Source organism: Podarcis erhardii, assembly GCF_964252035.2.
Source record: "Podarcis erhardii genome assembly, chromosome: 11".
Classification (NCBI taxonomy): domain Eukaryota; kingdom Metazoa; phylum Chordata; class Lepidosauria; order Squamata; family Lacertidae; genus Podarcis; species Podarcis erhardii.
Genome location: NC_138501.1, coordinates 19,174,229 through 19,462,586, shown reverse-complemented (window position 1 = coordinate 19,462,586; position 288,358 = coordinate 19,174,229). Strand labels below are relative to the sequence as shown.

The 288,358-nt window shown below is 42.4% G+C and overlaps 1 protein-coding gene and 2 long non-coding RNA genes across 5 annotated transcripts; 2 read left to right on the top strand and 1 right to left on the bottom strand.

Annotated features, from left to right (window-relative positions):
• Positions 1 to 53,882: 53,882 nt before the first annotated feature.
• Positions 53,883 to 154,291, bottom strand: LOC309352252. Of its 2 annotated transcripts, XR_014161197.1 has the most exons (3): positions 154,061 to 154,291; positions 83,005 to 83,185; positions 53,883 to 54,053 (listed from the first exon to the last, which is right to left on the bottom strand). It is a non-coding gene; the product is annotated as an uncharacterized lncRNA (long non-coding RNA). The 2 variants fall into 2 exon arrangements; XR_014161198.1 differs by lacking the exon at positions 154,061 to 154,291 and having other exon boundaries at positions 83,005 to 83,238.
• Positions 152,770 to 244,158, top strand: KCNN2 (potassium calcium-activated channel subfamily N member 2). Of its 2 annotated transcripts, XM_081880419.1 has the most exons (9): positions 152,770 to 152,827; positions 154,452 to 155,701; positions 157,363 to 157,458; positions 177,779 to 178,197; positions 215,307 to 215,448; positions 232,988 to 233,098; positions 234,576 to 234,703; positions 242,486 to 242,555; positions 243,554 to 244,158. In XM_081880419.1, exons 1-9 carry the CDS (start codon positions 152,806 to 152,808, stop codon positions 243,839 to 243,841), a joined length of 2,526 nt encoding a protein of 841 aa, XP_081736545.1. In that variant the 5' UTR covers positions 152,770 to 152,805; the 3' UTR covers positions 243,842 to 244,158. The 2 variants fall into 2 exon arrangements, with proteins under 2 accessions (XP_081736545.1, XP_081736546.1); XM_081880420.1 differs by lacking the exon at positions 157,363 to 157,458.
• Positions 244,159 to 258,342: 14,184 nt separating this feature from the next.
• LOC309352241 lies at positions 258,343 to 262,522 on the top strand. Its single transcript, XR_014161182.1, has 2 exons — positions 258,343 to 258,455; positions 261,994 to 262,522. It is a non-coding gene; the product is annotated as an uncharacterized lncRNA (long non-coding RNA).
• The last annotated feature ends 25,836 nt before the right edge of the window (positions 262,523 to 288,358 follow it).

Genomic DNA, 288,358 nt, shown 5'->3' with positions numbered 1-288,358 from the left:
CCTAATGGTCAGGGGTCCCTTTTTATTACTGTTAGTATATAAATGGTCCAAATCCAGGTTACCCAGAGGAAAGCCTGGTCTCTAATACACCAGCAGATCACTTCTAGCATCTGGAGAAACCCTCCTGTCAGGAGTCAGGGAATCCGATCCTCCCCTCCCCCCCACGGCAGGCTGCTAGTAATAGACAAGAAGCTCTTACCAAGTATTTTATTCAATATTCAAAGAGAGAGGCTTAGAAATGCTGCCTCTACGAGTAATGGTGTTGCTCTGAGTAAACTCCACCCCCTTCCCTTCTCAATCATTAACAGCACCAGCCCCCTTATGGTGGCTGCTTAAGGTCATTTGCCTCTTCACTCTCTCTTCTCCTACTTTCACTGCTCACTGGGTTCTGGGAGAAAGGAGGTCTGGAATGCTTTCTAGTGATAATGTATCAGCCAGCTGCTCCAGCTCTGTTTCTCCCTACTCCTCTTCTCCCATTATTTCCCAGCTTTGCCCCTCTTCTGTCTCAGAGCCGTGACCTTCTGCAAACCACTGTTGTAAATCTATATTGTCTTCCTCTTCTCTGGAAGGGAGAAAAGGAGCTGGAGGCGGTCTCCACCATTCCTCCTCAGTCCAGTCCCTGACACCACCTGACAGTCCCACAGTTCTCTTATTTGTTTAGTTTCCATGCAAAGTAAGGCTTAGCATAGTGGGGCCTGTACAATGGAATACTGTTCCCATTGAAATCAGACCAGCACACACAATTCTGATACTTTGTTGCCTGCTGAATAGTTCCTGTTTTCTTTAGATAATTTTTCTTTTTTTTTTAATAATTAATTAGATTCAGTGTTGGTCATTTCTTCTGTGTTTTATGAAGTCCTAATGATTTTATCATATACCACCTTTATGTTTTCTTGTATAATAATAAGTAATAAATAATGTTGTTTATTGAATGAATAGTCAACACATTTGTCAAGTGTTTTTTAGGGTTGTTCTTGAGAGAACATGCTTTTCCTCGCTTGGTCCCTTCTTCCAAATATTGCATTCTCTCCTTTCATCTTTGGGAGGAGGAAGATTTGGAGATTGGAGAACGCAGGGTGACACAGGGGTTTCCCTATTTCTGTTTAAAACTAAATCACCTATAGATGTATTGCACTTTTCAGAGCCACTAATTGGGTTTTCCATAAATAGAAAACTGCACAAGCTTGGAACATCCTTAGAGAATACTTAATAAGTCATCACTTCTTGTAGTGCAGTGTTTTACATGGGGAAATGTATTTCTGCTTTTAATTAACTCAAGGAAGGGTTTCGGAGCGGAGATCATTTCTAAAATAAATTATCTATTTCAGATATAAGGCCATTCATCGCCATAGGCTACAAGTCTTTAGCCTTCTTAAAGAAGTATAGAGCTAGACATTGAACTCATTGTCTCTAGAACCTCTGTTAGTACTGGCAAGAGTCTGTGGGCTATTCCAAGAAGTTTGAGCAAACATGCACTGTGTGTAAAGACAGTTTTTCTCCCTGCTGCAAATTTGGGTGTTTAACATGATCATCTGGTTGATAAATGGATTTTGAGTAGCCAATGGTACATGAGTAGCCAATGGTACATTGCTCATCAGACGTTTGCCCCAGTGTGTAAGAGTTAAGTGTTCAAGGCACTGGAGCATGTGAACAAGCCTTACCTCCATGTCCCTGTGCATTGGTCTCCTCTTGGATCTTCACGTGTTGAGTGTGAAAGTTTGAAGGCGGCTACTACATCAGTTCAACTGAATGCATTTAGAAGTCTCCGCAATTGGGAATCCTGATAAGACAGAGTTCCTAATCCACATGAAGGTTTCTACATGTGTTCAGTCAAATGCATGCAGAAGCCTCCTCCAAACCTACAGTTTCAATATGTGATGGTCTTAGAGGGGATCACATACTGTATGGGATGACATTAGGGACGGGGCTTGTGCATGCACAACAGTTCTTACATTTCTCTGTTCAGACAAATGCCTGAAAAGGACTTTTGTAACTGTGGAGCTGTGAATTCAGTTCATCAGAAGGAAACCATACTCAAAGTCCTATGCTGGTGCCATTGTATAGCCTGAAAAAACCCAACACACCAATCTACCCACCTCCTTTGAAGCAGACAACAGTTGTTAGTCTTTGGTTTTTATCATTCTCTTTGCTTTGACATTCCTGAGGTTTAAAAAGGGAATAAAGTGACCATGTATGCCATAATCCAGCAAGGGAAATTTGCATGTGAAAGCAGATTGTTGGATTGGGAGCCTGCTGTACATAGGGAGGTATTGCACAGGTGGCGACCATTTTGCCTGTGTCCAATTGAAGCGTCACCACTGATATGTGGGTCCTTTTGAACTTGGAAGAGGGCTGAACAGGGCAGGGTAAGCTTATGCGTGCTCTGCCAAGGTGTGCAGGGAACGGAACCCCTGCACAAAATAGTCGCCGCCAGTCCCTGCTTTTATTCAGAGTAGACCCATTAAAGTTAATTTAGGTCTATTAATTTCAGTGAGTCTACTATGAGCAAAAGGCAGCTGAGTACAACCCAGATACAGATTCATGTGGCAGGCTTCCACTGCTAAGTCTGGGTGAGAATAAGCATTTCTTTTTCCTTTTCAAATTTTATTTATGCTTTTCAAGTTTATAAAGGTAAAGGTAAAGGACCCCTGACCATTAGGTCCAGTCGTGGCCAACTCTGGGGTTGCGGCGCTCATCTCGCTTTACTGGCTGAGGGAGCCGGCGTACAGCTTCAGGGTCATGTGGCCAGCATGACTAAGCCACTTCTGGTGAACCAGAGCAGTGCACGGAAACACCGTTTACCTTTCTGCCAGAGCGGTACCTATTTATCTACTTGCACTTTGACGTGCTTTCGAACTGCTAGGTTGGCAGGAGCAGGGACTGAGCAACGGGAGCTCACCTTTCACTAATTTTACTATCATTTTAACATTTCAAAACTTGAAAGCATTTCTATCCATATTGCAAGACATGGGAGTCGGCAGCTGCAACTATTGTCTGCACATGTATTGATGTAAGCAGATACAAATGACTCGTGGATGAGGTGTTTATGCATGAGTAATGTTGGGGAAATGCTAGGTTTCCATGTTGCTGTCTTTTGTTCTTTGCCCAATATCTGACAAACTTAGCATTTCTATACGAGTTCCTCTCCATTGGGGTATCCTTCACAATCTTTCAGGCTGAGGCTGGAGACCTGTGGAAACCATATTACTGTATTTTTCGCACCATAACACTCACTTTTTTCCTCCTAGAAAGTAAGGGGAAATGTCTGTGCGTGTTATGGAGGGAATGCCTACGGGTGGCGGGGGGATCTGCTGCAGTCGTGAGCAGAGGATCCATGGTTCCCCTTCCTTCCATCCTCCGTGGCTCGCTTTGAAGAAGAGCCGCTGAGTGAGGAGGAGAGATAGATAGAGAGCCTGCTTGCTTTAAAGGAGCAAAGCGGGAGAGGAGAGGAGAGGAGCCGCTTACACGAGTGTAAGCGGCTCCTGTCCGGTTGGCTCCTTTAAAGCAAGCCGGCTCTCTGTCCCTCTCTCCTCCCCACTCGCTAAATAGCAGCAACGTTTTTTCAAGCCGGCTCTCTGTCTCTCTCTCCTCCCCACTTGCTAAATAGCAGCAAAGTTTTTCGCAAGCAGGCTCTCTGTCTCTCTCTCCTCCCCACTCCTCTTATTAGAGCCTTCTCCTCTTATACCCCTCTTCTGCATTTTTAACAGCATCCTTCTCCACCCACCCCACACGTGTTCCTTGTCCCTTGAGTGCTTTTCCTTCCCTCCCCACTTAAAACATGGTTACAAAGCACGGATCCACACGGATCCTCAGGATTTTTGCACTGGGTCACCCCAAATTCACCATCAGATCACATAGCATGTCCATGGCTACAGCTTGCACCAAAAAAATAACGCACCCACTGTTGCCTGGGGCCGCAGTGGTGCAAAAATGTGGTTACAGAGCATGGATCCACATGTATCCTCAGGATTTTTGCACTGGGTCACCCCAAATTCACCATCAGATCACATAGCATGTCCATGGCTACAGCTTGCACCAAAAAAATAACGCACCCACTGTCGCCTGGGGCCACAGTGGTGCAAAAATGTGGTTACAAAGCACGGATCCACATGGATCCTCAGGATTTTTGCATTGGGCTACCCCAAACTCAAAGTCAGATCACATGTCTGTGGCCACAGCATGAACCACAAAAATCATACATCCACTGTTTCGTTTAGAATTTTTTTTTCTTGTTTTCCTCCTCTAAAAACTATGTGCATGTTATGGTTGGGAGCGTGTTATAGAGCAAAAAATACGGTATATGCCTGCTTAAAGCAACAATTAAATGACTTTATCTCAGTGGAGATGACTTATCCATACTATTGGAGACTTTCCTTTTGAAAGAGAAAGTTGAAGGTGGTTTGGAAGAAGCATTCCTGCCTTTATTGTGTTCCCTCATCCCATTTACACTTCCCTTAAGCCTGCAAATCTGTTTAGCTAGAGGCGACAGTGAGATAAAATAAATGTGTTCAAGAAATGGGATGGGATGTCGTTCTTAAACTGCCTTTGGATTCTAAATGTGTATTTGTAAAAGGTAGCCTGAAGTTTTTTGCTTTAAAAAACTTATAGTACAAATCTTGCTGGTGAGGAAATGCTTCCTGTTTATCTATCGTCTGTTCCATATGGCTTCTCCAAATGACATGAACAATTTAATTCTCCCACCCCCTACAGTTTACCAAGTAATATTATGACAATAAACTATACATCAAAGTAAAATGATGAAACATGCATATAGTAAAACAAATCAACAGTAAAAGAAAGAATAGTCTTAAAGGCTGGAGAAGACTTTCCCAGGTTTCAGCAAAAATCACAAAGAATATAATTAAATCTTAATACCTTAATACCTGTCAAATTTCAATGGCTTAAAACCACTATCGCATTCAATATGAGAGATTACTGTGAAACAATTCAGATTACTGCCTTATTATGAATAGAGATCAAGAAACCACTTTTGGTGCTCTCCCAAGTGGCAATCTTGGAGGAAGACCAAAGGACATAATCCATTAATGTTGGATTATGGAACCGAAGATCTGTTGTCTTTGCACTGGGTACCAGATCTGTTTAAAAACCTAAACTGCAGAATTATTTCATGAGGTCTGACCTTTGGAACGTCCCTTTGTTGGCCTGAAGATTGTATAATTTTTTAATAAATAGCTGCCGTGGTGATTAACTTCATCTCTGTGGTGCCAGATGTTTGTTAGATAGTCCTTGATGAAATCAATTTAACCTTTTATGTTTGCTTTACAAATTTGGCTGATGGAAAGTTATTGAACAAGGCCTTAAGACTGGAACAAAACAGCAAAAAAATATGGCAGGCGACTACCCAAAGATGTAAAACTAAATGATCAAAGGACAGTATATGCAGGGCTCCCATATATACATTTTCTACTACACGTTCTCCCCCTTCCTTTAGCAAAGTTAACATGGCAGACCAATCTATGGGCTGGATCCAGACTAAGTTGAGTGAACTTGGGTCCTAAGCACTTGGTGAGCAAGGAATAGTATATTAAAGGTGAGACACCAAAGCATGAATGCCTGAATCAAACCCATGAACCAGTCAGATTTTGAAGTGATGGATGGCTATCGTGTACTGCCACCTGGTTGACACACCAGAAATAGGGTTCGTGACACCCAGGCTGTCACTACTGTTGGAAAGAATTATAAAATGTACTAAATGTACTACATACAACATTCAAAAGATGTGCCTGGCTAGAGCAGCCCATGGAAGTGACCCATGTAAAGCTTCTTCTCAAATGAGAAATCCAGCGGCCAAAAAATGTGTATGTGTGTGTGTCTGAGAAGAGGCAGAATTATTACAGTTTGCTACACATAACCTCACCATACAAACGGCATCATTGAAAGAAGTACACCAAAGCAGACCAGATATTTTTCTGGCATGCCACTGTTGGCTACCCCTCTGTTGACAACGGAGCAAACAAAACTTGTGTGCCACCTTCTTAGGCACTTCCCTGAGATGGGAGACTGAAAGACAGCATGACAGGGTGGAAAATGACCACCTGACTTTCACTAAGTTTTTAAGCCAGCTTCTTGTGAACAACATCCATCCCATTAATGGAACAGAGGTTGGGTCACTGAGTGCTTCCATAGCCTTTGATAACAAATCCTGAAGCCATTTTAAAAAATCTACAGTATTTAGCACCTCAGGTGTGGTATATTTGGATGGGCTTACACAACTGTGGATACTAACTTGGGCTGGGGCACTTTCTTGGGGCCTACATTGTCAGGAGCTTAGGGCTTGCCGATCAGAAGGTCGGTGGTTCGAATCCCCATGATGGGGTGACCCGTTGTCCGGTCCCTGCTCCTGCCAAGCTAGAAGTTCGAAAGCACGTTCAAAGTGCAACTAGATAAATAGGTACTGCTCTGGCAGGAAGGTAAACGGCATTTCCGTGCACTGCTCTGGTTCGCCAGAAGCGGCTTAGTCATGCTGGCCACATGACCCGGAAGCTGTACGCCGGCTCCCTCAGCCAGTAAAGCGAGATGAGCGCCACAACCCCAGAGTTGTCCGCGACTGGACCTAACGGTCAGGGGTTCCTTTACCTTTACCTTTACCTTTACCGTTAGTTAGTGTGAGAATACCGAAAATGGCACAGTATTGGATAGAGCACCCTTTTAGGCCTGACATATGTATGTGTGTGCAGGCACCAGAAGTAGAGCAATGTGGGTGTGGTGGGTGCAGTCCGTTCTAGGTGTCACCTCCAAAGGGATTGACAAATTGTTGTGCGGCACTCAACGGCTGTGAGAGACACTGTGGCTTTGGCGTGCGCAGACTTTCTGCTGCCGAAATGGTCTGCCCGCCAGCTCCGCCTCAGGTGTAGGGCAGCAGGCAGACCGCTCGTCGCAAGGCAAAAGAAGCTCAACAGCAGCTCATCACCCCCCCCCATGCTCAACAACTTTGGCTCCGCCAAAAACTATGAAATAAAGTTTAACCATTTTTGCAGGCAACCCCCCCCCCCATGTTTGTGTGTGGTGGGGGTGACAAGAAATTTCTGCACCGGGTACCAGCTGACCTTGCTACGCCACTAGCAGGCACCAGTGTGTGTCAGTGAGTGGCCACTCCTGACATGGTCTCAAAGCTTCCACCAACTCATTCATACTCACGGGCAAGGATGGTGACCTTCTGTTCACAGTAGCACAGCAGCACTAAAGGGTATTTCTTTCTGATGAACTTTTCAATTAGAACGTGAAATAATTTTTATTCCACAGGAGCATTATATGTAGCTAGAAATAATGTGTTTTTTTGAGGAGGGGGGATAGGCTTGGCATATGTCCGGAAAATTCCTGACATGTTCTGGTTTGGGGGTGTAAGGGGGTCAGGGGGGAATTTTGTATGCCAACGTGATGGAAGAAGCAGTGGGGAAAGTTGCAAAAGCTTTTAAAAAAAAGGCAATCCTTGGGGGGGGGGGAGTCGTGATAACCATTATAACTATTAAAAAACTTCCTATATATTTACTGACTGTCCTTTTAGTACAAAATGTTATTTAATTTTTGCATGTTGCAGCAATATTCAAGGCGACTTTAATTAATGTGTTATGTTCAGCAGGGAATAAAATATGGCTGACAGATTTTCTTTCCTTTTCTTTTTAGGCTGTGGATAAGTTGTAAAGAACAGCCTTCCTCTGGGAGAGATCTCCTCTCTGCCCTTCATAAGGAATTAAGATTATTGTCAGATAATAAATACACCACATGGACAATATCTTATTTATACCCCTCTGCCTTAAAGGTATCTTGCAATTCCAAATTTCAAATCCCCATGATTATAAAAGCTAATTGCTAGATTTCAATTTTTGGATACCGGATTAAAGTCTCTTGTGGCAAAGATTTCTTACGGGGTTGAGAATACAGTGGCCTTATGTCCTGTTTTGCAGAGGGCAGGCCAGTGTGTGGAGGGCTATGAGAGGACAGACCTCTTTTTGAGCATATATTTTATTTTAAGTGCTGCCTGGTCCAATTCCAGTCTAAAGATAGAGCACCAAAAGAAAGGAGAGAAGCAAGGGCCTCAAAGTTGCCCATCAATAGATCACATCTGGATAACACACTGAGCCAGGAACAGGACCGGATTTAGGTTTGATGAGGCCCTAAGCTACTGAAGGTAATGGGGCCCTTTATATGTCCAGCTGTCCTTTGTCAACAACAAATTGCCACTGTTTTTGTGTCGAATATATGCTATATGGTAATTTATGGACCTAATAGGTATCTAAAGCCATTTGCACATGTTGCCATGAAACCAGTCCATGCAGAATGTAGGCACCCTATATATAGAAATGAGTGAACCAGTGATATTTTAGGGAGCAGGCTAGCAGGCGGGGCCCATTACTTACATCATAGGAGCCTACACAACACGACACACTGTTGCTGTATGTAGGTTTTGTTTTATTTGTTTTATATCTTATATTTTGGAAATGTACACCCAGTGTTTTTTCCCTTAAAATTTTTTGGGGAGTGGGGCCCTAAGCTATAGCTTGTTTAGCTTATACGTAAATCTGGCACTGGCATCACCTGTGCACAGCATTCCCTGCTACGGTGTGGCGAGTTGTAGTTTTTATTGCTCTCTTTAAAACTACAAGCATCAATGTGTTATATTTATTTAAGGATTTATATAGCACCATAGAATTGTAGAGTTGGAAGAGACCACCAGGGTCATCTAGTCCAGCCCCCTGCAGCAATGTGGGAATCTTTTTGCCCAATATCGAACTCGAACCCATAACCCTGAGGTTATGAGCCCCATGCTCTACCAACTGAGCTATTGCATATAATCAATATCATGGAACCATTAAAAAAAACCCCAATAATTGTTTATTGCTACAAAGTTTCCTTTGGCTAAAAAAAACAAAATGCACCACTGGTGTTAACACAATGCTGGCCATGCAAGTCATTGATGCGAACTTTAGAAATGAATATGAGTCTCTTATACTCATTGTTTCAGCTACCAAATTGGTTGATGAAATAATAGTTTTGTCCAGTGTAGGCAGTGGGGTACCCTGCAAAGGTTGTTGTACTTCAACTCCCATAAGCCCAGCTAACACGGCTAATAGTCAAGGAGGGTAGGAGTTGTAGTCCAGGAACATTGGCTACCATGGCTTTGAGAGTTGCCATCCAAGGTTGGTGCCCTAGATAGTTGCCTGGGTTGCCTGCTTCTAAATCAACTCTGTTGAAGAAAAAATATATGCAGTTTTTAATGTCTGTGTGACAAGCTAGGTAAAGGTAAAGGTACCTGTCAGAGCTGCCTCTAGGTCCCAGCTCACAGAGGACCAACGCTAGGCTGTGGTAATGTACAAAAGTCTTTATCAAAGTCCAATTTCCATTTCAAAGCCACAGCGTGCAGCACTACGTCTGAACTCTAGATCGGCGAAGTCCCATCTGAGTCTCCTCCCCCCTGACACCAGTTTAAGATCCTAGCCCTGCTCCACCTCTTGCGCTGCTCTCTCCTCCTCTGGGTCCTTCTGCCCGCTGGGGCATTGCCCTTTCTGGACTCTTCCGACGCTGAGTCGCTTAGCTCCTCCCCCTGCCTCCGGCGGGCTTTAGGACCCGGTTCCCAATCCTCATTCTCTGCTGTCCCGCGCTCCTGTACATTTGAACTTGCCTCTCGCGCCAACCCAGTGACCTTTCTCCTAACCGTCACACTACTTGTGTCACTGCTTCCCCCTTCCGGGACACTGGCCGGATCTGACCTCCCCCCCGTTGTCTGACTCTCCGATGGAGGAGTGGTCAGCCCTGTCTCGTCTTCTCTCCCTGGTGGGGAATGTACTGGCCCCGATGCTTGGGACTCTTCCCCCCCACTCCGCTCTGGTGGGGAAGCTGGTCCTGATTTCCAACTACTGCTCTGGGAGTCCCTGCTGCTGCCTTGCTCCTGGGGCGTTCCCCTTGGGAACCCCCTGCCCCTGGCCACTGGCACCCCCTTCTGTGAATCATCCGATTCGCTGGAGAGGCTCATGGAATCCCTCGGACCACTGTCATCTCCTACACTCCCCTCGGATTCCTCCCCCTCGCTCTCCATCTCCTCTCTTCCCTGTGCCTCTGCTCCTGAACCCCTGACAGTACCCCTGACCGTTAGGTCCAGTTGCGGACAAATCTGGGGTTGCGGCACTCATCTCGCTCTATAGGCCAAGAGAGCCAGCGTTTGTCCACAGCGTTTGATCATGTGGCCAGCATGACTAAGCCGCTTCTAGTGAAGCAGAGCAGTGCACGGAAACACCGTTTACCTTCCCGCCAGAGCGGTACCTATTTATCTACTTGCACTTTGATGTGTTTTTGAACTACTAGGTGGGCAGGAGCTGGGACAGAGGAATGGGAGCTCACTCTGTCGCGGGGATTTGAATTGCCAACCTTCTGATCGGCAAGCCCTAGGCTCTGTGGTTTAGACCACAGCGCCACCTGTGTCCCTCGTGTGACAAGCTACATAGGCCAAAATTCTTCACTATATGTTATATACAGGCACTATATGTTATATTCTGCACTATATGTTATATACAGCCACTCTGCCTTCCTTTGCATCCAGTCACACTATCAGGTTTGTCTTTCGGGTTTAGTTTGAATTGTGTAGAGATGAAAAGTTGTATGGGTTCATTTTAGGTGTCACTATTCCAGCCTTCACCTCATGTGCTCTAAGTTTTAAATAATGTTGGTTTATTTTATTTATTTATTTTTTTAAAAATTCTTTCAATAATTTTTAATGCTACTACAACCAATCCCCTCTGGATCGTTTTCCAGATCCAGTTTGTTTAAGGTTCAGACAACTCAGCCAGTTGTTTGCTTTGCCTTTTGCTTCTCAAGAATATTTTAGCAACACCCCATGGCAATGCTGAGTCAATAACATTTAAAGTTCAAGCTAAACCTTTCTCATTTTGCTTTTTCCTGGTAGTCTTTGTGTAGTAGAAGCCTCTGTAAATCTAATGTCATACGCTTCTTGCTGATGGAGTGCCTATTATGTTCCTGTAAGACTGCTGGAGTAACATTTAAGTTTCTCGTGATCTCACAGTGCCTTCCCAAAAGGTCATAATATCCCTGTTGATCACCGTTCTTCTTCAGATCTTCACACCATGTCCTAGAACACTAGTCTTCACTCTTTTTGGATCTGGGACTGTCCTTTAGCCCAAATATTCTTTTAGGGACGCACTTTAATCCTCACATTTGCTTCATGGTGTTGCTGCTGTTGCAACTCACTTAGCGCAAGCTCCAAGCCACCGCTTCAGGATCAAAGTTCTACATAACCTAAGCCAGGTTTTTCCATCCCAGTGCCTACAGGTTCCATAGCTGCCCTTAGAGACCTTCATTAGTGCCTCTAGACAGGTGCTTAGACCCTGAACTTTTAAAAAAAACACCTCTCTAGCCTTCCTAGAAATAAACTTATGAAGCAAAAAGTGAAGTCACCCTTCTAAGTTTTTGTGTGTGAAATGTGTACTTTTCAATGCAATTGGGACCCCTGTCTTGTTGTCTGATGCTTTCTTGCCTCTTTATAACAACCAGCATGCATGCTGCATTAATGATTCCTGCTCTATAGAATCATGAAGAAAACCCTAAGGCAGTAAGTGTTTGCACTCTCTCTTTCTCTGAGGTCCAAGTTGATTACTTTTTCAATCCATCTAATCCTTCAGGGCAATCATCTCTATAAAACAGGCCTAAACATGTAACTGAATAAAAATATATGGCAAAATGACAGGATATCTGCCTTCCTTGGTGTCTTTAGAGTAGTGTCCTTAATATGACCTGAAACTGTAGTATCACATCTATTCTGAAACACAAATAGAGAGTTATATTATGTTACAATGTATTTTATAGAAATAGAAAAAAAGACTCAATATATGCTGTTGAACTAAAGCTGCATTTTCTGCTCCTCCGGAATATCATTAGTATTCCATTCAAAAAGCAGCAGTCAGACTTTCATTAATGTTTTGGGATTGCTTAAATCCAGTGTAAAGCAAGAGAATTGCTGAATGTGCAGACTTCTGAAGCTGCCATTGTTAGTTACCAAATTATCTTCTGTGGTGTGAAGGTGGCTGTCAAAAGTGAACAGAGAATATTCTGGAGTCTGTATGAAAACAGCATTGTCCCACAAAGTAGAATACACTCCAAATGTCTATCAGGACCAATATGAACTTGATGAAAGAGCTCTATACAGCAGCCAACAGTAACCATTTCTATAATGCCGTTCCTACCATTTTTTTGGGGGGGGATGAATTTGCCACACACACCCTCCCCTGAAACGTGGTATCTCCCAAGGGAGAATGTTATAGCCTGATGGGTGATTTTACCTGATGGGGAGAGGTGGTGACAGGCTATTTAAGCTTGCTCCACACTATTCCCTCTTCAGAGAATGCAGTTTTCCCTGTTTCCTACACCAGTTTATTTCCTGGCTCAGGGCACATGAGTCAGCCTTCCTGTTCTATATTAAAACTGCATATATAATATTTTGAACAACAAACTCACAGAAGAATGATCAGAAAACACTTGTGATTAATTAGCATAATCTTGAGCAAGAAAAGTACAAATCCCATGTTGACCAAACCATGTTAACACAGTTCAAAGGCTGAGGGAAGCATCACTCCTGTCAGGATATACTTCTAAGTTTAGTGGTTTCCTAGGAAATGTTCTTAGTTCTCAGAAAATTCTTAGTTTCTCCACCCCTAACCAGGCCAGTCATGATTCTAGAAGCCATAGAATAAACTGTCTCTCAAATCTAAAGCAAACTTTGATATGGCTGGCAATAGATCCTTGGTGCTTGGCAGAAACTTTCTACCAGCCCCCCCCCCCCATTGTGCCCATGTTTGTCTGCCAAGTGAAGATAACAATTCATGCAGCTGATGAAGTGGACTCTGGTCCTGAAAAGCTGATGCCATAATAAGATGCTATAGCATTTTTTGTTTTTGCTGCAACCAACTAACTCTGGAAACATCTTAACAAACAAGATTAGGGATTTCTGGCTTTAGGCCAGATTCCATAAAGTAAGGAGGCCACAAATATAAAATGAATATATGACAAAAGCGAGATATATCTCGGTATAAGCTCCACTTTTCTCATATACATGCTTCTTTTTATGTTTCCATTTTTGAAAGGTCAGCATGCTCTTGGCTCCTGTGCAGCTATCACCGTTAAAGTGAGCAGGCTCACAGGACCCAAATCAATGGCTTGAAGTTACAAGAAAAGAGTTTCCAGCTAAACTTCAGGAAGAACTTTCTGACGGTAAGAGCTGTTCAGGAGTGGAACAGGCTCCCACGAGAGGTGGTGGACTCTCCTTCCTTGGAGGTTTTTCAGCAGAGGTTGGATGATCATCTATCATGGATGCTTTAGCTGAGATTCCTGCATTGGACTAGATTTCTATGATTCCATGACTCTGTGTTTCAAAGATCAACAGTGGGAGAAGACTACAGTAATGGAACAGATGTAAAGTTAATGAGGAGAAAAGAATTGGGAGAGAGAGCAGGGAGAAAAGTAAAGGATCATGGAAGATAAGGCTACCAATGGCTTCTTGCCTTGATAGATATATTCAATCTTCATTGATGGAGGTAGTATGCTTATGCATGCTAATTTCTGGGAATCACAAGTGGGGAGAGTACTATTCATTCTTGCCCTGCTTGTGGACTTCCCATAGGTGTCTAGTTGACCACTGCTCTGCCTCTGGTTTGATCCAGCAGGGACGACTTATGTTATTTGGGTCTGTACAGAAGAAGATAGATCGGATCATTAAGGCTGTTTTGTAAACAGCTTTGTGGGTATGGATCCAAGATCTGAATCACAATCCTTTCCTGACAGCGTCAGTTTTCAACCAAATCAACCTGAACAGCTCTTGAGGAAGAGGAATGGAGGTGCTGTAAAGTGGCTAATTAGTAGGGTGTGTGTGTGCATCAAATAACAGTTGAACTGGTGCCTGTTTCTGAAGCAAAATGTATGTCATTTTCAGAGGCAAAATGCAGAAAACAATTAGATGGTTGTAGGTGAGTTGAAGAAGTAGACTGTCTGTATGAGATAAACTTTTTCTTTAGGCAAAATACAGTAATCTAAGGGGAATAAAAGAACAACACACCATTAGAAAGAAACTCAAGCAAAGTTGCAGAAGGGAAATACCGCAGCTGAAAAAAAATCTTTTAAATCAGTCCTCTTTTTCTATAGCAGCTCCGACAAGGCTAAATCCCAGGCACAGCTTATAAATAAAAGCAAGGATTCTAAAAGCTTTGTTTTGTGCACCAAAGCTGCACCATGAGGATTTCCCTTGAAATGAAATGTGACTTATTCACATCGCTAGTAGACTGTTAGATATAATGAAGAAAAATGGTTTACTTTTGGTAATTTTTTAATTACATTTCCCCTGCCCCCACTCTTTCCTCTGGCTGACATGGAGAGTCAAAGTATTTTTTCTGCCCTCCTCAACAACCCTGAGGTAACATAGACTGAGCAATAATGACTGAGCAATAATGAGATTGCCCAATGAGCTTACTTGCTGAAAGGTGAGTTGAATCCTGGTTCTGTTCCCTGATACACCCTATTGGCTGTCAATGTAATGAGACAGGACATAGATACATTGATTCTCCTTACAGTCTACATTAGAGCAAATATATATTGACATTTTGCTCATGTTTTTCTTATATCTATGGGTCGTTCACTAGAAGGCTACTCTGTCAGTGGCATAGTGTGGGGAGGGCCATAGGGTCGGTTGCCCTGGGGCACATAAGTGTTAAGGGAGTAAAATTTCAACACCCGGTGCTGCCTCAATACAGCTGTGCGCTTCTGTCACTGGGCTCCGTTGAAAACATCTTCTCCATGGGAACCAGGAAGTGACCTCTCAAGACAATGGAACAACTCTTCTTTTCTTATCTCTGCTGCTGCAATCTCCTGGGTGATGCAGACGCCATTAGGCAGTTGAATGCACATGTGGACTCTTTCCATTTCCCTCCTTCCCATCCCTGCTCCTCTGCGCAGCCCCGGGTTCTGGCAACGCATGCTATGCCACTGCATTCTGTGATACAATATTTAGCAACACTCCACAAAAGAGAATAGATCAATTATTCAGTAGACTGGAGGAGAATGACAGAGCGACCCAAGTTGTCAAAGCTCAGTATATCATCCATCTATTAATTGATTGACGCAGATAATGGCATGTCAGAAGTTATTAATATTAAACAGTATATATTTTAGTGAGGTGTAAGGTTTGGCATAAAGCTTCCTGGAAGGCGGTAAAGCTCTATTTTCTTTTATTTGTTAAAGATGCAGATCACGGTACTTAAAACAATACAACATTGCTCAAAAATTCATAAGGTTTCTGACAGCATTTTATGTAGCAATTGTCAGCTTCGCTCCTAGCTGTAAAGCAGGAATGGGGAATCTGTGACGTGGCAGGTGTTGTTGGACTTCAAATCCCATTATCCGTGATCACAGTCCTTGCTGTTTGGGGTGGCAGGACTTCTCCAGCTCTGCTGTACAGAAATTACATTACAAGATGGTGGAACTTAGGCTGATTTTCATATTCCATATGTGGTGGAAGTGGGAGTCAACATGTCAAAACAGTTGTGTTCAGTGGGTTGCAATGTGGTATGTATGTATGTATGTATGTATGTATGTATGTATAAAGCAGGGCAGTGTTACTGAGTCAGATTAGCCATATAGACATTTCTTTTGTCAAAATTATCTTGAGTACTAATTTATTCCCTTGCTGAATAACAACAGCCTCAAAAGATGACAGAATCCACTGGCTGTGTATAACAGACCTTACACATTTGGAGTTTTGTTCCCCTCTGCCCTGCAGTGGATATACTGGAGAGCAAGACTCAATAAATGTGGACATATATTTGCTTAGAGAAATTGACAATCACACAGCTCATGGGCTGCTTATAATTGTTTGTTCTCTGAGAGCCAGTGTGGTGTAGTGGTTAAAAGCGGTGGACTCCTAATCTGGTGAACCGGGTTCGCATCCCTGCTCCTCCACATGCAGCTGCTGGGTGACCTTGGGCCAGTCACACTTCTCTGAAGTCTCTCAGCTTCACTCACCTCACAGAGTGTTTGTTGTGGGGGAGAAAGGGAAAGGAGGTTGTTAGCTGCTTTGAGACTCCTTAGGGTAGTGATAAAGCAGGATATCAAATCCAAACTCCTCCTCCTCCTCCTCCTCCTCCTCCTCCTCCTCCTCCTCCTCCTCTTCTTTACAGGCTGGACCTGGTTAAATGAATGCTTAATTGTTCTGCAGTTATTTATTTAATATAGTTAGTTACCGTATCATTAAATTTCAGTAGTGACAATGTCTTGCGGAATATATGATATTCATTAGGATGAATCAGCATCCATTTATTTATGAATACTAATTTTTGTTGGCATAATTAATTATAATTAATTAATATAATTGATTTATTTATATTGCACCTTTCCTGCAAGGGTTACAAGGTGGCATACATAGTTCTCCTTCCAATTTCATCCTCACAACAACCTTGTTAGGTAGGTTAAGCTAAGAGACAGTGACTGGCCCAAGGTCACCCAGTGAACCCTGGTCTCCCAGGTCTCAGACCAACACTCTAACCACAACAGCACACTAAGTAATTACTGAGTAATGATAATAGTGGAAAATTTGCATTGGAAAAGGGGCTGAGAAAACACTAAACACAGTGTGTGTGTGTGTGTGTGAGAGAGAGAGAGAGAGAGAGGGAGGGAGGGAGGGAGGGAGAGAGAGAGAGAGAGAGAGAGAGAGAGAGAGAGAGAGAGAGAGAACTAATATCTTACTGTCATCCACAAATTGAAATTTTTTAAGCCCTCCAAAGTCACCCTAAAAGCATGAGTAGACGGCTGGCTTTATTCCAGAAAGAAATTATTTCAACACCTGTGAAAGGAAAAGGAGCAAAGTTGCTTATTTTTCTCTAGAATTAATCAAGTGCTCCCAGGTCTGAAAGAAAAGGCTGTTTTGAACTGGCTAAGCAACCCAAGGATTAGCCACATTGAAGTCTCTAAGCCAGAGATGTGTATCATACAAAGTCCATTTTACCTTGACTTGTCTTTGGAAAGATTCTGTGGCATTGATGCTATTTTAGTTAAATCCATTCACATCAAATTAAAAGTACCTTATCAGAACACGATTATTCCTCATTTTCACAGCTCCCTCTGATGTTAATGAGATTTACCATATGGTCTGTGAATGCAGAATGTAAATAAGCTTCTTTTTCTCCGCTGAATTCCTTGAGCCTTGAGGGAGCACTCAAAGCTTTCCAAAGCATGTGGAGAACAAATCCCGAACTAGTTCTTCTACACTTTATACAGAGGCAGCAATACTAACACCACTATTAGAGGTCATTGGATGGAAAGTCTGCAGTATCCCATTTAACTTCTATTCTTGCTAGGTTTATTCTTTGTGGGATGTGTTATATCAGTACAGTCAATTACACCATGCTTTACTTCCTAGAGTGGACAGAGACAGGGGGATATGTAACTTTCTGTTCCTCTTGTAAATGACTCAGCCGGTGACTGTGACTCTATAAAAAGCAGAGGCACACAGCCATTTTGTCTTCTGTTCGATTTCAGCTCTGTTCAATTCAGTTAAGTCTCTGGCTCTCAGCCAGCAGCACTTAGGCCCATCCTCACAAAGGATGTGAGCTACGTTATATCTTTGTAACCTGAAGCTTAAAGCCTGCCTTCTAGGATGTGTACTGTGAACAACTTGTGAGTAAACGTATTGTCGTGAGTCTTTATTGCAGGGGTCAGCAAACTTCCAGTATGTTTCCGAGCACAATTCAAAGTGTTGCTGCTGACCTTTAAAGCCCTAAATGGCCTCGGTCCTGTAGACCTTAAGGAGCGTCTCCACCCCCATTGTTCAGCCCGGACACTGAGGTCCAGCGCCGAGGGCCTCCTGGCGGTTCCCTCATTGCGAGAAGTGAGGTTACAGGGAACCAGGCAGAGGGCCTTCTCGGTAGTGGCACCTGCCCTGTGGAACGCCCTCCCAGCAATAAACAACTACCGTATTTTTTGCTCTAGAAGACTCACTTTTTCTCTCCTAAAAAGTAAGGGGAAATGTGTGTGCATCTTATGGAGCGAATGCAGGCTGCACAGCTATCCCAGAAGCCAGAACAGCAAGAGGGATTGCTGCTTTCACTGCGCAGCGATCCCTCTTGCTGTTCTGGCTTCTGAGATTCAGATTTTTTTTTTCTTGTTTTCCTCCTCCAAAAACTAGGTGCGTCTTGTGGTCTGGTTTCGTCTTATAGAGCGAAAAATACGGTATTTTACTTTTAAAAGACAACTGTTTAGGGAAGTTTTTAGTGTTTGATGCTGTATCGGTTTTAATATTTGGTTGGAAGCCACCCAAAGTGGCTGGGGAAACCCAGCCAGATGGGTGGGGTATAAATAACAAATTATTATTATTATTATTATTATTATTATTATTATTATTATTAGGAATTAAGTATGGTAACTATAGATATTTAACAGATGGATAAAAGAAAAAGATGCAGAAAATGTTATCTTGAATATGGAACCCATGGAGGGAAGAAAGGAGGTCCGAAGCTTCAATAGAACCCTTTAATTTTAATGTTTGAAATGGTTAGAGTTAAAATGTATAAAATTTTGTAAAAGCAATAAAACATTTCATAAAGAGAGAGAAAGGACTCTGTATTTCCTTTTTTTGCCTCTCTGTTTTTGTTTTTATTTAGATTAGTTTCTTTCATCTTACTATACTATGAAAAGCTTTAATAAAATTTTATGAAAAAGAAGAAGAAAGGTCTAATGAATTTTGCAGTAGCAGGATTACATAGATCTAAACTATTCCAGCACAACCTAACAACTTCATTGGATGATTTGTTTCATTCTAATAGTGGTGGTAATAATGATAATGATAATGATAATGATAATGATAATGATAATGATAATGATAAGGCATCATAGCCTGCCTGAATCCCTCTGCCCTGCCTGAATCTCTTCGCCACAATTGTGAGGTGTTTGAATAATTTCAGTATATAGCAAGAGCACAAATACATCCCTAACATATATTATTAGTAAAATACTAAAAAGACACAAGGATAAAAGGATAGTACTCTTACTATTAATATGCAGCACAAGCAGAACAATCTTTGAACACTTTTGGGCACTCATTATTTTGACAAAGGCACTTGCTACATCCAGAAGTTCCATCTGCTTCCACATCTGGTGTGTGTGTATATCTTTCATGCAAATTCTTTTTCAGAAATTACACCAGCCATGTGAAAACAGGATGCACAATAACTAACTTGTGTTTCCTTTCCTTGCCACTGGCTGCATCCAGGTAACATGCAAAGATGCTCAGATAATTGAACTCCAAGCCAACTATCACTTGACCCTTTCCTTATTAATAACTATAAGGTTCATTATGTTGCTTGCACTGTAGCTTCACCAGTTAAGTATAACAAGATGCTCAGCAAGGGTGTGTGATGGATTAGAATGAATCCTGAATCTTGAAGTGGGATTTTTCAGAGGGGTCCTGGGCTTATTTGAGGAGGTGGTACAGTAAGGAGGGTCTGTATAGTTAAAGCTATAGTTTTCCCAATAGTGATGTATGGAAGTGAGAGCTGGACCATAAAGAAGGCTGATTGCCAAAGAATTGATGCTTTTGAATTATGGTGCTGGAGGAGACTCTTGAGAGTACTATGGACTGCAAGAAGATCAAACCTATCCATTCTGAAGGAAATCAGTTCTGAGTGCTCACTGGAAGGACAGATCGTGAAGCTGAGGCTCCAATACTTTGGCCACCTCATGAGAAGAGAAGACTCCCTGGAAAAGACCCTGATGTTGGGAAACATGGAGGGCACAAGGAGAAGGGGATGACAGAGGATGAGATGGTTGGATAGTGTTCTCGAAGCTACCAGCATGAGTTTGACCAAACTGCGGGTGGCAGTGGAAGACAGGAGTGCCTGGCGTGCTCTGGTCCATGGGGTCACGAAGAGTCGGACACAACTAAACAACAACAGTAAGGAGAATACTGAATCTCGGACTTCTGGAGGCGGCGCGAAGGGTAATGGCTGCCCTTTCCTAACGGGGAAGGGAAGCTCCGCTCGAGAAGGGTCGCCCGCTACGGCGCAGCGGAGACCCAAAACGGAAAACCGCAGGCAGCAGAAGCCTGCGGTCCTGGGACCCGGCGGGCGCCTGTAGCGGCCACCGAAACGTTGAAGGAACCCCGTAAGGGGCTCCGGATCGCGGAGGAGGCTGCGGCGCTGTGGGTCGTTCCGCAATCGGCGGAGTGAAGCCGCGTAGCTGTTGCCAGTGAGCGCTGACCTTTCTTCCTGAAATTTATGCCTTGAAAACAACAACCCGTGAGTAAACATCTGACTGTATGCAATTTGGGACTTTAAAATATTGAATTTGGCTGAAAGCGGAGTGACGAAAAACAGGAAGTCCGTCTTCCGCTCCCATTGAACTTGAACGCAAAGAGCTGGAGGAGTGGAGGCAAAGAGAGATCTTTTAAACTATTTGATCTGAGCACCCATTGAACTTTATTCTAAGTGGAACAATTACCCTATGTGTTGGACTCTTATGAACTTTAATTACACGGGGATATCTTTCTCCCTTTGGAGCTACATTCTAACTAAAAATCCCAGGCGCTGGAGCTGCCTGAGAAACTGAGCTGTCAGCTTGCAGTTTGCAGTTTGGATACTTTGAATCTGAACTTTGAAACAATCTGAGAGAGTTTGAACTTGTTACTTTAAGGCATTTGGATTACCAGCTTGCACCATCAGAAACATTGTTGCTGTACTAAACCCCAACTCTGCTGAAAAATCTTTTTATTGAAGGTTCCTGGACTTAGAAATCTGACTTTATTTTAATTGAAATTGACTTCTTTCCTGAAATATTTTAAACTCCCCCTAGAGGATTTGGGACTTATAACAGTGACTTTTATTTTACTTTCCTTTTCCCGGCCCTCTGTTGACTGTTACCATCTGGGCCGTGGCTTTCTCATGGGAACAACTCAGCTTGACCTTGACTTTTAGATAACTTTGGAATGAGTGGTACAAGAAGGAGAGGAAGAACTAAACAAACAACTTTGACAACTTTAACCGCAGCCTCACAGGCACGTAGATCATCTGTGCCTACTTTGCCTTCTGAGGTGGAAGCTGTTTCTCTGCCTCGGGCAGGGGAGGGAGAAACTGAGGAATTACAACTGGAAGATATGGCCTCAGGGGCAAGCACTGCTATCTTAGAGAAAATTTTTGAAAAATTAGAATCTTTGGATAAGAAAGTAGAATCTTTGGACAAGAAAGCCGATGAGCAAACATATAAAATTGAGCAGAACATAGAATGTTTAAATAAATTATCTGGACAAGTTGCACAGAATACTCAAGCAATCGGAGAATTGAAGGAGGCTGCAGGGGAAAATCGGAAATTGGCTGAAGATACCAGCCAAAAACTTGAAAACTTAGAACAAGAGGTAAGACCACTCTGTAAACAAGTAGGTGAACATCAGACCTATTTGACCATGCTTGAACTGCGGAACAGGGAGAGCAATTTAAGGATAAGAGCAATACCAGAAGTGGAAGAAGGCAACCTAGCTGAGTTTTTGACTAAAGAATTCTCCAAATTTTGGAGTTTAGAGGAAAAGGACTTTAAAATCGTTTCGGCTTTTAGGCTCGGAAGACTTCTAAAGAAAGAGAAGCCCAGAGACTGTTTGATAATACTGAGGTCAAAGGAGGAAAGGGATAAGATTTTGGGCCTACACTACGGAAAGTCACTGGATATTTTGGACAAAAGAATTGAGATCTACAAGGATATTCCTAAACAACTGCTAGATCTTAGATCTAACTATTTGGAGTTGACAAGACTACTAAGGAAGAATTCAATCATCTTTAGGTGGGAATTTCCTCAAGGACTATCTTTTACTTTTAGAGGGAAGAAGATCAAAATCAGAACATCAGAAGATAGAGATAAATTTCTGAACGTATACGGAGAGGACCTTCACAAAGGAATTGACCAACTTCCAGGGCCTGAAACACCAGAGGTACTTGCACCCTTGGACCCTGAAGATCCTCTGAATAAGATACCACCCCTTGAAAAATAACCAGATTTATTCAGGATGTCTCTGCAACTTATGAGTTGGAACATTAATGGCTGCAACATCCCGGAAAAAAGGAGGAAAATTTTTCATATATTAAAAAAAGAACAATTGGATATTATCTGCTTACAAGAAACACATGTGACTAGGCTCCATAGAAAGGTGTTAATAAACAAAAGACTTGGTCAAGAATTTATATCTTCGGACAGAGTAAAGAAGCGAGGAGTGGTGATATATGCAAAAGAGAGCCTGTCACCTAAATTTTTATTCAAAGACGAACATGGAAGAATATTAGGAATTGAGATACAACATCAAGGAGAAAAGATTCTGATATTAGGAATTTATGCACCAAATGACGGGAAATCGGAATTTTACAAGAAGCTGCATGAGATCATGCTGGACTATCTGGACTACAACAACATCATTATGATGGGAGATATGAATGGGGTCGTATCGACAAACATGGATAAGTCACAAAATCAAAATGTTACAAAAGACGGCAGACTGCCAAAGACCTTTTTTGAAATGGCTGACAATATGGACTGGATTGACATTTGGAGAACTAAGAACCCCCTGGGAAGAGAGGGAACATTCTTCTCTGAAGCCCAACTGACTTGGACAAGAATCGACCAAATATGGATATCTAGAGGTCTGGCACCCAAGGTCAGAAAAGTGGAAATCTGCCCAAAGACCTGCTCCGACCATAATGCGCTGAAGATGGATATGACACTCTTGCCAACCGGCTCCTTTAGATGGAAGATGAATGATAGCTTGTTTGGAGATCAGGAGATCGTTAAGAAGGCCCAAAAAACTCTGAAGGACTATTTTGAAATAAATATGAACACTACGGTGGAAAAAAGAACTATCTGGGACGCAAGCAAAGCTGTGATGAGGGGGTTCTTGATACAACAGAACACTGTAAAGAAAAGAACACAAAATGAAAGGAAAGATAAGATTTTGCAGAAAATCAAAGAATTGGAGAAGAAATTAAGATCAAATCCGAAGTCCCAGCCGATTCTGAGAGAAATTAAACTATATCAAGCTCAATATTCCAAATTGATAAACCAAGAAATAGAATGGAAGATTAAATTAATGAAACAAAAAACTTTTGAATCGGCAAATAAATGTGGGAAACTGCTAGCCTGGCAGTTGAAGAAGAGACAGAAACTAAATACAGTTACAAACCTAGAAATTGAAGGAAGAAATATCCAGAACCCCATAGAAATTAGAAAGTGCTTCCAGAGATACTTTAAAAAATTATACACTCAAGGGCCGCAAGATGAGGTTGAGATTAAGCAATTTTTGGAAAGAAATGGACTAACAAAGTTGTCACAAAAAAACAGATTAATCCTGAACAACAAAATAACACAACAAGAGATTGAACAAGCTATCCAGAACATGCAATTGGGCAAATCTCCAGGGCCAGACGGCCTGACCTCCAAGTATTATAAGACATTAAAAGACTATCTGATCCAACCATTGATGGAGGTCTGTAATGAAATTATGGAAGGGAAGAAGGCGCCGGAATCGTGGAAGGAAGCTTTTATCACATTGATACCAAAATCTGAAGCTGAAAAGACACAACTTAAAAACTATCGTCCCATCTCCCTTCTGAATGTGGATTACAAAATATTTGCAGACATTTTGGCAAGTAGATTTAAAAGAGTTCTTAATGAAGTAATTCATAAAGACCAGGCAGGCTTTCTCCCAGGCAGACATATGTTTGCAAATACTAGGAACATTATTGACGTTTTGGAACTTTTGCAAACAGATATAAATACAAAAGCAGTGTTAATTTTTATAGACGCGGAGAAGGCCTTTGACAATATTTCTTGGAAATTTATGAAGGGAAATTTGAATGAAATGGGAGTGGGACGGGGGTTTGAGAATGGGATTGACGCAATATATTCAGAACAAAAGGCTAAACTAATAGTTAACAATGTGGTTACAGAAGAGTTCAAAATTGAAAAAGGAACACGACAAGGCTGCCCGATTTCCCCTTTGTTATTTATTTCGGTTCTGGAGGTGCTCTTGAACTTGATCAGAGGGGACCGGTTGGTGGAAGGGATTCAGGTCGGAGCGAAACAATACAAATTGAAAGCTTTCGCAGATGACCTAGTTTTGACTCTGCAGGAGCCAGAATCTAGTACGAAAAGAGTATTACAACTGATACAGGATTTTGGTCGGGTGGCAGGATTTAAATTAAACAAACAGAAAACTAAAGTGTTGGGAAAAAATTTGACAGATATAGAGTCAGAACGGTTTCAGAGAGAAACAGAACTAACTATGGTTAAAAAAGTAAAATACCTAGGGGTAAACATAACAGCAAAAAACCTGAGTCTATTTAAGGATAATTATGAAAAATGTTGGTCTGAAATTAAGAGAGACTTGGATAGTTGGACAAAATTGAAGCTTTCTTTGTTAGGCCGAATTGCTGCTATCAAGATGAATGTATTGCCAAAAATGTTGTTTTTGTTTCAAACATTACAGATTGTGGACAAAACGGAGTGCTTCCGGAAGTGGCAGAAAGATATATCCAGATTTGTCTGGCAGGGCAAAAAGCCCAGAATTAAGTTTAAGATATTAACAGATGCGAAAGAAAGAGGGGGCTTTGCCCTGCCAGACTTAAAGTTGTACTATGAAGCCGCAGCTTTTTGCTGGCTAAAAGACTGGCTACTTCTCGAAGACACTGACGTGTTGGACTTGGAAGGTTTTAACAATGCTTTTGGTTGGCATGCATACTTATGGTATGATAAAGTTAAGATCAATAAGGCCTTTAAGAACCATATTGTCAGGAAAGCAGTGTTTAATGTCTGGACAAAATACAAAGACTTACTGGAAAATAAAACTCCAAGGTGGCTCTCACCTCTGGAGGCTAAGGCCCTAAAAAGACCCAATATGGAGGCCAAATGGCCAAAATATTGGGAAATATTAGAAAAAGATGGAGACAATTGGAAACTGCAGAGTTTAGAGAAAATGAAGGATAAGGTGCGAGACTGGTTACATTATGCTCAGATCAAAGAAGTTTTTAAAAATGATAAAAAGTTAGGGTTCCAGGTGGAGAAATCGAAGTTAGAAACTGAATTGTTAGAACCAAAGACTAAGGTACTATCTAGAATGTATAACTTGCTGTTAAAATGGAATACACAAGACGAAATGGTTAAATCGGCTATGATAAAATGGGCACAGGACATTGGGCATAACATTATGTTTGAGGACTGGGAAAGGTTGTGGACCACTGGGCTGAACTTCACCGCATGTAATGCTCTGAAGGAAAATGTAATGAAAATGATATATAGATGGTACATGACCCCAGTTAAACTTGCCAAAATATACCATTCGTCTGATAATAAATGTTGGAAATGTAAAGAAAATGAAGGAACATTCTTTCACCTCTGGTGGACATGCCCTAAGGTGAAGGTCTTCTGGGAAATGATATATAATGAGCTGAAAAAGGTATTTAAGTATACCTTCACTAAGAAACCAGAGGCCTTCCTTCTGGGTATTGTCGGCCAGAAGGTGTTAAAGAAGGACCGAACATTCTTTATGTATGCAACAACGGCAGCAAGGATACTCATCGCAAAAAACTGGAAAACTCAAGATCTACCCACACTGGAAGAGTGGCAGATGCAACTGATGGACTATATGCAACTGGCCGAGATGACTGGCAGAATCCGTGACCTGGGAGAAGAGAAGATGGAGGAAGACTGGGAGAAATTCAAGAAGTATCTACAAAAACATTGTAATTTGGTTGAATGTTAAAAAGGATGCTAGATTATAAAAAATTGGCCACCACTAAATTAGATTTGAAATTTGACGATAAGTGAGACTAAAGAAAATATAAAATTTTTTGGAAGAAGTGCTAGATCATATTTGAATGTGTGGACATGAGATTGTAAACAAGTTGATAATTTGTTTGGAAAAAACTTTTAACGATGTAAATGGGAGCGGGAGACGCGAGGGAGTCCAAAGAAGTGATGAAATTATGTCTGTGATAGAAGTAAGATTGTTTATTATTTGTGCATTTATATTTAAAAACTTTAATAAATATTTATATATATAAAAAAGAGAATACTGAATCTCTTTTAGTCCCCCCATCCCCAAAATCAAATGTACCTAGCACAACACCCCGGACCTATTTGCCTCCAGTTTGGCACCTAGGGAATCCTATCTCTTGCCTTCCATTTTCATAACAATTTCCCAGAAAACAACAGGGGAGTGAATAAGTCTAAAAGGTGCCCTTTCAGGAGAATCATTGCAGCTATCCTCCTGATACTCAGCAGGATTCATCCTCTCAGGAGGCTCTAGCAAGCTTCCGATTTTCATCAAGTTCTGGCAAAAATAAAATAAGTGATAGATGGTTTGTAAAAAAACAAAACCTCACATTTTAAAGTGCACAGTGTTACGGATAAGAGTAGGGGGTGACTTGAGCCAATAATCACACCAGGGTGGAAAAGAATATATTGATTCAGACTGCAGTAAGAAGGTACAGGACAATGGATTCCAGAGCCTGTACGCTTCATGGGCGCAGAGGATATATTTTTATACATTTTGCTTACTTCAGGTCACCAGGAGGGTATACTATGTTACATGCTGATTGGCTACGAAGTGTTGACGTATACTGTGCCATAGAATCAAAGCACACTATTCAACTTTTTCTACTTGTTCTTCAGTTCTGTGGTGTCTTACTTCCTTACCTTCACTCTTGTTACGGTGGGTGTTCTGCTTGCTGTTCCTCAACAGTACATTCCAAAGGGAGATGTAGTGATTATAAAAAGAAGTCCAAGCAATATATGATACTCTTTCCTCAGGGTAATGGCTGCTGCTGGCCTAAAATGGTGTTTGTCTGGTTCTGATACTCTACAACGGCACAAAAATCTTGGACCTATTTATCTGCAATTTGGCAGGCTATATGCAGGCTATTATGCTTGCAAATTTTATCCACTTCTGCCCAAAGGACAAAAAGTTATCACCATTTTTTTATTTCCCTGCAATAGTGAATGCAGAGGGCATGGAGCATTATTTTTGTATGAACTAGGTTAGTATTTGGAGCCCAGGTCCAATCAGAGTTCAGAGTACTTTGGACTAAAGCAGGTAATCTACGGAAGTGCCAGATTGGGATGCCAATATAATATTGTGGCTGGTGCACACCTGTAATACTTGGGGAAAGTTTTCTGCTACTGAAAACAGCATGTGGAGCATAAGCTGTGCTTGCTTGGGGTTCTGTATTTTTTGAACAGATTTTATGGAGTTAAGAGTTTAAAACCAATGACTATATAGGCCAAAAGGTGGAGCCAAGGCAATCTGTAAAAAGGATCAGAAGGGGGAAAGGGCCTTGAAGGCCCAGATACTTGTTGGATCAGTGCTGTTTTAATATATATAAATGGGATTAGTTACACTGGACAAGAGGCAGAAGATTAAAATTAATGGGTATCAAACTTGGAAGAAAAGGGGAAGGGAAGAGTTTGTCATGCATAAAATTATCAAAAAATTGTTGAGCAACTTCTGAAGCGAGATTGCTACTGAGATGATAACTAGAAGGCAAAAACACAAGGAGCACGATCCAGCAAATATATATTTCAATTTAAATGAAGAAGACTATCTTTCATTCTGGGGTTATGATCCAAATTGTGGTGTCTGCAACTGCTTTTCATGAAATTAAAAGTTGTTGGGAGATCCAGTCATGGATCTGCTACATAATATTAAGTTTGGCCATAACTTGCTTCCAAATACAGTGTAGAAGTGGAATATGAAATTTCCCTACAGGCCTCCCAGGAAGCTGGTGAGAAATCATCTCTGCTACATTTTGAGACTAGAAACATACATTTTAGGACCCAAAATTAGAACAGTGCTTTTATTTATAGAAAGGGACATTTGTGGCAAAAACACACTTGAATGAGCTACAGTATCAAAGACAAGAAAATAAGTAAATTTTGTGGAGGTTACTTCTTTTCTATTCTGGCTACAATTTTTGTCTTTGAATCTTTCAGCAATGTTTTCTTTTTGTGTGGTCCAGCTCCATTCAGTGCAAGGCCGGCCCAATACATTTTGGCCCCTGAGGCAGACACTAAAATGGCACCCTGCCTCCCCACCAAGAAAGGAGGAGTGAGGAAAAGATCTACACCAGGAGCAAGCAGGTAAGAAAGATTGACATGGTGATCTGCTTCCCTGGGGGATCCTGTTGCTGGATATGGTTGCCTCACTTGGCCTCAGTGGTGGGCTGGCACTGAATAAAGATCAACATGGGGATCTGCTTTCCTAGGGGATCCTGACTCACCTGACCTCATGGGTGTCCAGCTCTGATTCAGTGTGTGAATAGAAGGCTGCCTAGGAATCTTCTGCATGTTGCCTTGAGTTCAGTGAAAGAATACTAATAATTGGTAGTCAGTCTTACAGTATTCAGGCCATTGATTTCGTTGGGTCTGTGGCTTAGTTGGACATCACCTGATATAAACTATTTTATAACTTTGTTGACTCTCCCTTTTTCTTTTTACCTTTCTGCTTGAAACAGCCAATTTTCCTGTAATGCCTCTAATTTTGTTCTTTTTCCAGAGTTTATCACTTACCTGGTCATCTGCACCATTTCATATGGATGGCACTGTGACAGCACATTTTTATCGCAACTCTCACATAACACCCGTTGTATCTTACAGGTGATAGTGATGGTCCTGCTCTGCAACCTATTTTGTCTCTCTTACTCTTGCCATGGCAAATTAATGCTTCAAAACTTCAGAAGGATTAAACTCCCTTGAGGCACACCAAAGCAGGACTAACACTTTAACCTGAAGATCATGTCTGTTGCATTTTGTGTGCCTATCTGTCAATTACTTTTATATGCTATGACTAGCTGTGTGTTGGTATAGCTATGACATGAAACCAGTTTTCTGAATAACTGCCATTCACAGCATATTGGAGCAGAACGGACAAGAATTTTCAATTTACTCTGAGGATAGGATTGCTTGAGGTTTGTTGTTTTTTTGGGGGGTTTTTTTTTTTGGTAGTAAGCTATTTACCTCTGCAGAGCAGAACTATTCATGGGTATACTGAAATGCACTCTGCTCTGTGGAAGTAACGGAATGGGTGGGTGGCAGGCAATATTCATGAATTTGATCTATCATGGTTGGATAATAAAACCAAGAATTATGAGATAAACCTTGGTAGGTTAATAAAACCAAGTAATCTCCAAGATTGCTTTAATTTTAATGGCTTTAGTTGATGACTGATGCTCGATTACTTCCCAAAATGCCACCAAATTCATATTTCCAGGTTTGAGTTTATAAAGCTTACCTCACGGAAGAAGCTTATCATCTGAGTCAGAGAATCTTCCAACCAATTAGTCAGTTTTCTGTCCTATTCACTCTTTCCTACCCTTCCCACTTCCTGGACTAGACTGGTGACATTGTGACATCTTCAGTGATGGTGGCAAGTTAGCTGTCAGGAGACTGAACGGAAGTATATAATTGTAAATGATATAAAATATCACCCAATATTTCCCAATGCTTCTAGGAAATACCTAATCTGGCTAAGATGGAGGCTCTGAAGTTAATGTTTCCCACATCTGTGAGTTAAACAGAAATCCTGGTGGTGGTGTTGCGGAAAGCTCCTTTGTTTTTGTTCCTTCAATATCGCTGTTTACCTTGACATGCTTTATATATTTTGCAACTCCTTCAACAAGACAAATGTGATCTTGAAATAATTTTTCTTCATCACAAGGGATACAGAAAACTTTACACCTTTGGTAAACAGAAAATGCCAAACTTCCTCAGGCATCGTATTCTTCATGTAATAAATGTAATTTAATAAATGAATACAAATATTTACTCCATTTTACAATCCAAGGATTCTGACCACTCTTTTCATGGCTTACAAACACACAAGACATAAACACATATTTTAGAAAGCAATTTACTTTATCTCGAATAGGCTAATTTTCCAAAATCATATTTAGGTCTATAATTTTGGTTTCGGGCAGAAGTAAAATAGCTTCTTGGATGCCAGTATTAACAGACAAGGTATTTGCTGATATGAAACCATCATCTTCTCAGCACACAGCCTCTTAAGTTGTACATACCATTTCCTTAAAAATATATGTCATTATGCTTGTTCAGTGATTATCTAATGCATGGAATAAAATATGCTTTTTAGAAAAGAGCAAGAAAATGAATTGTCAGGATGAGTGTGGGGACCCCCTAGTTTTGTCAGCAGCCTGGCTCATCTCTGCCTCTTGGCCTCCCTCCTCTCCTGCTTCAGCTTCTGCCTCTGATTCTGGACTGCTCTCTGCCACAGCCTCTTCCTGCTCACTAAACCCTGTTGCCTCTTCAGCTTCTGACACCACCTCCTCTCACTCTGCTCCCTCTTCTCTCTTATTGTCATCCCAACACTTAGCCCCTAGCTGTGAGTCACTTCCCCTGGGGGTTCCCTTGGGGGTTCCCCAGCTGGTGCCCCCTACCACTCCTCTGCACCCAGGTAGTCCATGGCATGACTTAACTAATTGCAATTCATGCCATCTAAAGCTATGGAGATCTACTGAGAAGTAAAGGAAGATCCCTTGGCCCGTTAATGGTGCACATTTTATACACGCTTACCTGAGGGAATAAGTTCCATTTGACTTAATGGGGCTTCTGATTATACATATATAGGGTCATATTTCAGGAACCCCCTCCATTTGTGTGATAATGTTATACTGAACTACACACACACACACACACACACACACACACACACACATCCTTGCATGCTGGGCTGTGTGTGAGTAAGAATTGAGGCTAAAGGGTGCTAATAATTCCTTGTTCTCAGAAGCGGGTAATATTTATAATACTGTTTGTCATCTTGAGATCAGGATTAATAGGATGCTGTGTCTTCAAACCTTGCTGGTTGATAAAGATAAATTGCTTCAGATTAGTGCCACCTCATCTAAACCAAATAGTGGCCCTTTACCAAAATGTACACAAACAGAAACATAGCTTGAATGGAAAGCAGGCTCTCAAAAGTAATTTGGAAATGTACCAACCCATGAACCATATATGATTGATCCTCGGGAGCTTGACAAGTCAAGGGCAAATTGGAAGCATAGGGAGTGAGAGAGTGAAAAGAAAAGAAATTCTGTTGATCTACATTTCTACTACAGATTTAAGTATGTTGCTAAGTTAAACGGAGGTATAGAGGCTAAAATGTAGGCCAGCAATGCAACCTTTATCTGCTTGGTGGTCAATCTTTTAATTCCCACATTTCAGTATTTTTTTTTTTAATATATTTTTATTGGATTTTCACATTTTATACAGACAACTCAAACACACGAAAAAAGACAAAGACAAAACATGTATAATTTCATATCCTTACTTTCTTAACCCCACTCCCTGACTTCCCCCCGCCCCCCCTTCATACATCCCAATTCCAGTAATTAGCTCAGCAAGTTCTTGTCTCTCATCCTTAACCTATTATTGTTATTTTTAAACTTAGCTCTTATTACTTGGCCAGATTTTACTTATCCAGTTCTCTTATAGATATTAAATCCTTTTCTAAGGTCGACCTAAATTCCCTTCCATGAATTTCCCCCTTTTTATATTAGATATAGGTCATAATAACCAAACACAAAAATCATAAAAATTTTGAAATTCTGTTCTCCCCTCCCTCCCTACCCCGGTTTCCGTCCCTTCCCAAATAAATGTCCACAAAAACAGTTCTTAGCCTGGATTCCTCACATCCGAGGCCTTCAAATCTCTGTCAGTCTCTCTCTGCCGGCTTTGTTGGTAGTCCTTTTTGTTGGTCCTCAGGTCTCGAAGGAGTTCTGTCACAATCACATCCAATTTTCTTCCAGCCAAAGTACTTAATAACAGCTGCTGCAAAAGGTCAGCTGATCTCCCATATTCAAAGAGGAAGTCCCAATCATATTTCTTGTTTCTTTTAAATTCCAATATTCCAGATACTCCAGGGGCTTCCTCCTTCATCTTTCGCATCTTTCGCCGATTTGTAATCCAAAGATCTTCTTCTTCGTTCTCTAGCAATGTAGGCTTCTGGTTGGTAGTCTCCACCTGTACTTTCTCCGCTCCTTCTTCCCTCTTCTCCAGTTCTGAAGATATCTCTTCTGATTCAGCTGCAGATTTTTTTCCAGTCAGGTCCTTTGTGCATTCAGCAGAGTTGCTTGTTTTAGAAGTCAAGGTCATAAGTTCTTTGTTCATAGCCATGCTCTGCTCTTGCAGTATTCCCACGAGAAAAAACATCCTTTCTATCTCTGCCTGTAATTTTCCATCTGCAGCCATTGTAATGTCTCAGAGTTCCCCCTAGGGGGATTCTGGTTACTTAAAAGTCCTTTTCCAACAATCCGTTACCTTGTTGTTTATTACTACTTTGTTCCCAACAGCTTTAATTCAGATGAAGCACATTTAGTCCAGAAAGATATTAAGTAATGAAATTTTTAACTTTAACTGCCCGTTTGACAGCTCCTTTGACAGCTGTCAAACTTCTTGTTCCTCTTCGTCAGGCTTACACACAGGACACTCCCGGGTCCGGGGGGGGGGGTTACCCAGAAAACTTCTAAAATTCCGCTCTTACTCTCCAGCACAAAACTTCTTCTGTCAAATTCATGGAATTATTATCTTTTAACTCACACCGGGAAAAAAAAAATCTCTCCACCTTAGTTCTCCGATCCTTGCTTTAAATCTTTTGTAGGTAGGGGGGGTGCGGACTTCCCTTTAGCACATTCCCCGGTCGTACCGAATTCAAGGGTAAGAATTTTAAAGTCCAAATTCCGTTCTACTCACGGGTTGTTTCAAGTCCGAATTTCAGGGAAAAAAGTCAGCGCTCTCCGGCCATGGCTCGCGGCTTCGCTCCACTGCAGTAGCGGTCTACTCACAGCACCACGCCACTCACCGTACCCTCTCCGTAGCCTTTAAAAAGGCTCTTCGTGGGTTGGTGAGGGCGCTTAAGGTGCCCACCGAGTCACCAAGTCCGCAGGCTTCCGCGCCTGCAGTTTCTGAGGGTCTCCGCATCGCCGTTGCGGCAAGACCCGTCTCCAGTAGAGCCGATTCCCTCCGGAGCTCGGAGGGAATCCGCCATTAGCCGATCGCGCTAACCCGGAAGTCCAATTCCCACATTTCAGTATTGTCATATGTTCGGTTATTTCTCTGTGCAACGAAGGTGTGCGAAAGCCACAATGTGGGATCCCTAAAAGGAAATGTCAAAATCTACTTTTCAAAACAATAATTAATTGTACACATTGTTAAACAGCATGTTGAAAACTGATCTGGATGATTCATTAGAAAGAATTGACTCTGATTACCCTGATGTAACATTAAAACCTGGTAACTAGAAAGCCAAGGAAATGCTGAGTCATCCATTAGTTCCACATGGGTTGCTGCAACCATGTTTTATGATACAACTACATATTTTGCAATCTATGGATAGGATAGACTGGACAAATTTGTACTTGCTACTAGAATAACTGTGAATTTGGAGGTCTCTCTTAATGGAGAAAAATATCTCTCTCTCTCTCTCTCTCTCTCTCTCTCTCTCTCTCTCTGTGTGTGTGTGTGTGTGTGTTTGTGTCAGCCCTTTACCAAAATGTAATAAGCCATAGTTTTAATTGTTAGTAAAGGAAATGCTTTGGGATCTGTAGCCTTCTTCAGTTTTAATAGTGGAGGCAGAGAGGCTGTGAAAGATTTCAGATTAACAGCTTGAATGAATAATTTGCAATGAATAATTTACCAGACATATTTTAACTTTGCATTCTGTTTACGGAGAGTCTGTAAGCAGACTGCACCTTTCTTAAATGTATTCATCTAAAAATCACTACACAAATGTTAATTGTAAATGGCATAGGCTACTTTAATTTTTTTAAAGTTGACTTTACAAATGACTATTTTGTGAACACTTGTGTTTCAGTCTTCACTTAAATTTTGTTCTAATAGAACGAGAGCTTCTTGGATGAGTCCCAGGAGCCTTATGGCAACTACCTCTGGGAGCAATGAACCTCACAAGAATTCTGCATGATTTGTTTCTAAGAAGTGGCTTTAGACAATTGGTTCTGAGTAGCTTTTAAAGCATAAGAGTCTAATGCACTGCTGCTGATTCTGACTTTTTTTGCTGAGTGTTTGCTTTGATTATTTTAGACTGCAATCCTAGATCAATTTACCTGGGAGCAAGACCCTTTGAACTCATTTACTTTTGAGTAGCCACATGTAGGCTCTGTTAATGCCCTATCTTGTATTTTGGATTTTTTATTGGTAACTATTGGTTGTTTTTAATTTTGCTTTTATTTTGTGATATGACAATTTTTACCATGCCTTTTTAAGCTACTTTTGATACTTTTTGTAGAAAAGTAGGGTAAACTTAACTAAACAGTGGGAGTGACAACTTTGCGCTGAAGTCAATTTTGCATATAGGATGCAAAGTCAGTGCTAATTAACAATACTGTAAGGGCAGCAGACTCATATACAAGACCAATCTAAGACCAATCCACAGGAAGGATATAACTGGTCATAAACCAATGGGCATTATGGAAAAGGTTCATCTTTCTCTGATTCCTCCCTTCTTAATTATTTTGGCTGCCATACATTCAGATCTTCCCAGACTAGGATTTCAAAGGTGGAATTGATGTCAACAGCTTTTGGGGTGTCCTGGCTTTTACTTTTTTGAAATATGGCAACCCTACACAAGCTTATGTGATTTAAAAACAACTCTTGTTCTTGGGTGAAAATGCCCCCCAAAATTCCAGGTCAGTATTCATGCATTTTATTTCTGCTTTTAACCTTGTTATTGGGTTGCTATTCTATTATGTTTGATGGCTTGTGAGCCACTTTGAGAATATTTTACTGAAGAGTGGTATATATAATAAATTAGTAAAACAAAATTGGGCATGACTTGCCCTGCCAAAGGTTACTATCATAAATTGCTTCTCTGTTAAATATATTAGATATCCTGGGCCAATGAAATCCTACTTGCCACTGAAGCTATGAGACAACATGTTGTGGAAATCATCCATTAAGTCACACATCTCAAAGTCAGAGTGAGATATGCTGTAGAGACTACGCGACAAGGAAGGGAAAGTACTGGAATAAAAACCTCAGGTACTGAGATAACCTATGAATTCTAAATCACAGTTTCACTTGCTGATCCCTCATAAAAAGTCAGTTTGGCATATGACATAGTTAATAGCCATTATGTTCATAGAGACATCACCTTACCAACAAAGGTCCGTATAGTTAAAGCCATGGTTTTCCCAGTAGTGATGTATGGAAGTGAGAGCTGGACCATCAAGAAGGCTGATCGCCGAAGAATTGATGCTTTTGAATTATGGTGCTGGAGGAGACTCTTGAGAGTCCCATGGACTGCAAGAAGATCAAACGTATCCATTCTTAAGGAAATCAGCCCTGAGTGCTCACTGGAATGACAGATCGTGAAGCTGAGGCTCCAATACTTTGGCCACCTCATGAGAAGAGAAGACTCCCTGGAAAAGACCCTGATGCTGGGAAAGATGGAGGGCACAAGGAGAAGGGGACGACAGAGGATGAGATGGTTGGACAGTGTTCTCAAAGCTACAAACATGAGTCTGACCAAACTGCGGGAGGCAGTGGAAGACAGGAGTGCCTGGCGTGCTCTGGTCCATGGGGTCACGAAGAGTCGGACATGACTAAACGACTAAACAACAAGTTCATTTCCTCTCTCTGTTGTGTAAAATTGAGAGAGGAAAATATTAGCCATGGAGTCGCTAGTTAATTGTTAGGAGATGCAAAACTAAATTGTACCTTCAGAACTGTGAGCGTTAGAATAGTTCAGCCACAAAGAGCACTTGTTGAATGAGCCGATCCAAGTAATGGTAGGTTTAGTTTTAGAGGGAATGTACAATCTAACATATGATTATCAGGAAATGGAGTTAGCTCTTTAGCACAATTCAGCCCATTCTATCGTTTTCACTGGAATTAAGTTTTTGACACACACTTACTATATTACGCCCCACATTTTATAACCTATTTCTCACCAGAGGGGCAAACTGCACCACCTCAGACAACAGGCGGGGGCTTGTGTTACCGAATAGGTAAAGGTAAAGGGACCCCTGACCATTAGGTCCAGTCGTGGCCGACTCTGGGGTTGCGGAGCTCATCTCGCTTTATTGGCCAAGGGAGCCAGCGTACAGCTTCTGGGTCATATGGCCAGCATGAGTAAGCCGCTTCTGGAGAACCAGAGCAGCGCACAGAAACGCCGTTTACCTTCCCGCCGGAGCGGTACCTATTTATCTACTTGCACTTTGAGGTGCTTTCGAACTGCTAGGTTCGCAGGAGCAGGGACCGAGCAATGGGAGCTCACCCCGTCGCGGGGATTCAAACCGCCGACCTTCTGATCGGCAAGTCCTAGGCTCAGTGGTTTAACCCACAGTGCCATCTGCGTCCCCGTGTTACTGAATACTCCTCCATAATTTCCCCCTGTACATGGAAAGCTAGCATGGCAGGGAGAAAGGCTATGTTGTAGCCTTTCTGTATAATATAGTTCTTTATATGAAGGAATATTTAATCATGTGAGCCTATACCTGTATCTTGAAGTGGTACAACCTAAATTCTAATTTCCTACATCAGTGAGAATAAAGGCCTCTATTATTATTTGGGGTTATCACATGTACCCTCCAAGACCTTCCGCAGTGCCTACAGGGTCCCCCAATCTGAAATTAGGCTTGAAAGAAGCATTCTACTGTAGCCATTGTGTAAGTGGAAGGAATGGAGCAGAAATTTGATTATTTGCATTTAAAGCAAAATCTGATTCACACTTCCCAACGCAATATGACAACCAAAACACAACCATCCTGCAAAGTTTGTACTTATCAGAGTTTTTCAATGTAGTTTCCCAAACAAAAAATATTTGCAAACGTGCATATATTAAGGGAAAGTGTGCATAAAAATGAAAGCATTCATGAACATAAAATACAAAATGCGTTATAATAGGAGTAATTGCATACAAAAAATGTGTGTGTTAGTCCAAACTATACACAAGAATGAGTTCGTTAGGAAAAAAATTGATTGAAATGATGAAGAATTTTTATGAGGATTTATATCTCTCTCTCCACAAATTGCTGCAGAAATGTGGAGAACAGAATTTAAGATTAGAAAAATGAGAAGCCAAGAAAACTGAAATTGGCAGCTCCATCTCGAGTAAGCAATGCCCACGGCAGTTTTTCTTGTTTGTAAATGTGCCCACAGGCACAAAGAGATTGGTGACCCCTGCTGTATGGAGTGCATTTCCAAGCAGTCATCAGCTGATAATGCCATGCTAGCGCTGACCAAAGCTGGCTACGGCTTGCTGATCTAGTAGGAAAAGGCTTGCAATCAGATTTCTTAATCCCTTTAAGACTCTGTGGCCCTGAACTTTTGCTGTCGTATTTTGGTAATAGAACTGTAGCTCTATCAGCACATGAAGATTGATGAAGAGTGCACGTGAAAGCTGGATCCTAGAGAACATTAATGATATATCAATACATCTGATTTAATGAAAATTAAAAGCAGCATATTTGTTGCCTTTAGGCAAAAGCTGCACTTCATTGCAAATTCAATTTCGTTCCTGGTATTTCAATGCACCTGTGAATTTTGCAGAGCTAATGGCCTGGCGTTTGTTCAGGCGGCACTCACCCAGGTAATTATCACTTTGTCACTGCCAGGACTTCACCTAGCAGTCTGAAAAAGCACCTTGGAAATACTCCAATGGAGACCCGAGAAGCAGCATCATTACTTCTCCCCTCCTCGCCCCTAAAAGGTAGGAGCAGCTGCAAGATACAACTACAGTGCTACCTTGGTTCTCAAATACCTTGGTACTCAAACAACTTGGAACCCAAACACTGCAAACCCGGAAGTAAGTGTTCTGGTTTGCGAATTTTTTTTGGAGGCCGAACGTGCTCCATTTTGAGTGTTATGCTTCCGATTTGAGTGCCACACTTCTGTTTTGAGTGTTACACTGAGGTCTGTCTGTTTCTGCTATTTAATTTGTGGTTTTGTTTTTGTCGCTCTTTTTGTTTTGTTTTTGTGACTGTGTGGAACCCAGTTCAGCTCCTGATTGAGTGATTGTGTGACTGCAGTACACTGTTTATTGCTTTCATTTCGGTGGTCTCGTTAGATAGTAAAACTCAGGTTAAATTGCTGTTTTAAGGGTTGTTTTTAAAAGTCTGGAACGGGTTAATCCATTTTGCATTACTTTCTATGGGAAAACACACCTTGGTTTTGGAACGCTTTGGTTTTGGGACAGATTTCCGGAACGGATTAAGTTTGAGAACCAAGGTACCACTGTATAGAATAAGTAGGCCTATTCACAGTATGCATGTCATGGATGGAGAGCCTCAGGTCCAGGGATCAAATGTGGCCCTCTGGGCCTTCTGTCTGGCCCCTGGGACTCCCACCGAGGCCACACAGCCACCCCAGTTACACACCTCACTGGCTTTGCTTTACACACCCTCCTGGAGTGCTTTTGCCTGGCTAGTATGTGTCTTAGAACTCAGAAGGTGATTTATTTTTGCCTGGATGGAGAATAGAGAGGGGTGTTCAGGTGTGTGTGGAAACTATATGACTGTAGAAAGGTATAATATACACTCATTGATCTGCCAACTTTTGCCTCTTACCCCACCCGCTATTGACATGTGGCCTCTGGAAGGTTTCTTAGTAGGGAATGTGGCCCCCAGACTGAAAATGGTTCCCATCAATGCATATAAACATTCAAATTCGTGTGCAAGCAACCCTTTGCTTTTGTTGGCATCCATCTGTCTTGGGAGACAATGGAAGAGTGTGCCTTTGAGCATAAAGCCAAACTGTTGGAGAGCTGCTGTGGCTGTGTAGAAATGGATATGGGAGAGACATGTTTTATTGCAGCTGGGACAAGTGAAAGCACCCGGTTGTGCGGCTACAGGTGCACCCTGGTGTTCCTTCTCTCTGCAGTTGGCAAAGAACATAAATAAGAATAAATAAAAATGGCCACACTGGCATGTATTTTGGCCCTAATTCACAGGTGGAGAAACCATTATATGCAGCAGTTACCCAGTGTATACACTGGGACAAAATAGACACCCATGCGATTCTTTTTCATTCCAATATTTGTTTAACCATGGCTTCTTGTCATCCTTTCATTCAGCCGATTGATGCCTTGTGTTTCCTTTTTCCTGAATGCCTCACTTTGTTTTTTACCCTTCTCTTCTTCTTCACTATGCATCTCTGCTTTTCATTATATGCTTCCTTTATTTTTTATTTCCCATAAGATGAAAGGGTAATCCTATACTGCTTTTACTTGGAAAACAAACACCACTAAGCAGAATGGGATCTGCCTCTAGTTAAATATGTATAGGATCTAGCTGCACAACCAGTGCAATCTACATATTTTGAAGTTGTTGCTTTGAAATAATGAGAGCTATTTCAAGGTAACACACTTCAAGGACTTCATTCAGAGAGCTGAGAGTTCCCATTGCAGGGCAAGGACAAAAGTGAGTGAAAAGTAATAACTCCAAAGCAAGAGAGAGAATATTTGGTTGATGATCTAGCTGACTCTGTATTAGCCAGACAATGAAGACTACAGCCATGATTATCTGCACATTTCACAGTAGTCCAGTTGAAATCATCTGGAGTATTTAAAAGAAAGATGCCCAAGGAGAGCTGAAGTTCCCATTACAGGACAAATGTTGAGTGGAAATTGACTAAAGGAAGAAAAAACTCAGAGGATGACCTGAACCTGTATTTTCCATGCAGTGAATGACTAGAGCCCCTATTCTCTGTACAATTTGAAGTAGGCCCTTTGAAATTGGCAGGACTACTTCAAGAAAAGATTCAGGGAGCTGATATTCCCATTAGGGAGCTTGAGAAAGGGAGAGCAAAGCTCCCAAACAAGGCAGAGATAACTTTATAGATAGTTCGGCTTTTCAGTTTATATGCCATGATATAAAAGTGGTCATTATAGTGGAGGCCATCCACCAGGCATTATGGTCCCATCTGCTCCAACAAGGGCTGTTACTTAGGAGCAACTCAGTAGAGGGGTGGTTGTTGTTGTTGTTGCTGTTGTTGGATCAGGAAGTTTTTAATGTTTGGTGTTTTATAATGTTTTCAAAAAAGTTGGAAGCAGCCCAGAGTGACTGCAGATGCCCGGGCTGCATGCCATCACCAGGGCACGAGCCATGACACTATTAGAATTCCTGCTCCATGATTGCAGTCATGATTGTTGTCTTTCACATGACGGTGTAAGTTTTGACTCCACAGAGTGGGAAGTGACGGAGACAGGATGTTTATGTAACTGTGTTCCGTGAAGTGGGACTATTGTCCTTTGTTCTTTTTCTCTTTGCTGTCTGATGCTAGAGAGAGAGGGAGCCATGTTGCAGTGCTCTGTGTGTGTTTATATGTAAATAAAGTAGATTAGCCAAAATGCTGAGTTGCTGAGGTCTGTTACGCAAGTTGCGCAAACTCTGCGGATCCTTAAGTGTGCCGGTGTTGGTTGACATTGGTCGCTGTGATGTTCGAGCAGAAGAAAGCTTTTGAAGCTCCCGAACGATCGACCAGGAGGGAGGGCACATGCCAGTCAGGTATGTGTCTCTGCCAGGGTCCTACTCGAGTGTAGGCTGAATTCCTGACAGACATGTCATCACACCCCTGGCATGTGTGTGCTACGTTATCATAGCCCCAGCATACCGCCGTCACGCACACCTGTAGCGGGGAGCGGTGACATAGCACGCGCACAACGGGGAGGTCATGCCCGGCCCCCTCATTTAAAATGCTATGGGAGTCATGGCACTCAGGGCCCCTGGGACCTGTCGCCTATGCAAAATAACTTGGCTAGTCTTGATTTTATGCAACTTGACTTATGGTAGGCAGAGAGGGTTTACCCTTCTGTTTCGGGCAGAAAAATGTCTTGGGTCAGCCCTGCAGATAAAGACTGAAATGCAAGAACTACTTAAAAGCAAATGTGGCTCAGCCCCTTCAGCCCAACTCCCTGCCGACAGAAAAGCCCATATCACGGTCTCTCTTTCTTTCACTATAAAGTGGCAAGAGTATATTAGTTTTAGAACTCAGCAGCACTTTCCTCTTTGACAACCTATAACTATTTTAACTCTGCCCTGTGCCCCATTTGTAATTAACTGAAATACTGCAGTCACTGCAAGCAAGGCAAAAAACAAAAACAAGTAAAAAATTAACTTGGAAGGAGTATGATTTATTGAACAAATTTTGAAATAATTAGACCATGCTTCTGTAATGATGGCCGCGGAATGCTCATTAATCACAACCTTGCTATGTGTAATGAGGGGGACTTTAGTTTATTCTCACAGCTCTAAGTAGTGCATTATCAAAAATATGAAATGTCCACAGTTAACATAGGCTGAAGCAGTTTAAATTAATTCCATAGGAGCCAATGGGGCTGATCCAAATCTGTGTATAGCCTTGGGTGGGGGGACCATTTTAGGTTTCAGTCGTAGTGGTGTGTTTGTGAGGGAGAGGGGTGGCAGGGTGCCAAGTTCCACAGCAAAATGTAAGGCCTGCTTTTACAATTGTGCCAAACTAAGTGTATCTTTAAAGCACTCTTTGTGGTTTCTTCGTGATACCTTCCAGTAGTCAAGTACTAGACACATCCCAGGAGGAAAGGAATGCCACAGAGAGGCTGGGAATTTTCCGGGAAGTCTACAGAGCCCCACCTTGAAGATGTGTTGTTATGCGTTTGCTCAGTCTTTGGACAGAGGCTGGTCTCTGCAGGAAGCAGTAACAAAAAACACTGGGGTCAGTTCACATTTGCTGGTAGTCCCTAGGGGTCAGAGTTTCCAGAAAAAGATAACAAGCAAAAGCAGAAAAGAGGCTGTCCCTGTCAGAATATTCCCCCTCAACAACATTTATTCTTGGTTGCTACGGAATACAGATAGCTGTCAGTAGAGCATGATGCTCTTAATCTCAGGTTCGTGGGTTCAAGCCCCATGTTAGACAAAAGATTCCTGCATGACGGGAGATTCGACTGCATGACAGATGATCCTTGTGGTCCCTTTCAACTCTACAATTCTGTGATTCTACAGGAGGCTGCAGCCCAGTCTGGTAGAATATGGCTGCTTTATGTTCCCTGTGGAGTTCCGTCTGTGGCAAGAAGTTGGCAGGTATAGCACCAGTTGGGTTTAAAAGAAGGCCCACCCACTGACCCCTGCCTTACGCTTTGCAAAGAGTGGGGAAATTTTATCTTGCTGACTAGAAAGTCCCAGCCCCTTCTTCACCCAACCTTTGGCACACCTAAGGGCGTTTGCCTCATTCTTGTTTGTGACTGCAGAACAGTGACAGCTGTGAGGCCTGTGCTTATTCTTCTCTGTGGGTCTAATTTGGAACTTCACAGAGCTTGGCCTTGCATCAAGAGTGGGGTATGTATGTCTTCTTCCAATAAATAGTGATATAGGTGTTCCTAAGGAATACCCACATGTGTTCCAGCCAGGAGTATTCTGAGCCTGTGTGGTGGTGGGGTTAAGATGTCTGACCGAGGCCACAGAGATCCTGGTTCGATTCCCCACTCACGTTTTGTCTGACCTAAAGCCAGGGCCTATCTCTGGGCTGTTGTGAGGGTAACATGTGGAATGAGGGGCTAACCCTAATCTTTGTGAAAGAAGAGTGGGAACTGGGAAAAAATATCACTAAGCTTTGTTGCTTGAAACCCGCTTTTACAAGTTGTTGAAGAAATAGGGTGGCTTGCAAGGATAGGACCGAAAGACTCCAGCGCCTGAGATCTGTTGTAACAGAGTTCTGCTTCCCACCTCAAGGCTGGTGTGCAGTGATTGTCCTTATAAATGCTGTACCATTGCTTTCACCCAAACCATGATCCTCCTAAGGGTCTTTCTAGTTGTCTACATTGCACAAAAGAAGAATGGAAAAGACAACCGGGTGGGATGAAATGAAACAAGTCAAACTGCTCTGCTGCAGTCATATGCTTGAATTCAGAGGCTTGGTGGGATGATCTTGTCACAAAGGATGCAGGGGAAATCAATATTTCCTACTGACAGAGCAATTTATTCTCTTTGTTGTAATTATCGGATGAATGTGAAAAGCCATTTTACAAAGCAGTGTCCCTTTTTTATTTTCAAAATTTTTTTCTGGAGTAAAACTGTATGGTGCTTTCTGGTGCTTTCTGGTTTAAGTTGATTCCCATTGTTCTGTGAAATGGATTGCCATTGCGTTTTTTTAGGCTTTATTTATGCCAATTAATCAGACTGTAGTTGTCTATTATTTATCATATTGTCTTTGATTGATATTTCATATAACAACTCCAGACCTTTATTGAGGGATGATCACTCACTGACTACTCCAGGTGGCAGGACACTCAATAACTGTGCAAAAGGTTTTTGTTTATACATGACTTTCATCTCTTCCTATGCATCTAACAAGTCCAGGCTCTGAGTGCATGACACATAATCTTTATTTGATATTTTAATTTGCACTTGCAGCTGTGAAGTGGCACTCTCTTAGTAATGAGATTTAGTTTTCTTTAGGGGAGCATTGCATATGTTAGCATGGTGACAGACTAGCAGGACCCCCTAGCGGTCCAGGGTGATGGATGCGTGGGGAGGCCCTGCCCTTGTAGGTGATGCTGATGACTGGTTGCCAGGGTGACCAAGGCATGCACCATGGAGCACAATGACATCACCTGAGTGCTCTACTCCTTGCTGCAGAAAAATATGAATATGTGAATATGGGCCAAGTTCCTCCCCTGCAAAGATTGCAGATAGCCGTGGGAGTAACTGGTTGCGTAAAATGATAGCTGGCTTGGGAAGGCGAAAGCTCAGTGAGACTGAGTCAAATCCAGGAGACAGCTGACAGCCCTGCCCTTTAGACCAGTTCAAAATGTTCACAGTATGTGCACAGCATTTGGATAATTCTATTTCACAAAATTGGGACGCGGATGGCGCTGTGGTCTAGACCACTGAGTCTTGGGCTTGCCGCTCAAAAGGTTGGCGGTTCGAATCCCCATGATGGGATGAGCTCTCATTGCTCGGTCCCTGCTCCTGCCAACCTAGCAGTTTGAAAGCATGCCAGTGCAAGTTGATAAATAGGTACCGCTCCGGCGGGAAGGTAAACGGCGTTTCCATGCGCTGCTCTGGTTTCGCCAGAAGCGGCTTAGTCATGCTGGCCACATGACCCGGAAAAGCTGTCTGCAGACAAACACCGGCTCCCTCGGCCAGGAAAGTGAGATGAGTGCCACAACCCCAGAGTCGTTCGCGACTGGACTTAACTGTCAGAGGCCCCTTTACCCTTTATTTCAGAAAATGCTGCAGCATGGAGTGCTTCACTTCACAGCTCCAGCCACTCTGTTGCTTTCCCCCCACTTCCCATTTTCCCCACCCTCACCTACAACAGTCAGTCACAATTTCACGGCCACTGAACATGCTGAGTTCTCATTGGTGTTGTGATTCCCCCCCCCTTAATTTTTTTTGTTGGGGGGTGGGGGGGAGGGACTTCTGAAATTTTGGGCTCTCCTGAGCCAGGGTGGACAAACCTGTCAATTTCAATTCCTCCCAGTTTCACCATTTTCCAATCTTGAGTTCAGTTCTCCACATTTCAACATCAGCTTCTGATTTTTGTAAAGACATTCTTATGAAAATCCAGCAGCATTTTAGTGCAAATTTCTCCCGATAGACATACTTTTGTATGCAAGTTTGCCCAATATACACATTTTGGCCAAGCAATTTCCCTGACTTTTTTTTTTTTTTTGGCATGCTGTTTATATATGCATTTTAATGCAAATCATACCCTAACATGTGCATTTCTGTACACATGATGTGGCTAGAGAAATGCCTTGCAAAATTCAAAGAAGTGTGAATTTCAAAAGATGACTGTATTTTGGTTTGTTTTGGAAAATGTGAATTATGTAGGCTCGCCTTTAAATGCAAACTGAAACAAATCCCCCCATCCCTTCTCTCATCTCTCTCTCTCTCTCTCTCTCTCTCTCTCTCTCTCTGTGTGTGTGTGTGTGTGTGTGTATGTGGTCCTATCTTGGAGCCATAAGTAGTGGCACTCAGCCTGAACCCTGGAAAAATAAGGGATCATGATGACACCTTCTGAAGAAGAAGAAGAAGAAGAAGAAGAAGAAGAAGAAGAAGAGGAGTTTGGATTTGATATCCCACCTTTCACTCCCCTTCAGGAGTCTCAAAGCGGCTAACATTCTCCTTTCCCTTCCTACCCCACAACAAACACTCTGTGAGGTGAGTGGGGCTGAGAGACTTCAAAGAAGTGTGACTGGCCCAAGGTCACCCAGCAGCTGCATGTGGAGGAGCGGAGACGCGAACCCGGTTCCCCAGATTACGAGACTACCGCTCTTAACCACTACACCACACTGTAGAGAATAGCGTTTGGATTTGTCCAGTAGTCTGTCTCTTTTATGCAGCCTCTTTGACAGTTTGTACCAAAGGATAAAAAGTAATAAAAATATATTTAAAAAACACAAAAAATAAGGAATTGCTTGAAAAATAACAATAAAAAAGGCCTGAAAAGAAACTAAACTATTGATTAGTTTCAGAAATAGCCCTCTGGCTAAATAAAATGTTATGTAGTGGCAGACTAGCAACACTCATCTTACAGCCTTATTGTTCTCCTTGGGATTTGTGTGATTTCAAAATTAGTCCTGGACTATCTTAATGTATTTCACTGGGTTTAGGAGACAAATTGTAAAGTACCAGTCAGTTTTTAAATGGACTCTTTAAAAGCTTTTCTAAGAAGAAAGCTACAATATTCTACTCAAAGGTCCTGTTTCCTTTGAAGAATCCAACTTTTTAAAAGTTATGAGAGCAGATTAGGTGTCAATAAGCAAAAATGTGACCAGCTCATGATTTTGCATCCCTGAGTCATCTTGCATGAGGAATGTTTGGTGAGAAATAAATAGCAAAACCACCAGAATGCCTATATTACGCAAATCCAATTGAAAAAACACATAAACGTAACAGGCCGTATGGTAACAATTGCAAAGTTATTTACAGTACTAGAAACTACTTCTCAAAAATTAGATACAACTTCTCATAATGTCAAAATCAACTTCATGACATAATATATTAAAAAGTAGCTTTTCAGTTGATCCCAAGTCCAGTATGTACAACTGGATTTGTGTAATATAGGCATTCTGGTGGTTTTGAGAAATAAATAGCAGCAGCAGCAACTAGAATTACTACTGTAAAGTGCATTTAATTTTAATGAAAATCAAAGCTGACTCTGTCTTTTGGGACATGTGCAACATGGTGTGGTCCTTGAGGATCTTTAGATCATGACTGTATCTTCTTATCAATAAGTTCAAGCCTTGTTCCTTATCAAGTAAATAATACAATTTGCTACTTCCCAATTAGTCCATTCACATCTTTTCATAAGACCTCTGAGACTTTATCATAGTATCATAAACTTAGAAAGAACTTCGAGATGAATTTAGTCCAACTAGCTTAATAGGGTTCGAACAGATATCCCCAGAGGTCTCCAATATGTTTGACCTTACCATCCATTGCTTTTGTTAATACTTATTGATCTTGGTTATGCAACAAATTATGATGAGGGCAAAAACCAGCAGGGAAGAGAGAGGTCATTATCACCTGGAAATCATCAATTTTTAAAGATCTCCATGCATTGATCATATTTTCAACTTTCTACCTTGTTGCAAAGACAATTGACCTAATAGGAGAACTATTGACTTGACACACAGTTATACTGGGAAGCCAACAAAAAGTAGTTAGAGTTTCAGTGGCTTTTTTGCTTGTAAGTCAGAGTAATGACAAGCAAGCGAACTAAAGGGCATGCCCTTTCACGTACACAGAGAATTTACACACGTGAACTTTTCAGCACAAAAATTATCAGCCCCCTCGCAATTATTTTTGCATTATTTAAAAGATACACTTAAAACTGTGTATAGTTTTCACCTCAGTCTTTGGCAGAATTGTGGGTCTGAAGTGAAACCTTAATACAACAAATTATAATCATCATCATCATCATCATCATCATAATGGTTTCATTGAAAAATATTTCTTAGCGTCTCTTTGTCAAAGGATTTCAAGGTGGTGTACAAAAGGGTGAACAAAAGTATTCACATATCAAATAAACATTGCATTAAAGACACAACACATAAACAGGAGAAGGGGCAGACTAAAAATACAAAATTTAAGGAGCAGTTCCAACTGAAATGTCACCCAGCCAAAATGCTCTGGCTGATAGGAAGATCTTGGCATTGAGAATAATGTGCTATTGGTGCCAAATGTGTCATTGCCAAAAAAAATGTAAAGTGGGTGTGCTATTCCAAAGGTGTTCTCCTTTGAAATATATTATGTGCCCTTGGTAAAGGATATCTCAGGACATGGCTAGAGTGGTAGGGTACAAAACTGCCTGGGAGGTGAGTACTTAAAGGTGAGTACTACCAGCACTTTAAATGGGTCTCAAAAGCTAATAGGCAGCCCATGTAATTCTTTCAAAGAAAGCCGGTCTTGCACCAGTCAAAATTCTGGCGGCAGAATTCTGCACTATCTGAAGCTTCTGAGATAGCTCAGTCAGTAGAGCATGAGACTCTTAATCTCAGTGTTGTGGGTTTGAGTAAAAGATTCCTTTATTGCAGGGGGTTGGACAAGATGACCCTCATGGCCCCTTCCAGCTCTACAAGTCTATGATTCTATGATATTTCAATGGTGGCCCCATGCACAACACATTACTGTATCCTAGGCAGGAAGTTACCAGACCATTAAATTGCTGTGCTGAAAAATAGTTTCAGTCCTTGCAAAATGGATTCGAATGTTATCATGGCCAAGATGGAGGGTGCCCCTGAGTGAAACGTGAAGTGCAACAACATTCTGAGAGTTAAAACTTTAAAATACTCTTTCCTGCTTTATTCTATCGCAAATAAGTATGTTATTGAATGGAACCCAATGCTCACACAAAGGGATTTCAACCTCCTGTCCTTCTCTGTGCAGCCCTTCTGTGGTTGAGCCTGCGTTTAGTGCACACTGGAAGCTGCCTGACACCATAATTGCAGCTGCATTTGCACAACAGAACATCTGCAATTGTTCATACTGCAGATGCACTCACTAATAGCATAGTTTCCCCCCCTTTCTTTATATTTCCCCATCTTTAAATTCATCTCTGCATTGCACATGATGAATGTCTGTGCCAAAGAAGCAATTTCCCATTGTGTAAATAACCAGCGCAGTAGATGGAAGTAATCCTGAAGGCATCTGCTGCAATTCCCCTAGATTCTATAATTTAAAAAGCTAGATACATGTGATACCATTAGATATAATATTACATTCCCAGACTTTCAGAAATCAAATATTAGCTGCATTATCTTTTACGTTCTCTGGAAATTGTTCCACGTGGGCAGATGATAGATTGTAAAGAGCCACACTAGCTAGTTCATGCATAAAATAGAATTGTACTTATTTCAGCAGGTGAAACTTCTCTGTAAGACTTTTAAAGCCTAACCAGTGGGTAGGTTGTAGATAAATTCTTTTTTTTTATCGGATTTGACTGAGTCAGACCTAAACATGGCTATTTTTAGTTACTTGCTTTTAGTTCCTATCCAGTCATCTTGAAAGAGTGGCAGAATTATTTATCATAAATGAATATCTCTACTGCAGAAACAGATTCTTTAACAGGGTATCTTCCATTGAAATGTACTCAGTACATTTATTGTGAAGGGCTTTGGATTCACAATAAATATTGAGTTGGATCCAGAGGAACTTCTCTTGATTGAACACTACTTAGGCCCTGGAGATTTGAATTCATTTAAAGTAGCTAGGCGTTCCCTTACCACCTTTTTTGCTTTCTTGTGCTACAGCTCTCTCCTTGCATTGTTTCTTGTGTTTTCACCAGGTTGGGCACTGCTTTTGTTTGGGATGAAGACTGAAGCAAATAAGGTGTTGAGCAGTTCCGCCTTCTCTTTGTCTACCCAATATCATTTCTCCATCTTCTTCATGCAAGGCACCTACTACTTCCTTGTCCTTCCTCTTGCTTTGAACATAGCAAAAGAACCCTTTGAAAAATATTTTTAACCTCCCTTGCAAGCCTGAGCTCATTCTGAGCTTTGGCCATCAGACCTTCTCCCTGCAACTGTTGGCTACACATGTATACTCTTCCTTTGTGATGTCGCCTTTCCACCCGTTCTTATACATTCCCTTCTTACATCTCAGCTCATCTGTAAGCTCTTTAGGTGCCTCCCACTTTTCTTTCTTGTTGGAATTGTCTGTGTCCTCACCTTTAAGAAACTCTCATCCATCTTTGGACTCCTTTCTCTTTGAATATTTCTGACCATGGGACTTCTTCCAGTAGATCTTCCAACATGTCCAACTACATCCAGCTTATCACTTCCTTCCAAGGTTCCCTGTACTTTCACTTCATTGATCAGTTGTTCTCAGTTGGTGACAACCAGGTCCAAGAGAGAGGACTCCCTTCTTTGTGGCCTTCTGGTCACGAGAGCTTCTTCACCTGCTGGATTTTTTCCATTTCTTGGTCCACTCAACCATTTTGAAGAGGTGTGTGTGAATCTGAACTTATGATATGGTTTATCTCTGTAGATCATGGCATGACTACTTCAGTTTTGTAGTATTTTTGTAATGTAATTCTGAAAGCCTCCTTGAACATGGTTTAACTATGGAGAGACAGCAAAGAAACAAACAAAGATAATGACGATGATGATGAATGGACAGAAAGTACCTTCAATTTGTGGGATTGCTTTTCCAGGCTAGTATGATTGCACAGTTCATGTGGAATGTCAGTATGTTCCTAGGGATCACCAAGTGAGGGTTGCTAGGAGTATGAACTGGCACATTCTTTCTAAACAGATAGATTTTAAGGCCCAAACCTTCCTAGAAGCTACGCCTGTTGATCAAGATGCTCTTGCCATCTAATACCAGAAGTGCACCTACACTGGAAAATTGAAGGTGCCAGAAGTTTGGAAGTGGGTTTTTTCCTTCTTCTCTATCCTGCTTATCTTTTTCACATTCTCTAGTTGTTAAAAATGGTTCTGAACCAAACAGGGCAACCTAAGTCAATGAGTATTAAAGGGCTCAAATTCTGCATTGCAAAGAATCATTAGATAGGTCTGCTGCCCTGAGAAGTTCATCAGGGAGTGTGCCTCTAAAAAGGGGTGCTTCAGCATATACTTTTGTAAATAATGATGATGTAAGTATATCTGATTTTGTTTTAATGGCACTATTGCTCCACGCTAAATAGGGATAAGCACTGTGCCACAGTGGCAACCTGTTAGTTCCAAAGTGTGAACACCAAACAGAGCAGACCGCATTATCTTTTGCTGACACAGCCTGGTTTGTTTGCTTTTTTTCAGCTCTGAAACAAGATGCTGCTGCAAAGAGCCACTGCGTGCTCTATCAATCATTTTTGACTACTTAGTTGCTGCAGCTTTAGATGTTTGCCTCTATTTAGAAAAACCCACAATTCCTGAACCAAATCAATTATGTCTTCAAGTTGTGAACAGCATGTCTGATTTCCTATTACCAGCGTTGAATATGAAATTACACAGGAAGGGAACCACTATTCCTGCAACGGCGGGGGAAGTGCTGCCTCAGTCAGCAACTGTCCTTCCTGACTACTTTGGAGGAAAAGGCGAGACCCTGAGGTCCCCTTTATCATCTTGGCTGGGACCACCTGCCATTTGGTTCCTCTTGCCTAGAAGTGTCTCCTGCAGTGACCATCACACCTGGTCATCATGCAACTTTATTATAACAGTTTGAAAGTGCTGATACCCAAAGTTTGCTTATTCTTCTCTTCCTTTCCCAGTTATTCTTCCTTTGGTACCATGCATTTTATTTCTGCATCATTTTGTTACATTATTTTGAACTATGAACTCTCTTGAGCGCTTTGGCAGAAACATGTTATATCAAGGTAGCAAATAAATAAGGAATCAGAATATTGTGCTGGCTGTATCACAATGGATAAAAATCTCTGTTGTCTGGGATGGTGACAGACAGGCAAGAAGGATATTTCTTCACCTCTTGTGTGCCTGCCTATTAGATGTAAGCACTTTCACTTCTTGAAGTGTCGGAGAGAGAGAAGATGAAGAAGCTGTGTTAGTTTATGGTTCTGCTGAGCTCCTACAGCTATTGGGTGGTAGGTGCGGCAAAGGTGACCTTGGAGATTGTATACCTGCCTCCTTACTCTCCAGACTTGAACCAAGCAGCCCTTCAAGCAGGCAACTTCCCTTTGATGGCCCTTTACACATATGACCATCTTCTACGAAGGACGACACATGGTGGTGCTACTCCCTAAGGCCTAAGCCTATCTTGAGCAATTCATATGAGCTACCCCAGGATCTGTCCCCCATTGTTTTCAGTGCTGCGGCATGCTCAGCGCAGTGTAAAGCCAAGACTTCTTTTTGGAAGTAAGTCAGGTTTGTTAAAAGACAAGGACTGCATTAACTGCACGGCGCCTCCCTGCTGATAAACAATATTGAATGACAGTCGTCTCTCGAGAGAAATGAATTTCAAATCCCATTTCTCACCCTGTGCATATGTTCCTTTCCAACTGTCTGATAGTTTCCCTGGTAATGAGGGAAGCATCTTCCTGATAGTGCTCTAAAACAGATTGCATTTGCGGGGCAGGGGTGGAGGGAAACCTTCCAAAATGAAGAGCTGGGAAGACCCCATTTTTATGCACTGTGAAATGATGCTGTTAGCCTCCTACTTTTGAACTGAAAACAAAAAAAGAGCAAGCATTACAAGAAATAGTTTTTATGAGTCCTAATGGCTGCTGCAACCCCCCTCCCCTTCTTTGTCATTCGCAGGATTTATGAAAATGTTTAACACCTCGGGAGACCAGCTGAGTACAGGAAAAAATAAAAATGCTGAACAGCAAATGGTGAGTTCCCTGCAGCAGCTGAAAGTGGATCTATAAATAGAACTGCAAAGGAACAACCCTTCTGTGAAGGAAGAACCCTTCAGCAACTGCGGGAGGGAACCTCCGACAGGCTCTGCATTCTAATGAAGGAATGGTGTGAGGGGGAATGACTGCAGATTATTTTTCTTTGAATAGGCAGCGCAGCAGATGTGCATTTTATTTTCCAGTTTAGTGCCTGTTTCCACCCCCCAACCACCCCCTCCCCCCAGAACTGGGGAAGAGGGAACGATAAAAACATCATTAATTCCAACACACAATATGTCAGCAGCAACATTTCCCTAGGAGGGAAAGCGGGGACTTGGCACCCGTCATCTTAAGCTTCTCCTTGTAGCAGATATAAATTCCTCGTTTCTAACGAAGGAGGATTTAACAGGGTTTTCACTGTAGTGTTTTCTCCTGGTGTGTGTGCTGGGAAAGGGACCCTTACACTACCCAAGTAAATACCTTTGCAAATGCATTTGGTTTCCTTGGTATTGCAGAATTCGATCACTGTCTCTGGTTCTACCCTGCTGACAGTGATTTCTCCTGGCTCCCAGAGTAATGTGTTTTGCACGTAACGGTGAGCACAGTGAAAATGGTGCACGTAATGGTGAGCACAGTGAAAATGGTGCAGAAAGGGTGAAACACGGCTTTTGTCTCAATCCATAGCTGCACATGTATCCCACATACAGAGTGGTGTTCTGCGTGAGCAGAGCATCTCTGGGAGCTGAGGTAAATTCCTCATGTTATTCTATGTACAAATGTTCTGATCTCCACTTGAGTGAAGGAGGGAGACCTTGCGGCCTCTACCTCCACCGCCGGCATCAGTGTGCTTCTGAAAACCAGGTGCTGGAAAAACTGCAGGTAGAGAGCGTGCTGTTGCTTCTGATCGTGCTTGTGGTATTTCCATAGGCATCTGGTTGGCCACAGGATGCTGGACTAGATGGGCTACTGGCCTGATCCAGCAGGCTCTTCTTATGTTCTTCATTGGCATGGGAACAATGTGTATGCATGAGTAGATTATTGAACCAGTGGAACAGGTTGGAACCCTAAAAGAAGGAACAGTGAGGTACAGGAGAATTTGGAGTCAACATTACACCCTGGATAGTGTAGATACTAAAGGAAGGTCAGTGGTAAAGCACATGCCTGGCATGTAGATGGTTCCACTTTCCGGGGACAGGGATGCTCCTACTAAAACACTTTGGGGGCCTTATAAAGTGACATGCTCATGTTTCCACTCCAAAGCACCAAACCAGCTTGGATCAAATGTTAGTAATGTATGTATGTACAGTGGTACCTCGGGTTACAGACGCTTCAGGTTACAGACACTTCAGGTTACAGACTCCGCTAACCCAGAAATAGTACCTCGGGTTAAGAACTTTGCTTCAGGATGAGAACAGAAATCACGTGGTGGGAGCGCGGCGGCAGCGGGAGGCCTCATTAGCTAAAGTGGTACCTTAGGTTAAGAACAGTTTCAGGTTAAGAATGGACTTCCAGAATGAATTAAGTTCTTAACCTGAGGTACCAATGTATGCATGCATGTATGTATGTATGTATGTATTACACCTATGCAATGGTGTGTGAGTGGGTGGGGAATATTCTGCTTGGAGACTGACTGTGCTTCGGGGCATCTTTTAAATTCTGATGGCATCAGGTTCCCCACATTCATAGAATGCACAATCTACTTACGGATTCACTTTATGAATAGACTATATGCTCTTTTATTAATCCTGGGCTGTCCTGGGCTAACAGGACTTGCACACCAACCAAGCTGCATTTAAGGGAATGGTGTTTGTGTGGCTGACCACACTCGGCGGCCTGAGGCTCAAATGCACAGTCCTCTAAGAATTGCATCCACACAAACACCGTTGAAATGAATGGGAGCAGCGTAAGAGCAGTATTTTTCAGTGGCATTTATGCCAGTATGAATAAGTCCCAATCAGTATTTTTTAAACACCTGGCAATCCTCTCCTATCTGCTTCCTAAAGTCTCCTAATCAACAAATTAAGATGAAAAAGATGATTACTTGATACACATCCTAAGCATAAGAGATTTTAATGTTGAGCAGAGAGATAAACAGTCCATTTCCTGAAGTCTTCGTGGTGTTTTGTGGCAAAACGTTTACCTGTGTGCAATCAATATCACCACCACAACAGTCCTTTTGTGAAGGCGAACAATTCTGTTGTCAGTCTAGGGGGTTTCATATATGTCTGAAAAGTATAAGCATGTAGGTGTTATCTTGTTGAAAATGTTATGAAAGAGGCTATCGAAGCAGCATTTCAATGCTGGACATGTAAAATGCAAAAATTAAGCCTCTTGAGAATGATAGGTGGGAATTGGGGGGGGGGGGGAGCCTGAGAGCACAGTAACAAGTTAGGCAGTTCCTGTAACATTGCAGGGTGATTCCCCCTCTGCCTTCTAAAGGATTGATTATTCCTTTCAGGTTTCAGCAAACCCTCAGATCTGATTCTTATTGACAGCTGTGACACGTTCCGAAGGAGACCGTTTCTACCACTTGCAAACTGCTGTGCGCAGCAAATACCTTTACTAAGCTCAGCCAATCTCTTTGATTTTTCTTTGAGATTTTGCCTACCAACCCAATATTTGGGAGGAGAAAAAAAAGCACCTTGGCAAATCATGTTTATTCTGTGCTTTGCCAGTACAAACGTTCCTGCTCACTGCAGACGGATTTTTTGTTGTTGCCTGAGAAAATGGAAAGGAAGGTACATACGACAGGATAAATATAGTAAGACTGCAAACGAGTATAGTGAGATCCGATTAAAAGAGGCTGCAGTCTTGATGTCAGTCTTGACTTCTCTGTCCTGTAGAATAGAGGGTCAATAGCCATTCTACTGAAATAGAGGGCAGCACTTCAATTGATTTTAATAGATTGGGATTAGACCTATAAAACCTAGCTGCACATTTATCTCAGAATGAAACGTAGCCCGTTAGTACCGAATGGGATGGACATGCAATTTATTGTCATTGTAAAATGACAATATGAATCAAAAGTGTATCTGTCTAATTTTAAAAATTCAGAGCCAGATGCAAATTTCTCTCTATTGCAGCTTCATTCAACTCAGCCTTGTCCAATTTCTGAGATTTGGGGCTGGCTAACTGCAATTAAAAGGTTAGTTTGCAGTTTGGACCTTGGTGTTAATTATTCAAATTCTTGCTGTAGAGTTTCAAAAGCAATTTGCAGCACAGGATGGAAGCTGATCTGTTGAGATTATCAGTCTATGTATTGGCAAGCACACTGGCTATCTTTAATCCCACTCCCTTATATAGTAACCTGGGATAATGATTTAGCATTTTCTTTATGGTAATGAATAATTTAGATTCTAAATAGCAATATGTTTCTACATAGCTACATCTTCCCCTTTTGAATCTGTGGCGTTTAATTAATTTTCAACCAGTGCTATCTATAAAGCTGTGGTCAAAGTAAATAGTGTTTATTTTAAGAATTCCAGTTTTAATTGGCTTTCTCATATATATATTTCTAATTAGCTACTTTACATGGTAATTAAACACAGAAGAAAACTTGGTATGCCATTTTGGTGCATTAAAAATGAATGATTTGTCATGCTTTGCAGACCAAAAATTAACATAAATCTGTGGGATCAATAGCTTTCTAAATAAATGCAGGGGAAGGAAAGGAAGGGGAGGAATGATCTCATTGCCAAACTTAAATAAACATTAAAAATCCAGTAAAATGCACGTTAAGAATGAAGAATGAAGAAACAAAGTAGCTCCCACTCATAGTAATATGCTCTAAAACACTCCATTAGAGAATATTGTTTAAAGTGTTATGGAGCTATTACCTTGAGACTGGAAATTTCTCATGCAAGCAACAGAATGATTGCAGAGATGAGATATTTTGAAAAAATTGGCATATTGGGAGTCCAGTTCAATTTAGCTCCCAATATAGTTAGGAATGCTGTTTCTTTGCAGTTGCAGCAATCAAGGTTCTCACTAAATCTCTGTAATATTTAAACCTTATTCCCCCCTGTTTCATCTTCCAAGCACTGTTGATATTACCTGCTATTTATTGCAGTTCAGTGTCAGTCTTGGCTGTATATAGCAAATGTTAAGGACAGTCTAAAAGCAGAAATAAGAAACAGCTTAGCTGTCCTCTTTCACTTTGCCACTCCAAACCCTCCAAGTGTCCCTATTTTCCAGGGATGTCCCTGATTTTGAGAAGCTGTCCTGGTTTCTGATTTGATCCTGGAATGTCCCACTTTTCCTTAGGGTGTCCCTATTTTCAATGGAGAAATGTTGGAGGGTATGCCACTCTGATCAGCTGATGGACGCATATTACCTTTTCCTTTTAATTCCCCCCGCCTTAATGCTTCATAATCATCACTGAGTAATGGGAAAAAATGTGTTGCGACTGATACATAAGGTGGAATAAATCAGATGCCTGAATCACTGTTTAGCTCCTCTCCCTCATAGCAGATATTCTGTGTGTCTGGCAATTCATCTCCACAGAAATGTGGCAATGGACGTAACAGGCCATTCTGCGTGTGGCAGGCTGAGGTAGCATATTAAGGGAGGCACATCTATTAATCTTCTTATTTTTAGAGAAAAGAGGCACAATTCAGATGAGTAGATTTGTGAAGAATCACAACAGTATTAATTAACATATTTCCCTCATCCATGAAGAAATGTGTGTGTGTGTGTGCCATTTATTAGCAATAACTATAAAATATCAAACAATCTAAAAACAAAAGTACAACATACATTTAACCATCATCATAATAAAACAACCATTATTATAGGAAGCAAAAATTTGAGCAAGCAGCAAAAGAGGCAGTTCATAAACCAAGGAGATAAATAGCACTGATATGCCCATCCAAGAAAGAATACTCAAACACCTTTTTAAATCACCAGGTTTTAAACAGGCACCTAAACAGCTCAGTAGATGCCAGCTTGGGAGGACATGCCACAAGGTGGGTGCCATCACTGAAAAGGCCCAACTTTTTACTGCTCACTGCATTCCAGATGGCTGAAGGATCTGGAACAAGGTCTTGGATGATGAATGGAACATGCAGGAAAAAGCATGTTGAAGAAGGCAGTCCTTAAGATTTCTAGGTCTCAAGCTGTTTAAGGGTTTTTTTAAAGGTTTAAATCATCACCTTGAATTGAGCAGAGAAACAAAATGGCAGCCAGTACAGATAAAACAAACCACTTTGGTCCAATCATGCAACTTTTTCTGAGATATCAAATTAGGATCTGAACCAGCTGGTGCACAAACTCTAGCTGTTGTTTGTCTCTTATGGTAGACGGGAATCTGAAATGGAATCCAGACAGCAGGTACATCAGAGGACAGGCATATCAAATACTCCTGAGAGAGAAGATCCAATAGAGTTGGACTCCTTGGTGCGTTTGTGTCTCCTAACCAGGGTGAAAGGCAGACTCGAAAGGATCTAGCCAGTCAGTTTGATTTGCCAACAAGTGATATTCAAATCAGAGGGATTCAATTATATATATATATTTATTTCCCAACAGGTGCCCCACCACAACCTGACAGGAAAAAAATAACTTCTCTATGAGATATTTTATGACTCCTCTTGCTCTCAGGTATTAAAAACTTTCTCTTTGATGTAGAGGGAGATTGTGGGACACAGGATATATCCATGCACATTCTGAGATGGCACAATTTCATGAGGACTATACCACTTATCATTGCTAACATTTTAATTGTCTCATGGCTCCAGTTATACAATCAATCTCATACAGTGGACAACAGTAACTCATATCAGCATTTTTCATGAGATCAATTGAGGAGAATGGGAGGGGGAAAATTATTCCAGCACCCACTCTATATTTAATGGTTTCTTAGCTGTGCTCTGTTTTGCACTAGACATGGCCTGTGCTGTGGGTACAAATAGAGGGACCCAAATGAGTCACTGCAATTGTTCTTCACCACATATAAATGCAGATTTATATGAATGGCATCTTCCCAAAGAAGTGATTTTGATGGGCTTTGGACCAAATCCTAAGTGACTTGGCATGGATGAATTCCTACCTCACTTTTGCAGATTCTTCAATAGCTTTTAAGTCCTCAAATCATCTATTAATATTTTAGCAGCAGAAATCATTAATGAAATGGCTGCACACAAGCACTGACAGAGACAAAGATATCTGAGTTCAAAAGCAACAGCTAAGGAAATGGCTAAGCCCATAGCCATAAAATGAATGTTCCTTTTGCCACTTCAAAGAGCGTGATCAAAGTTGTAAAAATGCCGCTTCCCCTGTAGTAAAAGATGGGATTCATCTCATTAATGGTCCTACTCACATATATCCGTATGTGCCCTGAAACTTGATATGATGAAGAGTCAGAATTAAGATGTCAAATAAATTAACGGGGCATGTTATCAGAGGATTTCATAGGCTTTGGCACATCTGGCACCGTAACTTGCAATTTCTGTGGGAAGTTGAGGGTCATTCTTAAAGCTGTTCAGCAATTTGGAAATAAGAATCAGCTCAAGACAGTGACGGAAGTAAGCTTCCATGACGAAAGACATACCCTCTTCCAGTGGCGGCCATGAATTGTGCTGACTTCCACAATGTTGTGGAGAAAATGCAGCAGGAGCCAGTAAGATTTATTTTAAAGTGAGCCCCAAGGAAAGATGTCTGCAGTGGGCCCTGCCAGCATGCTGGGAGTAATCCCACAGACCTCCACCCCAACCCTGGGGAGGGGAGCAATCCACCAATGGGGATTGGCCATGCACCCCTTCTCCAAAGGTCCCTTTGACCCTAGATCCAGACCTGGGAGGCACAATTAGGAACTGTGCACTTAGGCACTGAAGCTGAAATTCTCAAGGAAGCTCCCCAGATTCTGTTACATTTTGGTGCTAAACGCTACAGAAGGCATTTTCTTGGGGGGGGGGGGGAGAGTGGTGGTAGTGTTTAATTCAATCATTATCCTAGTTCTTAATTAACATCAAAATGATGAATGTCACTGGCATAGCTTTCCTTATGCTATTCGTTTCAGTATGAAACTCAATTATTTTTTTTGCTTCTTATACATTTATGATGAACTGCGTAATATTTTATAGATAACATGTAATCGTTTGCTGTGTGGCTGCAAGGCTTGGAGCAAAGTCTTGACAGTCTTGGGGAGCTCATAAGAAGAAGAAGAGTTTGGATTTGATATCCCGCTTTATCACTACCCGAAGGAGTCTCAAAGCAGCTAACATTCCCCTTTCACTTCCTCTCCCACAACAAACACTCTGTGAGGTGAGTGAGACTGAGAGACTTCAAAGAAGTGTGACTAGCCCAAGGTCACCCAGCAGCTGCATGTGGAGGAGCAGAGACGCGAACCCGGTTCACCAGATTACGAGTCTACTGCTCTTAACCACTACACCACACTGGCTCTGCAATCTTTAGAACTGTCTTGTACTGTGTGAGCCAGTAGGCCTTTTGCTGCAGCCCAACAGGGGTCTTCTTTTTGCATTTCATTGCCATTTAACTCCAATTTCTGCATTTCCCCCTTTGCACCCCCATATGTATACCTACCTGCCAACATAGGAGTATACGTAACACGTGTGACAAAATGGACTCTAGTCCATGAAAGCATAGGGTTAGGGTTGTATTCAATATTAGTCATATTCATAGTTGTCTCACTGAAGTTAATGGAAATGACCAAGTCAGGTCCAATGATTTCAATGGAACTTTAAAGACTCTGCATTTCTTCTGTTGAATCTTGTCAGTTTCGGTATGGATTTAATGTACACAAGTACCCACATTTATCTATCATCTTGACTTCAGGTGCCAAGTATTTAATTTCTCAAATGACATAAAAAAAGGGTCTAGTGCCACTTTGATCACTCAAATATATTATGCCATAAATTTACTGGTTCCTATCGTGTATAATTTTTAAACTTTCTTTGAATTCACCAACTTATTCCTTACTGTTATCTAGGCTACTGTATACCTGGAGCATCCTCAACATATGTAGAAGCCACTACCTTCTTTTTGGGTTGCCCTGTTGTGCTTCCAGAGCGACCGGCACTCAGTCATCTGAGCTTGCTATTAGGGGTGATGATATTTGATTGATACTTATGCATCTTGGGGACTTAAATGTGACCGTAGGAATCACAGAACCTAGGACTTCAAGTGCAGGACTGAGTTCAGTCCTGAGTGAGAAGCCCCTTTCTCGGCCATTGTGCCTTTCATGAGTTAACCAGCCCATCTATAATTGCACCAGGCATTTGCTTATCTGTAGTGGTCGCAACCCCTTCATGGATCACTGCCTTGCCGTGGCGAAGGGGCTTGAATAACTCAGAGAAGGTATGAGCTATGCCGTGCAGGGCCACCCAAGATGGACAGGTCATAGTGGAGAGTTTTGACCAAACGTGATCCACCTGGAGGAGGAACCGGCAAGCCACTCCAGTATCCCTGCCAAGAAAACTTCATGGACAAAGACAACAGGCATATAAAAGATATGACGCTGGAAGATGAGCCCCTCAGGTCGGAAGGCATCCAACATGCTACTGAGGAAGAGCGGAGGACAAGTACAAGTAGATTCAGAGCTGATGAAGCGGCTGGGCCAAAGCCGAAAGGACGCTCAGTTGCGGATATGCCTGGAAGCGAAAGGAAAGTCCAATGCTGTAAAGAAAAATATTGCATAGGAACCTGGAATGTAAGAACCATGAACCTTGGTAAGTTGGATGTGGTCAAAAATGAGATGGCAAGAATAAATATTGACATCCTGGGCATCAGTGAACTAAAATGGACGGGAATGTGCGAATTCAGTTCAGATGACCATCATATCTACTACTGTGGGCAAGAATCCCGTAAAAGAAACGGAGTGGCCCTCATAGTCAACAAAAGAGTGGCAAAAGCTGTACTGGGATGCAATCTCAAAAGTGATAGAATGATCTCGATACGAATCCAAGGCAGACCTTTTAACATCACAGTAATCCAAGTTTATGCACCAACCACTGGTGCTGAAGAAACTGAAATTGACCAATTCTATGAAGACTTACAACACCTTATAGAAATGACACCAAAGAAGGATGTTCTTCTTATTATAAGGGATTGGAATGCTAAAGTAGGGAGTCAAGAGATAAAAGGAACAACTGGCAAGTTTGGCCTTGGAGTTCAAAACGAAGCAGGGCAAAGGCTAATAGAGTTCTGCCAAGAGAACAAGCTGGTCATCACAAATACTCTTTTCCAACAACACAAGAGACTCTACACATGGACATCACCAGATGGGCAGCATCGAAATCAGATTGACTATATTCTCTGCAGCCAAAGATGGAGAAGCTCTATACAGTCAGCAAAAACAAGACCTGGAGCTGACTGTGGCTCAGATCATCAGCTTCTTATAGCAAAATTCTTATAGCAAAATTAAACTGAAGAAAGTAGGAAAAACCACTGGGCCGGTAAGATACAATCTAAGTCAAATCCCTTATGAATACACAGTGGAAGTGAGGAACAGGTTTAAGGATTTACCGTATTTTTCGTCCCATAGGACGCTCCGTCCCATAGGACGCACCTAGTTTTTTTGGGGGGGAAATAAAGGAAAAAAAATTTCCCTTTATTTCCCCCGCAAAACCAGGTCAGGGAAACCCAACCAGGTCGAGGAACAGCAGGATGGCGGTGCTGCGCCTCCCTGCTGTCCCCCGAGCTTGTGGGGCTGGCCGATATCTGCACGGCGTGCGGGGTGCTCTGCTTCAGCACGCCCTGCCCACCGGGCGGCAGGCTGCTATCCGCAGTGTGGGGAGTCCTGCGGGGAACTCCTGCAGGGCTCCCCACGCTGCAGATGTTTGCCCGGCGTGAGGGGTGCTCTGCTTCAGGGCGCCCTGCGCGCCGGGCGGCAGGCTGCTATCCGCAGCGAGGGGAGCCCTGCGGAGAACTCCTGCAGGGCTCCCCACACTGCGGGTGTCTGCCCGGCACGAGGGACGCTCTGCTTCAGGGCGCCTGTAGTGCCGGGCGGCAGGCTGCTATCTGCAGCGAGGGGAGCCCTGCGGGGAACTCCTGCAGGGCTCCCCACGCTGCGGATGTCTACCCGGCGCGAGGGACGCTCTACTTCAGGGCTCCTGTAGCGCCGGGCGGCACGCTGCTATCCACAGCGAGGGGAGCCCTGCAGGAGTTCCCCGCAGGGCTCCCCACACTGCGGATGTCTGCCCAGCGCGAGGGGCGCTCTGCTTCAGGGCGCCCCTCGCGCTGGGCGGCAGGCTGCTATTCGCAGCCTAGACTGCCCTGCGGGAACTCCCGCAGGGCTGCCTAGGCTGTGGATACGTTTCCGAAGCGCCGGGCGCTCTGCTTTCAGCGTGCCCGGCGCTCCGGGAAGCAGGCTGCTATCCGCAGCCTAGACAGCCCTGCGGGAGTTCCCGCAGGGCTGCCTAGGCTGCGGATGTCTTCCTGAAGCCTGGAGAGCGAGAGGGGTCAGTGCGCACGGACCCCTCTCGCTCTCCAGGCTTCAGCGAAAGCCTGCATTCGCCCCATAGGACACACCCAGATTTCCCCTTCATTTTTGGAGGGGAAAAAGTGCATCCTATAGGGCGAAAAATATGGTAGATTTGGTGGACAGAGTGCCTGAAGAACTATGGATGGAGGCTTGTAACATTATACAGGAGGCAGCAACTAAAACCATCCCAATTAAAAGGAAATGCAAGAAAGCAAAGTGGCTGTCCAACGAGGCCTTACAAATAGCGGGGGAGAGAAGGCAAGCAAAATGTGAGGGAGATAGTGAAAGATACAGGAAATTGAATGCAGATTTCCAAAAAATAGCAAGGAGAGACAAGAAGGCCTTCTTAAACGAGCAATGCAAAGAAATAGAGGAAAACAGTAGAATGGGAAAAACCAGAGATCTGTTCAAGAAAATTGGAGATATGAAAGGAACATTTCGTACAAAGATTGCCATAATAAAAGACAAAAGTGGAAAGGACCTAACAGAAGCAGAAGACATCAAGAAGAGGTGGCAAGAATACACAGAGGAACTATACCAGAAAAAAAGGGATGCCTTGTATACACCAGGTAGTGTGGTTGCTGACCTTGAGCCAGACATCCTGGAGAGTGAAGTCAAATGGGCCTTAGAAAGCACTGCTAATAACAAGGCCAGTGGAAGTGATGATATTCCAGCTGAACTATTTAAAATTTTAAAAGATGATGCTGTTAAGGTGCTACACTCAATATGCCAGCAGATTTGGAAAACTCAGCAGTGGCCAGAGGATTGGAGAAGATCAGTCTACATCCCAATCCCAAAGAAGGGAAGTGCCAAAGAATGCTCCAACTACCGCACAATTGCACTCATTTCACACGCTAGCAGGGTTATGCTTAAAATTCTACAAGGCAGGCTTAAGCAGTATGTGGACCGAGAACTCCCAGAAGTGCAAGCTGGATTTCGAAGGGGCAGAGGAACCAGAGACCAAATTGCAAACATGCGCTGGATTATGGAGAAAGCTAGAGAGTTCCAGAAAGACATCTACTTCTGCTTCATTGACTATGCAAAAGCCTTTGACTGTGTCGACCACAGCAAACTATGGCAAGTTCTTAAAGAAATGGGAGTGCCTGATCACCTCATCTGTCTCCTGAGAAATCTCTATGTGGGACAAGAAGCTACAGTTAGAACTAGATATGGAACAACTGATTGGTTCAAAATTGGGAAAGGAGTACGGCAAGGCTGTATATTGTCTCCCTGCTTATTTAACTTATATGCAGAATTCATCATGTGAAAGGCTGGGCTGGATGAATCCCAAGCCGGAATTAAGATTGCCAGAAGAAATATCAACAGCCTCAGATATGCAGATGACACAACCTTGATGGCAGAAAGTGAGGAGGAATTAAAGAACCTTTTAATGAGGGTGAAAGAGGAGAGCGCAAAATATGGTCTGAAGCTCAACATCAAAAAAACGAAGATCATGGCCACTGGGCCCATCACCTCCTGGCAAATAGAAGGGGAAGAAATGGAGGCAGTGAGAGATTTTACTTTCTTGGGCTCCATGATCACTGCAGATGGTGACAGCAGTCACGAAATTAAAAGACGCCTGCTCCTTGGGAGAAAGGTGATGGCAAACCTAGACAACATCTTAAAAAGCAGAGACATCACCTTGCCAACAAAGGTCCGTATAGTAAAAGCCATGGTTTTCCCAGTAGTAATGTATGGAAGTGAGAGCTGGACCATAAAGAAGGCTGATCGCCGAAGAATTAATGCTTTTGAATTATGGTGCTGGAGGAGACTCTTGAGAGTCCCATGGAATGCAAGAAGATCAAACCTATCCATTCTTAAGGAAATCAGCCCTGAGTGCTCACTGGAAGGACAGATCGTGAAGCTGAGGCTCCAATACTTTGGCCACCTCATGAGAAGAGAAGACTCCCTGGAAAAGACCCTGATGTTGGGAAAGATGGAGGGCACAAGGAGAAGGGGACGACAGAGGACGAGATGGTTGGACACTGTTCTCGAAGCTACAAACATGAGTCTGACCAAACTGCGGGAGGCAGTGGAAGACAGAAGTGCCTGGCGTGCTCTGGTCCAGGGGGTCACGAAGAGTTGGACACGACTAAACAAGTAAACAACAACAGTGGTCACAACCCTGTAATGTACCCTCCAAGTTGTAGAGATAACGATCTTTGGAGCTTGATCGTAGAGCCGTGGCCACTGATTTCTTTACGATCCCAATCAGTGATTTACAGCGTCCGGCACACTTCCTTCCTAGCTGCGCAACAAATTCTGCTGTCTCTTTAGCCACAGCTTAGCAGAGTAGCATACAGCGGTGTAAAGCAGTCTTTTTCTCCTTTTCTCCATGCAAGCATACACAGACAGGTTCGTCTATTTACAGCTCTTTATTGGAACATTTCAGCCCATCTAAAACCGGGGCTTCTTTCAGCCATGGTAAAACATGTCCGTCTCTCTCAAGACACACAGAGAGAACAACAAGAAAGTACAGTCTCCTCCCAGACTCCTCCCAGCTTCTATAGCTGACGTCAGAAAGTGACGCACATCTCAGAACACTTAACCAGTTAAGTTCTGAACTCTCACACACCCCCTTGCGTTGCTTTCTGACAAGACCTGTGTAACATCTTCAGCAACACCCTGTGAGATCAATCCCTTCCCCAATGCCTTGTGCCCTCCCTTGGAGTACCTGTTAGGCATCTGTGGAATCACCTCACAACTCTCAGAATCGCACTGTGCGAAACTTACCCACGCACCTGTGGCCTGGTACCTCTCAGGTGGAATACCCTTGGTTGTGCGACTGGAACGCCTGGGCACAAACTCTGGTGTTTCCTCTGGCTCTCTGTCACCAGCAGGTGTGTCCTCTGCATCACAGGATTCCCCCTCTGACTTAAAGCGTCTTCGAATCCTCTCCATTACACTCACAGGAGAACTAGGCTCACTCTTGGGCTGTCCTTTTCTAACAACTTGTGGAGACGCCCCATCCTGCTCCTGACTCTGGTCAGTGACCTGATCGTCATCAGCAGACTCAGCCTCTCCTTCCTCCTCAACAGAACTGTCCTCTGGATCAGAGAGACATTCTGAAAGAACATCACGCTGTGCAGAAATCTTTGGCCTTTCATCCTGCTCAAAGAACTCAGCGTGTTTACTGATCAGCACCTTACTCTGATCACCTGACAGGTAAGCAAATCTCCATGCACGAGCGTCTGGCTCATACCCACAGAAGATCATTTTCTGGACTTTGGCTCCATCTGGCCCTTGCAAAGCCTTAGGCACAGGGACAACCGCAGGAGATCCAAATTTGCGCAGAAAGTGAACCTGGGGTTTTCTGCCATTCAACAAAGAGTACGGTGTGTCACCTACCAGTGAGTTGTAGACACGATTCCAGGTGAAAGACACACAACGGATTGCCTCCAGCCAAAACTTTGGAGGTAACCTAGCTTCCGTTAGCATTACCTGTGCAGCCTTAACCAGAGCTTCACTCCTCAGCTCTGCCACCCCCCTCTTACTGGGTGAAGTAACTGTGTAACGTATCCCTCTCTTGTGAAAGAACTGCTGCAAAGCAGAACCAGTGTACCTAGCATTTCTGTCACTGACGATTGCTTTTACCCTGGTGGAGAACCTTAGTTCCACCCCCTCAATCCAGCTCCTGATCAGCTGTGCTGCATCCTCCCTGGATTTGAGACCGTGGGTCCAGGTGGTCTGCGAAAAATCATCCTGAAACGTTAGCAGATACCTGGCCCCCCCTAGACTCTGTTCCCTGACAGGATTGAACAGATCTATGTGTACCAGCTGAAAAGGTTTAGTGGTTACCCGTTCCACCTTTGGGTAACTGCACCCTTCCACCTTTGCCTGCTTGCAAGTGGCGCAACTAATGGCACGTCCACAATCTCTAATTTTACACCCTCTGGTAACCTCAGGAAGCACTTGCAGTTCTTCTAGAGAACTATGATTGGTCCTCTGATGCCATGCACAAGCACATTGAACATGAGTGGGAACTGTAGCACGCTGCGCCTGTGCTCTCTCAACCTTCCCCTCACCCCCAAGAGACGTTTTAAGAACGAAAAGATCATTCTGCCCCTTCTTAACCTTGGCAAGTACCCTCTCCCCTTTGGAGATTGTGCAGACATCATCCTGGAAACAAACCTGAAACCCTTTTTTCAACAAATAAGGCACAGATAACAAACAGTGATGCACCTCTGGGACAATACAAAACTCCATCCTTTCCTGCAAAACAGAAAGATAGGCATTAGCAAACTTAGCAGTCTGTCCCTGTCCTTTTGGAACTGCCGTGCAATTCCACATCTCGACTGCAGGGGTCTCTGGAACCACGTTGCGGTTAGCTGTAGAGTCGATGACAAAACTAAGCTCGGAATTTTCCACACAGCTGTTCTCAAACAAAGCCATGCTAGCAGTTACTTGATAAGACTCTTCCTGTTGTTCACCACGACGGCCGGACTCAATCCCACGCCTGCCTGCCTTTGCAGGCTTGTTGCCATGGAAACCCGCCTGATTCCCATGAGAAGTGTCCTTCACAACATCCTGTCTTGGCTCTGTGCTCCGGTGGGGGCAATTGCCACGCAGATGTTGAACTCCAGTGGAAAAACACTGCCCAGGGCTCCTACCAGCTGGCCTGCCCTTCCTTCTCCTGGAACGGCGCCTCCCACCAGCCTGGCCCCCCTTGAAGCTGCTCTCCGCTTCAGCAACAGTGGAAAGTTTCTTAAACTTGCCTTTGGAACTCTTCGCCCCCCGATCTGCTCACCAGCGCTCCTAGAGGCCGATACATCGGGAAATGGGCCTGCCAGTCCAGCGACTCCAGGGCTCTGGCCTCCCGCTGAAGCTTCACACAAGCCCTTCAGCACATCCCAGGCAGCCCTTGCTGACTGTACACCCTCCAAATGGGGTTTCAGCGATGCATGAATGCATGCTCTGAGCATATCCAGCTCTGGTTGCGTTTTCTGCTGGCCATCTTCCCAGCTAAGGGGTGGTGCTTTTGGCTCCCTCTGGCTTGCTTCCCAAAGCCCATGGACCAGGAACCAGCCCCTTATTCTTCTGCTCCAGGTTGCCCAACTTTTTAAAGTGAGCTTCTCCACCGGCATATCCTGGCTCTCTGCCATATTCTCCCGTTCTCCCAAGGTGCCCCACAAGCTGTACTTACTCAGTACCAGCTGATTCCGGCTCCTGTACGTGGAGAAACGGCCCAGCTGCTCCGGCTCTCCCTTCCGTGGAGGAACGATTTCCAGCTGCTCCCAGCGTTTAGCTCTGTCTCTCAGCAGCTCTCTTGCCTCTTAGAAGCAGGCAAAAACTCCCTCTGCTTCCCGGCATCAGGCTAGACTCACGGAATGCAGCTTCCAACCTCCGGCTAGCTTCAAAGCATTCCAGTAGCTCAAAGCCGACTGTTTTACGAGCGTTTACTGACCTCCATAACCTGTAGAGATAACGATCTTTGGAGCTTGATCGTAGAGCCGTGGCCACTGATTTCTTTACGATCCCAATCAGTGATTTACAGCGTCCGGCACACTTCCTTCCTAGCTGCGCAACAAATTCTGCTGTCTCTTTAGCCACAGCTTAGCAGAGTAGCATACAGCGGTGTAAAGCAGTCTTTTTCTCCTTTTCTCCATGCAAGCATACACAGACAGGTTCGTCTATTTACAGCTCTTTATTGGAACATTTCAGCCCATCTAAAACCGGGGCTTCTTTCAGCCATGGTAAAACATGTCCGTCTCTCTCAAGACACACAGAGAGAACAACAAGAAAGTACAGTCTCCTCCCAGACTCCTCCCAGCTTCTATAGCTGACGTCAGAAAGTGACGCACATCTCAGAACACTTAACCAGTTAAGTTCTGATTTTCCAGGTGCAGCCCTGGAATTATGAAAGCCATCTTGGCTTCTGAGCTCGGGGAGGAAAATGAGCTGCCACATATCCCAAGTCTAAGTGGTGGGAGCTGCAAGGGAGCATCTCCATGGTCACTGCTGCCAATCTCCTTCCTTGGGCAGCTGGTAGTGGCTGCTGGAGAGTAAGCGACAAGGAGAAGCTGCTGCCTCAGAGGCCCAGCCCCATGTGATGCTCTGGCTCTGAGGGACAGGCAGAGGGCAGGGCTGCCCTTCGCCAGGGGGAAAGTAGAGCGGAGTGCAAGGAATCTTGATTTTTCTTTTTTAAAAAATGCTTTGTGCATCCGTGTCTAATCTTGCCCCTTTCTAAAATTTATTTGTTGGTGTGCAGTTTTCTTTTTGTAAATCCACCAAAGAATAAAATAAAATCAGGATTGAGGGGTTTTCTCAGGACAGTGGAGGGCATGTGGGCTGTGTCTCACATTGGTGGCACTCACCCTGTTATGTACTGAAGTTCTTACCCTGGACCAGGAGGGGGATACTGTAGATAGTTTTCACTCAGGTCCATAAATGCAAATAAGGAATTGAAAGTGACGTTCAGTGATTGGATAGTACAGAAAGTTGTTACTGTTGCTTTGTGGTTGAGCTCTATATAAGCAGGTTGGCTGAACCCTTCAGTTCAGTTCTGTTCTGGGTCTGTGAATAAACAAGAGTTGTCTGAAGAATCTTAACACGCCCTTCTTCTGATGGGGGGCAAAAATAGGGGGTCGAGGAGGGTCAGTTGAGGGGAAGTGAGAAATGTCCCTCTTTTCAGCTGAAGAATGATGGAGGGTGCGCTGTAAAAGGGTCAGTATAGCAGCTCTGAACATCTGAAGTCTGTTAGTTCTCCTAAGTATCTTTTGAAATCGTGCATGCGATTTCTTCTTTGCATGATAAGCCTTGAGCCTCAGATATATGAAAGCTGACATCCTGCTTTAAAAAGATGCTGCGATGGCAAAATTGCTAGTTTTGACAATCTGCCCGTGGAGGCCTATCGGAGTTGTGATTAACCACAAAAGCATTCTGCAGGCTCATTCATAACTGTCATTCATCTTGGGAGCCTGTGGAGCAAGACTTAGGCACATCTGGTCAATATTGTACCATGCACATAACTGAAGCATTTGCAAATGGGAAATTAGAAATATCAGCAAAGCTTCACCATTTCCAAAGCTTCTATGCTGTCTTGACTAAAACTTACTTATTTTTCATAAACACAGTACTCAGGGCAGCCGTACAAGCAAACTAGCACAGGACCTATGATAGTTGAATCTCGTTCCAGACTTGGGGGACCTTTGTGCCTAAAATGAAGCCCTATGGAACTGGAATACAAGTTAAGGTGCTTTTCTTTACCCAGCGGATATTAGAGATATTAAACGGTTACCACGGATGAGTTACATTTGCTGGATTTGTTTCCTCCTAATTGACCCACACTCTATTATTGGTTCCTTTGAGCTTATATTCCTGTGGCGGTTCGTATAGTTGGAGAGAGATTAATTGAAGCTATATAGGATGATTAATAATATGGGGAGGCATGTTCTGCTGAATAAAATGTGCATCTGGCACAAGTTGCCTTGCCAAAGGAACTGCTGGGTTCTGGAGCCTGCCTCATGTAATCAGGACAGTTTGCCTTAGGTGCTCCAATTGCCCTTGTGGTCTGAAGTGAAAAGGACCCAATATGCATTGCTGGATATGCACAGAGTAATGAAATATCACTTGAGTCAAGAGGAGGGCATTGGGATTAACACCTCTCCTCACATCCTGTGAGCACGTGGAGAGAACGAATCGAAAGGGCTACCGAGGTGAGGATGTGTTTAAATTGCTTTTCTGCAGTTAAATGGCACTCCTGAGGCAATGAAAATACAAAAGTACCATAATTCTGGTTGTGAACTGCATGGTGATTTCTAACATTTTGGTTTGTTTACATATGCACAACTTAGCAGGGTTGTTGTTTTGTTTACAGGGGAGCTGAAGCAAGCCAGAACAGAGTTCTGAGCAACCTGCCAGCACCCCAAAACCTCCCCAGCTGCTTTTGCTAGAAACCTGTTGGCAAGCCATGATTGGCTGCAGCTCTTAGCTGAGTGGACATTCAGTGGTAAACCTATGAGGTAAAATGCACCAGAGCCAAGAGTGCATGACATGACCTGCAGCTTTCAGAACTGGATTCTGGGTTTTCTCACCTGATAGCATCTACCACTTGAGCTCAGGTCCTCGTCTGTACAAATATATTTCACTTCATTTCAACATTTTTGTTTCACTTTTGATGTATCAGTCCCCATTTCTGCCTAATAATAATAATAATAATAATACCCCACTCATGTGACTGGATTGCCCTAGCAACTCTGGGCAGCTTTTATTGGGCATGCTGGAGATCCGACAGCAGAAGGACACAGAGGACATCTTACTTGAGAATCAGAATGAGATAAAATGACATGCTTTCATCCAGAAAGCTGTAGTTGACCTGTTTGTTTCATTCTTGCCTGCCTGTTATTTCGTGTGCGGGGGGCGGGGGGGGGGAGCAGTATGCAAAGAAAGTGTTGACACAGTGGAGATTTGGATGCTTGTTTTTTTAAAAGCAAAACAAAACAAAGACACAGTGTCCCTGTAACATGCAAGGGTGTGCCTCTGTCTGTGGAAGTGCAGCATTTACAACCCTGATGAGCTGTCCACCTTATTTCCATTTGCAAATCCTCAGAGGTTGAGTGAGCAGTGACCTGCAAAATGTGCAGCGGCGTTTTAAATGAAAAGAGTGGAAAGAAAATTCACAGTAGAGAGGCTGCACTCTTCAATGTCTGCTGACCAAGGGAAAATTATAAACACATATACAAAGCTAGTCAGGAATGTAATTATTTGTGCCTTCCAGCTGCATCTTGATTTTCAGTCAGTGGTTGTTTGCATCTCTCTTGCTTTCAGAACCTAATGTTACAGTGGAGGAGCTTCTGAAGCATATTCCAAAATGACTCTGAGGGACCGACACAATTAAGTGAATCTGAAAACTAGAGGTACTGGTAGCTAGCTGTCCATGTCAGACCTATAAATCTTTTGCAGTCTTTTGCACCTATATTATACAGGAAGATTGCACTCAGCTCTGAATGGATCCAAGGGGCAAAATAAGAAACGGCTTCTATGACTGCCACATTTATTGTGCCACAAGCTTGTACAGGCAAGAATATTTCATAACTGGCATGAAGGGCACTGTGAAGGTAAACACATTTTGAAGGCAGAGGTATTGTACATGAATCAGTTGATTAAACTGAAATATAATTCAATCACTAGGAGAGAGCATACTCATAGATTAAGTCTAAACACACCTAATGGTTGCAGTCTGGTATCTAATAATAATAATAATAATAATAATAATAATAATAATAATAATATATTTATACCCCGTCCATCTGGCTGGGTTCCCCCAGCCACTCTGGGCGTCTTCCAACAAAATATTAAAATACAGTAGTCTGTCAAACATTAAAAGCTTCCCTAAACAGGGCTGCCTTCAGATGTCTTCTAAAAGCCTGGTAGTTGTTGTTCTCTTTGACATCTGGTGGGAGGGCGTTCCATAGGGCGGGTGCCACTACCAAGAAGGCCCACATGCGAGACTTGCCCAACCAAATGAAAATCAGTCAGATTTATCAGTGAACACTAGTTCCATAGCCTCATAACCTTTGTGCTTCTAAACATCTTTTGATTAAGTGGAGTGGCCGTGAGATCAGAAATTGGCCACTTTGGGTTTGGAAATTATCAGCATTTCCATTTCTAATGTCAAATACGACCCCTTCAGATTTGCAGAGACTGAACAGACACCAGTACAGTGGACCAAATTTTGGAATGACATCAAAATCTTAAACTTTTGTGGATATTTCTCTGTGAAATATGCACATGAAATACGCATTTTGACTGTGCCTTGATTTTTGATGATTTCCTACAAGTGTCTTTATAGATATGAAACAAAGTTCAGCATACCCTCCAACATTTCTTCGATGAAAATAGAGACATCCTAAGGAAAAGTGGGACATTCTGGGATCAAATCAGAAACCGGGACAGCTTCTGTAAATCCGGGACTGTCACGGGAAAATAGGGACACTTGGATGGTCTGCGTTCAGGCAAAATTCCCATGTATTATTTGAAATTTGTATTCTTGGTTTGCCGTATGTGAACATGCTTACATTAACTTTCATTCTCCAACGTCCCCTACACCATTTGACCACTGAGCGGCAGCACAAACATAGCTCTGTAGTTAAATATTTCCCGACAAATCTGCAACCATGAAGCTGTACAGGGAGTTTACTGAGTTGCCACTTCAGTTTTTCTACCGGTACCTGGGAAGAAATAGGAGCCATTAGACTAAAAATATAAGGATGCTTAGAAAAGGCAGGTATCTTCATGGGGGTTAAGCTATTTCTGCCTGGATTGATATTCTTTGTTGTTACAGAAACTATATTTGGGGAAATGTAAAAACAGGGATATACATAAGCGGCTTTCCAAAGCAATGCTTTAAAACATCCTTCTTTAAAAACCTTTAATATTATGAGACCTGTTATATCCAGCAATACAGAATGTTTAGTTAAAACAAGGATTATTTCTTGAAATGTACCATTTGTGCCAAACAAACCTAAGCCTACTTTGTAGTCTACATGTAATAGATGGAGGTGAGGGTGCTTGCTGCCAGGAGATATGTCAATGTGGGGGAGAGCGTTGCAGTTCTGTACATGAGGGGATTCCAAGGAGGAGAGCTTGTACAGGGACCTTAACTGAATCTGCCAGTTTTGGTTTGTTTCAGTTTCTCATTCCTCCAATATTAAGTTCGCATTTCCTCATCTGTTCCAGATGTTGAAAGCCACCTTGAGCATGGTTTTAACTATGGAAAGGTGGCATAGAAATAATGATGGGTTTGTGATTTTTAAAAAAGTCTTCTGAAAATGCATCAGCATTTTAGTGTGAATTTCTCCTTATACTCATTTCTGTATGCAATTTTATCCAATAAACCTGAGGTGTTGTTTTTTTTTGCAAAGCAGTTTTATCCAGTACAATGCACTTCTGTATGCTGTTTTCACTAATGTATGCATTTTCAAAAATGCACCAATATATGCATATTCGTATGCAGTGTTGGATTTATGTACAAGCTAAACAAGCTATAGCTTAGGGCCCCACTCTCTTGGAGCCCCCCCAAAAAATTTAAAGGGGGGGGACTGGATATACATTTCCAAAATATAAGATAAAAAACAAATAAAATCAAATCTACATACAGCAACAGTGTTTTGTGCTGTGTAGGCTCCTATGATGTAAGTAAATGGCTTTAAATACCTGTTAGGTCCAGAAATGACCATATAGCATATATTCAACACAAAAAGCAGGAACAATTTGTTGTTGACAAAGGACAGCTGGGCATACAAAGGGCCCCATTACCTTCAGTAGCTTAGGGCCTCATCAAACCTAAATCTGACTCTGTACACATTGCTTGGCTAGAGAACTGCATTGAAAAATTCAAAGAAGTGCAGATGCTAAAGGATGATTGTTTTGGAAAGCGCGAGTTTGTTAGGTTCATCTTTAAATGCAAACTGAATTGAATTTCTCCCCCATCCTTACTCTGGAGGCAAAGTCTCGAGTGGGGGAAGGGGGGTAACCTGGGGTCTTCCAGGCATTGCAGGATTACAGCTCCCATAATCCCTGACCATAGACTAAGCTGGCAAGGGCTGATGGGAGCTAGAGTCCAGCAACATCAAGAGAGCCCCAGGTTCTGCCGATATTCCCCTCCCTCCGTTTTATCTGGCCGGGGGCGGAGGCATCCAGCTCGCAGGTCTCATTCAGGTGACTTCAGTCCTGCCACAGCAAACCTTCTTTTCGGAGGCTGTATGTGTGAATTTAGGCCTGTTTTGGAGGGAGAGGCAGTGGGAAATGGCGGTTCTTCTTTATAAAACTTTGGAAATCACTCATAGGAGGTGACTGTCGTTTCTTCATCAGGCAACACACATCACACGTTACGTTCTAATTAATATTATTGCAAACGTGTTAAGTTAGGTGCTCTTGTGACAGCAAGGATCTAAAGAAAATCAATACTGGTTGCTTTCTAAAAAGCAGACACTTCATAATGAAGAAGAATGCATAGCATGGCAAAGATCTGTGAATACTAAGCACCTGCAGGATGTTTTGGGCCAGGGACCAGGGGTATTTTCAGCTGGCCAAATTTGTTTTTTCTCTCTCTCTTTTTACAAAGAGACTTTCTTCCTTTTCTGGTCAACACTGTTGAGAAACTACAATACAGTGGTACCTCAGGTTATGAACTTAATTCGTTCCGGAGGTCCGTTCTTAACCTGAAACTGTTCTTAACCTGAAGCACCACTTTAGCTAATGGGGCCTCCTGCTGCTGTTGCACCGCCGCCGTGTGATTTCTGTTCTCATCCTGAAGCAAAGTTCTTAACCCGAGATACTATTTCTGGCTTAGCGGAGTCTGTAACCTGAAGCGTCTGTAACCTGAAGCGTCTGTAGCCCAAGGTACCATTGTAATTATAAATTAGCAAGCTACATGGGCATTCATTTAATAAGGCCCTTTTGATTTTAATAAAGCACCCCAGCTCTGGTGGCAACAGTCCTCTTATGTGTATTATACATTCAAAAGTGGAGCCTAGCATAATTTTGCAGGAAAGAAATGAGAAACCCAAGAAACTGGTTGTATCCAGTGTTCTGCATGCTTTGTTCCACCAGCAGAGCAAAGAAATCATTGAGTGACTTTAACTTTCTGCTACATTGCACACAGCACTTTGTCTGAATCTAACCCATTGTGTGTGTACAGGAAAGAAAATTCTTTCTGAAAAGGTATCAGTCTTTTTGAGGATCTCAGAAATGGGTTGGTAACTTTCATGCAACTGTGGACGCGTCATCCTTCCCCACAGCACCCTTCTGCATGTGTGACAAGAGTGATCCAGGTGTGGAAACATTGGAGAGTCATGGAAATTGGCCTGGGTCAGGAAAACATTGCTCTGTTATTTCTCTTAATAGCTTTTGATTCATTCCAAGCCAACCAAAGGAGTATAGGTGGAATGGCTGCTGTGTAATGTGCTTGTGCCTAGGACAGAAAATAATTTGGTTTCGTTCTTACATCTGAATACTAAACAGCTATTTTCCCCAAGCCTGTCATGTTGCACTAAGTAGTAGTCAGGTTTAATGCATAGCTTTTAAGTTTTCCAAATGATTTGAAGATAAAAGCTCTGGAAACATAACCGCAGGAAAGAAATTGCATTCAATAAAGCTGAAGCAAGCTACTAGGTATTATTTCATACCTTATCATATTAGAAGCAGGGGTGATGTTGTAGCAAACACAGCCTGTTTTAGTTACAGATAGGTAGCCGTGTTGGTCTGCCATTTAGTTACAGATAGGTAGCCGTGTTGGTCTGAAGAAGTGTGCATGCACACGAAAGCTCATACCAAGAACTGACTTAGTTGGTCTTTAAGGTGCTATTGGAAGGAATTTGTTTTGTTTTGACAGCCTGTTTTGTTTCCTATACTTGGATTCCTTGAAAACTGGTTGGGAATTTTGTACCATAATCCATAATTCAGCTATGTACCCAGGGCTGCCTCGGATTTGTGCATGCCAAATTCTCCAATGTTATGGATACTGCTAATACCCAACATGATTGCCTCAAAATGTATCCTTGGGGAGGACATCCTGCAATTGGGATGCTACTGCAAACTAGTCCATGTCTTGCCTTACAATACAAGGGCATGCAGAGTGGAGCCTCACTCATAGGATGGGGAAAGTACTATATACAACACATAAGGGATGTTCAGATGAGATTGTGTTGGGTGTGTTTGTGTGTGCTGTAGTGTTATGTCTAGCTAACATGCTAACCACATGTGTGAAAACAGGGGTCCTTTGCATGCCCATGTATCAAATCTCCTCATGTGGGGACAGGGTGGGGTCCAAGACCAATCAGGATCTCCCCTTATCTGGAGCACCACTATTCACTTTAAATTTATGGGTGGTCCCTTCTTATGCATGCTCCATTGTGTGGGAGGATGGCTGTTGCATCCATCCAATATGAATCACACCACTATCTTTATGCTTATGTCCTGGTCTTTCAGCTAGCAGACTTGGTGGTTTGAATGCCTTGTTTAAATACACCTCTTTCCCTTGCATTATATCTCACCACAGTTCTGAGACAGCGAACGGCAGGCTTCCTTTTAGGCGAAGGCAGTCTAAATGACAGATTGGCAAGAAACAGAAACCTGTTTTGTTAGGTTTACTTCCATAAGATGATAAATTCCTTCCACTACACCAGACAGTTTTGTACAATATAGGCTAAAATGAGTTTTTGATCCACTACTTTCTATCCAGGGATGAATATTATGTCCACCTCTATAATATCAGAATGTTAACTATATTTCAGTAGCACAAAGGCAGTTGAAAATATGTTCTCCTCATTCTAATGCTTTTTTGAAATGCCTCCTGGAATATTTTCTTCCTATCGCTCCCCCTTTTTTCTTTATTTTCTCTATGCATAAAATGGATATTTGAATTATTACCGAAAGGTTGCCTCAAATCCATGGCCTAAATTAGGTGAGGCCTCAACGTCTGCCAGTTGACCCTAGCAACACATACTTACGTTCTGTTTTTGGAACATTCTGCACAAGTCTTTAAATGGATCAATATCAATTATTAGAAAGACAAAACAATCTTGTTGCTGTCATGTCTGCCACACTTTCCTGAGCTGTGTGAAGTTTCAGGGGTGCAGCTCTTGTTTCCTTTAGGAGGCGGTCACTGGAGCGTTATGGTGTTTGGTAATATTTGGATTCATGTATACAGGCTGAACATAGGTAAGTGTGCACAGGCTAAACATTCTAATAGAAAACCCCACTGTCTTCTATCAGACAACCAGTCTCCCAAAAGGCACTTTTCAGAACCTAAAAACTAGACCTCTGCTTCTTTACCTGCGTTTCTCAAAAAATGCAGTCTGCATTCTTTGTACTCTTTCATAGACAGATAGAAACACACCTACATTACGATATCCTTGGGTCGGGGAAGAGGGATGCATTTGCTCCATTCAGGAAGATCCAGCTCTTGAGAGTCATAACCCAGCAATTTCTCTTAAAAAAAAGGAAAATACTAACAGACAGCTAGCAGGTTTGGCCAACCTAAGCAAACCATAGGTGGGAGCCACAGCCAATGCAAACAGAGCCAAGTAACTCTGGTTTGTCTCCGTCGTCTTCTCTGCTGAGTTCTACAAAGGCAACAGTGAGGCTAAGGAAGAGGAAGCTGTCAGCCAGTGCCACTCCTTAGGCTGGTTTTAAGTAAGGAGAGGTGAAGGCAGGCTGAGGCTGGTGAGCAGCGCCCTGCTTGCTCTGTGGATCGTCCTCCACTGACACAGACATGTTGTTCACATTGATCTGCTAGCCTGCACAGTAGATATGGTGAATTGGAAAAGTACAGATGGTAAAAGGACATGCAACAAACCTGTAAGGAAGGCATTACTGCTTCCTGTAGGTTCAGTTTAGTGGTCAAGCGCTGCCAGAGAACAGGGATAGGGAACCCATGGTCCTCCAGGTGTTGTTGGACTATACCTCCCATCATCCCTGACCATTGGCTATGCTGCCTGGGGTTGATGGGAATTGGAGTGCAACAATATTTGTATGACCAAAGGTCCCCCATTCCTGCCACAGGAGGTAGAAGGTACATTATGCACCACCTGAGCCCATGTTTCTCGCTGAGCCTCAGCCACATCCTTTCTCTTCCACACAGGGGCTTAATATTGCAAATAGGACATTTAGACAGGTCACTGATTACAGGCTTTATATTTTTTTAAAAAACAACACACAACTCATTTGATTTTTCTTTTTTTATTATTCATTTATTTCATGAAATTTATATACTGCTTGATTGTAAAACAACAACAGTAAAATCAAGAAAAAAGTACAACCCTACGCTTAAGCATGCAAAAGTTAAATTATTAAAGCAAATTAAGATCACCTCAACTTTCTAAGCATCTGGGTAGGCTAAACAGGAATGCTTTTCCATGGAAAGGCTTAATCTGGATTAAATGGGGAAAGTTACAGGCTGGCATTTTGATGCCAATGTTGTGTGGCTGCTACAAACAACAACAACAGCCCTGCATACAGGAGGAGCACCGATCCCATGTGGAAGCAAGGTTTCTGTTGTCTACATGGGTAGAATGCTATTCATTCTATAACAAAGTTTATTCTTCACACTTTTAGAAAATCACTTCTGTTGAGATTCACTATATGTTTTCCATATACTATAGTGACAGTACAGTCTCACACAAATAGGATTCCTATTTATCTAGAATTAGTATGCATTCTATGTGTCTACAACACTCTTCAGAGTGAGATTTTAAATGAGACTTTAGCCAGCATCTCTTTTTTTTTTTATAGGACTGGGTAGGAGGTACCCATCTTGCTTTGATTCTTGCCCACTGTTATTTTTCACCACTGTCAGCTCTTTGTAGTATAGTGTTTTCTCTCCAGGCAGATGAGCAACTGTGATTCTGCCATATGACAGCCACCCTATGTTCTTTCCAATCTGCCACCTCCCTGTTCTGACTGGCACATTAGGAAACCGGATAACCCTTCATCTTCACAGGTGGTGCTAAATTCCCCTCTTTCCCCTGATATGAGCAATTTGATAAATAGGAGCCAAAAGAGGCACAACACAGCATTGTTTTTTCATCTCCTTGGAAGACGTTTGAAGAAACCATCAAGTTACGCACTTGCAGCTTCCAAATGAAATAACACTAGGCTTCAAGTGAGTGTTGTGCCAGAGGCCCTGTATGTAGTACAAAAGTTCACACTGGGTCTGAAATTAATCCTTTGGTCTTCAGTGTTCGCACCCAACTCTGCAAGCAGATATAGTGGCAAAATTCCCACGAAACACATAGTTTATGTGCTTTTCACAATTTGTACAATATTCAGTTTTGCCTTTGGTTGTTGCATGTGTGAAATTTTGAATGTGTATGTTGATGGCATGCCAAATACGTATTTATTTAGGGTTTATTTTTTTAATGTAATGGACCGTGCTCCTAATAACAGTAGTGCTAATAAGGTGGCTAACCTAGCAGCATTGAAACTGGATGAAATGCTTCTGTATGTAAGAGGCAGTTGGCAATTTTAAGTCCTTTCTACCCTCCCATTCGCTCTCCCTGAATTTTGCTTTGAAACACACAAACATATCCTGTTAGAGAATGGGAGAAATTGATTTCATTTGCAGTTTTAGCTCCACAGTGCCAAATCTGTCTGGAGAAAGCTAAATGACTAATGGTGAGAATTAAATGTCAAATGTAAATTGCTTCTGAAACGAGCAGCCGACTTTCTTCTCTTTTCCAGCTTTAAGAGAAGTGGGGTTTTACTGAGAAATCACCTGGAAAATAGATTTTCCCAAAACTCACTTTATGCTGCAACATTGGTTTCTAGATCTAAACTTTTCACTTTAGTATTTGGATTCTAGCTGGCTCTGGGTGTGTGAATCCCTGCACTGGCTACTAGTTCTGTCCATAGAAAATAGCAACCAACATTAATAGTATCCAAAATTTTCAGCCAAGGCAGCTGGCTCACTGTATTTTGTGATAGGTTTGTATCCTCAGTACATTCAACTGGTTCTAGTGTATACATTATTCCAACTCTTTTTCCCAACCCCTCAGCCAATCAGAAGGAGAGTAGAGCTCTGGGTAACTTTTCATTTCCCCAAAATTATTAAGTTTCTTTTTCATTCCAGAAGTCATTAGGTTTCTTTCCTCCTCTTAAGTTTCTTTTTCTTGGGCCGAATTTTTGGCCCTTCTGTAGGCTTTTGATCCTTTTGGACAGAACACCCTTTAAAACTAAAAGCAGCCATTTTATAACTAGAAACAGAACTCAGAATGATTGAAATGATATCAATCCTTCACAGTGTGAATTGTGGACCTTATCTTAGATAACAAACCACATCATTTTCCAACATGGCCACCCCGCTCACAAATTCAGAGCGGACAGATTAGTCATTGGGGTGGAATTCAAGTTTTACTCAGAAAACATCTGCTGAAATTAATGGATCTAACAGTCATGTTAATTCATTTAAGTGGGTTTCCTGCGAGTAAAACTTAGCTGAATGCCACCCTGTGTGTCCAGGCTGCTTTCCTATCCTGTCTGAGGGCTTATCCACAGGAGAGTTTAATGTGGATTTGAAGCTTCTTGTCTCTCGGTTTTTCTGGTGTTATCTACATTATGTCCTCCTCATCCAACTTGCATCTCTCACTTTCCCAACATTGCTTCAGTCATACAGGAGAGAGAGCACATGGTAATGGAGACAGGGAAATTTGCTTTGCTTCTTCTATACTAATGATGGTATCCCGTGCAATGAAAATTTGTTGAATGGCTATATAATTTTGTTTACTCTGAAATTTATTTTTGATGGCATCAGTCCACAACAGTAGGGAAAACCGTGAGGTAAAATAAATTCAGAGGCCTTTCAGTATTACAATATGAAGATGCATTTGGTATCTTTCTTATGGTAAACAGTTCTCTCTTTCTGCATGAGGCACTGGGGGAAAAAATGTCATTTTTATTCAGAGTTCATGCTGGCCTCTTTGGTGTCATAATGTGTCCTAAAGAAATAATAAACAATTCTTTGCTAAATGCAGCTTGCTGACTGTAAAATGTGACAATGACTGGCCTTCAAGGACATTTGCTGCATTCTGCTCAGGTACCTGCACAGGAAATTTGGCATGCAGAGACTGAAAGACTCACATATTTCCCCTTCACTTTTAAAGGCAACGCATCTTTTTCTGTATAGAAGGGAAAAAACTGATTATTAAGATACATAAATACTAAGAAGTACTTGTTATAATAGCTAAAAAGGCCTTTGTTAAGTAGACAGCATGAATAATGAATTATATTAGTTTGGCTAGGATTTGGCTAGAACCTTGTGAGAAGGTTCAGAAGTTACAAAATCTCCCTCATGAGGCATTGCGTTGCCTGAGCTCAGAATGTAACAGCTGGGTTAAGGCAGCATTGATTGTACAAAACACCAATATGTCCAGTTTCAAATTGTTGGAAGGACAAGATCTTGCATGATGCCAAAGGTGCATGCAGATGCTTTATATCCTGTCCCCCACCTTACATGACTCCCATTATGTAACCATAAAAAAAAAAAGTTTTACTTACAGAGTTGCGCAGCATACGTTTATTGATTAGCTCTCTTACTATTGTTTTCAAGGGAGAAATGCTTTCATATGTTATGAAGTTCAGACTAGATCTACTCCTACCAATGAGATGGTGAAACTGGACTCATTCAATATGTCTAAACCATAATTAAATGTTTACACCAGTGTTGATAAGGCTGGGCACCATTCAGCACTCATCCAGCCTTGCAGTATGTGAGGAGATTTCACCCCTCCCATATCCAAGAATCTCCTGAGGAGCTGCTGATTCTACAGAGAGGAGGAGCAATGTTCTGCTTTCTACTTAATTAGTCAGTGAGTGAATCAGTCAGCGTGTGAGTCAGTCAGTGTATCGGAGAGAGAGAGAGAGAGAGAGTGTTAGAGATCGTATCTAGAGATAAGGTTGCTGCTAAGAGCAGCTGCAGACTCTCAGTGTAGCATTGATTTATGCTTAGATCTTTTAGCTCTGTATATAGTTTTGTATCATAGTTGTAGCTATAGAATAAAAGGAAGATATTCTACAGAGCTGCTCTCCGAGTGGTTTATACTCTGCAAGACTCTGCAAAACTCTGCTGCGCAACAACTGTATTATTGAGACAGTGAATCCGGTGCTCTCAGCTCTAAGCTGTGAGTCCACAGCACGGTGACCTGTCCCTGTGAGAAAGGTGGTCGCTGGCAGTGCTACCCAGCTCGCTCAGCCCAATCAGGGTTGAAGTGCATGAGTCCAGTTGGTGCACTGGCTCAAGGGCGATGCTGACAGTATGCTGCACAGATGCTAACTGCCCTTCCCAATAGCTTCTAGTCTCAAGAAACATCACCCTTCTTCCCTGGCATTCACCTCTGGGAATATCTTACCGTGATCCTTCCAGGGATGCTGCTAAGTTTCAAAACAGCACCTGCCAGGACCTGTTGGACTTAGTTGCCTTATTTGCTTGGAAGGAATTTTATCCAACCAGCAATAACACTCTCTTTAGAAACTACTATCCTTCACAAGCATTTACGCAACATAAGAAAGCTGCAATTGAAATGATGGCAAGTGTATGTGTGCATATCCCAGTCGTTTTCCACCACCCACACTCCTCTTCTATTGCCAAGGTGTGCTTTTTGTTGTGTTTATTTCTCATGGCTCTTGGAGCCTTTCATTTCCTCCACTTTCCAGTCTCTTAAGTATGGTTTTGGCCTGGTTTTCTGGGCCAGATGGTTTGATCGAGAATGTAGGAAGGAATGACATATGTAAGATGGCTCATTCGATGAATCAAAAAGATGTCGGACTTCAGTCAATAGCAGCTGGCAATGAATCCTATAAACAGCCTGGGCTTTTTATTTTCAGCCGGAACTCACTGGAACTCAGTTCCGGCATATCTCATGTGGACACCATTCCATTCTAAGAGAATGAGGGTTCACAATGAGTTCCAGCGCCTCATTTTCTAGAAAAATAGCACTGTAAACAGCTATGTGTTGGTGTTACATTATGGTGAATGGGGATTCTTACTCTTCTAAGAAACCTCTCTCAGATGCTAAAGGTGGGAATGGAAGAAGAAGTCTGGTTCATTCTCTCTCTCTCTCTCTGCTAGCATCCAACAAAATCCATAATTCCATATTATAAACATTCATGGTTCTGTTGGACATTTGTTGATTGCTTCCCCCCAAGACAAAGGAAGACGCATTTGCTTAAAATGTGTGCATTCTATTTTATAAGTATTGACGCAAATTCAGAAACAATTACCATAATATAAATAGAAAGCATCTCACCACCATGGGGAAGACTCTAACTCGGTGACCTGCGTGATTCTTACTGTGTGATTGCTCAGTCTGCCGTTACGTCAAGGTCTCTGCTCTCCCTTTTTTGTATACTTGATCTTTAAACTGGATTTTGACCAGAAAATCCTTCAGGTAGAACAGGTATTGGAAACCTTTCACCCTTCAGCTGTTGCTGAAACAACAACAACAATTTATTTGTATGCCGCCCATCTGACTGGGTTGCCCAAGCCACTCTGGGTGGCTCCCAACAGAATATTAAAAACACAATAAAACTACAACTCTCATCATCCCTGGCCATTGGTTATGCTGGCTGGGGCTCCAATTGGCCCCAGCCAGCATGACCAATGGCTAGGAGTGCTGGGAGTTGTAGTTCAATAACAAACATGGAGGGCCAAAGCTTCTTCACACCCAAGAAATAGAAGAACATAAGAATAGAAGAACATAAGAGCATCTGCAAGAAAAGTCCAAGTACAGAATCCATTCCCAGGCACTTGGACATGAATGGGAACAGTCAACCAAAGGTTTTCAAAGTTGATTGTCATTTAGTTCTCATTTCTCTATAACTTTGCCCACTGTGGTTGTTTGAGCCCTGAAAGACCTGCTCCCTGCCTTGCTGGCCTTTTTTCACCTCACCTGGGAGGGTGGGGACCTGACTGATTCCAGCTACAAGAAGCTGAGGTTTCCGAACAGACTCTTGAGTATTGTTTTGGGGGTTTTGTTGGACCAGGGTTGTTGCTGTTGCTGCTGTAGGTTTTTTTGTATCTTTATTTAAGGTCTTGTTGTGATTTATGTGGAAATTGTTCAGTTTGGTTGTGTATTCTTTAACGTTTTATTTATTTGTTAATGATTGCTTTTGTTATGCTGTAGTTATGCATTTTTTCTGTGTTGTAAGCTGCTTTGAGCATGGTTTGAACTGTGGAAAGGTGGCATACAAATACAATTACATATGTATCTGACCCCACCCCAGTGAGATTTCGGTCACTGTTATTTTTATTTTACAGTTGTTTCTCAGGCTCTTCTCAGCTGGGATTTACTAATGCCTCCTTGTGGATTCTTCAACCCCCACCCCACAATGAGAGCACACCTGAAAACAGCAAGTGAACCATGATGGGGAGGGGCACTTAAAGCATCATCCCATCAAGCCATTCAAATGCATTCGTTTCTTGTCATTTATCCTAACCCTCCCAGCCAATTTACTGCCATGTTCCTGTTAAGCATGCCTAGCATTGCTGAGGTCAGCAGCGCTGAGGGCAAACTCTTCAGTATTCCTGGCATTTATAAGAGTCCTAATCTCCAGAAAGGGGGACATCTTGACATTAATTTCCTTGTCACATTCTCCAGTGCCTAATTATAGTACTAATCAAGTATCTGGGGAAAGAGCAACCAAGGTAACATTTAGAACAGTCTACATGTCAACAAGCAACTCTTTTATACACCTGATAAGGATACAGGTTGGGCCGGTTGCTATATTTAGGGACTGGGCCTCTTCTCTTTGAGTTCGCCACAGAAAAGAATTTGAACTCACACCTATGTGGGTATGTACAATCCCAGCTGAAGGTTTCAGTGTTTTGTTTTGGGTGGGGTCCGTTGTCTTGTGCAAGGTACTTTGAGTGGAAAACCACCCCGCCCGATCCTCATCTCCTTCTAGGCCCTGCAAGCACAACAGCCTAGATTTAGGGGGGGGGGTAGTTAATGGATGGAACTGGTGCATAGACTCACTCTTGCCATTGTACACATTCTGAGAGAAGGCAGGTGGGCAGAGAGCAAGGAGCAGGAGTAGCAAAGCCAAGAGGCTCCAGTCCAGAGAGTGACAGTGGTTCCACAGCGTGGGAAGGGAGGTCCATTTCAAGGTTGCTGCCACCGGCGAAAAACCAGCTCTCTTGGGCTCCTCTTTCCACCAAGCTGCAAAAAAAGGACAAATTGCTCCAGGGCATGGCTGTCTGGGGTATGGGAGAAAGGGCCGTTCTACCAGTGCTGCTGAAAGACCAGCTCTATCACCCTTCTCCTTCCATCATCTGCCACCATCTCCTTTTACGGTGGGTAAGAAGCAAATTTAATAATCTATTAAAGATAATTCAGAACTCTTAACACTACTACCCTGGGTTCTGCAGTTTCCCAGACCTCATTTTAATTTATTTTAAGAGGGCAGGAGCATAATGCTATCAATCTTCAAAAGCAAAACTTAAAGCATAGTCTTAATTAACAGACGGTTAAGGCTCCAATCCAATGCACCATAACATGTGAATAAGTCCCATTTAACTCATTGAGTAGACCAAGCACAGGGTCTGTTGAGGCAATGATTGGACTGGTTGGCAACGTTGGACTGGTCATGTTTTGCGGATGGCTGATGGTCATCTTCCAAAGCAACTATTCTGAACTTAAAAATGGAAAGCGTAATGCTGGTGGTCAACAAAAGAGGTTTAAAGACTGTCTCAAGGCAAATCTTTAAAAATGTAGTATAAACACTGACAACAGGGAAACACTGGCCTGCGAGTGCTCCGATTGGAGAACAGCCTTTACCAAAGGTATCATGGGCCTTGAAGACACTGAAATGCAGGACGTAAGGGAGAAACGTGCTGGGAGGAAGGCACGCTTGGCAAATCCATGCTGTGATCAACTCCTGCCCGGGAACCAATGTCCCCACTGTGAAAGGATGTGTGGATCCAGAATTGGCCTCCACAGTCACTTATAGACTCATGTTAAAACTGTGTTTATGGAAGACAGTCTTACTCAGCTATGAATGATCACCAAAGAAATCATATACACATCTGTCTATGAGCAAGTACCATTTAACTCACTGGGACTTACTTCTGAGTAAATCTGCAGAGTTTTGTACTGCAAGGTTGACGGATTACATGGAATTTATAGTTACCATTTGACATTACCAGTTTATATTTTATAAGAGACCTTTGTTACAATTGTTTACTGCTGCAGAAAGTTCTGCATATACTTGCATAGGCATATATATATATATATATATATGGTAAACAGGCTATATTAACCTTTGGGTATTGCATTTCGCCCCTTGAGTTGTTTTATGAATTAACTGATGTTATGTAAGGTAATAAATTTTAGCATGTACTTAAAACTCCTTTTGGCAAACATTCAAGCTCAAGCTTCAGCTATCGCAAGGCATTTTTGAAGCTGAATCTCTTTTGTTTGTGCTGGAAGGCAACATCAAAGGGTTATCAGGAAGGTTGGGCTTAAATTTGATTTTGAATTAGAAGTAATATTAACAAAAGTGTGTTCCAGTATTCGCTCAGCTCTAGCTGCAGGGTAACAATTGAAGGAGCAAACATACCAAGGGGGGGCGGGGGGGGGCGGGACACTGCTTCAGCTATTGTGTTTTGTAAGTATTCATAAAATACATTTTTTTTTTGCTTTTAATATGGATGTTCAGTTTCTATTTATCAAGGTAAAAGGCGACATTATTGTTTCTTTTAAATATATTTCTATTTTAAAAAGTCAAATCTTCAGCTTGCTCATTTATCTATGGATTATTAAACAGCATTTTCAATGCAATATTCATTAAATAGTAAAGGAGTTACATTTCAAGGATAGTTAATAGTAATCAAGGGACTGTTCTCTCCTTTTATTGATCTTCAAAGAGGAGCCAATTAGCAAACAAAACAAAAAAACTGATGATGGACTTAATTTAGTTTTTCTTGTTTATTCAAAGAATCAATCTGGAGTCATTTGAATATCATCCTCTAAAAGCACCATCTTAATCATGTTTACTCTGAAGTAAAGGGCACTCTGCTCAACAACAAGAAGGGCAATTTTGCCCTTCTCCAGTGGTCTTCTGTGCCCCATTCCACATTGGAATTGAAGCTGATTGTGCATTGCTTGGGAGGCATGCCTATGCAATCTATGACAGTGGTTTTCTCAACCTTTTTGAAGCCATGGCTACCTTGACCAACCACATGGTTTCTGCAGCTCCCCTGTGGGAGCCACTTACACTGGAGTTCTGTTACAGGACATGCGTGAGTGGGGATTCCCCCATTTCATCCCTGCCCCACCCTGTTCTGCTGCCATCCCATTCCAACCTGCCTCTTTTTGGGGTGGGCTCAAGGAAGAATGGCCAGGGGGGCGGGAAGAGAGAGAGAAAGGTATATAGGGAGGTAATGGGCTGTAAGTTAAAGCCACCAGCTCCCCTGAATGTTCCTTGGAGAGAGAGAGAGAGAGAGAGAGAGAGAGAGAGAGAGAGAGAGAGAGAGATGGCCTGGGACTCGGGCTCAGACTCAGAACCAGAGAAGTCTCAGTCCGCACCAGATCCTTTGCCTCAGGCGGCATCTGAACCAAGTCTGGGGCTTGATTCTGAAGAGCCCCAGTCTGCACAGGTTCCCCTGCAACAAGCACCAGCTGGGCCGAGTCAGGGGCCTGAGCCTGCCCTGGCTCCAGATGCAGGGATTACCTAATTGCCTTCAGCTGGGCCATCACTTAAAGCTGCTCCACTGCCAGTTGGGTCAGGAGAGGCTGAGGCAGCCTCTGGGTCTAGTAATCCACCGGCATCTCCTGAGCTGCAGAGACAAAGTTCTGAGAGAAGGAGAGACCTGAGTACTCGCAGGAGGAGTTCTCACCTTTGAGCGAAACAGGGAAGTGAGTCACCAGGGGATCAGGACCGGTCGTTACCCCGACAAAGATAAAAGGCTGTCGGACCCAGCCCCAGGTTGCGGGAACAACATTGCTGTTTGCTAGAACCTGCCTGAGACTCTGTGCCTGACGTAGCCTGGTTTCTTGCCTCGTGTCCTGCCTTGGCCCTGTCGGACTGACTCCTCGTGGAATCCTTGGATTCGGGACCGGACCTGGACCGCGTTGCTCGGGCCTAGCACACACACTCACACAGAGACACACACACAGAGAGAATGCGGGGAATATATGGACTGCAAGTTAATGAAAGGACAGCCCCCAGGGCTCTCCTGGACATCCCTCAAGTCTCCCCAATGATCTATGCAATGGGACAATGTTGTTTAGTCGTTTTGCCATGTCCAACTCTTCGCGACTCCATGGACCAGAGCACGCCAGGCACTCCTGTCTTCCACTGCCTCCCTCAGTTTGGTTAAACTCATGTTTGTAGCTTCGAGAACACTGTCCAACCATCTCGTCCTCTGCCATCCCCTTCTCCTTGTGCCCTCCATCTTTCCCAACATGAGAGTCTTTTCCAGGGAGTCTTCTCTTCTCATAAGGTGGCCAAAGTATTGGAACCTCAGCTTCAGGATCTGTCCTTCCAGTGAGCACTCAGGGCTGATTTCCTTAAGAATGGATAGGTTTGATCTCCTTGCAGTCCATGGGACTCTCAAGAGTCTTTGTCTCCATGGACAAAGACAACAGGCATTGGGACAAGGCAGGACATTAATGAGAACCCCTTCATGCTTTGCACACACATGGGTACCAAACACCCATGGGCTAATGCTCTAAGCATGCCAGTAGTTAAAATATTTACAAATACATTTTATGTCAGTTTTCAGAGGTTTTATTTCCCATTTCTCATTCGGGTGAATGTCCTTCAGTCATACTATGTCCATCAGCATGTCATTTACTGCTGTCTAGAGATATCTGGGTGTCAACAGAAAGATTGATATAATTTCGAAAGTTGTGCTGGTTTGCTTTCTTTCTTTCTTTTTTATTGAAACTGTCCCAAGTGATGCACATGAGCAGACTTAATGTGCCTTGAAAGTCATATCGAGAGACTTGAATACCTTCCCCTCTCCATTTTCCCAAGGACAAATAGAGTCTCTTGAGCGCAACCCAAGAAGTAACATATTTTGCAAAAACAATAAAATGCATGCATAGGGTTTAGATGCTATTAAAGTTCTATTGAAGTGGCTTAGAACACAATTCATCCCCTCCCTTGTCTGCAGCTGGAGTCACTGCAAGGTTACAGAGAACTGCCAGAAGGCCCTCGGCCCTGGACCTCAGTGTCCAGGCTGAATGATGGGGGTGGAGACGCTCCTTCAGGTATACTGGGCTGAGGCCCTTTAGGGCTTTAAAGGTCAGCACCAACACTCTGAATTGTGCTCGGAAACTGAATTGTGCTCGGTACTGGGAGCCAATGTAGGTCTTTCAGGACCGGTGTTTTATGGTCTTGGCGGTATATGTGGTATAGTGCTTAGGCTGTTGGCCTATAAAGCTCACTGTGTGACCTCAAGTCAGCCAGTACCTCTTAGCCTAACCCACTTCACAGGCTTGTTGTGAGGATAACATGGGACATCATGCCTTTTTCCATGCCTTATTCCCATTTGTGGTTCACATCTATTTCCACTTCAGGTCTTCTCTTCTAGGCTGGCCAACTTTAGACTCATTTGCTAAAAGTAAGTGCAAGTCACAGTTGGTTAATAAAACTATATCAAGGTGCAAGCAAGCCAGTAACTTTACACCTCTATAGAAATGAGTTGATTTATGGAATATTATGGAAATAACCATAATGACCATAGCTGGACTAAAATAAAAATAGATCATTCTGAAAGGGAAACAGGCAAGCATGAAGAAGCTTGAGTGGCAAAATTATTATTTTTTTGGGGGGGGGGGAATGATTCGGATAAATGATAGCCTACCTGGGTGGCTACTTTTTGTCACGGGTTTTGCATCATATGCTATGTTCATACTGGGAAATGAGATTTGTGTGGTGAGGCCCCATGACCACCCTGTACCCCAAGGAGCAAATAACTAGACAATACACGGTATATTGGTTTGGGATCAAATAAGGGCACAGCTTTATTGGTTACAGGTGTGAAGGTTTGGCCATAGGCATTGAAGTAAGCAACTACATATATCACTCCCACCCGTCCGCTGGAAGTGTTTATAAGAGTAAAACCAGCAATGGGGGCGGGGGGTGCCCTATGAGCTACTTGAAATCAGTGCAGTATGTGGGAGGCCAAAAGGTTCGGCAGGCCGGTTATTTAACCTTGCCCTGGGCCACGTGTTGCTATTCCTGCCGTCATTGGCCAATTTGATGGCAGGAGGACGATCTTTCCAGAGGAGGCCCAGAGCCTGCCCACAAAACCGCCCGCACAAGAAGGGCAAATTGACTTCTATTTTTCTTAGTAACAAAATGCCCTGGCCAAATGTAATATACTCAAAAAGGCGGTGGGGGGGGGAGAGCTTTGAGAAGAAACTTCTAGAGTTCTCACAAGAATTATAAATTTATATTTGAAAAATAAATATTGTATGTAAAGAGAATTCTTCAGAGAATCTTTCAGAGAATCTAAAACACCCTTCAGTGAGCGGTTTTGAACATAAATATGGGAAATTGATAAAGTGGCCTTGGCTAGGAAAAACTGGTGCGTGATTATTTTTTTTAGAATGTAACTCCAGCAATCTGGCTGGGGTTGTGGGTTTTGCTTGGCACTAAGTGGGAACACTGCTGGGAATGTAGCTGTTATTGTAAAAATCCTGCTAGTTCAGATTGTTATAGAGATCAGTGAAGGAGCAATAAGTTAAGGGAAATAGTGCCATATTTGACTCTCTAGCTGACAGTCAAGAGAAGAGAGAATAATTTCACCAAGGCATGTCAGCACCTTGGTAGCTGCCTTATCACTTTCAAGAGTTTGATGTTGGTAACGTGAAATTGCTGACATAAAAACGCAACTGCAATATGGGACACATTCTAATAATTAGCTGCCTGGAGCACTACTTTTGCCACATCACAGTGTCAAAGCGAGAAAGGAAAAATGTTCAAATGGCATGAGTCCAATTCAGATAAGTGCCAGGCCTTTGAGATCTTCCTTCCATATAGATGTTTTTATTTGTTCCTCTGAGAATGCTGCAAAATTCACTTGACAGACTCCATAAATACAAAAAAGGTTGGGACAATTATGGGGCTTCTCCTTTTAATGATTTCCTATACAGAGGGAGGTTAGAGGCCAGGGAAATTCCCAGCAGAATCTTTCATTGGAGAATACCAGCATGAGAGCAATTTGCTCAGCTGTTTTCCTCCCTTCTTTTTTAAACTACAAATGCTTCCCTCCGGGGTCTTCTCTTATGATGCCCAAGCAACTTCTTTGTTAAAAGTCTAAACATTCTGTATGAATAACAGCTGCTAGACATAATTTATCTATGCTATAAAAATTCTTGTTCACAGGAAATCAGTCTCTCCAACCGCAGGACTTTCTTTAGGTAACAAGCTTTCATAGAGCTTTTGGTAGAACTGAAACTCCAGTTCAGATCCTAGTAACAAAAATAAGTGATGTCTTTTATGGTTTCACAGGGAAAGCATCCATTACTTCTTCCAGCTCCATTTCAAGGCAACACAAATGCTTTCATTGGACCATCACTGCAGAGCGGTGGCATGCAGTCAGTGGACTAGGCAATTAGGCTAGTCCCTTAAATGTTTCCTTGGCTCCTCCTTCCCAAAGCCCAGGAAACCTCTGCCCAGCTTAGGAAGCAAGACATGATGCCCACTTGCGTGACATAGTGACATCATATACCATATTTTTCGCTCTATAAGACGCACCAGATCACAAGACGCACCTAGTTTTTGGAGGAGGAAAACATGAAAAAAAAAAATCTGAATCTCAGAAGCCAGAACAGCAAGAGGGATCGCTGCGCAGTGAAAGCAGCAATCCCTCTTGCTGTTCTGGCTTCTGGGATAGCTTGGGATAGCGCAGCCTGCATTCGCTCCATAAGACGCACACACATTTCCCCATACTTCTTAGGAGGAAAAAGTGAGTCTTATAGAGCAAAAAATACGGTACTTGAGGCCACCCGTCCCAATCACTCTGGTGTCTCTGGCCCTAACTGTTCCCCTACAAAAGTTTCACCGCACGCCACTGTCACAGAGTTGCCATATATGTTGTTTTAATATAATATTTACCATTTTGGGGGCCTTTGAGCTGAAAAACATAAATAATAATAATAATAATAATAATAATAATAATAATAATAATAGTACAAAAAAATTACAACACACGCAAAAAAGCCAGTATTGTAAAGGTTATGCTCAAGTGACTGGATCTCATTGATACTCAGGTACAATGTTTAGATGCTCTTTAATAGAATACAAGCCGGATTGATGGATTTGCATTCTGGTTTTTAGATGCCTCTGATAGCATTGCAGGATCTAGATCTGGAGCCAATGCTTCTTATTCTCTGCACTGTGAAATTAATGATCACTTTGTGTGTGCCGAAGCATTGCCAGATGAGGCCTTAGAGTATGACTTTTCAGCACAATTGATTTTTATTTTGTCAGAAGAGTGTCTCTCTTGCTCTCTCCTGCCCCTCCCTTTCTTTCTGTCTCCCCACCCCCTTTCCTATGGTTCTATTACTTCACTGAAATATGGGATTTGGCTCCTAACCTGATGATTATGGCATGTAAGCCAGTGCAATATTTTCAAGCCATTGAATAACAGCCCATTTCCAACGCAGGGAGAGCTCACTGCCTTAGTCCATAGCACCATACTGGGAAGTGTTATTGATTATGTCTGTCTGCAAAAGGCAGCAAATGAGCAATGCTAGCTGAGGAAAGGAGAACCCTTCTGGAATATCAGCACGATGCCCTTGCAGAGCATTTTGAAACCAACCTCTAAATATTTATCTGCAAGCACTGCAATGTCTCCCTTCTCGCTGTCACCATATGACAGGCTATTTAAGGAAAGGATAATCAATCTGTTTTGTAGACCATTTCAATCTATTCAAGTGACTGGAGAGGGGTTTCCCCACCAATAAGAACTGGCAATGCCCAAGCATAATTGAGCTCATGGGTCAGAACAGCAATATCCCTTTCTACACCCAGAGAAAGATAGATAGCTGATGCACCTATCCATCAGCTAACCAACTCTTCTGCAGCCATGCTTCTCTCTACCAGGAACCACTCAAGCCACATAGACTTCCTAGGGCAAAACTACACATTACATGCAAAATCAGCCCTTAGACCCCAATAGCTGCTTCTTTGAGTGAAAACAATGGAGAAGTAGTGGAAGCAGGAGCGGTTGGTAGGTTAGGGCAGCACAGCAGAGCTGGCATGTTGCTGCCACTTAATGGGACAGTGCAGGATGGGACAGGGTGGTGAGGAGGTGGGAGTAGCTTGGCAGAACTAAGCCTATGTTCCCACTAGTGCCAACACCCTAGCCTAGTACCCTGCCAAACCCTTCTAAGTGGAGAGAGGAGGATGTGCTTAATCCTCCACCTGCCATATTTTTTTGCTGCTGCAATTATATTCCCATAATTGCTCTCAGGGACTGGGGTAGTTTTGTTAGTGGTAGAACACATAAAAACATAGAATTGTAGAGTTGGAAGGGACCACAAGGATGATCTAGTCCAGGCATAGGCAAACTCGGCCCTCCAGATGTTTTTGGCCTATAACTCCCATGATCCCCAGCTAACAGGACCAGTGGTCAGGGATGATGGGAACTGTAGTCCCAAAGCATTTGCCTATGCCTGATCTAGTCCAACTTCCTGCAATGTAGGACTATTTTTGCCCAGTTTGCCCAGAGTTACTCATAACTCTGAGATTAAGAATCTCGTGATCTACCAACTGAACTATGCCGCAGAAAGTCTCAGGTTCAACCCGTAGCATCTTTAGTTAGGGCTGGATACTCCTGTATGAAACGCCAAAGGGCTCCTTCCCGGGTTGCAATATTCAGCCAGATGGGCCAGTCGTCTTACTTAATAAAAGACAGGTCCTTATGTTTATGGCTTTAAGCTTGCATATGGGACCCTGATTGAAGGGAAGGGAGGAGTTACTGGGGGTCTTACACACTGAACCACAACGTGACAAGTGCAAGTTAACGGGACAAAATCATTAAAAGCAAGAAATTAACTTCACACATGCATCAACAGGTTAGGACTATCCAAGACATAACGATCTAACTGTGCTATCCTTTGCATGTCTACTTAAAAGTAAGCCCCATCGAGTTCAGTGAGACTTACTCACATGCCAGCATTTGTAGGATCACAGACTTATGGTCGTAAAGCTCGCTTAGCATATCAATTGTGTATGTTGTAGCAGTGAAAAAGGCAAACTGAATGTTGTGTGGTAAATGGAAAAGATTGAAAATAAAACTGCTGCAAATACTTTAATGCCATTATATTAAGCTAGGGAGCAACCATCCTTAGAATAAAAAGGTCAAGGTAAAAGACCCCTGGAGGAGTCAAAGGAGACTATGGGGTGCGGCGCTCATCTCACTTCAGGTCAAGGGTTAGGGTTATATTGCTGTGTTTTATACTGGTTTTTATTTTATTTCCCCCCACTTTAATGGCTTTCTGTAACAACAACCTTCTGAAGCCTTATGGGCTACTCTTCACTGAAACCAGCCATTGCATCTTCTCAAAGGATGAAAGATAATTTTGAAACTGTATGGTACATGTGCATTCTGTAAAAAGGTAAAGGACCCTTGGATGATTAAGTCCAGTCAAAAGTGAGTATGGGGTTGCAGTGTTCATCTCGCTTTCAGGCTGAGGGAACCAGCGTTTGTGCACAGACAGCTTTCCAGGTCATGCGTCCAGCATGACCAAACTGATTCTGGTGCAACGGGACACCGTGACAGAAACGAGAGTGCACAGAAATGCTGTTTACCTTCTCGCCACAGTGGTACCTATTGATTTACTTGTACTGGTGTGCTTTCGAACTGCTAGGTTGGCAGGAGCTGTGACAGAGCAACAGAAGCTCACCCCGTCATGGGGATTTGAACTGCTGACCTTCTAATCAGCAAGCCCAAGAGGCTCCCTACTGTCTATCATTACAGCAATTTTATATTGAGAAGTTTATAATACAGCTGGAAACAGCACAGAAAAGGACATTTAAATAACATCCAGTTAGGAACTCACGAAGCTGCCATACTGAGTCAGACCAATGGTCCATTTAGCGCAGGTTCATCAACAGCAACTGGCAGATTGGGTTGCAAAACAGGCTCTCTTCCACTGAGCTGCAGTCCTTCCCTACAATAAGAAGACGTGGGGATTTATAAATTTAGTTTAGGGAAAAGGTGATAAGATGGAGTGGGGAAAGATAGTGGAGATATATGGGCAGAACAAAATTTAATTGGATAATCTTGCTCACAATGACTTTGCCACTATTTTAGTCTACTGTAAAGTAAAGGAAGCCATGACTTAACACAGGAAATAAATGAACAAATTGCAGCCCCATGTAAAGTTGATGGTGGCAAGTGAACTGCAATTGCGGATATTGTAGTTTCCGATATCTTCTTTGCCCTTTTTATGCACCACCATAAAAATGTATACTCTGAACGTGCCTCACATTGCTATTTGTGGAGCATAGCCAGTTTCTTCTTTCGTAACTCCAAGAGAGAAGTCATTTTCAGATGAGGTGGATCACATTTATGTCTTTGATGCTATATACTAAGAGTATGCTCCCTCTCTTTCATGGGGTGGGGTGGGGATGTAGTAACGATCTCTTTATTTGCCCACTCCCAATTATGTTAAGGACACTGAATAAACAGAGGCTGGTGACTGAAATAGAGACCAAAGTCATTTTATTTCTAATGCTTTATTTGAGTTGTCCCAGAAGAGCTTCAAAATTCACCATAAACTTGACAACCTACATTCACCAGTATTTATTTCCTCAGAGAAGAATGACTTTGGGATTTGCTCAAAACACACAGTTCTAAACTGTGCCCTTCTTACCATATGTTTTGCTCTATAAGACTCACTTTTTCCCTCCTAAAAAGTAAGGGGAAATGTGTGTGCGTCTTATGGAGCGAAGGCAGGCTGTACATCTATCCCAGAAGCCAGAACAGCAAGAGGGATTGCTGCTTTTACTGCGCAGCGATCCCTCTTGCTGTTCTGGCTTCTGAGATTCAGAATATTTTTTTTCTTGTTTTCCTCCTCCAAAAACTAGGTGCGTCTCATGGTGTCTTATAGAGTGAAAAATACGGTAGTTAGACCCCTTGCCTAACATAATCCTCTGATAATGTATAGCATGATTCTGATTGTCCATTCATTGGAATGTAAACCTGAGTCAAGGTTGATATTGCCAGGTGAGTATATAGCCTAGGGAAACTGGCTACTAATTTATTTGTCTGGCATGATTCTTCATTTCATTTTACATGGTTAGATGTTTCTGCCCAATGCACATATCAAATCGGCATGGCTTGTATATGTAGCGTGTGGGGACATGTGCTCAAAATGTGCAAGTCAAAAAAGGATTACGGTGAATTTCATGCAGCTCTTAGGTTCAGCTCTTGGCCTGCATGCTTGATGCTGGGGAAATGGAATGAAAATAGTACTGACTTGATGGATTTCAGCTTATGCAGCCAGCTAATGCAGGCCAATGGCTTAGTCGTTGGTTAGACCTCAGAATCCAATATGTTCCAAGGGCAAAGCATGCGTGAAATATAACAGCGTCACTACCAAGCTGTTGTTGTTTTCAAAGCACAGAAGCAGCAGGTTTTATAAAAAAAATATAGAGCCTTGTAAGATTTTCCCTGCTTGCGGGTCCAGGCACAGTGAACCCTCAGGTGGAGGGTGGCAATACATGGTGATGTTGCAATAAACTCAGTATTTTGGGATTACACAGGCCACAAATTTATTGATTACAGATGCCAGCAGGTTTGGGGGGCAGGCACTGGGAGTATACCCTGTATCAACCAACCTGCTGGTTGATGATTTGTCAGGGTTAACCAAGGTTAAAAATCTCTCTATGACATGCATCAAATCAGGGTGACGCCTCCAAGATTTTGGGAATACTGTGGCTCATCAGCCTCCATATTGGTGTCCAGAAAGAAGCTCCTCTCCCTGGATCCCTTTAATCTGGTTCCTTGGACCGCAGTGTGGGGCCCCCACCCCTGCCCCAGATCCACCTTGAATAAGGATTCAACCGAATGCCTTATCTGCCATCAAGTTTTAACTGTTTTAGAAGCCTTTTTAAAAAAATAAAATAAAATAAATTGTGAGTGTATTTGCCCCCTTGGGCTTCTTTGGGAGGAAGGACAGGATATAAATTATACAATCATCATCATATTTTTTTGTAATCTGAAAAACATGCATGCCTCAGGTGGGCCTTCACGACCTAAGAAGAAGCCTGTTTGGCAAAAACAGAAGGGATATATGTCTGTATCTAACTATCTATATTCACTAAGAAAGAAAATATCGAAAGAGAGTTACTATCTGTCATAATGTCATATTGAAATATTGAAATAAATAGATCTATTGGGTTCTGCTGTGCAGAAATGCAGAGGCTATTCAGATTCTCCAACGCCTGCAGACACCAAGTAATGGGCTGTTGCTCAGGCAGTCAGATTCTACTGATTATTATTATTATTATTATTATTATTATTATTATTAGTTTAAATAAAGTTTTGCTACCTTGGCATTAACCCAGGGAAACAGTGTCATATTTTGGAACACTAAAATGGAGCAAATCATTGCGATTAAACTTTACAGATTCCAAGTGCACTTCTCAGGAGAAGTCAGAAATCCTGGAAGCCTCCAGCCCCAGACATTTGCTGAATGGTAAGGCAGATTTCCACATTTATCTGTCACTTAGATCCCCTAGATGTGCAAATGATTAAGTATAAGCAAGAGTTAAGGGGTGCATATTGGAGCAAAATAAAAACAACCCTAACTTCCAATATGGGTTAAACCACAGAGCCTAGGACTTGTCGATCAAAAGGTCGGCGGTTTGAATCCCCACGATGGGGTGAGCTCCCATTGCTCGGTCCCTGCTCCTGCCAACCTAGCAGTTCAAAAACACGTCAAGTGCAAGTAGATGAATAGGTACCGCTCCAGCAGGAAGGTAAGCGGCGTTTCTGTGCACTGCTCTGGTTCTCCAGAAACAGCTTAGTCATGCTGGCCACATGACCCGGAAGCTGTACGCCGGCTCCCTTGGCCAATAAAGCGAGATGAGCGCCGCAACCCCAGAGTCAGCCACGACTGGACCTAATGGTCAGGGGTCCCTTTACCTTTACCTTTTAACTTCCAATATATGCTCCTGGAGTCTGCACTGGCAGTGACTGAACAGGAATGAGACCTTGGGGTAATAGTGAATAGCTCAGTGAAGATGTGTTCTCAGTGTGCAGTGGCAGTGAAAATGGCCGTTACGTACAGTTGTGGGTGGTAGTTGTGGCTCTACACAAGCCATAGTCGTGGGCACCCACTGGGTGACTGGGGGAGGACGTTACTTACTTCTCTGCCACTGGTTTCTGGGGCTCAGCTGCAATTCTAGCCAATCATGAGCAAGCTTGTGCTGCGACCTGGGAAGCAGACTGGAGAGAAGACTTTGCCTGGCTGGCTTCCCTCTGGTCCACTCCCTGGGATATAAGCTGCACCTGGGCACTGCTCTTAGTCGGAGTTTGGTCTCCTGCAAAGAAGGACATTCCTGGAAGCTCTTGAAGAAGCCGAAGATCTGAGAAGATCCTGGTTTCCAGGGCCTCTGAAGCGACCAAAGGGGCTTGGCTACTATGCAGTTGGGATGCTGGATCAGATAGCCTTTGTTCTGATGCACCAGAGCTCTTCTTAAGTTCTTATGTTATTGTGCTTATTTCACTCTGAATGTGACCCTATGCGCAATTTCCAGGATGCACTGGGACTTGTTTCAACTGAACATTCTTAGGATTGCCTCACACAAGACTTTAAACACAAACCATCTCTGTTGGGTTCAGCTGACTAAACTCTAAATGTGCTTAATTTTGTCCAGAGAAAAACGTTAATGACTTCAAGCAACATTGTGAGGAGAAAAAAAAACCTCAGGCAGATAATTTCATTTCGGTGTTGTTGCTCTTATTATCATTGCTGGAGGATTGCCTAATATGATTTCAAAAGTTGCCAGTTCTAAACAATTAAGGTTGGTCTGCAACCAATTCTAGGCCTGTTTTGTCTTTTCCTTCCTTGGACACCACAGAGGTCATTATTTGTATATTTTTGGCAGCAATGATGCTAGTTTGAAGTACAATCAATACTTTATATTCTTATGCTGAAAGAAAATGGCTTGTTGTATCAGAAAGTGCTTGCTGTTAAAATATCTCTGAACTACAACTCCTGTGACAGATGCTTGATCGAAGACCAGGGTCCTGCTGCTATGGAAATAACCATATTAACCACCTTACCCAAGTGATTTGCCACCTTCATACATTAGTGGAAGCAGAGTGGGAGCATACATAGAATCAGTGCTCCCATGCTGCAGAGGCCATATGATTTTAGAGGCTGAAAAAAGCTCTGGAGGTAGGTTCATATTAGTTTCCTCTGATCCTGATACACAGCAGGAAAACTTCCATGCATTTAAGCTGAAACTTGGCTCAGAAGGAAGAGGCATGTTTAATATAGGGCCATTGTTTCTTCCTCCATAATCCAAAGACAATTGCAAAATCATCTCCAGCCTGTGTTTCCACAGTCTGGTGCTCAACAGAGTGTGCATCAGCCTCTCAGTACACCACTGGGCTTGGAGACTTAGATTGAAAGTAGTTATTATTCACCATCCTTCTCTACAGCAGCTACAATATCCTAGGTTATTGATCTTAGGGAATCTTGTGAGGATCCAAACAACAGTAGTGACACCAGATTCCCAAGCTCACATTGTTTGTAGCTTCAGATTTGAGTTCTAAACATGCATGCCCAGACAGACTGTGTGTTGCTTTTTTTACCATAAAATCAGTTTAATGAGAGCTAAGTCTAATGGTGATGGTGGGAATGAACAGGAAGATTTACTAGTTTTACCCCAAAATGAACTTAATTCACCTTTAGGTTATTTGGCAATTATGGGAACTACAGTGGTAGCTTGGTTTACGAACTTAATCCATTCCAGAAGTCTGTTCTTAAACTGAAACCGTTCTTAAATCAAGGCGCGCTTTCCCTAATGAGGCCTCCCGCAGCCGGTGCCCTTTCACCGTTCGGCTTACGTTCTTAGACCGAGGTAAAGTTCGCAAACTGGGACACTACTTCCGGTTTCGCTGAGTTCTTAAACCGAACTGTTCGTAAAAAGGGCTGTTCTTAAACCAAGGTACCACTGTACTTTAAGGCGTAGTTTGGAGAATTTTGAACTAGTTCAGTGAACTTTGTTCAACTGAAGTAGTTGATTCCAAGCACTGCTTTAAGGTGTCATGAGACTCTGCTGTTTATTTGCTCTAAAATATGAATATGGCTATCCACCTAGGATTTAAGTAGCATTCATCAAAATTTAACCTAGTGAGAATGAAGTATGATATCTAAGTATGTGTAACTTTCATTTGCTCACACGTAATCCCTTATTATGCGGGTGGCGCTGTGGGTTAAATCACAGAGCCTAGGACTTGCCGATCAGAAAGTCGGCGGTTCGAATCCCCATGACGGGGTGAGCTCCTGTTGCTCGGTCCCTGCTCCTGCCAACTTAGCAGTTCGAAAGCACATCAAAGTGCAAGTAGATAAACAGGTACCGCTCTGGCAGGAAGGTAAACGGCATTTCCGTCTGCTGCTCTGGTTCGTCAGAAGCAGCTTACTCATGCTGGCCACATGACCCGGAAGCTGTACGCCAGCTCCCTCGGCCAATAAAACGAGATGAGTACCTTGGGTTACATATGCTTCAGGTTATATACGCTTCAGGTTACAGACTGCGCTAACCCAGAAATAGTACCTCAGGTTAATAACTTTGGTCAGGATGAGAACAGAAATCGTGCTCTGGCGGCGTGGCGGCAGCAGGAGGCCCCATTAACTAAAGTGGTGCTTCAGGTTAAGAACAGTTTCAGGTTAAGAACAGACCTCTGGAATAAATTAAGTACTTAACCCGAGGTACCACTGTACTTTTGTTCCTTTCCTCCCCTCTGATACCCCTTCCTTCCTTCCTTCCTTCCTTCCTTCCTTCCTTCCTCCTCCCTCTGTTGTGTCCCTGTTAACACATTGAAGGCTGTAACTAGCATTCTCTGTCCACTAACACAATGGCAGCAGTTGTACTGGTGGAAACTCGTTGCACCACACTTTGTGCAATGTACTGTGCAACCAAGTTGCCAGCAAGCTGCCTACGCATTCTCTTGCACAGCAACATTCTGCTGGTGCAGAGCATTTTGCCAACAAAAGAAGTGTGCCACTATGTGGCTTCAATTTAGCGTAACATAAATTCTTAGATAGTAGGTCCTTTGAAGGCAGAGGCCTGTCTTCCCTGTGTGCACTATAAAGCAGCAAGGTACAAGCAAACAGAAAGAGAGCCCTGGCTAGAAATATGTGGTTCCTAATTTCTTTCAGTTTCGAAAAGATCAATCAAGACAATTATCAGTCCCGTTGATAGAAAAGAAAGCTGAAGGCATACAAGAGAAATCCAGCTGCGCTTCTCTTATTGGCACACATGAAATGGCTGTGAAGTGAAGGCTGCTTTTAAATTATTCCTTATCGCAGATGTTTCCATATGGCGACCCTTTCATGAGCAGATGTTGCCCAAACAAATGGGAGAATTTGTCTCTAAACCATGCTCTTTTGGTGACTGCATTGATATATGGCTCAGTGCAATAGATAGTTGCCTCCCAGCTAACATTTGGAGTGGGCAAGACTAGTGGGAAAGGAGGGCACAAGATTTAAGAAGTGTGTGTGTTAGAGAGAAAGAGAGAGAGAGAATATACATGCATATGTGATGTGTATGTATTTATAACCACCACATGTTATATAATATAAAGGTAAAGGGACCCCTGACCATTAGGTCCAGTCGTGGCCGACTCTGGGGCCGACTCGCTTTATTGGCTGAGGGAGCCGGTGTACAGGTCATGAGGCCAGCATGACTAAGCCGCTTCTGGCGAACCAGAGCAGCGCATGGAAACGCCGTTTACCTTCCCGCTGGAGTGGTACCTATTTATCTACTTGCACTTTGACATGCTTTCGAACTGCTAGGTTGGCAGGAGCAGGGATCGAGCAACGGGAGCTCACCCCGTCATGGGGATTCGAACTGCCGACCTTCTGATTGGCGAGTCCTAGGCTCTGTGGTTTAACCCACAGCGCCACCCATGTCCCATGTTATATAATATAGAAGTTTTAAAATAATATATTATTTATATTATAATAATATATTATATATTACAATAATATTATTTATAGCATAAATAATATAGATGTGTATGTTTATAAACACATGTTTATAGATGAGCTTTTTGGAATAAAATGTTCTAGAATGGTCCTTATTCATGGGGTATGCATATAGCGAAATGCTTTCCTTCATTTGAAATTAAACTTTGACATTTCCCTTTGAAAGAGATGGCCTGGATATTCTCAACAAATGTTGGCAGAGGGCTGCAGTAATTAGCATGTACAATTACAAGGGAGAACACTAACAAAACAAAAAAGGAAATAGATTGCAAATGCAAACAGTGACAGTGTATTTGATATGAGTGGACGTAGGACTGCATAGTCTTATAAGCATCCATGGAACTGGAGGTAGACTATTGTTAGCGAAGGAAGGGGTGGTATCTCTATCGGTCTTGTTGTTGTTCCTGATGGGCATTTGCGAAACTTTGGAAACATGATTATATTTGTAGAATTTATATCCAACCTTTCATCGTGTGCAGTCTCAAATTGAAATAGCAAACATACAAATAACAACAATGCGTCCGAGTCCTGGTGTCCAGTCCAGGGGGATGGAAGTAGTACTGGGCGTTAGGGATGAGTGAATCTGTTAGTTTGGGTTTCTCTCAGTTTCTCATTTCTCCAATCCTAAGTTTGGTTTTCCACATTTCTGCATCAGTTTGCAAATTATTCTTAAGTCCTTGTGAAAATTCATAAGCACATCATAATCATCATTTCTATACCATTTTATTTTTTTAAGAAAAATCTCAAAGCCGTTTACAGCATATTAAACATCAATAAAACAATGCACAATCAAACATTTCTCCCTAATATACACATGCTTATATATGCAATTTTGCACAATATGCAAATGTTTGCAAAAATGTTTTCCCTAACAGAATGCATTTTAATCTGCAGTTTTATGCACGCTTTACCTTAATGCATGCATTTTTTGTATACATCTTGCTTTTCTACTGAACAGCACAACAAAATCCAGAGAACTGCACATTTTGAAAAAGGGCTGCATTTTGGCTCACACGTTGTGAGGGAGGATAGGGTGCGTTCACCTAAAATGTGAAATTAAGTGAATTTCTCCCCCATCCGTACTGGTGGCACACAGACACCTTCCATTCTATGTTACGGAAAGAGAGAAGCTTCCTTTATCTGGCCTGAAATATTTGACTGTGGCTAACATTGCCAAAGCCACTGAAATGGAGAGTGAAGCATAAACCCAAAAATTAATGGCAATATCCTTCAGCTGTTCTGCAACCCTGACAGAAGAATCACTGGAAAAAGCCTAATTTTGAATATGTAGCGAGAGTCAGTTGAATTCACATAGAAAATTGTTTTTTTTAAAAAAGAGAATAGAGGCCACATTTGCCTTTATAATGCATGCCAATCTGACCAACTACACCAGCTGCAGGAAGTCTTTAGTTAGGTGGAATTTCTATGTTGGTCCTAACAGATATATGGAGGAGAAACCTTAAAAGGTTCATATAAAATGTACTTTCCCACCCATTTAAACTGGATTACAAAAAGTTACTTCAGCACTGTGCACAATGCCCCAATATGACCTGAAAAGGAAGTTGTTTTTGCTAACCTTCAAGTGACTAATATAATTTTAATATTACTATTTATAATCCTTAGGCTGTTAATGGTCTTATATTATCCAAGGTGATTTGGAATTCACTCATGAGTAAGCTCATGAGTATTCTCCATTTTTATTCTGCAATTATTCTGTGTGCTTCATGTTGATTTATCATGTTTTCTTTCCATTATTTTTGGAATCCTTTTGTACATAGGGAATTTCTCTAATAGCCACTTATTTCCCTGAGGAACATTTTATGCAGAATGATTTGCATGTTGCCAAATGTCTGGCTATTTAATGGTATTTTGTTACAACTAAAAATTCAGCAGGGAGATGCCTGCAAGATGAGCGACCTGGAATCACCTCATATTCTGTACTTACGTGATTTTGATTTGGGAAAGTTAAACATGAAGGGTTATACAGCCATGTCCTTCTGCCGATGGGACACTCTTCAATCCAGCAGACACTTCCATGAGTAAAAAGGGCAGAGGGAGCTGTCCCCCCCCCATTCACCATTTGCTATGGCCTAGGACCAACGTACCTGCGGGACCGCCTCTCCTTGTATGCCCCGCAGAGGACCTTAAGGTCAACAAATGACAACACCTTGGAGGTCCCAAGACGCAAGGTGGTTAGATTGGTCTCAATTAGCGCCAGGGCCTTTTCAGTACTGGCCCCAACTTGGTGGAACGCTCTGTCACAAGAGACTAGGGCCCTGCGGGACTTGACATCTTTCCGCAGGGTCTGCAAGACAGAGCTGTTTCGCCTGGCCTTTGGTTTGGACTCAGTCTGACCCTTATGTTCCCCTCCCCTTATGGTTTTGATCTATGGGCTACAAGGCTGCATTTTAAATTATATTTTAACCTGTATTTTAAATTGTGGTGGGGTTTTTTTTGTAATTTTACTGGTGTTAGCTGCCCTGAGCCTGGTTCTGGCCGGGGAGGGCGGGGTATAACTTATTGTTGTTGTTGTTGTTGTTGTTACTATGTAACCCCTACAGCGCTGTTCCAGAGGGGTTGGAGAACCTTCTGGAACAATGTGGAAAGTGGATGGAGAGCTTGTAGGAGAATGTGGGAATTGGAAAACTAATGTCCCTGCTTTCTGGTCATGGAAGACTCTGCTCCGAACAATTCTTACAGAGCAATCCTACAATGCTTACTCAGAAGCAGGGCTTCTTCTTCTTTTCAGTCAGAACTCTTCACAACTCAGTTCCGGCCCCTCTCAGGTGGGCGCCATTGCCATTTTAAGAGAACAAGGTTCATGGTGAGTTCTGGCACCTCTTCTTCTAGAAAAATGGGACGGCTCAGAAGGAAGTCTCGTTGTTTTCTATTTGGTTCACTCCTAGGTAATTGGGATTGCAGCCTAAATCTCTAAATTCGGTGTACAGCAAACATGTATTGCAGTCCACACTTTACAACCCATTTCTGTGGACTTTGTGCAGCCTGACCACCCTGCATATGTCTGAGGGGTCACGGGTTTGAGAGATCCACCCTAAATCAGTTGACTGTGTGCTTACACAAAGGTGATGAAACGAAGTTTCTGCCTAGTATCGTATTTTCCAGAAAAGCATTTCAAAGCACCCTGAATAATGTATCCCAAGCACAATCACCTGCCATTCTAACAATCAAATGCACATCTTGCTTAATAAGTGCTCACTGGCTTCTCTCCCCCGATATTTTGTATAGACAGAGGTGCAGGCTTCTAAATTCCTTTAATGGATTACATGCAGCGAAACTGTCACAGTAATTGGGAGAACTGCTCCTCACATTGTACAGCATCTTTTAATGTATCTAATAGTGGCACTTAAACTAAACACACTTATGTTAAAGTGCTTGTACAAAAGGTAAATAACAGTGACTGGCAGCAGACTCCTATGCAATTTTAACTTATAAGTAGGGATGTGGGGGAATTCTGTTCAGCTCGCATTTAAAGGCAAACTTACTTAATTTGCCCTTTCTGAAACAATATGCAAACTGAAACTTATAACCATCCTTCAAAATTTGCATTTTTCAGGATTCTGCAGATCTTGGGGGGGGGGGTTGGGGTCCCTTCCAACTCTTCAATTCTCTGACTCCAGCAAGAATCTTGCAGAAGTTCTCCAGCTAAGTTACATATGAAAAATGTATATGCTAGGGTCAAGTGTTCATATAAATGCATGTATTAGTGAAAATAGCACACAAAATGCATATTTGGGAAAATTTATTTGAAAAAACATATGCACACACACACACAAATGTGTATATTAGGCACATTTGCATACAGAAATGTGTATATTTAGAAACATTTGCATTAAAAATCTGATGAATTGTCATGACGACTTTATTATAAAAATTGTAAACTGATGCAGTAATGTGGAGAACTGAACTTAAGATTGGAAATAGGAGAAACTGCAGTTGACAGAATCACCCTTCCATATTGATACATCCTGCTCATTATTGTATACAATGATTGACAGTGGCTTTCCATGGTTTCAGATACAGGACACTCCCAGCCCTATACCTGGAGATACTGGGAATTGATCCTACGACCTTCTGCTTACATTACTTGGGTATATATAGTTTCTCCTTGCTGTCCTGCCCATGTTGCATTCCAGCCACAATTGCCATGAAAAATCAAGCTCTTTTAGCATTGAGATTTTTGTTGTATATTTTTAGTTCCAAGCTCGTATTTTACTGGCTAGTAAACTCTGTTTTCAGGTGTGTTGCTCAGTGGAATGAGAACTTTGTGTCCAAATCGCTTCCTCTAGCCTTTTGCCTCCATCTGTCCCTTCTTCCTTCCATGACTGACACCTGGGCAACAGATGGTGCAAATGGCCCAGAATATTATTGTTAAATTAGTATAAAAACACTGCCAGGTTGCTGGATTCTTTGGCCATAGACCTTGCGGCTCTGAGGACTGGTTAGAGAAAATGATGGTATCTGGAAATTAATTGAGGCTAAGCTTCTTGGTCTTGTGTTCTGTGTGGCTGGAGCAAGACATTTTGAGAATATTTAGTTGTTTGTCCAGAAGGACATACTTTGTATTCATTCTCATACATTAGTTTTATATGTTGCTACTGCGCTCTAGCGTGCTTTTCTGTTTTTCAGTTTAAGATTCATTGTAATAATTGCTGAAACTAATTGCCTTCCCCTCTCATTGTGCTACATTTAAAGGAACTAGCATTCCTGGCATTCCCAGCTTTTTATAATCCCTGTTCTACCTGAGAGTTGGAGGTAATGTACGACCATATTCTTAAGCATCATTAACCACCGTTCAAATAGTATGAAGTTAGATCCCAATACAGTTCACATGGGATAATTATTTTAATTATCTCTTAACTAAAGATGGCACACGATAGATATTTAGTGGTGAATGGGTTTATTATGTTCAATTCAGGATTCCCCCCCCCCCATAAGAATAAGAACTAGCTGCCCTCATCCAAGTTTTGTAATTGCCTTATATTTCATGCATCGTGAAACTTAGCCCCAATACTGTATATAGCTGAACGTTTCGTAATGCGCAATATAAAAGGGGGCTTTAGGATATTAGCCCAATTCTGTGTTCTTTTAGATAATTCTTTTCCAGAGGATAATGAATGATAAAATTCAAGAGATCACATTGGTAGCAGAGATAAAATGTGGAGGATGCCATGCTCTTCTAATTAATGCTTATTAAACATAGGAGCAGGAATTTCATATTAGAAGAAACATGTATATTTTATGGAGGATATAAGCCAGAGGTGGGGAGCCTGTGGTCTTCCAGATGTTGATGGATTCATCTGCCCTAGCCAGTTGGCCACTGGTCAGCAACAACAACATCTGGAGAGCCACAGGTTTCCTATCACTGATCTAACATTGTATCTTATACCTTCTTTGCCCATTCAAACTCCCATGTTCTGTTACCAGCTAAAATTTTTGCAAAAGGCAAATACATCCCAGTGGTCCCTGCAGACAAAAAAAAAAAGTTTTTTGTTAGCAGAAGAAACAGAAAGTCGACATAAGAGTTATGTGATTCCTTTAACCAGGTAGCAGCCACAGTAGCAATAACAGGGCTGTTGTGACGGCAGGCTGGGAGGCTGAGGGACCGTGGACACTACTTTGAGCTCCCTGGAGAAAGGTGGAAAGTAAATGTAATAAACAAACTAATAAACAAATAAATAATGAACCTTATCAATATGTGGGATGGTGCATGAGTTATCCAGGACAGGATTATCTTCCTGTTCAGGAGTTGTATTCACACCCTGTTTTGAAGACCCTGTGAGAAATGGCTGCACTGAAAATGGAATCTTTGTAAACAATAATAGAATAGTTTCCTTTATCTGCAATGCAAACTCTCTTTGTGTGGGTTAACTACTACGCTCCTTCGCCACCATCCCTATACTGGTAACACATAATTTAGGTGTGTTGAAGGGCTTGGCCCTGTTCCATGCTATTTTAAAAGGTTCCTCCCCTTAACAAGAGTCTTCCATGCTTTTAAGTCCCTTAGAGCTGCAAGTAACACTCCTCCTTCAGGAGGAAGCATAGGGTAGAAACTGAATTTTTAAGACCGTAAGAAGTCCAGTATCCTGTTATCCCAGATGTCTATGGAGAGGCTAAAAGCAGGACCTGAGCACAACAGAATTCACCACATTTCTGATTCCCAGCACTTGGCATTCAGAAGCATATTACTTCTGACAGTGGAGGTAGGACATTGCTATCATGGCTAGAACACGGGTCTAACACATGCACCCATTTCCCCATATACTAGGTATGTTCCTGGTTGCATGGCTCTTTGTAACTGGCCCAACAGAAATATGAGATGTTGTTTTCATCCTTTATCTGGCGAAGAGAAGCCAGAACTGAGCTGCCTCTTCCTCTTGTTTAGTGGCAATGCCCTTTGGTGAGGAACAGCAAACTGGAAGAAAGATCACAACCAGCCTTATTCACAGCCCACTGTTCCATTTGTTTCTGAACAGCAGATCTAGCAGCTTTTCCTTATTTATTTTTTTATTGCTTTTGACTTACTCCTTCTGGTCTGTGAAGACCCCAAGCAGTCAGAAACACCGAAACACCTGTGGCTTTGTGACATTGCTGCATGCTTGGAACAATTTTTTGCTTTTAGCCCAGTGTTACAATGCATCAGCGGTTGGCTTTTTCATGGCACCCTGGGGGATGAAAAGTACTAAAAAGAGACAATAGAGGAGGAGGAAGAGCTGAGACAGCCTTGAGCTCCAAATCACTGGAATAGCACATTGCAAGCAGGAAGGCCAATAACAAAGATTGTGTTGAGGATATTTCAGATTGACAGGAAACACATGAATTGCTCTTGCTCAGTCCCCACAGGCCCCCTTCTGAACTGCGGTTCGAACTGTCAGGCATTTTTGGTTAATGTATAAATAATCCTGTAAGGAGCAGTCATGAATATCTTTATATCCTGCAGCAGCAATGAAGTTTACATAATGTCTTAACTTATCTACCATAGCCGCAGACCTTCTCAACCCCTTTGAAAAGTCTAGTGCAGGGGTCCCCAAACTAAGGCCTCGTTTATCCGGCCTGCAGCGACCCCCACCTGCTGCCGCCGCCCGCTCTTAGCGGCGCTGCCCACTTCCGGGTTGGAGGAGCGCCAGAAATAGCTTGTGCGCATGTGCAAGTGTTATTTGTGCATGCGCAAGCGTTATTTGCAGTGAACATCCGGGTCGGAGGAGGCCTGTGCACATGCGCACAAGCTATTTCCGGTGCTTCTCCGACCAGGAAGTGCGTCGGAAATAGTGTGTGCACATGCATATGGGCAAGTGCTCCCCTGCCCTCTGGCCCACCGCGCGATCGGTGCTGGAGACACCGGCCCGAGGCGCAGTAAGTTTGCTGACCCCTGGTCTAGTGGCATGTACCCACAGTGCTTATATGTGTGTGTTTGTGTGTGTATAACTGGGTGTGCCATACACAGGGGCAGAGTGTGGGGGAGCAAGGAGGCCTGTGGCCCTGGGCACACCATTTTTGATGGGGCGCAAACCAGGCACCCCTGTGCAGGCGATCCCAGCATGGCACAGCCCAGTGCTCCTCTCTGCCTGCCAAGGGTTCAGCACAGCCCTGGTTTGCTCCAGTGGGGGTGGGTTGCTCTGGCGGTGTTGTCACTGAGTGATGAGGGGTCCTCCCACCCAGTGCACACACAGGCACTGGCAACTGACACTACACTGCTGGCCATACAAGCACATCCAGTCAACCTGAGCCACCCATGCCTTGGGCTGAGTTTCCACTAGTCTCTTGGCTAACTGCACAGCAAAGATAAAAGCATAGCCAGGCAAGCACTGTGTGGTGCAGAATCCAGTCACAGGGGAAGAAGAAACCAGACTGCTTTGGTTGGGCACAGCAATCTTAAGCATGTCATTTAGAAGTAGGTCCTCCTAAGTAAAGTGCAACCTTAGACTGCAATCCTATACTCAGTTACTTGGGATTAAGATCTAATGAACCCAATGAGACTTGCTTCTGAGTAGACATGTATAACATGTGCACCAACAGTTGTGGGCCTCCTCAACCTGGGAGTGTTACCAGAGGCCCTTGGCTTGTTTTGAAAACACTGAACACTTTGTTTGTGTTGGCTTTTGGTGGCCGGGATTGTGAACAGGATGTGCCTTCGCATTTGCTTTGCCTTACACATTTTGGATCATATTTATAATATTATATAAACAGTATAATATTAGAGGGTATAAGCAATATATGTTTATAGAAACAAGACAAATGACTGCTATGTGTCCTGGCCCTTAGGGATGAGGCAATATCCAAAATGAAATAAATAAAACTTGTTTTGAAATTATAAATATTTTTGTACTTCAGTTTCATGTCAGGCTGAGACGACTTGATTTATTTTCCCTTACCCTTTCTCTTTCTTTTTGACTTATTTGTTGTCTCTCTCAAGTAAACTGTACTGATCTATTTGAAAATCTCTTTCCTGGCTTTTCTCTTCCCCTCTGCAGAACCTTGCGGATCAGTGGTCTGGGACTAAGTGGATCTACTGTTCTGTGAAGTGACAGCCTTTTCAGAGTATCCTTTGCTATTTCTTAATACTTCAGATATTATTTTCTTTCCTGTAATGTACTGAAATGTTTTAGAGTGCTGTCTGCTGTTATGAAACAAACTTTATATACCAAATTTCAAGGGAGAGTGAGAAATAGAAATGTTACTTTTTAAATTAAAGTTATTGTGTTATGTTAGAAAGCTGAAATGTGGTACCTATGTAATCTGTCTCTCATGAAAGTACAATATAGTGAGTGAGTGACTCCACTCATTAGAATATAACTGACATTGCATAAAGATATAAGCACTGTCAGTGCAATCTGGTAAAATCCTATTGAAATCTATAAAATGCTTAACAGCTCAATCCTATACATGTCTGCTCAGAAGTGGAGCTTACTCCCAGAGGAGTGTGCATAAAATTACTAGGAAATGTTACACTGAACTCAGCAGGAGCTACTTTCATGTAAATATTCCTATAATCAGACTGTAAATCCCAATGACTGTGAGTTCTAGTGGAACTTGGTTGTGAGTGACTCATTTTGCTGGATTGTTCCTTCTGAGGGTCACCTCAATTGCATGATGTAATAAGATCTGAGCATCAAGAGCAGGGATGGAGAACCTGTGGTCCTTGAGATGTTGATAACTTCAACTTCCATTATCCCTGAAAATTGGCCATGCTGGCTGGGGCTGATTGAAACTGTGAGTCAGTAACTTCCAGAAGGTCACAAATTCCCCACACCTGACTGAGTGGTTAGGTTGCTATCTGATAAAATTCTTATTATTAGTTTGTTATCTAGTTACTGACTATGCCTTAACTACCATTCTTATTTTAGTGCTTGTTTTCACATAATGTAAACTATAAAGTTTCTTGCTTTTTAAAGGGTCTTTTAGTAGGCTGTTGTTGTTGTGTGTGTGTTTTGCTACTGCTATCTTTTTTTAACACTGTTACTCACAGTGCAATCCTATGTACACCTACTTAGAAGTAGGGCTTACTCCCAGAACCAGGTTAAGTTTGTAGTCTTTTAATTCTTTTAATTCAGAATTCAGTCTTTTAATTCAGTCTTTTAATTCAGAATTCAGTAAATACTACCACCATTTTAAAAATGTCCCAGAGCATATAAGGGATTGTATCAGATAGTCTTTCCCAATTGAAAATAAATGTATTATATCAGAGTGATATCAGCATGTGATGAATCTCATATGTCAGCAGCCTTTTCATATTAGGATCTAAAGTTCTTTTTAGGATCTAAAGTTCTAAACCCAGAGGACACTTTCCTGAGTCATACATAACCCAGAAAAACAATATGAAGCTCAGCATTTGAGGACAGAGAGTGCATCACATCAAATCCAGGGCTTCATTTTGAAAAAAGGCAAGATCTCTGAATCAGTACCAACTGATATTCTCATACACTTCTTACTAAAGTCCCTTCAGATATCAGCCAAAGCAGGGTGATGATCTGGGTGTTTATTGTTACATGTTGCTTTGGGAGTCTTGAACACCATGGAATTTACCCAGAACACTCCAAATGTGTTTACCGAATGTGTAGCCCTTACGTTGTTCTCTGATATCTGAAAATGCTGTCAGGGTGTGTCTGCGATAACTACACACTCTGTACAACAGGAAGCAGTTGGAACAGCTGAAGGGGTACATTTCAAAAAGCAGACATGGTGTTGCATCACCAACACGCCTGACAGAGTGCAATCACTGACACAGAAATAAGACCCACCTGCAGTGTTTATCGTGCAATGGAGCTGTGCTTTGCTGGCATCCTTGATCTAATCAACCTACAGCTCAGTGCAGATTACATAGGTTAGCTGTGCTGCATCTTATGTTGGAACAGAGCCATGGATTTCTGCTACTTCAACCATAGCCATGCATACTAATCCTCTGTGAATCTACTTGGAAGCTTCTACATTTAATGCTATGTAGGTAATTCAGAAGACTAGCAATCTCTCTAGTTAGATAGATCCACTCCTTCTACATGGAAAATACTCATTATTAGCTATGGGTGGTATTCTATTCAGTTTTACTCAGAGTAGATCTACTGAAATGAATGAACATGACTAAGTTAGGCCCATTAATTTCAATAGTCTACTCTTTGAATAAAACCTGGTATTTATTTATTCTGGTCAATAAGCCGTTGGAAAAACCTGGTAGACTACCACCCCAGTGAGTTCATTTTTCAGAAATGTAAATATCATGTTTCCTTAAAAATGAAAGAACATCAAATTACAAATTCTGTACCACTGGTTTTATATTCCTGCACTCTTCGGAATACTTGTGCTATAAGGCACCACTTGTTTCACTGCGATTTTCCTGGCATGGCTTTAAGAATTGTGTAAGTAACACCTAGGACTCATTCATATATTACATGCATGCAGGTTTCTGCAGGTATTGGATATCTTCTAACCCGCAACAGTTACGCAATCTCTGCATTCATTTTGGAATTCCAGAAATCAGACATGTGTCCCTCTGGATGACATTTAGGAGCTATCATTTCAGATGTTACATTGTTCCTGCATTTGAGAAACATGGCAGTAAGTATTGTGATTTGATAAACACTTGTACAGCTTTTATATGTGAATCGGTTAATTAAAAGTCACTGAAATATATTAGTCTTTGCTAAATAACTGCCAGCATTTGCTGGATCAAACTGCCCTAAGCTTGCAGTTCATCTAATTAATTCTAAGGTGCAGGTATCCAAGCTGAAGTGCAAAATGACAGAAAACAGTTTGAGAAAAAGCCTTCTTTGTAGATGGAATGGAACGGGATAAGACAAGGGAAGCAATGCTAAGTGGCAATCTTCCTGAAAAGATGAAAGCAGGCAGTCCGGCATAATTTTGCTGCCATGTTGGTGGAGCTGGTTTAAAGGCTGACATTGTCTCCTGCTGCCTGCTGCTTTGAAGAGATATATATGTATTTGTGCTTACCGCTGAAAAGGAAAACAAGAGACCAAAGGTTTTTTAATGGGTGCTCAAGGCTGTCAGTCAGGGAAGCACGAGTATAACCTTTCCCCTCCTCTTCCCCAAGGCTTAGACAGCCTTGTCTTGTGTCGGATATACCTCTATTAGAAACCTGGAATTTCTCTTCTTAGAACTAAAAGCTGAGTGGCTCTAGAATAGACAACTTGATGTCTCTGGAGACTTTATTAGGATGCCCATTTGAGCTTTCCTGTTCTAGCTTTCCTGTTTTCTTCTCTCCTGTAACTGATTTCATTTCTTTCAACTTACAACACGTCATAAAGCCTCAACTGGAAACCAGCGGTTATTCTGTTTCCTAAGAAGAACATGTGAAGAAAGCTAGAAAAAAATATGGGAAAAGAATCGTAGGAGAAGACCAGTTCATTTTGGTTGAGCCAAAATGAAGTGTAAGATCTACCAGCTCAGAATACTGAGGAGACACTAAATCAGAAGGGAGAGAAGCAACAGGTAAGCCCTGAAAGGCTTTTATCTCAAAAACAAAATGTGGATAGTGCCAAATGAAATTTCTTAATCAGCTGAAAAGGGTGCACAACACATGACTGTACAATTTTCTTCCAATTAGCTTTATAGGAAGTGGGGTCTGATTTTTTTACAAATGTTATCTTTGGAAAGTACTTCTAATTCATCATAAATGTTCCTTTTAATATTGGGGGGGGGGGACCTGCCTTTCAGCTTAAGCCTCGGGTTGTTATTGATATAAAGGACTACTCCTGTAATTCTGTATTTTCCATTCTTGTGCGTTTATTGAATTGAATGGAGTTATTTGTTACTTATCTGGTTAAATAAGGAAGGTGGAACTCATCCATCTGGATTAAAGGGAGAAAACTTTTGAAGCTTCACACCAATAATTCATTTCCCAGAGTTTCAAAAAACTAAGACTACATTTATATTCTAGATTGTTATCACTTGTAAGGAACCATAATATCTCTTATAGCAGAATCTACCCTACATACACAGCTCCATTCAAATCCAGGAGGTATAGGCAAAAGAAAAGTCTGTACACTACATAATTTTATGGGTGAAGTCTTTATTAAATTCTGGTGCTTTGTTTTATTACCAGGGAAAAGAACGTAAAGCTTCCAAAGTTAGGAACCAATATGCCATAAAAGCAGAATAAAGCAGCGAAACCAGCAATGAATCCTATTGTATGTTTATTAGTTCAGACTCAAAACTCATGATCCAGCTCATTACAAAATTCAAGGCAGGGACACATTCATTCGTTTATTTTAGTATTGCAGATCTAGAAAAGCCTTTATTGTTGTTGATCTTGGGCCCTTCCTGTTTAATAGCATGGGAGTCTTTCAGTATTCCCCCCCCCAAAAAAAACAAACAAACTTTGATTCAGGTATGGATGACCTGTCTTCCAGATTCTGTGCAACTCTTTGCATAAAAGCAATAATGATTTTTCATTTAGAGACTGCATACTTAGGAACCCTTTTCTAGTTCCCTCTGTGTCCCTCTAAATATGGTAATCAAAGGCTGGGGGGAGAAGTACGATCAAAAGCTTCCATGCTATTTTACATTCATTAATATGCTAGAAATGAACTGTAGCCAAGAAGCATTCCTGCTGCAGCACATGTTGCACCACACATAAATCTAAACCAATCTCACTAATGTTACCATGCTACCAAGGCCCCAAATCACACAAATAGCTTTATTCCTTATGGGTATAAGGTGATCAAACACCAAAACGGTAAACCAATGTACAAATGACATTTTGATATGGGAGCTACAATATTAGCCCTGTGAAAAGTATTTCATTTTCCCATCTGCCTAGAAAATGTTCCTTGCACTGCCATAATCTACATTCTATACATCCTTTGTGGGGGTTTGTCAATTAGCGTTCCGAAGGGTTCAGAAAGGGTGATATTCATGTTTGGCTGTGCTCACTGAGTGGTCTATTCTGGGTATGTCTTATTTACTTAAAGAATATTATGTCCCACTTCTTACTTCATTTGGGTCTCAAAGCTGCTTACATAAAAATAAAACCATACAATATAAAAAATTAAAACACTGGCATAGTGTTCTGATGTCAATTATACTTGACATCTACATGAAACTCAATGTAAAATGACAATCCAATATTCTGGGGGTTCCCAGTTCTGTGTTTCATTTAGCATCAGGGTGCTGTCATCTCTATCCTGATCCATTTTTTGAAGCTGTGGTCACATACATGAATTCTAATAGGCTGAATCAAAACGAGATAGATATCGTGGTGGCAGAGAATCAGACTACGCTGCAGTTGAGGTTGTCTGTTATCAGTGGAGTTTGTATAACTCTGGACCTGGCATTGCTACTTAAGAACCAGATGGTACCTGTGCTCACATTCCACTTGCAGGCTTCCAGTGGGCTTTTGGTTGGCCACTGTGAGAACTTAGTGCTGGACTGGATGGGCCTTTGGCCTAATCTAGATGGGACCTTGGCATTTGCTCATCTTGTGATATTACAGTGGTACCTCAGTTTACAGCCGCTTCAGGTTACATGCACTTCAGGTTACAGACTCCGCTAACCCAGAAATAGTACCTCGGGTTAAGAACTTTGCTTCAGGATGAGAACAGAAATTGTGTGGCAGCAGAGGAAGGCCCCATTAGCTAAAGTGGTACTTCAGGTTAAGAACAGTTTCAGGTTAAGAACGGACCTCCGGGACGAATAAAGTTCTTAACCCGAGATACCACTGTAGTGCAAAATGCCAAAGGGCCTCTCCTCACTAGAGTGGAGACAGCAGCAGGGCGGTTTAGTAATTTTAGACTCTGGATGTAATAGTCTTACATCCTTTAGAGCAGTGTTTCCCAACCTTTTCCTGACCGTGCCCCCCTTGACCTTGTTTCCTTCCTGTGGCCCCCCCATGGGCGTAGCCAAGGGGGGCAGCTGCGCTCCCAATAAGTAAAAATCAATACAAATCAATACAAATATGAGGTTCTGCCCCCCAACAAAAGCCTGCCCCCTAACAAAAATCCTGGCCATGCCCCTCTCAATGTCCTGTTGGTAGAAAGGTAGCTGTTTAAATGTTTTGTTTGTAAATAGAACATGATTTATTTATAATTTTTATACTTTATACAAAATACAATTACATAAAATGATTGGAACATAATGAAATATTGTTGAAGCAGAAAAACATAGAATCATGGAACTGGAAGGGACCCCAAGGCTCATCTAGTCCAACCCCCGGCAAGGCAGGAATCTCCGCTGAAGCATCCATGACAGAGGGCCATCCAACTTTGCTGAAAACCTCCAAGGAAGGAGAGTCCAGAACCTCCTGAGGGAGATTCATCTTCCATGTATTATAAAAAGTAAACAACACACACTTGACACAGAGGGGGGAAACATACAGATACAGCCCAAAGGGCCAAGTGATTGGCCAAGAGGATATCCAGCCAATCAGGATTTTTTTCCCTTCTCACTTCCTGCTGTGCCCCCCTAGCCTCTTGCTAGCCTCCCCCAATTGGGAAACACTGATTTGAAGTCCAATATGTGTAATGGTGCTACCCCTTTAGCATCACTCTTCCAGCTTTAAGCTCTGGTTTGAGAGTGCCTGTTCATTCACTTTCCTGAGTGGAGCTCCAGACCTCTTTCCCAAAGTCCTGTCTTCGCAGCACTTCTGGGAAGTAACTAGTTTTGTGGAGCCTGCAGTATTAATACACTTAGTTTACAGATCAAAGTTACAGAAGGTAGGAAGTTGCTTTCAATTTTGTTTGACAATCAGTGCTTTTGTCTGAAGACCATGCACAGATAGTCATTTATATTGTTTTGATCATAAACCCGATTCCAATATTGCAGTAGCTCTAAAGATTTTCAGGAATGACTATACAGAAAATGAGCCATTGAACACGGCAAGGTACTGTGGCACCCAATTTATGATTTACACTGCCGTTCTTTCTACTTCTGATAATGTAACTTTGATAATGGATAAACTGTGTATTGAGGAGGAGAACTATATTTTTATTCAGTTAGTTGGTATGCCAGACCTAACTTACCGTGTCCTCTAGACCAACTTTATGTGCTGATTCATATGCTAAATTTGGATAAAGCATAAGCTGCATTGCATCTTGAGCTTCGGAGTATATTGAACATTGGCTTTTTGATTTCCCCATCTATAAAATTGGGACAATTATTATTGTGTTATATGAAGGCACTGCTACGTCCTTTGCAGCTATGGCTGACAATAATATATGAAAGCTTTCTATTGTTACAGGACATTGCTAAAAATGAAAAGGATATTGGCAAACCCATTTTTTTCTGAAGCGCAAATCATAGTTACACATTGGCTTCAGAAGCTGTACGAAACCATCTTTTCACTTCAGAAATATATGCAGGTCTACTGATCTTTTCCAAAAAGTTCTTTATGGATGATGTACTCTGATGTATTTTCTATAAGGACTGCATGTATTCATCAAAGAGATAATAAGAACACAGGCTTTCCCAAGCTCTTAATGAATATCACTTTATTCATCGCAAATTAGATTATTAGAGGGGCAGGATGTTTTGCCATCAGAACAGAGACTTAAAAAGAGAACTTGGTGGTGTAATTTAATTTCTCTGATCCTCTATCAATTTATTGATCAATTAAGTATCAACTAAATATTGGGTGGAATTCTACATCACACAGTGACAAATGTTCTGTCAGCTTGCCAGATGGAACAGTCTCCCTTCTCTTCTCCCCGCATGCTCTTCTGGGGTTCACCTGATTCACGCAGAACCAAAAGTGGGGTGTTTGGAAGAGGGGAGGAGAGTGTGAAAGTCCCATTATACAGGCAGGAAGACCTTGCACAGGGCTTCTTCTGATGGTGCTTGTTAGGCGAATCCTTTATTTCTGGCTCTTCACTGGTTGAGAGCTGTAGATTAGTCTGCACCCAGTGCGTAACCAATGAGCAACAGATCCACATAATATGCACAAATATTATAAGCATGCATAATATGCAGACTCTTGTGCTGGGGGGTTGTTTGCGGGTTTTGTTGTGGGGGGTGTTGCTGCCTGGTTTTTTGTAACTTTATTTTATATCTTGCGATTTATGTGGAAATTGTTGAGTTTGGTTGTGTATTCTTTAATGTTTATGACCAATTTTGCTAAGTTGCAGTTACGTTTTGTGTGTGTTGTAAGCTGCTCTGATCACGGTTACCAACTGTGGAAAGGTGGCATACAAATAAAATTATGTATGTATGTAGGTATGTATGAATGTGTATCATATAAGGACCGCTCTCCCATCAATCGGAGGACATCCTTTGCGTGGCCGCTCGCAGCACCCCTAATCCTCCGAGACTCTCGGCAAGACGCTCCTGGTCCACCTCCCCACGTCACAGCCCTTTGAGGTTCCTGCCAAACCTCAGTTCAAAATGAACCAATAGTGGCAGAGGCGGAGCCAGGAGAGCGGACCAGGAAGGAGTAGTCTTCACTCTGGTCCGCTCTTGGTGTGTGTAAGGGGGGCGAGGCCTACCTGGGAGTTCACAGTCAGCTCCAGAGTTTGGCAGAGAGACCGCAATTTTGCGATCTCGAGTGGCGGTTTTAGGCCTTGGGCAGAATCCTTTAGTCTATCTTCCCTAAATGGAGGGGAGCGTGTGAAGCGGTGACACATCCCCCCCCCACATGAGTGAGCCCAGCATTCCCCATTAAAGGGGCTGTGTTGAGGGGAGTCACTGGCCATATGAAGAAGAAGAGTTTGGATTTGATATCCCGCCTTTCACTCCCCTTCAGGAGTCTCAAAGCGGCTAACATTCTCCTTTCCCTTCCTCCCCCACAACAAACAAGTCTTGACAGTCCTGGGGAGCTCATAAGAAGAAGAAGAGTTTGGATTTGATATCCCACTTTATCACTACCTGAAGGAGTCTCAAAGCGGCTAACATTCTCCTTTCCCTTCCTCCCCCACAACAAACACTCTGTGAGGTGAGTGGGGCTGAGAGACTTCAGAGAAGTGTGACTGGCCCAAGGTCACCCAGCAGCTGCATGTGGAGGAGCGGGGAAGCGAACCCAGTTCCCCAGATTACAAGACTACTGCTCTTAACCACTACACCACACTGGTGACACATGCCCCCCCCCCACATCAGTGAGCCCAGCATTCCCCGTTAAAGGGGCTGTGTTGAGGGGAGTCACTGGCCATATGCTGAAAGGTTGTCAGTGCACGCCCCACTGTTGTGGTGAAATGGGGGGCGGGCTCTCTGCTTAAACATACGTCTTCCAGAGCCAGCCCACTCCCCAGACAGATCTGTTAACCTGATGTGCCTCAGATTCTCGGCTGGGGACTGGGAGGGATAAACACCCAATGCCTAAGCCAGGTCTTCCTATACCTGAAAGTTTAAATAAAGTTGTGGCCAATTTTAAACCCATAACATGTTGTCACGAGCCATTCTTTTCAACTGGGTGGCTCCTGGGGTTGGGGGGTCTCTGCCCAGGCATGCAAAAATGTGCATATTGTTTTATAAGTCATTTGACCTTAATAAGCATATTACTAATACCACAAGGTCCTTTATTCAGCTCATTGCATAAAGGTGGCCTTCATCAAAACCAGTTCACGCTGTTAGCATGTGAGCAGCATCCTTTTAGCATAGTGTTAGCCAACTTCTCCTTCACTGCCATCGATCTGCCCAGACACTGAGGTCCAGCGCCGAGGGCCTTCTGGCGGTTCCCTCATTACGAGAAGCAAAGCTACAGGGAACCAGGCAGAGGGCCTTCTTGGTAGTGGCGCCCGCCCTGTGGAACGCCCTCCCATCAGATGTCAAAGCGATAAAAAACTACCTGACATTCAGAAGACATCTTAAGGCAGCCCTGTTCAGGGAAGTTTTTAATGTGTGATATTTTAGTGTATTTTTGGTCTCTGTGGAAGCCGCCCAGAGTGGCTGGGGAAACCCAGCCAGATGGGCGGGGTACAAATAATAAATTATTATTATTATTATTATTAGTAGTAGTAGTAGTAGTAGTAAACTGAGTGAAGCAGGTTGGATATAGAGGGAGTTTCTTAATCATGAGGTATGATACAGCCTTGTGTAGCCTTCCATTTCTGAAAATCTCTTGATGTGGAGTGCCGTACTGGAAAATGTGCTGCTAATCATGGAAAACCACAACTCAGTCAGATGTTACTTCTTCTGCATTCGTGTCCTACTGGGGTGCTCTGGGTCTGGAGAGATTTTAAAACCCCTAATCAGCTTCTTGATTTGAGGATATCATCTCTAGCCAGCATTACGGAAATTGCACAGAGACTCATCTTTCTGGCAGACTTCTTTCCTTCTCCACCTGATTCCTGTCATTTACTCCTAATAGTCATGTTTCAATAGCATTGCTGATCATAATAGCAACCTTAGTTCTTCAAGTGCTGTTCCTTATATAGCTAAAAATATAGCTAAAAAGGGAATCTGTGGACAAGAGGGAGGGAATGGCAGGCTTGGGAAACCCCAAAGATTCCAGAAATGCAAATAAAAATATAGATTTATAAAAATATAGATTTATTTTAAAAAGGGTAGAAAAATCCAAAAAATGACTCAATAAAGACTGACATGCTCCCTGGGCACTGTATGCTGGTCAACTGGTACTTGGGGTGTGTGTGGAAAGGGGACAAGAAACTGCAGGAGGGGAGGCAGAATGGAATGGAAAGGCTAGAAACGTGAACAGGGATCACTTTAGACTGCAGCACTTTGTTGTGGGGTCCTAGATGTTATTGTATATATATTGTAAATATAAATATATATACCATAGCTGTCAACGTTTTCCTTTTTTTAAGGGCAATTCCCTTATTCCAAATAGGATTCCCTGCAAGAAAAGGGAAAAGTTGACAGCTATGATATATACTCCGAGAACACAGATTAATTAAGATTACTATAACTACTACCATTGTTTTTTTTCTTAAAAAATGTTTAGGGGTACTCTCATTTTCCTAATCATATTGAAATAGTGCCCCTCAATGAGGCCAAACTTGGATTCACAAAATGTTTAGGTGTATGTGTACCCCTGCGTTCCCCCAGAAAAAAAGCACTGAGTACTACTACTCATAATAATAATAATAGTAATAATAATAATAATAATAAACATTGCCTGCCTTCACCAGCAGGTCCCAAGGTGGATTACACAAATTTACAATTCAGAATTAAAAAAATAAAACAGTTAAGAAAGATTACAGTCACAGGAATAAGGGATCTGTGTCTGGTTTATTTTTCATTATGCAGTATTGCCATAGAGACATTGCCATAGTGACAAAGATGAACAAAAGACTCGAGAACATGTAAGATTTCATTTGATCAAGCCATAATTGTCTTTTCTTTTCTTAAATAAACAAGATATTTGAAGCCTGGCTGAGCAGTAATAGTGTCGGCAAAGGAAATCCTTGAGATTTTTCAGAACCAATTTTCTCCCATTTCTGTTATGAATCTGTAAAAAATAGCAGGAATCCCATGGTGTTATTTCAGAAAGCCTATAGAGCAGTATGCAGTAAGCCCACAACTTATGTTCATTTCACTTGTGTGCATTCAGCTTTATGTGCAAGGCAAAAAAAGAGGGGGGGCAGGGTTCCAGGAAAAATGACTTTGGCAATCACACCCACTATTGAACCCAATGTGTTTTGACTGTACATGATTTTGGCTTTAGGCATGATCCCTGGAACATAACACCCATGTGAATTGCTGACTTACTGAATATTCTAGAGTCCAACAGACTTCCAGCTGTTAACTAGAATAAATATTTTGGGGGGTCAAATTTCAGTTTTGCAATAGCCCCAAAGCAGCTTTAAGGGGAAAGGGCCTTCTCGGTGGTGGTGTCTTCCTGACGGAATGCTCTCTGCAGGGAAGCTGACCCGATTACTGTCTTTGCTATCTTTCTGGCACCAGACAAAGACCTTTTTTTAATTTCCCCAGACCTTTAGGGTACAATCCTAAAGGAAAGAATAGAGAGGGTTTTCTACGGATGGAGAAGGAAATCTTCTTTCACAAACCTCCTCTTACAGACATGGAAACCTCTGTCCACCTTGCTGCTCTAGTTTTGAGGGTGTTGATGACAAAAGTGGGTTGTTCTAGGGACACATTGGAGAATGCTTTTGATCTGCTGGATCCCAAACCCTCACCTTCTCCTGAGGTGCTCACCGGATGGGAGAGGCATTTTCCCTCCAGCCACTCCCTCACCTACTCTGGCTGCTGTGAGATTTGACAGTTTTTCTGCTATGGATTCTCTTTCCCTCTTTCCTAGGTTGCGATGTCAATCTTTAAGCTGCTATTATTATTTTTAAGCGGGGCAGGGGGGCGATAGGGTTTCATACAAGGGATATTAACATCCTTACCTGGAGAAGTGAGGGATTGAACTTACTACTAAGCTATGGTCCTTCCCTCTGAGTCTGCAAAGCATCCTCAGCTAATGCAGCAACTCTTCAATCTCTTCAGTGAAAATAGACTAGAAAAGGATAATTGCTTCCCCCAACTTTTCTGCAGGCAGGAACGAGGAAGTATACGGAAATACCTCTCAAAAGTCGCTCCGATAATCAGCAACCTCACTGATTTTACATGCTCTCGAGTGTTTGCTCTCAATATAATGAAAACACATCACTTTATGCTCCACCTATGTACCTACCAAGTAAAGTATGGAAGCAAAGTGAAAACCAAGGTGCGGCAAAAATCCCTCTCTGTTACTCTCGCTAGCCTGAAATGTATTTGATGCTAATCGCTGATAGAGATCTGAAATTACTAGGATAATATTTGGAAATTGTGCTAACTGCCGTTTTAAATTATCAGTCATCTGATTTTTTTTCTAGCTTGCTGTTTGCCACATAACTGATGCATAAGCCAACTTAGTAAACATATGAAGCTGTTTGTTTGTTTATAAAGCGCCTCATATCGCTCCAGGTGCTGTTCAGATTGAAACAAGGACAAATCCCTGCCAAGTATCTGAGAGCAACATTCCCCAACCTAGTGCCTTCCTGATGTTTTGAACCACAGTTCCTAGAGACCATACTGGCTGCTGGGAGCCGAAAGGTATCAGGTTGGAGCAGGGTGGCTTACAGTCAAACAAACAAGACACAAAAGGGATAGGAAATTGGAGTGCGAGCTCCCAGGGCAACACCTAGTTGGTTACTTTTTAGGTTCTTCCCAAATAAGAAATACCATTGGCTATGGGGAGGGAAAGGAATAATTAAATTTTTAAAATGCCATTAAGTGGGTTTGGGAACTTATTGATTGACATATGTAAAAGTCAGGTAGATTTTGAGGAGGTTGTGAGGCCGAGAGCAACCAGCATTGCAATGTTGTTGGAGATGGGCCAGTGTGGCTTCCGGTCAATGTCTATTGAAAGGCATGGTTGCTGCTCTGCTGCCAGAGTGAGAGGCAGCAATGATTCTGAATACCAGTTGCTGGAAACCACAAGAGGGGACAGTGCTCTTGTGCTCGGTCGCCATTGCAGGTTTCCCACAAGCACCTGGTTGGCCACTGTGAGAAGAAGAGGCTGGACTAGATGGGCCACTGGTCTGAGCTAGCAGGCTCTCCATAAAAATATTATGACTACAGTGGTACCTCAGGTTAAGTACTTAATTCGTTCCGGAGGTCTGTACTTAACCTGAAACTGTTGTTAACCTGAAGCACCACTTTAGCTAATGGGGCCTCCTGCTGCTGCCGCCCCGCCGCCGGAGCACGATTTCTGTTCTCATCCTAAAGCAAAGTTCTTAACCTGAAGCACTATTTCTGGGTTAGCGGAGTCTGTAACCTGAAGCGTATGTAACCTGAAGCGTATGTAACCTGAGGTACTGTATTGTAAAGGGAGAGTGGGATGTAAGAAAACTAACTAAACCTACCATTGCCCACCTCACACAGGAATGGAAATGGTAAAAACAAGCTGACATGAAGACATGCACATATATATTTTTAATCATAATAATAAATAATAAATTTTATTTATACCCCGCCCTCCCCGGCCAGAGCTGGGCTCAGGGCAGCTAACACCAATAAAACCACAGTAAAAACATAATGGGGGGGGGCAATTTAAAATACAGGTTAAAATGCAATTTAAAATGCAGCCTCATTTTAAAAGTAGCCAATAGATCAAGACCATAACAGGAGGGAAACATAAGGGTCAGACTGAGTCCAAACCAAAGGCCAGGCGGAATAGCTCTGTCTTGCAGGCCCTGCGGAAAGATGTCTAGTCTCTTTGTGACTGATATGCTCTGCCTTATTCATTCACTTTCAGGCCACAGTTATACAGCCAGGGGTTGCCAACCCTTTTGTATGCCCTTTTGGGCCAATGGGCATATTTTGCATTTTGAGGAAGTGATGTGGCAGAAAGTCACAGAATGGTTGCCGTAGTAGAGGCATGGCATAATAACACAAAATGGCCGCCACATCTAGAAAAGCAGAAAAAGAGACAGGGCTACAAATGGTGTAGGGATGTCTCTTCATCAGTTGAAAAGAGGCACTTACATCAGCTGCCAGTGTGCTTGCTCATGGACAAAAAAGGTCTTTTAAGAATATATTTCTGGATGGACTTAATGCTGTCCAATGTAATCATTAATAGTGCTATTCCAAAGGCACAGAGGGAGACAACCCTGCCATGAAAACTAGCTACATTTTGTTCTCCTAGCTCTGCCAAGCTCTACTTAATTTAATTTGCATTTTACTAGTAGTTTCAGTTAATAACCATCATGGGATAAAGAAAAAAAGTTTCAGTAATGCATTAACTATTATTTCCGATGCCGTCAGAACTGTGGGGATGGTTGTCACTATAATAGCTGGCTTCCCCCATCCTATTGGGCCATTGTTATTACAGTTGTGAAAACAGTGTATTACACTGCTTAAGCTACTTCTCTATCTTATTCCTTACTGTTCAGTTCTCCTCCCTGCTCTGCCCTGCCCACTCTGCCTCCCACTACTTAAATGCAACTGAGGCCAATCCAAAATCATATTCTCACATGATATATTTAGGGATGATGGGTGCATTTGATTCTACGCACCATTCTATCTGATGTGTTGGCACAGTGTATCACAGAATCCGTCTGCCCTTGAGCCTACAACAAGAGGCTTCTCCCAAAGCATACCCACTTCAATTAGGTGCTGCCTATTTCTCCTCTCCTCCCACTCTGATTGGTCCATTCTTGCCTCAAATCGTCCATCTTTTCTTCCCATTTCCTCAACCTTCAATTTCCCCCTACCTTCTTCAGGTTTCTCGGTACCTTGTCAACTCTTCTCTTTTCATTTCATCTCTCCCCAAGTCTGGATTACTTCTCTCTGAGCTTTCCTTCCCTGAACCTTGAACCAGTCTTCAACTAGCTACTCTGAGAAGCTTTACTCCCAGTCCTACTGACATTTGCTTCCCTCACCTTGTTGCCCTGTGAACTACTTTGTTACTGGTTGATTTGAATTTCTGAGTTGTTCCACCAGCTTTGCCAAATAGTGCCCAGAGGCAATCTGAGACAGATTGACAAAAGGTCCTATACCAAGAAATACTTTTTAATTTGAGTGTACTCTTAAGTGATACAGTGATAAATGTCTCTTCTGAGGATCTCTGGTTCTTTTCTCAAAATAGTAGAGAGGTTGCTTACTTGCTTATTCTTATGAAAATTATTAGCAATATTTGAATGGGCTATATAGTGGGTCATTCTAATATTTCTTTAAGCATTTGATTCCAAATGTTAAAAATCACTTTACAATTGGGGTTTTGAATCTTATGGGCTTTTTATTTCTCAAAATGCCTAATTCCAGAAATCACTTGTGTGTACACCAAACCTTTCTTTTACCAGCATATATGTCTTTATTATCACACCTCCTCTACAGTGGATGAGAAAGCAACTGGCCGCTGTCTTCTGCTGTGAATAGCTACTAAAAGCTTAATTTCATAGCTGTTTGTTATACAATCAATAGCTGTTAAGAATCAGCAACTCTGCTGTTCATAGTTCCCTTGTGGTGACATCGTTTCCTACATTTCTAAGGCTCATTCCTTGTTGTTTCCCAATTCTCAGAGAAGTAGATTTAACACATTCTACACTGGGGGGGGGGGACTCTTGTCTGCTGAGAAACTTCTGCACATCTGCCACAGAACCTACAGGCATTGTGATGCTGTTTTGAGATACACACACGCAGTTTAGGTGGTGACCAATGTGGTGCCCTCTAAATGTTATGGACAACAATTCCCATCAGCCCCAGCGAGCATTTCCAGTGTTCAACAATTATGGGAGCTTTAGTCCACAACTTCTGGTGGGTATCACACTGGCTATCCCTGAGTGGAGACTGAGTTGTGGATCAGTCCTTGGTTTGAATCTCACTTCTGCCATAAACTCACTAGCTGGCCTTAGGCAAATCTTTCTCTTTTAGTCTCAGTCCCTCCATCTGCAATATGGGGGAATAATAATATCGAATTACTTTACAGAGGAGTTGTAAGGATTACAAGTAGATAATACATGTTAATCTTTATGAACACTTGTGTTATGCAAATGTTAAGTCTTATTTACTGCTACTCTTAATTTATTGGTGACAAATGATCTTAGGCAAACAATTTAATTAGCACTACTCATTTCCAAAAATTAGGGACGCGGGTGGTGCTGTGGGTTAAACCACAGAGCCTAGGGCTTGCCGATCAAAAGGTCAGCGGTTCGAATCCCTGCAACGGGGTGAGCTCCTGTTGTTCAGTCCCAGCTCCTGCCCACCTAGCAGTTCGAAAGCACACCAGTGCAAGTAGATAAATAGGTACCGCTCCGGCGGGAAGGTAAACGGCGTTTCCGTGCGCTGCTCTGGTTCGCCAGAAGTGGCTTAGTCATGCTGGCCACATGTACGCCAGCTCCCTCGGCCAATAATGCAAGATGAGTGGCGCAGCCCCAGTCGGTCACGACTGGACCTAATGGTCAGGGGTCCCTTTACCTTTATTATTTCCAAAAATTAACATTATTTATCAGCCCAACAGGAGGAGACAAGTTTGAAGGCACATTCTAAAGTGAAAAATTCACACTATTAATGTCCCTATTGTACAATGGCATAACCATATTTTAAGAGTAGTTTGTGAACAGAATGTGTAAATATATAAACATAATTGTAAATATCTGGGCTTTGTCAGCAATAATCACTGCCCTATATCTCGTGGATATATTCTGTCATGTACAATGGTTTTTGGAAGCACATCTACATGCAGTTGGAAAAAATAAAATAATCACTGAACAGGGTCATCTTCCATCATGATCTCATATTGTTCCATCCTGTCTCACATACAGCCAGCTAATTTCTTTTTCCAGCTGCGCAAAAGAATTTAGTTATCTTTCTCCATCATTATAAGCCAGCTGCTCTTTCTCCTAGAGATGGTCTCTGATGTAACATTTGCAAAGCCCATATTTTATCATGGCTGTCATGGAACAAAGCCAGAACAGAGTGGTCATCATTGCAATTCCTCACACCTCTGGATAAATACTAGCTTAAATAATGGGGTCCATAGCAAATATTCCTGAACTTCCACATTAGTTGCAGTTAGGGTGTTATCTTACATGATGGGGATCTCAAGATGCTTTTCAGAGTTGACTTCTTTCACCTTATTTCCCCTCCCCAAACCTTCTTTCTCCCTAAAATCTAGTTTCTGATGTGCATTGAGATATTATTTTTATAGGGAGAAGTATTCAAACAAGCAAGTCCTTACCTGCAGGGGAAACACCTGAGTGAGAATAGGATCTCCAATCACCATGTCACTTCATAGAGGGGTTTTTTTTGTAGCATACTCTAGAGATTGCACTTTGGTCTTGCTTTATCACCATGGACTATAACACAGGATACAGCATGAGTTGCCTTGAATGGCATATGGGTACCACAAGCCGTTTGATGGGAAACGAGGATGCTAGGAGTGGGCATCAGACTGAGAAGCAAGTCAAATTCTGACGGGAAACACAATGCCTCAGAGATATTTTGGGCTTCTCAGAAGTGAAGTGGGATATCTGTGAGCTGGATCCCTGAATCACTTGTAGATTATTAATATAGACAACAGAAGTTCTCTCTCTGATCCGACATTTTGTGTAGAAATAAATCCTCAGCACACACAAAAGTAAGTGTTAAAGCTTTACTTGCAGGAACATTATGAAAACAATAAATGATACGTCGGCTCAGTTATACATTACTATTCTTACATATACTGATTCCAGTTATAAGGCTCAAGAATATATCTTTGCCAAAAACCAATCGAAAGAGCTCAAAGTCCCTCTTTTTCCAGCTTGCTGCATTTTTGTCAAAGCCCAGGGAGAGCTGTGTGTGCTTGCAAAAACAACTCGTGGCTCTGGGTGGTGTGGGCTACTTCATTAACATAAGTAAATGCTCTGAAATTCTGAAATCCCAGAAAACCTGTGGCTCAGTCATAAAACTTAGCTCACCCCACCTTTGCAATGGAAAAATACCAGCTTTCTGCCATTTGTTCAAACATTCTTCGCAGTAACTTGAATATAAAGCAATGACAATTATACACCATTTTAGGTAAAGTGTAAAGGGACCCCTGACCATTAGGTCCAGTTGTGACCGACTCTGGGGTTGTGGCGCTCATCTGGCTTTATTGGCCGAGGGACCCGGCGTACAGCTTCTGGGTCATGTGGCCACCATGACTAAGCTGCTTCTGGCAAACCAGAGCAGCGCACGGAAACGCCATTTACCTTCCCGCTGGAGCGGTACCTATTTATCTACTTGCACGTTGATGTGCTTTCAAACTGCTAGGTTGGCAGGAGCAGGGACCAAGTAATGGGAGTTCACCCCGTCATGGGGATTCGAACCGCCGACCTTCTGATCGGCAAGCCCTAGGCTCTGTGGTTTAACCCACAGCGCCACCCGCGGCCCCTAATACACCATTTTAGGCAGCATTAAATAATTTTAGGCAGCATTAAATAATTTCAGCATCACTTTGTGGCACAGCAGCAGTCCACCCTTCCATAAATAAAATAAAATAAAAATGCTGAAGACCAGTGTCTTTTGGAAGCAAGAACCATGTTTGTATGCTCACTAAAATCGCGCAGTGGGACAACAGAGGGAGGGAGAGCAAAGACCAGACAGAGAGGGGAGAAGGCATGGAGAAAAAGCTCCATTGTGACTGGGAGGTCTAACTTGTAATCACAGAAACATGACTGTCATGCCAACCCTGTATGGGAGATGACTGGTGCTAACATTCTTCATTTAAAAAGTGTTCCATTAGTGACTCAGACTATGTGCAAAGAATCTTACTTTGATGCTTGTTACAGTATATGGCTTTCTCAGGAAGGAATTAGTAATTACCCTGTAAATCACAGACACACAGAATGGCTTGTTTTTCGCTAATTGTAGTGGCAATTTGAAATACTATTTTTATTTATTAAACCATTTCTGCATGTAGCACCCAAGGCTAATCATAAAAAACCACAGCAAAACAGTTGAAACGATAACAGCGATAAAACCAGTCAAGGATGAATAAGATAATTAAAATACCAAGCAGCAGCCCATTAAAAATATGTTGAGCAACAGAAGGTTTAAAATCAGCTCCACAGGCCAAAGGTCTGTCTAAATTTTTTAAAAGGCTCTTGATGGTGGCAGAATACTGCTGGAAATGAATATGATCTGCTGGAAGGAAGGTTCCCTGATTTTCATGCCACTGCATATTGTTTAGGATTGCAAATGTTCAGTTATCTATGTTAATAATGCACCAATGGGCTTTGTGTATTTGATAGAAACTGCATACTGATTTGCCTTGCTGCTATTATCAGTCTATTTCTGCAATGTTTTTGTGCAGTATCTGGGTTAGATCCAGACTACCTGTGGATCAATGGCTGCTCATGGGACCCTCCTACTGGGGGAGGGGGGAGCCTCCTGAGTTTCTAGGAAAGCTTCTCCAGAGGGTCAGGGACCCTCTGGGACAGCATGCAAGTTGGTATTGGGGGCTGCAAAAGGAGGGGGAATTGGTGAAAATAGTATTCCCCCATTCCTCCAGTGGAAGCCTCTGTTAGATCTCAATTCCTTCTTGCCCCATAAATGGAAGGAGCCTTTCTTTTCATGGAAGGGCAATTTGGATGCAACCCTGTGAACCGGAATGTTTGTACAGTATGTGGATTTGACCATTTCAGAAAGACAAGTCTGAGCATATTACACCGATCCTGGTTGGAGTGCACTGGGTACCGATTAGTTTCCTGGCCCAATTCAAAGTGATGGTTTTCACCCACAAAGCCTTAAATGGCTCAGGAACGCAATACCTCAAGAGCCACCTCTTCCCATATGAACCTACCCGGACCCTGAGACCATCTTCTGAGGACCTCCTTTGTGTGCCTCCTCCTTGAGAGGTCTGGAGGGTGGCAACACGAGAACGGGGCCTTCTCTGCAGTGGCTCCCCATCTGTGGAATGCTCTCCCCAGGGAAGTTTGCCTGGCGCCTTCATAATACACCTTTGGGCGCCAGGGAAAAACGTTCCTTTTTAACCAGGCTTTGGTTGATGTTATTGACATCCAACACCCTTTAGAAGGTGTTTTTTTTGTTGTTGTTTTTCGAATGGGTTATTGTTTTTGGTTTGAATTTATATTCTGTGATCCTTTTATGTGAACCATCCTGACACCTCCAGGTATAGGGTGGTATATAAATTCAGATAATAATAATAATAATAATAATAATAATAATAATAATAATAGACATAACAATTAATATTGCAGGGTTTTATGGGTTCATATGACTTAAAGGAGATTTAAAGGAATCTTCACAATATCCCACTATTGCTTAGCACAATATGCCAGCATGGAAGCTTCACAAGACTAATTCCTGCATGAAATTCCATTCTAAATATTATATATGTGTGTGTGTGTGTGTGTGTGTGTGTGCATTTTAATACTTGCCTTGATCATTGTATAATGTTTGCACATAATTCATATATTCAATTGACTGAAGTGATAATTTGAGGAAATTTATAGATAGAGGCATAAACAGTCCATCTCAAAGAATCGTGCGCCTCCTTCATGTCAATTAAAGCAAGCACTGCTTCTTTCCCAGAGCAGGTATTTCTGAGGTGTAAAACAAGTCCTGGAAGGTGGGAAACAAAAATGGGGGAGGGGGTTGTTGAAGAGCGCAAGTTGTGGGGGAATGAGAAATGTCCCTATATTCATCGGGGAAATGTTGGAGGGTATGGGATGCTGCTGTTAGAAACAAGTTTGAAGTTTGCCAGGGAGAATCGCTTCTGTAGTCTGGCACGAGGCAGTAAGCCCACTCTGACCAAAATACGTTATGACGGACTAGTAGCTGTTTGAGGGAACACACATGGAGTTTGATTTGCCCCTGGTATAAATCCTCACAAGTCTACCTATTTCAAAACACTTTAATCAACTTAGGTTAGAGAATCTGGACCATAATGGAGGCTTTATGAGGGTTGGGGTTTTTTTGAGAACAATTTGAAATCTGCTTTCATTTCCTTTGAAGTGTACTTGACTAAGACGATTCTTGGTAGGAGGCAAAGGAAAATGAAGTTTCTGAAAAAAGTAAGGACCTCAATTCAATTCATGGGATTTGTTTAAGAAGCTAAGCCATGTCTCTTTTCCCTATTGTATGCTTTCCGTATCCTTCTGTGGAGTTTGGGGAAGCCTTTCCCTCTTTCTGGCATAGCTGCGAAAGACTGTTTAAAATATCCACATTTCCCTGAAGTATTTAGTTGTGTTTCTTCAAAGCAATATCTCAGAATGCTCGGTACTCTGATTCGGGCTGCCTTCACTTCTAACGCCCGTCTTCAGGATCAAGAAAAGAAAAAAGTGGATTATTTTCATTGTGTGCGATAAATAGTTCACTTAAAAATGGAACTGTCTTCATGCTTGAAATGGAATGAGTGTCAGGAATGTTTGTCCTTAAAAGAAAAGAAAAATGCTGCTGCAACCAATTAGAAACATTAGCATGAAGGGTGGGTTATCGATTTAAATATTCGTTATTGTTAATCATCATCATCATCATCATCATTGGATAGGTTTTTGCTCCATGTAGGTCTGTTTTCTAAATAAATATGTGTAAGATTTACATACATCTCTAGCATTATCTTGAAAGCACTGTCGTTCCTTATAGCCTCTGACATATTTCTATATCTTTCTTGACAAATTCTTATTCTTTGCATTCATGCATATGCTTCTACAATCATTATGATCTGGACACTCATAGAAACTGGACTGGTTTTTCAGTAGGTAAACTCAGTTTTAGACACTTGCTGCACTGACATACAAGTTAGTTAAACGTATTTATTTTTAAAAGGTTCTACTGATTTTATATCTGTGTTTTGTTAATACTTAGAGAGTTTTGGGATTAAATAGTCTATAAATCTTTCTAAATTTTATTTAAAAACCTGCTTGCATTTCATTGGAGAACCGGGTTTCAACCCATTTTCTATATTTAAGGCCTTTCCAAAACTCCAGTGCAATGCTTGAATTTTAAGAGTGTCACTTTGAGTAAAATAACATCCTTTTTGAAAATGACAGATAAATGTTTGTTTAAATGACATATAAAATGTTATCTAAAACAAAACTATTTTTAAGGCTTTGAACTGAAAAAACATAAATCAGGGGCGGAAATCATATTACGGAACTATTCAGTAGTATACATAATATGGAATTATATTTGAGTAAGTATCTCTTACTCAAATCTATCCATCCATCCATGCATCTAGCCAACCATCTATTGACCTAACTAAGGCCTTAATCTTACAAATATTTTTAACTATAAACAGTGACACTGATGGTCTTTGATGAGACTTGCACCCAAGTAAAACCAAGAACATAGCAAACACAAAGACCTTATACGTAGGAGAAGGACTACATTTCTACAACCCACCATCACTGACATTGCCCCTTTTTTATACTAGAAATCTTGTGTGCAACATGAGAAGTTTTGCTTCAGAAATAACCACGTCAGAAAAATGAGGTATGATAAATATAATTCTTAATTCAGACATTATTAGTTTTATATTAGCATGCTATTAAATGTGCACAGAAATCACTTAAACAATTTTAACAAACATTGGAAAATGCAAACGTTTTATAATCCATGTGCTGCAAGACTTGATAATATGCATGATGGAAAGCCTTCATTTTTCTACATACCAATATGCCTAACCAATTTATGTTCTTCCTATTATACATAATATGATTTAGGCAAGACCACATCCTGCTCTCTGGAAACATGGAAGCAGCTTTTTTCACTGGTAGCACCAGTGCTCCAGAATGTGCTCCCTGATGAAATATGGTAGGCCCCATTGGTATTGGCATTCTGCTGGCTCTTGGCTGTTTCAAAAAGTATTCTTATCTCCTGACTTGAACTTGTTGTTTTAATTGCTTAGAATAATAATAATAAATTTTATTTATAACACGCCCTGCCCGGCCAGAGCCGGGCTCAGGGCGGCTAACACCAATAAAATCACAGTAAAAACATAATAGGGGGAAAGAAAACGAACCCCCCCCCCAATTTAAAATACAGGTTAAAATGTAATTTAAAATGCAGCCTCATTTTAAAAGTAGCTGATAAATCAAGACCATAAGGGGAGGGAAACTTAAGGGTCAGACTGAGTCCAAACCAAAGGCAGGAGGAACAGCTCTGTCTTGTAGGCCCTGTGGAAAGATGTCAAGTCCCGCAGGGCCCTAGTCTCTTGTGACAGAATGTTCTACCAAGTCAGGGCCAGTACTGAAAAGGCCCTGGCCCTAGTTGAGACCGATCTAACCACCTTGCAAACTGGGACCTTCAAAATGTTGTCATTTGTGGACCTTAAGGTCCTCTGCGGGGCATACCAGGAGAGACGGTCCCCTAGGTACATGGGTGCTAGGCCGCATAGGACTTTAAAGGTCAAAACCAGCATCTTAAACCTGACCCTGTGCTCCACCGGGAGCCAGTGCAGTTGGTAAAGCACTGGATGAATGTGATCTCACGGCAAGGACCCCGTAAGGAGCCTCGCTGCGGCATTCTGCACCCGCTGGAGTTTCTGGGTCAGCTTCAAGGGCAGCCCCGTAGAGCAAGTTACAATAATCAAGCCTGGAGGTGACCGTCGCATGGATCACTGTGGCCAGATCAGGGTGAGAAAGGTAAGGGACCAACTGCTTAATACGGCGGAGATGGAAAGCCATTTGGGCAAATAATTGCTAATAATAAACATTCTCCTCTCCCCCTTTCTTCCAGAAGTGAAGACAAGGGGATTGGACTAGAAGACCCGCGGGGTTCCTTCCAACTGTATAATTCTGTGATTCATTGCTTTGCATAAGGCTGTACTCAAAAATAATTCACTGTCTAGCCTAGACCCAGTTAAGTCAAAGGATGTGACGCTATCCCATTGAATGACTCAAATGTCTATTTCTTCTGAAATTGGTTGTGCGCTGGACTATCAATAATTTTGTAAATGGAATGAGCCAGAATAACCTTGAGATAAAATATATTTTGGGTCGGCACCCATTCTTTCTTTATGTGTGCCAATAAGGCATGCCTAGTCCTTCTACAAGCACAGCTGTAAATCCTTAAGATCATATACCCTCTATAAAAGACTAGTATGAAAGACTTTAAAGCCCAAGACAGTATAAAGCATTACTTCCAACCAGAGCTTGAAAAGTTCATTTAAAAAAGGAACTAGTTCTAGTTCATGTTCAACATGCCCAAAAGGTAAAGACTTGTTCATTCTAGTCCTTTTGCAAAATTAACTTGTTTGGTTCATGATCAGTTAACAGTTCAATTCAGTTTCATCCAAATGATCCTCAGTGTTTTTTTCCTAGCATTTAGAATGTTACAAGCTGCCATGCTGAAATATAAGATTTACTTAAGACTAAGAAAACATTAAAACATGCACAGAGGCATGTGAATTAACTTATTTTCACCAACCATTGCGATCTTTAAGCTTAAAGGCCCAAAGAGTTTAAATAGAAAAACAAACAAAGCAAACATATAAGAGAATGCACCTGAAGATGAACTAGAAATTTTTGAAGTTCTACCCCAAAATGAACTTAATTCGTGGTCAGTTCTCTTGGCAATTACAGAAACTACTTTCAAGTGTAATTAAAAGATTTTTGAAACTACGGTAATTCAGTGAACTTTATTGAACTAAACAAGTTCTTTCTAAGGAGTGTTCCCAGTGCTACTTCAACATATTAATATAGAGCCCACAGTGTGCTTAAGGTGGTGCTACACCATTAAATCAGTCGGGCAGATTTTCTGCTGGTCTTTTATGTCATTCCAGGCCAACTTTCCCAGTTTAACAGTAGTTCAGATAAAGATGAATAGTGGAGTAGTCCAGCCCAAACTGATATTTCTAGCTCAGGGTTTATGGATCATCAACCATGCTACAGTGCAAATGATAGTATCTCTGGGCAAATGGAACAACAGCTGAATTTCAGGCCCAGTCACCAATCTGTCATGACTTTTCAGACCTTCATGAAATTTAATTGGCCACCTATGACTGACAAGCAGACCCGAACTTTCCAAATCCATTTCTAAATGAATTTGTAAATCAATACACAATTCTTACCCTGGAAAAGTGGTCTGGTACTTTGGGAGCTCATGTTAGGTTTCAACTTCCATCGGTAGGAATTGGATTAATTTTCAACAAGACAAGAAAGGCTGGTGAGGGACTCATTATGGTTCTGTTCACCATGGCATGAATGTCAAGAGTGCTCAAGGGCAATGGCTTCAAGTCTCAATTATGTTAGGAAAAAATAAAGGCACTAACCAAAGTCAGGAGAGTGGCATATCAAAAATACCTATAAACCCAGCAGTCCCAAACAGCCTTCCTTGCAGCCTTGCAAATAAGCCTCAAAAGTTAGAAAATGACAAAAATGTTGTCTGTTCACAGATGCTTAGGCTAAGTCACTTATAAATGCACAATACGTAGAATAAACTTGTAAATTAAGGTCACAAAAATCACTACCCTACAGAAATTTTCGGTCATATGGAAATTTAAAAACAAGAACAAAACCCTAATGTCAGAACACAGGTTAAATAGCCCAAATATTCTGGGATTACTTTTTTTAATAAAAGACCTATGGAAGAAAATATTTGAATTCTTTCTTTTTAAAAACTTGGTATATTTTCAAGAGAGTGCATAGAAACATAAAATCTAACTGGCTAATAAAGACAAGTTAAAAAAATTCTTTTTGCTGAAACTGGAAAATACCTGCATCAAAATTGTCCAGGTGTTTGAAGTTGAACCTTCGTTTTTTAATCATTCTCTCTATTTTCAGTTTGAGCATTGGATAGTTAGGACTTGTTTTACTGTTAGAGCTCAGCCCATGAAAGTGTGCAGAAATAGATACTGTTCTTTAAAAAAAAAAAATCTTTAAAACAGTATCTTAAAAAAAGATACTGTTAAAAAACCATGGAGTAATCACAAGTAGTCCTGCACAGTTCTCAGATACAATTGTCAGAACATATAGAGTGCAAGAGGCTGAATGGTAATGTTTGTAACAAATTTTTTTGGTTACTTCCTAACAAACGAATTAAGTCCAGGATGTACACCATATACAATTCTTAAGCAAGGTATATAACCTATTTAATTAATTCCAATGCAGATATATTTCTTCCTTTCTTAATACGTTCTTGTTTGAGTTCATATATTACACAGTCCTTGAATGTGATTAAGGAAAGGTCCCCAGTATAGGTTTATATACCTTGCTTAAGGATTGTATATGGTGTACATCCTGGACTTGATTCGTATGTTAGGAAGTACAGTAACCAAAAGTTTTGTTACAAACATTACCATTCAGCCTGTTGCGCAATATATGTTGTGACAATTGCATCTGTGTAACAAGGTATTGTATTTGTTTTGACCCTTTAGCTTTCAGATACAGCCTATACAAAAGCAGTTCCCTTTTAAGGCTTATTCTGCAATTTCTGCAAATGTAGGCATCTAATTAAAATCCACATCACAACTTTTCTTATGCTGCAGCCTCAGGGCAAGGAAAAGGTAAATGAAGTCAGGCTGTATTTACTGGGCATAGACAGGCTATTGAGGTCTTAATTCTTATTTCTTAGGAGTTAAATTCTCCTAGTTTACAGGGTCTTGTCTAGGCTCCAAACAGATAGGTGCAAATGGAAGAGCCCTTTGGGAAAGGCTTTGCAAAACTTCATGGTAATTGATGTTAGTCTGGTCAGTACTGAATGTAACATGTCCAATGGACTTTTTAAAGGGCAAGATTTCTCCTGCTGGGGGAAAATGAAGGACTTTGGGATCACCTGGGGACAGTTTTTAGTTACCAATGGCAACCAGAGAAGCCCATTTCACCAGTTTTTGGGAGTTGTCATTATTTTGAAATAGTGTACAGATAGAAGGGACGCGGGTGGCGCTGTGGGTAAAACCTCAGTGCCTAGGACTTGCCGATCGCATGGTTGGCGGTTCGAATCCCCGCGGCGGGGTGAGCTCCCGTCGTTCGGTCCCAGCTCCTGCCCACCTAGCAGTTCGAAAGCACCCTTAAGTGCAAGTAGATAAATAGGTACCGCTTTATAGCGGGAAGGTAAACGGCGTTTCCGTGTGCTGCTCTGGTGCTGGTTCGCCAGAGCAGCTTCGTCATGCTGGCCACGTGACCCGGAAGTTTTGCGGACAGCGCTGGCTCCTGGCCTTTAGAGTGAGATGAGCGTACAACCCTAGAGTCTGTCAAGACTGGCCCGTACGGGCCCGGGTTACCTTTACAGATAGTTTAATACACAGAGCTGCCTATAGGTGATTAAATGAAACTGAAATTATTCAGGCACAGAAGCATCTAAATAGTTAATGGGCAACTCTATATGTGGAACTCTTAGTAATGGGAAAAATTATTTAATATAAAATCAGGTGAAATTACTTAAATAATTGGATACATGCAATTCAGAGCAGACCTATAGAAATTAATGGACCTAACTTGCCATATTCATTTCAGTGGGTCTACCTTGAGCAAACCTTGGTTGATTAAAGCCCACTGAATTTATTTTCTGCCATTGCTGCCTGTGAAATTGGGAACTATTACAATTGATTTTATGGTGGGTTAAAAATTTAAACAAATCTTGATACATTATACAAGTATAAGCTTCAAGGCAAATACTTACAACCAGCCAACTACGATAAACATCAAAATTGTGGTCTGCCAAAACCCTGAGTGAACAACCAGGTCTTTAGTTGGCATCGAAAGGTTAAAAGAGTGGGTACTGATCATATCTTTAAAAAGGACGGACTTCCAAAGCTAGAGTGACACCACCTGGAAGTTCCCCTATGTTGTCACACAGTGGACCTCAGCTAAGAAGAACGGTTCAGAGAGCCTCCCTTGAAGATTTTAACAAGCGGGCAGGTCTGTAGAGGAGCAAGCACTCTCTGAGGTCTCCAGTCCCCAAGTTGTAAAAAGCTAAAAAGGTAAGTCCAGACGCTTAAGTCCAGTCAAAGTGACTATGGTGTTGCGGCCCCCATTTCGCTTTCAGGCCTAGGGAGCTGGTGTTTGTCCACAGACAGCTTTCTGGGTCATGTGGCCAGCATGACTAAATCGCTTCTGGCACAACGGAGCACAATGACGGAAACCAGAGCGCACGGAAACACCGTTTCCCTTCCCACCTATTTATCTACTTGCACTTCTGGCGTGCTTTCAAACTGCTAGGTTGGCAGGAGCTGGGACAGAGCAACCGATTGCGGGGATTCGAACTGCTGACCTTCCGATTGGCAAGTCCAAGAGTATCAGTGGTTTAGACCACAGCGTCACCTGCGACCCTTAGGCTTGGTAACATATAAGCAGCCAATGCTGTTCATTCAGAATAACACACGCAGTATGACATTTATTTATGCATGCCTTAGAATTATCCCTAGGACTGAGAAAGTTTGAAAAACCCCAAACTGCGTGTTCAGAAATGATGAAGCTTCACATCTGTTATGAATGGAAATATTTGGGATTCTGCAATCCCCTTGGTCTCTGTTTCCTAAACCTTTTGCGAACCTTGACTTTGTATGCATCATCAGCACCGTCACTCCTCTAAATGCAGATGTCAGCCACTGAAAATGTGAGGCTTTTGGTTTTTCAAAGCAGAATACCATTGAGCTATGACTGAGAATGGCTGGCACTTCTTTAAGAAGGATGCAGCATTTCTGCGAAGGACAGAGTAAAGTTCAATAATGTTTTTTTAAGAGAGCCAGTTGAAGAATTTAATATTTAGTAAAAGACAGTGACATGCAATTGATGCTCCTGTGAGAAGGGGAATGGGATGTAGGTGGCAATTTTCAGTCTTCCTTGCAATACAAAAACCTAAAGTAAGCTTCAGTAAATCATCCTGAGTCAACGGTGTTGTGCTTTGCGTGAAATAGTACACTTGGATAAAATAACATTTTCCTCCCAGATATGATGCGAAGACATTACTAATACTAAAACACTCTATTTTTGTCTCTGGCTAAGCTGTACAGTAAAATAGTACCATAAAGCAGGGAGGCTTAGGAACAATGACCTGCATCTTAGGAAAATACCGTATTTTTTGCTCTATAAGACTCACCTTTTCCCTCCTAAAAAGTAAGGGGAAATTTGTGTGCGTCTAATGGAGCGAATTCAGGCTGCGTAGCTATCCCAGAAGCCAGAACAGCAAGAGGGATTGCTGCTTTCACTGCGCAGCGATCCCTCTTGCTGTTCTGGCTTCTGAGATTCAGAATATTTTTTTTCTTGTTTTCCTCCTCAAAAAACTAGGTGCGTCTTGTGGTCTGGTGCGTCTTATAGAGCGAAAAATACGGTAACTGCTTCTGCTGTGCCCCCTTTAACTGCTTAATTTCCAATGTAGTTTGGGTTTTTTTAAAGCAACTTTTTGTCCCTCAAATCAACATATTTTCCTGATTTTGCCCCTCACCACTTCCCCAGCCAACAATTGGTGATTTGCTTGAGGATAGCAATGTACACGGTTTGAAGCAATGTACATGGTTTTTGATCCACAGCTTGCATCAATTGTGGTTGGTTCTTTTACCCTGGCTTAGTTCAAGTCAACTTCTAGAAAAGAAACAAATGGCTTTGGTATGGTAGTAGTGCCCTTCCTTCTGAAGGCATGGATGTTCGTTTGTTGGGAGTTCAAAAGAAACTTACTTGTTTTTGTCTAACTCTTGGTAGCTATGGTTTGAGTGTTTTTGAGCCTTGTTTTGTTTTATCGCGCTGGTTTTGTGGTTTTATTATCAATATTGCTGATATTTTTAATCTTTGGCTGTTGTTCTACTGCTATCTTAATTGTGTTCTGTGATTTGTAATGAGATTGTTTTATTTATTTTTATGTCAACAACTCTGAGGTCATTTGTGGCAACAAACAAACAAACAAACTATGGTTTCTTTAATAAAATACAAGTGGGCTCTTGGTCTCTTCAATGAACCAAAGCTAAAGCCAATTATAACTTAGGGTTATGTCTCAGCGCAGCCTAAATAGGGGAGCGCTTCACTATGTCCTTTTGGGAATGCTCCATCTGGTGAAGATGCTGGTTAAACTCCACCCATGATTTCCACGTCTCACCCTTGCCTCTACCTATTCTTGCTGTTGGCTTTACTTCCCCTGGGTTGTTTCTGATCTGTTTTAATCCCCTTTGAATTAATTAAAAGTTTTAAAACTTGCTCAGAATGCAAAGAAATATGGACGTCTCTTTTCTCTTCAACTTTTTGTTTTATTTTTCCAACAAATTTCATCGATCTTCTCCTCCCACCCAAAAACAGACCTCTATTAGCTCTTCCTTTCAAGCTGTTTTTGTTAAATGTTTTCCTTTTGACGAGTGTCACCGCACTAGTAGCAATTATGTGTTATTTCTAAAGAAAGTGTATGCATTAAGTTTAGGGACCTTGGGAAAAAATCGGTTCATCTTGTTTTGTACCATGTTTCAGAATCACTCTTTAAAAATGATTGGGGATTAAATGCAGACGTCCTTCTGTGGATCTCCGCTGCTGAGGTCAAAGACTCTACCACCGCTGAAAGCATATATAGGTTCCCACAGGGATTAGCCAGGATAAAGCCCTGAAATAGGGCAGAACCAAGGTGGGTGGACAGAGCTGGACAGAACATGCCTCTGTTGACTCCTAAGTGAGTCCAGCAGCTCAGGAAGGGCCTGATGTAGGTCTTTCTGATGTGCTAGCCTGTAGCCGGTGCACAAAAATAAGCTGAAATACCTCCCCGCCCCCACCTTCAGCCCTGACCAGTGCAAAGGGCAGGGCAGGGTTAGTTGCTTCACAGCTGCCTAAGTGTTTATATTTGCTTTGAGAAATATGGCTGATATTAGGGAACAAATGGACAGGTCCACCTCTTGTTTCTCACTTGCCGAGAAATATATTAGTAGCATGCCGAGAAATATATTAGTAGCAAATATTAGTAGCATGCATCTAATAACAGTGATGCCTAAGATAACCAAATTAGTCTCAGACAAGTACCAAGGATCCCAAGGGTTATACAGTATCAGGGGTCAGCAAGCTTTTTCAGCAGGGGGCCGGTCCACTGTCCCTCAGACCTTGTGGGGAGCCAGACTATATTTTGGGGGGAAAATGAATGAATTCCTATGCCCCACAAATAAATCAGAGATGCGTTTTAAATAAAAGCACACATTCTACTCGTGAAGGGACGCGGGTGGCGCTGTGGGTAAAACCTCACCGCCTAGGACTTGCCGATCACATGGTCGGCAGTTCGAATCCCCGCGGCGGGGTGAGCTCCCATCATTCGGTCCCAGCGCCTGCCAACCTAGCAGTTCGAAAGCACCTCCGGGTGCAAGGAGATAAATAGGGACCGCTTACCAGCGGGAGGGTAAACGGCGTTCCATGTGCTGTGCTGGCTCGCCAGATGCAGCTTGTCACGCTAGCCACGTGACCCGGAAGTGTCTGCGGACAGCGCTGGCTCCCGGCCTATAGAGTGAGATGAGCGCACAACCCTAGAGTCTGGCAAGACTGGCCCGAACGGGCAGGGGTACCTTTACCTTTACCTTTATTCTACTCGTGTAAAAACGCCAGGCAGGCCACACAAATAACCCAGAGATCCATTTTAAATAAAAGCACACATTCTGCTCATGTAAAAACACGCTGATTCCTGGACCATCCGCGGGCCAGATTTAGAAGGCGATTGGGCCGGATCTGGCCCCCAGGCCTTAGTGTGCCTACCCATGGATTATATCCTTCAGCATCCATGCCAAGGCTGCCTCGTTGTGGGAAGTTCAGGACTTTGTTGCTACAGTAAAAATCAGCTAGTACCAACTATATAGAGTTTTTTTGGTGGGCATGTGCTTTGAATGTGCATTGGATATGATTTAAAAGTATTCATTTAGTATCCTTCTCTGCATACGTTTGCCTTAAAAAGTGAAGCAACTCAAGAAATAACATTTTCTGTGGTGACCACCTCCCCAGCCCTGGAATTTCCTCCCCAGCACACTGCCATCTTTTAAATATGTGAATTATTTCCTATTTGCCTGAGCTTCTTAAAGAACGAGTATCAATTGTGGAAAAAATTGTTTTTATCACACGCTGTATTTGCTATTATTTAATCAGATTTTGGTTTGTTTGGTTGTGAATTATTTATTGTTGTTGTTTTATATTGTTTTAATTTGTGCTGAAACCTGCCTGGAAGGCTATTTAGGGGAAACAGTAGGAAAAATGTTTTAAATTAGTTTTATACAAATCAATAATTTATGTTATATGGCAGCTAATGATCTGAAAACACAAGTTTTCAGATTAATAAAGGAGTTGTTTATATTGGCCAATTATAAATCAATAAAAAAGCTAGCCTCTGTAAAGACAGCTTAATATTTGGACAAACTCAACACATTGAAGCGAAGCAACAGGAACGGTTGCATCCTGATACAGTTAACATGGGAAACAAATTTAAACAAGAACAAATTTAAACAAGGCGTATTTGAATATATATATTACTGCTCCTATTCTAAACTTATCCACAAATGCATAAATAAAAATGGGAATATTTAGCCTTATTTATCTTACTAATGATCACTTACTGAATTGAATCCCATAGGCATGCTTTCTTCTATATCAAAATAAAATCCATGCAAACATTTAAAAACTAGTGAAAGGAAATGCATCCATATGTAAATATTTATTCATAGATGCAACAAATGCATAAAAAAGGATGTGCGATATTTCAGCATCCGATGACATAACACCTGCATGTCCTTAGTATTGCACTGTACTGATAGCTTAGCGCTTCAATAAATTACTGTCATGTTCGTATTATACTGAGAAACATGTCTCTTCATATGGTGTTTCCCTTTCCACTGGAATTTATGATAGCATTGATTAAATAGTAAGCTATAGAGATGAAATATATTATGTGGTGAGCTTTTTGAATAAGTGCATTGTGGTTAAAAAGCATTCCCGTGCTGCACATTTCGATAAATAAATCTCAACTTATAAAATTAATAAAGAGGGTGGGATTAAATCACTACCTTTAACAAGCACAGGCAACTGGGATTAAGGAAGAACACCACTGTTTTTCCTTTTTGATTATATGAATTCCTTTCCTTTGTATAAAAGGCATTTTTTCCTAGAAGCTTTAAAAACCATTTTCGGGTAGGCAAGAGAGAGGATCACGTAGGCATTTCCCCCCCTTCCTATGGATAAATTTAGCTGAACCTTTTAAATATGGGCTATAGAAAATGTTCCATTAAGCCTACAGTGAACCTTTATATTTATATTTCAAGCACTAAAACCTAACCTTTTTAAATTTGGAAGTTGGTATGGTGCCACCTATTATTCAGAAACTATTTTCTTCTTGAACCATGGAACCGAGAACTTGCCAGAGCTAAAGTGACTCCATTGAATTAGTAATGAGCCCAAGCAAATGCTGGAAAATACTTCTAAACTGGCAATCATGTAACAGCTGCATCTCTTGAAGTTGACAGGCCTGATACCTATACAGAACACTGCAGGCTTTGTTCTTCCAAATAATTTTATGGAGAACTGACAACCAAGAGACAGGATGAGATGGAATATATCAATTCATTATTTAATGGCAACACTGCCTTGTGCTGAAGTTGCCTTTTGGTATATAAATAGAGTATAACAACTTGAATACTCTGTTCTACCTGCAATCTTATGCAATCCAAAACCTTAGATATAATGCAGAAAGGATTTGAAGCAATCTTTACATCTAAAACAAAAAGCTGGTGGTTTCATACATTGCATTTAAAGGGGGAAATATGTCTAAAAGTTTGTTTATCACAGCAGCTGAACCCTGATTCCCACCCCCCTAAAATCTGTCGATCTAGGAATGTTTAGGATAATGTAGACCAACTATTTTTTATTAAGTTAACATACACAGGGAAACTGAAAAGAGACGTGCATTCAAGCAAGTTCACTATCTTGCCTAATAACCCATTACTTAGCTCCAGATGCCTATTTCTAAATGAGGGCTGAACATATATTTAAATATTTGATCTTTAATATGGTATAATAATTTTTTAAAAAAAACAATTACAAGGACAAAGCAACAATATTGTTTGGATACCACTTTCTAAATAATTCTACTTTGCACTGTGAGGACAGTATATTTCATGGAAATTTCATGCAGCAGTCCCCATCCCCAAAGATTTCCCTTCTTTTTAACCATACAGGAAGAGAGTATATACCTAGTTCCCATATCACTACTACGAAAGAAAGGAGAAAGTCTGAATCAAAAGCAGGAAAAAGAGAGAAAGAGGCAAGACTGAAATAAAAAGTAAATAGACTGGGTGATCCTGAGTAGACCGATTGTAATTAATGAACTTAATTCTGCAGATTTCAATGGGTTTAGCCTCAGTATGGGGGTTTCCCTCATCAAATGCAGCTGCACAACTTATTTCTCCTTGAATAAAAACATGCCAAACCACATACATATAGCAGTGTTGTATCGATGAAAGTTTCAGGTTCATTGGGGTTTGTGGATGCTTGTACTTGCCAAGGCAGATGCATATGCACCTGATATAAAACCACAAATTTAGTGCAGCAGTTGAAGACTAAAAATGTAATCGCATGTACACTAGCCAAACTTTCAAGCCCTTTAAACAGCTTAAACATAGTAAGTCCACTGAGTCTTGAGCTGTGCTGTGGGTTAAACCACAGAGCCTAGGACTTGCCGATCAGAAGGTTGGTGGTTCGAATCCCCCGCAACAGGGTGAGCTCCCGTTGCGCGGTCCCTGCTCCTGTTAACCTAGCAGTTCGAAAACACATCAAGTAGATAAATAGGTGGGAAGGTAAACGGCGTTTCCGTGCGCTGCTCTGGTTCACCAGAAGCGGCTTAGTCATGCTGGCCACATGACCCGGAAACTGTACGCCGGCTCCCTCAGCCAATAAAACGAGATGAGCACCGCAACCCCAGAGTCGGTCACGACTGGACCTAATGCTCAGGGGTCCTTTTACCTTTACCTTTACTGATGTCACTGGAACTGGTGTCAAGTAACTAGATTGAATAGTGCAGGCTTTTTATACAGAATGACTTGTTGTGCAAAGGAAAGTCAGTGCAAGGATTCCTGCTAGCGCAACAGGCCTCCCCTCCTCTCCACATGCCCTTCTCAAATCTGCTCTGGAGGGTCAGGAGAAACCCCCAGAACAATGCATGGAGAAGGGAGGGGGAAGACTGCTCTGTTGGGCAAGCAGAAGCACTTGCACCAATGGAACTATGTCCTTAGCAGCACGCTGAATACGACCCATGATAATAAGCAGTGGTGAAGTGAAGGGCGAAGACTAGAGAATTCAGCTCCAGGCCTTTTTGCCAGAGTGCCTGTGCTACTGACAGACTCTCCATGGCTCCACAAAGGATTGAGGTGATCGTGAAGCTTTCAGGTTTTACAGATGTTTCCAACAGTTTAGCATGGAGGAAGCCAATGGATGAGGAAAAAAAACAATCAAGCAGAGACTGGAAATTACTTTCCTTTCATGGGGCTCCTGCTCATTGCTAGCAGTTTACATGGTAACGTTTCATTGCAAGAGGGTTTGCATTTCTGATCTAACAATTTCGTTTGGCTGAATAACTTTTCTTGAAGCTCAGGGTGTTTTTCAAGTTGAATACATTCTATATATATATATAAATATTTCCTAAGGACTGCCAGCTGATTCTAATAAATTGGGTATTATGCTGCTCTTTGGAGGGTCCATGTATACAGGGTGAGTCCTTTAAATGAGGCCCCGTGGATACAGAAAACACATGTTTCACGGGGCCTCTTTTAAAAGACTGACCCTGTACATGTATATAGGGATCCACACAGCTGTGTGCATTTTTACTCTGCTAGGAAGTGAATATGAGGGCCCTCATTATTACTTCAAAATTTTCCACCACACACAAAGTTGAGAAGTCTGTTTTCCCCTGTTTTTCAGTGCCAGTACAACCTCAGAATAGGAAGATATTCTGCAAGGTATAAGAGCGCCATTGGCAGTCTCCACATATTTGAGAGATCAAACTTTGTACTAATGGGGCTCAACACCAAGTGTGCTGACCACTAGGAAATGCTTTTATTTCAAGTCCCAGATTATACTTAAGTTTGTTACACAGTGGCTAATATATTTCGCCGTGATTCTCTGAAAACCAAATGGCTCTGGAAATGCAAGCATGCTGTAATCTCAGTTGGTATAGTTTCCAAAGCAGTATCTTATTTCTTATTTACTGCATTACCTTTAGAGGACCTTTTGTAATTTAATCCTTTCAGCCAGGAATGGAAATATGCCAGTGACCTCGTTGCTGCAGCTTCTGAAATATGGTGATGGCATCTAAGAATTTATATACATTTTTTCTCAATTCTGCTCAGGGCTTGCTCTGGGAACTTGAAATATTTTCCCAGCCCAACTCAACAATACCTAGCTATATTATTACTAATATGGGGTCACTCGCAGCCCCTTGTTTCTTTGCTCCAAAAAGCAGGAGATGATACGTTAATATTAGCCTAACAGTGCCACATGAATTTCCTTTTGCTCTAGACACCTCAACCTGAAAAAGAATACATGCAGGACTGCTTCCAGATGACTAGTTGGTCCAATATAATTTATTTATTTAGGACACTTATGTCTGGGGTGTGGGAGAAATTTGGTTTGGTGCCTACCAAAGCCTACCAAATTCACACAATGCCCCAAGCAATACATGAACTGAAACACAACTTCCCTTCGAATCTTGCATTTCTTAAAATTTTGCAATGCACTTCTTCAACAAAAAAGACACAAAAATGTTTACTAGGAGAGAGAAAAACACATGTATTCATGAAAATAGCATCCAAAGATGCATTACGGTAGTGTAGATTGCTTGCAAAAAAAAAAAAAAATGCATATATTGGGATAAATTTGCACGAAACTGCATATGAATTTTCAAGCAGATCCTTTTTTCGAAAAAAATAATCACAAACTGATGCAAAGCTGGAACACACTGAATTTCAGAAGGGAAAAATGAGAAATAGAAAGAAATAGCCCACCCCTACTTATATCCACATTTCTTCCATCATGAAACTCAAGGCAGCATATACTGGATTCCCATATGGTCTCCCAAACCTTTTCAGGTTCAGCAAGGGGATGTCATCCTATTAGACACAATCTAGTTTTGTGCCCAATCCTGTATATGCTGAGTGTGTACCTTAAACTTTTAGAAATAGAAAGACTAGACACATTCTGAGTTTGTGCATGGGGGTGCCCTTGCTCCCTTTGCATAGAGAGAGAAAAAACACCTTTGCTTGGCCGTGTAACTGCAAAACCAAAAATATATTGACTAGCTGAAAATTACAGTCTATTAATGACCCAGAAGGCCAAGGCCTCTATTGAATCAATTGCTCTTTGTCTGAAATAAAGTTATAGATTTTCATTTCCAGGCACACTGTTGAAAGGTGCTGTACAAGTTTCCTCTTATGATAAGGGCTGAAAGGTTAGAAAGCAGCTGATCACATTGGAAGATATGTTCAGTCACAGTTCATAAGTTGATCTCACCCATGTCATTCAAGGAGGCAGCTTTGTTTTATGCATGTGGCTGCCACTGGATATTTACTGTACTGGGAATGTATACTAGACAGATATGAACTAGAAAGTAAAATTGTCTTATGTTTGCTACTGTAGCAAATAATAGTATTATTAGTGGTATTATTCGCAGAGGATGCACTGACTGGTATGCCAGACTTTCATTAGGGCCCCGGTTTTTACCTTCAAAATGATTTTTCTTAATTTGTCTAGAGTCCACGGTTATTAGTTTAGAAATATTAGAAAGACTTTTTTGTTGTTGTTTTTTGAAAAGCGGGAATTTTGGAGCAGCTAGTTGCTCTGTGTGTATATATATATTAGGAGACATATATTCCAAGCCTGTAAACAGCAGGTTACAGGCTACACTCTTGGAGGATTGTCTCCTATGGAGCCAAAATAGACACTGCATGCATGTAACATTCTCCCTGCTTTAAAAAGAATGAAAAAGGAGACTCGGTGACTGCAGTTGGGATAAGAACATTGGCAAGTATCAGCCATTTCATCTTCAGAAAAACTTTGCAATTATGCTTTATGATTCTGCATCTTATGCCACAGATATGTGGTATATGCTTTTAATATCTTTCAAACAAAGAAAAGAATCACCATCCTCTTAAAATGAATAAAAAAGTACCCTAGAACAGTGGTTCCCAATTGGTGGTCCACAAACTCTAGCGGGTCTGTGCAACCATTCACATAACTAAAACTACTATAGAGACATCAAAATCTTCAAAAGCAGCGGGTTCAAGGCTTGGCTTTTGAAAAACAGAGCATCCACAGTACTTAGCTAATTAGGAACCACTGCCCTTCAAGATGATGACTGGATACTATTTTTATTAATTACCCACTTTCCTCCTTTGGATGGTAAACCAGTGCACAATAGCACAAATGAATTTGGAATTTCTCTTCCACTTTAACAGTGGATTATCACATGGAGTGCATGTGTGTCTTTGCGCATGCATGTGCAAGATGGAAGGTGCCGTTTCAGATGCATAGCTCACAATATACTATTTTATAGAATCATAGAATCATAGAGTTGGAAGAGACCACAAGGGCCATCGAGTCCAACCCCCTGCCAAGGCTCTCTGGAGCTGAACCAAGAACTATAGAAATGAAACCACTTAAATACTTTGATTGGAGATTTCTATTAATGCTGTTGGGATTGGAATGATTTCTTGTGTTAAATGTTGTTACAATTCATTCACTGTCCGTTGGCTTATAGAACAATCCTATGTATGCCTACTCAGAAGTAAGCTCTATGGAGTTCAATGGGACTTCAGTAATAAGATATTCCAGAAGCTAGAAACAAAAATAATTTATTCAAATTTGAATGCATTCAATGCTAATACAGCACACATGGGGCGTAGTTGCGGCTGCATTTGAGACTTGCTTGGGAAACCCATCAAGTTTTATATGTACAACAGAATGCAATTCAATTTGTTTGCCTTTCGAAGCTAAATTAATTAATAAGGAATAGAATAGATGCAAATATAGGATCACTGCATCTGCTAAAAAATCCAATCAGTAAGAACACTCAGTTACACATCCAAGTTGGAATAAAACATCCAACATCTAAAAATGATTAAAATGTAAAACAGGGAACTTAGCGCAACATCAAATATAAAATGGAAGCATATAGTAGAACATAACAAAATCAAGAGTGTATTGATCCTTTCATGAGTTGTGTCCTATAGCATTGATCCTGTTGTCAATGTTACAAATTGCTCTTTCAATGTAGAACTATACATTGTGCATTTCAGGTTTTCAAGCATATTCTCAGCTTGGACTTTGTGAACTACTATGAGATACAGATCACTTCAGAATGCAGTCAAAACAAGGACTTTTTAATTATTTTGTTTTGATGGGTATAGGATTATTATTTTTATTAAAAAGTGCTATTTTAAAGTAAAGTAAATAAAATCCCTTCCACTAAAACTAAGTGTACAAGGTGATTGACCTAATCAAATAAACCTAAATTATTATAATTGTCTACACATAACATTTAACATGCAATAATGCAGCATATGAACATTTACTTGGAAATATGTCTCACAGAGTTCAGTGGAATCACCTATAAGAAAGTGTGCATTTGAGTGTAGCCTTAGTAGATTGTTAACATAAGAAAGATATATTCAAACACAACATAAGCATCCTTCAGATTATTAACCTAGCAAACCCAGATTATTAACCTAGCAGACTGTGATTTCTTCTGTAAATCACTACAATATCCCAGATCATAAAAATCTGTTTAAATGTTCTAAGGATAAGTATAATAACCCTGATTTTCATGCTATTACAATAATCTTGTAACATGTTGCAACATGTTATTTATAATCTACAGTGACACTGCTTTCAACAGTACAAAATCTGGATGAGAAAAATAGCTTGGCTTATTCTCAACGAAGCCTAAATACTGATCAGGATACAACTGACCATGTCATAAATTCTCAGAGAAGAATTTAGTTTACCAAAACATGGCTTCCACATATATTTATTTTTCTGGATTAACTGGGATTTGCAGATGCTTCTGTCTAAGTAAGGTATTCCTGTACATTTTACTTTTTTTTAAAAAATTCAAAGCAAGGTTCTATAATGAAAATATGATTGCTGGTTTAATAATGGTACTCAGAACAGCATAGCTGTTGTACATGAACCAATTTTTGGTTTCCTTTCTGTAAATAAAAAGAAACAAAAGAGAATTTGTTCGGCACACCCATTGTATTCTCTTTGGGATGTGTTAAAATCAATTATTTACTTGAAGGCACTGGAAAAAAGACAAAATGGTAGCAGGTGATCAACTTTAGGGTTGCTGCAGAATAGAATTTCAGGAAACTGGATCCAAGTCAGAAATTCAATTACTTAATGATAGTGATCCTGTTTCACTGTTTGGCTTTTGCTGACCCCTAAGGAGTGTCCCTGCCACATGAATCTTCTTAAACGTTTGGTAAAAGTCACAAGGTAGGTTTTTCTAAAAGAAGCTACAAAACTGCTATTGATGGATGGTTTTTCTGTCTCTCAAGTTTAAGTTCCCAATAAAACATTAATAGTTTTAAAACACACACACACAAAGGCCAGAATGTTTAATCTTTCTAAAGATATGTTTCTGGAAAAATGAATGAAAAGGGACTAAACCTTGAACAATTTGTCCACACAACAACCTCACCAAATATTTTCATCTTTACTATTTTAAAAATAATTGATAAATGGGTCCCTGGACCCTGTTCTTGTGGCATTTTCACTTCACATTAATCAGCATATCATGTGAGAAGCACCAAAAAGCAGAGACAGACAGTACCGTCAACAAGTATTCACTCATGAAAGAAACCTGTACTTATTAAGAACCTTGAACTTATATTGAATCTTGGTCTCCCATATTTAGTTTGCATTAAATTCCAAGGACTAGATGTTCACAGCCTGGGTTGTCCGACTACATGGCTGCTTGGAACCATATTGGCTCAGATTCAGAGAAATGCAGGAACATTTTGTGAATTGGTCTTAACTCCCTTCCCTGTAAGTCTTACCCACACATCCCCTTATTATCATTGGAGTGTGCTCCTATTGTACCACAAATCCTTGTGCAATCTCATTTTATCCAGGCGAAGGGGTAAGCAATACAAGCAATTGCAGGCTATATAAGGTTTTAATCGTGCACTGCAGATGATCATGGAAACACTGAATGGTATATACACCACGGTTGTCTCTAATCGTTACAGAACTGGTGTACACAATGGAACTGAGGCAAAAATATCCGACAATTTAAAAGTGAATGCCTTTCTTTTGGCTTGCTAGACTAAAGAGCTCCTGGTGAACAGGAGCGAACTACACGCTTTATCTGCACAAATATCTTCAGATTCAGTACAGGCTGTTTAATTTATTTATTTCAGTTTTCTAGTTCAATTCAGGGCCAAAGGCTGACAACAACAAAATTATTTAAAGAAGATCGCCACAAGCTATGCAAATATAAAATGCAAACATCTGGATCGTTCAAAATTAGTCCTTTTCGTTGCCTAACTGTGGTCACAACACGCCTCTCTCTGCACAAAGAGGTTTTGCGCTGCAGGATTTACAGTGCGGTTTTTCAGCTGGCTTTCGATCCTGGGCTAGGAAAAGGTCTGAGAGAGGGAAGTTGGGAAGCATCTGCAACTGGACTGTGCTGCTTTAAAATAAAGGAAGGCTTGGCATGAGCGGTAGATTTGTACACCTATATTTCTACGGTATCCTCTCTCTGCGTGCTATATGGGTTTGGCTATATGGCTAGTTCTATATGGGATTGTTTTAGGAACAGCCTCCCGCCCGTGGGGCTTTCAGAAGCAGAAAAGACGGAGCGGAGAAAGGCGCTAAGCAACCAGCCTGGCTGGATTACTGCTGTGTGTTTCTGTCTTGCAGAAAACCCCGCTGCTGGAGGCTCCAGAAAGGAAAGCCCGCACGGAGAGGGATTGGCCCGGGCTGGACAGCTCCCAGCGGCTCCGAGTTGCTCCTCTCTCTCTCTCTCTCTCTCTCTCCCTCGCAGGGGCGGACCCTCCGACACCCCCCCCCCCCGAAGCCAGCGACGGGAGGCAGCAGCAGGACGCCGCTCGGCATGTTTCGGAAGAAGCGTAAATGTGCGCGAGCAAGCGAGGCGCTCGCGAGGTCGGGGGAAACCCCCGCCCCCAGCCAAGCAGGCGGCTCCCCTCCCTCCCTCCGCCTGCGCCTGCCAGGGCTTCCCCGCGCCAAGGCCCAGCCCCGCTGGAAGCGGCTGCGGCTCAGCCAACTCCCCACCGCCAGCAGCACCAGCACCAAGCGACAGCTGATGGGAAAGGTCGCCAGCCGCCGCCCTCTTGCCCTCTGGCGCGGAGGAGGCCTGGGGTGCGGGGGAGGCGCCCCGAAAGGGTTAAAAGAATCCCTCCCTCCCCCTCTCCCCCCCCCCCGCGCGCTTCCGTCTCCTTCAATGGGAAAGCGCTTCCCTGCCTCCTCTCGCGAATGAGCGCGAGCACCGCCTTTCACACTGGCATTCCGGGATTTCCCTTTGTTCAGAGCCGGGAATCCTCGTCGGAAGCTTCCTCCGCAGTCTCCCCCCTCCCTCCCCGCAAGCTTCACAGCTCTCACTCCGGACTCGTTCTGTGCTTTTCAATGGGGCTACTCCGGAGCAAGGGCTTTGAGCACGGGATTTTCCTGTTGTGTTGCTCTAATCTCTATGGGACTCGGAGCGAATGCCTTGAGGACGGGGATCTTGTTGTTGTTGCTGTTATTGCGGGTGTTATTATGGTTGTTATTATTATTATTACCACTGCTGCCATGGTTGCATTTTCCTGCTCTCAAATTACATACTTCGAGGATTGCCACCCACCCGCCCATCCCAATGCACGCATCTTTCTCCCCGCTAGAGGTAACCCCCAGTTACATCACCCGGGAGACCTGTTTGCGCTCCATGCCCAAGGCTTAGATCCCCCCCCCAAAAAAAACCCATGAGATCCGAATTAAACCTATCTGGTCTCCTGATACAGCGAACAGAAGACCCCGTCGGGGGCAATTTTAGAAACGTTAGGGAATCCGTAGTCAAATGGAAAGCCTCGCCCAGTGCCTTACATGCACGTCACATCCACACGAGCGGAACCACCCTAGGGAACTCCTGTGCTGCACGTCCAGACACAATAAGGCTACCAATGGCCTTATTTTATTTTATTTCGGAGCTGGGGGTGTTAAGGGATGAGCTGCAAGACCACAGCCTCGTTGTTGTTTTTCGGGGCGGGGGGCGATAGAGCGGGTTTCGTTCATGGGGGAAAGCCCTGCAAACCAGATTAAGGGGAGTTTGGAGGAGGGGAGGGGATTGGGGGAGGGAGAGAAATAACCCTTACCTGCCTGAGCAATTCTTGCAGCAGCAGCAGCAGCAACAGCAGCGGGTGGTGCTGGTGACAGCCCCCCCCCCGCTCCTCCCGCCGGGGCTGCCACTGCAGTGAGTGTCTGGCGGTGGCAGGTGGAGGAGGAATCCCCCCCGGGCGGGCGGAGAAGAGGAAAAGGAGGAGGAGGAGGGAAGAGGAGAAGCGCGCGCCCCCGTGGCTGGCAGCGCCACCAGCAGCAGAGGCGGCGGCGGCGGCGGCGGCACGCGCAGCTCCTGGGATTCTCTCTCTCCCCCCCCCCCCCGCGCCTGCTCCTCGCGCGCTTTTCTTCTCCTCCTCACGCTGCAGCTCGCTTTCTCTCTCTCTCTCTCTCTCTCTCGCCCCCCCTCAACCCTCCCGCCTTTTCCAGGTGACGTGATGCCCGTTGTTTTGGTGCGCCCGACCAATCGGACTCGGCGCCTGGATTCTACGGGAGCCGCGATGGGCCCGTCGTGGCGGCAACAGGACTCCCCTCTGCCGACCATAACGCATTGCGCAGGGTGCACCACCGCCTGGTCCTCCTGCAGCTTTAACAGCTCGGAGATGGAAACACCATTGCAGTTCCAGCCGGGCTTCTGCTCAGAGCAGCAGCAGCAGCAGCAGCAGCAGCGCCCACACCCGCATTGCCAGCAGCAGCAGCAGCAGCGCCACGCTCAAGACAAGCAGCAGCAGCAGCAGCGCAGCCCGTGCCTCCAGTGCAAGACCTGCTGCGCTGCTCACTACGGCGCTGCGTCGGGCGCGGGAGATAACCTGCCGCTGCTGCTCCGCACTTCGTCGCCCCTTTCGGCGGCGGGCGCCTTCCGGGCGCGCTCGTCGACGCCGCTCTCGTGCTCCGCAGCCTCGTCGCGCCCGGGCAGCCAGCTCAACGTGAGCGAGCTGACCCCTTCCAGCCATGCCAGTGCGCCCAGGCAGCCCCACCACTACGCCCAGCCCCAGCCCCAGCCCCACCACCACCACCACCACTCCCACTACTACCAGCCGTGCCATAGCGTCCAGCCGCAGCCGCAGCAGCAGCAGCAGGCGGGAAGCCCCAGCAGCAGCGTCGGCAGCGCAGGCAGCCACAGCCAGCCCGCAGCGTCCCAGCAGCAGCGGCGGGAAAGCAACCCCTTCACGGAAATAGCCATGAGCAGCTGCAGATACAACGGCGGCGTCATGCGTCCTCTCAGCAACCTCAGCTCGTCCCGCAGGAACCTGCACGAGCTCGACTCCGAGTCGCAGCCGCTGCAGCCTCACCCGCCGCCGCCGCCGCCGCCTCCCTCGCACGCCAGTCCCAGCGCTTCGGCGGCCGCTGCTGCCGCCGCCGCCGCCTCCTCGGCCAGCGGCGCCGGCCCGGAGATCGTGGTGTCCAAGCCCGAGCACAACAACTCCAACAACTTGGCGCTCTACGGATCCTCGGGCGGCGGCGGCGGCGGAGGAGGAGGAGGCAGCCAGACCAACAGCGGCGGCGGCGGCAGCAAGTCGAGCAAGAAGAAGAACCAGAACATCGGCTACAAGTTGGGACACCGGCGCGCGCTCTTCGAGAAGCGCAAGCGCCTCAGCGACTACGCGCTCATCTTCGGCATGTTCGGCATCGTGGTCATGGTCATCGAGACCGAGCTGTCGTGGGGCGCCTACACCAAGGTACCTGCTGCCCCTCGCAGCGCCCGCCTCGCATCCCTGGCCTCGCTGTGTGTCCTCTCTTCTTCTCTGTTCCTCTCTCCCTCCCTCCCTTCCTTCCTTCCTTTCTCTCTCTCTCTCTCTCTCTCTCTCTCTCTCTCTCTCTCTCTCTTTCTTTCTTTCTTTCCCCTCCATGTTTCCTTTCTTGTCCCCCTCCATCCATTCCTTTCCTCTCCTTCTTCCCTTTCCCACTTTATAATTTTCCCTCTCCTTTCCACATCTTTCTCCCTCTTTGTAGCAGTTCCTATTGTCATATCCTCTCCCCGCCCCCATAAGGACATTGTCTCTGAATTGGGAAAAGTGCGCTCTGTTGCTCAGGAAATGTGGCTTCCCGGCTGAACTGTTTTTGTGTATGTTAAAACTGAGCTACTACAGCTGTGTGTTAAAACCGAACTGTTTTTGTGTAGGTCACACCCAAATGCAGTTGTGCTTCACAAGTAATGTGGTTTTCTAATGTCCCACCTGCTTACTTAGCCACTAATTTCAATATTGCTTACTTCCTCCAACGGGGCAGATAACCACTTTGAAACCCCCATCCTGAATACATCCACTTACTGAGAAAGTGCCAATTACTGTAATGGCATTAACTTCCAAGGAAGTGCCTTTAGGAATGCAGCCAAGTGCTCCAGTCCTGTAAACTCTGTTACTTGGAAGTTAATCCTACAGACTGCATATCCAGAGATTCCTATTGCTACGGCCACAGTCTACCTAGGAAATCTGTGGGACTGTTCCAGCCAGAGAGCTGTAGATATTTCCCATAGCTACTTACACTGGAAAATAGCCTTCGTTTGCCGCTATTTTGGGGAACCTTGCAGGGTGGCTTGGAGTTTGCTTGCTTTTCCTGCAGATGTTTAAAATGCCCATCCATGCATGCTTTGCTGTAGAACGAATGTGTATCGTGCATCTGCTACATTGCACACCATACTATGCAAGGAGTAACAGAGGAACTTGCTAACTTGCACAGCCAATCCATGTTAGCCTAGTAAGATTTTCCCCATAATCATTCTTCATCCCTACATTCTGAATGAATGCTGTGTGGACGCTTTCTACACTAAGATGCCCCGCATCTGGTATGCAGGCACTTGCTGCTTGTATCTCCTGAACTGAGCAGCGACAGCTGTGTGTTAAAACCCTGCCTCTTTGTTACCACACTGCAAAGCTGACGGGGGACAGACAATCGGATAATGCCTTGATAAGATAATAACTGGAAAAGCCAGCTGTTTAAATGCCTTGCATCAATGGTTTTAGCATCCCTTACAAGATTACTGCCTTTTAGATAGCTTTAATTCCAGAAAGGCTTGCCCAGTGTAGTTAGACCTGCATGTAACGTTTTTTTGGGGTGACTTTTTCCACTCCCAGTTGCTTTGCTAGGCCTTTAAAGGAGTTTATCTCTTCCCAGTATTGTACTGGGTTGCTCTGCTAGAATAGTGAGTTTACACTTAGCTCATTAGTTGTATCTTGTTCTGTGTTGTTGCTTTTTAATGTAAAGATCTATACTTTTAAAGGTGGTGTTGTTTTTTAAGAGCAAAGTCTTTCTTACAAAACATAGCCTGTATTCCCCTCTGAGATCTTCAAGATGAAGGACACAAAGATCAGTGTAAAAAGCATCTATTTTTCTCTTGCAGGAGTCGCTGTATTCATTAGCCCTAAAATGCCTTATTAGCCTCTCTACAATCATTCTGCTTGGTCTGATTATTGTATACCACGCAAGGGAAATTCAGGTACGTTCCACTTATGATCTGAGGCTTGTTGCTACCTGTGTTTCAAGGACGTTTCTGTGAAACTAAGCAGATTGCATTGATGCATTCTTACTAAAGAGTTAACAGTGCAATGTCTTAGGAGCTACTAGCTATATTGTCACTTCCAATATCTGAGTACCCTAGTCTGCATGTACTAGATGTGCTTTTCTAGCCCTCAATGGCAATTTATTAATGCAAAATGAAGAGCTTTAATGCCTGCCCATTCTTCTACAACAACTGCATGTTATGCTAATCCATACAGGATCATATGACTAATTGTGGACTCTTCAGTCACCTCCAAATATCAAACCTTGGTGCTGCTGTGCTAGATGTCTATTATACAAAGATAGACTTGTTGCGGGTGGGGATAAAAGGTTATAACAGGTTTAAATTCAATTCATCCTTGTCACAAGGTTTGCAAAACTCCAGTAATGAACCAAAATGATATTCTTTTTTTAAATCAGCAAAGCACAGTTTTGTTTAAAGGGCCGATGATTAGCTTTTTCTTTAAGTAAAAGTAGTTTGGAAGATCAGTCCCTTTCAAGATTTAGATATGTTTTTTCCTCTAAGGACATTGTCTCTGAATTGGAAAAAGTGTCTTCTGTTGCTTACGAAATGTGTCTTCCTGACTGAATTACTTGTATTTGTGTATCACAAATACAATTGTGTGCTTCACAAGTAATGGTGTATGGTTTCCCCTATGTGCACCCTGATGTTGTATGTGCTTACTTGGGAGATTCACTTATTTCAGTATTCCTTACACCCAAGGAAGTATGCATGGGATGAAAACTATCTCAGTGTAGTAATACTGTCCTGTGTGAAGGGTACAATGTATTCCTATAGAATGCTGTTCAATTATCACAGAGAACTTCTTATAAAAGCAATAGCTAATATCTTTCAAGGACCAAGGCTTTTTCTTTAATTGATGGAGAAAAATACCAGCATGTAATAGGCAATCGTAATTGTGAAGTGTTTTTGAGCATTTTCAAACCAAACCATAGATCCTGAAGGTTCTTTCTCAGGTAGTGTGTTGTATGGCTCAAGGTCACAGGATATGTTTCTCTTAACTTGTACTGTAGCTCTAGTAGAAAGAAAATTTACATTTTAAAAAAATGCATTAACAATGTACATATGTACATATCTATTCAGAAGTATGTCCCACTGAAGTGCAATGGGACTTACTCTCAGGTAGGCTTGAGTAGGATCACAGTCTTATCAAACCTTCCTCCCAGCTTTAGGTTCATACTTCTTAGCACAAACCATAGGATTGCTTGTGTGAAAGTGAGACAGTATTATTACTATTTTTTAAAAAAGAAATCTCATTTTCCCCCTTTTGGAACCCACCATAACTTATTTACCAATATTTTTTCATGCACATCTTCCCCAGTAAATCTGAGCTAATATGTTTCAAATCACAATAATAGTACATCATTTTCAGTAATGCAAATAAAATATCCCCTCAGGAGTCATGTGAAGCCTGAAGAAGCTTACTGCTTGTCATAAAAAAAGAAGAATATAATTGTACTAAGCATTTAAAATGGATAACAGGAATATAGTTTACATTTCTTTAAACAGATATTTGATTTGTAGCACTTTTGTAAAAAGATCAATCTTTATTTGCAAGTAAGTATATGCAAATAAATCAATTCAAATCAATATAGGGCTGTGCAAGTTTTTTTCCTGCTTCCCTAGAGCAAATCTCACTGAACACAATGCAACTTAGTTCTGAGTAAACATTCAAATGATTGGGTGGTGTATGTTATAAAATCAGCATTGCCTACAACCAGTTAAGTGACAAAGTTCTGAACATCAGTGTTCAAATAATTTATTCTTGAGCATTTGAACCCAAGTAAAGAGTTTGGCGAGTTATAACCTTACAAATACTTTATGCTGGTGAATCCCCCCCCCCCCCCGTGATATATTTATGTAGGTGCTGGTAAATGCAATAAAAATTAACCTTTTATTACAGTTATGTGATTACTTCTAAATTCACTACCTTTGTAAAGTGGGTGTCAGTAACTGATGATGATTTGTTTTACCAGTAATTGCCATTATTGTTGTTGTATCTTAAAAGCCTAATTAAATAGTGATAGTAGTACAGTGGTACTCCTTTAAATCTGGCTACTGTAGACAGCAGGGTATTCTTGTGAAATTATTGGTACATTGCAAATCTTCAAATGAAGTCTGGGCTTTTCTTTCTTTCTGACCACAATGACCTCATTACATCCTTTACATCCTTTAGTTTCCCCTTGTGAAATATCCACCTGCTCTCTCATGACCAGATGATAGAAAATTAGGACAGCAAGAGTCAGTGCCCACAAAATCAGCAGCAACTAGCTATTTTGGGGTGGATAGTTGTGGGGAAATCATGTATGCAGTGATTTGAGCTCATTCACTTCTGTGGATGATGTAGTTCTGCGTTATAATTTGTCTAAGTTACCTGTGACTATTTAAATGTATTCTGAAAAGAAGTGTAATCAACACAAGTTAGGAGAAACAACAGACAGGAACATTTTTCTCTAATTATGTTGCAATAAATATTTTAGTCCTGAAGGAAATAGCATTACATCGTAACCAGGAATATTAGCTTAACAAATGTGTTCTCTCTCTGTCTCTCTTGCTAAGGATTAAAATAAGGGTTCATTTTAGTTCCAAAAAGTATCACAGGAAACCTTCCAGTACAAATAATTTCCTTAGGCTTTCCAGTATCATACTCCCCAGATATCTTAGTGATAGAAAGTTCAAACACTTGTATAGTGTTGTTTTTCTAAGCCTTGGCAGTGGCTATTTTTAGTTCTGGTATAAAAGCTTTTAGATAGCATATAAATCTACATCAGTAGGCAGCCTGACTTCACTATTTTCCATTGAGGGCGTAGGGAAGAGTTTCACTATATATTTTTAAAGCTCAATTTCTATAGAAAGAAAGAAAAATCACCAGGTCTGTACACAGTACAGGCTTTCACCTTCAGCACTGTGGACAGCTCTTGGCATCAGAAGTTTTGCTAATACTTGTTTATGCAATTTAACATCTTTTGCCCCGAAAGTAAATGTGTACGTGAACATATAGGAAAGGGAATATGCACTGTGATTCAAAGTATTTCTGGAAATCCAGTGTCAGATGAATATTGAAATTTAGTTAAAAGACATTTTTGAATAGAGATGAATGGCTTATTTATTTTTTATGATGTACATACATGCTGCTAAAATATGCTACATTCGCTGTTTGCATAATCTGGTGAAACACAAAGGAGAAAGGATGTGAGCAGCTTGTAAGAGAGAAGGTATTAAACCCCGCAGTCTTGTGGAGGGTATTCAGAGGTGATGACCACTCACTTGGAAATCTTCGTAGTATTGTATTTGGCCAGTTCAGTTCCAAAGATTTTGCAACCCTTGGAAACTGACATCTGTGCTAAGCCTAATCTTCATTCTAAGTCCATCAGCAAAACAAATTAACGTTTCTGCTCCAATAAGTGTGCATAGAATTTTGGCATTTGACAGAGACCTGCCTTCTAAATAGCATTTCTGTCAAAAAGTGATACTTATGCGAAGTCGTTTTCTTTAGAACGGAGCACAATTACAATACTCATACCATTTTAGAATTATTTTAAATATAAAGTTTTTGCAGATGTTTACTGAGGCACACATTGCATAATATGAAGATCGTGCTTCAGGCCAATAGAGGGAGGTATGCTTTTTCCTACAATAATGATTGTAAAACACATGCTTACTGGAAAGAAAATCCTAACACAGCACCAATGCCTTTTTGAGTGTAAATTAAGAATTTCAATTTTTGTAGGGGAGCTTTTGTGAAGAATATCATTTCCCCACATGCAGTAATGGTCTTCCCCTTTATAGAATACGGCAAGTAATAACACATAACTTGGAAGGCTTCATCCCAGCTTTCCAAAATAAGGGGAAGCCCAAGAAAAAAGGGTAAACTAATTAGTTGTATCTGAAAATACTACAGTGTTTGTTCAGTCTTTGAATTCTTGCTTCATTTGCAAATATATATATGTGTGTGTGGATGCACATGCATGTGAATAAAGTCACTCTTTGAAATATGCATGAGGTATGAAGAGTAGCAGATTTGATTGATTTTCTGCATAGGACTCATATCTTCATGGTTTTCAGCATAAGTGAGCCATATGATTATGAACATGCAGTGCGGGTGATACCTTATTTAGCACTATGTTGTTATAGCCACATAATTAATGCTCATCGAGCACCAAAACATGAGCTTATGTTCTTGTAAAAAAAAAAGAGGACAAAGGTTCTCGAATTTAAAGAAATGCAGTATTTTTCAGTAAATGTTGTATGAGAGATTTGAAAGTCAGTCATACCTATTTATTTAGTACAACGGCTTCAGTGTGGTTGAAAGATCAATAAAAGATCTGTGGATTGCCTTACAGTAAGTCAATCCAATGGTACATGTAGCCCAGTACAGTTCATTGTTACTGGTGGTACCTTTTCAAGTTGTCAAGCTACGTTTTCTGTTTTTTTGCTGTCTCTGATTAGCATGATAGTAAGCAAAGCATAGGGACGCGGGTGGAGCTGTGGCCCACTGAGCCTCTTGGGCTTGCTGATCAGAAGGTCGGTGGTTTGAATCCCTGCTATGTGGTGAGCTCCCGTTGATCTGTCGCAGCTCCTGCCACAACCTAGCAGTTCGAAAGCACACCAGTGCAAGTAGATAAATAGGTACCGCTCCGGCGGGAAGGTGAACGGCGTTTCTGTGCTTCTCTGGTTTTGGTTTTCATTGTGCCCGAAGCAGCTTAGGTATGCTGGCCATATGACCTGGAAAAACTGTCTGCGGACAAAAGCCGGCTCCCTCGGCCTGTAAAGCAAGATGAGCGCCGCAACCCCAGAGTCATCTGCGACTGGACTTAACTGTCAGGGGTCCTTTACCTTCTTCTTTTTTAAGCAAAGCATATATGATGGCATTGGTATGTGGCTGAATGGGGATGGGTTAAGAATGGAAAGCATACCTTATGGAGGCAAAATGTTACTTGGAGGTTATTGCAAAGTTTAAAGGAAAGAGTAGCATGTTAGGCTGTTAACTATATGTAACATTTAGTTCTTGATGGTCTGACAGAATTTTGAATATAACAAGTAGTTGGTGTTTTAGATCCTGTATCATTCTTTGGACGGGACAGCCAAAGTGTACAGAAAAATACATACTAGATAGTGGTGGGCTGTCAGTTACTGATTGATATTAACCTTTTCAAGAAATGGGAAACGTAAGTTTGGATTGACTATTTCTCATCCACTTGGCAGTTAACTGCTATTTGTTTCACTCGGACTGACTCCCAAGGAAGTTTGCATAGAATTGAAGTTCTTACCCAGTTAACCTGGGAATGAACCCCATTGAATTCAATAGGACTTACTCCTGAGTGGCAGGATTGCACTGTAATATTCATTGGCACATTAATATGCACATTAGTTAGAAGTGACTGTGTAATGTTCTCAAATGCATAGACCCTTATGTTGTTTTGTATAAAACAAACTGTGTGTGTGTGTTGTGGATTGCCTGATTATAACTGCATACTCCTGAATCACAGAAGATAACATATACAGTTATTTTTCCTATTTCTTATGTTTTCACGAGCTTTTAAAGGTGTATTCCAAAATGAGCATGTTAAGTAATCCAGCCCCATGCACTTTGTACCTCCATTTTCTTTCGTAGGACCTCATAAACACCAGGCTGTACTTAAAATAGTTCTTACAAAAAATAATGATGTTGCAGAGCTCTTAAATAGCTGTCCTCGTGCTTCAGTGAATGGCCTGTGGACCCAGAGTTTGCTATTCTGTGGAGAATACAAAATAAAGCTTAAGCCTAACACTCAGACTGAAGACCTAGGTCAGGGGTAAGCAAACTTTTTCAGCAGGGGGCTGGTCCACTGTCCCTCAGACCTTGTGGGGGGCTGGACTATATTGGGGGGGAGAGAACAAATTCCTATGCCCCACAAATAACCCAGAGATGCATTTTAAATAAAAGGACACATTCTACTCATGTAAAAACACGCTGATTCCCGGACCGTCCACGGGCCGGATTTAGAAGGCAATTGGGTCGGATCCGGCCCCCGGGCCTCAGTTTGCCTACCCATGACCTAGGTCTCTGTTTTATCACTAGTGAAATATTGTATTTTATTTTGGGGCATCAGGCTTACCTTGAGGCAAACACCACCAAGGTAGATCCAAGCAAGTACACACCTATAAGGACATATAAGCAAGTAACAATCTATATATTCATATTGATGTTTTTGCATTGATCGGGATTCCTGAATTTGTGTGTCATAGCACAGTGTTTTTATTATTATGAATGCATATCTGTGATGCCTCTCAATTAATTGTTTAATGTGACACTATCCCTCCCTCTTATTTTATATATCCAAGTTGCATCATGTTGTGTCTTGCAAGTCATTGGAAATAAACGCAGTGAGATAAAGACAGTGAAATTTGTCATCAGATTTACGTATCACATTGTTTTACAACTTATGTAATGCTTAAAGAGATAAATCCTAAAAGGGGAGGTCTGCAGACCTCATGCTTGGCAGGAATTAGGCACTTGTAGGTCATCAGGGGTCACTAACATCGGGGCGTGGGAAGGGGGTACGGGGAGGTGCGGTCCGCCTTGGGTGCCATCATAAGGGGGGTGACAAAATGCTGCTGAACTCGACGCTGCCTGTGTAGTGGAACCGAGCGGGGTTGAGTTGCATTGCAACGCTGATGCGTCCCCTTCCCACCTCTGTGGCCGGGCGCATGCGTGGTTGGTCAGACCCTTCTCCCCCAGCCCGTCCATGCCCTGCCCTCGCTCAGGTGATGTGTGCATGTCTGTGTGGCCGTGGTCAAAGCTGTGCTACTCATGGGGCAAAGCAGGGTCCATCTGGGGCTGATGTGGACTCCTGAGAAGGGCATGGAGGCGGGAGTGGCTGTGGTCGCCTGCTTTCGCCTTTCATTTAAGGGCCAAGGCACGCTGGTTTGGGGGTGAGGGGTGGGGAGGAGAAGTGGTGTCTAGGAGAGCTCTGCAGCCCAGCTGGTTTGAGGGGGGAGAGAGAGAGTGGTCATGCGCTGGTGGAGAGGAGAGGAGGGAGGTGAGAAGGAGCCGTATCAGGACCAGCAACAGCATCGCCTGCGTGGCTTTCTTTGACGGGGTGGATGGAGATCTACATTGGGATCGCCTGTGCAGCTATCTTTGACAGAGGGGGGCGGAGGGAGGATGGGGGAGGTGGGATCTGCATCGGGATCGCCTGCATGGCTCTCTTTGAAAGATTGCAATTTCAGTGCGGGAGCGGGAGGAGTGACAAAAAAAAATCCACACCGGCTACCACCTGACCTTGCTATGCCACTGACTAACATCACACACATAGTTGCATGGGCAGAGGCTTTCCCTGGTGTCCACACCAACCCCCAACCCCCCCACAAAATGAGTCTTGGAAGTAGCATTCAATTGTAGCCAATATAATAGGCTGCAGTGTGTGGTTGGTGTTGGTGCTGCCAGCAGTTCATCTGGTTTGGAAATGTGCCCATGGCTCCAAAAAGGCTGGCAGTGAAAGAGCACTTAAATAAAGGAGAGCAGCCACAACAGAGGAGGAAATCTAGCACACTTTAGCATTAGATGCTATTGCCTCATAAGCATTTCTGCCCATAAATCTTAGGTTTCTTCTCTGTCCCACAGATAAGAAATTACACAGTGTGCGATACGTGTACTCTCTTCTCTTTAATATTACTGTCGCTGAATTTCTACTAGGAGCCTTTGTTCTTGTGGGGTTTGATGGTGACCGTTATTCCCAAGGCAAGCCTAATTCACATTTAAAACAATTACCTTTAAAGGATCAAGGTATATTCAATCCCTTACATTTGCATCCCTTTCACTTATGTCTGCAGTGCTCCATCAGCTTCAATGAAAATGTCACATTTAGGTTATTACAACTATAATTCTGCTAATGGCACATCAGAAACCAGGTTTTAGTTTTCCTCCCTAAGGTTCTGACTCTTTGAATGAAAAGGTGTGGGTTTTTTTGTGGGTTTTATTTTTTTGGAAAATCAGGATTTGCTCAGCCCTCCTGTTATCTTCCTTTGATGTTGTCCTCTGAATCAACTGCCTACTCACACACCCCATTCTACTTATTGCACTGCAAGTTGTTGTACCCATCCTGCTAGGAATTTGAGACGCCCCGTGTTAGATGAAGAACCAAAAACCTTGCATATTGGTGGTTACAATTGCAAATAACATTGAAACAGATCTAGAATGGATCGATTTCAGTGCCATTGACTTCTGCAGATATGTAATTTCAAATTACCGGTACATGCAGTAAAACTCACTGTGAGGAGAGACTTATGTTTCTTGATTCCTTGCTGTGCATGTTCCCATGGACACACTTTTAAATAGCAGGTATCTTCTGCACAAGATGTTGTCCTCAGATGATATAGACTGTTTTATTCTCTTACGGTTTTTAGTTTTAATTGTAGAATATTTAGGGTGTGCACACAATAGGGGAAAAGGTGCTGACTCCATCCCCACCTGCAACTTCCCTTGCTGTCTCATTTTGTGAGAGTTTCCAGCAGCTTCTGAGAGCTTCCAGGTGGGGGAAGAAATGATGGAAGGGTTAAGCACCCTTGCTGTTGCTTATTCTCTTCAAATTGTCAGCTCTTAATGCTGTTTTGCAATGAAGAAATGGATTGTAACGCTGAGCTAAAGGGTATGGTTTAGTCTACAGTAAGAGAGATAAGTGGTCTTAATATATATATAAAAAAATCCCTGTGCAAGACACAGCACAGGCTACTCATCCTTCCTTCAAAGGTTTCCCTTACCTTAGCCACTCACTTTATCTTTCTGCTTTCATACCCTGACACTTCATTGCCTGTAACATTTGCTCCACCAGGTTTGCTACCATCAGCAGCCTCAGGGTTTCTTCCTCTCTCAAGTGGTTTCTCTTGCTGTCCCATTATTCCTGGAATAATATTCTAGTCTCCCTTCTACTCTATCTAAGGCAGAAATCCTAAACCCTTATCTGGATGCCTCCACCAGTGGATTGGATAGAGGGCTTTGCTTCTACGGAGGTCCCACTGCAGTTGCAGAGTATGGTGGAAGGGAACAAAATGAGGTGTTCTGTGTGTTTGTGTGTGTGTGTGTGTGTGTGTGTGTGTGTGTGTGTGGCCAAGTGGAGACAGCCAAGAGTCTACTGGCTAACACCCACAAAGGGGCATGATTTAGACCTCTTGGTCTGGCCTAAAAGCTTGTGCAGCAAAAAACACATGGATTTTACTCCCTTCCCTTCTGTCCTGGGTGGTGTGAGGAGCATAGGTTCAGTTGTGGTGGCGGCTCCACAACCTTTTTGTATTCCCCTTCTCTCCAACCAGTGTTAGGATTTGTTTAACTGAGAAAATACAAATGCTTGGAGTTTTTGCTCTTCTGTTCATGGAAAGAGTTCAGCTCATTGAAGAGGTCTTTAAACAAGCAAAACCTTTCTGTGTTTTATAATGGTTTAATGCTCCTATTGATTTGGTGGATCAGAAGTATTATTATAAATAAAATAAATACATGGAAAGATCAACTGATCACAGAATGGTGATTTAGAATACAAGTCATATTTTTTTCTCCTGTTTGTATCAAAACTAGAGAATAAGCTAGATAACTTTTCAACTACAAATTGAACTTCTCACCATTGGAAAATTGGCAGACTTATTAAGAAACATAAATGTCCTTTTATAGAATTGCTTGTTTACTCAGAAACAATAGCTGTGTTAAAACAGACAATAAGCAGTTCATTATTAGTTTGTTTCCAAGTCATTGTTAGCAGCAGATGTTTTGAAGATTTATATTCATGTCACATTTGTAAAAACCTTATACAATAGGATTACTAGAAGAAAGGCATCATTTGAATTTTACCATTCTATAAAAGTAAAGTTCTGGAGTTTGTCATCATTGGTCAGCACAAAAGCAGACAAAGCCACACCTAGCTTCTGTATATATTTTTGAATTGTGAATGCAGAACAGACTGAGGTTTTATTTTTAGTCTTGATATTGTGCTTCTGGCTCCTGTAGAACTTATTTAACAATCATTTTGGGGGGGTGAGACTTCATAGTCCTTCTGTCTTTGTAGAATGTGCCTCTTGTTTAAAATAAACAGATTATTCAGCTGAATGGTATTTTGCATGTCATCAAATCTGGTGTGCTAAAAGATTAGCAGTTGTGTTGGCAAACTTCAAATATTGTGAAATATATGAGTGGATAAAAATACAATTGTTCATTGCATCACTTGAGAACAGGACAAGAAGGAGTAGGCTTAATTTACAGGAAGTTACATTTTGGGTAATTTTAAAAAATATCATGTAAGAGCAGTTAAGCAGTGAAATAAGCTGCTTAGTGGGGTTATAGAATTTCCTTCCTTGCAGATTTTCAAAAAAACGTTGGACAGACACTTGTTTGGATTTGTAGTGTAACAAATACTGCCAAATGGGACATCATATTTGGTCAGATGGGCTGCCAAAGATCTTGAACTGAAACATAAAACACAACTTTGCTGTCAGAATAATTTGGCATGTTTAAATTACAAATTGCATCTTTCAGCAAAGCTTGAATATTAAATCCCACCTTTCAGCATCTTGCTGTAATATATAAAATTGGCAGAACGAGGCAGGCATTTTTAGTGAAAAGAAACCTTTTACAGTACATGCCTTGGGCTATTTATTGCTTTTTTTGGTGAAAATTGGCATTATCTCTGGAAGGCAACACTGTCACTGGTGCAACAAGTTCTGGTGCATTGGTGAAATGTACTTCTTTTGACCTGTTCATGTATAACCCCCTTAAGAAGTATAATATCAGAAGGGGAAGTTGATGAACAGGAGGACTATTGGCAATCTGAAGTTTGAACAGAGCAATAGATCTAGAAGATTGCATATTGTTTTATTTCTCTACCCTCCTTGGGTTGTAATTATCAATCATTATTATTTCAGTCATACCTGGGTCCATTCTAAGGTTCACAGGCAGTGGCAGAAAATGCCTCTTTTGGGGTCACTGCCCCGGTGATATTCAATAATCCTTAACTACTATCTGTCTCCTGAAGGGTAGCTGGGTTAGTTTGTTTTAGCAAAACAAACAGTTCTGTGGCACCTTAAAGTATGGTTACCAGATGTCCCCGTTTCCCGGGGACAGTCCCTGGATTTACAAATCTGTCCCCGGACAAAATCTGTCCCTGGAATGTTCCCAGATTTCATTTAATGTCCCCGGATTTATGTTTTAAGTGTTGCAGATTTATTAGTAGGGAATGAATGTTGCATGATTGGTTCCATGGCACAAGACACATCATATGGGGACTTCCGGCGAGACAAAATGACGGGCGCCACGGCAGCGGACAGCTCCTGAAGCCAGCCAGAGCCAACTGTGGTACCAGGCCGGCTCCGGGCTACTGAGACTGCCGCTACCACCGCCACTGCCACTGCCAAGGGGGAATCAGGGATGCATGGTGCGTCAACTGGGGGAACCGCTGACCAGCCTCCCCCCCCCCCCGTGACCCAAATCGAACCAGGAGAGAGAACACCCGGCTGACTGCCCAGTGGTGCTCCGGGGCCAGGAAAACCCTGGAGATGACGCAGGGAGAAGGAGAAGAGAGAAAGAGGAAGGAGAAAAAAGAGGGGAGCCCTGACCTTGCCGTGCCGCTGCTGCTGCAGAGAAGAGATAGGAGAGCACCTGGAGGGCAAGGTCACAAGGCCAAGCCCAGGCCCGGCCCCAGCCCACTCCACGGTGGCTAGCACTCCAAGAGAGCAGGCTGGGTCCAGAGGAAGGCCGCGTGACAGAGTAGACCACAGAAGAGAAGATATTTCTTATTTTTTTAAAAAATAACTTTTTAAATAACTTTTTTTTTGTCTTTTCAAAAAAAAAATGTGTCCCCGGATTCTTTGAAAAAAAAATCTGGTAACCTTATCTTAAAGACTTTATTATCCCTTTGGGCACACATTTTATTATGCCATAATAAATTTGTTAGGGTTAGGAGGATATCCAATTAGTGCCTCCTAACACTGCTGTGCCAGCAAGCAGGCACCCAGTCTTTGACATTTTGCCAATTCCCGCTCCCACAGATTTGCAGTGTGTTGATGGGGAGTGCTGGGCAGGGGTAGATGGCAAATATTGCCTTCCTCTTCCATGAGTGGATGGATCCAAAGTCTTTGTCCTTGTGCAAGGGCAGCAGTTGGATATTGCCCTTAGTGTTTGAGGTGTCACAATATTTTATTTTTATATCAGTAGCTTACCTAACACTACACTTCCCTGTATACAAGCATGTTAGTTTCCCTAACAGCCTTAGCAAAGATTACTTGTTGGAAAGTAAACACTGTTTCTTATTTCCTCAGACATCTAATATAATAAAGGTTGCATTCAAAGCAAGTATACTTCTAGAGTCTGTCACTGTGTGACAGAAGAGATTTTCTTAAGCTGGGAGGCAGGAGAAAGAAGACAGAGGCATGATATGGAACCCAGTGCAGGAACAAATGCAGAAAACATGTAATGATGAGCACTCATCACCCACAATGGAGACAGGAAAAAATATTGCTATGCTGGATGGATCAGAAGACAGCAGGCCATTTAAAACAGGATTTCAAAAATGTGGATCTACCTGAACAAATGGCAAAAGTAGTCCTGAGCTTTGTTCTGAAGAAAGTGGCAGTTGCGAGTACAGTTTTTGTGTGTGGCTCAAAGCTTTTTTTTTTTTTTTTAAATCAGCAAATCCATTCAGTGACAGCACAGTCTGCAGACGTAATCTGTTCTCAGTGTGTCTTCCGTCACCTCAGTGCCATATTCTGATATCTCTGAGAATTAGTATTATTTCCTAGTTTAAGATAAATAGTTTAGTCCTCAACAGCAATGGAGAAAAATCTGTAGTGTCATCTCAAAGCACACAAGGCAAGCTGGCTGCACCTATAATTGAGCTAAGCTGTAAGCTTCTTAAACAGCTCTGAACACTCTTGGCATACTATACATTGTTGGTGCGGCTGGGAAACAGATCAGCAGAAAGGGGCATCTGTATGCTGCTATTTGCCCTTTGTCCTTAAATCAGTGGGTTAACGTAGAATAATACCTGGTTTCTCTGCTTGCTCACCTTACAGAAGGCTTCAAATGTTGAAACTTGAGGAGTTTCATCCAACTACATTGTTTACTCCAACTTCATGAAGCCCTTGGCTTGTATTGAATTATAATTGGATTACCTGGTACATGCAGTGTGTTATTAAATATTAAAACGAAGAAATTATTAAGATTGTAATGCATGGGTTTCCTCTGGCAACTTGTGCATGGAACCAACATGAGTAAAACCCAGTCTGGTCTATTTAGCAAGAATCTATAACCTTCAAAAGCTCATCTAACTAAAATGCTCCCGGATTTTCACACACATATGTAACTCTTGAGAGTGTTGATTATTTCTATTACAGCCAGAATTTTATAGGCCCAGTACGCAGTATATTGCTTGGGCTCTCTTCTACACTCGCAGAAGAAGACACCAAGTTGCATAAAATTTGCATACTCTTTGTGATATGCACATTTGTGCCATGTCTTGCAGGTGTCAGAGAGGGCTCAGAAGTGAACAGGGACCACACACAAGTAATAATATGATGATAGACAAAATGCCTACAGGTAAAGCTTCCCCCCTAACTGTATTTCCATTCTAGAAATGCCTTGCCCTGTTTAATTTCTGCCTGTCACGGAGCTGTTAAAGATGCTCTCCCCTAGTGCTAACCTTAAGCCATGCAAACGAAACATTTGTGGAACTTGATAATACATTTTTATATAAGTGAACATCTGTAACTGTATAAATGTAAGGTAACACTGACAGACAAAATGAGTTGATGAAGCGTTAGATATGAAAACACATGCAAAACTAGGAAAGCAGGCATCCCCCTCCCACCATGCTTGATAGTTAGATTCTACTCCTGATATTTAACAGCAAAAGACAACCACAAATCAGTTTGCCAGGGCTGATAAACAACAAAAATACTCTGACTATTTGCAGTTTCACATTTTGAACTTAATGTACTCATCATTGTTTTGCTCACTTATTGCCTTGGATCAATTGCTAATTCTCAGCTGCAAAAGGAGACTTTATGTTGTAGTTGTCGAATTTAGCATCTTTGTACTATAATGGGCCATGTTTTGGGGTTCTTTTTTGCAAATTAGTATAGCTCCAAGACTTCAACCAATCTTAATTTGGCCTGATTACTGCACTCCTGTTCCCACTTTAATTTAGGTTGGAATTAAGCATAAAGTTACTCACTTCTGAATATACATGTATACCATTCTAAGATAAGTTAACTAGGCAGTGAATTCTAAAAAAAAAAACGAAACAAAAGTTTAGAATCCAGTTGCTATGCTTTATGCTGGCCCACTATCCTTTGTACCCATTTCTCTTCCACCCTGGAGCCAAAATTGTCCTATCCAGCATATAGGCTTCTGATAACTCTTTAAAATATTGGCAACATAAATGATCTATGATGGCAACTATTTCTTAATGACAGTTCTATTAAGATGCACTCATATGGTTCCCTATGCAAAATGGTTCTATATCATAATAGAAAAATGAGAACCTGGCTTCTCCAAGGTGAGAATTGCATTATAGAAAGATATTGTATTGAAAGTATTAAAAAAAATAAATCATTTCAGTAGAGGGATAAATGACCTGGAAAGAAAACAAGTGATAGGGGTTTATCAGTTCAGTTTCTACAACATCCGGGCTTTAGGGGCAAGCATTCAATGAGGAGAATGCCAGACATTTCCGTGTCTGGAAAGCCTATGAGTGTATATTAACAGCATCTCTCCATTAAATTAACCCACTCGGTTTTTAACAACTGGTTTGCAGTGGAACCTCAGCATGCGCAGGTACCCATTTATATAAACAACACCACATCAAGGGAACTCACTGACACTGGATATAACCAATGGCGATTCCTACAGTCAGAATGGATAGGTAATTGCAGAAATGGCTGGCTGCACCATCTGTGGCCAGCTAGTCGGTGATGCAAGTGCATGCTTATGGACAGTAGATTGGTTGCACAAAGACCAGAATGTTTTCTGTAAACTGTATTCAAGTGACAGAGGCAGCAGAGGAACTTGTAACTGCTTGAGTTAGTGCAGTGATGAAGCATAGCACAGCCACTACTTCAGCATCCTTCAGTGATTGGTAGTCCCAGACCGACATGAAAAAGAGCAACCAACTTCTAAGGACATTTTTGCCTCCCCTCTTGAGCTGCATTGGACATGTTGAAAGGGAGGAATCTGAAGCGGACTGATAGTGTTGAATGCTACACATTAATATTATACTACAGTTCAGGACAGGAAATGGAGAATACCGATAGTGTCCTGTTACAAGCAGGAGAGAAATTTGAGCAGGGCTTTAGGATGTCAAAGAGTTCACAGCAACTTCATTCACTTTTAATTCGGAATCACAGGTTCAGCACCTACTAACAGGTAATGCATTCTGATCATCCTGATATGAAAAAATAAACATTTCCTACAGCATTCTTTAAAGGGAGCAATAGTTTGATATAAGGACCAGCGTAGATTCATAGCCTAACACTGTCTAAAAGCCTTTGTTTTACACTTCCTGAAATAATTCAGCTGCATCAAATAGCATGTTATCATTTCTATAGCACATTTAATGTGCAAATTGTAAATTATATCTTCATTTGTTCTGTCTGTGGTGCTCTGGTTTTTGGGTGCTCTGTGCTTACAACATAGAAAACCAAAATCTCATGTAATTTGCTACATTTCATCTTCAGTTCATGTAAGATTGATTTATTCAAAAATATATTCCTATGTTTGAAACCCTTTACATAATTCCATAGAAAATGAGGGATATGTTGAGTTTTTACTCACGCAAAATGTAGATGAGAAACATCAAGCAATTTAAGCCAGGAAACTTGTTAGACAGGTATTTCATTGAAGGAGAACTTGGTAGATATGAGACAGCTTCAAAGTCTATATAGAAAGGAACGTGAAAAGGTTTCTTGTTATAAAACCTCATGACTGAGCAGTATGAAAAGTCATGAAATGTCTTGTAGTTTAAATGAAATGAGAACTTTGAACCAGGTAACAAGGATCCAAGTGTGAACATTAGCCTAAAACTTCATTTTCATCTCTCCTTTTCCCCACCCAGAACCTGCCGTGAGAACAATGTGTACAAAATGTAATTATAGTGAAACCTCTTTCCTCCCCACAAGCCAATCTTCTTGTGGTTCATGCATTTTATCCCAATTAGAAAAACAGCTCTGGAGAGTTGGCACTGGGCAGGATGTCATGTGCCAAGGGTGTTTTAGACTATGGAAGACATGTTCAGAATAAAGAAACATTTAGATTAGATAAACTTGCCTAGGAGAGGTTATATGATATGTCTGTGGTAACAATATGGACATTCAAACTGATGCTTTTGCATTGATCAGGATTCCTGAAGGTGAGTCCTAGCACAATGTTTTGCTTTTTGATTAATGCATATCTGTGGTACATCTTTAGTGTTTTTAACTGTTTAAAAATATTGTGGCCCTATGCCTCACTCTTATTTTATGTATCCAAGTTGTATCATGTTGTGATTTGCAAGTCATTAGAGATCAGCACAGTACTGTTTAGGAAAGGCCCAAAATCGCCAGGTGAATGTATCTGAATGACTCAGGTACATATTTATGAATATCCATCTCTCTCATCAAGATTCCTTGTATCTAGTTTAAGGCATCTTGATATGAGTACTATCATCTTAAAATAACTGATGTTTGAATGGAAATCTCAGGGGATCTTATCTAGAATAAGTAGACATAGAATATTTGGATAAGACTTCTGGTGTGTGGCTTTTTGGCCTTTGTCTTGTAAGTTATTTCCATGTTATTTATTTCTGTGACCCTTTAGTTACCACAGAATGAGATAACAGTATTGCTACCTTACAAAGTAGTTCATTAACATTCCCATCAATGGGTAACTGAGGTTGAAGGTGGACTGGGGTTAGTCAATTTCCCTTTTTGCTGCATGAGCTGTACCCTAATTTGGGATCCTGACAGAAACAATTTGGTTTGGATCCAGCCCATCCATTGCCAGCCTTGCTCCACCCCTGAAACAATTTGTTTTGGTGCCCTATTGGGAATGCAAGAAGGTCGTGTTGTTTCCATTCCACTGCAATTTGGTTTCTGCCAAGAACTCCATTATTCGTCTTGCTCTCTGCTATTTAATGGAAGTTACATTAAATATAGTTATGTAACTATTTACATAACTAACTTTGATTTCAAAAAAGCACAAATAAAGCTCATTAATGATACATCATCCGCAGACATAAAAACAACAACAGTATGATGTGAACATATACCCCATAATGTTTGCTTTGCTGATTTCCGTTCCTGACCACAGGTGAACATGCAAACTGCAGCTTCCTTTTCCATTTTCTTTGGAATACTCTGACATCCCTCGGCCCTGGTCAGGCTATCACCAGTGGTTTTTCCACCTGTGGTAGCTTGACAACAATCTGCGCCTTCTGTCCTGGTAGAGACCTACCTTCAGCAGAGCACGGTTGAGAGAAACCTCCGCTTAATTGTTGATCCCACCTATGTAAGGCACCATATTCACACTAATAGAGGGAACTTGCACATTGTATCTGGACTATTAAGAAAAATGATGGAGTTCTTTTTCTAATAAAATATGAATGGCTTTATTCTCATGAATCATATCCTCTACCAAGCTTAACGATATTAAAATTTTAATTTTCTTTACCGAACAGTTAAATAACTCTTTTCCTTGAGTAATTTTCAAGATTAAATTTTAATGTATGTTGTATGAACTTGGTCCATTTATTTCCATGCAACTTTTAAAACTAAGTCCTGGATCTTACTAAGATGGAAAGCACAACTCTACCACTTCAGATTGCAGTTGGGGTTCAAATGATTGAATTCTCCATTATTATTATTATTATTATTATTATTATTATTATTATTAAAACTTCTTTAGACATAGGTAACAAACTGGCAGAGGTAAGAGACATCGTCTTTCACCTGATATGCAAAGGATGTTCTCTCACATCCCTTCATCCACTACAAAAGCACCATGTGAGAACTGTTGGCTAGCCTATGGTTATTTGGATTTGAAGAAGAAGAGTTTGGATTTGATATCCCGCCTTTCACTCCCCTTCAGGAGTCTCAAAGCGGCTAACAATCTCCTTTCCCTTCCTCCCCCACAACAAACACTCTGTGAGGTGAGTGGGGCTGAGAGACTTCAAAGAAGTGTGACTGGCCCAAGGTCACCCAGCAGCTGCATGTGGAGGAGCGGAGACGCGAACCCGGTTCCCCAGATTACGAGACTACCGCTCTTAACCACTACACCACACTGGCTCTCAGTATTTGTTATACTGATGAATTTTTCAGTTATAGATAGGGAGATTTGTCTAGGTGGCAGGAGCAAAGACGGTGAGTGTGATCTTGCTCCCTACTTGGAACACATTTATTCTAATAAAAATTTCCACAACGAGGGAAATTCTGATATGGGGACATTTTCAAACACATACTTTCTGAAGATACACAGTCATGTGAGAAGCTGTAGTATCCTTCCGGTTTAATGGTGGGATTGTCTGCTAAGAAGCCTGAAAAGGTGAGGAAGATTATTGATGGCAGAAGTAGACATCATGTATTGGAGTCAGACCCAACAGCAACCAGTTAGCTATAATTCCATAAAACACAGTAATGATAACTTGAGCCATGCTTCTGTTGGGGTTTTTCTAATCCATAATGCTTCTGGGCCATGGGGATATTCATGTAAAAATGCTCACAGTCTACAAAATTTTTTGCTGTACATTTATTTATTTTTTTCATATGGCTGGAATCCGACATAGCACTAAGTGAATGTTCCATCAGCGCAAGGAATTCTGTTTGCACCACAATATGTTCTTCCCATCTCATATTTCCATCCCTTCCCCAGATCTGTTCTGGAAATTCTCACAACCCTCTGGAGTAGATTTTGGGGGGTTGTGGAGCACATGGAGGAGAAGAGGGAGCAAAGCCTCATTGTGCAAGCAGAAAACCTTGTTCTGATGGGACAGGTTAGTTGTATACTGCCCTATATCATGCTTAAACTAAGACAGGCTCTAAGCAGTTTTCAAAATAAGAAATATCATACAGTATGTTTGTATTATTGTCAGGGACTGGGTAGAGGAGGAATGGTGGAGACCACCTCCCCAGCCTGACCCTTCCAGAGAAAAGGAAGACAGTTTAGATTTACAGCAGGGGTTTGAGGGAGGTCACAGCTCAGAGGCAAATGAGGGGAAATAATGGGAGAGGAGGGGGAAGAGGAAGCACTAGGGGGGCAACAGCTGATGGATGCAGTGTCTTTAGAAAGCGTTCCAGAACCCAGCGAGCCTTGAAAGTAGGAGAGCAAAAAGCTCAAAGACAGAGGGCACGTAGCAGCACCCATAGAGAAGGTGATGAGGATGATGAATGAGGAAGTGGGAGAGGCAGGGGGTGGGGGTGGGGATTCACTTGGGACAACGCCATTATCCAAGAGGCTGGGTTCTACAGCCCCTCTCTGTAAATATTGAATAAAAAGCAGATGATAAGAACGTTCCTTGTCTTTGTACGTTCCTGGGCAACCAGCCCTGGGAGTCTCTGGCAGCAGCCTGACAATTATATTTCTAAAACAAACCATAAAAACTCCAGTAGAGTGCAAAACAGAAATGCAGTTCAGTATAAAACAGTACGATTGCCCTTCAAAATAAAAAACATAGCAGTGGATTTTGAAAATACTGTAAGAGCCGGGGTTCCCTTCCATCTTCAGCCTGACTCAAGATATACAACACTCACCCCACTAACATATCACACCTAAATTCTGTCTTATATCTACACAAATCATGCAATACTTTCTCAGCCAACGCCGTTCACTCCATTATTCTCCCATACATCTACCAATACATATGGGTTCACCACCCAACCAGTCACTCCAATATCTCCCTCATAACTAACCTGTTTTTAATTGTCCACCTTATTCACTGTTCATTTGTGGTGATTAGGCCAGCTATTTACAAAGCAGTAAAGTAAATGTGTCTTAAGTTGTATCTGTTATTAGCGTTTGAGTGACTAACGTTCGTTACCCAAACAACATATATACGGATTTCATTTCAACATTAGATAGAGCTGTGTGTGTGAGAGAGATTCTGAATAATGCCTGAAGTAAAAAAATAAGGAAGAAAACATCACAAGTTTAATGTTTTCAAATGAATTATTTTTTCAGGATATGACTGATGTTCTTTATACATCTCTTCAAATATTTCGCTAAAGTCAGTCTTCTGCAATTCTCTTTCAGCTGTTCATGGTGGACAATGGAGCAGATGATTGGAGAATAGCCATGACTTATGAGCGCATTTTCTTCATCTGCCTGGAAATCTTGGTGTGTGCTATACATCCTATCCCTGGCAACTATACATTCACATGGACAGCTCGGCTTGCCTTTTCCTATACGCCATCTACAACAATAGCTGATGTGGATATAATTTTATCCATACCAATGTTCTTAAGACTATATCTTATTGCCAGAGTTATGCTTTTGCATAGCAAACTTTTCACTGATGCCTCATCCAGAAGCATTGGAGCACTAAATAAGATAAACTTCAATACTCGTTTTGTTATGAAGACTTTAATGACAATATGTCCGGGAACTGTACTCTTGGTTTTTAGTATCTCCTTGTGGATAATTGCTGCATGGACTGTCAGAGCTTGCGAAAGGTAAGTCTCCATTTTATTAAGATGTGCCAAGATTCTTCAGGGGGAAGCCGTGTGTTTTAAATGTATGGGGTGGATGTGACCTTTATTAATGCAGCTCCTCCCCCCAGGAATGTTAGTTGTTTTGTGCTTTATGTCACTTCTGTTCCCTATAATTGCAAGCTCCTTGCCTTTGAAGCATTTTAAGGAGATTATTAAATTGTATCATTACTTTGCTATAGCATCACAGGATGCTGAGTGATATTTATTTTGCTTTCACCTAAACTGGTATTTAAGTCATCAGAATCTGCCTGTGGTTTATTTTTGGCTTACCTAGAACATTTAAGAAACTGGCTGGGAACTATTTAGAGTGCAATATGTGTGTGTTTACACAGAAGTTAGTCCCACTGATGGTCTTCTGTTGGGCTTTCTCCCTGGGCAAGTGTGCATAGGACTGCAGCCTTAATCTATTTTGTCATTATCGTTCCAGTTTATATCTCCAGTTTTAATTATGTTGTGATGTGGTTATTAATGTGATGATGCACATTTAAAACTGGGGAAGGATACAGGAGAACTGGGGCCTCACAGATGTTGGTGAACGTGATCCTCATCTAGTTAATAGGCCTAATGTCACTGGCCTTGGTTGAATGTAACACTAATCAGGGAAACAAACCATGGTTTACTGGGAACCAGGCAGGTCTGCTGGTTCATGCTACTCAAATCACCTCAGTGGTTATGTGTGAGCCATCACTTGTGGTTTGTTTCAGGGAAAAGAACTATGAGAACAAGCCAACAATGCACTGTTTATAGTGCAGTCCTGGACACAGCATTTATAGGACTGCACTGTAAATGTGTTTGTATACAGTATTATGTAAGCTGAACATCAGAGTGGTGATGTACATGTATCCAGATGTTCTTACCTTGCAATTTGGCTGGGAATGGGAGAGGGCTTGGACTATTGCTTCACATCCGCTCAGTAATTCTATGAATTCCAGCATTCTTTTTAATAAAAATAATTAATGTAGCTTATTATAACTGAAACAGTCCTTGCGAGGAGGGGTGTTAGGGGCTGAATTGAGGAGGAATGGTGGGGTCTGCCCCCCACCTTCTCCTGAACCTTCTTGAGAAGAGGAGGACAGTATAGATTTAGAACAGCGGTTTGCAGAAGGGCATAGTTCAAAAGCTGCAGACGAGAGAAGCTGGGAAATACTGGAAGAGAAACAACAGGAAGAAGAAGAAGCACCAGGGGAGAGACAGCTGACAGACTCAGTGTCCTTGGAAAGCATTCCTGACCCCCTCTGTCCCAGGACCTGGCAGGCATTAAGTGTGATAGAACAGAAAGCTCAGAGGCAGAAAGCTCAGCTTATCCACTGCATGGATGACGTAGAATAGGAGAGATGGAAGGGGTGGAACCTTACTCAGAGCAACGCCATTATCTAGGGGAGACTGCTTTCCTTCGTCTCTCTCTGTGCATAGTGAATAAATAATTTGATAAGAAATTCTTCTTGTTTATTTGCTTCTTGGCTGCCACCGTGGGAGGGAGCGGATTCCTTGAAGCCTGACAGGGGAGGACTAAGCTCCCGTGTTCTAAAGAGGAATTGCATAATGGGTGGGGTGGATTTCTCATTGTAAATATTATGAATATTTCTCATATATATAATGCTACTTTTCAAAAAACACGGTACTTGTTTCCTTGGATTAATTGGAGCTGCACGCCCAATTTCCTGCACATCATGCTGCAAATGTTCCCCTAAAGCTGTAAGCCTCACACACACACACAAAAAAAAGGCTGTGCTGAATCGCTGTCATTTGCTTTGGCTTCAAGTTACTTATTAGCCAAGTTTTAAAATATAGTAAAATTAAATAAGAAACCTTTACAGGAGAGAAGATTTGGCTTGCCTGTAATAAAAATATTTCTTAATGTTTTACTAGAAGCAAATGGGGAAACATGCCCATTTCATTCCTCTCTTTCCCCTGCTGAAAAAGGCTTCCAGTACAGGAAGAGAAAAGGATAACAGGAAGAGGTCAGACAGGAATACGTGTGGGAATGACGCTGGTCAGCAGGCCAGTTGGCTGTTAATTGATTTGGCTCACAAAGGGTGATTGCTGAATACTGTTAAGGCTCAAACAAAAGATAATTATCTTTTTACCAGTTACCAAAGGTTAAGGAGAATGTAAAGTTGTGTTGAAAATGTCACTGGAGTGCCATGACCCTGTTACCATGGGTACAATGCGCATGTAGCTGGTTCATGCACTAATCTATGACTGCACATATGGGTCTTGTTCAGAATGTGCACATACACCAGGCATGTCCAAAGTCTGTTTCGGGGACCCAATCTGGCCTGCCAGTTGATTTAATCTGGCCCCTGTGGCAGTATATGTCCTGGGGTAAAACCCTAAAAATAGCTAGGCAACTTTGGTTGGCCCTCATGCAGGTTCACTTCATCAAATCTGGCCCTCTTTGAAAAAAGTTTGAGCACCCCTGAAATACACTATTTCCTCCCTACAAGAGGATTCTATGTAACAGCTTCTAATTTTGCATGGGGAAGTTTAAAAAAACTACTTGTGCCATCATGTATATGTTAAAAGTTGATTCCCCACTTATCAGTAAAGGTTCACTTAACGCCAAATCCTTCCATCTTGAACCTGAGGCCTTCTGCATGTAATGCCGAGGCTGGGCCAATGGTCCTTCCTTGACGGTAGAAGAAGACTGGAAGAAATTCAAGATCTATCTACAAAAATATTGTAAATTGTATGAATGTTAAGAAGGATGCTAGATTATAAACAACATGGCACCTTTAAGCTAGATGAAGTGAAGTATGAAGATAAGTTAAATTTAAGAAAAGATAAATTTTGGATAATTATCAGGCTAAATTTAAATTTTTAAAGTTTGAACAAACGATATCTAAAATTAGAGACACAACATTGGAAAATTAGATAACAAGAATGGAATTAAGGTGATAAATTGCTGGTTAAATTTTTATAAATTAGGAACGCAGGAGCGGGAGATGTGAGGAAGTCCAAAGAAGCTAAGAAAATATGTTTATGTTATGTGCTACCTTGTTTCTTTATTTGTATTATAATTAAAAAAAAACTTTCAATAAACATTTATAAAAAAATAAAAATAAATAAACATTAGAAAAAATAGAAAATTAAAAAAAAAAAGGTCCTTCCTTGAAGGTAAGGAAGCCATCAACCTTCTAGAGCAGATTTTGAGGAGGGGATGGCTACAGGGGAGAAATGGGTGGCCGCTCCATTGACCAGAGCAAGATGGCGCCAAGGGATACAACCCCTTAACATTGCTTCCATTTGTTGTAACTTGCCTTGCCAAAAAAGATGGGCTAGAAATACATTATTTATTTACTTATCCATTATTAATATATTAGCTCCGTAAAGTACCGAATATGTTATTTGTGTTGCAGTGGATGAAACACACACGTCCTTCCCTGCAGCATTGCAGCTTCTATAAAACAACAACAGGACACTAAAGGAGAGCGAGTTGGAGGGCAAAATGCAAACTTTGCATTAAAATCATAGAAAGAGAATGCAGAGAAAATACTGAGTTGAAACCATAACCTGCCCAACCTTTGTGAAATCATTGAAACTGAAATATTACTCGTGAACAGATTTCTTCTTCAGTGATGTAAAAGTCGTCATAAAAAATTAATTAACAATGGTGATCAAGGACTGCCCATTATCACTTTGATTTGTTAGCATCCCAATGCAGGGAGCGGTCAAATAATTTATTGTCGTTCCATCTTTCCTGCCAGATGCTGAAATGTCAGTGTTAATTGGCTGAAAGCGTAATTTGTATTGCTGTTTAAATGTTTGCAGTTCAAAAAAGGTGTTCATAATTAAGGATGGGTACAATCATTTTTAAAACAATATTTTATATCTAGGTAGTGGGGGGAAAGAAAACATACAGTAACCATCAAAGACATTGGCACACAAAACAACAGCTAAGTAGAAATAGAAACTCATTAGTGAAGCTCTGCCCTTGAATAAACACAGAATTAAGTGTTCTCAGTCCCACTGAAATCAATGGACTTAAACATAGCTCTGTATTGGATTCTGAACTGGAAAAGAAATAAACTGATAGTATAGATCTTGAATTAAATTCTTAAAAAACAACAACACACCAATTCTAGGCCCTGAGAAGTTCATCTTTTTTATGTGGTTGGCTATGTATTGTTTTTGTGTGTCTCCATCAAGTCTTTAAGGCATTTAGGTTTTGCAACTTTCATTAAAGCAAAGAGTTTTACACTTGCTCATCATGTTCTGCAAATGAACCTGTCACTGAGCCGCAGAACTTCAAAAGTGAGCAAGTAACAATATTGTAAAATACTGAACTGGTGACTGGCATGCACTTGCTCCAGCAAATGTTTATGCACATTTTTAAAACACACACACACACACACACACATCTGTTTATGACTTAGGATCTCTGTATTGCCACAGCCTCCTGGAATCAGTTGTTGTAACCACGGTGCATCCGCCGAAGATGGTCTGCAGCACAGCAGAACAACGGGTGGAAATGAAACACTGGATCTAAGTGAAGTTGATAGTTGGTACAATTGTTTCTCTTCCTTCTGCACCCTGACAGCAGTGGTGTTGATATAGGGTCTTTGCGGGCCACAGTCTACCACATTTTAATGCTCCTCATCTTGGTATCATTTTGATGCTGTAGGGAGAAGGGTCCTCTAAAAGGAAGCACAGCAGCCATGGCTTAGTATTTTCAACCAAAATTTCACATCAGCCTGAAATTATGCAGGCATCTAAAGATAGCAATCCATTGGCTTGGCACAGCCATACCAGATATGATGGAATCATTAGGGGTGGAAGTATCTGTCAATTTCAGTTTCTTCGGGGCTTTTTTGTTTTGTTTCCCCAATGTTAAATTTAGTTCTCCACATTTTGCCGCAATTTACAATTTCCCCCTTTGTAATATAAGCCTCAAGAAAACTCAGTGTCATCTTGGCATCCATTTTTCCAAATACACACATTTTATATGCACTTTTGACTAACATACACATATTTGTAACAAATTTCCCCATTTATAATACATTTCTGTGTTATTTTCACTACTACCTTCATTTTAATGCACACTTTCCTCCCTAAAACATGCATTTTTATAAACATTGGTTGGAGAACTTCATTGCAAAATTCAGATAAGTTCAAATTCTGAAAGATAACTTTGTTGTGGTTTGGATATTGTTTTGGAAGTGCAAATTTGCAGATTAGGTTTTGAATGCACACTGAATCCATTTTTTCTTCCATCCCTAGGGCCAGCTGTGTTTGTTTTTGACATGTCTCATTCCAAAACTGGTCAGAATGAGATTACTGTCTACTTTTCAGAAGGCCCATAGCTTAGTGGTAGAGCATCTGCTTTGCGTGCAGAAGGTCCCAGGTTCAAACCCCAGCAACTCGAGGAAGGTTTGGGACTGTCCACAGCTTGAAACCCTGGAGAGCCACCAGTCAACCCTAGTCAGCATAGACAATAATGAGGTAGATGGGCCAATGATCTGACTTGGTACTGAACTTTGTATGTTCCTATGAGAATACAGGTAATAATAACTGACTCTTTACCCTACCTCACCTTCTCCATCATTTCAGGCTTTTTTGTCCCAACCTAACTATTGGGTGGGACGCGGGTGGTGCTGTGGGTTAAACCACAGAGCCTAGGACTTGCCAATCGGAAGGTCAGCGGTTCGAATCCCCGTGATGGGGTGAGCTCCCGTTGCTCAGTCCCTGCTCCTGCCAACCTAGCAGTTCGAAAGCACGTCAAAGTGCAAGTAGATAAATAGATACCACTCCGGCGGGAAGGTAAACGGTGATTCCGTGCGCTGCTCTGGTTCACCAGAAACGGCTTAGTATTGCTGGCCACATGACCTGGAAGCTGTACGCCGGCTCCCAGCGGGCCAGTAAAGCGAGATGAGCGCCGCAAACCCAGAGTCGGTCACGACTGGACCTAATGGTCAGGGGTCCCTTTACCTTTAACTATTGGGTAACTGGCTGTGATTTGAGCTTGGGAGAGAAATGCTTGAATGATGAAGCCTGGGATGGGGAGGTCAGCTCACTGCACATGTGCATTCTTTTTTAGATGTGAAAAGTAGATCCCACACCTTACCCTCTTTTAGGCATTAACATGGATGATATATGACTAAATAAACATAGATTCCACCGTCACATCCAGTTGAGTTCTCAATAAAGGACATTCTGTTTAAGGAAAAGCATGACATTTTCTACAATATTGTTGGGAAACAGCAACGGTTATGTTGTTCTGGGAATCAATCAGCATAAAAATTTAGAAAGACATAAACCACTGTTCTAGAACCATATGGCCAAGCATTCATAATTTAGAGCAAAAGGAAGCAGTAATATCCAGAGCATAACTCTGTTCCCATGACTGCGATTTGTTTTGGCTGGCTTTTGATGTTGAATTTTAGCTTGTTGTGACCCACCTTGGGCTCAGCTAGTGAACTGTGGGCAATAAGTTGAATATCATCATCTCCATTGTCATCAACAGAGATTGTATACAATCATAAAGGATATACTGTATACAGCGGAAGAGTCACCTGAAGCCATTCTTGTTGGATAATCAAAGCTAGTTATGGTAGCAAATAATTTTCTGGAGTAAGTGACTTACTAGATCTTGGGAGGTTATATTTGTGTATCACAGCTTGTACAATTGTGTGTGTTTCTCAAGAAGTAGAGCCTATACATAACCCAGTCTGGATGACTGCCACCCATGACTTGACAATGCATTTTGAGCCCCAGCTCAGCAAAATATTAGAGCTGTGAAACTTGGGCATATTGCATTTCTTTGAAAACATTGCATAAGCTGGTCTAAATCTTACTGTCTTTATTTTAAGGTATGGTTGAAGATGCCACTCTTTCCTTGCAAACCTGTTCTCTCGCTTCCCAAGCTCTCCATAGTTTTTATGCAAGTACAGCCGTACCTCGGGTTACATACGCTTCAGGTTACATACGCTTCAGGTTACAGACTCCGGTAACCCAGAAATAGTACCTCGGGTTAAGAACTTTGCTTCAGGATAAGAACAGAAATTGTGCTCCGGTGGCGCGGCAGCAGCAGGAGGACCCATTAGCTAAAGTGGTGCTTCAGGTTAAGAACTGTTTCAGGTTAAGAACAGACCTCCAGAACGAATTAAGTTCTTAACCCAAGGTACCACTGTATGCTTAGGAGGAAATTGGGGATGGAGCAGGGGAAACTATGGCCAAGCCATTTGTTTCTGATCAATTTATTTATTTATGCATTTGTTAGTCGTACTTCACCAAATGCTCCCAGGGTGAGTTACAAAAATATCTTAATTAAAAGAAGTACAATGTACATCAGTATCCTAAAGTAACACTACAACTATTTCAAAAACTATTTTTTTAGCTTCTGAAGGAGTATGTCTTGCATCTAGATTGCCTGGGCAAAACCCCTCTCATTTTATTGCATTTAGAGGCGACGTGTTTTGCTCCATGATAAGAGGTAGAAGGAAGAGTTATAAGAGGCAAGCTTCAAAGCATTGTGAAAGGCTAGCTGAACATCTGAACATAAGGTTAATGGGAGTCATGTGGCTAAAAGCCCATTCTACGCTTTTGCAAATGTAGACTACTTCATGTATTCAGACTTTGGCTGATAAGAGACTTTTGAAAGACCATAGCAACCCATTAACTTTCATAACTTAAAAAGACTGAGATAGTTAAAGAAGCTTTGTATATTGCAAAAAGCAATACTTTCCTACTCATAGGGATAGGCGAAACCTGCTTCGGAATACTTTCTGACTTTTTTTTAGCTGGGTTTCCAGATTGTCCTGTACTTCAGTAGCAACTCAGCCAAGCACCCCCGAATGAAATAAGTTATGTCATCCATCTACAGCAACCCCAGATAAATTGTTCTCTAAATAAAAATGTTTTGGCTTGTCCCCGTCTCCTAAAAATGAGTTCCATTGGCCTCACCAATATATTAACAGAACTAAACACTCTGGTAGTGCCATCGTTTATTTGGTGCTGAAAACTGTAGCATTAATTCTGTTGCCTCATCTCCTCACAGAAGCACTGGAGACATGATGTGTGGCAGTTCTAAAAGGCAGCCATCCAAACCCTGAATTATTTTTGCTTTCCAACACTGACATCTGCTTCAAAGCAGATTGCAGAGGTTCTCTTTCCTGGTCTCTCAGCTAGTTGCTTATCTAGCAAGACTGGTGACTGCAGACCTGCTGACATAATTAGTTTGTCACATATGCTTATTACGAAGAGATTTATACTATGAATGTCTTTTAATTCCCCCCCCACACTCCCCTGTTTAGACAAGAGTGCAATAATCTATGTGGAAAGGTTGGCCTTGTAATAACATAATTCATATTCATACATAAATGGTCAGGCCAGCAATGAAACATTCAGGTGTGGTGAACAGTTTGCAACACATCCCTTGGAGTGTAGATAGCAAGAATGGCTCAGCAATAGGAGTCAGAACTATTTCTAGCTCGTCCTTAATGTTTGGCTGTAACACAGCGTAACATATACATATATAAGCAACACAACGTAACATATATAGTGTCTAAAACAAAGGATTATTCTATATATTATAATACTGCTTAATTTGAGATTATGGGCAGTTTGGGGATGTGCACTAAGCATGCACTAAGAAATGGAGGCAGTGAGAGATTTTACTTTCTTGGGCTCCATGATCACCTCAGATGGTGACAGCAGCCACGAAATTAAAAGACGCCTGCTTCTTGGGAGAAAAGCAATGGCAAACCTAGACAGCATCTTAAAAAGCAGAGACATCACCTTGCCAACAAAGGTCCATATAGTTAAAGCTATGGTTTTCCCAGTATGGAAGTGAGAGCTGGACCATAAAGAAGGCTGATCGCCGAAGAATTGCTGCTTTTGAATTATGGTGTTGGAGGAGTCCCATGGACTGCAAGAAGATCAAACGTATCCATACTTAAGGAAAGCAGCCCTGAGTGCTCACTGGAAGGACAGATCCTGAAGCTGAGGCTCCAAGACTTTGGCCACCTCATGAGAAGAGAAGACTCCCTGGAAAAGACCCTGATGTTGGGAAAGATTGAGGGCACAAGGAGAAGGGGACGACAGAGGACGAGATGGTTGGATAGTGTTCTCGAAGCTACCAGCATGAGTTTGACCAAACTGCAGGAATCAGTGGAAGACAGGAGTGCCTGGCATGCTCTGGTCCATGGGGTCACGAAGAGTCGGACACAACTAAATGACTATACAACAAGAACTAAGCATGTTCAATCTGCACTGGGACATTATTGCTTTCCTCCCCTGTTGTTGTTGTTTTTTTGGGGGGTGTTTGCTGGTGGTCAAGTGAACATGAACATGAACTATAGTAAGAAAAACAACTAGGATTTCTTCTGGCATCTCTTCCTTCCATCTCTAGGGATTTTAAAAAGTAGATTTACAGTATGAACCAGGAAATAACTTACCCGCACCATGAGAAGTTTTACTACCTTTTTTTCATATAGCTATGTCCCTCTTCATTCATCCTCCTTTCTCGGCTATTTCATTCCCCCTCCTATCTAGTCCTCCCCTTTAACTGTTTTTATTTATTTTCATGGTACAGAAGATTTTTTTTGAGAAAACAATGGTTACAGCAGTAAACAACAAATAACGTGTCCTGATAAAATTGCAGACTTTTATCATGCCGTGTGTTAGAGTTTCATTTCATTACTCTACTCCTATCTAGTTTTTACATTTCTCCCCCCTCAAGTCAGACAGTATTCTATGGCTATTGAGTTCTCATTGGATTGTGTTGGATTTTCTTTTCTCTTAAGGGCTTCCTCCCTCCTCTCTTTTTCCCTTTTCTTTTTTTTTTTACTCTTGCAAAACTTTGGATTATTCACGTCTTTTGACACCCCCTTGGGCATGGGTGGTGCCGTTTTACACATTTGCATGTGAAGTCTTGAATCAGAAACAGAGAGAATGATGGAAATGAATGTAAACCCTATGCTGACCGGTAGTGTTGCTTTCAACAGCTTTTGTTTGGCCACAAAAAAATGTTTGGAACCTCAGATCAGGATTCATGATGACCGATATAATGGCACTAAGTACATTCATTTTAGCCGCTTAACTTTACGGCCCCAAAACACTGGATGCTGATTTCAGCAGTCATTGCAAACAATTACAAAGTGATTCCAATTCAAATAATAGAAGTATTACAAGGTTAGAGAGATGAACCAATTACTATATCCAAAGCAAAATGAAGTATACAGTATGCATGCTTCTGAAAAGTGCCAATTATAACAATTTGGCTGTGTTGCTGAATTGCTTCTCACCAGCTCTCAAATGGTTCTCTCTGGAAAAACGCATGGAGAGCAGCCACGAATAATGGAAGGAGGCTGCGCTTGCAACCTCCTGACAATCCTTTCACAATCTCAGATTAGTGGCTCACAAACAGATGTTCACGTAGCCATAGTCTTTGACAGACTTTGTATCCATGCAGAGTCCTCTAATAAGACTGTGCATACGCAAAGCCTGGTAATGCAAACCTTGGTTGTCAGGATTGTGGGGCAGCTAATATAATCCTTGTCCTTTGCCACCTTGCACCTCACTCATAGCTCTTCTGTGGCAGGGGATGGGAGGAGAAGGCTGCATCCTCCTGCACTAACTTCAGTGCCAGCTCTTAAAGATAAAAAAGCATTGCTTCTGGGCATGAATTCATGGGCAATAACAAAGTGAAGAATAGGTTTAAATACAAGCATATTTAGAACCTTGAGAATAGTAAGATGAATTGCCTTTTTCAAGGTTGCATTTTGCTTCGGGCTTCAAACCTTATGCGGGAAAAGACTGTTCCTGCATTCCCATAGTTCCATTTTTACACTGCTATTCCTTCAATGAACTCATAGATCCCCCCCTTTCATTTTCACAACAACCCTGTGACGTAGGTTGAGGGGGGGGGGAGAGAGACACAGACAGAGACTGAGCCAAGGTCACACCACAAACTTCATTGCTGAGTGAAGGTCTACCTTGACTGAACCTCCCTGGTCCTAATCTCACACCCCAAACACCCAGTACACCATACTGAACTATAACTAGCAGCTTATTTCAAAAGTGCAATGGGTTGTGTATGCTGATCAGGAAGATGAAACAAAATTCTCCCGCTGAGATATTTAATTGGCTTTTAAGATTGCGATTTAAACGTTTTTCCATTTTATTAGCAACAGTATATGATTGCAGCAGACAGATAATGGTTTCTACATCCAAAAGTTATGCTGAATTAAAGATGGGAAAATGTGGCCATTCTATCAAAAGGTGGAAATGTTTTGAGGGAGTGGAAAGATAAAGCAGGGAATAATTTATTTAAAGATGCTTGAGGGAAACAGGGGGGACTTTTCTCCTTACAAAATCACGAGGTCCTTTAGTTTGATGATTCTGCCCTCTTGGAATGGAATTTTTATTATTATTCAAACTGTCTAGAGGGAAAGGGGGTCAATATGTTCTTCTCCTCTGAACAGAAAGACAGAATTTATCTAGACACTTTATGTCCCCATGTTTCCCAAGCAGCACTCCCCGTCACAAATTGACAGTAGACCACCAGCAGTGGCAGTCTGAAGGGGAACTTGAGGATTGCCCTGGTAGCTCACCTGAGAGAAGAAATTTGTGTTCATCCTTATTTAAACAAATGTCTCTATCATTTTCTACTTAAACTTCAGGGTCTCCTGGACTTGGAGATTTCACCTGGCACTCTTACCAGCACCACAGTTCCCTGGTGAATTGAAGCAAGGGTTTTATTTACTCTGGCCAAAATCTCCTTCACATTCTAGACATATAAAAGCCTTGAATTGGGTGTATCTCTTTCCAGAGAGATAACAAACCTTAGTAGAATAGGCATGGTGAGATGTTCCCTATCTTCTTGACTAACTGTACTGGCAAACTTTGGGAAAGATAGACACCTTAAAAACACTTTCATGACTGAGATTCTTTCCGGTACAACCATCTTTCCAGATATTCTCTCACTGGCACTAGGACCTTTTCTTTATACAGAAACTTTAGTCTTTTGTTCTCTGCAGATTTCAAGCCCGAAACTCTTGGGGCGGGGGGAAGGCAGCTTTATTTTTCAGTATTCTGCATATACAAACCAGTACAGATATGTCATCACACCCACACATAAGAAAATTACCATCTGGCTTCCCAAATTTGTGTTAAGGAATTTACTTTGCCAGTGTTTCAAAACCAAATACAAGCATCCCTTGAAATTCTTACTCTCAAGGTGATCATCCTGGTGTCATTAATGTCATCCAAGTGGGTGACTGTATTTGTGTGCTTTCATACTAAGGTAGTTCAACTCCTTCATTTCTGTTTTATTCCTAAGACGAACACTCTATTTCATTGGACCCAGGAACTGGTTTTACATTCCACCCAGTGAATGGGAAATGCTGCATTGCAACTACCCACCTCTTCTAATAAGTGGAACTTCTGTTATCAGAAGAGGTGAGCTCCTGTAGAAAGTCCCACCTTCTCGCTTGCTGTCATACCCTCCAACATTCGGCTGATCCAAACCAGGGTGCTGTCTCAGGAGCCAACTGACTCACGCCAGAGCAAGAGACCAAAAAATGAGCACCTTTTGGTCCAGTGCTCTGGTGCCAGCTAACTCATGCCAGAGCACTGGACCATTCTGGGATTAATCAGAAGCTGGAATGGCTTCTGTAATTCCAGGATGTTCAGCTTAAGTCAGGAAGATGAGAAGCTGTAGTAGCGGGTGGACAGGACACCTGCCTGCTTCCTTCTGTCAGTGATGCTGGTGATAGAGTGGAGAACATAAAGGAAATTAATTCTTTCTTCCCTTTGTCACCATCCTAGCTCTGCACTAAGAAAGCCTGTACAGTATGGAACATGAAGTAGAGAAAGGACTTTCTTCCCTTCTTGTCTCTTGTCTCAAGAAGGAAGCCTGCATAGGGCACATGTGTTCTCCCTCACCCCCTGCCAGCACAACTGGCACTGAGAGAAGTCTGCAAGAGTAGTGGGTGGCAGTGAAGACTTCCCCCACCCCATGGCAATATGTAGATCCAGTACTGCACTGCAGATGTAGATATTGCTATTGAATTGACTTGTGTCGGATGTTTTTTTTCTGGTGAAGAAGAGATGGACCTGGTACAAGTGTACCAACCTCTTGACCTATTAAAAATAAGAATTAACAATGGCAGGCTCTGGGTGTGAGGGTTCTGTTGGCTAAATGTCGTTGTTGTCCTCTTCCTTTACCTCCTATGTCAATGGGTTCCCTGACCATGGGCTTAGCTGGCGGCTGTGGGCAGCTATGTGCTGTCATTTTATATTTTCTGCAGTGCCCAATGTAGCATAGTTCCAGTGCATTGTGGGAAATCTGCCTCTTGCAGCTGGCACAAGGGAAGCATCAGTGCTGCCAGGTTCTGCTAAGATACAGAGAGCCAGCAGCTGTTTGACTGTGCTGAATGTTGACACCAGACCTGGCCCCAGATGCCATTTTTGTATGTCAACAGGAAGTAAATGTTCTCCTCAGTGGATTCTTCTTTTGGCATGCATGGGGCATTCCTGTGCAATGAAGTGAATGGGAAAGACTCTGAGCATAAAAAGCCGTCTCTGGGAGACCTGCAGTATTTCAGCTTGCACTTCTTAATACCATGAATTAGGGGTTTCTTATCAATAGTGGAAACAAATGCATTAATTGACACCATCAAATCAACCGTTTGATACAGTCTGGCACATTTTCAGATTACTTGTTTGTAAACAGTGTTCTTCGTCTAGCAAATATTCAGCAACACTTCTCTAACTGGTTTTAGCAGTCTGAACTGTTAAAAGCAGAAAAGTAAACAAAGTGTTTCCTCATTCCAATAAAGAGAAAGGGGGGAAATCATTGCAGAAGTTGGTTAGAACGGAAAAATGCTTCATGAAACAGCCAACTGGAGTAAAAATAAATGTTTCTATTTTCTTAAAGTGGTTTTAAAAAACAAAACCTGACTACTAATTGACAGTCTGGTAAAATGCATTAACAGGCTATATATGTTTTGCAAGATGGCAGAAGCAATCTTCCTCCAATAAATGGATGTTCTGTGTCTCTGCTTGAAGTGAATATGTCACCAATTAAGATCCATGCCCAAAATGCAATAAAAATAGTTTTCTGCACCTGTCTTTGATCCATTTTTTGCAATATTTGATACTTTTAATGTGCATTCTTTAGGTCATTTATCCTCAAAATAAATCTATTATTCTCTGTTGATGGAGAACAGAACAGTGAATTTAAGGCTGAGGTACTGAGGAACTTGCCTTAATGCCTTCTTCATATTCACATGTCAGCAAACATTATGACTGGACCAAATTGACACTTCTTTCATACACCTTTGAATGGGCTGTATTGTTTCAGCAAGTTTTTTGGAGGCGATTTAAAATTCCTTGGCTGGAAGAGAATAGTAGCAGTTGCCATTTTGGTACCCCCAGAAAGCCCTGTTCTAATCTGCTTTTTGTATTTTGGGGGATTCAAAATGGCTGCTTCATAAAATGTGGCTTCCTCCTTTGACAGTTGCTGGGAACTGCCTTTATAGTGGACAACAGTTGCAATCTACATAGAAACACACACTTTTACAAAGTGAGCAGATTGTTCTACCAGCAGCTCAGGTTTTTTTTTTTGGTTTTTTTGTTTTTTGGAGAGAGATGCAATATTACCCACCACCCGCTGACCATGCCCCATGTAAGTCATGTTCAGCATAAGTTCTGCAAGTGTGTGAATATGGTACACCATGGTACACCTGCATCAGCACAACCAGATACCTTCATCTGCCCCAGCTGCAACAAAACATGTCTCTCCCGTATCAGTCTTCATAGCCAAAGGAGTGTGTAATGTAAGTTAAGCACATGCAGAAGAAATTACATGGGCTGAAGGTAAAATGGAACTTTCTTCTAGCCCTGACCTCAACATCTTCATGTTAAGATCAGATACCTGCGGCAAGGCAGCCTACGCATGTAGACCTCAACATCCAAAGGCTTCCACACATTCTGGACCCCTGATCAGACAGGTTTCTGGTTATGGGTTTCAAGCTCGACATGAGTCAACAGTGTGATGCAGTAGCAAAAGAAAGCTAATGCTGTTCCATGCTGCATCAACAGAAGTATAGTGTTCTCATCAGAGGAAGTAATTAGTACCATTCTATTCTTCTTTGTGTTCACTTCTGGGCACCACAATTTAAGAAGGCTATTGAGAAGCTGGGATGTGTGCAGAGGAGAGCGGCCAACATGATCAAGGGTTTGGAAACCAAGCCTTATGAGGAACAGTTGAAGGAGCTCTGGGTATGTTTAGCCTGGAAAAGAGGAGACTGAGGGGAGATATGATAGCCATCTTCAAATATCTAAAGGGCAGTCACATGGAAGATGGAGGAAGCTTGTTTTCTCCTGCTCCAGAAGGTAGGGCCTGAACCAATGGCCTGAACCAAAGTTACAAGAAAGGAGATTCCAACTAAACTGTCATTTGTCGTTTGACAGTAGAGCAGACTCCCTCGGAAAATGGTGGACTCTCCTTCCTTGGAGGTTGGATGGCCATCTGTCATGGATGCTTTCATTGAGATTCCTGTACTGCAGGGAGTCGGACTAGATGACCCCGCAATTTCTTCCAACTTCTCAATTCTATGATTCCAACACATGTGGAAACCTACCCAAACAGAGGTCTGCATGCATATATTTCCATGCTTCAGACTTCAGTCTTTAACTCACTTTCTTTTTGGCTGGGACCAGCAATGTGATCTAATCGCCCCTTAATTGTGTGAAGCCCTCCTTGTGTGAATATCAATAGGTGCTCTAGTGGAGCGACGGTACCATCACTGAAGAGAGAGAATATGCAGTGCATTGTAAAAGAACTTTGGTTAATTGCTAGAAACAATTCCGAATGGTTCAGAGCGTACAGAGATCCTAGATTACACATTCATTAAGATACTCTTGATGTGGAAGGATTTACAGTTACAAAACAAAACAACAGACAATGAGAAAATGCTGGCATGAAGCTTCTCTAATTCAAACACTTTTTACAAATTACGGAAATTAGTGCTGATTTATAAAGCCAGATTGAAGCAGGAAATATACTGTCTGGTTACCGTCACTAGCTGATTAGGAATGCAGGAGCAGATGTAGTCATGTTTACATCAATTTTTACCTTAGCGCAGAATTTAGAAGGATGTTACTTCCAGAGTAAAATTTGATGTAAATTTGCATAGCAATTGGAAAAGAAATGCCACATTAGTTGGAAGAGAATTTTAGCTTTGGTTGTCTGCCTGTCTGTCTCTTAAAAGCATTTACATGCACAGGAGAATGGATCTGTTTCCCCGTCTTAATAAGAGATGGAAACTTGGTGCCCTCCCTGTATTGCTGGTCTCCTCCTCCTAATATTATTATTACCATTATTAATGAATGAGACTATTTCTATACTGTTCAGCATATATGGCTTGTTGTACTTGAGTGTATGCAAACCACTCTGGGGGCCTTTTTGGTACAAATATGCACATATGTATCTATATATGTAATATTTACAAATCTCTAAGCTGTGTGTAGAAAACTAAAGCAGAAACAACAAATGTTGCTGAAATGCACAGTTATATATAGAATGTTAAAGGTAAAGGTAAAGGGACCCCTGACCATTATGTCCAGTCGTGACCGATTCTGGGGTTGTGTCCCATTAAACTTTAATTAGTTTAATGTAAATGCCCAGTGCGCTTCCATCGTCACAAGTCCCATTACAGCAGAGCATTTCACGCAGCAGTTTAAGAAGGGCAGGAGAGGCAGTATCTTTTCAAAGAGGAGTCTTGGAGCAAGCGGTTTGGAACTCAAAGATAAGGTTTATTTACAAAAACAAAAAAAACCCGGCGACGAACCACACATATCAGCAAACACGCCCAAAAGGGGAGAAGGGGAAAAGGGAACAAACACATGGGAGACTATTTATACAAACTCATGTTCCTGGAAGCCTAATGACCTCCAGCTGCTCAGTGATTAGAGCGTTTCTGCTACCTTTTAACCCTTTGATAGCAACAGGTTGCGGCGCTCATCTCGCTTTATTGGCCGAGGGAGCCGGCGTACAGCTTCTGGGTCATGTGGCCAGCATGACTAAGCCACTTCTGGCTAACCAGAGCAGCGCACGGAAACGCCGTTTACCTTCCCGCCGGAGTGGTACCTATTTATCTACTTGCACTTTGACATGCTTTCGAACTGCTAGGTTGGCAGGAGCAGGGACCGAGCAATGGGAGCTCACCCCGTTGTGGGGATTCGAACCACCGGCCTTCTGATTGGCAAGCCCTAGGCCCTGTGGTTTAAGTCACAGCACCACCCACGTCCCTATATAAAATGTTACATTAATACATAATTGCTAGTATCAGCCTCTTCTCTTTCTTATGCACATTCCCTCGCAGCCTCCTGGCTATCACCCAGGGCCTAAACACAGCCACAGCTCACTGACAAAATCCTTGACCATTAGGAATGCTGGCTGGAGTGATGTGAGCTAGAGAACAGTAATATCTGGGTGTGGGCGGGTGTATCTTATCTGTACCATGTTACCAAGCTAGTGAACATTAACATACTGATGCTATAGCTAACTTGAACCTTCTTCCTTCAAAACATGTTAGGTTACAGAACTGAGAAAAAAACAACTTAAAATATAAAACCACTTGTAATGGGAATTGGGGTTGCTTGTGCGTAAGCCGCAACTGCTCCAGACTGCGTTGTCCGGCTAAACCTTTCCCTGGCTGGACAGCCCTTACTCCGTGGCTGTGCTAGTCACTGGCAGAATCCGTCAGTGGGCGTTTCCTGAACTTCTTCCAACATAAAAGTTCTTTGACACCAAGTCTCCGCCTGGCTTCCCTGCGCGGAAGCTTTCTGCGCAGAGTGGGCGTCCCTAGCGGAGGTCCGGTGCTCTCCCCGCTGGTCTTGGTGGAAGAGTCTCGGAGCCCTCCCTCCGAAGCCCTCTCAGACTCCCCTTTCTTCCTGGCGTCACGCTGATTTCCTTCCCCAGAGGAAGTGCTCTCTCTGCCCCTGCTGGTCCCCTCTCCTGCGCCATTGTGGAGCCTTACCTCCACTCTTGGCTCTGATGGCAGTTCCCTGACACCACTGTCAAAAAACCCCAGCAGAATTTAAATGGTAATATTAAAAAATAAAATAAAGCAGCAGTACAAAGAGCAGTCACCTGAATAAAGAAAACTTAAGTGACTGTGTTAGCTCTGAAGAAAACCGTATGATTACTTTGCTTTTCTTATATCTATATGTGTTGCATAAACCATCTTAGAAGAAGCAATTTCTCCCATGGGAGCAAGTGAAAGACGAATATTGTTCTAAGCGTGTGCCGTCTTCCGTTTTTTATACATTCTTTTATTAGAAAGAGTATTTTAAACGGGCTGCCTGAAAATCAAGGGCACCTTTTTAGTTGATTAAAAAATACTTTATTAATTTTATTGATTAGGGTGCAGTTCTAAAGGCATTGACTCGGCCAGGGCGTGAGGACAGATAAGCACGTTGGGATTTCCTGCCAAGCTATTTTGTAAATGTGAAAGGGAGGTCAAGACTTGCCATTGCAGCACTGCCACCTGGGAATCCAAGTCGCTGAGAGCGCAGAAGTAGGTAGTCAACAGCCCCTCCTGCATATCTGCCGCTGGCCGTTTTCAGACATTGTAGAATTATTCTACGGTATCAGAGCACCTATATATTGGGACAGTTCACTGGTTTTATACTCTGATGTGTGCACATGTATCCTGTTCTTTGTGGGAGAGGAAAGCTCACTTGAGTTTTCTGTTCTTTGCCCTATGACAGACAATGCTTTCCATGATGTGGAACACTCCAAATGGCAAAACTATTCCTAGGTATTTGAGGTATTCCTAGTGCCATTGGAACTTTAAGCAGCAACTGAAGCCAGGATGTGGTATGAATTGCATTAGTTGTTCTGGGGTATATGAAATACAGCTGATACAGTTGCAACTTAAGCCAGGCTAAGGGTTGGTGGATTAAGTATAGAAACTGAATGAAAATTTGAAGCAAAATGTATGAGATGATACATTCGGAGACAAAAAAGGGGGGGGGGGATTTTTCTTATCAGCTGGGGAAACAAATACCAGGATTTTGATTTCTCACACAATAACTATGCAACAAATGTGTGGTTTTTTTATACAGATTGTCACTAAGCAGACCATGGTAGAAATGGCCTGACTTCTGAGATCTATCCTGCAACTTAGTTTGCAGTCAGCCTGCATGGTAAAGTTGCAATGGATGTCTTGTTTATAATGGTTTTAACTTACTTTAGAACATTACAGTCTCTTAGGACAACCCTTATTCCATTCTATCTTCTTGATTTCCATAAATTATAGTGTAGCTCCACAGTACCTCTCATTAAATTGAATTAGGCACAAGCTCCCTTCTCAAATGTCAACCTTCTGCATAAACTTTCTCAGCTGCTAACTCAGAGATATAAAACTTTGTCCTTCAGATAGCTACTAGCATTCTCTTTTGCTTCAGCTGGATTCAGTATTCTGTTACTCCACACAGAATACAAACATCCTAAACAAAAAACCCAAAAAACCTGTACATTTCTGGAACATATAAAGGAACCTGTTAATGCAGATATTGTTTCTTAATCATGTTTCATAATTCACAGAAGTAAAATTCTGTTGTTTCATTTTAGTGTAATTATCTGTGGTTATTACATATTAAAATGGAATATGATTTTAAAAGGCAACAGCATTTTGTTTTAAAAAATTGGAACCATCAATATACATCCTAAAGTATGAAGTCTTAAGGGAGGAATAAACCGAAATGCATTCATTGAAAGCTGGGATGGGGAACCTCGGGCCTGGGGGGGGAAAGGTGGCATTTCCAGGCCTTTCTGACAGACTCTTTGGGCTCTCCCTGGGCCACCCCTCCCCAGCCACCCACCTCTCTCCAAGCCACACCATGCAGATCCCCCAAGCATCCCGTTTTTCCAGGATTTACAAAAGCTATCTCTGTTTCTGATTTGATTCTGGAATGTCCAGCTTTTCCTTAGGACGTCCCTATTTTCATTGGAGAAATGTTGGAGGGTATGGAGTTATATGACTCCTGAGCCAAGGAGATAAGTAACTATACAATCCTTAGAAGCCATCTGAAGGCAGTCCTATACAGTGGTACCTCTGGTTACATACTTAATTCATTCCGGAGGTCCGTTCTTAACCTGAAATTGTTCTTAACCTGAAGCACCACTTTAACTAATGGGGCCTCCCGCTGCTGCCACACTGCCGGAGCACGATTTCTGTTCTCATCCTGAAGCAAAGTTCTTAACCTGAGGTAATATTTCTGGGTTAGCGGAGTCTGTAACCTGAAGCGTATGTAACCTGAAGTGTATGTAACCAGAGGTACCACTGTATAGGGACTTTTTAATGTTTAATGTGTTATTATGTTTTTATATTTGTTGGAAGCTGTCTAGAGTGGTTAGGGTAACTCACTCAGATAGACAGGGTATAAATAAAATTGCTGTTGTTGTTGAATAAGACGTCCCTATTTTCATCAGAGAAATGTTGGAGGGTATGGACCATGCACTGACACACTTTTCTTGAGTCACACTTTCCTCGAGTGCCTGTCTAGAATGTTTCCTGGAATTCTGGTAGCTCTTGCTTGCCTGGGGAGAAGTTAGAGAGGGGTTCATGAGTCTGTGTAGAAACTCTGCACAATCTACTTTTACAACCTACATTCATTACTCTTCCTACTTTTGCATCCGGCCCCACTCACCAATACCATATTCCACCCCGGAAAGGTTTACTGGAAAACAGTGTGACCATTCATCTGAAAAAGACTCCATGTGCCCTGTGTAAGACCGTAGCAGTTAATTCCCCAGCCCCAAGTTTAATTAGAAATGATAAGCTTGCTATGTTCCTTGAAGGCAAGGCCAGCCCATGCATGAGGCAAGGTGGGGCGTCTGCCTCAGGCAGCAGGATCCACAGGGGCAGCAGATCTGGCCTCCAAGGAATATATCACCCACTACCGCAGTGGCAGCAATGGCTGAGGCATGCTCCTTGGAGGCCAGATCTGCCACTTCCTGGGCAGCCCCCACAGTGACCTCTAGACTGGCCTCTTGGTGAATAGGAGGCACCGCTGGTCTCCCCCCCACCCCCACCCCTGTTCCTGATACGAATATCTTTACTTGCCCTTTCTTCCCTGGCGGGGTTTGGGATACCATTTTGTGGTTAGCCTCAGTGCCAAAATGTCTTGGGCCAGCAAACACCTGCTTGTACAGATCCATGTTTGAACTGCTTTTTTTTTTTTTTTTTTGTTCTATATATCAAGGGTGATTGGATGTGCTGCTGTGTCACGAATGCAGCGAGAAGTGTTTTCATTCATTCATAAGAGTTCAGAATAATTTCTGGCTGTGCTTTGAAAAAAGCAGAGATATTGCTTTCTTCTCATCTGTACTATGTGAAAGTGAAGTCTCCTTTTTAATCCTGTTGGGGGGTTTGTCTGCTGCAGGAAAAGCAGTCTACCAATTTCACTTTCATCTTCCCCGCTTTTCTTGCAAAGGAAAGGAGTGTTCTCAGAAAGGGGATAGAGAAGGGCACCAGAGCACAGAGAGCAGAGGAGGAACAATTGAACTATGTTTTATTTATCTCTGTAGCTCATGCTAGGGCACTGATGTTTCTCGTGTTTTTGAGAGAGATGATGTGTAAGAAACTAAATCTTTGGCCTCTTTGGAAATAACGGCATGTGCACAGGGAGATATATGATGTCTCTATATGTCAGCTAGTAGCCTAGAATTATTAGAGTGGGTGAGATTGCGGCTTGGAAATCCACTGTCTTGCAAATGGTTTTAAAATAATAATTTAAACAACAATTGAAACGGGGGGGGGGTGTATTTGTCTTCTGGACCATAATCAGTTGAAGCGATTTCCCCACAAACAATGGCCCTCTTTAGGCATTCTGTTGCTGTGTCTAATAATCATGTAACACGAGGATGGCCCACAAAGAAGGGGCATGCTAGCTCCACCCACTGCTTTCATTGACCTCCACAAGTTAGAGGTCAAGTGGGTCATAAAGCATGCAGGAAGCCTCCACAAGTAGAGAAGGCTTCCCCACTTCACACAGTCACCCTCCAACTTGTACAGGGTGGGCAATGAGAACAGTGGCGAGAGGGAGGAACTAGTATGCTTGTGTGATTATTATTCTCAGCATCCAAATGCATGAATCAAAGAGTTGCAAGGAATCCTGAGGCTCATCAAGTCCAATTCCCTGCAATGCAAGAATCTCAGCTAAAGCCTGCAAGACATATGGCCATCTAACCTGTGCTTAAAAACCTCCCAAGGAAGAGAGTCCACAACCTCCTGAGGGAGCCTGTTCTACTGTCGAACTGCTCTTACTATCAGAAACTTCTTCCTGATGTTTCGTCAGAATCTCCTTTCTTATAACTTGAAGTCATTGGTTCAGCTCCTACCCTCCAGAGCAGGAGAAAACAAGCTTGCATCTTCCATGCCCCAGGAGAAAACAAGCTTGTGTCTTCCATGCCCTTTAGCTATTTGAAGATGGCTATCCTCTCTCACTCTCCTCTTTTCCAGGCAAAACATACTTGGCTCTTTCATTGTTTGCTTTCAAGGACCGCAGGAAAGGCTTCACTTAAATATTGTAGGATTATGGTAGAAGGAAAGGAGTGATACGATATCCCTATTTGTAAACATTGCTATTTTTAAAAGGTATCTCCACCTTTGTACTTAACCATCTAATTCACGATTGAATTGAATTTGTACTTGTTGGCATCCACCTGCCTCGGGAAACAATGTAAGAGTGTGCCTTTGCGGGTAAAGTCAAACTATTGCAGAATTGCAACACCTGCTGTGGGAGAGATATGTTTTATTGCAGGTGGGGCAGATGAAGGTGTCCAGTTCTGCTGCTACAGGTGCACCCTGGTGTTTCTTCTCTATGTGCTCCTCCCAGCAGTCATTCATCCTCTGGATACACAACCTGACTTTCTGTCTCCAGGTACTGCAATTCTCACTAAACATATGGAAAAACTTTCCGGCAGCAAGGGCTGTTCGACAGTGAAACCGTCGACCTCAAGAGGTTGTGGCCTCTCCTTCCTTGGGGGTTTTTAAGCAGAAGTTGGATGGTCATCTGCCATGGATGCTTTAGCCGAGATTCCTGCATTGCAGATGGTTGGACTAGATGACCCTTGGGGTTCCTTTCAACTCTACAGTTCTATGATCTTTGTTTGAGACTCTGTCCTGCCTACAGTGGTACCTCAGGTTACATACGCTTCAGGTTACATAGGCTTCGGGTTACAGACTCCACTAACCCAGAAATAATGCTTCAGGTTAATAACTTTGCTTCAGGATCAGAACAGAAATCGTGTTCCGGAGGCGCAGTGGCAGCAGGAGGCCCCATTAGCTAAAGTGGTGCTTCAGGTTGAGAACAGTTTCAGGTTAAGAACAGACCTCTGGAACGAATTCAGTACTTAACCCAAGGTACCACTGTACTTAAAAATAAACAAATCTTTGTTCGGAAAGCTTTTTGTTTTATGTTCAGTTAACATAAAACAAGCTTGCTTCCCTCTCATGAGACTTCTTTTAAGTGTTCCTCAACATTTCCTCAGAACTGAATTAAAGCTTTGGGTTCTCCCCTTTCATCCTCATTCCCTCAGTATATTGTCTTAAACTGAGCATCCATAAAATAAAATGTATGGGGTGCTTTCCTCTTTGCCGCTGGATTCATGGTCTGTTTTCCAATATACGTAATGACTCAGTGACTGTCATTGAAGAATGACTGAAGCACCAAGAGGTGTTACACTGTGTACATCAGGGAAGTAAATAAGTCTCCTGTAGAAATGTGATGAATGATTTATCAGGCATCGCTGAAACAGATGACGGCTTATGTTCTGCAGCTAGTGACATACTGGATTTGGGATGCTTTCATCAAGTCAGTTAGCTCTAAATGCTTTGTTTATGTCTATACACTACTGTTTATATTCCGAGTTATCGAAGGAGCAAATATACTGCCAAAAATTACCATTCTAAATATCTTGACATGCTAACAATGTGAAATGAACCAGGATGATTTTAAAGCTCTCATTCACCCAACCAGGAATATTTGGGGTTCCTTCTGGAATTGTCGATTTAGTGGTGTCAGTGTGAATGAACAACTTTTCATGACCGGTGCAACTGAGTAGCAAACAATCAGGGCTAGAAACTGCAAATTTCATTTGCTAGTTGACTAGTTTCTGAATAAGCTAAACAATTAGATCATTCTTAAATGGTGTCCAGGTCCAAAAGCTTAAAGAAATGTCTCCTGGATTTGGCCCATAAATGAAGAAAGGCACATAAATGTGGCCCTCCAGATGTTTTGGGACTCCATTTCCCATCAGCCCCAACCACCATGGCCAATGGCCAAGAATAATGGGAGTTAGAATCCACAACACCTGGAGCGCACAAGTGCTCCCAGTTCTTGCTTTAACCCTCTACCTATTTTAGGATTTCTATCTTGAAGCAATGCCCTCTCCTTTTCCTGTCATTGATATTAGGACACCCTCAGACTGGCATTAGTGCAGGGTGATGGTTATAGCGAGTTCCTTCAGACAGTGAAGGAAGCTTGAGGTTCTGGATTTTTCTGGATTTTAGAATTCAGGGGGGATTGATTTCACTTCTTTACAGACTATAATGTTTACCAAGCACTGATCCAGTTCAGATGTAATGAGAAACCATGATTTTCTGCTACATGAATGAGACATGGAAACCCTGAGGCTCATATGCATCCTCTCCTCTCCTTTCACATCCACAAGGAAGAAATTGGAAACCTTCATTTCTGATGTTAAACAAGCCACAGTTCTTGATGACAGAGAACTGTGGATTGTTGAAATTGTGGATAGGAAAACCAAGCCAGACTCATGAAGATGGAAGAAGCTTGTCTTCTCCATAGGGCAGGACCTGTACCAATGGATTCAAGATACAAGAAAGGAGATTCTGCCTAAACATTAGGAAGAACTTTGTGACGATAAGAGGTATTCAGCAGTGGAGCGGACTCCCCCGAAGGTGTTGGACTCTCCTTCATTAGAGGTTTTTAAGCAGAGGTTGGGTGGTCATCTGTCAGGGATGCTGCCGTTGTGATTTCCTTCATTGCAGGGAGTAATTTATGATTCTATAATTCCAGAACAGGAGGAAAGCTACTCACACAGAGGTCTGCATGCATAGATTTCCATGCTGCAGGCATCAGTGCTTAGCTCACTTGCTCTCTAGGTGGGACCAGCAATATGGCCTAATTGCCCTTTAACTGTGGGAAGCCCTCTTTTGTGTCAACGTCTACAGTGGACCACTCACTCTGTGTTTGTTCTGCAACTTCAGCAACTTCTAAAAGTGTGGCTAGGTCACCTTTCTGCAGCCACAACAACAAAGTTGTGTGACCCTTAACAAGTTTTCAGGGATTGGAGCTCTCTTGATAAAATGCAGAAGGCTAATACAGTGGTTCAAATCCCTGCGATGGGGTGAGCTCCCGTTGTCCGGTCCCACCTCCTGCCAACCTAGCAATTTGAAAGCACGAAGTGCAAGTACCGTATTTTTCGCTCTATAAGACGCACCAGACCATAAGACACACCTAGTTTTGGGAGGAGGAAAACAAGAAAAAAAAATTCTGAATCCCAGAAGCCAGAACAGCAAGAGGGATTGCTGCGCAGTGATCCCTCTTGCTGTTCTAGCTTCAGGGATAGCTGTGCAGCCTGCATTCGCTCCGTAAGATGCACACACATGTCCCCTTACTTTTTAAGAGTGGAAAACTGTGTCTTATAGAGCGAAAAATACGGTAGATAAATAGGTACCACTCCAACAGGAAGGTAAACGGCGTTTCCGCGCACTGCTCTGGTTCACCAGAAGCAGCTTAGTCATGCTGGCCACATGACCCGGAAGCTGTACGCCGGCTCCCTCAGTGAGTAAAGTGAGATGAGCGCCGCAACCCCAGAGTCGTCCGCGACTGGACCTAATGGTCAGGGGTCCCTTTACCTTTACCTTTAATACTGTGGTACCTCTGGTTACAAACGCTCCTGGTTACGAACCCTTCAGGTTACGAGCTCCACTAACCCGGAAGTAGCTGCTCCTGGTTGCAAACTTTGTCCCAGGATGCGAACAGAAATCGTGCACCAGAGGCGCACACAGCAGGAGGCCCCATTAGCGAAAGCACGCCTCAGGATAAGAATGGTTTCAGCTTAAGGACGGACCTCCAAAATGAATTAAGTTCGTAAGCAGAGGTACCACTGTAATAACTGTAGCAGCATTTTAATTGCTATCTTTCTTTATCCTATCAAAGGTTACTGAAAGTGATTCTTGCTATGCTGAGCTTCATTCATACAACTTTTCCAATCACGGCAGCTCCTTTTGATCCTTACTTGGACTGAACGGGCTACCTGAAGAGTATGACTTGGGAACCAAGCAGGTTATAGAGTGCCACTGCTAATCTTCTAGTGCGCGGCACACAAAACCACAATTAGTACTTACAACTAATGTTTCAACATATATTTCCTGACGGGCAGAAGTTGAAGAAAGTACCCAGTTCAATCCCTAAATGACATACTGCACAAAGTGCTTGTAAGCATCCTGTTTCGGGTTCTCTGTTTACATAGAAATGTCATATATTTTGGACCTGTTCTTTAGCGTCCTTTCTGATGTTTTGCTTTTCGTTCATGTCCATGTGACTGAGGCTCACTACATACTCATACTGGGGCTGACAAGAGTCTTTGCATGGGAAAGTAGCAGGTGCCCTCGCTTCCCCCTACCAGGCATATAACGCCACATGGGATGCAGGTGCTCTGGGTGGATGCCCAATCCTGCAGAGACAAGATTTGCACAATCTCACTCCTGCGTACCTGCGTACCTGCGTCTCATTTGACACCTGGTTCGTAGGACTTGGAAGGTCACTCAGCTCCTCTTCCCTGTATTAAGATCACCTGCCAGTAAATGAATTAAAAGAAGAATATATGTATAAATCCTGCAGTGTATTGAGGAGGAGAAAAAGAAAGAAAGAAAGAAACCACTCTCCAACCACCTATTATTTAAACGAGTGATGAAAAGACAGAGGATTTATTATTTTGGGGGACGTCTAATAGCTAGTTACTCCACTCAGTGTCAAATTGACAAGTTTCAGATTTAGTGGGCTGTACCGTTTTCGCTATAATTAGTCTAGCTGTATAACGTTTAACAGGTCTCTGCTTTGCTCAAATCAGTAGTGTTTTGCAGGATTATTTTTTTGGAGAGAGGGGATATCTGGAAGTCCGTCCCCCCCCCCCACCGGCAACATTTACCTTCTGTCTATTAATCTTCTCAGTAATTTTTGTTTTATTGTTTAAGAAATCAAGGGACACGGGTGGCGCTGTGGGTTAAACCACAGGGCCTAGGGCTTGCCAATCAAAAGGTTGGCGGTTTGAATCCCTGCGATGGGGTGAGCTCCCGTTGCTTGGTCTCTGCTTCTGCCAACCTAGCAGTTCGAAAGCACGTCAAAGTGCAAGTAGATAAACAGGTACCGCTCCAGCGGGAAGGTAAACGACGTTTCCGTGCACTGCTCTGGTTCGCCAGAAGCGTCTTAGTCATGCTGGCCACATGACCCGGAAGCTGTACGCCAGCTCCCTCGGCCAGTAAAGCAAGATGAGTGCCGCAACCCCAGAGTCTGCCACGGCTGGACCTAATTGTCAGGGGTCCCTTTACCCTTTAAGAAAGCAAAGTGCTTGATCGCGAACTGTATTCATGAGATTATCGGTGTTGATCAGGCTTAAATTGAGGCAGGCAGCTCTGCATGAAGCAGCAGATAAGCTGAGAATCAAAGTTTAATTCTTTTTTTTACTTGTTGGCATTAAGATGAATGTGAAACAGCTGTCAAGGAGGAATGATGGGTAGCAATTGTGATCAGATAACAGGCAGCTATTGTAACCATTAAAGTGGGCTGTATCACTCACCGCAGACACAATTGCAAGCAAAAAAGTAATAAAGTTGGGAGTCATAATGTGCATTTGAGCCATATTAAAGGAAAGGAGGACTCCACAATTACAATTTGTACTATGGACCTAGGATAGTAAAGGAATCTGGACTATTGCCTTAAAAAAATATAAATAACAACTTTTATGAGTGATTCTTTCCCTGCCAAAGTCAGTGACATAGTGTGAGAAGGAGCAGGAACATTTCAGTTACTAGTGAATAGTTTTTAGACCTGCTCTTATTCATGCTTAACATGAACAGTTCCTCCAGAATATAATCTGCTGCCAGTGCACATTGTACTTTCACCTTCTTGGAAAACTCAGTGCCTCTTTGCTTGAAGAGTCCTGCAGAAGTTTCTCCTTCTTGGGCTATTGCAAAGTTCAAATCCTTTTAAAGTGTATCATTGGTAGATGCATGTTTCTGCTTTTCATTCTTACAATTTTGAATGTCATGTTGTATCATTCCAGAATACTTTCCTGATAAGAGATGTGGCAATGCAAAAGTGCTAGTGTTAGATTCCACAAATTATATAATGCTCCATTGTAAAGTTGAGAATTATCTGGCTGAGTCATCTGTCTTCATCAACAGCCAAACAAATGTGTCTGGGAAACACAAGCACAAATTGGTGGTTGATGTCTTCCTGCAGGTTGTGAACGAGGTTTGGGCAGTGTGCGTGGTGATTTTTGGAACAATTTATTCCAGAATTGTCAGCTGCCAGTAATTTGGTACTTTCTTTCAAACATAATAGGGGAGGAGACTAGACTTAACAAATGGCTAGTTTATTTAGTCCATCTGTACTAATCCACCCTCTAAAAATATAGATAATAGGTTACAAAATGGAAAATTTTCACAAAAAAACATTGTTAGTCAAGAGTTAATCTGCTCAGCTTTTAAAATGCAAAACATTGTTAATTAATACTGTGTACATATATTGTATTTAAAGCACATTGCTTCCCCTAAGGAATCCTGGGAACTACAGTTTACCCCACATAGAGCTACAAATCCCAGCACCCTTAACAAATTACAGCTCCCACGATTCTTTGGAGGGGGAGGCAATGTGCTTTAAATGTATAGTGTACAGTACAGTGGTACCTCTATTATGAACTTAATTCGTTCCGGAGGTCCTTTCTTAACCTGAAACTGTTCTTAACTAGAGGCATGCTTTCACTAATGGGGCCTCTTGCTGCCGCTGTGCCGCCGGCACACGATTTCCGTTCTCATCCTGGAGCAAAGTTCTCAACTCGAGGTAACTCTTCCAGGTTAGCAGAGTTTGTAACCTGAAGCGTTTGTAACTCAAGGTACCACTGTATATGCAGCCTTAGATCATATAATTATTTTATGCTCATCTGCCACGCTTCAAACAATGTAGTATTTTGCTTCTTTAATTAACTTATTTTGTCAGATGATTGCCACAAATCAAAAACATTGTCACCCATAGTTTAACGCAGGGATGGGGAATTTGAATAATCCAGTATGCTGGTTCCTTAATTCCCTCATGAGCCATGTTCAGTAGGTGAGTGGGGCTTCCCACTTGAAAATCACCTGATGTCACAATGTTGTCAAGTAATCCATTTTCCTTTGCCTACGTGGTTCAAACTGCCTGGGCAAAGGAACAAGGCCAACAATCAGCTGATTGATGGTGCTTACAAAGGCATTGTACTCTGCAGTTGCTGCCAGTCTGCTGATTGGTGATGCCTGTAGATCCAGCTTTCCACTGACCCATGTTTTTACCTGCTTGACATTTGACATCATATGTCAAGTGTGGGCTAGGTAGCCATGGCTTGCCTGTGGGTTAGAGGTTCCACACTATTATTTAATGCAATCAGTATCCCTGAATGGAGTTAAGTACAATGTTACATGAGTTTCTTTCTAAAAGCTTCTTTTCATTGCCTTCCGTTAAGAGTTTGGGTGTAATCCTTGACGCCTCCCTTTCCATGGAGGCGCAGGTTACAGCAACAGCCAAGGCGACATTTTTCCACCTTCGCCACATCAAGCAGTTGGTCCCTTACTTTTCCCGCCCCGACCTGGCCACAGTGATCCATGCGACGGTCATCTCCAGGCTTGACTACTGTAATTCGCTCTACACGGGGCTGCCCTTGAAGCTGTCCCAGAAACTCCAGCGGGTACAGAATGCTGCAGCGAGGCTCCTCACGGGGTCTCTGCCATGGGAGCATATTCACCCAGTGCTTTTCAAGCTGCACTGGCTCCCGGTGGAGTACAGGGTCAGATTTAAGGTGCTGCTTTTGACCTTTAAAGCCCTTCACGGCCTAGGACCCTCGTACCTACGGGACTGCCTCTCCTGGTATGCCCCACAGAGAGCCTCAAGGTCCATAAATAACAACACCCTAGTGGTCTCAGGCCCTAAGGAAATTAGATTGGCTTCAACCAGAGCCAGGGCCTTCTCAGCACTGGCTCCGGCCTGGTGGAACGCTCTGCCTCATGAGACCAGGGCCCTGCAGGATCTGATTTCTTTCCGCAGGGCCTGTAAGACAGAGTTGTTCCGCCTGGCCTTTGGCTCGGAGCCAATTTGATTCCCACCCTCCCTCTCTTTTTTTTTCTTTTTTCTTTTCCTTCTCCTCCTGCGATGAGGCTACATTTTAATATTTTAATGTTCCATTATTTTAATGTTGTATTTTATTTTTGTTTTTAAGTTTTAATCATTCATCTTATTTTTATTTTGCTTGTAAGCCGCTCTGAGACCGGCCTTGGCTGGGGAGGGCGGGGTATAAATAAAATATTATTATTATTATTATTATTATTATTATTATTATTATTATTATTCACTGTGTGGTTTATCTCCTGTGCAAAATATATTTGAAGTGCTTGTTTATTTGAGCTGTCCTTTGCCCTTGAATTCCCACCTGTTGCGATGTAGTAGTATTTAAACCCAATATGTATGTGTTTACCAGATATGATACAAGGTCTACCCCTTGTAGCATGAGACTTAATCTCAGGGTTGTGGGTTCAAGCCCTGTGTTGGGCAAAAAGATTTCTGCATTTCAGGGGCTTGGACTAGGTGACCCCTTTGGTCGCTTCCAACTTTACATTTCTATGATTCTATGTTTTTGTGGGAGGATTTGCAGCAAAACAAATCACTACAAATGAGTCATATTTTGCTAACTCCTCATCTCTGTTGCATGACCCACATTGACATTACTTGCTGATCTACCAACTGCAGGCCCCTAACTTGCTTTAAGGTGTTTCCTGTTGTAAATTTCACTCTCACACACAGACACCTGCCTTTGTGTTGTGTTTCTGAAGATCCAGTAGAGGATATAAAAGCCAAGCCTGTCTCTGCAGCTGTCATAACATTTCATTAACTATTAAAGCTTAACAGTAGGCACTTTGAATGAAACCTGTTGTCTCATCTGTGTTTGCATTTGCATAAAGCTAGCAATGATGAAAGGCACCATGTCTCCATTTTCCTCTTCTCCGTTTTCAAGTCAGTAGCCTTCCTCTGTATTCAAAAGATGCACAGTGCACCCTAACTTAAGCTTAGATAATGTGAATTCTCAGGAATTGTTCAGGGCAGGAGATGGAAGTCGGTTCATGCAACTATAGTAATATGCATGCAAAATACGTACATAGGAATTTAAATCCCTAGGAGAAGCATTTCATATGGTTGTTTTTCTTTCCAGTGCTTTGCTATGTCTTTGTCTTCAGAACGTTGACATTTCTCTTTTGCAAAAATCTTTCTCTCTATCATCCAGTGTGAAGGTAAAACTTTTCACTTCATGTGTGCCAATAAACCAAAAGGGATAAGCTACAGCAACAGATGAATGTAGCCAACATAAGGTCCAAATAGTGAGGTTTAGCGTTTTCCACTTTAGGTATGGCAATAAACCAAACAGTAGAAGTCCAAAGAATATTGTTGGCATGCAACAAGATCTGCCCACTCTGGCAAGCTATACCTACAGGAAAGCTGGCAGTGAAAAGGGAGAGCCTGACAGGTCAGGAGCTGGTACCCAGCTGGTCAAATGCCAGCCAGTGGAGCTGGTGGGTCAGGAGGTGGACTATACACAGCTGTTGCATATGTTTTTAGATAGTCCACCTCATTAAACAATACCATCATCCCACATGATACCAAGCTCCATAGATCAATGTAATCAAGACTATAGCTGTGCTACATTTGAAAAGCAGCAAATCACCTACATACTGAGCAAAAAGCTTGAGGAAGTGGGCAGATTACAGTTCATGCCACACATTTGTTTATTATTATTATTATGAAGAGATTTGTATATTGTCCATTACCAAAGATGGTAACAGAGTGGTTGAAAGCAAAATTAAGTAGTGTGTGTGTGTGTGTGTGTGTGTGAGAAGAAGATAGGGTGAGAGATAAATAACTTGACCAAGAAACTGGGTACAAGGCACCCAAAACATCAAACTATTTGTTTGATCCCACATTTCTCTGCTGCAGCAGAACACCCCTTTCACAGAAAGTAAACCAATTAATTTCTCATCTACAGTTACTCCTTCAACATATTCACTTCAAGTATCCATCTGGTGCACGCCTCAAAATATGTTGATTTATTTGCACCCCATCCCAAATTGATAAACCTGCCCAGCACACACTGTCAATTCATCTTTAGTTAATTTATCTCCAGTTGATTTTCCATCCAGATTCTACTCCAAATAAATGCCCCTTCAACTAATTTACCCCCCCCCATTCTTCATTACCCCATCTCTCTAAATAAATTCCTCTGAAATTAATTTATATTCCCAACTTAATATTCTATCCTGTTCACTTCTTCCACCAAAACCCTTTAGGTGGTATGAGTGAAAGAAAGTTGAGTGACTTTGAGACAGGGTTCCCCCCTCCCTCTTTATTTACAGCAATGTACAATGTTGTCCAAACAGTTCTTTTTGATTTACAATCTAAAACCCCACCTGGAGCTTTGACATGTTCAGCAGTAGGGATGGAAAGATCTGTTAATTTTGGTTCTCGCAGTTTCTCATTTTTCCAATCTAAAATTTAGTTCTCCACATTTCTGCAGTGATAGGTAGATTTTTTTAAAAAATCCTCATAAAATTATTTAAGCATTTTTGTGTGAATGTCTCCTTTTGTATGCAGTTGTGGCTAACATACACAGTTTTGCATTTTTGTAAACATTGGTTGGGAAACTGCATTGCAAAATTCAGTTAAGTGCGAATTTTGAAGGGTGGCTGTGTGTTTTGTTCTCAAATTGTTCCAGAAAGAGAACTTCACCACTGAATGTGAACTAAACTCAATCCCCCCACAAGCCCTACTTGATAGCAGCTTGGTTGTCAATGCTTGGAAACATGAGCTTCAAAGAACTCTGAGAAAAGATGCTATGTGATGCTGTACCATCATTTCTAGAATCCAGAGACAATGACTGGGGAAAAAGGATGGCCAGCTTTTTGACAGAATGCCCTTGGGTCCAGAGAACCATTGTAGGTCATCCCATAATGTTTTTGCTAGAGTCACTTGAGGCTCCAATTTGAAAGAACTTGAAAGCCGGACTGCCTAGCACATAGTTGGTTCTGATGCAAAAGAATTATGAAAGGAATTGTGAAGTTTTTGGTAGGACCAAGGTGAAACTGTAAAACTCCTCTGTTATTTTGTTACTGTATATGTAATCTTTTTATTTTTATAGTTCTGAATTGTTTGCTATTTGCATGTTGCTATGTTTGCTATTGTGTTGTTTTGCTGTCTTATTATGAAATTATTTTTGCAGTGTTTGGTTTAGGAATGTATTGTTTTCTTGCTTGTAAGCCACTTTGAGAATGATTTTTTGTGTTTGGAAAAGTGGCTTGCAAGTAAAACAAATGAATGAAACAGTGTAGGACTACAGGAAAATTATTTCTGAAGACCACCTACTACAGAGGTTTTTTTTGCTCATGTATCTTATATTTTTTTATTGCACATTCCAGACTGAGGTTGATCAGCAAATTGCACGACAAGACTGACCTGCTCTACACTTTCCCCATGATGCAAAAACAGCTACATTGCTGCAAGTCAGTCTGTGCACTGTTGAATCGGTTATTATAAGATCAGGATGTCTGTTGCAGCAGTCCTTAAGGGATCCTTTTCATGACACCAGGGGTATTGCTTGCAAGTCAGTGGCTTTAGAATTGTTTATTATGAACCTAATGGCTTTGCCGAAGAAAAATGAGACTACTAATGCAGTAAATTAAGTTCTGTTAAATCACAGCTGTGTAATATCATTCACACTGGATTTTTTCTGGTATTGCCTTGCCTTGCAACTAAAAACTGAGAAAACGTTTGATCAGCACCACAGAGCAGTGTGTTACTAAATAGGGATACATACATGGTGGGAAAGTCATCTGAAGGACATTGATAATTAAGATTCTTCTCTCAAGCGAAACCTGTGAAACTGCTTCGGTTAATTCTGCTGTTAAAATATAGCATATCTCTGCTAAGCATTGTTGTGATTAGCAATGTCTGAAATTGGTAATACCAGTAATAGCTACAGTATGTGCATATATTCTTCTTTAATCCCCCTAACCTATCTGAACTTTGTCTTCTACAGCTTGTTTTCTTTTAATTCCTGGGCTTTTATGCTTTTAACTTGGATTTAATTGGTGGCTTATTGTGATACTGATAATAAATCTGTGTTTTGGATATGTTAGGATTTATTATTATGGCACTGTGCCCATCAGATTGGTATGGGGCAATGACCCAGAAAGAGGCATTTTCTGTGGGTGGCCCTGTAATCTAGAATACCTTTCCCTCTGCAAGTCTCAAGGTAATGTGTTTTAGGTGCCTCCTGAAAATGTGTCAGGTGGAATTCAATGTCATTTCAGAAGTGTTTCAGCTTGCCTCTGTTGTATTTCACTAGGGAGTGGGTGGCCCTGTGGTCTAAACCACTGAGCCTCTTGGGCTTGCCAATCAGAAGGTTGGCAGTTCGAGTCCACATGAAGGGGTGAGCTCCCGTTGCTCTGTCCCAGCTCTTGCCAACCTAGCAGTTCGAAAACATACCAGTAGATAAATAGGTACCACTGTGGTAGAAAGGTATACGGCATTTCCGTGCTCTCTGGCACTCGTCACGGTGCCCTGTTTTACCAGAATCTGTTTAGTTATGCTGCCCACATGATCCAGAAAGCTGTCTGCAGTCAAACGCCTGCTTCCTTGGCCTGAAGCAAGATGAGTGCTGTACCTGATAGTCAAATTTTACTGGACTTAACTGGATTCTCTACCTTTACTGTATTTCACTGTTTTCTGTTTTTATTTTCTGTTGTGTTCTTATGTTTAATGGTTTCATATGTTGTTATATTATGTTTTTGTTCAGTAGTGGGGATCCTCCAGGCCTAATTAGACCCGCCAGGCCTCTCCATTTGGCCTATGAGATAGTTTTGAGAAAAACAATCCCATTTGGCCTTCCCATGTCATCATTGGGCATCAGGTGCTGGACTTGGGAAGCCATGGTGCCACATTCCAAAGGAAGAACTGGGGGTGCACTATATATGTAGGGCTGGGGAAGAGATTTGATCCAATTCACATTTAAAGGCGAATCTATCTAATTTGCAGTTTCCAAAACAATATGAGAACCAAAACACAGCCATTCTTCAAAATCCACACTTCTGATTTTGCAGTTGAATTTTCCAGACAACTAATGAGTATTAAAAAATTGATTTACTGCTAGGGTGAACTGTGTATTAAAATGCATACATTTGTAAAAACGACATGCAAAATGTATTAGGGGAAATTGCTTTGCAACCAAGAGTATATTAAGAAAAGTGCAAACACAAATATCTATATTAAGAGAAATTCGCATTAGAGAGCTGATGAATGGAGTACAGGATCAGGTTTAAGGTGCTGGTTTTAACCTTTAAAGCCCTATACGATGGCCTAGGACCCTTGTACCTACGGGACCGCCTCTCCTGGTATGTCCCACAGAGGATCTTACGGTCTTCAGACAAAAACATCTTGGAGATCCCAGGCCACAGGGAGGTTAGGCTGGTCTCAGCCAGAGCCAGGGCTTTTTCGGCCGTGGCCTTGATCTGGTAGAACGCTCTGTCACAAGAGACTAAGGCCCTGGGGGACTTGACATCTTTCTGCAGGGCCTGCAAGACAGAGCTGTTCCACCAAGCCTTTGGCCAAGACATAGTCTGACCCCCCCTCTCTCCTTCTGTAATCTTCATAGAACTCTAGCCCAATGGTTGCCATTAATTCTGAACTGAACTTAAAATCTGAACTGATTTTAGAATGTATTTCAATTAATTGACTGATTTTATGTAAACTGTACTATTTTTACTGTTGTTAGCCGTTCTGAGCCCGGCTTTGGCTGGGGAGGGCGGGATATAAATAAAATTTTTTTATTATTATTATTATTATTATTATTATTATTATTATTATTAAAAATGCAAACTGGCGTGTAAAAGTAAACTTAAGACAGGGGAAAATGAGAAATTAAGGGAAACTAAAATTGAGATTTGCCTATCTGTAAGTATGTTCCTGGTCCTTCCTTTCTTGTCAATTCTTCAATTTGGTGCTTGTTGAATTCAGTGACTTTTTCTGTTGCCCTGCATAGTGACCAAGAGGTGCCAATTCAAAAGGCACTGAATTCAAGGTGGAAAGGAAGAATCAGGAGTGCACTCAGAGGGTGCTCCAAATTCTGCCTTCACAGCTACAGCAAGTAAATTTAAATCATCTGATATCCTATGACTGGTTTGCTCGCCTGTACAACTGGCTTGTGAAAGGTGGAGCAATTCCTGATTCAATCTACTGCTGTTCCCAACACCTGTTCAACTGTATGCTACTTGGATAGCTTTTAATGTTAAGTAGTTTTGAAATTTTCTAAATAAATAAAATCAAAAATTTATTGTATTTTCTCACGTATAAGCTGCTCTCGGTGTCTGGGAGAGCAGAAAAGCAAGATAATGAAGAAGATAATGACAATGATAAGAATAAGAATAAGAATAGATGGAAAGGATTATCAGTAAAATTGTTGTTGAATTCAAGACCCAAGTGCTTTTCTCCTCTAAGAGGAGATCAGTGTTGTCCACGTTGATAGCAACAACCCATATACATGTACTGTATATGCTGCTTCATGTATGTATTTGTGGGGAGCCCTATAGGGGTCAAAACATGCATCTTAAGCATATGTTTCAAGTAACAAAGCTATTCTTGAGAAGGAACGAGCTGCCAAAGTTCTTTTCAAAGCCAAAAAAGAAAAGCACTGTTGAAGAATTTGTGGTTAAAGAGATTGTAATTTTCTTTTTTAGGTATCATGACCAACAGGATGTTACTAGCAACTTCCTTGGAGCAATGTGGTTGATTTCAATAACTTTTCTCTCCATTGGATATGGTGATATGGTACCTAACACATACTGTGGGAAAGGAGTCTGCTTGCTTACTGGAATAATGGTGAGTGCCCCTAGTTTTAATTTCCACATTTCTTGTGAGTTTCTTGGGTGAATTGTTTTCAGAACAACTTCACTGGTTTAACAACACGTATTATTAATGTAAAATTGTTTGTTAAATCTTTGGTCATTTGTATACCACTGTCCATAAACCGGTACATGTCTATACAGGTGTCCTATTGAGTTCAGTGGGACTTATTCCCAGGTAAGTAGGCTGCACCCTGACTTCCCATCATGGTTAGAGTATACTGATTGAGATAATTGATTCCATTGATTTCAGTGGGTCTGTTCTAAGCATGATGAAACATGGCTCCAACCCAGTATTTATAGGATTACACTCCTGAGCACTGTCTTCGGGAATTCACTTCCTGCTTTTCTTAGGAAATGTTTACAAACTGAGCTAAACAAGTTGATATTCTGAGCATCAAATATGTCAGCTACCACTCATGTCATATATGGCAATCATCACATTTCTGCCTCTTCTCTTTGCTTCCAGTGAATTCTAATGTCAGACCTAATAGTTTCTAAATTTGTCTTACAATAGACTGAGTGATCTTGCTTTTATGAAACTGTCGTAGTGGTTTTCCCTCTTTGCATTAATACATCCAGTGCTTTTTTTCTGGGGGGACCCCTAAACATTTTATTAGGGGAAAAAGCACTGGATGCATCTATTATTACTGTATACTTCATTGCTATATGCAGTGACAGTGAAAAGGGCAAATGCAGTAATAAGAAACGGATTGGTGTGTTTTTTTAAAAGCCAAGTATAATAATAAAATTACCGTATTTTTTGCTCTAGAAGACTCACTTTTTCTCTCCTAAAAAGTAAGGGGAAATGTGTGTGCATCTTATGGAGCGAATGCAGGCTGCGCAGCTATCCCAGAAGCCAGAACAGCAAGAGGGATTGCTGCTTTCACTGCGCAGAGATCCCTCTTGCTGTTCTGGCTTCTGAGATTCAGAATATTTTATTTCTTGTTTTCTTCCTCCAAAAACTAGGTGCATCTTGAGGTCTGGTGCATCTTATAGAGCAAAACATACGGTATATCTATCTTTGGTTCTCCTAATGTTATATTTTTAAATAATTTTTATCCTGATTTTTTCTTTATCAGTGATAAAGCAATGATTTAAAATGAAAAGAAAAACATTGCAATCCCAATAAAAAGAATTTGTATGCATAAAATACATTATAAAGGCTTTCTGAAGAGCCTGAAAATGGCAGACAATGCTGGCTGCTCTACCAAGAAGTTTCTGTTATAAGTGCACATCTGCTGAACTTTTTTTGGCAGTGGCCTTGGATGTTGAATAGGGCACATGGGGGGGCATATATGGAAGAAAGTGGCCTTTAATATACTTTCATATACTCCAGTGGTAGCTGGAGTTTCTGAAGACTTTTTAAGAGCTGTCACACATGGAGTACATAATGGTAGTTTTGCCTAGGGAGCATTAGCATATGACTGACCATGGCGAGAGCTGACTTTGCCAGGAAGGGGCATCCCAGAAAATTATGTAAAGGGAATCCTGAGTAATGCCCTCTCCATTTGGGGGCCCTAATTTCCTCAACGAATATAGTGGAACTGAATAAAGGAAAGGAAAAGCCAGCTGAAATAGTGATTTGATATAGTGGCCTACTTTATGGAGGAAGACTTAGACTGCAATCCAGACCCCCTTCTGCTGGGCTGGGTGAGGGGCATTGGATTGATCTGAGGTGTCCCTCCACTTTCTTCTACTGGTTAAGCTGGTCTTCTACTGGCCACCAAATGGGTGGGTGGGTGGAAAGCCTGCCAGTGTTAGCTGATTCATACAAATCAGTATGTGGCTACAGCTACTTTCTGTTTAACTACACATAGATTTCTCTATGTGACAAATTGTACCTGCCTCTCTACATGGAACCTCTGGGAATCCCTCACAGGACTTCTTGCCCCTGTTTGAAGAGGGTTTGTTCTGGCCTGTTGACAATTTCCTTAAATGATCGAAAAAGCAATGTACAAAAACTCTGAAGGATGTGACATGGTAGATAACGTGATAGCCCTACTGTAAGAATCAGTCATAAACTGTCCAGATTAAAGACACCCAAATACAGTGGAGTGGGGAATGTAATATATCTAGCCTTCTCTCTCTTTCTCTTTTTTTAAACCATTTTTATTTGGTTTTACAAGTACAAAGTTATAAAAATCCAAATATATGTCCACCTACAGAGATTCCTCTGAATCTCACAACTTCCCTCCACCCCTTCCATGGGGTCCTATTTAGAAGATTTACAACTGCATATTCTTCAATACACTAACTTTTATATCAATCCATATTGTCCATGGTATTTGTTACACTACAAGTGAAATCAAAATCCTTCCAATCCGCTTACAGTGGTCTTCTAAATAACTTGTAAATTTTTCCCATTTTTTAAATAAAGTTTTTATCCTCTTGGTTTCTGAGTTTTCCAGTTTTGCCATTTCAGCATAGTCCAACAGATTGGTTTGCCATTCCTCTCTAGTAGGGACATTGTCTTCTTTCCATCTCTGGGCTAGTAACATCCAGGCGGCTGTTGTTCCATACATAAAAAGTCTTTTCTGCTCCTTTGGTATGTCGGTACCTATAGTTCCTAATAAGAAAACTTCTGGGGTTTTTTTTAAACAAAGGTTATTTTAAACATTTTTATCATTTCATTATATATCATCACCCAGAAAGCTTTTATTACCTTACAAATCCACCACGTATGATAAAAGGTACCTTCTTTTTCTTTGCATTTCCAGCATATATTTGTACTTGTCCTTCACATTTTTGCCATATCTCTTTCTTTTTCTATCTCTATGGTGTAGGGCTCACACACAGGATGTATCAGAACACAGCTGTTGAGGACCGAATACTGTGAAAAGAAGTTATGGAGCAATTACACTAGAGCATATGAGTAAATACTGTAGAAATAATGGTAATATTGCACATGATCCAAGGAAACATAAGCACCTTTGGCCCCATTTATTTTTAGTGGGAGAGTTACACGCATACTGAAATATATCCATTTGAAACCCTGAAGCTTAAAAATGCTCAGGAGTAAGGAATTGTACTCTTCTATTGTGTCGTGTCTCTAGTGTACTTTATGAGTTAGCTAGTATTGTAAATAGAGGTGTGCATGAGTGTCAGGGAACTGCCATCAGCTCAGAGGCGAGAGGTGGAAGAGCAGTTGTGTTACAGGGAGCCTCCAAAGATCTTGCGAAGCAGTTCTTCCTCTGGCGAGGAAGGAAGCCCGGCCTCCAGTGGGGAAGGGGCGCAGGGATCAGAAGATGCTAGGGAGAGCCTCAACACTGAGCCTGAACAAAGGGGAGGGGAGGCAAGTCCCCCTTTGCCAGCGCCCACGTTGTGCAGTAGGTAGGTTTGCGCACAGAGAGAGGAGGAGAAGGATGGGGGTCACATGACTGTTATGCTGGGGAAGGTATAAGGACCGCCCACTCCCAGATTCTGCTAGCGACTGAGCAGACATGGACTTGAGACGCTCTGCACTGTAAGATAGTTTGTACAGATACTAAAGTCTGGAAAAGACAGGTTGGAGTCTTGCCTGTTTGCTCTCAAGCAACCACACCACCACCTGACAATGAGATTTAAATCCTGAGCCAAAATGGAGTGCCTCAAAGGAATGTTGGGCTTGTCAGAGGCAAAGTAGGAACTGTATGAGGTAGCAAAAAAACCAGAGTCCCTGGGGTGCCTTAGCAATCCAGATGTCAAAAAAAAAAAAAAGGTTGCAGAGACGTATCTGCTAAAATCAAAACTTTTTTTAAGGTACCTGGCAGAACTTCCCTGCATCTATTTGTCATTTGGCAGACTTTATCCACTCTGTAGGGGTCAGCAAGCTTGCAAATACCATCTACTTCTGCCAGAAGGGATAAAGGGTTGTTTTGTTTTTCCAGTAATGAAATGGGGGGGGGGAGGGGGGAAATGAAACAGATTCAGATAGACTTTGAGGCAAACCAACCAATGTACAAAGCACTTCAGATTGATGCCGGCTGTTTTCTAAAATGCTGAACCAAATCTTGTTGTCAGTGCACACCCCCGCTTCTAAACATGTTCCATAGAAAATATGTTAGCCTTATATTTGCCACCATTATTATTTTGGGTGACATAATACGGTCATGTATTTTCTGCACTGGGGGATGATGGTTCCCTGGATAGGCTCAAGACAAAGGGCATTCTGAGATGGCATTAACGTTGGGGATTGGATCGCTTCAGCATTCTGAATTATCCATGAATGTGAGATACTTCAAACCATGCTGACTGGGGGCATTCAGCGGAGCTCATAAGGATCATCTTGCGCTATGTTCTTTATATGGATCACTTCCTGTTGAAGAAAAGGGTACCTGTTACCTTTCCTTAGAGTACTTTCTGCAGTCCTACTTGAGCATTAAAGCCACCAAGACTATCTGAGGCAACCCGGTCAGATGGGCAGCTAAGAAGAAGAAGAAGAAGAAGAAGAAGAAGAAGAAGTTATTATTTGTACCCCCGCCCATCTGGCTGGGCTTCCCCAGCCACTCTGGGCGGCTTCCAACAAAGATTAAAAATACATCAAAATTTCACACATAAAAAACTTCCCTAAACAGGGCTGCCTTCAGATGTTTCTAAATGTCAGGTAGTTCTTTATCTCTTTGACATCTGATGGGAGGGCGTTCCACAGGGCGAGCGCCACTACCGAGAAGGCCCTCTGCCTGGTTCCCTGTAACCTCACTTCTCACAGTGAGGGAACTGCCAGAAGGCCCTTGGCGCTGGACCTCAGCGTCCGGGCAGAACCATGGGGGTGGAGACGCTCCTTCAGGTATACTGAATATATTATTATTATTATTATTATTACTACTACTACTACTACTACTACTACTATTATCAGCATTATCATCATCCAGGAGTATGGGGAGCTTACACCTGGAAGAGTGCAATATACTAAGTCACAAAGACATCGATGAAACAAAGAGCAATTGTGCAGCACCAGGGGCACATCTTCCATTAATGGAAAATAAACGGGATCAGGGTCAGCTTGCGAGGAGGGCTGACAGTATGCAACACACTTCCCAATACTCCCAACAGTGGGGCATACCTGGAAGGTGAGGGCCAGGTGGTGAGAAAGTCAGGCATATGCAGGCGCTATGGTGGAGGCAGTCCAGCACTGCTTTTGGTGTATCCGCACAGTACCAGCCTCCCTGCCACTTTGCCTCTCCCCCTCCTAAGATGCTAGGTGTGTGCAAACAGCACTCCCTGCTGGCTGCTCCCAAAAGGATAAGTACCAAAGGGGACAAAAGAGCTGTGTTCAGTACAGTGGTACCTCGGGTTAAGAACTTAATTCGTTCCGGAGGTCAGTTCTTAACCTGAAACTGTTCTTAACCTGAAGCACCACTTTAGCTAATGGGGCCTCCTGCTTCCACTGCGCCGCCAGAGCACGATTTCTGTTCTCATCCTGAAGCAAAGTTCTTAACCCGAGGTACTATTTCTGGGTTAGCGGAGTCTGTAACCTGAAGCGTCTGTAACCTGAAGCATCTGTAGCCTGAGGTACCACTGTACTGAACAACGCCATGTGGAGAGGAATAATAATAATAATAATAATAATAATAATAATAATAATAAATTTTATTTATATCTCGCCCTCCCCAGCCGAAGCCAGGCTCAGGGCGGCTAACAACAATAAAACAGTACAAAAGTACAACACAAACAACACTCTAAAATCATTCATTATAAAATTAATTAAATTCAAGCCACTGGCCACCATTGGGCCAGAGCTTCACGAAGATTGCCCAGGGAGGGAGTCAGGCTGTGCCCTGGCCAAAGGCCTGGCGGAACAGCTCTGTCTTGCAGGCCCTGCGGAAAGATGTCAAGTCCCGCAGGGCCCTAGTCTCTTGTGACAGAGTGTTCCACCAGGTCGGAGCCACAGCTGAAAAAGCCCTGGCTCTAGTTGAGGCCAGCCTAACTTCTCTGTGGCCTGGGACCTTCAAGATGTTTTTATTTGAAGACCGTAGGTTTCTCTGTGGGGCATACCAGGAGAGGCGGTCCCGTAGGTACGAGGGTCCTAGGCCGTATGGGGCTTTAAAGGTTAAAACCAGCACCTTAAACGTGATCCTGTACTCCACTGGGAGCCAGTGCACCTGGTATAGCACCGGGTGAATGTGATCTCGCAGCGAAGACCCCATAAGGAGTCTCGCCGCGGCATTCTGCACCTGCTGGAGTTTCTGGGTCAGTCTCAAGGGCAACCCCGTGTAGAGCGAGTTACAATAATCCAGTCTGGAGGTGACCGTTGCATGGATCACAGTGGCTAGGTCAGGGTGAGAGAGGTAAGGAGCCAACTGCTTAGCTTGGCAGAGATGGAAAAATTCCGCCTTTGTTATAGCTGCAATCTGCACCTCCATGGAAAGGGAGGTGTCAAAGATTACACCCAAACTCTTAACGGACAGTGCTGGCACTAATTGCGCCCCCACAAGAGATGGGAGTTGCCCCCCCAATCCCATATCGTCCCGTCCCAGCCACAGAACCTCTGTCTTTGAAGGATTTAGCTTCAACCGGCTCCCACGTAACCATCCAGCCACAGCTTCCAGACATCTGGTCAGTGTGTCTGGGGCCGAGTCAGGATGGCCATCCATCAACAGATAGAGTTGGGTGTCATTGGCATACTGATGGCAACCCAGCCCAAAACTCCGGACAAGCTGGGCGAGGGGGCGCATAAAGATGTTGAAAAGCATCGGGGAGAGTATCGCATACTGAGGTACTCCACACACCAAGGAGTGGTGCGATGACAATTCCCCCCCAAGCGCCACCCTCTGTCCCCGACCAGAGAGAAACGAGCGCAGCCATTGAAGGACTGTGCCCTGGATCCCCACGTCGGCAAGGCGGTGGTCCAGAAGTTCGTGATCGACCATGTCGAAAGCTGCTGACAGATCTAGAAGAATCAGCAGCCCCGATCCGCCTCAATCCAGCTGTCTACGAAGATCATCTGTTAGGGCAACCAGAGCCGTCTCGGTCCCATGACCAGCGCGAAGCCGGACTGGAATGGATCCAGAGCCGATGTTTCATCCAGAAACCCACCAAGCTGCTCAGCAACCACTCTCTCAATCACCTTACCCAGGAACGGAAGATTCAAAACCGGGCAGTAATTGGATAGATCTAAAGGATCTAATGATGTTTTCTTTAAGAGCGGGCGCACCACTGCCTCCTTCAGTTCCCCCGGGAATGTCCCCGTGCCAAGGGACAAATTGATGATATCCCCAGGAGGGCCCGCACCTCGTCTGGACACACTCTAATCAGCCAAGACGGGCACGGGTCGAGAGGACAGGTGGTGGGCTTTCCAGCTCGGAGGAGTCTGTCCACATCGGCTGGGGATATCCAGTCGAAGTGGTCCAATACTGGAACCGAGGACAGTCGAGGGGCCTCCAGTTCCTTTATTGTATCCAAATTGGCAGGGATGTCATGGCGGAGCAACAAGACCTTATCCGCAAAAAAGCTCGCAAATGCCTCACAGCTGTGTGACAAATTGTTGTTTAAATTTGACTGTCCCTCAAGGGATGTTAAAGACCTGGTTATACTAAATAATTGCGCCAGGCGAGAGCTAGCGGATGCAATGGAGGCCGAGAAGTAAGACTTCTTAGCAGCCTTCACCGCCATCTCGTAGGTTTTCATAAAAGCCCTATAAGATGTTCTTGAGGCTCCATCACGGGCACCCCACCATACTCGCTCTAGCTGTCTGAGGTCCCGCTTCATTTTCCGGAGCTCCTCGGTAAACCAGGGAGCCCGGTTTCTGCGGGATCGCAGAGGGCGCTTCGGTGCGATCTCATCAATGGCTGCCAGGAGCTGGATATTCCAGCCCTCAACAAGCTCAGTCAATGAGTCGCCAGGGGGAGCAAGGTCCCGCAAGGCTTGGCGGAATCTATCAGGGTCCATCAGCCTCTGTGGGCGAGCCCAAATCGGCTCGCCACCTAAGCAGGGTGGGGGTGGAAAGTCAATCCTGGCTTTCAGAGCGTAGTGATCAGACCATGGCACCTTCATCGAAGGAGACATGATCACATCTATACCTACGCCAAAGTTCAAATCCAGCGTGTGGCCTGCTTGATGTGTGGGGCCCGAAACAAACTGGGAGAGCCCTAGTGTCGCCATGGAAGACACCAGGTCCAGAGCCTGTGAGGAGGGAGTGGCATCAGCATGGATGTTGAAGTCCCCCAATACCAATAGCTTAGGGAACTCCAAGGCCCAGCTGGCCACCGCCTCCAATAGGCCTCAAGGAAGCAAGTTTTACCAACTCTCAATAGGAAGCAAGATTTACCAATTCCCGAGGAGAAGGCATGCATAAATGTTACCACTATGTGGATAGTTCAGCTCAGATACCTTGACATGAACAAATGGAGGCAATGATTTGTGCAGTGCATAATAAGTTTATATCAACATGATATTGTCATAGCCTCTAATATAAGTGGCTTTCGAATGAACGTTCCCCGTTTCATAGAGAATTGGCCTATTAATAGCTTAAATGTCATAACTTGGAATAAAACCTCCATCTTCAGGGATCATATATCTTTGATTATATGAGATATCGAATACAACAATGGATGGCAGACTTGATTTTCTCTTGCTTGTAGCATTCCAGAGAAGTAGATTAAACATACTGATGTTCATTGTAGAATTGAATAGATAGCATAAGACAAATTGTCACTGGCAGGTCACAGTTCCCTTAATATCTGAATATTTTATCTTACTGTAGCTCAAAGTGAGGGTCTCTTGACAACCCCATCCATTGTAGCCACAGGAGAACAATGGGAGAAATTAAGCGTCACCCAGAGGCAATTGTTACATCAGGGCAAGCATTTTGGCTTGCCAGGCAGAACAAACCCTGTTCTCTCCCCGCACAATGTTCCTAGAGTTCGCTCACCACCCTCAAGTGGATGTCCTTGTGCAGGGCTTTCACTGGCAGAACTCACTGGTTGAATCCTGCCCATTTGACATATAATGAGACAGTCACATAGATGCCACACAAACAGCAGATGCAAGATTGTGCCTGATTGGTTTTTGATGCAGTAATGAAAGTGGCTGAAGTATGCCAAAATTGTATTCAGGCTGAATCTTGTACATGCCCTTAGTACATACTAGGGATGGGGGAGCAGTTTGATTAACTCGACATTTAAAAGTAAACCTACCCAATTTTCACTTTCCAAAACAATCTGCAAACCAAAATACAGCTTATGAAAATTCACACTTTTCGGAATTTCGCAGTGCAATTCTGAAGGTGAGAAATGTCCCCCAAAATGCATATTTTGATTCAAAGTGTACATGAAAATGCAAATATTGGTAGTGAAAAAAGCATATCAAATGCACTACATTAGGGAGAGTTTGCTTTGCAAAATGTGTGTATAAAGCAAAATTGCATACACAAACGTGCCTGTTAGGAGACATTCACATGAAAATGCTGGTGAATTTTCATGAGGCCTTTTAAAAAAATCACTAAATTGCAAACTGATGTGGAAAACTGAACTCAAGACTGGAAAAAATGAGCAATGGAAAGAAACAGAAATTGACAGACTCACCCACCCTTAGTATACACACACATGCCTTATAATGAACTAATGCGCTGACTTCCTGCAAATGATAGTGCTTTAATCTTGCAGTCTTCCACACACAGATGGTCTAAATCAGCGGTTCTCAACCTGTGGGTCCCCAGATGCTGTTGGACTACAATTCCCATCATCCCTAGCTAGCAAGGCCAGAGCTCAGGGATGATGGGAGTTGTAGTCCAACAACATCTGGGGACCCACAGGTTGAGAACCGCTGGTCTAAATCTTTCCCTACTTTGGGGATGCTGGGGAACCCAGACAATTTGGCTCCTTTCCATATGTGCAAACACACCAACTCCTCGGGGCCAAGGCAGTTTCGGCCCCCAAAATATATATTTTTGAAGGGGATGGGCCCCCTCAATAGTCATAGGACGTTGTGTGGCATCACGTTGGGGGCCCCAATCCTCCGGAGAAGCTGGTGCCTCTGCATAAGTGCCCTTCACCACATGCCCCGTACTGCCCCAGAGCTGTCCCTGAACATCCTCTCTACATGCCCCATGCTGACATCAGAGCTCTGATGTTGTTTGGGCTCAGAGCTGTGCACACCCTTTTAGCAGAGTCTCCATGACGAAAGATGCATACAGGAGAGCATATTTACAGCTTTATTCAACATTGTTCAGAACAAAGGAAAAACATGACTGCTTGCCTCCGTTTCCAGGAAAAAGCAGCCAGGAAAAAAGCTATATACAAATGGAAGTTCCCAGCAAGAAGCTAGAAGTAAACAGGCATATGACCCACAACAGCCTGTTCCCTTTTAAGGTGGAACGGAACTATATCCTAACAAGTAGGACCCAAGGTATCCCGTGTCCCTGAGACTTTCTCCCAGGGACCGTAGCATTGAAGCTTCAGTGACTTCGACCAAGTTCTGCATTGTGGTTTTTTGACGATTGAGAAAAAATGCATAATGGCTGCCATTTTTTCTGGGAGGGGGATCTTCAATTCTTAGAGATATGTAAATTATTTTGGTATCAACAACATAATTAGCTTTGCTAATAAGGGATTGAATTATATGTTTCTTTTAGGAAGGTTCAGAAAAGGCCAATTGAAAATTGCTGATGTAATAAAAACTTGAATAATTGAAAAGGGAAAGGGAAAGTAGTAGATACCAGTGAAACATAAACAATATAACAGTATTTCCACTGCCTTAGAAGTCTAAAAAGATCATAGATAGAAATATTCCAGTCATAGATGATTCACTGTTGAAAGTCTCTCTCACTCTCAGTCGGAGGCTGCTTTCAGCATGGGAGCGGAGAATTCCCCAACTTTCTGCACTGTCTATGCCTTCCTTGCTCATGGGTGATTGTACAGCACAACAACCTCTCAGCAAACTAAGGCACAACTTGTGCTAGTTAGTCATTGCCGTGCCACAGACTTCCCTAAGCAAGAGAATTAAAAAGTAGTTTGCACTGCATTATACCCATTATACTGGATTTCAGATTTCTGTCTGCTGTAGTGGTACCTTTGTTACTATGACACCTCTGCCCATGGAACAGCAAGTCAGCAAGACCCAAGCACGTTTAGATATTGCATGCTCCCGCAGCTAAAATGCCCTTTTTTTTGTATCCAGTTCTGTCTAATATACACATTTTTTGTGACACATTTCCCCCTAATGGAATGCATTTCTGTTTGTTACTTCCAGGCTGCAGCCTCTTGTTGCAGGAGGTCTCACTTGTCTTAAAACCTATCTCAGGGATGGATTTTGCTCTCATTCCTCCAATAATTGCTTCTTTTGGAAAATCTTTTTTTTTTTTTTTACTCCCAACACTTCTTTTAACTGGCCCATTCGGTTGGCTCTCCACCTAGGGATCCCAGAATGAATGGAATGTCTATTTAAATTCTTACAGGCCTTTCATTTTATTCAGAGGAGAAGGCGGATTGTTGTGCATTTTCTGGTGAGAACTAAATTTCCCATCATTGTCTATAAAGCGGACCTACTTTCTTCTTCTTTGGATCCCAAGGGAAATGAGCAAGAAATGGGTCAGCTACCTTCTCCCAGGCAAGTACAGAAGAGTATTTTGTGGGCAAAGACAGCAGTCCGCCTCTTATTTGGCTGAACTCAAAACTGCTTGAGATATGTAGAAGGAGCGGGAGAGTTCAGTGGTGTTTTTCTGAGAGTCATAAAGGAGAGTACCTAACGCGGGGGTCAGCAACCTTTTTCAGCCGTGGGCTGGTCCACTGTCCCTCAGACCATGTGGTGGGCCGGACTATATTGGGGGGGGGGGGAATGAACGAATTCCTATGCCCCACAAATAACCCAGAGATGCATTTTAAATAAAAGCACACATTCTATTCATGTAAAAACACCAGACAGGCCCCACAAATAATCCAGAAATGCATTTTCTTTTAAAGGACACATTCTACTCATGTAAAAAAAAACAATGCTGATTCCCTGACCATCCGCGGGCCGGATTGAGAAGGCGATTGGGCCACATCTGGGCCTTAGGTTGCCTACCCCTGACCTAACACGTAGCCAGTTGACTTTCAAACTTGACTGTTCTCTCATTTTGCTCTCTGGAAGTGTGTGTCTTAATGATAGACAACAGATGTTTGCAAAAAAAAAAAAAATGTATTTCCTCCTTATCGCTAATTTATTAAGATTTTAAAAATTATCTATAACTATAAATAATATAATATAAATAAAGGAAGAGGGTGGGGACTACAGTTAAAGTAAAACTTTTGAAAAACAGATATATTTCGGGGGATTAAAAAAACTATCAGGAAGAAGAGAAGCAAAGGCAGCGGTGTTGGGCCATAAGAAAAACAAATCATAGTAGGGAAATATCTTTATTACCTCAACAAAATGCCACAAATTAGTGATCAAACTTTTGAGTTCTTCAAAGCCCTTTATCGGGCTTAGGTGTTAAGGAAAATTGGGGCGGGGGGGGGGGAGGAAGGCTGACTTTGCGTTGAAACCATAAAGTTTACATTGGTACTGGTCTTTAGCTGAAGTGTAGGACAAGATAGCAGATTTATCATATAAGGTTCTTCTAGGTGCTTTGCAGTTTTTAGATTGCACATAGAAATCCTGAGAGGAAGAAATAGACAAATAGACATTGTCCAATTCCCAATTTTTTAACAGATATAAAATCCAGCAGTTTTGTAGCTTTAAGCAAAACACACATAGGGAAATGTGGTAATTTTTATATTTTCAGAGTTGGAGATTAATTTTAGGTAGTGTACTAGGTTAAAAAAAGAGTAAACTGAAGTCAAATTAAGTAGCTTTTCCTAGCGGCTGGAAGGGAATTACCTTCAGAAAATAAAGCCCCATCTCCCTATACTATAAAATCCTCTTCCTCCAGTTTAGGATACGTACTGTTTTTGAATGGCTGAATCCAATACTCTCCAAGTCATTCAAAAAGGAAAACTAGCTGTGTTGGCCTGTAATAAAAAAAATGCATTAAAAGAAGTATCTAAGAATTAAAATTTGTCCATATTGTTGTAGTCTTAAGGAGTTTGCTTTTTTCACTCAGGATATGGAAAGTGGTATTTCATGTTACTCATTCTCAAGTTGCATACATTGAAATGCATGCATTGATTTTACATATGAATGAGCAATATACAGCAATATACAGTAGCAAAGAAATACCGTATTTTTCGCTCTATTGGACGCAGTTTTTCCCCTCCAAAAATTGAGGGGAAATGTGTGTGCGTCCTATGGAGTGAATGCAGGCTTCTGCCATAGCCGCGTGCAACCCCTCCGGCAGGGAGAAGCTGCACGGGGCTATGGCTTCTTTAGCCCTGCGCAGCATCTCCCGGCAAGGACAGGCTGCACGGGGCTAAAGGGGAAGCCAAAGCAGCGAGCGGGATCCATCCCGCTCGCTGCCTTGCCTTCTTCCATAGCTGCGTGCAACCCCTCCGCAAGGAGAGGCTGCACGGGGCTATGGATTCTTTAGCCCCACGCAGCCTCTCCCGGGAGCAAGAGGCTGCAGGGGGCTAAAGGGGAAGGCAAAGCAGCGAGCGGGATCCATCCCGCTCGCTGCCTTGCCTTCTTCCATAGCTGCGCGCAACCCCTCCGGCAGGGAGAGGTTGTGTGCAGCCTGTATGCTGCTCTTTGGGGCTGGGGGGGGAAATATTATTTTCCTTGATTTCCCCCCCTAAAAACTGGGTGCGCCCTATGGTCCGGTGCGCCCTATGGTGCGAAAAATACGGTATACATAAATGAAACATGCAAGCCAAGCCAAAGAATCAGATCTGTCACTTGTATTATGACAGTGGTTCTCAAACTCTGTTCTCTGGGCCACACCTTCAGAATAAAAATGTGCTCATGCCACACCAAAGTTTTTATTGATAAGAAATACATTGCAAAACAAAAAGAAACAACTCCTATCAGTGCTTGATTTACAACATAGGGCAGAACTAATCTGAGACAAACAAACTCATCATAAACACAAAGAAGCCTCTCTCTTTGCTTTCATATTCGTCAGGTTGAAAATCCCTGCTCACAACAATTTGATGTGAAGAACTGTAGAAGAATAGCCAATGCTGTTCACCAGCACTCTGTTTGAATGGCAATTCCAGATCACAACTAGGATTATGGGTTCATGTTCAGGTATATCAGATATATTCTCTGAGTTAAACTAGTTCCATCTTCCTTTGTTGTGTCTTAAATTCTGCTCAAGTTCCATTAAATCAGGGACTGCCAACCATTTTGGGCTCCTGGGCCCATCTGCAAACCCTCCACACACACAACCAAGCAGACGTTGCAGCTTGTTCTATTGGGTGCAACATAATACTTCTGTCAAGTCAAACTTCAGTGTGTGTAGTGGGGGGGGGGTTTACCCTGCGGGAACCAGGGAATGCCTGTGAGCTTATGTGTACCTATGTAGATAATCCCTGTGTTGGATTTTCAAGTGGGAAAGTAGGATTTAGTAAATATCAGAACTATTCCGTGCCTCACATAAAAATGAAACTGAACCACAACTCTGAATCCAAATTCTGAGTTGGATGCAGCAGTGGCCTTCCACAGTTAGAAGCCACAGAAGAAGGGGTGTTTTGTGTCATTTCATGAGGAAAGTGCAACTAAATTCGGATATGCTCTGCTTCTTGCACAATGTGCTGTGGAAGCAGCAGCATGAGAACAGCTGTAGAACCAAACTGCTATAGAAGTGTGAGATTTTCTGCAGACACATTGTGATTGTTTTCCTCCTGCTTTGAATTCAGTCAGCTGTACTTTTTAGTTCTGGACCTAAGCATTGTGGCTCCATATATATATATATATATATATATATATATATATATATATAGTGTTTTGTTAAAGGACTCCTAGCTACTGGTCTTCGCCTAGACATCTCAAGATGTTCCCTGTATTCATTGTGAGATTGGTGACATTTTAACAAAGGCTTTCTTTCTCCGAAGGTTAATTAGTCATTGAAGTACCAGCTGTAGCATATAATCATTTGTTGGAAATGGTTAAGCTTCTGGAGAATACGCTGCACAGATCGTGTATGGCAGGGAGGAGCGGTGGAGTTCAAAAATAATTTACGTGTTTTTGAAGCTCTTTTGTACATTTATGGAGGCCTGACTTTCTTTTTTCTTTCTTTTTTAAAAACCTCTTTATATCATGAATCACAGTTTGTTCTAAGCTTTTCCAGAAAAAAATGGATTTATACTTGCCCTGACTCTGATCCAGTGTCAATAGGTATGATTCCCCCTATTAAAAATGAGAGGGTAGACTTGAAAAGGAAAGCAGAGTTTATGGAAGACAGAATAGAGCTTGTATTGTTGGGGAAATGGGAACACAATAGTTCAGGAAGCAAAAGTGCAGCTATTCATTTGTCTTTTTAAAAAGAGCTACATAATGCTTCGTGCCAATCCCTTCTTTCCCGAAACTAGTTTCTATGCAACCTTGTTCAGCCAGGAAACAGGAGGTGGATTCAGTCCTTGAAAGAAAAGTAGGTGGTTTCTAGAAAAACCATTGTGTGTGTGAGAGAGAGAGAGAGAGAGAGAGAGAGAAGGTTCCAAAGGCTGAGATCTCTGCTACTGCAGGTGCTGAGAATCCCTTAGTGCAAGTATATCTTCCTGACGAAAGACTTACAGTATTTTGTTATGCACATCTTCTTCCCATGACGGACTCTCCTAGATGTTCTAGGCTGTTTTATTTAACATGGTTTCATTCAGGCTCTGAAAAGGGGTTAGACATAATATATCATGGACATAATATATCTTGATTTCGGCAGTTGACAGTCTTCCTTGCTGACCAGGTGGTAAAAAGTGGGCTGGATGCTACTCCAGTTAGGTGGATCTACAACTGGTTGAAGAACCATACGCATTGGGTGCTCAGTAATGACTCTGTGTCACCCTTGAGGGAATTTTCAAGTGGGGTGCCACAGGGTTCTATCCTGGGCTCTCTGCTGTTCAGTGTTTTTATAAATATATGTGTGAGGGTGTGCATGAGATAAATTTACCTTCTAGAGGAAAAGTTCATTAAAGTCTTGTGAAGAGCATCCCAAATATTCATCTTTACAAGGGTTTGTAGAGCTGCAATGTATTTCAATACAGATCAAATATTAATGTCAATAAATGTTTAATGTATAGAATCCCTATAAACTGTTACTAATGGAATGTCAGGCTTCCCCCCTTGTGGGTAGAGCAAAGGGCAGATTGTACAGTATTTCACTTTCCATGGGTTAATTAGATTTTAGGTAAGACTTTTATTAAAGTCCAAAGATAAAGTTTAAACAGGCTTCTGTTTTTATTAGATTTGTTCCTAATATAATTATACTGCCCTCCTTAATAGACACACTGATCAGTTCACTATAAATTGGCTTAGTTAAGCTCATTATTGCTATAATGTAAATGTTAAGTAGTGTTTTAACACTGATATTAACGATGCAACTTGTTTAAGTCTCCCTAGTTTGTTTTCATAACAAGCAAAGAAAACTGAAAACTTCTAATATCAAATAAGGAACTAATGTTTATGTGTCAGTGCCAAAACCCCATTGCATGTATCGGCTGCTCGAAAAATCACATCTCTTATGCTACCCTTTGTCTATGGCCTATAAAGTCCCAACTTCTTTTGCCTTCAACAGGATATCTGTAACTTACAGTCCTTAGTTTCCCAACTAAAGAATATTAACATTCTGTGGAGAACTAGCGGGGAGCTGTTTAACATATTGCCAATACTTTCAGCTTTATCCTCCTTTGTTCCTTCTCATTGTGGCAGGGGGAGAAAACAGCAGACACACAAATGATGTGCAGAATCACTGGAGCAAGAAGATTCTCTTCCTGTGAGACCAAGTGGCCTGGTTTGCACATCAAACCTTGGCTTAGTGCAAAAGCGTGAACATACAGGCTCCAACAAACCATGGTTTGTTCTTGGTTACAACTCATGGCTAGTGTGGATAGAAGTTAACCAGACGGGTTGGGATGACATACTAAGACATAACATGGCGTGGCAGCAAAAAGAGATGGGAAAGAGTGAAGTAGCTATAAGCTCCTCTACGGGAGTCTGTGCATTCACGCTTAACCAAGGTTTCACTTAATGTAATATCCAAATCAGGCCATTGTGGAGGGAAGGAGGGAGAAGAATTGCACATCTGGAAGCAATTGAACGTGCCATTAAAGTAACTCTTAAAGTGTGATATTACTGAGGGTGGGATTCACCTGATGAGTCTTGTCTGGAATTTTTAATTATTATTTTTTTGTGCAACACAGCTTTTCTCCCTCCTGCTACCCTCTGTGCCACCCAAAATTGGCTCTGGGGGGTTTGCGAGAACCCTCAAAATAGCATGTGGAAGGAGAATTGAGGAGATAATCCCATCTGGGAAACTGAATTGCTTGCATTGACTGAACGACTGCCTTAACATGACACTGAATTTCTTCCCAACTACAGAGACACTGATAAAATCAAATTATATCATTTTGCACTAAACAAATGTACTTCTTTTGTGTAACCATACTGTTTTCTTTTCCTGTTTCGTCAATAGTGTGACCATTGTTGAATAAGGTATTACAACTCTTTGGATTTTGTTTTATTGCTATTTCCAGGGTGCTGGTTGCACTGCACTGGTGGTAGCTGTGGTAGCAAGGAAATTAGAACTTACCAAAGCTGAAAAACATGTGCATAATTTCATGATGGATACCCAGCTAACTAAAAGAGTAAGTCGCAATGTGTGGTTTGGGTTTTTTTGTATGTGTAATGAAAAGCAAATATTTTGCTTTGTTTTTCACCATGATCACAGATAGTTCTAGGGATAGATCTTGAAAGATGCTACTGATTTATTGAATCTTTAAGTTTCATGTCAGCTTTGAGTGTTTTGTCCACTGGTGGTAGATGTGAGGTCTCTCTTAAGGAATAGCAAAACAGAAGCAAATATGTGGAATAGGTCCTGGAACATGAGCTGAAGGCACATGATAAACCAGGCATAGGCAAACTCAGGCCTCCAGATGTTTTGGGACTACAACTCCCATCATCCCTAGCTAACAGGACCAGTGGTCAGGGATGATGGGAACTGTAGTCTCAAAACATCTGGAGGGCTGAGTTTCCCTGTGCCTGTGATAAACCAATCTTAGTAAATTTAAGCGGGTATGGGACTGATCAGTGCCTGGAAGTGAAACTTCCAAGGAAGCCTTATGTTTTCTGCCTTGATTCCATCACGGAACAAAAATGAGATATGATTGTAGTGACAACCTGGCAGCCAGTTTAGTCTGACTAGTTGTCCTTCAACCCAACTGCTCATCTACTTAAAACAAAACAAAACATGACTGGCATTCAATGTCTAACAATTCCTGATGTTGTGGTGGAAATGTACTCTCAGAGTGCTGATCAGATAAAATGATCTTGTGAGAAGCAATGCTTGTCTATTTGGCATTCTAGTTTTATCCTAACCACATGCTTTAAAGACCAACTAAGTCAGTTCTTGGTATGAGCTTTCGTGTGCATGCACACTTCTTCAGATACGGTATCTGAAGAAGTGTGCATGCACACGAAAGCTCATACCAAGAACTGACTTAGTTGGTCTTTAAGGTGCTACTGGAAGGAATTTGTTTTGTTTTGACTATGGCAGACCAACACGGCTACCTATCTGTAACACATGCTTAAAAAAAATTAAAATATATTATATACATCCAGGAAAATCCGTCCATATGGCAAGTCGAGATTTTTGAAAATTTCCTTAAAGATAGCTCAAAAACTTCACCTTTTTTTAAAGATTTAGCAAAAAAGCTTAACAACTTTTGGCAACCCTGCTATATAAAGCCATGATCCAAAATGTCAAGTATGTTTCCTCTTCTTGTCTATGAAAAAGATGTTCCATGACAACACAGGAGAGAAGGGAAATTCCTGCATGGGCAGTGGGGAAGGGAAGGGGGTCAGCATGTTAATCAGACCTACTGCATCATAATATATGAACCAGAATTCCCAAGATGCTAGGTGTGGATAGTCACTAATTCAAGTGCCAAGCAGAGGCACAGAATTTAGACTGTTGTGCTCTTATTACGTTAGCTCTCTACAGCACCTGGTCTCAGAAGGAGACATTCCTGTAAATATTTACGATAGATAACATGTGCTAGGGAAGACTCAAAGGGACATGTAATGCTGTTTCAGTCAGCCTGGTGTTTTCTTTTTTTAAAACAGGTGAAAAATGCAGCTGCCAATGTACTCAGGGAAACATGGTTAATTTATAAAAATACAAAGCTGGTGAAAAAGATAGACCATGCAAAAGTAAGGAAACATCAGCGCAAATTCTTGCAAGCTATTCACCAGTAAGTACCATTTTGGCTTGTCTATTTCCCCCTTATCCAGGATGCTGTGGTAATCTGGCAGGTTCAGTTTCTAGTGTGGATGTTGCTGTTCTGTCGATACAGGCAGCTGTCCCAAATACACCTTCTGCCTGATTTTGTTCATTTTATCTCAAGGGTGTGGGAGGAAAGCATTGTATGTATCTCAGTGTGTCCCTGAATCTCCATTTCATTGATGGGAAACAATAGCATTTGAGATGGATATGAAATGAGGTGCACAATCTAATTCACATACAGATTATACATACGGTTTTTAGAAGGAAAGATATCTGAGACTCTTCATGAAGTTTCCATGGATTTCCAAGGCCAGGGGAAGAGAAGGCAGAAACGTTGTGGAAACAAATGAACAAGTTTTTCACATCCCTGACTCTTCATGTGTGATCCAACCACCCTTCCTTGAATATAGATTTTCTTTGCTAAAGCTTCCTACACATGATATTTTGGAATAAGAATGGATCTAGTACGTATTGCAAAATAGATTTGAATATCAATAACACCCTCTTGTGATTTTTCTGGCAGGTGCTAACAGCTGACAAAAGAATCTTTTACTATATTAAGCATCAGTCAATAGCCCCTTATTTTATTATGTGATATATGTTTAATATAATTTATTTTTACCATTTTTAAAATTATTGCAACCAGTAGGTTCTACTACTGTGCCAGTTTTAGGAAATGGGTAAAGAATGTAATCATTTCCTATTGAAATGATTGGTTCATTTTAAAATCAATGTTATTGCTGCAGCAAATTTACACTTGGTGAAAAGATAATGGTGGGATAGTTGTTATCATTTTGGCACCCCAAGAAATTAGCCACCTTATTTAGGGTATGTGGGGGAATTAGTTCCTGATACGAGCTAATCTTTGGAAACCGCAGGCTCCTTGCAGATATAATGGAAGCATTGCTGATTCCTCATTCATACCTGACTTTGGAGAGTGCTCAGTCACTGTTATGTTAGAGAAGGAAGACCTCGCCACAATTTGGGCTACATAAAACTAGTGGTAGATATTAATTGCTGCAGGTTTCTCTTCTTCACACCCTTCCTCTGCAGCACATAGAGAGTTTTTGGGAGGAGGAAATGGCCAAATGTAAGAGTCTGGAGCTTGGTGAACTAGCAGTAGAAATATAGTGTAATGAAAATGGGAGCAGAGGTCCACTTCTGTGAAAGAGGTCCTAGATCAGAACCTCAGAATCTGAGTTGAAATACACATGATGTATATTGCTTTTAATCATTCTGCAGTGGGGAATCAGTAAAGTTAGATCATCTTGACAGACCCAATACTATAATAACAAGAAAAAGACTTCAGAGCCAGTTCCAAGAAGTTGCAAAATAAATATGGCTTAGCATTATGAACTGCAGCAAGCATCTGGTTTATGTGCTCTCCACTCCAGCACAGATGCAGGGAGTATATTAAAAAATATCTGCTTTCATTCTGTATTAACCCCAAACTGTGGTCAATCTTAACCATGGTTAGTTAAAACAAGCAAACTTTGTGAACTGTGGTTTGAAGTTGGCTTGTTTCAACAAACCATGGTTAAGATTAACAGTTTGTATCATCTGAATTCCAACATGACAAACAGCTAGAAGTAAAAGCTTAGAGAAAGAGAAAGAGGGATAACAGTCCCAAGGTTCACTGTAGCTCATTCAACCATGGTTTAGTATCATGTCCAAACAAGGCTCATTGTGAGCAATTCGTTTTTCTTCCTACTTTCTTCTTTTCCACACCTGATGTTAACACAAGACGTGGAATCTCTGGTTGTTCCCTGCACAGAGGTCTGTGTACAGAGCCCAAGAGTTGTGAATTTCATTTTATAGAGTCTGTAGTCACCCATTACACCAAAAGTGAGGAGGAAATAAGTTTCATAAATTAACCGTGCTTCTCTTCTTTCGCTGTTGATTTGAACGCATTAAATGGCAGTAATGTTATTTCCTTTTCTGCTTCAGAGGAGGGATCTGAAAAGGGCTAACTCATTAAGGGCTAACTCATTAAGGGCTAACTCATTAATGGTTACATACTATGCTTAAGTTATAAAATAAAATGTACACAATGAGTATTAGTTCAGTTTAGCAAAGATGTGAGGTTAAATGCTGCTGTCTATAGAAAAGCTGTTTCTACAAAAAAAAGGGGGGGCGTGTGGGTGGGTTCCTGAGATAGTGAATTACAAAATGAGCTGAAACCAGGTATTACAATATTGTGATTTAGTGGGATTCTTACTTCTGAGTGTACATGTTCAGGATTGGACTGCAACCTCTGCAACAGGGATAGGGAGCCTATGTACTACAATTCCCATACCCTTTGACCATTGGCCATGCTCGCTGTGGCTGATGAGAATTAGATTCCAAAAGCTCCTAGAACGCCACAGGTTTCCCACCCTGCCCTACTGTGATCTGGCATCACATCAGTCTTCATGGAATAGTCCTTTTTTCACATCAATATGGCTTCTAATAAGCATGGGGCAGGGTAGCTATTATCTACCAGGTGCTTGTCTTCATTTTAATTTAATATGTGATTTAGCTTTGTCTTCTGACCTTACTTTCTATGTGTCCCTTGCTAGAAGTATTCAGACTTTCAAAAATATGTGTGGATTTGCCAGTTGATGTGCTAGAGCTTTGTTCTCAAAGGAAGTGATGCAACTTTATCCCTTTAGTTTCAAAAAGAACTGCAAATATTTGTTCATCACCTACTATTGAGTAAGAAACTAAATGAAGTAATTCCCATAGTGGCTACCTTTCCTTGTTATGCAGAGTCAGGTTTCTGTTTTACCTCTGAATTTTCATTTGTCCTGCGTCATTTGACCTCCCAAGTCAAACAAAGGGGGTTAAATTGTATTCTAGCAAAACAGGGGAATGGAACCAGTCATATCCTGTTGGATGCTAACATTCAGAATGATAAGTTTGATTTTCTATTTCTAGCTGAACTGTGTAGTTCTCCTTTTTGATTCATGGTGATAGTCTTCATTCACATATTCATATGTTTTCCTTTAACTCCCCTTAATGACCCCCTTTAAAGGTTAATTCTAGCCTACTCAACACTTGATGTTGGGAGGGAAGATGGAAATAAAATGTACCAATACTAGGTCTCTTAACTTTTGAGAATCCTGGTAATATTTCAGCTATCAATTCTTCCCATGTATGGATGGCATGTGGGAAGGGGGCTGAGGTATTTAGGTGCCACTAATATCCCTCCGGCCAGAATAACATGTGACGTTAAATGTTTAACATAAACAAGCAGCATTCTAGTGCACAGTGCTCAAAGGTCCATCTGTCATTTCTCTCCTACTCTTGGCCACGCTCTGCCAGGAGAAACAAGCCACAAACCTTGACTCAACACACGTGTCTGAATTCAGAACATGTGTCAAGTCAAGGTTTGTGGCTCTAAACAAACCACAAGTAGTAGCCAAAGTTTGTTATTGGCTTACTGCTCATGGTTTGTTTGGGAGAAACAAACCACAAGCCTAGGTTTGGATAATATGACTAGCCAAGGCTCGACTTTTTATTCCCCCAAATATAGCACACCCAAGAGCAGGGGAGGAGTTAAGCAGGGACTTCCACCAGCATGCTGCTTGTTCGCATTAAGCCATAGTTAAAAATTAAGCATGGTTTAATGTGATGCGTGAACGCAGCTAATGTCTTCTTGTACCACAACGTATGAAACGTCACTGCTTACTTTCAGAACATGGTGAAATGTGGTATAGAAACTGAGAGTATAATGCTGTCCTGCATTTGAGTTGTTAATTGCTGACCCAGAGAGTGCTATGGAGAAAATGTATGAACTACAAGCTCCATAACAGAGCACATTGCGCTCACATGAAGACCATCCCTTGTGTTAATTTGTTTTAGTCAATTTTACAGTTTCTTTTCTTTTGTTTTGTCTTTTTATTTCAACAATGAAAATAGAGCTCGGAAGTAAGTTGTGTGAGCTGTTCCTTTCAAATTTGCAGAATTTACCACTGTCTGCATGCAACAAATGGATACTTTATTTGTGAATTTCAATAGTCTGGTTGCTACTGTGGAACTGCAATCCAAAGTCATGAATTTCTTCTGTGATAAGTGAAGTTCGGAAGGAAGGAATCAGAGTATCAATATTTCTTAATTTTCAGAGAAAGATCTGGCTAGTATCATTTTTAATCTGACTGTCGCAGCTAAGAAATGTTCAGTTTATAAAAAGGTTTGCTCCACCTAAGTCACAACCAAGGCTGATAAACACATCTTGAAGATGCAAATCTCTCTTTATCAACATACATTTGCAAGAGAGGTAAATAATCAGCATAAAAATTATACCATTTATTTATCATATTTCTCCAAATGTTCATATAGGGAGGGAAAGGAGGATAGAAAGCTCAACCTAAAATGTCGCTAATTGGCTTTCCCTCTTCCAAAGATAACTGATGACCTAAAGTATACTTTCAAAAGTCTATACAGACAAATCTACACATCTGATGTATACAGACCAACAATCTTGTTTGATTTCTTTCAGCGTTGTCCCTTATAGACCCTGTTTGCACATAACAGTAAGCCAAGCCATGGCTAAGCATGAATGAGTGAACGTGTGTGTCCTTAGAGGAAAAATCACTGTCACTTCACCCCTCCCCACTCTTGCTGCTGCCATGCTAGCAAACATTATGCCATTGATTGGCTTAGCAGTACATCTAAAGCTAGGCTCAAGGTTTGCTTCCAAGACAAACTAGAAATACAGGGGCAAACTTTGGTAATATGGTGCCCTGAGCAAGGACAAGATTTGGCACCACCCAAAACAAAAAAATATTTATTAATTTCACAATAATTCCTTTTGGTACAGTTCCTTTTTTAAATCAATCTTCTCAGTAGGTACCTGTATAAATATAGGAATTATTATTATTATTATTATTCATCCCCAAGGCTTGGCGACTTGTGCAGGGGAACCGCCCGCACTGTCCTAAATCCGACACTGACAAATGATAAGCCAAATCTAAACCTTGGCTACAAATCATAGTTTGTGTGATTGAGCAAAACCATGAGCTCAGAATCGGGCATAATGCTAAGCCAAACCATGGCTTAGCTCTGGGTAGTGGAACAGCAACAGGACAGCTCATTTACACTTAGCCATGGTTTGACTAAAAGAAATGGGTCACAGTATCACTTAATAATTTTATGTGTTTCTGGTCATACATTATTCCTCCTCTTGAAAATGTGAGCTTGAGTGCCCCTCATACCTCCCACAACAATGCTGAATTTGTGTGACTGCAGCTGTAAGCCCATTCATTCTCATTCACCCCATCAAATTGAATGCACGGTGCTGAAGGGGTGGGCTTTAAGAGGGAATCCTGAAACAACTGGATTCTGGGATTGTGAAGAAACCAGCTTTAGCTTCTTTTAAAATAAAGGTAAAGGGACCCCTGACCATTAGGTCCAGTCGTGACTGACTCTGGGGTTGCAGCACTCATCTCGCTTTATTGGCTGAGGGAGCCGGCGTACAGCTTCCAGGTCATGTGGCCAGCATGACTAAGCTGCTTCTGGCGAACCAGAGCAGAGCACGGAAACGCCGTTTACCTTCCTGCCAAAACAGTACCTATTCATCTACTTGCACTTTGACGTGCTTTCGAACTGCTAGGTTGGCAGGAGCAGGGACCGAGCAATGGGAGCTCACCCTGTCGCGGGGATTCGAACCGCCGACCTTCTGATTGGCAAGTCCTAGGCTCTGTGATTTAACCCACAGTGCCACCTGCGTCTCACAGTTTATTTTATCTTTTAAAATAAACTGTGAGAATAAATTCACGAGTTATCAGTTGCGAATAAGACAATGCAATGGCGCTGATACAACACAAAAAATTAAATAAATAAATAAACGGATTCCAATTATTAATGAGGTTTAGGACAATGACCTGGAAAGAGGAAGCACATGAGATTAATGCCTAAGTTCAGGGTAGCTTCATTTCTTGAATGAGATCATGGGCGTGTTCTGAACTGAATAACGTTCTCACACACTTACTTGACCACACAACATCCTGCTGGCTTGGACACACAAAGTCCTTCATTGCCTTTGTAACTTGATGATGATAGACTGCCTATATAAAGGAGACAAGCCTACATCCTGGTGGGGCAGTATCCATGTCCAAAATACACAGAGAGCAACCCCAGTCTGCAACGCCTCTACATTTAGTTCAGCAAAACAGATTTAACTGTACAAAAGAAAAAGCATGAAGAGCTGCCTCCTCCCTTGAAATGAATGGGAAAGCTATTATGGAGCTCTTGGTGTGGGTGTGTGCTTTGGTATAAATAGAGAATTTTGCACTGGACTGTTTTATTCCTTGAAGCACATAAGCCTTAAGAAAAGAAGAAGAGGAAGGAAGCCACTTACACCAATATAGCCAATTCACAATTTGCATCAAGACTTTACAGTGGTGCCCCGCAAGACGAACACCTCGCAAGACGGAAAACCCGCTAGACGAAAGGGTTTTCCGTTTTGGAGGCGCTTCGCTAAACAAATTTCCCTATGGGGTTGCTTCGCAAGTCGAAAAAATCTTGCGAGTTCCCGCGGGTTTTTTTCGCTCCCCCCCCCTTTCCTAAGCCGCTAAGCCACTTATCAGCTGCTCCGCTGATAAGCCGCTTAACAGCTGATCGCTAAAAGCCGCTAGACCGCTAATAGCGCTAAGCCGCTAAGCCGTCAATGGGCTTGCTTCGCAAGACGAAAAAACCGCTAGACGAAGAGAATCGCGGAACGGATTCTTTTCGTCTTGCGAGGCACCACTGTACATGGATAGTACTACAGATTTAAAACTTTTCTGTTCTCATATATTTGGAGAGGGGGGGGAAGATTAATAGTCTTTGTCAAACTCACTGGCCATATACCCTTAAACCAACACACATTTTCATACTACAGTTCAGAATAATACATCTTGTTTTTCTCTTTCTTACCCTGCTCAGCTGATTAACATGAATGGAATTACTTGGGCACCAAGGGGAAAACTATACCCATGAGGCTCTTTTATACAGATACAATACTTCATAGTGTTCTGGTTTAATCACAGACATAAACTGGCCAACCAAACCTACTAGGAAAATTGCTATGCACATATGTACAAAAGTATTCCAAGTCAGAGACATTGAGGACTGTGAAAGTAATAAATTAACAAGGAAAACTGTTATGCACATTGAAAACAATTAAAAGTATTCCAGGTCAGCGACACTGAGGACTGTGAAACTTACATATTAACAATGATGCTCTGTATTTAGCTGCTGGTCAGATAAAAGCTTTTAAAAATTAACAAGGAACTCACTTATCACTGTATTTTCATCAGGTTCAAACACCTCCTAACCAAATCCATTTCAGACTGAAGAGGGCTTATACCTGTATCTAATCATGTAGGCATATGGAAGAGGCCGAATGATTACTCAGGCAATAATAAGGAGATTGAAATGTCGTTCATTACTTCCTATGCCTACTTGCCAGGATACTGGAGCTTTAAGGAATGTTTTGGCTTTCTTTCATACACTATGAATAAATCCTTACCTCCCACTTTGAATTCAGCGTTAACCATGGCAATTAGTAGTCTCGGGGACATCACATTTTCTTGCTCTCTTCTTTCTTTTTTGCGGTGTTAAGGAAGCATGCTTTTTTTTCATTGTACCAGACACATAACCAGTTATGACTGTACACAAAGTATTCAAGACATTGTCCATGCAGTTATCTGTTTAGATGCATGCTGTATTCAAGTTTGAGGAGCTGGCAAAAAAATCTGTTATCTGACTTGGATTTTCAATCTTTTAGATTAAGAAGTGTTAAAATGGAACAGAGGAAATTGAACGATCAGGCAAACACTTTGGTGGACTTGGCAAAGGTCAGTGTAACAACACCAGCTTTTGCTTTTGTATACTGTACTGGCATTTTGCTTTTTGTATACTGACATTCATTATTTTGCTAAGGTTTAAGGTAAAAAGCCAACTCAAGCTCTATAAGCCTATTCCAGTGAACTCCCTTCTGTTATCATAGGAGACAAGTCAACATTCACAAATGATTTAGCTTCTTTGAGGAAAGCAAAAGCTCAGTCTAGCTGTGGGAAACTACTCACACGACCTAGGACAGGAGATGCTCTTTGAGCAGGTGACAAGGAACAGAAGAGAGTGTACAAATAAATGGGACTAGATTTTATAAGTGACTTTTGAATGCTGCCTTCCTTGTTCCCATCCAAATTGCCAAAATGGAGTGGAGTCTCAGGGCCACTTTACACATTAAAGTTGTATGGTTTGCAACTAAAATGCTCTGCCTATGCACTGGAAAGGCTATGCACATTTTCAGCCACATATCTCCTGATTTAAGCGTCTCAGGGACCTGGGATACACCTCAGCTTGACACTGAATTTACACACAGTTCGCGAAGCACATTTGCCACTACATAATGTGTGCAGTGCTCCTTAGAAATATGAAACTCTCTTTACTGTAAATGTTGAGGGGAATTGAAAGCATAACTGGTCTAACAGAACCCATTTGTGGATAGAGAAGCTTTTCAGCTTCTGCTACAAAGAGTATTTGTTGAACTGAGTCACATTTCTGCATCTCCGGATTTCTGAAGGGTTTTCCAACCCACCTCATTGTTTGCTTGAAATCTCAAAAGTGCGCCACTAAGGAATCACAAGCTCCAGCTGAATTGCACCTGTGCAGTAAAGCTTGGAATAAAAACACTTTCTGAAGCTGTTTTGTGCTAGTTGTTTATGAAGCTGCTGGTTTATGAAATCACAGTTTGTGTTGCTATTTTCCTGTTTCTAAGCAATGAGTGTTTGAAATGCTGCGGAACAACCTTGCTTGCTCGAACGCGTCTCCCTTTCCCTTTTTCTTTCAGACTCAAAACATCATGTATGATATGATTTCTGACTTAAACGAAAGAAGCGAAGACTTTGAGAAGAGGATTGTTACTTTGGAAACAAAATTGGAAACATTAATTGGTAGCATTCAAGCCCTCCCTGGACTGATTAGCCAAACAATCAGCCAACAACAAAGGGATTTCCTTGAAGCTCAGATACAGAACTATGATAAGCATGTGACCTACAGTGCAGAACGATCGAGGTCCTTGTCTCGGAGAAGGAGGTCGTCCTCCACAGCACCACCCACTTCATCAGAGAGTAGCTAGAAGAGAATAATATAACCACAAAATAAAGACTTTTTGCCATCATATGGTCAATATTTTAGCTTTTATTGTAAAGCCTTATGGTTCTAATCAGTGTTATCTGGGTTCTGATGTCAGAATTCTGGAAACCTGAACACAAAGTTTTAGGCCAAAATGAGTGAAAACTCTCTCTCTCTTTTTTCCTTTCAGATGCACAGTGAATGCACCTATTATTGCTATATAGATTGTTCCTCCTGTAATTTCACTAACTTTTTATTCATGCACTTCCAACAAACTTTACTACTACAATATACAATATAATAAAAGGGTTAATTTCTGCACATAGTTGCTTGATCACTTTGGTGTTAACATTCCTAACTCTTCATACTTTTTTTATCCCAATGCTGAAAATGCTTCAGTTCTTAGAAAACTGAGCTCATTTTGTGCTGTCGTTCCAATAAGATCTAATTTCACATGCTATCTATGCAGCAAAAAATGGAGAAAGTGTATGACATGTTAATTTAACAGAGTGTGTTGAAGTTTAATTTTCCTTGACTGTAATCCTGTGCTAGTTTACATGCCGGTTAATCTAATTAACCAAGCAGGGTCACATGTCCGTGATTGGTGCAGGATTCCAGACTGTTTGCACACACCCTAGAACACTTGTACCAAATCTGCATGTCCATTTTTCATTATGCCAGCTCAGGAACTGGCCAAGTCACTTGTTAAAGTAGTGGCTTTGAAGCGTGTCGGTGAGAACAGCTGTCCAATGCCCACCCACCCCATTCCAAAATCCCATAGGATTGCATGCTATATTCTCTTCTAGATTATATATGACAAATAGCTGTTTACTAAAAACTGGGGAAAGGGCTGTTAATATACTACTCCAAACCATTTAAGAAGTCTTCAGATGTGTTTAAATGAAAGCGGGTGGGGTTAGCGCATATATATATATATATATATATATATATATATATATATGCAGGTTTTGGTGTCCTCGGGTGTCTTCCCGTGTAAAAGTTGGGGTGTCTAGGCGACGTTTCGACGAGGTCTCACTCGTCATCTTCAGGCTGGTGCTTTCGGCTTCTTGTTACTGGAACAGAGCAGGATCTCAGTGTTTGAGTTCCTATAAATACTGTAGAGGGGGTGTGGTGTATAGCCTCCAATGTTCTGGGCAGAGAGGAAGTTCCCAGGCTAGTGTGCCTTTTCTTCTTTTGTTCCTTAATTACTTGAGAGATATCTTGAGTGATTTCTTGAGTGATATCCTGAGTACCACTTAGGTGGGTCATTAGGTGTGGATTAGTTGTTAAAGTCTTTGTGTCTTGACCTCTTGAACTTTGTGAAGAGTTTTCCTGAGAAGATGGCTGTACTGTACTTAGTTGTGCTCTGGCTTGGCTTCGTGTATAGGGGCGAGCTGTGGTTTTGTGGCTTGTGTCAGCCAGATCTGTGTAGGGATTGCAGGGGGGTGCAGCATCCGGAGCACCCAGACCCTCCCCACAGATGAATTACAGACACCATCCAGTAGCCAATCCATGGTGGCACCTCCGGATGCTGCACCCCCCTGCAATCCCTACACAGATCTGGCTGACACAAGCCACAAAACCACAGCTCGCCCCTATACACGAAGCCAAGCCAGAGCACAACTAAGTACAGTACAGCCATCTTCTCAGGAAAACTCTTCACAAAGTTCAAGAGGTCAAGACACAAAGACTTTAACAACTAATCCACACCTAATGACCCACCTAAGTGGTACTCAGGATATCACTCAAGAAATCACTCAAGATATCTCTCAAGTAATTAAGGAACAAAAGAAGAAAAGGCACACTAGCCTGGGAACTTCCTCTCTGCCCAGAACATTGGAGGCTATACACCACACCCCCTCTACAGTATTTATAGGAACTCAAACACTGAGATCCTGCTCTGTTCCAGTAACAAGAAGCCGAAAGCACCAGCCTGAAGATGACGAGTGAGACCTCGTCGAAACGTCGCCTAGACACCCCAACTTTTACACGGGAAGACACCCGAGGACACCAAAACCTGCATTCCTGTACCCGTGAAAATCTACGAAAGCATATATATATATATATATATATTCATGTAAGAGAAAGTCTCCATTGACCAAAATGTATTGGCATCTCAAAATATTGTGTGTCTCTTGTGTGTCAGTGGGATCCTCTGTAAATCCTCCCATTTAGCAAAAGTTATCCAAATCTGTTCACAGTGTTCCATTCAGGCAAACAGGGTGATGAATTTGAACACCTCTATTTCTTAGAAATGCCTGCTGTCTTTAGTCATGTAATGATTTAATGAAAGACAAATCCCTGCCTCCCAAGCAAGTGTTTCTAGTTTTGTCTGGCCCCAGTAATGACCATATTTGGGACTAGCCTGCAGCATTACAAGCGAGTCCTAAAAATGGATGCACCTGAACGTGCATAGACAATAGCATGTCTCTCTTAGGACATTTTTCTTCATAAAAAGGAATGCAAATAATGAAATACTGGATTGACCTGGAGCAAATTACCATGTGTCCAACTGTGCAGCTCTAGAAAGACCCAAATGCAGTAAAACAATTTATTGCATTTGGCCATTTTCCTCATCTGAGTATTTGGCCAAGTACACACATACAAACAGCTTATCAAACGCAGAACATAAAATGCAGCAAGGGGGGAAAACACAATTAATAAAAAAATAATCATTTATAAAAGTACTTTCTGGCTGTGGTGCGTGCATTTCCAGATGAGAAACTGAATGCCCTTTTCAGTCATTTTTGGGTATTTTATTAAACTGAATTTTCATTACCTCTTTTTGGAGGTCTCTTCTATATAGCTAAGGCCTTTTCATTGCATAGAGAAACCCTATGTTAAGGTGACAAACATTTCATTGCTGCTTGAAACTACACAGATAACAAGCACAGGTTATCTTACTGCATGTCTTGTAAAGGATGCTAGCCATTTCCTCTTCCCCAAGGTGAGGCCTTATTTACATTAGGGGAGGGAGAGGTGATAGCATGCAGAGGTGGGCAGGATATTAGTGGACAGAATTGAAATGAGGGCCATGCTTCAGGTGAGCTATGCCCACATCAATTCTGGTAACTAACCTGGGCAAAAGTAGTCAACGTCACTGGGTACTGCTGCATGGAACACTCACTCCAGCCCTAGTCAAAGCATCATGCAATCATCTTTTGAGGTCTGCTTGATAAAATATTCCAAGTCTCATTTTCATCTGTAAATTCATGCCGCGTAAGCCCAGAGTGGATCACAAAGTGAAGTATAAATCTACATCAATGAGTGAAGTAAATATTTCTAGCACTATTGCATTGCAGTTAGTGGGTTACCATTTACATGTGCATGCATTGTGAGTTTGGGGTCAGAAACAAATCAGACCATTGCTGAAACCCAATGGAATGGGACTCAATTGGAATGTAGAAATGGAGGGGTACAACCTGCTCAAAACAAATAGATCAAACAGTACAGGAGGAAGAGTAGCATCATATGTAAAGGATATGTACACTTGTGAAGAGATCCAAAACTTGGAGCATGGAAGGTAGATTCAGAGCACATTGGTAAAAATTGTAGGAGAGCAAAACAGCAGTAACCTTACTGGGAGTGCCTGCTATAGACCTCCAAGCCAAACTAAAGGCTTGGTTGATGATTTCCTAGAGCAGATTACCAAGCATTCAATAAGGAGAGATGTAGTAGCCATGGGAGACTTCATCTATTCTGATATCTGTTGGAACTCAAACTCTGCAAAGAATGTAAAGTCCAACAGATTCCTCAATTGCCTCGCTGACAATTTCGTTTCACAAAAGGTGGAAGAAGCAACAGGAGGGTAGGACTCAAACCAATGGATTGAAATTACAAGAAAGAAGATTCCAACTAGACGTCAGGAAGAACTTTCTGACAGTAAGAGCTGTTTGACAGTGGAACAGACTCCCTCAGAAGGTTGTGGACTCCTTCACTTTTAATGCAGAAGTTGAATGGTCATCTGTCATGGATGCTTTAGCTGAGATTCCTGTATTGCAGGGGGTTGGATTAGATGACCCTTGAGATCCCTTCCAACTCTACAGTTCTATGATTCTATGTTTCTATGACCAGATTCAGCCTGATTCTCCCTTTCCCAAGCAGTTGATGGGCAGGTTTTCAATTGTTAAACAGGATTCAGTAAATGAATCTCCAGCAGGTGAGTAAGAAAGGAGTGCCATGGCCTGAGTGCGCACTAATGCATGCCCAGCCAGAGTTAAACACAAATGTTTACTCCTGAACATCTATGGGTCATAACAGGATCCAGGTGACAACCTCCATGCAAATGTTGGGTGCTGCTCAAACAGAAGCTGGTTGCAGGGCGCATTCTAGATTTGATCCAGTGCTCCAAATTACGGTGAGGCTATCTAACCTAAAGCTTCCAGATTGGATCTGTCCCTTTTATCATCCATCATAATTAAAGCACCAAATAGATAGATATCTGTTAATATTTTTATAATGTGCTGTAATAAGGGCTTGCCCATACTGCTTGTCCTGGGCCTTGAAAGCATGGGTCCAAGTGGTTTTTCATTTGTTCCACCACTTTCCCCAGGAAAACCCGCTGTTTACCACTGCATTGGAACAAACGACAATCCACAGAAAAAAAAAGGAAAAAAAAAGACATTTGTTGTGATTCAGTGGTAAACAGCAGGGGAAGTGGCAGGAATAGCAGAAATGTGGCCAAACCCAAAGTCAGCCCTTACTCTTCCTTGTAATGAGAACCTAAACTGAATTACGTTTGCTGATGGAAATATGCCCGTCTTGATTTCTGGACTAACCTTTCTTCCTTTTACTCCAACAGGATCTGGAAACATGTAAGTATATTACACTTTTACTTTTACTGCTTGTATAGCATGGTTTAAACTGGATGATGACAGGTAACCTTTTGTCCCAACAATTAATTGGGTGACTTTTCTCTTTCCACTCACTACTTGAAAAACTTTCCTCTTTCTCCAGAAATAAGCTCTTGGCTGCATCAATTTCCTATGATTGCTGGTGCTTCTTTGACATCAGAAATCTCAGGTGTTTCTGCACTTCAGATACCTGACCTACATTAAGTTGCTCATTGGAGTGGGTGCTGCAAAATGTCATAATGCAAAATGTCATAATAGCTTAGGTGGTTTAAAGGGGAGTTCTGCAAATTCCTGGAAGGGGTGTGTGTCTGCCAATGGCTAGTAGTCATGACAGGAAGTGATGACTGTCCATTGTGGAAAAAGTAACCCATCTATTGTCTATATGAAAGTAAATGAATTCATGTCACCAAATGCAGATGATGTGTTAATTCTGAATGACAGGTGCATGCAATCAAGGCACTATGAAACCCAGTAATTCTGTGATTACACCATGTAAGCATGTGGATTACTATCTAGCTCAGAATTAGTATCCTGAGAAATGCAGAATTCTGATTTCCAAAAAAGCAAAGTTCTATCCCTTAATGGTAAACAAATAGGCTTCAAATGTCTTGCAAAGCTTGATGAAATGTTGCAAGCTACAGAGGTGGTACAATTAAATAAATGTGCTTAGTTGGCATAATTCCTTAAAGTCTCAGAATTCAGCTTTTCGTGGTACAGAATCTGCATTGTTGTGTTGGAGAATTGTCGCTATTCGTCCCCCACCCTAGCTTTCAGATTTTAAATGCCAGCACATTTGCATTGGTTGGATTTAAAACAACCTCTTTGAATAGCTAGGCTTAAGGTTGAGCTTCTGGAAATGGCAAAGGTTCATGAATGACCGGCACCTGATAGCCACACTTAGTACTTCTGCACAGGATGTCTAAGGTGAAGCCAGGGAATACTGAAACATCCAGAATGGGCTGCCATGTTCTCTTGGCACCTTAACATTTAAGGGCCTGTCAGCAGCATGCTTTTCAGTCATTCTTCATTGGCGCAGTTAAAGGACAGAGTTTTATAAAGCATTCAAGAATCATTTAAGCGGCCATATGTCATGCTCTGCTAGATCAATCTGTAGCATATGTAGCATTTTCCTCTTTCTCCCCAAATTCATTTGACTATTTTCCTAACCACTGTCATAATAATAATAATAATAATAATAATTTATTATTTATACCCCGCCCATCTGGCTGAGTTTCCCCAGCCACTCTGGGCGGCTCCCAATCAGTATTAAAAACAATACAGCATTACATATTAAAAACATCCCTGAACAGGGCTGCCTTAAGATGTCTTCTGAACGCCAGGTAATTCTTTATCTCTTTGACATCTGATGGGAGGGCGTTCCACAGGGCGGGTGCCACTACCGAGAAGGCCCTCTGTCTGGTTCCCTGTAGCCTCACTTCTCGCAATGAGGGAACCGCCAGAAGGCCCTCGGCGCTGGATCTCAGTGTCCGGGCTGAACGATGGGGGTGGAGACGCTCCTTCAGGTATACAGGACCGAGGCCGTTTAGGGCTTTAAAGGTCAGCACCAACACTTTGAATCGTGCTCGGAAACGTACTGGGAGCCAATGCAGATCTCTCAGAACCGGTGTTATGTGGTCCCGGCGGCCACTCCCAGTCACCAGTCTAGCTGCCGCATTCTGGATTAATTGCAGTTTCCGGGTCACCTTCAAAGGTAGCCCCACGTAGAGCGCATTGCAGTAGTCCAAGCGTGAGATAACTAGAGCATGCACCACTCTGGCGAGACAGTCCGCGGGGAGGTAGGTTCTTAGCCTGCGTACCAGGTGGAGCTGGTAGACAGCTGCCCTGGACACAGAGTTAATCTGCGCCTCCATGGACAGCTGTGAGTCCAAAATGACTCCCAGGCTGCGCACCTGGTCCTTCAGGGGCACCGTTACCCCATTCAGGACCAGGGAATCCTCCACACCTGCCCGCCTCCTGTCCCCCAAAAACAGTACTTCTGTCTTGTCAGGATTCAACCTCAATCTGTTAGCCGCCATCCAACCTCCAACCGCCTCCAGGCACTCACACAGGACCTTCACTGCCTTCACTGGTTCTGATTTAAAGGAGAGGTAGAGCTGGGTGTCATCTGCATACTGATGAACACCCAGTCCAAACCCCCTGATGATCTCTCCCAGCGGCTTCATATAGATATTAAAAAGCATGGGGGAGAGGACAGAACCCTGAGGCACCCCACAAGTGAGAGCCCAGGGGTCTGAACACTCACCCCCCACCACCACCCTCTGGACACGGCCCAGGAGGAAGGAGCGGAACCACTGTATAACAGTGCCCCCAGCTCCCAGCCCCTCTAGACGGTCCAGAAGGATGTTATGGTCGATGGTGTCAAAGGCCGCTGAGAGATCCAGCAGAACTAGGAAACAGCTCTCACCTTTGTCCCTAGCCCGCCGGAGATCATCAACCAGCGCGACCAAGGCAGTTTCAGTCCCATGGTGAGGCCTGAATCCCGATTGGAAGGGATCCAAATGGTCCGTTTCCTCCAGGCATGCTTGGAGTTGTTCAGCAACCACCCGCTCAATCACCTTGCCCAAGAATGGCAGATTTGAGACTGGGCGATAGTTGGCCAAATTGGCCGGGTCTAAAGATGTTTTTTTAAGAAGCGGTTTAATGACCGCCTCTTTCAGCGGGTCTGGGAAGGCTCCCTCACAGAGGGAAGCATTCACCACCCCGCAGATCCCATCGCCCAGCCCTTCCCGGCTCGCTTTTATCAGCCAGGATGGGCAAGGATCAAAGAGACAGGTGGTCGGTTTCACTCGTCCAAGCAGCCTGTCCACATCCTCGGAGGTAACAGATTGGAATTGATCCCATGTAACAGGACCAGACAGAACTCTAGCACTCTCCCGCCCTGGCCCTGCTCCCACGGTTGAGTCTACCTCCTTCTGAATCTGAGCGATTTTATCTGCAAAAAACTTTGCAAAAGCATTGCAGGAGATCTTGGGGTCCCTACCAGGCCCCGGTGGTACAGGTGGTTCTGATAGATTGCGAACCACCTGAAAAAGTCTCCTGCTGCTGTTTTCTGCAGATGCAATGGAGGCGGTGAAGAAGGCCCTCTTCGCCGTCGCCATTGCCACTTGGTAGGCTCGACGTTGAGCTCTAACCCGTGTCCGGTCTGATTCAGAATGAGTTTTCCGCCACCGGCGCTCTAGCCGTCTCAACGATTGTTTCATCACCCTCAGCTCCAGGGAAAACCACGGGGCTGTCCGGGCTCCATGCAATCGGAGAGGGCGCTTCGGAGCCAGACAGTCAATAGCCCTGGTTAACTCCGCATTCCAGCGGGCCACCAGGGAATCAGCTGAAAGGCCATCAACTTGGGATAAAGCATCCCCTACCACTCTCTGGAAGCCAATTGGATCCATTAAGTGGCGGGGGCGGACCATCCGAATCGGTCCCACCTCCCTGCGGAGGGGAAGGGTTGCGGAGAAGTCCAGTTGCACCAGGAAGTGATCTGACCATGGCACTTCTTTTGTTTCGCTTTTAGTTAATGTCAGATCACCAGCATCCGTAGAGGTAAACACCAAGTCTAAGGCATGTCCGTGGCTATGAGTTGGGCCAGACTTATTCAGGGACAGCCCCATGGAGGCCATGCTTTCCACGAAGTCCCGAGCGGCCCCTTGTAAGGTCGTGTCGGCATGGATGTTAAAATCCCCCAGGACAACCAAGCTAGGTGTCTCCAGGAGCATATCCGCCACGACCTGAAGCAGCTCGGGCAGGGAATCCTTGGTGCAGCGGGGAGGTCGGTACACCAATAGGAATCCTGTACTGCCCCTATTGCCCAACTTCCAGAACATGCACTCAGAAAACTGGGTCTTCCCAATAGGACGCCTGGTGCAGACTAATGACTTCCTAAAAATCACTGCAACCCCCCCTCCCCGCCCACATGACCTGGGTTGCTGTGCGTAAGAGAAACCTGGTGGGCAAGCAGCGGCAAGGACAGGCCCATCTGCTTCATCCAACCAAGTCTCTGTTACACATGCCAGATCAAATCCTCCATCCATGATCAAGTCATGGATGGCAGTGGTCTTATGAATCATTGACCTGGCATTGCACAGCAACACTTTCAGGTCATGTGGGTATCCCTTGCTGATTCTAGTATCCATCCGGTCAGGACCAGACCCGGAGGCAGGAATAGTCCTCAGACAACGACTAAACCTGCCTCCTCTGTAATGACATGGTCTGGTCTTAGCGTAACTCCTCCTCCTACCCGTGATCACTGAGATCGGTTGTCCCAGTGCATTCCCCCCTGTGGAACATGCCCCAGCCATTTTGTGGGCTGGGGCCCACTCCCCGGCAGCCCTGACCCCTCCCCCTAAGAACAAAATAACAACTTATACAAACAAACAAAACCAATAAAACAATACAAACAAAAAATGTAAAAATTACAAGAACATCAAAATAAAAAAATAATTCCCCAAAACCAACCAAACTTCCATCCCACCCCCACCCCCCACATACAAAAAATCCAAAAGAAATTTTTTAAAAAACATTTTAAAAACACTCTGTGCCCCTCCTGCAGTAACACTGTCCTAGTGAGGCCTGTCAGGCCCCGCCCCAGGCCAGATGGTAAGTGGCAGGAAGGAGCAGGGCCCTCAGGCACTCACTCAGGGGAGTCCTCCTGGGCAGCAGGCAGCAAGCAGCAAGCAGTCCTAGTGAGGCCTGTCAGGCCCCGCCCCAGGCCAGATGGTAAGTGGCAGGAAGGAGCAGGGCCCTCAGGCACTCACTCAGGGGAGTCCTCCTGGGCAGCGGGCAGCAAGCAGCACGCAGTCCTTATGAGGCCTGTCAGGCCCCGCCCCAGGCCAGATGGTAAGTGGCAGGAAGGAGCAGGGCCCTCAAGCACTCACTCAGGGGAGTCCTCCTGGGCAGCAGGCAGCAAGCAGCAAGCAGTCCTAGTGAGGCCTGTCAGGCCCTGCCCCAGGCCAGATGGTAAGTGGCAAGAGCAGGGCCCTCAAGCACTCACTCAGGGGAGTCCTCCTGGGCAGCAGGCAGCAAGCACCAAGCAGTCCTTGTGAGGCCTCAGGCCCCGCCCCAGGCCAGATGGTAAGTGGCAAGAGCAGGGCCCTCAAGCACTCACTCAGGGGAGTCCTCCTGGGCAGCAGGCAGCAAGCAGCACGCAGTCCTAGTGAGGCCTGTCAGGCCCTGCCCCAGGCCAGATGGTAAGTGGCAAGAGCAGGGCCCTCAAGCACTCACTCAGGGGAGTCCTCCTGGGCAGCAGGCAGCAAGCACCAAGCAGTCCTTGTGAGGCCTCAGGCCCCGCCCCAGGCCAGATGGTAAGTGGCAAGAGCAGGGCCCTCAAGCACTCACTCAGGGGAGTCCTCCTGGGCAGCAGGCAGCAAGCAGCACGCAGTCCTAGTGAGGCCTGTCAGGCCCTGCCCCAGGCCAGATGGTAAGTGGCAAGAGCAGGGCCCTCAAGCACTCACTCAGGGGAGTCCTCCTGGGCAGCAGGCAGCAAGCACCAAGCAGTCCTTGTGAGGCCTCAGGCCCCGCCCCAGGCGGCAAGAGCAGGGCCCTCAAGCACTCACTCAGGGGAGTCCTCCTGGTCATTTATGCCTGTCTTCCCTACACCTAGCTGACAATTTCTCTACTGTGTTTTTTCCTTTTGCCGTTCTCCATCAATCAGTGAGAAAACAAACTGCACTTTAAAATTATAAAAGGAGAGAAGGTTAATTTTCAGGGGTGGAGTACAGGGTTTTTTGTTGTACCTACTTTATTTTTTACCATTGTTTCTGTGTGTGTGTGTGTGTGTGTGTGTGTGTGTGTGTGTGTGTATATATATATATATATATATATATATATATATATATATATATGCTTTCGTAGATTTTCACGGGTACAGGAATGCAGGTTTTGGTGTCCTCGGGTGTCTTCCCGTGTAAAAGTTGGGGTGTCTAGGCGACGTTTCGACGAGGTCTCACTCGTCATCTTCAGGCTGGTGCTTTCGGCTTCTTGTTACTGGAACAGAGCAGGATCTCAGTGTTTGAGTTCCTATAAATACTGTAGAGGGGGTGTGGTGTATAGCTTCCAATGTTCTGGGCAGAGAGGAAGTTCCCAGGCTAGTGTGCCTTTTCTTCTTTTGTTCCTTAATTACTTGAGAGATATCTTGAGTGATTTCTTGAGTGATATCCTGGGTACCACTTAGGTGGGTCATTAGGTGTGGATTAGTTGTTAAAGTCTTTGTGTCTTGACCTCTTGAACTTTGTGAAGAGTTTTCCTGAGAAGATGGCTGTACTGTACTTAGTTGTGCTCTGGCTTGGCTTCGTGTATAGGGGCGAGCTGTGGTTTTGTGGCTTGTGTCAGCCAGATCTGTGTAGGGATTGCAGGGGGGTGCAGCATCCGGAGGTGCCACCATGGATTGGCTACTGGATGGTGTCTGTGATTCATCTGTGGAGAGGGTCTGGGTTTGGGTCTGGTGTGGTTGATTGGTGTTGGCGTTCTGTGTGCCTCTGGATCTGGTGTCAGTTTTTGTGGGGAGGGCTAATTTCCAGATGTCTGGCAAGCGGGATGTGTCGTCACGCTTGTTCATGTTGTGAGGGTGTTTCTCTATCTCGATGGCTTCCATGATTATTCTCTTGTGGTGATGTTCCGTGTTAAAGAGCAATTTGGAATCTGCAAAATTAATTTCGTGTCCTGTTTCTTTCATGTGTTGGAAAAGAGAGGAAGTTTTTTCTTCTTTTTTGACGGCATTCTTGTGTTCTGCGATACGTGCATTTATTCGTCTGTTTGTTTGTCCAATGTACGTGGCTGGGCAGACTTTGCAGGGTATTTCATAGATCCCTTGGTTTTCCAACTGGATTTTATCCTTGGGGTTTCTGAGGATATTGGCTATTTTTTGGTTGGTGCAAAAGGCTGTTTTGATATTGTGTTTATGGAGGATTTTGCTAATTTTATCTGTAGTGCCCTTGATATAAGGAAGGAGGGCCATGCCATTGTTTTCTTCTGTGTCTTGGTTTTTGGGGGGTGTTTCCTTTTGGATTAGCTTCGTAATCCTGTTTTGCTGGTATCCATTGGCAATTAACACGTTTGAGAGATTCTGTAACTCAGTTGTCAAGTGGTCTTTGTCAGCCAGGCGTTTGGTTCTGGAGATGAGAGTCTTGGCTACGGAGTTTATTTGTGCAGGGTGGTGGTGTGATTGTGCATGTAAGTAGCGGTTGGTGTGTGTTTTTTTCCGGTAGATAGTGTGTCCTAGGGAGCCATCAGGTTTTTTGTAGATTAGGACGTCAAGGAAGGGAAGTTGGTTGTTGGCTTCTATTTCCATAGTGAATTGTATTTTGGGGTGTAAGTTGTTGAGATATCACTCAAGAAATCACTCAAGATATCTCTCAAGTAATTAAGGAACAAAAGAAGAAAAGGCACACTAGCCTGGGAACTTCCTCTCTGCCCAGAACATTGGAAGCTATACACCACACCCCCTCTACAGTATTTATAGGAACTCAAACACTGAGATCCTGCTCTGTTCCAGTAACAAGAAGCCGAAAGCACCAGCCTGAAAATGACGAGTGAGACCTCGTCGAAACGTCGCCTAGACACCCCAACTTTTACACGGGAAGACACCCGAGGACACCAAAACCTGCATATATATATATATATATATATATATTAAAGGATCATTAACAAGGGTGCAAGGGGTTTGTGCATGGACAGGCAGAGTCCCCCCAAACCCTGGGCGGCCCCCGTGTGGAATAATGACTCAAGACAACATGCTATGGGATTAAAATTGGCCACAACTTTATTATGTTTCAGATGTGGGTAGACTTTGGCTCAGGCATTGGACGTTTATCCCTCCCAGTCCCCCACCGGGGATCTGGGGAACATCAGGGTTATTCAGAGTGTGGGGGGGATGGGCTGGCTCTGGAGAACATATGTTCAAGCAGAGAGAGCCCACCCCCGTTACGCCGCCATCACAGGGGAGAACAATGACAACCGCTCGGCATATGGCCAAAGCCTCTCCTCAAAACAACCCCTTTAACGGGGATCCCTGGTATTGCCGCCACAAAGAGAAGGGGGACATGACTCACCGCTACATGCCCACCCCCAATTTAGAGAAGATAGACTAAAGGATTCCACCCAAGGCCTGATACCGCCAAAGTTGTGACGTTTTGCTACGGGAAAGGCAAACCTGCCAATGCAGGAGAATTCCTTTCTGGCCCTTCAACAGCAACCTTGACATAGCAGCGCCTGCGTACCTGTGGAGAAAAGGTTAACCTGCAAAAGAAGTCTTAACTGAGGGTGGGTAGGGTGGGAGAAGCTCTGGAGCCAACTGACGATTCCCAGGTAAGATCCTCCCCCTATTGTGTGGACAGGGTGGTCCCTCCCCCTACCTGGCCTGATCACCTTGGCAACGCCTCCCCAAGCGGGATTGGGCAACTGGCTGAAGTAGGTGGAGACCTCCAGGTATCCCACCTGGGGAAGGCGAAGCCAAGCCTGTGTTAATGGTGCCGCATAGGGTCCAGGGGGCTGCATGCGACCACGCAAAGGGCGCCCGCGTTTAATGTGGGGAGCGGTCATTGTGAGTAGCCTCTCTTCCATCCTTCAAAGCATCTGTCCAGGAACCTATAGCCTCCCTGTGTATTCTCACGTCCTGAAAACCTGTGAAGCTGCTATTTGCATTGCTAGTGGGCACTGGCAGTCACTCCCTCACTTCAGATACCTGTCCTGCATTAAAGTGCTCATTTCAACAGCTGCCACAAGATGTCATACTGATGGCCTCTGGATTAGACAATTTTAAGGGGGCGTTATACAAATTCCTGGAAGGGGCATGTATCTTGTCAATGGCTATTAGCTTTGGAGGAGCAATTTTCATTTGCAGCGCAGAAAAAGAAGGAGGAAGAATTAAACTCTCCCTCTCCACCTGCTGCGTTCCTAATAATTATCAAATCCAGTGACTGCTATTTGCATTTTTTGAAATGAGCACATTAAATGCAAGGGCATGTTTAATGCCACATCTATATTGGCCCTTAATCTATGCTAATATTTAATTTGGGAGGCTCAAGGATCCTGTTGTGGAAATGAATCATGCATACTCACTGAGTAGTCGGGGGGGGGGAGAGAATCGCAAAGAGCTTTTACCTGGTAAACACATTTGCTTTGTTTAGCCTTTTATCAAGAGGAAGAAAACTGCAAAGCAAGTTTCCTTTTAAAAAAAAAAAAAAAAAGCAGGGAACAGCTTGTTTCCATGACATTTATACAATAAGCTGTATCTAAATGACAAGCAGATTGGTGGAAAAACAATGTTTTACTGCCCTTTTCTCCTTTGATCCTTGATGTCTTAAGTAAATGAAAAGGCACAGGTTTATAGGCAAAGATCAACCGTTACGAATTGACAAGCTGCACAGAATCCTGAAAGTATGAGAATCAAAGATGTGTATCGGTGTCCAAAGTAACATTAGATCTGGACCTTCAAAGGTAAGGGATGGCTGGGGAAAGTAGTCAGTTGGTAAGGGCTAGAGTTTTCTCATTTCTGACTCTGTTGCACTTGCCTCACACAGGGGTCCTGCATAGAGTCTTGGCCTGCAGTCAGAGAAAGTGGAACACCCTCCCAGCACATGGAAATAGACAAGACGATCCACAGTGGGAAAGGTCAGAGAGGAAGGGGACACTGCCAATACCTGACCTAACCCGGACTTCCTTTCGAGACCTCTTCCTCAGAAATCCGTGATTAAACATCCCCTTGGAACATCAGCTCCCCAAAGGCGCTGCAAGAACAACATAACCATACAGGTAAGCAAGAAGGGCTCATCATGCTTCCAAGCATGACTTCTAAGCATCCCCTCTTCTTCCCCCAAACAAGAGGTACAGTGCTGGCCAACACCAGCACTGATGCAGCTTACCTGGCTATGGTTGGGGCAGCATGCACAGTGGCAGTGAGGTTGGGGTTGTGTAGGCACACCAGTATGAGCATCAGATTGGCTCCACCTGTGCACCCACACAACCCCCAATCTTGCAGCTGCCCTTACCCACTCTAGCCCGTCCAGGTGATCTGCCATGACACCAGTGCCAGGAAGGGAGCTCTGCAACTCTGCCCCGCCATGTGGGCTGCAACTGCCCTAGAGCAGGCACAGGCAAACTCGCACCCCCCCAAATGTTTTGGGACTACAACTCCCATCATCCCTGACCACTGGTCCTGTTAGCTAAGGATGATGGGAGTTGTAGTCCCGAAACACCTGGAGGGCCGAATTTGCCTATGCCTGCCCTAGACTGTTTCTCCTTCCACTTAAATGTGTTGAAATTATACGGACTAAACAACAGCAGCAGTGCTTCCTGAAAAAGGTGCTGCCACCACAACTCCTTGAGCTTCTGCCATGGAGTGGGAAAGGCAGCAAGAAGCACCTCTGTGAATGAACACAAAATGCTACACTCTTAAATGTGGATTATAAAATTTTTGCAGACATTTTAGCAAAAAGATTTAAAAAAGTGTTGGTAGAGGAGATTCAGAAAGATCAAACAGGCTTTCTCCCAGGGAGACATATGTCAGATAATGTAAGGAATATCATAGACATTTTGGAACTATTGGAGACTGATATAAATAGAAAAGCAGTACTGATTTTTGTGGACGCGGAGAAAGCCTTTGACAATATTTCTTGGAGTTTTATGAAGAGGAATCTCCATGGGATGGGGGTAGGCCAAAACTTTGAAAACGGTATAGGTGCAATATATTCAGAGCAAAAAGCTAAATTAATTGTGAATGGTGTAGTTATGGATGAAATCCCAATAGAAAAAGGGACACGACAGGGTTGCCCAATATCCCCTCTATTATTTATATCGGTCCTGGAGGTGTTGTTGAATATGATTAGAAGGGATCAGCTGGTTGAAGGAATACACCTCGGAGCTAAACAATATAAGTTAAGAGCATTTGCAGATGACCTAGTTTTGACATTACAACAGCCAGAAGTCAGTACAAAAAGAGTTTTAGAATTAATTGAAATATTTGGTCAAGTGGCTGGCTTTAAACTAAATAAACAAAAGACAAAGGTACTGGAAAAAAATCTAACGATGGGGGAAAAAGATAGTTTTCAAAGGGAAACTGGTTTGGAGATAACAAAAAAGGTGAAATATCTGGGGGTGAATCTAACATCCAAAAATATGAATCTGTTTAAAGACAATTATGAGAAATGCTGGTTAGAAGTGAAGAAAGATCTTGACACATGGTCTAGATTGAGATTATCCTTGTTAGGCCGAATTGCTGTTATTAAGATGAATGTATTGCCGAGATTGCTGTTTCTGTTTCAGACATTGCAAATTATAGACAAGATGGATTGTTTCAAGAAGTGGCAGAAAGATATATCTAAATTTGTCTGGCAGGGCAAAAAACCCAGAATAAAATTTAAGATTTTAACTGATGCAAAGGATAGGGGGGGTTTTGCGCTGCCGGACTTAAGACTCTATTATGAAGCAGCAGCATTTTGCTGGCTGAAGCAATGGCTACTTCTTGAAGACACAGATATTCTAGACTTGGAAGGGTATGATAACAATTTTGGCTGGCATGCATATTTATGGTATGACAAGGCAAAGATCTATAAAGGCTTTAAAAATCATATTGTCAGGAAAGCTTTATACAATGTTTGGAACCGATATAAGGATTTGTTGGAAAATAAAACACCCAGATGGTTGTCACCAATGGAAGCTAGAGCGGTAAAAAAACTTAACATGGATTCTAATTGGCCAAAATATAGTGAAATTATAGAGTATGATGGTGAAAAAGTTAAATTACAGAGCTTTGAGAAATTAAAATCCAAAGTTCGAGATTGGTTACATTATTATCAGATAAATGAGACTTTTAAACAGGACAAGAAACTAGGATTTCAGAAAGAGAGGTCAAAATTGGAAACAGAATTGCTAGAGACCAATACTAAGAATTTGTCTAAAATGTATAACTTGTTGCTGAAATGGAATACACAGGATGAAACAGTTAAATCAGCTATGATTAAATGGGCACAAGACTTAGGTCATGATATTATGTTTGCTGACTGGGAACAGTTATGGACCACAGGCCTTAAATTTACGGCATGTAGTGCCTTGAAAGAAAACATAATGAAAATGATCTATAGATGGTACATGACTCCAGTCAAGCTTGCAAAGATATATCATTTGCCCAGTAACAAATGCTGGAAATGTAATGAATGTGAAGGAACTTTCTATCATCTTTGGTGGACCTGCCCAAGGGTTAAAGCCTACTGGGAAATGATCTATAATGAAATTAAGAAAGTCCTTAAGTGGACATTTGTAAAGAAACCGGAGGCTTTCCTCTTGGGCATGGTCGGCCAATTGGTACCAAAGAAAGACAAGACCTTTTTTATGTATGCAACTACAGCAGCAAGAATACTTCTAGCAAAGTATTGGAAGATGCAAGAATTACCTACTCTGGAAGAATGGCAGACGAAGGTGACTGAATTTATGGGACTGGCAGAGATGACCGGCAGAATTCGTGATCAGAGGAAAGAGACAGTGGAAGAGGACTGGAAAAAATTTAAATTATATCTTAAGAACTGTTGCAAAATCTTGGACTGATAAAATGTCAAGGGTTAAGAAATAGAGAATTATAGTTGTAAATATTTAAGTTAAGAAAATTGTGAAGGAAATCAAATTTTGAAAAGGAATGAAGGATTGCTAAAAATTGTGGATATAGGGGTGCAGTGAAGGGGAGGCATGGGGAAGTCATGTATTGTTTGTTTGTTTGTTTGTTTATTTTTGTGCTTTTTGTTTTATGAAAATCAATAAAAATTATTTAAAAAAAAAAAAAAACAAAATGCTAAAAAGTCCACTGGGGAAAATGGTTATGTCCCTGTGGAGATGGCAGTATATAGTCAGTAGCTCATGTGCTTCTGGCTTGCACTCTTTATGAAGATTTGAGGAGTGAAGTTATCACCCCTCTATTATTGTCCATGCCAGGTTGCTCAACCATTGCTACTGTGTCCTTTCTTTTAGCAGATCAAGATGATCAGGCGACAGCAAAAACTGCAAGGTTTTTAGCAGGGGCAATTAGAATAAGATCTATTATTTGTTTATTGATGTAAAGCCCCAAAATGTATTTTCTCTGGTTAAGTTTTTACCTCTATCTTCAGTACATTTATTTTATTTTATTGCTATGGCTAGTGTCTGGTGCAAATAAAGATTCTTCTCCTGCAAAATTTTTAGCAGGGGCAATTAGAATAAGATCTGTTGTTTGATTACTGATGTAAACCTCCAAAATGTATTTTGCATAGTTATGTTTTTACCTCTTTCTTCCGTACATTTTATTTCATTTTATTTCTATGGCTAGAGGCTGATGCAGATGAAGATTCTTCTTCTTCTGAACACAAAATGCTGTACTCCAGCTATTCCTACAACTAGGTGAGTGCCAAGGCAATGGAAAAGTAGTGAGTTTGACTGAGGCAATAGAAAAGCACCCGTGTGAGGACATCCTTTCTCAGTTATGCATTTTCAACAAACCCCCGGTTTCATCTCCTACCCCATTATATCTAAACTTACCAGGCCTTTCTCATCTCTCCACAGGAAATGATGTTCCCTCAGCAGTGCCAGGAAGACCACAAGTGACGCAGCAGAAGTGGTGGCTAGCAAGAAGTCAGATGTTCAGATGTGGGGCTGCTGCTGTTTTCTTCCCAGGGGTCATGCGCCCTTCAAGAAATGCATGGCAAACAGTTACATTCATGCACAAAGATGGCACCCTCCTATCCTGTTACACAGCTTCAAAAGGCACAGTGACTCAGCAAGAAGAATAAAGCTTGACATCCAGGACTCGCTCCACAACTGATCGCTCAATAATAATAAAAAACAACCTCAGTGTTTCAGCTGTGTCTCTTATTCTAGTGGTTAGCAGATTGACTGCTCACCTGAGAGGACTCACAGTGGCAGCGTTGCATGGATCAGGAGGTTCTTCATTGCCACACCATACAAGGTCTGAGGGAGTGCATCTGTGGAGCACCAAGCAAAGGTGGGGTAGAAGGCCCCCCAAAGCCCAATGTTCTCCTGAATGTCCCATACTGCTAGCGATAAAGCCGAAATCTGCATAAAGTGTGCAGGGTGGGGAGCAGTAAATAACAAGGTCTGTTGAGTAACCAGCAGGCCCAGGAAATCAACCTGATGAAAATGTGGGGAGCATAACTTGGAGGGGTGAAGGAGGTTGGTCAATATCAAAGGTATCCTGGAGTACTGCGATGGGGTTAAACAAGCCATTGCCAACTTGGTGTCCTCCAGCATGGCCAATGTTCAGGGGTGATGGGAATCAAAGTCCAACTGTAAGACAGCAGGTTGGAGAATCCTGGATTAGATTAGACCATGACCTCCGACAAGAGTATTGTTAGCCCAGAAATGGAAACAAGAAAAGAGTCCGACGAAAGAAGAATGGCAGACGAAATTAATGGACTATGCAGAATTGGACAAAATGACAGGAAGGATTCGAAACCTGCAGGACCGGAGATTTACTGAAGATTGGAAGAAGTATATGAATTATTTGAAGAGCAACTGTAATCAACAAATTATGCTAGTAGGACTACAAGAAGTTTTGTAAGGAGAAATATACGAAGTGTTACAAAGTAGAAAAAGATAGAGATATTGGTTATGAGTTTGAAATGTTTGACCATGACCTCAGCAGGACACTTGATTGACTACTGCGCTGCACTTTTTCAGGTCATGTGTGTGTATTGTCTCAGCCCTTTTCCTGGGGTCCAGTAGTCAGTGGTTGAGCCTTACATGCTAAGCTCATGCCCTCCCACCGAGCTCACGATTCCAAGAAGGACCCTTAACACTGCTGAGGTTCCCATTTCTTATTCATGGGGATTTGGAAGCAATGAATCATTCATCAGTCAGACCCCTTGGGAGACTATGAAGGCCCGGTTGTGTGTGTCTCTTCTGGGACTCTGTAGCTTTGTTGTTTGTTGCTGAAGCAGGAGACCTGAAGTCTAATCCCACTGCGTCGCCCTTTTCCATTTGAACAGAGGCCATATCAACAGCTCCCAGGGACAGGAAACAACCCTACCACTCCAGTTTCCCGTTACATTGCTCTTTCCAAATGAACACCTAATATCGGTCTCTCCTGTGACCTTGCTGTTGTCCATATGGCTCCCCTGCTTTTGCTTGTTCTGCTTACATAGACAACAGTATAAACATGTTGTGTTACAAGCATTGCCTGTGGGAACACACTGGTACCACAATGGGACTCAACCCTTCTCCTGGGGAGCTTGTTTCTAGGTTCTGCATGTTGTCAGCTAGTTATGGCAGTATGTTTGTGCTTTGTATGCAAGAGAAGGTGTGGGGTCAACCAAACAACTGCATTCTTTCCGTTGCTGCGTTGTTTGGTTCCTCCCATGGCTAATGTTGGAGCTTTGCTGCTAAGTTTGGGTGATTGCTAGGTGATAGGGGAAGAAGGACCAGTCAGGTATGGTTCTCAGTTTCTCATTTTTCCTATCTTAAATTCAGCTCTCCACATAAAGTACCTGCAGCAATTTTTTATTTTTAAATCCTGATGAAAATTCACCAGCATTTTGGTGTGACTTCGTCCTGGTACTCCCTTTTCGCATGCAGTTTACCCCAATATAAAGCATATTTGGTATGTTATTTTCAGTAATACAGTGGTACCTCGGGTTACAGATGCTTCAGGTTACAGACACTTCTGGTTACAGACTCCGCTAACTCAGAAATAGTACCTCGGGTTAAGAACTTTGCTTCAGGATGAGAACAGAAATCATGTGGCAACAGCGCAGCGGCAGCGGGAGGCCCCATTAGCTAAAGTGGTACCTCAAGTTAAGAAGAGTTTCAGGTTAAGAACAGACCTCCAGAACGAATGAAGTTCTTAACCCGAGGTAGCACTGTATATTCCTTTTTATGCACACTTTCCCCTAATATCTGCATTTTTGTAAACATTGGTTGGAGAACTGCATTGCAAAATTCAGATAGGTGTGAATTTAAAAGGTGGTTCACATATTGCAAACAACTGCAATTACTGGAACAGTTGTGGGGTTGGTTCAGCATTAAGAGCATTGACTAAGCTTTGAGACAGTTCTATTCTGTTGTGGAACAAATCATACCATGACAGCATGAACATAGCCATCGGTTGCAAACCCAGCCTTAAGGCTCAAAGGCCTTAATCCCCAAGTCACACTGATGCAATCCCATTAAAGTTACCAGCGGCTTCAGAATAAGAGCTGATTTGCATGGTGCTTAAGTTATTTCATGGCCTGGGAGAGATGTTCGTGAAGTCCACGTGGAGGAGAAGATCTCTGGGCTTTCCCAATCTTGTCCTCCATGCACATTGCTATAGAGAATTAAACACAGCTGCGTAATTTGCACAGTATTTGCACTTTGGTACCAGGGAAACACCAGGGAGAGAGTCAAAAGCAGCAGCAATCAACGGGAAAGAAGCAATGGTGACTTTCACTCAGAAGCTCAGTAGGACTTACTTCCAGGTAAGCATGCACAGAACTGAACCCTTTATTTCTAGAAACAGGCTCAGACTGCAGCTAACTACCACAAGGGTTGGGAAACTGTGGCCCTCCAGATGCTGGAACTCCCATCATCCCTGACTCCTGCTGACTGAGACTGATGGAAGTTGGAATCAGGGCCTTTTTTCAGCCGGAACTCGCCGGAACTCAGTTCCGGCACCTCTCAGGTGGGCGCCATTATCATTCTAAGAGAATGAGGGTGGTGTTCATGGTGAGTTCTGGCATCTCTTTTTCTAGAAAAATAGCACTGGTTGGAATCCAACCACACATGAAGAGCCACAGGCTCCCCATTGCTGACATACATGGAAGTAAGCAGGTGGTGCCGTGGGTTAAACCACAGAGCCTAGGACTTGCCGATCAGAAGGTCGGCAGTTCGAATTCCCATGACGGGGTGAGCTCCCATTGCTTGGTCCCGGCTCCTGCCAACCTAGCAGTTCGAAAGCACGTCAAAGTGCAAGTAGATAAATAGGTACTGCTCCGGCGGGAAGGTAAACGGCATTTCCGTGCGCTGCTCTGGTTTGCCAGAAGCGGCTTAGTCATGCTGGCCACATGACCTGGAAGCTGTATGCTGGCTCCTTCAGCCAATAAAGTGAGATGAGCGCCGCAACCCCAGAGTCGGTCACGACTGGACCTAATGGTCAGGGGTCTCTTTACTTTACCTTAAACCTATTGAATTTAGTAGTTAAGTATAGTAAAGGATGGCATTGTCGATATCTTTTGAGTTGTGTGGAACGACACTTTTTCACAAGGTGACTTCATTTTAGTCCTAGTCCTAGTCCACAAAGATTGATGCCATGATAATTATTTTATCTTTAAGACATCGCAGGACTCATGACAGTTAAATTAGTGCTACCTCTTTCCCATATATATTGCCTGAGTTATGTACATCATCTTTTCACAGACAACCAACAACAAGTTCTGCACTTCATTTTCTCCTACTAGGAACAATCCTGGGGGCTTCCATTTTGCTAATGTTTATCCTTTGAAATTATTTTTATATTCAGGTCTTGAAGCCTAAGAGCAATGTTCTTTCTCTGAAACAAAGGAACTAATGAATTCTGAGAATCTCATTAGCTATAGCCAATGCAGTGTGGTGGTTAGAGTGGCAGATTTAGTTAAGCATGTCAAATTCCAGTTGCTCAAATCAAGGTAGCCTAATTTATATATTATGCAAATGGTTTGCTAATTCAAATCTTACTCTGATTTTTGAGAACAAAAATATAATTGCTGAGTTCTAAAACATCTGCACCTGTTAATGGAAGGTCAGGCCTCTGTATGCAGTCAGGCACTGGATTGGAACTATGAGGGAATCTACACTAAAATATTAGCTCTCTCTATTATTTTCATGAGCACATATTATCTGGGTCCCAGGGAAGGCCCCCAAATGTGGTTTCAAAATGAACCAGGAAAGATTTTCTTTAGACAATGGGTATGTCATTCTAGCTGTGTTTTGCCTCTCTTAACTATCACTGTTTCCCAAATATAATTTTGCATTCTGTCTCTTGTTCTCTAGGAGCTCAAGACTTTTATTTTATTGTTAAAAGTATGAATATGGGGCAGTTAATAGTCCACATGGGCAACAGATGGCATGGCTAAAATCCAGACAAAACCTGACAGACCAAGGTTTTAAGCTCATTAAATGACCTTGAGCCAGGAATAATATTTATTTATACATACATACATACATACATACATACATACATACATACCCTGCCCATCTGGCTGGGTTTCCCCAGATACTTTGGAAGGTTCCGAACAAAATATTAAAAATGCGATTAAACATCAAACATTAAAAACTTCCCCAAACAGGGCTGCTTTCAGATATCTTCTAAAAGTCAGATAGTTGTTTATTTCCTTGACATCTGATGGGAGGGCGTTCCACAGGGCAGGCACCACTACCGAGAAGGTCCTCAGCCTGGTTCCCTGTAACCTCACTTCTTGCAGTGAGGGAACCGCCAGAAGGCCCTTGGCGCTGGACCTCAGTGTCCATACTGAATGATGGGGGTGGAGATGCTGATGCTCCTTCAGGTATTCTGGGCAGTGGCCGATTAGGGCTTTAAAGGTGAGCACCAACACTTTGAATTGTGCTCAGAAACGTACTGGGAACCAATGTAGGTCACTCTCTTTCCACCTAATTTACATCCTGGGATTGTTTTGAGGGATCATGTACACCAGTGTGAGGGTTAAGATAATAATGTAATAAAATTAAATCATAGGCACAGAGAATTTGTTTTGTTTTGTTTTTAAGAAAACCAGGCTGACATTTTCTCATTGAAATGTTCTTTCCATTTCTTAACATCATCCAGAAACATTATTTTAATTAAAAACTCTGTTGCTACATGACTTGCCCCTTACTGCACCATCTTTAATAGCAGCATTGCAGTTCCGGTCACATTGCCGTGGAGGTTCTTCTGCCTCATTCAGTGACTTTTCTACCCTCGAGCAGAACCCAAACCATTTGGAATGTTGCAAACATCAGCATCGGATCTGAACAGATGCATTGAATCACCTGCGTTCGGCCATTAGCCAATGCCTTTCCATGCTCTAAGCAACAGCATGCCTACTGCACCTTTATGGAAAGGTAGACTAGATCCCCCTTCCCTCATCCTAGCTTTCTCCTCCTCAGCCCTGCTACGGATCCCAACCATATCTTGTTTTTGACACAGGTGGACTGCATCAGCTCTAGCATCTCCCAGCAGGGCTCTGAACAGCATGACTCATTTGGCTTCAGATGTCAGTGGCTGCACTGTGCATTTGTACAGAACTATTGTGAGCGTCTGTCCTTGAGATTCTGCAGTACTTGCTAATCACCTACACTCTGTCATGTGACAGACCTCTATGTCTATGTGTGTGCGTCCTTCCTTTATTCCCTAACAAGGCACTTATCTTCCATAGCCTGATTAGGCATGTGTAAGAGTTGAGCTGCCTAAGTACAGCATGGTGGAAGAGAAACATTCAGGATAGGCAGAGAGGGTATGAAATGTTCAGACTGTTGCACTCTTAAAATTCTGCAGTTCAGACACCACATTTATTATCAGAAATCAGGGTGGTCTTGGACATGGCAGCTTTGCAGATCCAGGAGTAATCTCCGCAGTTAGGAATGCAATGAAATCTTCTTGTGGGTTGGTGAGATTGGGACAGAACATAACAATGGCTAGTTTTTTAACATGATTTGGTCTTTGCCTTTATTCACCTGGGGTTCTCTGCTACTCCCCTTTAGGGACACGGGTGGCACTGTGGTCTAAACCATTGAGCATCTTGGGGTTGCTGATCAGAAGGTCAGCGGTTCGAATCCCCACGACGGAGTGAGCTCCCGTTGCTCTGTCCCAGCTCTTGCCAACCTAGCGATTCGAAAGCACACCAGTGCCAGTAGATAAATAGGTACTGCTGTGGTGGGAAGGTAAACAGCGTTTTTGTGTGCTCTGGTTTCTCAGAAGTGGTTTAGTCTTGCTGGCCACATGACTGTGGACAAACGCGGGCTTCCTCGGCCTGAAAGCAAGATGAGCGTCGCAACCCCATAGTTGCCTTTGACTGTACTTAACTATCCAGAGGTCCTTCACCTTCTACCTTACTCCCCTTTGAACCGGGTACCATGCTGATGGCACATCATATTCTGCTTGTAAGTTACTAAATTTTCTCCAAAGAGTATCCTGGTCCAACGTCAGATAGAAACTTTTGTTGACGGCTTTTTGGTTTGTTTGTGTTTTGCTACCTGCTGTTTTCTCTTTTCATTTCTGAAGCAACTTCCAATGTTCACTTCCCCTCTACACACTTGTACTTGATTTTTCTTTTCAGTCTTGTTTTTGAACTCTTACCAGACCTGGCTTTGCCTTTAAAACTTCTGCTTGGAAACACACAAACCCTTTAGAGCCCTGCATTGTTGGTACCATTTTGCACGCAGAGAAATCAGCAGAGCTCTCAATTAAGATTCCAAGACAAAAGGCACTTTAGCAATAACAGCAAGGACTGAAAAACACAACGATTGCCAATTAGCAGCCATGCCCTGGTGGGGAAACAATTAAAATGTTGGGAAATGTTTTGGCTACCTAGTGGGGTGTAAAAGGAACAGTTAATTCAGAAAAATGATTGTTGGACAGTGTGTTTGTTTGTTTGTTTTTGCCACTCGCAGGAAAGCTTTCTCAATGGCAGACATTTATTTTTTTTAAAAAAAGACATGTCAACACAATTTCAGGCAAGATTACGTCAACTTGTAAAGAAACACAGCATCCTGTCTATTTACTGCTGACAACTCTTCCCAATGTATTATTGCTAAATTGCAGGGAAATGTTGTTTCCCCTCTCTTTGCAGTAATGAAATTAAAGAAAAGGCTTGGCTGAATGAAGTATGCTATGTTTGCGAGAAAGGTGGAATAGAATAATACAGCAACCAAGTACATGTTGTGATGTGCTTCACAAGCACCTAATCTCAAAACACAAAGCAGTGATCATCGCTGGGTGTTCAGGCAGTGAGCTAGTTTAAAAAAATATTGAAAACAACATTTTTCTCTGCAGTTGTTTCCAGTGAATGATATTCAGCGTGAGCACTATTGAAAGAGGGCTCCGTCACTTTTAGGAGAAGGGAGAAGGTCTTAGACAGCTTGGAGTTAAACCCCACTGAGGAATGCTTTTCGGGCATTTCCACTAAAAAATAGTTGAACTTCCACCACATGTGTGGTGGATTTGCAAGGAAGCGAGGGTATTTATATAATTTCTTCTGCGGAGTCAGCCATGTAATGCCATTCCTCTGTATGTGCTGAATGTTAAAAAGGCAGACATCTATTTGATTGGGTGTTGACTTTCCCCTATGCCAGTTGTATCCCACTTTGGGGGCAGAACATCACAGTTGCTAGTTCTGAATATGTTTTGGTCTTTGCCTTCATTCACCTGGGGGTTCTCTGCCACCCCTTTGAACCAGGTCCCAGGCTGATGACACATCATATTCTACTTGTAAGTTACTAAATCTTCTCCAAAGGGTATCCTGGACCATCATTAGACAGAAACCTGTTTAAGGCTTTATGTTTTTTTGCTACCTGCCATTTTTCCTCATTATTATCTAACGGCTTATTAATAAAATAGTTTAAATCAAAAGTCTAATGTTGGTTGGCTTGGTGCACTGTTTAGGATTTGCAATATTTGTTCATGTAGCCAGCTTGGGTCTATGCTACAGTTTAGCCTGCTATGAATAGGTAAAGATAAAAGGTAAAGGACCCCCGAACGGTTAAGTCCAGTCAAAGGCGACTATGGGATTGCGGTGCTCATCTTGCTTTCAGGCTGAGGAAGCTGGTATTTGTCCACAGACAGCTTCCCGGGGCATGTGGCCAGCATAACAAAACTGCTTCTGGAGCAACGGGACACCGTGATGGAAACCAGAGCGCATGGAAATGCCATTTACCTTCATGCCGCAGCGGTACCTATTTATCTACTTGCACTGGCGTGCTTTCGAACTGATAGGTTGGCAGGAGCTGGGACAGAGCAACAGGAGCTCACTCCGTTGCAGGGATTCGAACCGCCAACCTTCCAATCAGCAAGCCCAAGAGACTCAGTGGTTTAGACCACAGTGCCACCCACTCCCAACGCTATGAAGAAGAGGAGAGGAGAGGAGAGAGCTTTAAACTAGAAACTAAATTTTACTGTTTTATTTTTCTAAATGCAGCCTTTCGTGTCTTCAAAAAATGAACTTCTTGCCTAATTAAGCCTGTGTGGGCTGGTGGGGATTCCAATTAAGCTTATCTCCCCCACACATTAATAATGCCTCTGCCTTATCAGCTATTACTATAAATGGGATAAGATAACCTTTTGGAAGGAGTTGGGTATTTAGAGATTGGTGGTACCCTAGCTAGATCTCTTTACTGATGCAACCACTCATGCTAGTAAGAATCATTGCTCTCTCAGTGGATGGTGACAGCTACAGATTTTTAGCATATTTTACAGTAAAATTAGTACTAGTGATAAAGCTGGAGTACATAGACGCCATCTAATTTAATTTATCACGTGGCCTCTAGGGTGTTATGGTAAGGACAGTTGCAAGGAGTTTCCAAAAGCCTTGAGAGTAGACCGGTTTTTACCAACCTGTTTCCCTACAGCTGTTTGGAACCACAAATCTAATCTGTCTCAGCCAGCACAGCGAATGAACAGGGATGATGGGAGCTGCAGTTTGAAGCAGCTGGGGCATCAGGTTGAAGACTGAAATAGGGCTTGTTCCTTATTTCTCTGTATATAGAAAATCTGTGAAGAAAAACTCTGTAAGGTCTTCTGCAAGAACAGCAGTGACTGTTACCATATTGTTTTTATTTATTTTACAGAATTCACACACTGCTTAATTGTAAAAAACCTTTACATGGTTTATATAAAATATGCTCACATTAAAATTTTCATTAAAAGTCAGAAAAATATATAAATAAAATCAGCATTGCACACACATGCACACACACACACACACACACACACACACACACACGCCAACTTTACATAGCTGACTTGAAATTGTATAATTGTGTTCCAGTTTCTCACCTTCAGAACTTTCTTTTACTGAAAGGGTCAGTTCACAGAAACTGAAAGACTTATCTGTTTCAGACTTCTGCTTTCCATCTCTACAAACAAACATGAAACAGCTCTGACAAGATGGGGCCATGTGCAAAATAATTAGAGAAACAAAAGAAAAGAATATGAAACAAAATCTTACTGGTTCACAAATAAGCCAATAGTAATAGTAATAGTAATAAGCCATAAGCTTTTCTTTGTATTTTTACTTTGTTAACAGGAACTGCTGCTGTAGCTGCTTCTCTTCAGAGTTCCAGCTTTTGTGCTTATCAGGTTGTCTTTCTCATGCGAAACACTAAAATACAAAATCTGGGGTGGGGGTCATCTTAGTAATTACTGTTGATATTACATCAGCCTATAATTTGTATAAATTCTCCTGTGTAATATACTTAGCTAGCAAAAATACTCTACGGATGATGGACACCCATCTGGAAACAGGTAAAAGGTAAAGGTAAAGGACCCCTGGACGGTTAAGTCCAGGCAAAGGCAACTATGGGGTGCGGTGCTCATCTCACTTCAGGCCAAGGGAGCCGGCATTTGTCTGCAGGAAATATGCCCATAAAGAAAGGTCGCATCTCTATGTGAGTATCCCACCTCTACGTGAGAAAGTGGTATCCCACCCATTCTTTCCATATTGGGGAATCTACCATGCCTTCTTTTCGTGGCCTTCCTCCTGCTCACATAAAATCCTTGGGTTGCTGACGTTCCTCTGCCTACAAGCATTAGGTCAGGCATAGGCAAACTCGTCCCTCCAGATGTTTGGGGACTACAATTCCCATCATCCCTGACCACCGGTCCTGTTAGCTAGGGATCATGGGAGTTGTAGTCCCAGAACATCAGGAGGGCCGAGTTTGCCTGCATTAGGTGCACATCAGACCAGTTGCTCTTACCTTTTCTTGCTGATTGTTTCTTACAGGTATAGGCCTCAGGAGAGTGTGGCTCTATGGCCACAACATCGTGCCCTGGGCCCAGGTGGACACAATGACAACATCCTGGGGCCAAGACCTTGGACTGGATGCCAGCGCTCCGATCAGCTGGATGGGTAGGAGGGGCATGTGCTGGGCTAGCTTGCTGCCATGGCTTGTTTCACAGTTTGCACTGCATGGCCCGACAGATGCGCTGCTGGTTCAACTGGGGAGAACGATCTGGTTAGCAGACAGGGCATCAACCTCACCCTTGTGACTGCCATGGACCTAGAGGCCTTGCATACAGCACATCCACGTATGAGTATCTTGTGTTCGGAGCTTCTGGAACAACAGCTATGGCAAAGGGCCATTAACCATGCCTGGGGACGGGAAATGAACAGGGCAATGTTGCACAAAGCATTGCAGCTGGAAGAATGGGCGATTTGGCACCTTGGCATCACACGTGAGAAAGTGGCATGCACCTATCTCCACCGGGCAATGGGGCTTGGCTGTTGGACATTTACTGAGGCCTGTGTCATTGGTCGCAGATGTGAGTGGTTTGGCAGCAAGCTGGCATGGTGGGGCTGACTTGGATGGCAGAAAATGGCCTTGAGTTGGACCCGTAGTCTGGCAGAGGGGATGGCTTGGAGTAGCACTCCCAGTACACCGGTCGGATTTTCAGGTTATCCAATTAAAGCAGGGAGACGTATTCTGTCTGAATGGCCAGACGGGGGTTAACAGGCCACAGAACTCCCCAGGATGGCATCCGGGAGGGATTACCCAGAATTGATTCATGTTACAGGGTGATCCTAAAACCCAGGGTCAAGCCTGAAAGAATAATAATCTGTCACAGCTAAAAATTGGCTGCTGTTTCTTTAAGTGAAAGCTGGTATTGTTGATGTGTGTACAGTTGGTCAGTCGCTTTTGCAGAAAGACTTTTAAGAATAAAAGCAGAAAGTACTCTGCAAGGATGCTTTTCTCGTGGACTCTTTTATGCCAACAAGGGTCCGAGGACCAGGCTGAGGCGACAAAGGGAGGTCAGAACCTTTTTTTTTACAAACACTGACATGATCCAGCAGCAGGATTGGGTGATTCAGGATTACACACCCAATGCCTATGCCAAAACCTACTGACATGTTGTGGTCCTTTGACCCCCAAGCTGTTTGTCTTGTCGTTCTTTCTCCTTTGTACACCCCATTCCCTAATGGCCCAGACTCACTGCTCCTAGTCCTGCATCTCCAACTAGCCATTTCCCCATGTTTTTCCTTCTTCTCTTTGCCATTCTTTGCCATTAAGATTTTTATATATCTTACTGTGTTGTGAGAAAAACCTTTTTCCTTCCTTTCTTTTCATATCAGAAGGAACAGTATTTCACCCTGATAGAAATGGAGGTAGATTTCAGCTATACAAACAGCAACATGACAAGCAGCTTGTGAGAAATGACATAACTGCTTTCACAACCTATTTGCAAATGTCTTATTTTTGTGGGCCTTCATTCTTTTTCTCCTCAAACTATGATGAAAGCAAATAGCGAGACCTTGGTGAGTAATTTGATGACTGGATCTGTAATACCTTACAGTCAGACAGGTGTGTGCCATTGAACCGTATTTTGGCAAGCTGCCCCTTCACCATTCATTTCATGCTATGTGCCAAGGCAACTTTCAGCATAAATCCTTCAGATTTGTGTACCACCGTTATAAAGATTCATTTGAAGTTGAGCACAGAAGCCTCACCCCACAATTCTGAAAGTCCTTAGCAGCTACCACCAATTCTGAGCTTTTGTCAGCACTTTCCTCATGTTTCCATATGCTCTTTTCTATATTCAAGCAGACTGGAAAGTTAGTTTAAAAACAACAACAGATCCTTGTGATTCTGAATTGTATACAAATCCCCCTGTTTTAGCACAAATGCATAGATATGCGGTAGGTTAACAATCACTGGTTTTAAAATATTCTGTTTTGAAGTTTCTCTGTACATTTCAAAACTTGGTTTTGGATTGCTACTTGCTATTTTTAAAACAGGAATGCACATTTAAAAAAACCAACCAGCTAACACCCTTAATTAAGGTGAAAAGAGTATGTTTAAATGAATCTTCACTAAGTAGGTTCAAATCTAAGTCAAAAGTCCACCTAATGCAGAGGGAATCGTAATTATGAGAATTTAAGAAACAGAAGAACATTGCTGTTTTTTCTAAGAAGTGGGTTGAGTACAATGGTAAATGCGGGAAGCTAGGTTGCTAAGCATTCCAATAAATAAAACAGAAAATATCTCAGCTAACCACCTATGAGAGCTCTTGAAAAGAAATGTTTTCTTTATCTGCTGACAAGGTTATGCATAAAAGAGCAAATCAACTGTCTTTCAAGGCAGCCAATGTTTCCATGACAAAAAATGGATGGTGGGGGTGCCAGGGGTAAAGAGAGTTGATGGTGGAAGGTGGGGGAGAAAGCACTTCAGCCAGCTGGATATCCCACCAGGGTCCTTCCGAATTCTTCTTAATCATAGTATGCCAGAGAGCATGCAAAAATAAAGCATGTACGGACAGGGAACCCATGGCTCTCTCAGTGTTGATGGGCTCCATTAGCCCCAGCCAATGTGACCAGTTGTCAAGGATGATGGGATCTGGAACAAGGCCTGGAGAGTCACATGTTCCCCCATCGTTGAAATAATGACTTGTATCATGGCACATCTTGGGAGCAAGTGAAGGATTTCCTTTTCAGAAAAGGTCTTCTCTGCCCATCTTCTAGCACAGCTTCTGGCACCGTCTCTGATTTCTGGGGACCAAGAGGATGTTGTGAAAGGGTCTGGGAAGGGAACTGGCATTTCTTTTCTTTATCCCCCCCCCCCTTTGTACTCTCTCACTCTTAACTGGTCTTGCTCATCTGCAAAGTTGCCACTCCCTGCCCACTTTATAGCACTAAAAATATTTACATTTTTGCAGTAGCTAAGAAGGAGCACCCACATCCATGAAGCAAAAAAAATGGGACAGTACCACTCTTTGTGTAGTCGTGTTCTTAAAGTTGTAAGAACATTAGGACATCTAAAAGATCCCTGCTGGATCAGACCAAAGGCCCATCTTCCAGAGGACTGCTCTCATAGCAGCCAACCAGGTGTCTACAGATAGCCAGCCAGCAAGACTTGAGTGCAACAACACTGTCCTCATTCGTGACTCTCTGCAATTGGCTTTCAGAGCCATGTTGACTCTTACACTGGAGGCAGAGCCGAGCCAACACAGCTGGTAGCCATAAATAGCCAGGTCCTCATTCAGCTGTATTGGATGGTCCTGAAGTCTAGTATTATGGGAGAGGCAGGAAAACTTAGCAAACCCTGTCAGCAGTAGCCCTGTGCAAGGGCTTCTGCAATGGGGCTTTCCCGCTTCACCTCCCTCTGCATCCCTAAAAAAAATAATAATGGGTGCATTTAAGGAGAATCCCCAAAACAGCACACAGAGGAAGGGAAGATAGGGGGAATCCTTTTGCCTGACAAGCTGATGTTCTTGTGCAGAGGAAATATTCAACATACAGTTACACTGAATTTCACCTGTAGTAATGAGAGATTCTTGAGGAGGGTGGGGAGGGTGGGTATGGAGGACAAACCCGCAAAAAATAAAACCACAAAAGTTCATTTTATTCAGCTTGAAAGCTTTACTATTAAGTACACACCACCGCTCATTTCCCCCTTGATCAATAGGATTGCTTACATTTAATTAAAGCCACACCGGAATGTTTTCAATTAACCTCCTTTAAAGAAATGGCATGAATCTGTAATGGCATTTTCACTGGCTTTCAGATGGAATTGTCTTTGGTCAGCAGACAGTGTCAAAATGCTCCATCAGAAAACAATAGTTCTTTGAGGCAAGGAAATCGATCTGCCTCGTGAATTGCAGGGTACTTCCTTGAAAGCAACAAGGAACTTGCTCACCTGAACGAATGGGACCTTAAATTAGCCACAATATAATCAGCCACAACGTCAACGAGAAGTGAAATTCAATTGATTTCCATTAGGCCTCAAATCATACTCTGGCAATGAGAGGTTGGTGCTCTTCCAGTTATATAGAGGGCTAAGAGTTCTGCCAGAGAGCGAGAGAATCGGTGGATGCCTGAAACTCAAGGTTTGCAGCAGCTGTCTGTAGAAGCTTCTTAAAATCACCATGAAACCCGAGCCAATGTGCAGGCCAGACTCTGAAACAAAATCATCCAGGAATTGCAGCTGTGAATACGGCTTAATGTCAGGGCTTGAGCTGCCGAGACTTGCCTTGCCAGTCCCAAACAATGTGCCACCCACAGATGCCTAATAGCAGATTTATCGGCCTCTGAGCCCATCACCTGATTACTAAGACCACTCCTATCAATTCTATTGATATTTATTATCGGCTGTGCTCATTTATCACACAGTGCAGTTGCTAGGAGGAATGCCTCCGGGGTAGTAGAGTAAGGGAGTCAAGCGTCCCCCACATCCCTGATGGGCGCAACAGCCCTTGACATTTTGTCTTGAGAGCAAAGATTAGTTTACAATGCAAATGACTCATCTGCTCTCCACTGCCTCCCCTCTCTGTGGGCCACCAGGGAATCTTTCAAATATAAATAACAGGGGCATAAATAGAAAAGAATAACCACTGCCAAGTTCTTAGCTGTGTTGTGTGTGCGTTGCCATTACACGTTGACTCTCTACCAAAAAGATAGCTCACATAAAATTCTTGTGTGTCAGTAAGTTTGCAAATTAATTTCATGGAAAGAAAAGTAATTGGAGAATCTGTTATTATTGCTATTACTACAGTTAGTAAAACAAGATAATTAATCTCTCCTCAAAACTCACTGTTTATATGAAGCATTTCCATGCCTACTGTACCTCAGCTTGTTACTAAGCCTAAGCACATATAATTGATTCTATTTTATGTTCCTCTCCTGTTTACCTTTACTTTTATATCCCTCCCTTTTCTATGTTTCCTCTGTGCTCAAATTTAGATTATATAATGCTTGGAACACCTCTTGTTCTTGACCTCTTATACTCTGTAAAGGGCTATTCACACTAATATTACTACTACTACTACTACTACTACTACTATCATCATCATCATCATCATCATCATCATCAGGCATCTCAGAATCTATAGCACCAGGCAAGAACCAGTCAAAATTTAGCATTCCCCCCAAATGTATTTATTAAAGGTGGTGGTGTTTTTAAGAAAAGCAATTCAAACCAAACACAGTTGCAATGTGATGTAAAAGGTAATGTTCATACAAAAGTGAGCAAGATTTTCCTGTTACATCACAATGATAAATAAGCAACACAATGCACACAGATTCATATCTGAGTAACCTTCCCATAATGCCATATGGTGCAGTTCAAGTAGATATGGAGCTGCTCATGTAGCTTACAAAAGGGAACCAGATCTTATCAAACCTGTCATGTTTCACAGTGCCTTGTACGGCTCTCCGATGATATGTCCAACATTCAGAGGGGCTATGGTCCAAGCAGCACTCATCCATCCCTCTCTTAACCTTTAAGTCCATTGATTTCAGTAGGAGAGCAATGTATGTGCTTCATCTTTCCCATTGAAATCCGGGGAACTTTAAAATTACTTCACTTTGAAAGGAGTGTGCCAAAAGTAATTATTTCCAGAACTGTTTTATTTCACAATGTGCTGCATGTTTGTTGATATTTGGATTATATATACTGAAGAAAGCTGAGGTGGGTGGCATGGCACTCTGCTTTCGGAATAAATTACATTTCCCCGATTCTATAGTCTATACGGTATGGACCAACTAATAGTAGCACAAACAAAAAGGGCTTCTCCTTTTCCAGAAGAACCAAAACATCTTATGTGCAGAAAATAATGCCACTGTGTGTGCCAAGTTTTGTGTCTCATAGAGGGAATTGTAGCCCGTGCATGTGATGTCTCTGGTTGCTCCAATTTGCAACACTCATAGAACAACAGGTTGCTATTTTTTTCCTGTGAAATGTCTGAAAGCTAATGGCTTTACTTAAGTTATGCCGTAAACTCACTGTTGGCTAGGATATGAATCCAGTTCTCTCTCATCTCAAATTCTGTCCGGTGAGTCATGTCAGGAGTGAGGAACAGCAAAGTCTTCCCTCCGGCCTAGTCCTCTCCTCTTGGGCAAGTCACAACCAGAGGAAGAAGGGAAGCAAATAGGCAGTGGCAAGGAAAAAGTGGGCCCAATCAGTTGATAGAGCGTGAGACTCTTAATCGCAGGGTTGTGGGTTTAAGCCCCATGTTGGGCAAAGTATTCCTGCATTACAAAGGGTTGGATTCAGTGACCCTCATTGTCACTTACAACTCTACAATTCTATGATTCTATTATTCTAAGAGCATCTTGCGCCCAAGGCATCCCCCCAAACCTGGAGGTTAAAGGTCATCAAAGATGGCCTAGACAATAAAGGTCATCAAAGATGGCCTAGACAATACAAAAAATAAAAATAAAATCCTTCCAGTAGCACTTTAGAGACCAACTAAGTTTGTTCTTGGTATGAGCTTTCGTGTGCATGCATACTTCTTCAGATACACACGAAAGCTCATACCAATAACAAACTTAGTTGGACTCTATGGTGCTACTGGAAGGATTTTTTTTATTTTGTTTCGACTACGGCAGACCAACATGGCTACCTACCTGTAACTAGGCCTAGACCATGTTATTGAGCAAAACTAGCTAAGGAAATAGAGCAGCTAGATTCTTCATCACCAACTCAAACACACACATCTTCCAGTTCAAACACAATGTGCTCACCAGCTTAGCTGCCTTACCTCCTTAAACTTTGTCTGTACTGCATGTAACTATTCAACTCATACCTCCCACAGAAGGAGTGAGGTTTGCAGCACCTCACAGCAAGAACCAGCTCTAGCCAAAGACTTCTATATGCTGAGACATCAGCACTATGAGTCCCGCACACTCCAAATTAAATTACCAGAGCCCATTTACACAATCAGTTTAAGTAACAGCAAACATGTGATAGGCTTAACAGGTCCCAGCTTGCCTCCCAGACCAAGTTCAGATGTAACAATATCTATGTGGTTTTATTTTTAACCTGGTGGATATCATTACAGGGGCAACCTTTCCCGTGGATACAGAGACTTGTAAATCACAGAATGACCCCAGGATGTACTTATGGAATTTACAAGATTCCACATTCAGCCTGGGCTCCTTTAGCACATTCTAAGTAACCATGTGACCACAGAGAGCGGAAATGTGGAGTTTCTCAATCAAACAGACATGGGCCCACTTTAGAAACAAAAACCAGAGAGGGGGCAAATGAAGGCCATATTCACACCATACATGCTTTGATACCACATTAATGTGCTTTGATACCACATTAAACAGTCACGGCCCCCAAAGAATTCTGAGAGCTGTAGTTTGTGAAAGGGTGCTGAGAAGGGACACTGAGAAGGGACGTAGGTGGTGCTGTGGGTTAAACCACAGAGCCTAGGGCTTGCTGATCAGAAGGTTGGCGGTTCGAATCCCCATGATGGGGTGAGCTCCCGTTGCTCAGTCCCTGCTCCTGCAAACCTAGCATTTTGAAAGCATGAAGTGCAAGTAGATAAATAGGTACCACTCCAGCGGGAAGGTAAACAGCGTTTCCGTGCGCTGCTCTGGTTTGCCAGACGTGGCTTAGTCATGCTGGCCACATGACCCAGAAGCTGTACACCGGCTCCCTTGGCCAGTAAAGCAAGATGAGCGCTCAACCCCAGAGTCATCCGCAACTGGACCTAACAGTCAGGGGTCCCTTTACCTTTATTCTCCATCCAGAGCTACAATTTACAGATCAGGAAACTCTCAGATTAATTGCTGCTTTTTGTATTGTATTAAACCTATTTTATTTTTAAATATGCTTGTAAATTGCCTTGAGGGCTTAGGTGAAAGGCAATTCATAATGTTATAAAATAATAATACTTATTAATAATATTCATATTGCCTCGCTCTAATCCCAGCTTGCATGCACAGGGAGACACTCAAGTTCCCTCCGTTTCTCTGCTGTTTTTCTTTTCTAAAAAATACAAAATGGGGCATTTGGTGCAAATATATCCTGCCAGCTACAGAAGAGTAAAGAGGCTGCCATCACTAGAAAATAGGGAGCCTCCCCCTAGCACCCATCCCCTCTCTGTGCTTCACGGTGCCTGGCTGGGCTTTCTTACTACATGCCAAAGATGGTGGTGGAGGAAATTGGGAGTGACTGCTTGAGGCTAATCAAGTGGTTGCTCTTTCTTATTGCCCAGCAGTCACTGCTTTTGGATAATACAAATCAGCCTCCCATGAAGTAAGTGGGACAGGAGTTGCTAATTTGGGCCATGATGCAAAGTAGCAAATAGAATTCTGCTACTGCTTCAGGGGCAACGAGACTTCGTTATTGTCCCGCCTGTTTCCAAGTCTTGAGAAAGAACTCCCAGTGTTTCAATCCTTCTTCTTGTTACTCGGAAGGCCTTTTTCTGAAATGATTTTTTTTTTTACCTCCCACCACCCCTTTTGTGAAATTGTATACGTCAGGCAGAGAGAGTAAAGCCCCAGCATCTTTTCCAACGCTACTATGCGGAGCCTTCACTTCCTGCTGTTCATTCCCTCCCTCCCTCCCATTTATTATTTCTGCATTTGTCAACCCAGGCATGTGATTTTAGTCCTCTCTTGGCAATGGAGCCATCCTGTTTTCAAAAGAAAGTGCCAAATGTTTCTGATGTCATCCTGGGGGGGGGGGGCGGGGTACAGATGAGAGGTGGAAAAACTTAATCACTCGGTAAGGAACAAATGCAACCGGTTAGCCACAGCCGTGGAGATGAGCAAGCGGCAACTTCCCAATACAAAACATGACGTACGAAGTCGCACTTGCTTTGGTATGAGCTGCCTCGACTGGCATACGCCACCTCAAAGAGCGGAGCACGTCGTCTGGATTCAGTAGCATAGTTCTGCCCATATGCTGGGCAAAAAAGGAAATTGACCAAAAGGGCAGGTGGGGAATTGTTAGGAAAATATCTCAGCTGGCTAGCAACATCTCAGCTGAAATGGAAGAAGCTGACCAAGTTTTCCCATCTGATGAAGAAGTCTCTGCTATAAGTGTCCATTCTGTATTGCTTTTAAAATTCTTCCTCTGGGGTGTGTGTGGGTGTAGTTTGGTAACTTTCTTCTTTCAATATTTTGTTGGGAGCTGCCCAGAGTGGCTGGGGCAACCCAATCAGATGGGCGGTATATAAATAACATGGTAAATAACAAGGGAGCGGGTGGCGCGGTGATCTAAACCACGGAGCTACTTGAGCTTGCTGATCGGAAGGTTGGCAGTTCGAATCTGCACGACGGGGTGAGCTCCCGTTGCTCTGTCCCAGCTTCTCCCAACCTAGCAGTTCAAAAGCACAACTAGAAAAATAGGTACCGTTGCAGCAGGAAGGTAAATGGCATTTCCATGACTGGCTTCTGTCACAGTCCTCCATGCACCAATAGCGGTTTAGCCATGCTGGCCACATGACCCGGAAAACTGTCTATGGACAAATGCCAACTCCCTTGGCCTGAAAATTGAGATGAGGGCCACACCCCATCGATGTCTTTGACTGGACTTAACTGTCCAGGTGTCCTTTACCTTTACCTTTTTACCTTATATAAATAACAAGAAAATAACAATGGATTTTCTTGTTATATTGTCTTGGGACATATGTGAAAGGCAATTATCAAACAACAATGAGGCACTGCTGTCATAGGATATTGCAAGTTTCTTTGTGTTGCTTTTGCAAAAATTCCCATGTCAAGACATTAGACATTTATAGGGTGTTGAATTGTTTTCAGTCTATTTATATCTCTCTGGTTTATGGTGCTTGAATCTACATTTCTGTCTAGAAGTTCAAAGTCAAAAGGGAGGAAAGGGGAATGAAACAGCTTCATGAGTTCTCTCTCCCTTGTAGTCATACCTTCAAGGTTTCGGGGGCTTAGGGGGAACAGGTAGGAGCTGCTGCCACCCTTGAACATCTGTTACCTGAGGCAGTTGTATCCACTCTGCCTAATAGTAGAGCCAGTCCTGTTGAGACTCCTTTTTTAATTTGAAAGAGCAGTGGGCATTTTAGCTGCTGTGAGGTTTATCTTCTAAGACCCTTATTTTCCTCCCTTTGCCTGACCACCAGCGACCTTTGCTTCTCCCCACCACTCACGCTGTTTTTATGTTAAGTGCCGCCAGCAGTCAGTGTGCAGACAGTGTGTCAGTGGAGAGGCTCCGATGGGGAGCAAATGTCTGTGGCCCATTGAGCTTTTGAAACCTGAGAGCCGGAACAGCAAAAAGCAGGGCTCTCCCTGTCCTAGCATTCTGCCAAAAGCATGACATTCAGCCAAGATGAAGTTGGAAGGCTTCCATTTTTGCATGGCTCACTGCAGCTTGCTGGGAACTCCCAGTCACAGAGTACTGTATTAAAATTGCCAGGAGATATTTCAGTTTAGTTCTTGTCTTCTCCTGGAAAATACTCATGATGTCAGCCATCCATTGTGAGCCTTTCCAAATGATAATACACACACATACACTTTTCTCTTGGAATTATACCACAACCCAGAACTACTCATATGGTATATAATCAAAGGAGGTAGTAGCCTTTCTGCACTGGGAAAATAAACAATAGTCAATAGACCATCTGGGTACTCTGGCAATTTCCTGAGGGGCCAGTGTGGGCAGAGCTGTTGTGCCACCATCTGCATGATTCACAGGGAGACTAGAAGGTGGTGCCCATCTGTCTAGTTGGATGAGAATGTGAACACATGGGAATAGAAGTCAAGGGCTAGCACAGTGATTCCCAAACTTGGGTCTCCAGCTGTTTGGGGACTACAACTCCCATCATCCCTAGCTAGCAGGACCAGTGGTCAAGGATGATGGAAGTTGGAGTCCAAAAACAGCTGGAGACCCGAGTTTGGGAAACACTGGGCTAGTGGGAGGGCCCTGTTGACTCCTTGAGAGCCAAATGATGGCCAAGTGATGGGGAAGAAGCGGAGCATCAACCTATCCTAAATAAATGGAGGTAAATGTGTTTGGATCTCTCTCATGCATACACACCATGCCTAGAGTGGAAGGATGGGCCATGAGGAAGACCCATGGGAGGCATGGTTTCTTCTTCAACACTTCCTCTTCTCCAGGTCTTCTTCTTGAGCTAGTCTCAGGTTTCCCAAACTTAGGTCTCCAGCTGTTGTTGGACTACAACCCCCATCATCCTTGACCACTGGTCCTGCTAGCTAGGGATGGTGAGAACTGTAGTCCCAAAACAGCTAGAGACCCAAGTTTGGGAAACACTGAGCTAGTCCAAGATGGGAGGGAGATACCCAGCCCATGGAAAATACAGATGGGGCGAGACCAGACTGCCCTAAGGTCCAGGCTGAGAAGGAGGGAGAAGTAAGGGGTACAACTCACTAGGTGACCTTCAGACAGTCACTGATCTCTAACCTAACATGCTTTACAGGGCTGTTGTGACAATAATATGGAGAGGAAGAGAAGCATGTTTGCCACCTTCAACGTCCAGGGGAGAAGGTGGCATATAAGTGCAATTAAATAAATAAATGCAGCATGCATAATGTACACAGATTGCAATGGTGTGGACCCATATATCATGCTCCAAGATATGCATCAGAAGGAAGAAGACAGAGACAATTTTAAAGGCAGGATACCAGAAAATTGAGAGGTGTGTGCGTGTTAGCAAAATGTTAATGTCACATTGCAAAGGGGTGTGTGGGAGTCTCTTGAACAAGTGCAATGTATCTTTGAAGCTCAGAAGAATGTGAACTATGTATTCAAAAGGTTGCCATGGTAAGCATGCTGTATTTGATTTTTTTCCCATTTAAAAAAACCGAAACACTATAGTCTGCAATCACATCAGTCTTTGTAATTTATCGTTATATAAAAATCTAAGCCCCCAGCTTCCTTTCCCTGTTCATTTGTTCCTCAATTCTGCCAACAAACTTGTCTGTTTCTGTCCTTTGTAGCTGAATATGGATGCTATTCAAAACAGGAAAGGAACAGAAAACAACGGCAAAATCCGCAAAGTGACATGAATGCCATGCTACATGATCCTAAAAGTTCAGCATAATTTGAGATGTGATTGTAGCCAAGAATCGTGATTGCAGCAGATATTATGCTGACTGGATTTGTCTTTCTTTCTTTCTTTCTTTCTTTCTTTCTTTCTTTCTTTCTTTCTTTCTTTCGTAGCTCTGCATCTCACTTCTGATCGTTTTATATGCACTGAGCCCCCTTAGATTCTCATTCTCAGAGCTGTTTCCCACACTGCAGTTTAAAGGAGAGACAACGAGGTGTAGTGGTTACTGTGTTGGACTAGGACCTGGGAAACCAGAGGTCAAAACCTCTCTCAGCTATGGTGGGGAAGGAGAACCATGTAGGCCACCTTGAGCTTCTTAGAGTAAAGATGGAAGAGAAATGTAATGAATAAAGAAATAAATAAGATAAAGGTGAAAGAGTGCTGTTATGTTGCTGAAAGCAAATATTAAAGCAAATATTAGCATCTTGCCATCACACCCAAAGACGACTCAGGACACCATAACGGCGGGGGAAATTGTTATATTTATTCAACTTATAACGTATTAGAGTAGCTCAAATCAAACAGATTAACGGGGGGGGGGGGGAGAGAGAGAGACATAGTCTGGGTGGGAAAGTTCCCTAAAACAGGGGGAATCAGCTTCCTCACCCACAAACTCATCCTATGGCACTGCTGCAAACGATTGGAAGAAATTGTTTCTCCTTACAGTGAGTGCCTTGGATAAGGAACTTAACCAGCATACTACAGCCCAGCCTGTACAGCCCAGCTGTTCACCCCCAGATGTGCAGGCCAATCTTAAATGGGCACCCCGGGGTCTCAAAGCCAAGCTGGCACTGGGTGACCCAGGAGTGCCCCAGCCCAGTAATGCCACAGATATTGCCACACCACGTAGAATCATAGAATTGTAAAGTTGGAACGGACTTCAAGGGTCAATCTGGTCCAGCCTTCTGCAATGCAGGAATATCAGCTAAAGCATCCATGACAGATGGCCATCCAGCCTCTGCTTACAAACCTCCAAGGAAGGCGAGTCCACCACCTCCCTAGGGAGTCCCTTCCACTGTCGAGCAGCCCTTACTGTCAGAAAGTTCTTCCTGGTGTTTAGTTGGACTCTCCTTTCATGCAACTTGACATGAATCGCATCTTGTGATTTGCTTTCCTGCCTGGACTGACAGCCAATTAAACCCATCAAAAAGGGCACTCCAGAACACAGAACTCCCAGCAGAATGAAGTAAGGAGAATCTTGAGGTCAATACAGGGCTCTCCGGGGGGGGGGGGGGAATCATGCTCAGCTCATGGAAATGGGTAACTAGCAAAGCATAGGGAGAGAGGAATCGTACAAAGTAGAAAGTATGGGGTGGAGCCAGTTATTTAAGCCAGGCTAACTATCTTTACATTACTGGCCCACCTGGGCCCTTCCAGTTGTTGTCTACTCTTCCCCCGGACAATACCAACCCAACTCTTCTACTCAGGGGAGTTAGGGTGTGGCAAAGACACCCCCATTAAGTTGGGGCTGGCAAGGTTTAACATCACAATGCCAGGCACTGTTTCATTAATAGATTTGAGCAGTGTACTGATGGTTAACCTATTCAGCCAAGCTGGTGCTCAATTTGTGTCTATCTAGTGTTCGAATCATAGGACTGCATCACTGGAAGGGACCATGAGGGTCACCTAGTCCAACTCCCTGCGATGCAGGAATATTTTGCCCAACGTGGGCCTTGCATTGTGCACAGTGGTTTTCTTTAATAAGAATCCTATCCTAGAACCAAATACCTGCAGCTATGCAGGAATTGTATGGTTGAGCTTAGGGATTTGTAGACCTTTGTGGGTTTTATATGTGTGAATCTTCTGGCAGGAAGAGTGCATCTGCGCATTATGTGCTGTAATCATGCCTCCTTTTAAATAAGTGATGTCAATATTAGTTTTCATTAGTGGTACTGTCAAGGCCCTTTGATGGTTGTGGTGTGCATTTCGAAGCGTTTGAATATGCTCACTGCCAAGAGAGAATTTTTTATGAGATAGTTCTGGTCCATTGCTGTCAATGTAAAATGCTGCCCTAATGTCTCTATTAAGAGAAAAGATCAATTGCCAAAAGGTCTGTTAATGGAAGACCTAGCACATAACAATGACCCTGTCTGAGCTGTGCTTGCAAGGGGTTGATAATCCATTTAATTATTCGTGCTTGTTTAAAAATAAAAAAGTGCTGCAATGCCAATATATAAAGATAAGATGTGCACCACACTGACCACTTTGATCTGCAGAATGGGCAGTGTTACAGGTGCCAAGTAATACTTATTCTGAATTTTGGAACTCCCTGTCTATTGATATCAGGCAGGTGCCTTTTCAGCACTTGTTCACAACATTGTTGTTCAGGTAAGTCTACCCAGACATGCAGATGTTGGTATGTTTTAATATATATTTATTTCACTGCTGATTTTACTGATCTTTTAATGTTTTAACTACTGTTTTTAACTGTTTTTATTTATAACTTTCTTTTCTTTTTTAACCACTTAGAGGTTTTGTTACAATCAAGTGGTATATAACGTCTGTCAAATAAATACATTTTTTTAAAAGAAACATCGTAAGTGTTTTTAGGTTAGAGAATTGCACCGCAAAAATTGGGAGAGCTGCAAATTTTGAAGAATAGCTGCATTTTGGTTTGTGTGTTTTTTCAGGAAGAGTGAAATAGGTAGCTTCTCATCTAAACCAAGTTTCTCCCCCCAGAAAGAAAAATTTAAGCATATGGCAATTTATTAACATATCTATATCTACATTGGAAGACATGATAGTGGCTTATAAAATTATAAATGATATGGAGGGAGGGAAAAGTATTCTTACCCCATCTCTCCCTCTCTCCGAACACTAGGACTTATCATCATCCCATGGGATTTATCAGCTGTGTAGGTTCTGGATACATCATCCAGGACTGGTTTGAGAGTCAGATCCTGATGGCATTTATTTATTTTTCAAAATTTTTATTGATTTTCTACATTTATCACAAAATGATATAACAAAGAAACACAAAGCACACAACAACAAAAACCACTACAATACAATAAAATTAAACACAAAAAGAAATTATTTCTTCTAATACCTAATTCTCATGACATTGATAACTGACTTCCTCGAATCCCCTCTAATAATATTAACTCCTTTCATTTACTAATCTCTTCTCCTTTATTAATCTTCTAATCCTTAATGTTTACTACCACGTATCCTTATTCTACCCCAGGCCTATTTGTTACTTCCAAGGATTTTCTATTTATCTGATCTTGATGGTATTTTGACGTGGCAATATATCTGTCAGGGACTGGGGAGGGGAGGAATGTTGGAGACCATGTTCCCAGTCTGACCCTTCCAGAGAAGAAGACAGTTCAGAATTACAACAGTGAGAGATCACATCTCAGAGGCAGATGAGGGGGGAAGCTGGGAAATAATGGGAGAGGAGGAGGGAGAAACACCGGGGGGGGGCAGCTGACAGACACAGTGTCTCTAGAAAGCATTCCAGACCCTCCCACAAAACTCGGCGAGCCTTGAAAGTAGTAGAGCAGAGAGCTCAGAGGCAGAAGGCACTTTTCAGCACCCTTGGTGATGACACATGAAGGGAGGGAGGGAGGGAGGGGGTGGAGACTGACTTGGGGCAATGTGATTATTTCAAGAGGCTGCATTTCCAAGCCTCTCTCTGTGAATATTGAATAAAAAACAGTTGGTAAGAATTTTTCTTTGTCTTATCCAT

Bases quoted from the DNA above. Each gene is read 5' to 3' on its own strand.
- KCNN2 (XM_081880419.1), top strand. From the start codon at position 152,806: ATGTTTCGGAAGAAGCGTAAAT. The intron at 155,702-157,362 runs GTACCTGCTGCC...TTTCTCTTGCAG, and splicing joins CGTGGGGCGCCTACACCAAG to GAGTCGCTGTATTCATTAGC. The intron at 242,556-243,553 runs GTCAGTGTAACA...TTTTTCTTTCAG, and splicing joins CTTTGGTGGACTTGGCAAAG to ACTCAAAACATCATGTATGA.